At 44.0% G+C, this 261,319-nt stretch overlaps 6 protein-coding genes and 2 pseudogenes across 10 annotated transcripts; 6 read left to right on the forward strand and 2 right to left on the reverse strand.

Moving 5' to 3' along the window:
* Positions 1-116,370: 116,370 nt before the first annotated feature.
* LOC115202287 (PC4 and SFRS1-interacting protein-like) lies at positions 116,371-146,682 on the forward strand. 3 transcript variants are annotated; one of them, XM_029766347.1, is made up of 17 exons: positions 116,371-116,438; positions 117,095-117,186; positions 117,796-117,872; positions 118,049-118,187; positions 119,144-119,239; positions 119,702-119,803; positions 121,159-121,218; positions 121,604-121,667; positions 121,901-122,000; positions 122,413-122,611; positions 123,069-123,172; positions 123,815-123,870; positions 124,004-124,074; positions 134,438-134,539; positions 135,194-135,395; positions 145,422-145,518; positions 145,848-146,682. In XM_029766347.1, exons 2-17 carry the CDS (start codon positions 117,115-117,117, stop codon positions 145,927-145,929), a joined length of 1,623 nt encoding a protein of 540 aa, XP_029622207.1. In that variant the 5' UTR covers positions 116,371-116,438; positions 117,095-117,114; the 3' UTR covers positions 145,930-146,682. The 3 variants fall into 3 exon arrangements, with proteins under 3 accessions (XP_029622207.1, XP_029622208.1, XP_029622209.1); XM_029766348.1 differs by having other exon boundaries at positions 145,843-146,017; XM_029766349.1 differs by lacking the exon at positions 119,702-119,803.
* Positions 146,683-147,399: 717 nt separating this feature from the next.
* Positions 147,400-164,716, reverse strand: LOC115202288 (snRNA-activating protein complex subunit 3). Of its 2 annotated transcripts, none has more exons than XM_029766351.1 (9): positions 163,910-164,716; positions 163,506-163,587; positions 163,294-163,370; positions 162,761-162,855; positions 162,372-162,521; positions 161,536-161,618; positions 158,128-158,286; positions 147,863-147,970; positions 147,400-147,721 (listed from the first exon to the last, which is right to left on the reverse strand). In XM_029766351.1, exons 5-9 carry the CDS (start codon positions 162,498-162,500, stop codon positions 147,574-147,576), a joined length of 627 nt encoding a protein of 208 aa, XP_029622211.1. In that variant the 5' UTR covers positions 162,501-162,521; positions 162,761-162,855; positions 163,294-163,370; positions 163,506-163,587; positions 163,910-164,716; the 3' UTR covers positions 147,400-147,573. The 2 variants fall into 2 exon arrangements, with proteins under 2 accessions (XP_029622211.1, XP_029622210.1); XM_029766350.1 differs by having other exon boundaries at positions 162,761-162,862.
* A 123-nt stretch (positions 164,717-164,839) lies between these two features.
* On the forward strand, positions 164,840-179,243 carry LOC115202286 (tetratricopeptide repeat protein 39B). 2 transcript variants are annotated; one of them, XM_029766346.1, is made up of 19 exons: positions 164,840-164,856; positions 165,147-165,164; positions 170,636-170,676; positions 171,294-171,398; positions 171,652-171,783; positions 172,232-172,308; positions 173,320-173,449; positions 174,063-174,168; positions 174,422-174,487; positions 174,776-174,884; positions 175,428-175,495; positions 175,622-175,681; positions 175,938-176,099; positions 177,302-177,393; positions 177,612-177,732; positions 177,827-177,938; positions 178,102-178,219; positions 178,375-178,491; positions 178,584-179,243. In XM_029766346.1, exons 3-19 carry the CDS (start codon positions 170,636-170,638, stop codon positions 178,696-178,698), a joined length of 1,731 nt encoding a protein of 576 aa, XP_029622206.1. In that variant the 5' UTR covers positions 164,840-164,856; positions 165,147-165,164; the 3' UTR covers positions 178,699-179,243. The 2 variants fall into 2 exon arrangements, with proteins under 2 accessions (XP_029622206.1, XP_029622204.1); XM_029766344.1 differs by lacking the exon at positions 164,840-164,856 and having other exon boundaries at positions 164,932-165,164.
* Positions 179,244-181,812: 2,569 nt separating this feature from the next.
* LOC115202289 (dnaJ homolog subfamily B member 14) lies at positions 181,813-194,820 on the forward strand. Its single transcript, XM_029766352.1, has 8 exons — positions 181,813-182,040; positions 184,560-184,743; positions 190,819-190,964; positions 191,812-192,000; positions 192,192-192,277; positions 192,741-192,850; positions 193,271-193,443; positions 193,868-194,820. Exons 1-8 carry the CDS (start codon positions 181,908-181,910, stop codon positions 193,990-193,992), a joined length of 1,146 nt encoding a protein of 381 aa, XP_029622212.1. The 5' UTR covers positions 181,813-181,907; the 3' UTR covers positions 193,993-194,820.
* Positions 194,821-195,918: 1,098 nt separating this feature from the next.
* Positions 195,919-198,719, forward strand: LOC115202290 (group XIIA secretory phospholipase A2-like). The gene is made up of 4 exons (XM_029766353.1): positions 195,919-196,317; positions 196,615-196,691; positions 197,069-197,234; positions 198,058-198,719. Exons 1-4 carry the CDS (start codon positions 196,050-196,052, stop codon positions 198,174-198,176), a joined length of 630 nt encoding a protein of 209 aa, XP_029622213.1. The 5' UTR covers positions 195,919-196,049; the 3' UTR covers positions 198,177-198,719.
* A 4,117-nt stretch (positions 198,720-202,836) lies between these two features.
* Positions 202,837-207,523, forward strand: LOC115202004 (group XIIA secretory phospholipase A2-like; annotated as a pseudogene).
* Positions 207,524-208,123: 600 nt separating this feature from the next.
* Positions 208,124-214,002, forward strand: LOC115202299 (caspase-6-like; annotated as a pseudogene).
* Positions 213,262-243,149, reverse strand: LOC115202297 (calcium uniporter protein, mitochondrial-like). Its single transcript, XM_029766362.1, has 8 exons — positions 242,862-243,149; positions 218,853-218,925; positions 218,378-218,548; positions 217,763-217,867; positions 216,830-216,996; positions 216,403-216,606; positions 214,602-214,718; positions 213,262-214,466 (listed from the first exon to the last, which is right to left on the reverse strand). The coding sequence occupies exons 1-8, from the start codon at positions 242,970-242,972 to the stop codon at positions 214,389-214,391; spliced, it is 1,026 nt and encodes a 341-aa protein (XP_029622222.1). The 5' UTR covers positions 242,973-243,149; the 3' UTR covers positions 213,262-214,388.
* Between the last annotated feature and the right edge of the window lie 18,170 nt (positions 243,150-261,319).

The raw sequence follows: 261,319 nt of genomic DNA on the forward strand, positions 1-261,319 counted from the left end.
TTGACACACTCAGCACAACTCCTTGTAGAGCTGTAGCTAGGGGCGCTACGCTAGCCTGCTAGCTTCAGGCTATGCTAACCAGTCCAACGTCCTACAGAATGAAGGGTGGGAGAGTGACAAAGACGTAGCCTAGCCAGCTACACATTTTACATCTGCTAGAGGCACATTTAGCCCTCAGATGTCGTAGACATGACAGCCTCTTAAATGACTTCATGCTGAGGCTACACAATTGTATATCAAAAGGCTGTTTTCAGTCTTTCTTGCTACTTTTTGTCAGCATATATGTCAATCGCTATCATGCAGATCCATGAGAGCTGTTATGAGTGGATGTGTAGTTTACACCACTGTTCAACTGAACACTGGTAATGTTAACAGATCTTGTTTGTTTGTTATGATGTGCTCACATTTACATAACAAATAGGTGCACATGATCTATTGAGAGAAATAAATGTTATATTGTTTATCATTAAAAGACTACAACTCCTGTTTAATCAACAGAATTGTAAAATATGTTTAAAAAAAAAAATGAAATCTGCTCCTTCTGATTGGTCCATAACTAATTATGGCATAATACTTGGTACATGTCATGAATACTTGACAGAAATACACGTCCTGCATTGACAAATCACAGACAACCGACATTGGAATTATAGAACAATGTGAAACCACAGAAGAAAAAGTCATCACTGAATTGCTGAACAAAGTGAGACATTATTACTTACATTCAATCAAATTGGATTGAGTCACCGGTGATGAATACAACAGGTGTAGACTTTACCGTGAGATGCTTACTAACGAGCCCATTATTAAAAGGATGTCAATCTGGTTTTGAACTAAGATGACCAAACTACAACCAATTCAAGTCACATCATCTCCCTTACAGGCACAACACCACTGGATGGTGCCTGTGTGTGTGTGTGTGTGTGTGTGTGTGTGTGTGTGTGTGTGTGTGTGTGTGTGTGTGTGTGTGTGTGTGTGTGTGTGTGTGTGTGTGTGTGTGTGTGTGTGTGTGTGTGTGTGTGTGTGTGTGGTTTACTGGCAGTATGCTGGAGCTAAATATTTCTCTTATCTGATTTTCCTGGCACATAACACACATGCCTTGCTTATGCTACAATTTATCATCTCCACTTTTCAGCACAATAAACATAATAAACAGCCCCGCTCATTTGATTATTTGGCTTTATTCATTCTAGGAAAAACCGATTTGGGGGATTTCGGAGGTGTGTGTGTGTGTGTGTGGGGGGGGGGGGGGGGGGGGGGGGAGTAACAATGTCCTGTGAGGGGTCCAAGTGGGTAACAACATGTCTCTGTTTCAAGACTTGTTCTGGTTCATTTCAAATATGATTAAACCAGGGAGAAATTATAAGAGCTGAGCCCTGTGTTCTGCTCTCTGTATGTTCTCACCTGCTGCTAATGCTGCTCTCTGTATGTTATCACCTGCTGCTAATGCTGCTCTCTGTATGTTATCACCTGCTGCTAATGCCGCTCTCTGTATGTTCTCACCTGCTGCTAATGCTGCTCTCTGTATGTTCTCACCTGCTGCTAATGCCGCTCTCTGTATGTTATCACCTGCTGCTAATGCCGCTCTCTGTATGTTATCACCTGCTGCTAATGCCGCTCTCTGTATGTTCTCACCTGCTGCTAATGCCGCTCTCTGTATGTTCTCACCTGCTGCTAATGCCGCTCTCTGTATGTTATCACCTGCTGCTAATGCCGCTCTCTGTATGTTATCAACTGCTGCTAATGCCGCTCTCTGTATGTTATCACCTGCTGCTAATGCCGCTCTCTGTATGTTATCACCTGCTGCTAATGCAGCTCTCTGTATGTTATCACCTGCTGCTAATGCCGCTCTCTGTATGTTATCACCTGCTGCTAATGCCGCTCTCTGTATGTTATCACCTGCTGCTAATGCCGCTCTCTGTATGTTCTCACCTGCTGCTAATGCCGCTCTCTGTATGTTCTCACCTGCTGCTAATGCCGCTCTCTGTATGTTATCACCTGCTGCTAATGCCGCTCTCTGTATGTTATCACCTGCTGCTAATGCCGCTCTCTGGATGTTCTCACCTGCTGCTAATGCCGCTCTCTGTATGTTCTCACCTGCTGCTAATGCCGCTCTCTGTATGTTCTCACCTGCTGCTAATGCCGCTCTCTGTATGTTCTCACCTGCTGCTAATGCCGCTCTCTGTATGTTCTCACCTGCTGCTAATGCCGCTCTCTGTATGTTATCACCTGCTGCTAATGCCGCTCTCTGTATGTTATCACCTGCCGCTAATGCCGCTCTCTGTATGTTATCACCTGCCGCTAATGCCGCTCTCTGTATGTTATCACCTGCTGCTAATGCCGCTCTCTGTATGTTATCACCTTCTGCTAATGCCGCTCTCTGTATGTTATCACCTGCTGCTAATGCCGCTCTCTGTATGTTCTCACCTGCTGCTAATGCCGCTCTCTGTATGTTCTCACCTGCTGCTAATGCCGCTCTCTGTATGTTCTCACCTGCTGCTAATGCCGCTCTCTGTATGTTATCACCTGCTGCTAATGCTGTTCTCTGTATGTTATCACCTTCTCTCTCCATCTCCCTCTCTCTGGCCTCTCCCCTTCTCTCTCCCTCTCTCTGGCCTCTCCCCTTCTCTCTCCATCTCCCTCTCTCTGGCCTCTCCCCTTCTCTCTACATCTCCCTCCCTCAGGCCTCTCCCCTTCTCTCTCCATCTCCCTCTCTCTGGCCTCTCCCCTTCTCTCTCCCTCTCTCTGGCCTCTCCCCTTCTCTCTCCCTCTCTCTGGCCTCTCCCCTTCTCTCTCCATCTCCCTCTATCTGGCCTCTCCCCTTCTCTCTACATCTCCCTCCCTCAGGCCTCTCCCCTTCTCTCTCCATCTCCCTCTATCTGGCCTCTCCCCTTCTCTCTACATCTCCCTCCCTCAGGCCTCTCCCCTTCTCTCTCCATCTCCCTCTCTCTGGCCTCTCCCCTTCTCTCTCCCTCTCTCTGGCCTCTCCCCTTCTCTCTCCCTCTCTCTGGCCTCTCCCCTTCTCTCTCCATCTCCCTCTCTCTGGCCTCTCCCCTTCTCTCTCCATCTCCCTCTCTCAGGCCTCTCCCCTTCTCTCTACATCTCCCTCCCTCAGGCCTCTCCCCTTCTCTCTCCATCTCCCTCTCTCTGGCCTCTCCCGTTCTCTCTCCCTCTCTCTGGCCTCTCCCCTTCTCTCTCCATCTCCCTCTCTCTGGCCTCTCCCCTTCTCTCTCCCTCTCTCTGGCCTCTCCCCTTCTCTCTCCATCTCCCTCTCTCTGGCCTCTCCCCTTCTCTCTCCCTCTCTCTGGCCTCTCCCCTTCTCTCTCCATCTCCCTCTCTCTGGCCTCTCCCCTTCTCTCTCCCTCTCTCTGGCCTCTCCCCTTCTCTCTCCATCTCCCTCTCTCTGGCCTCTCCCCTTCTCTCTCCCTCTCTCTGGCCTCTCCCCTTCTCTCTCCCTCTCTCTGGCCTCTCCCCTTCTCTCTCCATCTCCCTCTCTCTGGCCTCTCCCCTTCTCTCTACCTCTCTCTGGCCTCTCCCCTTCTCTCTCCATCTCCCTCTCTCTGGCCTCTCCCCTTCTCTCTACCTCTCTCTGGCCTCTCCCCTTCTCTCTCCATCTCCCTCTCTCTGGCCTCTCCCCTTCTCTCTACATCTCCCTCCCTCTCGCTCCGGCCTCTCTTTCACTTCGGACTCTCTTTCGCTCCGGCCTCTCTCCCTCTCACTCTGGCCTCTCTCCCTTTCACTCTGGCCTCTCTCCCCCTCACTCTGGCCTCTCTCCCTCTCAGTCTCTGGCCTCTCTCTCTCCGTCTCTGGCCTCTCTCCCTGTCTCTCTCTCTGGACTCTCTCTCTCTCTCTGGACTCTCTCACTCTCTCTCTGGCCCCTCTCACCCTCTCTCTGGCCCCTCTCACTCTCTCTCTGGCCCCTCTCTCTCTGGCCCCTCTCTCTCTGGCCCCTCTCTCTCTGGCCCCTCTCACTCTGGCCCCTCTCACTCTGGCCCCTCTCACTCTGGCACCTCTCTCTCTGGCCCCTCTCTCTCTGGCCCCTCTCACTCTCTCTCTGGCCCCTCTCACTCTCTCTCTGGCCCCTCTCACTCTGTCCTCTCACTCTTCCTCTCTCTGTCTCCCTCTTATTGGCCTCTCTCTCCCTGGCCTCTCTCTCTGGGCTCTCTCTCTCTCTTTTACACCCACTCTCTGTCTCTCTGGGCAGGCCAAGTACTGACTCTGGCTTGTGTTGAGCTCATTTTCCAAAAGGTTTATTAAAATATTTACCTCTGTCGCTTCTCAGAAAATGAGAAGGCCCAATCAATAAACAGCCAATTATGCGAAAGTGCAAATTATAGATTCGGTGCGATGCGGAGGACATGGACACTTCTCTAGCGCACACACACACATACGTCGTAGACGAGAAAAATATGAAATTCTAATGTTTTGAGCCACAAGCTATTTCAAGTTGTGGTGTAACTGCTGTGCATGTGTGAGACTCAACATATTTAAATATGGAAGCTTCAGTTTTTGGACACATTTCTTTTTTTTGTGGAAAAATGATTCTATTATTTCTTTATTTCAGTTGAACCCGTATTATAAAAGGTACACAAACAGACCCATTACAGAGACGCCGGGATAAATAAGTCTAGTCTTCAAGTTTTTTATTTCCATAAATTAATTGAGGTCAATAAAGCCGCTTTGAAGGAAAGTCAAAAGTTACAGAGAACTCAAACTCGACCATATGTTTGACCCTTAATTTCATGAAATGTGTCTTACACAATGCAGCATGTTTGGAAGGTCAAGCTTGGTGATTATTCATTGAATCGTCCCAAATGGCCCCCTATTCCCTATATAGTGCACTACTTTTGACCAGAACCCATGGTCAAAAGTAGTGCACTATGCAGGGAATAGGGGGCCATTTGGGACGCCTCATTCACTGCTAGGGAGAGAAGGGGAAAAAGACAGCTGCCTGCTCTGATTCTCTGACAGCCACATTCTCTCTCCGACCCTCTCTAGCGTTTCAATTTGTCTCGCAGCGAAAAGCCCTTCCGTTTTAAATATGAAGCAGGGCCTTGTTTCCCACACAGGTCCCTCTGAGGTGAACCAGCCCACTTTCTGCCACCACAACAGAGAGATACTGCCGGGGTCTTCGGAGGTGAATGTCTGCAAGGTTAAACATTCCACTGATGGAGGAGAGGAGGAGGAGGAGAGGAGGAGGAGGGGAGGGTCTCTAGTCTTTGACAGTCAGAAAACAAGTCCCTCACAGCGCTTGGCACTCGCTGAAACCTCTGTTACAACAAAAGCACACAAAACTCCTAACAGCGAGTGCCAGGTGGTCACAAGATGAATTCATTGGGGCGATGCATTACGCAAAAGGCTGAGATTATCACATCCCAGCAGGCCTTGGGGCATGGCAGAACAGGCTGATTGGAGACATGGAAGGGGGCCCAAGAGAGTAGAGCGAGAGAGAGAGTAGAGCGAGAGCGAAAGCGAGAGAAGAGAGAGAGTAGAGCGAGAGAGAGAGAGTAGAGCGAGAGCGAGAGAGCGAGAGAGATAGAGAGAGAGAAAATAGAGAGGCGCTGGGCTTCCCTCTGGCCATCGGAGGAGTGTCGGTCCACTCCCAGGACACCAGGGGTTTCAGACTGATATGGTGATGGTCCACTTTGCTACAGGCTAGGTGTCCCACAGGAGGAGCCAGGCAGAGCACACACAGGCCTGCAGGCCTGACACTCACTCTCTCATACACAGCACAGAGAGAGAGACACACATAGAAGCACACACACACACACACACACACACACACACACACACTGCGCTCTCTCTCCTCACAGATCCTTGTTTCCTCAGAAACCTTCTTGCTTGTCAAGGGACTGCCGTTCCCAGCCAGCTAAGGGTTAATATCATACAAGATCACTGGTAAGCTTTGCCACTGTAACCCCGACTGTGTTGTTGTTTAATATTTATAGTAACTCTGGTGTGCTAGGCTGCTGCTTCCAACGCTGTGAGGAGTTCAGAGGAGGATGGAGGAAGGGAGACTAGCCACCAACACCAACGCTCTCCAACTGAAGAACTGAGGCTGTCAAACAGTAACCTACCAGGACATCCCCTCACATCTAAAGGTTACCTACAGTCACCAGTATAACTGAAGAACTGAGGCTGTCAAACAGTAACCTACCAGGACATCCCTTCACATCTAAAGGTTACCTACAGTCACCAGTATAACTGAAGAACTGAGGCTGTCAAACAGTAACCTGCCAGGACATCCCCTCACATCTAAAGGTTACCTACAGTCACCAGTATAACTGAAGAACTGAGGCTGCCAAACAGTAACCTACCAGGACATCCCCTCACATCTAAAGGTTACCTACAGTCACCAGTATAACTGAAGAACTGAGACTGTCAAACAGTAACCTACCAGGACATCCCCTCACATCTAAAGGTTACCTACAGTCACCAGTATAACTGAAGAACTGAGGCTGCCAAACAGTAACCTACCAGGACATCCCCTCACATCTAAAGGTTACCTACAGTCACCAGTATAACTGAATAACTGAGGCTGTCAAACAGTAACCTACCAGGACATCCCTTCACATCTAAAGGTTACCTACAGTCACCAGTATAACTGAAGAACTGAGGCTGTCAAACAGTAACCTACCAGGACATCCCCTCACATCTAAAGGTTACCTACAGTCACCAGTATAACTGAAGAACTGAGGCTGTCAAACAGTAACCTGCCAGGACATCCCCTCACATCTAAAGGTTACCTACAGTCACCAGTATAACTGAAGAACTGAGGCTGTCAAACAGTAACCTACCAGGACATCCCCTCACATCTAAAGGTTACCTACAGTCACCAGTATAACTGAAGAACTGAGGCTGTCAAACAGTAACCTGCCAGGACATTCAAACCTGACAAACAACAACGATGCCATTCAGCCACAGAATTCTCCAGTTCAATTCCTGGCCATCTAATCTCCCTCCACCATTGTTCACCCTCTCCTCCCCCCTGTGTCCTTCTCTTCATTTCTTCTCCATAAATTATTATTGACTGGCTCATTTGGTCTCCTACCCCAGCGAGGCACTGCAGCATCGCCATGCCACGTAGTCTATTAGACTGAGGGCGGTGACAGCCATGTTCCGGTGGTGTGTGTGTGTGTGTGTGTGTCTCTCATTCTCAGTTGCATTAGGCCTGGGAGCAAGACTGGGACACATCAACATCTTAATCAATACGCAAGAGTCAATTACTGAGGAAGCGCGTGCTTAAGCAAGGTCTGATTATTGGGTTCATGTTCAGTCCACCAAATGGACCGAATCAATGCGATGTGATATGTGCCATATATCTCTACGCCCCCCCCTCCCCCTCCACATTCATCTGTCCCTCACATTCCTGATGGACACCAGAGCAGGGTATCTTAAACTATGGGTCAAGACCCAAATCGGGTCCTGGTCATGTGAGAGGTGACTTGTGAGTTATGAGAAAACATCTATAGTCACACACTTTTTTTTCTTCATTTGTGTCGTTGGAGGACGAACCGGGTTACGGGTGGACGGTCAATTTCTCATTTGGACCTTGAGCTGAAAAAGTTGAAGAACGCCCAGACCATTTCCGGAGACCTTCTCCCTTACCTCACCTCGCTCATCAACTCATCCTTGACCGCTGGCTACGTCCCTTCCGTCTTCAAGAGAGCGAGAGTTGCACCCCTTCTCAAAAAACCTACACTCAATCCCTCCGATGTCAACAACTACAGACCAGTATCCCTTCTTTCTTTTCTCTCCAAAACTCTTGAGCGTGCCGTCCTTGGCCAGCTCTCCTGCTATCTCTCTCAGAATGACCTTCTCGATCCAAATCAGTCAGGTTTCAAGGCTGGTCATTCAACTGAGACTGCTCTTCTCTGTGTCACGGAGGCTCTCCGCACTGCTAAAGCTAACTCTCTCTCCTCTGCTCTCATCCTTCTAGACCTATCTGCTGCCTTTGATACTGTGAACCATCAGATCCTCCTCTCCACCCTCTCCGAGTTGGGTATCTCCGGCGCGGCTCACTCTTGGATTGCGTCCTACCTGACAGGTCGCTCCTACCAGGTGGCGTGGCGAGAATCCGTCTCCGCACCACGTGCTCTCACCACTGGTGTCCCCCAGGGCTCAGTTCTAGGCCCTCTCCTATTCTCGCTATACACCAAGTCACTTGGCTCTGTCATATCCTCACATGGTCTCTCCTATCATTGCTACGCAGACGACACACAATTAATCTTCTCCTTTCCCCCTTCTGATAACCAGGTGGCGAATCGCATCTCTGCATGTCTGGCAGACATATCAGTGTGGATGACGGATCACCACCTCAAGCTGAACCTCGGCAAGACGGAGCTGCTCTTCCTCCCGGGGAAGGACTGTTGTCTACCGTGATCTCGCCATCACGGTAGACAACTCCATTGTGTCCTCCTCCCAGAGTGCTAAGAGCCTCGGCGTGACCCTGGACAACACCCTGTCGTTCTCCGCTAACATCAAGGCGGTGACCCGATCCTGTAGGTTCATGCTATACAACATTCGCAGAGTACGAACCTGCCTTACACAGGAAGCGGCGCAGGTCCTAATCCAGGCACTTGTCATCTCCCATCTGGATTACTGCAACTCCCTGTTGGCGGGGCTCCCTGCCTGTGCCATTAAACCCCTACAACTCATCCAGAACGCCGTAGCCCGTCTGGTGTTCAACCTTCCCAAGTTCTCTCACGTCACCCCGCTCCTCCGCACACTCCACTGGCTTCCAGTTGAAGCTCGCATCTGCTACAAGACCATGGTGCTTGCCTACGGAGCTGTGAGGGGAACGGCACCTCCGTACCTGCAGGCTCTGATCAGGCCCTACACCCAAACAAGGGCACTGCGTTCATCCACCTCTGGCCTGCTGGCCCCCCTACCGCTGCGGAAGCACAGTTCCCGCTCAGCCCAGTCAAAACTGTTCGCTGCTCTGGCACCCCAATGGTGGAACAAGCTCCCTCACGACGCCAAGACAGCGGAGTCAATCATCACCTTCCGTAGACACCTGAAACCCCACCTCTTTAAGGAATACCTGGGATAGGATATAGTAATCCTTCTAACCCCCCCTCCAAAAAAAAACACAATTAAAGATAGATTTACTATTGTAAAGTGGTTGTTCCACTGGATATCATAAGGTGAATGCACCAATTTGTAAGTCGCTCTGGATAAGAGCGTCTGCTAAATGACGTAAATGTAAATGTAGAAGAACGAACACACACTGATGAACACTTGAAGAAAGGAGGGAACGAAGGAGAGGCTGATCAACCCAAGCCCCCCTCCGCTTCTTCTTCACCCAAATCCAGACAGTTGATGTTCTGAAAGAGCTGCAAAATCTGGACCCATACAAATCAGCTGGGCTAGACAATCTGGACCCTCCCTTTCTAAAATTATCCGCCGAAATTGTTGCAACCCCTATTACTAGCCTATTCAACCTCTCTTTCATATCATCTGAGATCCCCAAAGATTGGAAAGCTGCCGCAGTCATCCCCTCTTCAAAGGGGGAGACACTCTAGACCCAAACTGTTATAGACCTATATCCATCCTGCCCTGCCTTTCTAAAATCTTCGAAAGCCAAGTTAACAAACAGATCACTGACCATTTCGAATCCCACCGTACCTTCTCCACTATGCAATCTGGTTTCCAAGCTGGTCACGGGTGCACCTCAGCCACGCTCAAGGTACTAAACGATATCATAACCGCCATCGATAAAAGACAGTACTGTGCAGCCGTCTTCATCGACCTGGCCAAGGCCTTCAACTCTGTCAATCACCGCATTCTTATCGGCAGACTCAATAGCCTTGGCTTCTCAAATGACCGCCTCGCCTGGTTAACCAACTACTTCACTGACAGAGTTCAATGTGTCAAATCGGAGGGCCTGTTGTCCGGACCTCTGGCAGTCTCTATGTGGGTGCCACAGGGTTCAATTCTCGACTCTCTTCTCTGTATACATTAATGATGTTGCTGTTGCTGCTGGTGATTCTCTGATCCACCTCTACGCAGATGCCACCATTCTGTATACTTCTGGCCCTTCTTTGGACACTGTGCTAACAAACCTCCAAACGAGCTTCAATGCCATACAACACTCCTTCCGTGGCCTCCAACTGCTCTTAAATGCTGCCCACACCTGCTCGCCCATCTAGCATCACTACTCTGGACAGCTTCAACTTAGAATATGTGGACAACTACAAATACCTTGGTGTCTGGTTAGACTGTAAACTCTCCTTCCAGACTCACATCAAACATCTCCAATCCAAAGTTAAATCTAGAATCGGCTTCCTATTTCGCAACAAAGCCTCCTTCACTCATGCCGCCAAACATACCCTTGTAAAACTGACTATCCTACCGATCCTCGACTTCGGCGATGTCATTTACAAAATAGCCCCCAACACTCTACTCAGCAAACTGGATGCAGTCTATCACAGTGCCATCCATTTTGTCACCAAAGCTCCATATACTACCCACCACTGTGATCTGTATGCTCTCGTCGGCTGGCCCTCACTACATATTCGTCGCCAAACCCACTGGCTCCAGGTCATCTATAAGTCTATGCTAGGTAAAGCCCCGCCTTATCTCAGCTCACTGGTCACCATAGCAACACCCATAGCACGCGTTTCAGCAGGTATATCTCACTGGTCACCCCCAAAGCCACTACTTCCTTTGGCCGCCTTCCCTTCCAGTTCTCTGCTGCCAATGACTGGAACGAATTGCAAAAATCACTGAAGCTGGAGTCTTATATCTCCCTCTCTAACTTTAAGCATCACCTGTCAGAGCAGCTTACCGATCACTGTACCTGTACACAGCCAATCTATAATTTAGCCCAAACTACTACCTCTTCCCCTACTGTATTTATTTATTTTATTTATTTTGCTCCTTTGCACCATATTATTTATATTTGAACTTTGAACTTTCTTCAAACTACAAATCTACCATTCCAGTGTTTTTCTTGCTATACTTTATTTACTTTGCCACCATGGCATTTTTTTGCTTTTACCTCCCTTATCTCACATCATTTGCTCACATTGTATATAGTCTTATTTTTTTTCTACTGTATTATTGACTGTATGTTGTTTACTCCATGTGTAACTCTGTGTTGTTGTATGTTGTCGAACTGCTTTGCTTTATCTTGGCCAGGTCACAGTTGTAAATGAGAACTTGTTCTCAACTTGCCTACCTGGTTAAATAAAGGTGAAATAAATAAATAAATAAATAAATAGCACACTCAACTACCTCATCCCATATTGTTACTTAACCTTTTGCTCTTTCACACCCCAGTATCTCTACGTGCACATCATCATCTGCACATCTATCACTCCAGTGTTAATGCTACATAGTAATTATTTTACCTCTACGGCCTATTTATTGCCCTACCTCCCTACTCTTCTACATTTGCACACACTGTACATAGATTTTTCTATTGTGTTATTGGCTGTACGTTTGTTTATGTGTAACTCTGTGTTGTTGTTTTTGTCGCACTGCTTTGCTTTATCTTGGCCAGGTCGCAGTTGTAAATGAGAACTTGTTCTCAACTGGCCTACCTGGTTAAATAAAGGTGAAATAAATGAAAAATTTAAAAAAGTGACAAAGAGGAGGAAGGTTTTATGCTACCAACTGGCCCACAGTAGAACCCTCCTATCTAGACAGACAGTACTGGTTGATAAAGACACCTCTACCAACTGGCCCACAGTAGAACCCTCCTATCCAGACAGACAGTACTGGTTGATAAAGACACCTCTACCAACTGGCCCACAGTAGAACCCTCCTATCCAGACAGACAGTACTGCTTGATAAAGACACCTCTACCAACTGGCCCACAGTAGAACCCTCCTATCCAGACAGACAGTACTGGTTGATAAAGACACCTCTACCAACTGGCCCACAGTAGAACCCTCCTATCCAGACAGACAGTACTGCTTGATAAAGACACCTCTACCAACTGGCCCACAGTAGAACCCTCCTATCCAGACAGACAGTACTGCTTGATAAAGACACCTCTACCAACTGGCCCACAGTAGAACCCTCCTATCCAGACAGACAGTACTGCTTGATAAAGACACCTCTACCAACTGGCCCACAGTAGAACCCTCCTATCCAGACAGACAGTACTGCTTGATAAAGACACCTCTACCAACTGGCCCACAGTAGAACCCTCCTATCCAGACAGACAGTACTGCTTGATAAAGACACCTCTACCAACTGGCCCACAGCAGAACCCTCCTATCCAAACAGACAGTACTGGTTGATAAAGACACCTCTACCAACTGGCCCACAGTGGAACCCTCCTATCCAGACAGACAGTACTGGTTGATAAAGACACCTCTACCAACTGGCCCACAGTAGAACCCTCCTATCCAGAAAGACAGTACTGGTTGATAAAGACACCTCTACCAACTGGCCCACAGTGGAACCCTCCTATCCAGACAGACAGTACTGGTTGATAAAGACACCTCTACCAACTGGCCCACAGTAGAACCCTCCTATCCAGACAGACAGTACTGGTTGATAAAGACACCTCTACCAACTGGCCCACAGTGGAACCCTCCTATCCAGACAGACAGTACTGGTTGATAAAGACACCTCTACCAACTGGCCCACAGTAGAACCCTCCTATCCAGAAAGACAGTACTGGTTGATAAAGACACCTCTACCAACTGGCCCACAGTAGAACCCTCCTATCCAGACAGACAGTACTGGTTGATAAAGACACCTCTACCAACTGGCCCACAGTAGAACCCTCCTATCCAGATAGACAGTACTGCTTGATAAAGACACCTCTACCAACTGGCCCACAGTAGAACCCTCCTATCCAGACAGACAGTACTGCTTGATAAAGACACCTCTACCAACTGGCCCACAGTAGAACCCTCCTATCCAGACAGACAGTACTGCTTGATAAAGACACCTCTACCAACTGGCCCACAGTAGAACCCTCCTATCCAGACAGACAGTACTGCTTGATAAAGACACCTCTACCAACTGGCCCACAGTAGAACCCTCCTATCCAGACAGACAGTACTGGTTGATAAAGACACCTCTACCAACTGGCCCACAGTAGAACCCTCCTATCCAGACAGACAGTACTGGTTGATAAAGACACCTCTACCAACTGGCCCACAGTAGAACCCTCCTATCCAGACAGACAGTACTGCTTGATAAAGACACCTCTACCAACTGGCCCACAGTAGAACCCTCCTATCCAGACAGACAGTACTGCTTGATAAAGACACCTCTACCAACTGGCCCACAGCAGAACCCTCCTATCCAAACAGACAGTACTGCTTGATAAAGACACCTCTACCAACTGGCCCACAGTAGAACCCTCCTATCCAGACAGACAGTACTGCTTGATAAAGAGCGTCTGCTAAATGACTTAAATGTAAATGTAAATGTAATAAAAACACCTCTACCAACTGGCCCACAGTAGAACCCTCCTATCCAGACAGACAGTACTGGTTGATAAAGACACCTCTACCAACTGGCCCACAGTAGAACCCTCCTATCCAGACAGACAGTACTGCTTGATAAAGACACCTCTACCAACTGGCCCACAGTAGAACCCTCCTATCCAGACAGACAGTACTGCTTGATAAAGACACCTCTACCAACTGGCCCACAGCAGAACCCTCCTATCCAAACAGACAGTACTGCTTGATAAAGACACCTCTACCAACTGGCCCACAGTAGAACCCTCCTATCCAGACAGACAGTACTGCTTGATAAAGAGCGTCTGCTAAATGACTTAAATGTAAATGTAAATGTAATAAAAACACCTCTACCAACTGGCCCACAGTAGAACCCTCCTATCCAGACAGACAGTACTGGTTGATAAAGACACCTCTACCAACTGGCCCACAGTAGAACCCTCCTATCCAGAAAGACAGTACTGGTTGATAAAGACATCTCTACCAACTGGCCCACAGTAGAACCCTCCTATCCAGACAGACAGTACTGCTTGATAAAGACACCTCTACCAACTGGCCCACAGTAGAACCCTCCTATCCAGACAGACAGTACTGGTTGATAAAGACACCTCTACCAACTGGCCCACAGTGGAACCCTCCTATCCAGACAGACAGTACTGGTTGATAAAGACACCTCTACCAACTGGCCCATAGTAGAACCCTCCTATCCAAACAGACAGTACTGGTTGATAAAGACACCTCTACCAACTGGCCCACAGTAGAACCCTCCTATCCAGACAGACAGTACTGCTTGATAAAGACACCTCTACCAACTGGCCCACAGTAGAACCCTCCTATCCAGACAGACAGTACTGCTTGATAAAGACACCTCTACCAACTGGCCCACAGTAGAACCCTCCTATCCAGACAGACAGTACTGCTTGATAAAGACACCTCTACCAACTGGCCCACAGTAGAACCCTCCTATCCAAACAGACAGTACTGCTTGATAAAGACACCTCTACCAACTGGCCCACAGTAGAACCCTCCTATCCAGACAGACAGTACTGCTTGATAAAGACACCTCTACCAACTGGCCCACAGTGGAACCCTCCTATCCAAACAGACAGTACTGGTTGATAAAGACACCTCTACCAACTGGCCCACAGTAGAACCCTCCTATCCAGACAGACAGTACTGCTTGATAAAGACACCTCTACCAACTGGCCCACAGTAGAACCCTCCTATCCAAACAGACAGTACTGGTTGATAAAGACACCTCTACCAACTGGCCCACAGTGGAACCCTCCTATCCAAACAGACAGTACTGGTTGATAAAGACACCTCTACCAACTGGCCCACAGTAGAACCCTCCTATCCAGACAGACAGTACTGCTTGATAAAGACACCTCTACCAACTGGCCCACAGTAGAACCCTCCTATCCAAACAGACAGTACTGGTTGATAAAGACACCTCTACCAACTGGCCCACAGTAGAACCCTCCTATCCAGACAGACAGTACTGCTTGATAAAGACACCTCTACCAACTGGCCCACAGTAGAACCCTCCTATCCAGACAGACAGTACTGCTTGATAAAGACACCTCTACCAACTGGCCCACAGTAGAACCCTCCTATCCAGACAGACAGTACTGCTTGATAAAGACACCTCTACCAACTGGCCCACAGTGGAACCCTCCTATCCAGACAGACAGTACTGGTTGATAAAGACACCTCTACCAACTGGCCCACAGTAGAACCCTCCTATCCAAACAGACAGTACTGCTTGATAAAGACACCTCTACCAACTGGCCCACAGTAGAACCCTCCTATCCAGACAGACAGTACTGGTTGATAAAGACACCTCTACCAACTGGCCCACAGTAGAACCCTCCTATCCAGACAGACAGTACTGGTTGATAAAGACACCTCTACCAACTGGCCCACAGTGGAACCCTCCTATCCAGACAGTCAGTACTGGTTGATAAAGACACCTCTACCAACTGGCCCACAGTAGAACCCTCCTATCCAGACAGACAGTACTGGTTGATAAAGACACCTCTACCAACTGGCCCACAGTGGAACCCTCCTATCCAGACAGTCAGTACTGGTTGATAAAGACACCTCTACCAACTGGCCCACAGTAGAACCCTCCTATCCAGACAGACAGTACTGCTTGATAAAGACACCTCTACCAACTGGCCCACAGTAGAACCCTCCTATCCAGACAGACAGTACTGGTTGATAAAGACACCTCTACCAACTGGCCCACAGTAGAACCCTCCTATCCAGACAGACAGTACTGGTTGATAAAGACACCTCTACCAACTGGCCCACAGTGGAACCCTCCTATCCAGACAGTCAGTACTGGTTGATAAAGACACCTCTACCAACTGGCCCACAGTAGAACCCTCCTATCCAGACAGACAGTACTGGTTGATAAAGACACCTCTACCAACTGGCCCACAGTGGAACCCTCCTATCCAGACAGTCAGTACTGGTTGATAAAGACACCTCTACCAACTGGCCCACAGTAGAACCCTCCTATCCAGACAGTCAGTACTGGTTGATAAAGACACCTCTACCAACTGGCCCACAGTAGAACCCTCCTATCCAGACAGACAGTACTGGTTGTGAAAGATGAAAAGGCTGGAGGAACTTTGAGCTCAAAGATTTAATGAGACATACTTGATTTCTGAATGATAGGCATTTGGATTTCATTTTGACACTTCTAAAGGATTCATTCTTATTGCATTCCACTAACTCATTGTGATTTTCATTGCATTATTTCAAACAAAATGACTTCAGTGAAAACGAATTAAGCACAGGATTATATCCAGTGTTCAGGTCTGTATAAACATTTGTGTTTTGATTGATCAACATGTTTTATTTCTGTCAAATTGGACAACCAGGCTCTACTGGAGAATGTGAAAGAAATTACTGGGAATAATAGCAACATCGTTCTATTTTCAGTCAGTAAAACTCTTGTCTGTCTATAATACGTACATAATATCATTTAAATCTTTAGTGTCAATGCAGGTTTGATTTCAGAGAACCTAGTCGTGCTATTGTAGATTTAAAGGCCCCTGGTCTTCACACAGAACCATTCAGTGTTAATCACACGTCTGGTCTGGCCATATTTTATCTGCTGATACAGTATCTACCTCTGATCCATAGCTGATGCTGTGATTCAGCGAGCAGAGAGAGCGGACCCATTACATCTCATCATGTCACCCCTCCTGCTCTCCACCGTAATGATATCTAACATCATATCACACACACAATAAGGGGTGAAAAGTTACTGCCGAGACGTTGCCTTTCGGTTGTATTTTTCAGGGGCTTCATCCTCCCGTCTCTCAGTTGCTGATTTTTTTTCTTCAGATTTGCTTTCACAGAGGATTCTGTTTGGTGTTGCCTCTCCAGTCTATATCCTGTCAGAGAGTCATCACGGCGGTGCCGTCGGCCTTGGCCCCAGCTCCAACAGACAGAGAGCCCCACCACACCGTGGCCCTGCCAGGCCCTGCTCCACACCCCGCCGACTGGCAGACACTCATTTATTTACCTGGCTGAAAAATCCTACCAAGAGAGGAGTCCCACAACAAAGGAGAGGAGAAGGGAGTGAGAGAGAGAGCGCGATAGAGAGGTGAGTAGTAGGCTGGTTGTAGGGAGAGGACCAAACAACAAAAATCTATAGCCCAACTAAGTTTGGTTTTATTCTCTCTCTCTGTCTCTCTCTCTCTCTCTCTCCCCCCCGTTTTTTTTCTTTATCTCGTAAGCTGCCAAATATCACCAGCGAAACTTGCATCGAGGCAGCCGTTGCCCGAGGGTGAATCATAGCAATATTGATTTGATTATGTAAAAGCTCAGAGGAACCTCAAGCCAGATGCAGAAATAACTCCTCACCTAAGTCCACTGGGGTGACAGCACACTGGTTAGGAGAAGAGAAGAAGAGAGAGTGAGATTCTTTTTTTTTATATTGTCCTGGATAAAAGCATCATTACTTCCCTCACAGCAAAATACTGTGGAGACTTTTATTCATGTCTTTCTCTCTCTCCTGCCTTTCTCAGAGCGGGACTTACTTGGACGTAATTAACACTCTTCTACTGCACTGATGAGAGGGGGTTTGACCTGCAGGGAAGGACTTTATGAGCTTTGGTTGAGGCTGGGGTAGGTACCGTGGGTGGAGGGTTCAGGGTGGGTTTCCAGAGAGGACGAGGATGATGAACAGAACCAGGAAGAGGAAGGAAGGGGAAGAGGAACGGAGCGGTGTGGTGCGCTCACATTTTGATCAGTGGCACCCTCTTCTGGATCTCTTCTCTCTCTCTCACACAGATGCTGCTGTTCCTCCAGCTAGACTCCTGCCTGACAACAAGAGCAGCACAGAAGCCGTATAATGAGACACAGAGGTGTCATCTTTAACACAATGATACCGCAGGACAAATGTGTAAGAAACAGGCACCATAAAGATTTGATCGTTAGATCGGGGAGCTAGAAAGAAAAAATGAAAGAGAGATTTGGCTAAAAAGAAAAGCCATATCTTAGCTGAATTAGCCCAGGTAGGGATTCAGGCCACTAATCACCCGTTGGAGCGAGTAAAGCCGGGTCGGACTTAACCACTCGTGGGCAGGCACTAATTGGGACACCTTTTTAGCCGAGCATTATGGGAGAGCCGAGGAGCCGCTGCTACTCATCCAGGGTTCTGTCTTAACTGCCCTTAATTACCCTTCCATCTCACTGAGCCCCGTCAAATGACTGGAACATTCCGCCAGGCCCTGCTGCTCTCCTCTCTCCCCTCAGACTCATGGTTAGACGGGGCGGGGTTATCTAATGTCAAAAAACGAATCAGATCACAGGAATGATTGGCGGAGATAGCTAGACTCTTCAATAGGGCAGATATGGGGTTTCAGTTGCTCTGGCCGTGTGATTAGCTAACCTGGCTGCGTATAAAGAACAGGGTGGAATAACAGATCTCGTTAAGGGGGAATGCTACTGCTTAGTTTCTTTTCCCCTTCACGCCCATTTCACTCTTCTGGACTTCCTGTGAATCTTAAGTGGGCGCTCTGTGTTTGTTGGTACCGTAATGTAAAGCTGTCACGTCCTGGCCAGTATAAGGTTAATTGTTTTTGTAGTTTGGTCAGGGCGTGGCAGAGGGTATTTGTTTTATGTGGTTCAGGGTGGTGTGTTTTTGTAAAAAGGGTGTTTGATTTAGTAATTCCGGGTGTTGGTTTATGTTTAGGTATTTCTATGTAGAGTCTAGTGAGTGTATGTCTATGTTTGGTTAATTGGGGTTGGGACTCTCAGTTGAAGGCAGGTGTTGTCTATCTGCCTTTGATTGAGAGTCCCATATAGTAGGGTGTGTTTGTGTTTGGTATTTGTGGGTGATTGTTCTGTGTTGAGCCTTAGGCTTTGCCAGACTGTTTTGTTGTTCGTGGTTTCGTTTGTTTGTTATTTTTGTACGTTCATTTTTGGAAGTAAATAAATCTCAAAATGAGCATACACGTACCTGCTGCGTTTTGGTCCTCCTTCACCGACGACAACCGTGACAAAAGCAGATAGGCTTCCAATAACATAGCTAGGCCCTCTCTTCTTGTCTCACTGTACCAGTGTTATGAGGCTATAAGATAGATGGATAGATATTCTCCAACCCCGTTAAATGCTTCTTTAATGTTTCTTTGTCTGTTGTATTTTATTCATTTTGGTTACATTTCAGATTGCAGTCATGGCACTTCTGTCTAGTTAGTTGACAATATTGATTTTCTTCCCCTAAAATACAAATCTTATATGCCTAAATATTGCAAAACATGCATAACCACTCTATAGAGGAATCTATGGCATGGAACATAACCACTTTATAAAGGAATCTATGACATGGAACATAACCCTCTATAGAGAAATCTATGACATGGAACATAACCATTTTATAAAGGAATCTATGACATGGAACATAACCCTCTATAAAGGAATCTATGACATGGAACATAACCACTCTATAAAGGAATCTATGACATGGAACATAACCACTTTATAAAGGAATCTATGACATGGAACATAACCCTCTATAGAGAAATCTATGGCATGGAACATAACCACTTTATAAAGGAATCTATGACATGGAACATAACCCTCTATAGAGAAATCTATGACATGGAACATACCATTTTATAAAGGAATCTATGACATGGAACATAACCCTCTATAAAGGAATCTATGACATGGAACATAACCACTCTATAAAGGAATCTATGACATGGAACATAACCCTCTATAAAGGAATCTATGACATGGAACATAACCCCTCTATAAAGGAATCTATGACATGGAACATAACCCCTCTATAAAGGAATCTATGACATGGAACATAACCCTCTATAGAGGAATCTATGACATGGAACATAACCCTCTATAAGGAATCTATGACATGGAACATAACCCTCTATAACGGAATCTTTGACATGGAACATAACCACTTTATAAAGGAATCTATGACATGGAACATAACCCTCTATAGAGAAATCTATGGCATGGAACATAACCACTTTATAAAGGAATCTATGACATGGAACATAACCCTCTATAGAGAAATCTATGACATGGAACATACCATTTTATAAAGGAATCTATGACATGGAACATAACCCTCTATAAAGGAATCTATGACATGGAACATAACCACTCTATAAAGGAATCTATGACATGGAACATAACCCTCTATAAAGGAATCTATGACATGGAACATAACCCCTCTATAAAGGAATCTATGACATGGAACATAACCCCTCTATAAAGGAATCTATGACATGGAACATAACCCTCTATAGAGGAATCTATGACATGGAACATAACCCTCTATAAGGAATCTATGACATGGAACATAACCCTCTATAACGGAATCTTTGACATGGAACATAACCACTATAAAGGAATCTATGACATGGAACATAACCCTCTATAAAGGAATCTTTGACATGGAACATAACCACTATAAAGGAATCTATGACATGGAACATAACCCTCTATAAAGGAATCTATGACATGGAACATAACCCTCTATAGAGGAATCTATGACATGGAACATAACCACATTATAAAGGAATCTATGACATGGAACATAACCCTCTATAAAGGAATCTATGACATGGAACATAACCACTTTATAAAAGAATCTATGACATGGAACATAACCCTCTATAAAGGAATCTATGACATGGAACATAACCCTCTATAAAGGAATCTATGACATGGAACATAACCCCTCTATAAAGGAATCTATGACATGGAACATAACCCCTCTATAAAGGAATCTATGACATGGAACATAACCCCTCTATAAAGGAATCTATGACATGGAACTGCAGGTTGTGTCCTTTGTATTTTTGATTTGTGATTTCTGGGTATAGATTTAATACCATCATTTTAAAAACAAAATATAATATGATATCAAACTAATACAAACTAAAATAAGGAAACTACATTTTTCATTTTGTAAAGTATTTTCACCAACCTCAGAAACAATGAACTACACAACTTTACCTATAATACCTTGTAATATCTCATTTTGTGCCTTAATAATTGTCAGACACATCTCTTAATTTGAAGCATAACTGCAGACATTTAGCCCTATATAAAATATCTGATTTCACCTATTTTTTTTTAAGTTTGTCACTAATAAAAATCTCTTTCATCCAGCATTACTAGCCTTTAATGTGATTTAGTGTGAAAGAATGCATGGTTTCATTTCTAAATCGAATCGACGACTTTGAGAGTAAACGTCAATTCCAGATGCAGATAATTATATTACTGGGACTAATCCAAATTGATCCTAAACCAAGAGTCAAACGGGAAAAAAGGGGACTTCCTGAACAAAAAGTATATGACCCTGGTAGCTAAGCAACAGCACACAGAATCTTGTACAAAAGTTTGGTGAATAAAATGGATTGTTTAAAAAAAAGACAAAACACACACTTGAGATATTTGTCGAATATCAAAAGGCCTACATTATAGCAAACACACCCATCTCCTTGTACTTACTCTGTCTAAAAAAGACCTTCTCCCCCATGTCAGACAACAGTTCTTCCCTAAGCTTCCTAATGACATTCAAGGTCTTAATTAGCTGCTATTTCTCCCCTCGCCCCTCGCCTCTATAAGCCCTCTGTCTGAATAAAGATAATTCCTATTCATTCTAAGAATCTCTTAATGATCACTCCCACCACTGACTGGCTATAGAACCTTCCAGAATAATAGGCTCACAACCTTCTATATCAGCATATTCCGCAATCAATTCCGGAATGGATTTCCTTTGCGGCTGATTACTTTAATAACTTCCAACATATCAATTAGCAAAATGTGTGTGTGTGCGTGTGAATCTTTGCGATGATTATCATTTAAGTATGGAGATGGTAATTAAATTACGGCCAAATATTGCTTTCCTCAATTATGGCCTTTGCAATACACGCCTCGATTTTATTATCTTAATTGTTTGCCGTGGTTATTTTCATAGCGTTTAAATACTGCGCGGTTCGACAATAAAATCAGGGAAAGGAAATTAGTTGAATCACGATGTCGCTTGAAGTTCTGCTTTATAATGACTGTATTAGGCGTAGTCGTGTCTTCTCTGAGTGGATTATTTCATCTGTTTGACACTAACTCACTAAAGAGGTAGCAGCCAGACTAAAGAACGAAAGATAAAAAGTATTGTCGCCCTCCCTCTCTCCAAAAAGGTTGCCGGATCGAATCCCCGAGCTGACAAGGTAAAAATCTGTCGTTCTGCCTCTGAGCAAGTCAGTTACCCCATTGTTCCCCTCTCTGATTCAGAGGGGTTGGGTTAAATGCGGAAGACACATTTCAGTTGAATGCATTCAGTTGGACAACTGACTAGGTATCCCCTTTCAATTTTACACTCTTTCTCTTAATTGAAGCTCCTCGTCTCGCACCATCTATGTAGATGTACACCTGCCTATTATTGTTATCATTATCAGTGTAACTACGGATCATCTGAAAATGAGCATAAATGCAGACTTTTAGAATTTCTGCTATTTGTTATAGTCTGCACTCAAGGGAACCACATGAAACGTAAATCTGCTAGCAATTAATGCAATTACCTGCTTTTAAGCACACAAACGTGTTTTTATTCAACTCCTGTAGTATGATATCAGACAGTACACTACTACTTTGAAGCTGCTATATAAATCAAGAGTGATTTTTGCACCAGTCATTGTTATGGTTGGTTACTAAACACATCCAACTGGCATAAAAATCATTCTCTCACGCACAAGGTTCATCGTTCGTCATTCTCGCCAATAGAAGCAACCAGTGTCATAAAAACTGCATTTGTCATGACACATTCTGATTTGTCAAGAGGCCATCATTCACAGTTTCTCCCTCTCCCTCTCCGTCTCAATTCAATTCAAGGGGCTTTATTGTCATGGGAAACATATGTTAACATTGCCAAAGCAAGTGAAGTAGATAAACAAAAGTGAAATAAACAATAAAAAGTTAACAGTAAATATTACATTCACACAAGTTCCAAAAGAATAAAGACATTTCAAATGTCATATTAATACATCTCGCTCTTCTACTGCTACTACTACTGCTACTACTGTTGTTACTACTACTACTACTACTACTACTACTGTTACTGCTACTACTACTACTACTACTACTGTTACTGCTACTACTACTGCTACTACTGTTGTTACTACTACTACTACTACTACTGTTACTGCTACTACTACTGCTACTACTGTTGTTACTACTACTACTACTACTACTACTACTACTGTTACTGCTACAACTACTGCTACTACTGTTGTTACTACTACTACTACTACTACTACTACTACTACTACTACTACTACTGTTACTACTACTACTGTTACTGCTACTACTGTTACTGCTACTACTGTTGTTACTACTACTACTGTTACTACTACTACTACTACTGCTGCTATTGTTACTACTACTACTGCTGCTACTGTTACTACTACTACTGCTGCTACTGTTACTACTACTACTGTTGCTACTACTACTGTTGCTACTACTACTGTTGCTACTACTACTGCTGCTACTATTACTACTACTACTGTTACTACTACTGTTACTACTACTGTTACTACTACTACTACTACTACTACTACTACTACTACTACTACTGTTACTGTTACTACTACTACTGTTACTGTTACTACTACTGTTACTGTTACTACTACTGTTACCACTACTACTGTTACCACTACTGTTACTACTACTACTCTACTGCTGTTACTACTACTGTTACTGCTACTGCTACTACTGTTACTACTACTACTACTACTGTTACTGCAACTACTGTTACTGCAACTACTACTACTGTTACTACTACTACTGTTACTACTCCCACTGCTCTTACTACTGTTACGACTACTGCTGTTACTACTGTTACTGATGTTACTACTACTGCCACTACTGCTACTACTGTTACTACTACTACTACTACTACTACTCCCACTGCTGTTACTACTACTACTACTACTACTACTACTACTACTACTACTACTGCTGCTGCTACTGCTACTACTACTGCTGCTACTACTACTGCTACTGCTACTGCTACTACTACTACTGCTACTACTACTGCTACTACTACTACTACTGCTACTGCTACTGCTACTACTACTGCTACTACTACTGCTACTACTGCTGTTAATGCTACTGCTGCTACTGCTGCTACTGCTACTACTGCTACTGCTACTGCTGCTACTACTGCTACTACTACTGCTACTACTACTGCTACTACTACTACTACTGCTGCTACTACTACTACTGCTGCTACTACTACTACTACTACTGCTACTACTACTGCTGCTACTACTACTACTACTACTACTACTACTACTACTACTACTACTACTACTACTGCTGCTACTAGGCCCAGAGGAGCTGCATTACACTAGATACCCTCCATCTCCACTGATCAGCACCTTGGTCCAGAGAGAGGGCCTGTATTAGTCAGGTTAGGGGTCTCTCCAGTCCGGTTACTGGATTAACAAGTCATTTTAGTGGGGCTTACCATAGACACAACAAGGGAGACCTAACCAATACAGTACAGTATGTACCAGTACACTATGTACCAATACAGTACAGTATGTGTGTGTCTCAAATGGCACCCTATTCCCTTTATAGTGCACTACTTTTGACAAGGACCCATAGGGCTCTGTTTAAAAGTAGTGCACTACATAGGGAAAACGACACCAGTTGAGATACAGCCTGTGTCTTTTGTAATCTGGTGGCCTTTTCTAGTGGGGTTCTCGCGCATAGACTTTTCCTACATCTGACCTGTGGTCTCAATGTGTTCCTAATTCTTGGACAGATGTAATTGTTGTAAAGTTGGCTGAGCGTGGTCTGTTCTTGTACTGTATATGGCACATTTTCATTAATTGTCCCACACAGACCACCAGATACACACTCATGTCTCTGTATCAAATGATTTGTTATTGTTAGCCAGCCATATCACTTCAGATCCTAAACAAAATAGCTCATGTGATTAATGTCACGGCTGACACTATTCATCTTATCTGTGGCCTTTGTTGAGAAATAAACATGATTTTTTTTGTGGGGTTCCAAGGATTAAATACATTGGACTGAAACTATGAATTTGTAGGACGAGAACACTCCTTTTCTGTTACAGGTTTGAAAAATGAGCCCCACGTAAAGGCTCTAGACCTCGGGGAGAAAGATTCAGAACTATCATTATGCAGCTAGCACTAGTAATGAGCGGTGAATCTGAAAGGATTTTCCAAAAGTCTGATATTGTTTTGTCATAAGACTGTCAGAGGAAAAACCCATGGGGGGAACTTTGGAGACTGACCCCGCGTTGATCTGTTGGAGAAACTGTGAGGGTCAACCAAGGTACGACCGACCAGTTTTCCCCCCTTGACGCCCACGAAGCATTTTGAGAAATTAAAACACTAAAAGGGAAAAACAAGTAATGCGAGCGTTTAAAAGCCAGTCCGTTCTCGTATAAAAGCACTGTACGAAGAGTAGTAAACCTGAGATAATGACCTGGGGATGCCAAAGCAATATTTTCCCCCCCTTTTTAATTGCGCTTGTATTCGCCCTCACCGTTTCATGTTATGGGGGCCGAAAGTTTTTAAACTTTTCACAGCTGTGTGTGGAAGGGGACAGTGTCCTGAGGCAGTTGCAGGCCCCGGCTAAGGAGTCACCGTGCCAGCGCCGAGGACTTGGATTCATTAAGCTGCTTTAGCAGTGCAAACATTACCTTAAATGGCAAGGCCATGTTCTGGCAAGGACTCTCTCACGCCTTGTTTCAATTATATGGGAATCAAACATTGCAGGTATGCTATGTGCAGAGTGTCTTTATTGAAAGGGGGATGAGGGAGGGATGGAGGGGAGGGTGGGGGGGGGGGGGGTGCGGAGCCCTTGTGTTCCCCTCCCCTGAGAAAAAGCTAGGTTTGTTTCATTTATGCCGTTGTAAAAACAAAAGAAAGTGGCATTCTGGCAACCAGTTTTCGTGTACAGTAATAATCCGGGTTTCTGTTTTTCAGAGCTGTGCTAACTACCAGATGCCTTGTTTTATGGAGGGTTCCTGACTTTGATTTTATGTGGCATGTCAGACTTGTGAAACAGTCTGAAGAGATTAGGCTGTATTACATGTGTCAGTCCCCTGCCATGTATGTGTTTCATTATGGGACCAGACCTGGTCCTGGTAGATCAGCCTCAGATATTCCTGGTTGTATTGTTCACAGCTCTAGTATCCTGCAGTGGCTATCTTCAGGTAGTGCCAACAACACAAGGCTCTGTATCTTAGTCACACTGCATCTACAGATGTAGGATCTTAATTTGATCACTCTTTTCTTACTGAGAAACTTGTAGTGTATTTGAGTTTTTTAAAAGGCTTCTAAAGTTTGTAACTTCCACTTTGAAAAGTATCAACCTCCACAAAAATGTAAATTTATTATAATTCACATTTCCTGTTGCTGCAGGATTATTTCCCTGCTGTAGAAAACTGGCCCAAATTAAGATCCTACATCTGTATACCATTACAAATAAACAACCACACTGTGCCTACAGGCACTAAAAGGAAGCAAGCAATATAACAAGTAGATGTTGATTGAAAAGGGGACTCTAACGACCTAAAATGGAGGCAGGAGTAGATCCCTGTAATATATTAATAAATGCATTGACACATATTCAGTCACAGTGGACTATAAGAACACAGTGTTGGTCCTTTCCTACCTGCACTTGTGCCACAATCTTGCGTAATCACCAGAGCCGGCGCTCAGCTTTACGATTCACCGCCTGCACAGTCATCTCCCACTCTAACTAATACTCCACGACTGTGTTCATTTTATGTCGGCAAAGTGCAGCTTTGACACGGTGATGTAAAAGTTTATAGAGTGTCCTGTCAGCTCTTTAGCCACATCACTTATACCCGTCCTGCCTCGTCGCCATCCCGACCAGGCATCCAAAATCAATACAATATTTTTCTCCCGATAAATAATGTAAAAAGGTCTAAATGAACGCGTCGACAGTTGGCTGCAATTAGAGGTGCAGCCGCGCGGGGTTAGTGTGGTGACAGATGACAGTCCCCCCCCCACTTACAGATCAGCACAAAATGAAGATGTGGAGGAGAGCACTTTGTCACCGCCAAGGGGTTGCAACCTGGAAATGGCTTATAATGGAAAAAGGTTTTTTCACACACACACACACACACACACACACACACACACACACACACACACACACACACACACACACACACACACACACACACACACACACACACTATCTGCTGCTTCAAGCACTTTCTCTGGGCCGATGGGCGAGTCCGAATGGGTTCTCTATTTTCTTTATCTAAGCCTTTAATATCCTCCTGGGCAGCGGACGGCGACCACGCCGTGCTGAGGTCAGGCCGGCTGGACAGGCAGACAGACGGAGCTGCAGCAGAGAGAGATTGGGAGGCAGCAGAACATTCTATTGATCCTGGCCCCCATTTGGTGGAAGTGATAAAGGTAGTGTTGTGAACGCTAAACTAATCTACAGAGAGATGGAAGGAAGGAGGGAGGGAGAATGAAATAGAAAAGGGGGGATACTGATAGTAACTGTTGCCCCACGGGGAGACTGTGTATTCTGGGTTTTCCAGACATTTTATCTGGCTCCTGTGGCTCCAAAACATATTGCCCATGAGGGGATTTTAAAACTCACTATTCAATGGCATTGGGAGATATTTGAGGAGGGAGATAAAAATAAAGTACCGAGCAGTCCCAGATTACGAGAGAGGAGTACTTATAGCGCCCCTCACGCAGCCAGCTGAATTCTAAAAACAGTAGGACGACGACAGAGCTTAGTAAACAAGCTCTAACAGAGTTGGTCGGAACAGAGAAAGACGGTGGAATAGTGCCCCCTGTGAGTGTGTCACTGCAGAGTATCCCAGTGATGGAGAGGGCTCGGGGAAACATTTATATCCTCAAATCCACTTTATCGACCGCGTCCCTGTCAGGGAGGGTGGAGGGGACGAGCCCCCCCCCCCCACCCCCTCGAGTGCCTCTTAGCTCAAACTCTGACTGCTGGAGGAGAGGAGTCTTCCACTGAATGTGGAACCTCTTTATGGTGATTGTTTTATCAGCGTATCTGTCCGTCCCCCTGGGAACAGCTCTGCTCCGGGGAGGAGAGAGGAGAGGAGGATGACCCTCATTTTCCGAAAGCAAAGTGTTCAGTATTGATCAGTGGGAATGTGCACGGCTGATGACACGGGTTAATTTACTGGACACAGGGAAAGTTCATTGTTTCCTGTCACTCCAAGACTCACTCATGATCTTTACAGCCCTGGTCACCCCCCTCGAAATGTCTCCCTTCTCCGCCACACAGTTCAAGACAGAGGAGAGAGAGAGAGAGAGAGAGAGAGAGAGAGAGAGAGAGAGAGAGAGACCAATCCCTATACGCCATCCAAAGGGGAAAAGGACACCCTGCTTTTTTCCAAGCTTGTTTGACGATGATCCACAGCACTTAGCTACAGGTACCAACAGACATAAGTAGAGACACACAAGACAATTAAAACTAATATGGCTAACAACAAAACACCCATTAGCTACTGTGGCACAGTGCAAATAATGATCTTCCACCCGGAATAGGTTGAACTAGTCCTACACATCAGGTAGCCCCTCACATGATCATTTGCAACATCATTATCAATTCATAAGTAGGAAGAGAGGTGCATAATTAACAGTTAGCTGGCTTAAATAATTAATAAAGGTGTGTAAATGAGATGAAACACTGTATCATACCGTGGATGCTCAGCTAACAGTCTTTATACAAATGAACATTTCACAGCCTATCACAACAAAATGTCGTCATGTAGTCTACTCAATCACAGTTGTGGAGAGTTGAACAGGGCTGTTTAACTGGCCTTATTCAAAACCAAAACACAATCAATACTAAATACATAACCGGTACTCACACTGCTGAAAATGACAGGGGTCAGAGGTGTACGTCTGGGGGTGAAAGGTCAATTTAGTTACACCTAAAAGGTCAAAGCCATCTCGTGAAGCTCAATTATCTGACTTATTAGGGGCACGGCCTAACAACCCAACTAGACACACAGTAAAGCAATACTGGCATGGACCTGTCACTTGCTTTGTGTCAGGAAGATCAGAAACAAATGGTAAGAATTTGGCTAGTGATTCAATATGCATAAGTACATGTTTTTATAATTGTGGTTTGATCTTTGAGTAACAAAATACTTATGTATAATATATTTAGAACAATAGGATGGAATCAGGTGAATTTATCAGAATTTTTTGTTAACAGTAAATATTTCTAATATAGCTATTAAAATTCTAGTTTAGTGATTCATTTGAATATGTTGGCCCTAATTATTCATGCTAGATTGAGAGCAAGGTATATTTTATACTGCACATTTATGTCACTTGCAATATTTTCCTAAAAGGAAAATGTTTAATAAACATTCATAAGTAAAAGCCCAAATCCCCTACTTTCTAGTTTTGAAAAGAAAAGTTATGCAAAAGAATCATCTCTAATCTACACAGAAATTCAGAACAAAGGCAAACTAATGTTAATGTCAATTTAAAGAGGTGTCACTTGGCACAGTGCGTGTCGGGCTGGCATTCCATACATTTGCCATGTTTGTTTTAGATTGTTGGGTAGTCTTATTTATTTTGCCTGTTTTCTGGCGGTTTGGGGCTTCGTTGGCGGCTTGCGGGGAGCGGCTCGGCCTGGAAGATTCCGAGGTAATAAATCTGTGAGGTGTCATCTCTCTCCCCTCCCCTTTCCTCAGTGTCTCCGCGTAGCTACGCCACTTCTGATTAGCGGGGCCCTCCCCTCCTGGACACCTAGCAGACAGGAACAAACTGATTACTGCCCATCTTGAGGGGATTGAAGACACCGAACAGGAGGATTAAATTAATATATTAACAGCAGCTCCCTCACATACACTCCTCTCACTATCAATTCCCTGTTTAGTTTTTTTATATTGGGATGGAGAAAAAAAAGTGGCATATTTTATAATTTTTCAAAAATAAATAACGGTTAAGGTTTCCCCCCGTCGTTTCACGAAGGTGCGGTATCTGTCATCGGTGATAGGTGAAGAGGAGACGGGGAGGCTTTGAAGTTTTCAGACATAAAAGGCGCAAATAAACGCAAATGTATCCTTTCAGCTACTCACATGGAATTAGGGAAGGGGATGGAAGTTGGCCTCCACACAGCAGCCAATCACTCTGACGGTGGAAAAGAGTTCAGTGTCTCCGCTCTACTGGGACCGAAGTTAGGGCATTAAGTGGGAAAGGAGGGAAAAGTCTTTCATCTGCCACAACTACTTCTCACCTGTTTTTTTAACAATGAACAATGCTGAAACAAAACAAAGACAAAACTGGCAAAGAGAGGGAGAGAATTTTTGCCACCTTCGCGAATCAATACGACGGAACGGGAGAAGTTTGAGATTGTTCCGAAAAAGTGGGGATGATGTTGACTGACTGGCTGTGCGATATCTTCACTGTATTAAAATATATACTTATATATATATATATATATATATATATATATATATATATAAATAATAGAATGATCCTATATGGATCAGTTACAAGGGTAGGAGTAATAGTACTCCTATGAACCGCTGAACTGCCTCAACTCAGGGTAGAGAATCACACAGAGACAGTTTTCAGACGTGGTGGAGACGAGAGAGGCACTATAGACCACACATCATTATTTCAAGCGACGCTCTTCACTAAATGATCTCTAACAGCCAAAAGAGATATAGAGGATATAGAGATTCTAAAGAGCCGTAGATTCTTTAGGTCGAAAGGAAAGGATTTGTCTTTCGTGTTCCTCCAACTTGTGAGCAGAGCGGAGCACTCTTACGTAAAGAGTTTAGGAGGACAAATTGCTTTTAGGACAAAGTGTTGGTGAGAATGAAAAAAAACAACGGGTGAATATTTAATAGGTGGCCACAGTCTCCTCACAAACAAATCAATATGGTGATGCAGAATGAAGGTGGGAGGAAGGACTGACGCAGGCAGTAGTGGCATATAGAGGCAGGAGAGGAGGGGTACTAGTCAGCCGTACTCCTTCAGTTTAGGAACATCCTGACATTTGGGAAGGTTAAGGGATTGTAACTGTCTGTGTCAATCACCTGGCTCAAAGGTCACACCCAGTCTATTTTTCATTAATTATACCCTCAAAATGTCTCCAAGATGCAGTCTGGGTGGACACTGCTGTAACACACTCCTCCCCCCAGAGAGAAGGTTGAGGTCTCGCAAGGTCTCAAGGTCTCACAAGCTAAATGGAAAGAGGATCAATTATTTTGCCAATCTGTACTAATTTGTGACCATGACATGAATAGCATCCTCAAGCAATGCATCTAAAATTGCTCAATTTGACCATGCTGCTGCTTGAGGTTAAGTCGAGAGGTAGCCTAAGAGGTTCGTTTGAGGTAGCCTAAGAGGTTCGTTTGAGGTAGCCTAAGAGGTTCGTTTGAGGTAGCCTAAGAGGTTCGTTTGAGGTAGCCTAAGAGGTTCGTTTGAGGTAGCCTAAGAGGTTCGTTTGAGGTAGCCTAAGAGGTTCGTTTGAGGTAGCCTAAGAGGTTCGTTTGAGGTAGCCTAAGAGGTTCGTTTGAGGTAGCCTAAGAGGTTCGTTTGAGGTAGCCTAAGAGGTTCGTTTGAGGTAGCCTAAGAGGTTCGTTTGAGGTAGCCTAAGAGGTTCGTTTGAGGTAGCCTAATTGCCGTATTATTTTACTATTTGAGAAGAGGTCTTTGATGTCTTCAATGAGGACAGGAAACATTTCACTTGTTCATTTCCCATGACGCTGACCTCTGACCTGTTCCAGTGTACTAAATGCTTTTATTGTTGCACCACTAGAAGAAACAAGACTTTACACAACAACAACGGGTCTCTTCCGCTCTGGGGCACGATCGCACGCACACGACTCGACTCGAAGTGGAACAATGGTGTGTCGGTGCACTCAGAGCAGCTCTCAAGGCACTCCCAGAGCAGGATGCTGCTCCGCTGTGACAGACCCACCCCTAAAGTAGAGCAGTGGTCTCTTCTGAGGCCCATGAAATAGTAATACCATCCCACTTCAGTCTCTCTGCGAGAGGGGGGGGGGGGTCCATTGTCACCGTCCCCCAATATCCCAGAGACTCTAATGGGCAAGACAATAGGGCTGGGCCTAAAAAGGCTTCCCCATGAAAATTTGATCAGTGACTTTGTCTCTCTCGTCTCTCTCCGTGTGTGACGGTGTGCGTGTTAAACGACTACAGGGAGCCAGCAGCACTCAGAACCCATCTCCCATCCCTCCATCCCCTCCTTTGTTATTCCTTTAGTTCCTTCATTTCCCAGATCTCATTCTTCAGAGAGTCCTTCCTCTTTCCCCAGGTGTGTCGCTCCCAACCTTCCACGGCACTGCACAGGGAACTGGCTGGAAAATGTTCAGGGCAAATTGGATTAACACCGCAAGACCCCAGGATGGGGCACTTAACACACAGATGCACTTCAGGGAGCTCAGTCAGCCCTCAGAATGATTTGTGACTGAACAAAGAACAGGAGAGAAAGGAGAGAAGAGTCTGGGCAAAGACCACAGAGGTGGTGTAATATGTTCTTTACCGGCAGAGCCATCACCACCAGCCCAAAGTTATCATACTGGAAAAGGCAAAGCGCCCTGAGCACTGGTGGTGTGTTTAGAAGTGTCCAGAAGTGCTTTTGTCTCGACTGTGGCTGGTGGGGGCAAATAATGTTTTTGCGTCCGGTCGGCAAAGCTTTCATGTGCTTGCTGATAAAGTCTTGTCCAAATAAAAGAATTGCCTCTGAATTTTAAAGTAATCAAAAAAGTAATCAATTTTTTCAAAAGTATCTGTAATCTGATTACAATATTTCTGCTGATAAAGTAACTGATTACAGTAGTCTGGCTTTTTTAATGGCGGTTTTGGAGCAGTGGCTTCTTCCTTGCTGAGCAGCCTTTCAGGTTATGTCAATAAATGACTCGTTTTACTGTGGATTTACTGTGGCTCAGTTGGTAGAGCATGGTGTTTGCAACACCAGCATGGTGTGTGCAACACCAGGGTTGTGGGTTCGATTCCCACAGGGGGCCAGTACAAAAAAACAACAACAAAAAATACCCCCCAAAAAATGCATGAAATGAAAATTAAATGTATGCATTCACTACTGTAAGTCGCTCTGGATAACAGCGTCTGCTAAATGACTAAAATGTAAAATGGATATAGATACCTTTTTCACAAGGTCCTTTGCTGTTGTTCTGGGATTGATTTGCACTTTTCGCACCAAAGTACGTTCATCTCTAGGAGACAGAACGCGTCTCCTTCCTGAGCGGTATGACGGCTACGTGGTCCCATGTTGTTTATACTTGCGTACTATTGTTTGTACAGATGAACGTGGTAACTTCAGGCGTTTGGAAATTGCTTTGAAATACATCCACAGGTACACCTCCAATTGAGTCAAATTATGTCAATAAGCCTATCAGAAGTTTCTAAAGCCATGACATAATTTTCTGGAATTTTCCAAGCTGTTTAAAGGCACTGTCAACTTAGTGTATGTAATCTTCTGACCCACTGGAATTGTGATATAGTGAATTATAAGTGAAATAATCTGTCTGTAAACAATTGTTGGAAAAATTACTTGTGTCATGCACAAAGTAAATGTCCTAACCGACTTGCCAAAACTATAGTTTGTTAACAAGAAATGTGTGGAGTGGTTGAACAACGAGTTTTAATGACTCCAACCTAATTGTATGTAAACTTCCGACTTCAACTGAATGTACAAAAAGAGCTGTAATTTCTAAAACGATTCACTCGATATGGATGAAAATACCCTCAAATTGAAGCTGAGAGTCTGCACTTTAATAGTTATGGTTTGATTGCAAATCCAATTTTTTTAAGTATACAGTCAAAATAATCCAAAATGCAGAGGACACTGTATACTATGTTTTGGCATGCTGAAAACAACCTTTACGGTTCGGTAGACAAGTTGAAATAAACAAATAAAATGGGATGGACTGTTGCAGACATTGGTTCAGGTCAACTGATAAAATGACTCCTTATCATTACTGATATTTATAACATAGAATCTGAGAACTACAGCACAGGTTCAAAGGTCAACAGATGACCCCTGATCTTTTCTTCATACAATATCAACTTATCTCCTGAGAACCAAGAGGGAACTCTTCTCTTTTTTGGTATCATTCTCTCTCCTATTTATCTGAGCTTCCCCACACCTATCCAGCCCCTTCCCTTATTTCTCTTGGCCCTTCTTCCTCTAAAATCAGCATGTTCCCCCTGTTAAGAGTGAGGGGGGGCAGACCAGACCCCCTATTTGACCGCGAGTGACATTGGGCGGTGCGGTGGTGTAGCTAAGGGAAGGGTTGTCAGGGAGGTGAAAGAAGCAGCAGTCACATCATTTCTGGTTTGCGCGGGCGGCAACCTGCTCAAAGTTTGCAACTAAATGCTTGTCTTCAGTGGAGCTGACAAGGGAGAAGTGGGGAGCTCAGTGAACCATGGCCGGGCCTGCCAGGAAATGACAGGAATCATTGGCATACATTTCAACCAGCCTGGCGCTACCCTATTAAAGTGCCACGTCCCCGCTTTAAAACAGACAGGGAGGAATCCGCTTTGATAGATAGAGACTAAAATGGCTTATTGATTTTTCTTACCCACTTCTTCTTCCCTTTTCTTTGTTAAGAACTTTGGGGGAAATTACAACCGCCCCCAAACGTATCAGTGTCTTTTTACAATTACGGGAAATGTTAAAAGATTATTTTTTTTACCTCAAATCAGCAGATTTTGGTTTATTATTGGTATTTCAACTGAATAAGGAAACTAAGAATATCTCCCAGTCAATCATCCAGTACAACCAACAGGTTAGGCACTGTAACTAAAGGCCTTTAATACAGTATGTCATGGATTCTGCAGTACATGGATTTGGGTTTTTAAAACAATTATTATAGGCCTGGGTTGCACTTTCTGATCAATTATTTTGACGATTGCTTAAATAATATAACGTACAAGGCTTTCAAACAGTACCCTATTCCATAAATGTGAATTAAAAAGTATTTCATTATTCCACTTCTTTTCAAGTTGCAGATTTCCTCCTCTGAAAACATGTGCTGATAGTGTTTTAGGTGTAACCATTATGGTTCAGGGTGTGTGGTAATGGGCCTATAAGCAGTTTAGAGACCTACTCCCAGAACAGGAGGATCGGACCAACTAGAGGAGCAGACAGGAAGGATCCTGACAATGAGAGAAATGCTGCAGGAATTTGATTTCCACAGCTTTAGCTGATGGGATTAACTTAAGAGAAGGAGATGAATGTGAGTATAAAAACTTTATGAAATACTGATATGGTTCAAAGTGGAACTCACTGTACTGTAGGTGTCTAAAGACTCCCGTCGACTGCCTTAGCAGTAGGCTACAGCACATACAACAAGCAATCTTCTTTAAAATGACGTTTTCATGGGTATCGCTGGTACTTCAAAAAAAAAACAGTTTGATAAAATGAGATGCGTTTGCTTGGTAAATATTGCATTGTTTGCAGAGATAATCATATTAATATAATTATATCTCAACATTGCCCAAGGCCAGTGCTTAATTCAGTGTCAAAGGGCCTGTGTCTCGCTGCTGGGCTGGTTTTTAATCAGACAAATCCTCATACTTATATCAGCCGCCTCAAATCGAGGAAAAAATACATCATGCATCCTGTCATTTTCAGCCCAATTTTTCCCTTAATGAATGAATAGCCCTGACTTAATCTCTCTAGTAAATAATTAAAGCCAACTAAAGCTCAATTCAATGCGGTTGCCTACACCTCTTCTCAGCAGTACCAGCCTCCCCAATCAAAGGAATTAGCCTATTCGGCGAGCGGAGCGTTGGCAAGGTCCTAACAGCCTTGTCAAACGCTTTGTGCGACGCAGAATAGAGACCATGCTCTGGTCCATCAGTTTCATAAGGCCTCCATTATGGTCCAGTTGAGTGTGTTGAGACGCCCGTTCTAACGGGGGGGATATGGGACTGCTGCCTGGGTCCATCTATCCCAACCAACCGCTTCCGTACAAATATCATATCACAACCCCAGTCAGACAAATGTGGTGTAAAACACAATGATCTACTGTCCTGGACGGGTCCCACTTCTTCACTTCTCATCTATCATTCAATCCTATCTGATTAGGGTCTATTTTGTCGTTTGAGACGAGGGGAGGAGAGGAGGAGGGAGCTGCTGAATATCACTTCTTCACACTCTCACTTCTTCCTCTGAATGGTACAAATGCGTTTGTCTCATTTTCCTCTGTCAGCGGTGAGGCAGATTGGATGTGAGCTTTAGGAAGATAAATGGGCGGCGTCCCCGCCGGGCGGAGCACTCAGACACTATCTGTGAAGGCACAGTATCCCTCCACCCTGGGGAATCTGTCACTTAAAGAGGGAACATTTGGGGTCTATTTACATTGAATAAGTCCTATTTAGGTATGTCCGTATGTGTTAGGAATATAGCATTACAGGGTGGAATATGTTGAAATAGGATTATTTGAAGTCTAACTAAATGCAGCCAAATCCTTTTGGAACACGTTTCTACATTGTTAATGGGTATTCTTGAAGCGTTGTTGATACTCTTATTTTTTCATTTTTTTCTATTCCAATATTTATCATTCCTATAAAATTTCTTTATGTAAAGCAGCACAGAAAATGGCGCATCAAATCTAGGTGTATTATAACAACATTATGGAGTTATTTGATTAAACTCAACACTTCACTAAATAACTATGAATCAACGTAGTTAAACAAATGCCAGTAATTTATCAACAACTGTCCATTTTGATGTACATACACCATTTTTGAAAACAACACCTTTAAAACCCAAGTCTAGGAGGTATACGTTGTTGTTTTTCCCCTTCCGTTAAGCATAGGTGATTTTCCTCTCCGAGTGTGACGGGGAATGCTGCATTTCATTTTGCGGTATGGGCAATCTCTAGCCGTGCGTCAGACTCTGGGGCTGACGGAAAGGGAATGTGTTTGTGTGTGGCGTGGGGGGGCTCTCTCTCACTAACAGCCCTGGCGGCCCTACGGCAGACCTAGTGACAGCGTTCTGTCTCTCAGTCACACTCCACTGGGTCCTGCTGACACTCAACTGTCAAGCCGGCAGGCCTCAACCACGGCCCTAACATGCTCTACAGCTCCACCCAATTAACTTGCTTTCACTTGACATCGTGGCAAAGAGCTTCATAATAGGTGGTCAAGGTGCAGCGTGTCTCGCCCCGACTGACTACTATCCTCCATGTCCTCTGCACACAGAGACTTAACGCTCTCTCTCTCTCTTCTCTCTCTCTCTCTCTCTCTCTCTCTCTCTGTCAATGCCTTCGCTCTTCCCCCCCTCTCTCCTTTTCTCTCTCCCCGTCTCTCAATGCCTTCACTCTCCCCCCTCTGTCTCTCCCCCTCTCTCAATGCCTTCACTCTCCCCCCTCTGTCTCTCCCCCTCTCTCAATGCCTTCACTCTCCCCCCTCTGTCTCTCCCCCTCTCTCAATGCCTTCACTCTCCCCCCTCTGTCTCTCCCCCTCTCTCAATGCCTTCACTCTCCCCCCTCTGTCTCTCCCCCTCCCTTAATGCCTTCCCTCTCCCTCCCTCTCTCAATTTAAGGGGCTTTATCGGCATGGGAAACATATGTTTATATTGCCAAAGCAAGTGAAATGGATTATAAACAAAAGCGAAATAAATAAAAAAAGTACAGTAAACATCCCTCCCTCCCTCCGTGGGTCTGGCAGGGCTCCCTTGGCTGCCTCAGCCAGCTGACTGCCCTGTGACAGCAGGAGAGCATTGATCCACACAGTGGATATGCTGGGGCACAAACATCCCTTATGTGGAACCTACGTGCAATACAGTAACTCTGTAAACTGTTCATTGCACAGGACTGAACCTCCCCACTATCATTCGCCTAACCTAAACCTGTGTTCGTTGGGCGTTGTGTGTGTGTGTGTGTATAGGGGTGTGTGTGGTGTGAATCTGTGTCTTTGTGAGAACATGTGTGCGCCTGTGTGTGTTTAAGGCAATCCCTCTCTCTGTTAGAGATTCAGTAAGTTGGAGACAAACACTGCCCACAGCCGAGGAGAGGAGAGATAGCTACTTGACCCCCGACAGCGCGGCGGGCAGCCAGGGAGGAGTGTCTATGAAGCGTGTCAGCCTCTCAGGCTCCACTTCCTCTCCATGTCATTTCCTATTTTTTCCCCAGTGCCCGGCCCAAACTTTGAAAACATCCACCTTAATAGGACTGGGTCGGCGAGAGGCTGCTCTTCCATCGATCAAACTGTGATCCGAGGTGTCAACCCAGCCCAGCTCCGACAGAAAGTCTCCAAACGAACACCTAGTATAGGCTACACTGGTAATGCTTCCTATTCCATCACCAAGCACATTCTCCTGATCGATTGAGCCGCTCTCAGTCTCACTACATAGTCTTTTCTCCCTGGTCTGCCTGCTTGATTTCAGCTCAGAGAACACTGTGTTGGTAGTCCAGTGGCTTGACTGACAAGAACCACACTGCTAATTATCTTGTTGACCAATTACGGCAGGCGTGGATGGAATAGAATTAAATAGAATAGAATTGTGTGGGGATCACTGGGACAAGCTGAATTATTACAGAAATATCTCAATAGGAACTATGCCTTCATTGTGACGAACAAGCCAACGCTGTGGATTCTCTATTCTGTAACCTATAGATCAAGGTCCTAACTGCAGCAATGTTGTAGCTAGTGTTTGTCCCTACCTGGAGTGTGGTTTGACCCCCACCAAATACCTCTTCCCCAAACTCAAACTAGAAAATACAGAAATAAATAAACAGGTCTAAATAAGTTCCCGCAAGACAATACATTCTCCCATCACACTACAGCCGTTCTTCACTCCGACAAAAGAATAATCAAATCCGTAGCTGTCAGTGCCTGTGGCGGCCAAAACGTGAACATTATTGATCTGGGAGGGTATTGACCATTCGCCAGACGCAGCTTGCTACTTCATAAGCTATAGTAGTAGTGCGCTGTGGAGAAATAACATCTCCCCCTCTGATTAAACAAGGGCCTCCCCAATGATTTAGACGGGTAAGTCAGAAGGCAAACGGTGAAATCTAGTGTTGAGTGTAAGTTGATTAAACTGTGCACACAGTATGGCAGTAACTTCCATCAGCAATAACGACGATACAGTAAAATGAATGGCAGAATAAATGAGTGTTTGATCATATGAGTCACTAAACACGTGAAAACATCACGTCTAATTGAATGAGTCAGTCATCGCCGGAAGAAACGCTGCAAAACAAATGCATTATATTCCAAAATATCGAAATAGTACGTGGTATTGATCAAAGTACACATACCGTATGAAAACGATTCTTATTTTATTTATCTACAGTACACGACGGTAACACAAAGCATCAAAGCTCTTTCAAAACACAATTTAATTGTCCAGTAAAAACAAACACATTTGGTGAAACCTCCAGTATATTTCATTTCAAACAGCAATGGCCGAGTCAAAGCGGCAGCCTCCCATTGGATCAACAGTACAACCACACTGAAAGGGTGTGAAAGAAAGAAAGCCCACGTTAGAGCTGACCTGCTGCTGGCGAGGCCTTCTGTCTTTTATTCTAATTATTATGTTTAGGTTGTTGGTCTCAGTGTTCAGTATTAAGTATTAATACCCAGCCCAGGCCGGATTAAAGAGGTTTAGAAACTACTGCTCTCTGATGACTACCAGAGCCGGGACTTTGTCCCATAAATTAAAAATAACACGGCCCAGCCAGCTTTGGATAAGAGTCTCTTTAGCGCCCCAGTCCATTTTCAGGGAAGGGAAAATAAAGAGGTACATTTCACGGGCAGTATGCCCAGGAGAGGGGGATGGAGGGGGGAGACTCTACCCACTCCACCCTGTGTTTTGGAGCAGCAGTAGGGAGTGAGTGTGCTGGTGGTCCTGGACTGGTCTGGTCTGGGTACCAGTCAGGGCCCTGTTTTGGCCTGTGTATGTGTGGAGTGGTAATGGCTAATGGCTGCCAGTCCAGGGCAGTTTGTCATTCAAATTGTAGGAAATTATACCGTGAGGTGAGAGCTCTTTAAAAATCTACTGCCCTCCAGCTACACATTGCAGACTTCCAAAAGCACCAGTTGATTTTTTTCTCTCTCTCACTTTCTCTCTGCAGCTCTGTTCTAAGATGGCTACACTTGCCCCTCTAACCATTATTGAGTCAACAAACCAGTCGACAGTCAGTCCTTTTGGAAGACGTCCCAGTGGTTTCCCAAGCTGAAGCCAGCAGGGCCTGGTACACACGCAGACACACACACACACCAGCCAGCCCGCCCCAAGGACACTCATGCGGTTTCACAGCTAGTTGTCCACAGAAAGGAGCCATTTAGGTTCTAACAGTTCATTATAACATCAGCTCCAGAAACAGGAAAAATACTGACAAAATATTAATAACACTTAATCATTTCCTTTAACCCAAATGATTTCTTTATGGGTCTGTGGAAACAGTAACGAGAGTAATGAATCAGGTTAGGCACTGGCTGAGTGTCAGTTCAGGCATCATCAGAGCGTGTACACACCCACACACACACACACACACAGAGAAATATGAAAGACGCCCAATCAGCTTTGGCTCGTTTCGTGACTCTCAAACCTGAAATATGAGCATGTGCATCCTCTTTAAACCGCTGAATATTAATAAATGTGACTATGAAGAGAAATGTTAGGTTTCTCTTTGTCCTCTCAAATATATCGCAGTTTCATATTTCAGGGTCAATTCTTTGCCTTGGCTTGTTTTCTTTACAGTAAACTGTCCATTCTCAGGAGCGCCATTAGAAAGAGATGAGTATTTTGCTTAAAGGAAAAAATGTATTTTGAAGTCAAGCCTTAGTTGTAATGGTAGATCTAGCCCCAGAGACAGACACGGAAAAGACTTGTTATTCATCTGAGGAGGTTGTGGTTGAGTTATGGTTAACGAAAAGTAAAGTGGAGTTCATGTGTGTGTTTAAAACGACTTTCAAGATCCTTATGCTCTGGTTCGTCCATTAAAGGAAAATGTCATGCCCGCCCAGGTAAAGGCGTACGCCGAATAGACTTAACAATAACAGTACAGTTGTGTAACAGATGTTTCAAAAAAGAAGAAAAAAAAGGACAAATACAGTTAAAGTCATATGCGTTTGGCGTAGAGTGTTCAGAGCCACCGGCAGACAGGAAAGCAACAGTACGGCAGTCGTGGAAAAGGAATTAGGTTAAGAGAACGGAGAGAAAGAAGAAAAAAAATGAGAAATGAGTATTTTAATGCCTCTTGTCACCACGTGATGTCCTCAGTAGGACAAAACGCTGACCCGGTAGAAACAGGAGACGACTTTTAGAAAATCCCCCCTCGCTGAAACAACCAGACAACCCTGGGACATGTCCCTGGGTTATTCCAACTGAAACACGTATAAATCTGTTGGGTTCCCGTCCAAGTCCCCGGCTCTGAACCCTTCCCAGACCACGGCTCCCCAGGACCAGGGGCCAACGAGTACAGTACACTGTAACACACACCAGGGACAGCAGACAGGGCTAGGCCCTTGTCTAAATTAGCCAGGGCTAGTCTAAATTACTAAGAGTTACAGTGTAGTAGGATATCACCAGACAGTAGACAGGGCTAGGCCCTTGTCTAAATTAGCCAGGGCTAGTCTAAATTACTAAGAGTTACAGTGTAGTAGGATATCACCAGACAGTAGACAGGGCTAGGCCTTTGTCTAAATTAGCCAGGGCTAGTCTAAATTACTAAGAGTTACAGTGTAGTAGGATATCACCAGACAGCAGACAGGGCTAGGCCTTTGTCTAAATTAGCCAGGGCTAGTCTAAATTACTAAGAGTTACAGTGTAGTAGGATATCACCAGACAGCAGACAGGGCTAGGCCCTTATCTAAATTAGCCAGGGCTAGTCTAAATTACTAAGAGTTACAGTGTAGTAGGATATCACCAGACAGCAGACAGGGCTAGGCCTTTGTCTAAATTAGCCAGGGCTAGTCTAAATTACTAAGAGTTACAGTGTAGTAGGATATCACCAGACAGCAGACAGGGCTAGGCCCTTATCTAAATTAGCCAGGGCTAGTCTAAATTACTAAGAGTTACAGTGTAGTAGGATATCACCAGACAGCAGACAGGGCTAGGCCTTTGTCTAAATTAGCCAGGGCTAGTCTAAATTACTAAGAGTTACAGTGTAGTAGGATATCACCAGACAGCAGACAGGGCTAGGCCCTTATCTAAATTAGCCAGGGCTAGTCTAAATTACTAAGAGTTACAGTGTAGTAGGATATCACCAGACAGCAGACAGGGCTAGGCCTTTGTCTAAATTAGCCAGGGCTAGTCTAAATTAGCCAGAGATGGTCTAAATTAGTCTAGGCTAGACTAAGAGGCTAGGCTAGACCTCCATGAGAAAGGTAACCTCCATGGGTAAGGTAACCTCCATGAGTCAGGTAACCTCCATGAGTCAGGTAACCTCCATGAGTAAGGTAAGCTCCATGAGTCAGGTAACCTCCATGAGTAAGGTAACCTCCATGAGTCAGGTAACCTCCATGAGTCAGGTAACCTCCATGAGTAAGGTAACCTCCATGAGTCAGGTAATCTCCATGAGTAAGGTAACCTCCATGAGTAAGGTAACCTCCATGAGTAAGGTAACCTCCATGAGAAAGGTAACCTCCATGAGAAAGGTAACCTCCATGTGTAAGGTAACCTCCATGAGTAAGGTAACCTCCATGAGTAAGGTAACCTCCATGAGAAAGGTAACCTCCATGAGTAAGGTAACCTCCATGAGTAAGGTAACCTCCATGAGTAAGGTAATCTCCATGTGTAAGGTAACCTCCATGAGAAAGGTAACCTCCATGTGTAAGGTAACCTCCATGAGTAAGGTAACCTCCATGAGTAAGGTAACCTCCATGGGTAAGGTAACCTCCATGGGTAAGGTAACCTCCATGAGTAAGGTATCTCCATGGGTAAGGTAACCTCCATGGGTAAGGTAACCTCCATGAGTCAGGTAACCTCCATGAGTCAGGTAACCTCCATGAGTAAGGTAACCTCCATGAGTCAGGTAACCTCCATGAGTCAGGTAACCTCCATGAGTCAGGTAATCTCCATGAGTAAGGTAACCTCCATGAGTCAGGTAACCTCCATGAGTAAGGTAAGCTCCATGAGTCAGGTAACCTCCATGAGTCAGGTAACCTCCATGAGTAAGGTAACCTCCATGAGTCAGGTAACCTCCATGAGTCAGGTAACCTCCATGAGTAAGGTAACCTCCATGGGTAAGGTAACCTCCATGAGTAAGGTAACCTCCATGAGTCAGGTAATCTCCATGAGTCAGGTAATCTCCATGAGTCAGGTAACCTCCATGAGTAAGGTAACCTCCATGAGTCAGGTAACCTCCATGAGTAAGGTAACCTCCATGGGTAAGCTAACCTCCATGAGTAAGGTAACCTCCATGAGTAAGGTAACCTCCATGAGTAAGGTAACCTCCATGAGTCAGGTAACCTCCATGAGTCAGGTAACCTCCATGAGTAAGGTCCCCACCTTTCGGTTACAAGTCCAAAAGGTAACCTCCATGAGAAATGTAACTAGGAGGAGAGGTAATGAGTCTTTTACCTACTCTGAAAGCTGGAGTAATTTGCAGAAAGGTGAACTGTAGAGGACTAAGATTACTGTGTGATCTTGTTTCAAACACTAGTTAATACATGGACGACCGTGCCACAGTCAGGGAATCACTCTGCCATTGTTTAGGCCTCCACTCACACACTGCATTCCAAACCACACCATGATTTGTTTTTCATTTACTTTCTCTTCACACAGCTTACATTTTCTCTCCATTTTTCATCTCATTATTCTGTGTGTGCTAGCATGTGTGTGTGTGTGTGTGTGTGTAAATGAACTTGCTGGTTTTGTTTGTTTTTGTCAGTGAATCGCACGCCGGCGAGCTAAGCAGTAACCGTTTTGTATAAACAGCCGAGAAACACCCGGGTCTGAGGGAAGACTAGAGAGCGAGAGAGAGAGGAGGTAGGAGAAGAGAGAAGAGAGATTGGGGGTCATGGCGACAGGGAACATGGCCTCTGTTTCCCACCCGGAGCTTGTCGACAGGAATTTAATGTCGGCTCTAAAGTCTGAACTGGCTCAGCGGGGGGGTGGGGGGGGGGGGGGGGGGGTGGGGGGGGGGGGGGGGGGGTAGCCACCGTGGGAGGAAATACTTTCCCTCCTTCATGTCAAAGCCCGGCCTGTTTGCAACTGCTCCCACCACGCCACCTAAGGGACATATTAACATCTTCTGTTCAACTCCAGTCCTCCACAACCCCCCCACACCCTCTCACCCCCCTCTCCTTTCCTCTCACCCAGTCCGCCTCCTGAGCTCACTCTCCCTCTTTGTTGTCTAGCGTCCCCGGCCGCCCCAGTTGCAGGCAGGGTCAGACCTGTCCCCACGCTGTTGCCACTTTGGTCCCAAGCCCAGTAAAAACAAAATCCCTTCCCCTCCTGATTAAATCAAGCTGGACATTTCTGTGGAGGTGGGCGGGGGGGAAGGAGGGAGGGAAGGAAGGAAGGAACGAGGGAGGAAAGGGACTCGCTGCCAAACGTTGAAGCAGCGACACACTGTTCCAGTCAAGTCACACAAACTTATGTTCCCCCTGCCTCCCTCCTCTCCTAGAAAAAATATATACAAAATTTGAAGAAACTAAATATATGTGGAGCTGTGAGGAAGGGAAGGTGGAGGGGAGGGGAGCAGAGAGGAAGGAGGCACAGTGGTGGAGAAAAACACACAAATCTAAATTAGGCCTAAGGACATGCTGAGAGGATTCTGGCCCTGTTAACACGTTCATGGTCACATAACACCACCGTGGCGATGCAGGGGTCAGGGAATGTGAAACGGCATCCACCAGCTGACTACAGGTAGCCACGGTGTTTGGACACGCTAACAAATCTGTTTTACTGACAAATGTATGCACCCAGCCCAGAGAAATGAACCAGAGAAATAAATTAACATTATGGGTTAAAGGTTTACTATCCAGAAATCGCTTCGCCATTTCCTGATTGCTAAAATGTATATATTTCGCCTAATTTCATTTTATGTGACAAAACAAGCGAGTATAGTGTAGAGAATCATTGTACCATCTAAACTGCTGTGAAATATATTTTCTATAACCACAAATATTGTATTTCCAGCTGTTTGAAGCTGGTGTACAAAACCGAAAGTAAAAGACAAAAACGAAACTTAAAACTGGGAAGCAAAGAAAGTGCACATTGAACAGATCTACCGCTTCTTAGACTTGCTTTCAATGAGAGTGATAGATCTATAACGTACATTTCTATGTGAATTTTGTCAGGTCGCCCAAAAAGTGACATATTGCTACATTGACAACAACGCCACGTCAATGCCTCAAACGTTTTAGGCTAAAATGACAACACCATCGTAGAAAGTGGAAGTGTACTTGTCGTATCAGCACACTACACTTGTGATGAATATAAACCACTATACAGATGGTTTTTAAAAACCTAAAACCCAAAATTACATCCATGGATGCAATCTAAAAATCAAGTCTAGCTCCTGCAGCAGGCTTCCCCACTCATAACATTTAGTGTTCCAGATCAGCACAATGCTTCAAGGGTAGCGATGATTCAGAGAGGGAGAGATCAGGGCTGTGGCGGTGGGAGCCACATGCAGCAGCAGCGGCGGTGGTTAGTTTGCGGGGACGTTTAGGAAACAGCAACGTACTGTACGTACCGACCGACCGAGGCCTAGTCCCACGATGATGACATCATGTGAGCATCCCAATTGGCACCCAATTCCGTACACAGGGCCACTACTTTTAACCAGGTCCCATAAAGCTCTGGTCAAAAGTAGTGGACTACATAGGGAATAGGGCGCAATTTGGGCTGCAGCCCGTGACACGGTGAGTAGGAGGCGGTAGAGGAGAAGAGCAGAACAATATGAATTCATCCCCGTCAACTTCGCAGCTCTGCAGCTGTTGGTACAGAGTCCATTGATCTTCCTAACCCACTAACTGACAGAGACACACAGCCGTGTTCAGGAATAAACAACTGAATAATAGCATTAACACACACGAGCGCCTAGGAACGTACACGAAAAACACATACGTACGTGCACACACAAACACACTGAACATGCACACACACACACACACACACACACACACACTTAGGCAAACATCCAACATGTAAAGCCAATACAAACTAAGAAAAGCTCTTCCAAACAAACATACTGTACACACACATACTGTACAGTTCAAACAAGCACACACACACACAAACTATTTTCCCTTCTTAGTGCCGGTGACAGACAGTACTTGACCTGTCCATGTAAGTGCCTGTGAGTGTGTGAGAAAGTAGGAGGAGATACGATGAAACAACTGAACAGAGCCCATTGTCTGGCCCCTTACTCAGGAGGCCTTAAAATCATTTACACACCAACTTCTTCCACCTCTTCACACAACCCATGATGTTTAAATTAAAGAGGGCCGGGGTTGGAGAGGAGGGGTTTTCCTGAACATAGTTGAAAATTATTTTCTCTGGACAGTTTTAAGTCTACATCCTGTGTTGGAGTTCTCTAATCATCACCAGCGCAATTTACAATCAGAACACACAGCAAGACAGCCGGTCCAGACCAGCTCATCTGTTGACATTGGCCCTGGCCTTCCTCCTTCTCGCTGCGCTGGGGCTGTGCTGGGGCTGTGCTGCAGCTGCCATTTGAGTGGGGGACACGGCACTGGGCCCTGACAAGGGCGGGGCCCCACCTCTAAGAGCCCCAAAGCCAACTGCACGCACACACACACACACACACACACACACACACACACACACACACACACACACACACACGGGCATTGTGTACATGCAAAAGGATATGTGCGGACACACATGGAATTACACTTGTGCACACATAAGCTCAATGCGTGATTGCTCACTTTATAAACACACACACATGCAATGCACACTAATACGGCAAAGACACACAATATCTCATACATAACTGCATAGACACTCAGTGTTACCACAAGAACACACACACAAGACCTGCTTCTTCTCAGGATCTGTGCTGTTTTAGTGTGGCACTAGTTCACAGATACTGTGTGTGTGTGTGTGTGTGTGTGTGTGTGTGTGTGTGTGTGTGTGTGTGTCAGGATGCTCTCCCACCCACAGTTCCCAGCTGGCCTCCGTCCCAGTGCTGCTGCTGCGCCGCGGGGCTGAACAGAGCTCACTGTGTGTGTGTGTGTGTGTGTGTGTGTGTGTGTGTGTGTGTGCTCCCTCACAGCCCCAGACTGTCCTGACCAATGTGCTTCTGATTAGGTGGCTTAATTACAGCTGTAAAAACAATGTTGAGATAAGCCTCAAAATTGCACAGTGTGTCAGATACTATTAGCCAACCTTGGACGGCAGCCATTGTTATCCAACTCTTCCAACGAACAACCCCCCCACCCACCCAGTCACCCTCCTCTCCTTCCCCTCCCCGACAAATGTTCTTTCCCCCTCAAGTCGCAAGCTTGCTGGACTGATTTATTAGCATGCGGTGCGGGGGGGGGGGGGGGGTTGAGTTTGTCTCCGCTACAGACAGGAAAGGCGGAGAGGAAACCTGGTGGAATGTTCACACGTGGAAGACGAGGATGAGAAGAGAAAAAAACAGCCCCTCTTCAGCCGGAGCAGGTGTGATTTACACTTCATTAGGATAAACGACTCTTTAAACCCTGGGCTGTTGTCTTTTTGGGGGAGTGGAACGGCCAGCGCCGGCTCCATGGGTAAGCCGATATTCTATTAGCAAACAGACTGAGAGAGGAGGGGAAATGTTTCCAGGTCTGGAAGCCTGGAAGGTCAGCCTGTGTGGGTGGTGACGTCAGACAGTGTTCAGGTCTTTGTGAGTCAGTGACAGTGACTAAAGTACCGGAGGAAAAGGTGTGCCAGAGGCCTCTTCATGGAGAACATGTTCAGAAAAAAGTGCCAAGAAGTGGAGAAAACCTCTTGCACACAAATCCTGGGTGGTCCCTAAAACTGTCGGACCCGTCCAAGAAAGAGCCAGTCCTTTTTCTTCCCCCCCCTGTATCCCTGAGGTTCCTTCAGCCCCCGTGTTTTGGGGGAACCAGGTGTCACGGGTGAACGGGGACATTCATCAAGCTCACTTACAGCTCATCAGCTCGGCTCAGACGACCGACGGGGCCCGTTGGAGAGAAAGAGAGAGACAAACAGAGAGGGAGGGTTTCAATTTTCAATAAGTGGGACTGGGACGCGTACGGGCAAGTTTCCAAACCTCGGCCGGGCCTACACGGTGGCCTCCACAGACACGGCAGTATGCCTCTCCACAAGGCTCACATGGCTGTCACAGTCCCACGCAAAGAGAGAGAGAGGGAGGAAGAGAGAGAGAGAGAGAGAGAGAGAGAGCGAGAGAGAGAGAGCGAGAGGAAGAGAGTGAGAGAGAGAAAGAGAGAGAGAGGGAGGAAGAGAGAGAGAGAGAGAGCGAGAGAGAGAGAGCGAGAGGAAGAGAGTAAGAGAGAGTAAGAGAGAGAGAGAGACAGAGAGCAAGTTGCTACCACCCGTATTGATTACTGAGATCTAGGCCGAGTTGGTCTCACTCTCTCCACTTCCTCCTGAAAGCCCCTTTGCCGCGCGTCGCTAAAGGTGGATGCTATCTGCCATCGTTTGAATAATTGATGGCTGATTCAAGGCAATCAGGTCCTCACATGACAATACACTCCTCCCCTGGCGGAGAGAGAGGAGGGAGAAACTGGCCTGTGTGTGTCCCGGGCGCTGTGTTAAAGCTAAAAGCTTTTAGGGAGCTCAGAGAAGTCCAGCAGCAACTCTGGTGGAAGGGGTGGGCTCCCCTCTCGTTGCATAACGGGCCAGTCAGAGTGGCATTCCCATAAAGACAGAGCCAGAGAGAAAGAGGTGAGCACGGCATTCAAAGTGTTTCAGAGAAAGACAGAGTGTGTGTGTGTGCATGCGTGCCTGTCTGCTTGAGTTTGTGTGTGCGCACGCTCTGGAATGCGAGACCCCTTCCACCAAACAGGAAACCTGTACAGTTAATAGCGCCACTACCCTTTTCCTCTTGTACAGTACAGGGTGACGGCGGACAGAAGAAAAGGGAATCTAAGCCAATCTGATCCCAAATCAGTCCATGTACACACAGAGGCTGCATTTCGACAGGCAGCACCAATTCTGATATTTTTTTTCCTATCAATAATCAGAAAATATCTAATGTGCTTCAAAAGACCAATTAGTGGGGAAAAAAAGATCAGAATTGGGCTGCCTGTGTAGACGCAGGCAGAGAGAATCTGATCTTACTTCCACTGGATTAAACACAAGGCAGCAACAGCAGTGTGAGGCCAGCCAGCCACATATGGAAATAATACTAGCTATCACCTCATTACTAATGGTAATGCTTTGCTATCTGAGAGGTTGTACTGAAGCACAAGGCAATACAATAACACAGGAATTATACACTTCTGGGTAGGAGGCCAATCTCGCTCTCAAGTTAAATAGATAATTAACAAAATTGAAATAAACAATGAGAAATGAACAGTGAACATTACAGTCAAAAGAATAGAGACATTTCAAACGTCATATTGGGTATAGTGCTGTAGCAGTGTCTCCTTGGTCCTCATCTCTACATCTCATTAGTGTTTCAGTTACTGGGTGTTGTTGCTCTAGGAGAATAAGAACGGCCTGGTCCTCATCTCTACATCTCAGTAGTGTTTCAGTTACTGGGTGTTGTTGCTCTAGGAGAATAAGAACGGCCTGGTCCTCATCTCTACATCTCAGTAGTGTTTCAGTTACTGGGTGTTGTTGCTCTAGGAGAATAAGAACGGCCTGGTCCTCATCTCTACATCTCAGTAGTGTTTCAGTTACTGGGTGTTGTTGCTCTAGGAGAATAAGAACGGCCTGGTCCTCATCTCTACATCTCAGTAGTGTTTCAGTTACTGGGTGTTGTTGCTCTAGGAGAATAAGAACGGCCTGGTCCTCATCTCTACATCTCAGTAGTGTTTCAGTTACTGGGTGTTGTTGCTCTAGGAGAATAAGAACGGCCTGGTCCTCATCTCTACATCTCAGTAGTGTTTCAGTTACTGGGTGTTGTTGCTCTAGGAGAATAAGAACGGCCTGGTCCTCATCTCTACATCTCATTAGTGTTTCAGTTACTGGGTGTTGTTGCTCTAGGAGAATAAGAACGGCCTGGTCCTCATCTCTACATCTCAGTAGTGTTTCAGTTACTGGGTGTTGTTGCTCTAGGAGAATAAGAACGGCCTGGTCCTCATCTCTACATCTCAGTAGTGTTTCAGTTACTGGGTGTTGTTGCTCTAGGAGAATAAGAACGGCCTGGTCCTCATCTCTACATCTCAGTAGTGTTTCAGTTACTGGGTGTTGTTGCTCTAGGAGAATAAGAACGGCCTGGTCCTCATCTCTACATCTCAGTAGTGTTTCAGTTACTGGGTGTTGTTGCTCTAGGAGAATAAGAACGGCCAGGTCATCAGGTTGGGAGCTCTGTTGTCTCTTGATGTGGAAGTTTCACTGGGGTTTACTACTGCTGTTGTCAGTAGTAGACACACACACACACACACACACACACACACACACACACACACACAGCCCTGTTATCACTTCCTTTAGTGGGCGAGAGTGTTAGCTGATCTCTGAGGACCACCAACATGGTGCCTTTGTCTGGGAAAAACAGGCTGTTACTGACTGACTTGACTGCATATAGGGCTATGTATCTCTCTAGACTACAGAGAGCACACAAAGCTTTACCCACACACAAACCCAGTTAGAGAGCCATCTCTGTGTTTGCTTTGCATGGTCCAGTGCCTGTCAGTCCACCCAGGTCCTCTCAGACTGACCTCATCATCACACACTGAGGAACCTACAAACAATTCAGAAGTTCGACACAGGCCTAGATCTACTGTATCAACAGGGGTGTTCAATGGCAAACACAGAATGAAGGTTCATTCTGGGGGGGAACACAGCTTTGTCATTGTAACTTAAGCTTTTCTCAAATGAACAAAAAAACACACAAAAGACAGGTGTTGTCTTAAGTCACAACAAATCTCAATCCATTTCTAACGGTAAAAGACCTCACTGTAATTGAATTAGACTCAAAGTGCACTGAGCTTTGTACTGTGTACTAAAGTGTTTGGGCTAATTTCAATATCAAAGACATGTGTTTGTTAATTTGCATTATAGGGGAGGGCAGTTGCAACAGACTGAAACCAAGTGAAGTCCCTATCAGGCTCAATCAAAATATTGACGCAATGTAAAAAAAAAAAAGTATGATATAATTTAGAAATGTTTAAATACTAGATCATACATACTACAGAGATGAAAAGGAGTCAGTCCAATTAGATGTTTTTTTTAACGCATTCTTACTTTAATTTTCACCTCATTATTTTGTGACAAAGCTGTACTGATTTAATATCCAGTGATGTAACCGACAAGGAACTTTTCCTTTTCTACTGGATCATTCTAAAACCGCTGAAATAAACATGAAACGACCTGAGCGTCAAGAAGAAATATGCTAAGATTGTCAACACCACAAACCTAAGATGGCTTATTTTACCTTTCAGCAACAGCAACCTGTTTTCCTTTGTTCTGATGTAGTATGGAGGAAGCTATCTTGCATATTCATGGCCTGCCTGTTTTGAGGGCTTGTCTCTGTGATTGCCGTCTCCGACCCTGCCTGCCTAGCGCTCAGGACGCCGTCAGCACCGCGGCGAAACGCTCTCTGCCTCAGACTTAACACAGCCCAACTGACATAACGGAGAGCCTGAACTGACGGCAGATGGAGTCGGCCCCACCGCTCCCGGTGAATCAACGGGACATGATAAACCACTGACTCAGAGGTCACCGTCACCTTCTGGGAGAGCCTCTCCTCGCTGGGTGGGAGCAACGAACACACACAAGCACAAGGAAAGGTATGCACACACACAGACCGCCGTACACGTCTTCTCACTTCCTGACTTTGGCTGGGTTAAATACATCAAACCCCCACAGCCTAGCGTGTGACCTGCCTCCCACCTCAGCTGTAAAAGGGAAGAGACAGGTGAGGGGAGGAGGGAGCCCTATAGCTTCTCAGACAGAGAGCCAGTATGGATTTAGGACTTAAACTTGGGTAGTTATAAGGTCGATATAATGTTGAAATGCATGGGAATAATTATATTTTGCTGTGGACAGGTAGTTGGGTCAGTTTGAAGGATTAATAAAACAGCTAGAAGTATTTTGCTGTGATGAAAGTTCTCATTGAGCCTGTATCCCCCTGTAGCTCAGTGAAACAGAACAGGAGCTCAGTGATTGATTAATCAGCAAGGCCAATACGTACAGGAAGGTCGTAACCTCCACATGCATACAGTACAGTGGTGGGTTTAGACACTGCGAGGGCCGTTGTAAGGTGTGTGTGTGTGTGTGTGTGTGTGTGTGTGTGTGTGTGTGTGCATTCACTGCCTTCAGAAAGTATTCCCACCCCTTGACTTTTCCCCAAAAATTGTGTTACAGCCTGAATTTAATATGTGTTAAATGTAAATGTTGTGTCACTGACCTACACACAATACCCCATAATGAAAAAGGGGAATGTAAAAAATATAGAAATAAATTGAATCCAAAATGAAAAGCTGAAATGTCTTGAGTCAATAAGTATTCAACCCCTTTATTATGGCCTAAATAAGTTCAGGAGTAAAAATGTGCTTAACAAGTTGCATGGACTCAATAGGTTGCATGGATTTTGAAATGACTACCTCATCTCTGTACCTCACACATACAATTATCCGTAAGGTCCCTCAGTCGAGCAGTGAATTTCAAACACAGATTCAACCACAAACACCAGAGAGGTTTTCCAATGCCTCGCAAAGAAGGGCACCTATTGGTAGATGGGTAAAAATAAAATAAAAACTGACATTAAATATCCCTTTGAGCATGGTGAAGTTATTAATGACACTTTGGATGGTGTGTCAATACATCCAGTCACTACAAAGATACAGGAGCGACAGGTAGCCTAGTGGTTAGAGCGTTGGAGCAGTAACCCAAAGTTTGCTAGATGGAATCCCCGAGCTGACAAGGTAAAAATCTGTCGTTCTGCCCCTGACCTAATTCACAGAGTGAAAAGAAGGAAGCCGGTACAGAATTAAAATATTCAAAAACATGCATCCTGTTTCCAACAAGGCACTAAAGTAAAACTGCAAAAAGTGGCAAAGCAGTTAACTTTTTGTCCTGAATACAAAGTGTTATGTGTGAGGCAAATCAAATACAACACATTACTGAGTACCACTCTCAAGCATAGTAGTAGCTGCATCATGTTATGGTATGCTTGTAATCGTTAAGGACTGGTGAGTTTTTCAGGATAAAAAAAAAACGGATGGAGCAAAAGACAGGCAAAATCCTAGAAGAAAACCTGTTTTAGTCTCCTTTCCACCAGACACTGGGAGACAAATTCACCTTTCAGCAGGACAATAACCTACAACACCAGGCCAAATCAACACCGGAGATGCTTACAGCGAGGACAGTGAATGTTCCTGTGTGGCCGAGTTACAGTTTTGACTTATAAAAACTGCTTGAAAACAGTTGTCTAGCAATGACCAACAACCAATTTGACAGAACTTGAAGAATTTTCAAAAGAATAAATGGGCAAATGTTGCACAATCTAGGTGTGTAAAGCTCTTAGGAGATTTACCCAGAAAGACTCACAGCTGTAATCGCTGCCAAAGGTGCTTCTACAAAGTATTGACTCAAGGATGTGAATACTTATGTCAATGAGATATTTCTGTTTTTCATTTTCAATAAATTAGCAACAATTTTTTAAAACATGTTTTCGCTTTGTCATTACTGTGTATTGTGTGTAGATGGGTGAGATTTTTTGAAGTCCATTTTGAATTGAGGCAGTAACAACAAAATATGAAATACGTCAATACTTTCTGGAGGCACTGTACACGTCAGTGCGTCGCTCTGCTGCTCCAACCCTCTACAGTACCAACAATACATTAGAAGCACGCTGGTGCCGACGTAGCTCACTATTCTGTGTGTGCATTCCCCGTGGAATCTCCTATGTCAGTACATTACCGTATAAGTGGAGGAACTGACTGTGGGGACTCTTTCATACACATACATACAGTACAAACACAATTGATCTTCTAGCAGCATGCTCAGAGAGAGGGGAGGGGGGGGGCTTGCAGAGAGAAAAGATCTATACATTTACAAGTAATAGATCACAGGCAGTCATACGGAAATAATAACTGCATTGAAGGGGACAAAACACCTGTTTGATAAGGATGTGACATGGGGCCAATATCTCCCCAGAACATTACAATATATCACATTAGAATATATCACATTACATTAGAATATAGTGTATCATATCAGCCATTGGTATTGAACTGTAAAGATGTTTATAGTAAGTCATTTATAAACAGTGTACCATGTAACATTTTATATTGGCCTTTTCTTTTGTATTTATGCATTTCTTTTTTCTTCTTCACGGACACATTATCCCCTTTGGGATTATCAAAGGCTGAATATGTGTTGTGAAAATATGTGTACCTCAATCAAATGGTGTTTATGTCAGTCTGGTGTTTGTAACAGCAGTTCACCGTGGACACGTTAGTGGGAGGACGTTGTCATCTACTATAAACAAGAAGGTTTCAGCAAGCAGAATGATAATGCTAGGGTCACTCTTTCACATTGCCGTTTACTGTAAAAAATAAATAAACAGATTTGTATATTTTCAGCAGTACAGAGGCTGCATACTTGTTAGTAAAGGGAATTATTTACAAATTGTTCTTTTTTTCAACATTTAAAAAAATATATATATATACTAATATTGGCTTTGCAGCTAATCGATTCTCCCCATGTATATTTCCGTAGTAGAAGAGTGAGGGCATTAGTTACTTTAAAATAAACACTTTCTCTTAGATCTGGGTTGAAGCTGCTGTGCACTCAGACAGCAGTCAATGATATGTTTGAAATTAAAATAAATGGACTGAAGAGAGTTGATCTGTGTGTGTGTGTGGGGGGGGGGGGGGGGGGGGGCATTGCGTTCGTGCGCGCTTGTCTGTGCAGTGAAGTGAGTTGCTCTGTGAGAGACTAATGAGAGTGATCACAGATGCTGAGAGACCAAACAGTCTGAAACAGAGAGGAGCTTGTTCTCTCCGACTGAAATAGAGGAGCCTTTAAAGAATATTATCTTTAAAGAAAGAAAAAAACACAAAGAGAGACAGTTAAGAATAATGATGGAATTATATTTCCTTTACATTTAGAAACGCCCTAAACTCCTAGTACTGCGACTAATTCACCATTCAGCTGGGAATTGGTTGCATTACATTGAGACCACTGCACATTTGACTGAATGCTTATCCTGTTTGTATTGTACAGTAACAACACTATGCATTGTGTTTGTGTGGTTTTGATCTCTATCCCATCTACAGTAAAAATGTGTGATGGAGAAGACTAGGCCAAAGTGCATACAGTATGTTGTTAATGTTCAGTAAAGTTAATAATATGGATGTTCAGCAAGTACTGTAGATAAATGAGAGAGAGAGAGAGAGAAAACTAGTTGTTCTATTTAAACTCTTCCCCCGCAGGGTAGAGTATTTACAAGGAAACGGTTATCATTTAGTCTCTGTTGCGGATCAAGATGTCAGGCTCCACAGAGAATCTTCCCAGTGCTGTGAGGGGCAAAAGTGCATTTTAAGAGCCTCAGGATCTGAAGGGGAAAAAATGATTTGCAAATGTCCAAATATCTCTAATTGACCTGGACTATGGCCTGTGTGCTGGAACTGTTTGAAATCGATAGCGAGTGCGTTAACGCGCTTTTTTTCTGAAGAAAAAGTACTGTTGCTGCTCAAAGGAAGAGGATCATACAGGAAGCACAAAATATCATTAAGTCACTGTGGACCTGATGATGAACAAGCCTATAACTACCTCTCATAATGGAGGACTGGAGAAGTCTCAATTGCTTGTGTTGAATGAATTGCGATTCCTTTTCCCCCACCAATCAGACAGGCAGTTTTACCTACTGCTACTCCAGTTGCCTATTTAGTGTTCAGTACTGTGTACATACTATACATGTCATTTATGATAGCGCACACAAACACATTAGTCCCCACTGAAATACCAGTAGGCTACCTCAGAGTCAAGTGTATTTGTTTCTTTGTGTGTTTAGTGAGATAAATCAATGTGCCGTATTGCAATGGATGATGGGATTCACAATTAGCCCCAGCACAGTGAATCCCTGAGTGTCCGTAGGTGGGTGGTGTTTGTGGATAATGACTTACAGTCAAGCTGACACTCCTTCACTCTTCCCCCTCTGGCCCTCCTGCCTGCGGGTCCCTCTCCTGTCCAGGTGCCTTGTGGGTAACGGGCAGCTAGGCGAGCTAGGCCAGGTGGGCGAGGAGAGCCCCTCCATGGTGGCGCTGGGGCGTGACAGCTCGACGCGCTCTTTGACCTGCAAGGAAGGCAAAACAACATCAATGGTAATTCCCCTTCAAACACATTAACTGGGATGAACCGGGTCCCACCGAGCCCCTCTGAGTGGACTCGCATTGATCGCCCAGACTCCAGAAATCTATGAATAAATTTAGCACTAATTGATTTTTTTTCTCCATTTTTTTTTTCTCAACAGAAAATAAATCTACTAATTCTCTGAGTGGAAGCAATGAATGTCAAAGATGGGAAAACTGCCTTTTCATTACTTAAAATTAAGAGGGAAATACAATTTACGAACAACAATAAATCCTATGAAATTGTGAATAGTAGTGGCCCAATGGCCAGTCCCCTAGAACGGTTTATTTTTACTAGAGCTAGCAGTTTTATCATATTGAGACTTGACAAGAGTCAATAGAAAGTCCACCTTGAGCTTCTGTTGCCAAGTAAACAAACAAAGAGAATTCATTGTGTCGGGCTGCCGTGGCAACAACCCCAGAAATGAGGGTTTTAGGATTCAGCTACCTTTTAATTGCTTTCAATGGGGATTAGAGTAGCCTGTCCCATCTGCATCCATCCCCTTGCACCCGCGAGTTGGAGGAGTGATAGTCAATATTCGAAGACGAAAACATTTTAAAAAGATCCAAAAGCTCTTGAGTGTACAGGTGTACATTCTGCCACCAAAGAGAGAGAATTGTTATTTAAATAATGTTCAGAATCTTTAGAAATAGTATTTTTCGACTTAATAAAGAAGCGATTGATTGAGGTGAGCAATATTTTTTCCAGAAAATTACCTTGGCAAACAAAAATCCCTGGTCTCAAATACTCTCTCTCTCGCCTGTGATTTCATATTACATTAACAAACAAAACCAAAAACATTCAAATGGTTGTTGAAATGCAGCACACAACTGACAACTGGAGTCCCAGAAAATAATACTAATTTCTGAAGACAGCTGACCAATATCAGAAGAATACAAGTGTACAGTAAATCAACTTTGGACATCATTGCAGCACCTCAGCGTGACATACTGTCTACATATGTAGTACCCAAGCCTTATATTGAGAAGAAATTCAAATATGAGGCTTTGTGTAGTGCTATAAAACTAGCAGAACATAATACCCGTTCCAGCCCTCTTCCAAGACCGACAAACATTCAAACGTGGATTGATGTACTGAACGTAAATTACTACACTAAATAAAGACAGGACACATAAAGAGATGGCGCATGTGTGAATGAAAATATAACCTCACATTTTATTCTGATCTACATTTTTACCCATTTAGGTATTCTGATGGTGAGTTTGTACTTTTAAGTGGTATATACTCGGCAATCACCAAATCAAAGAGACTGCTTCTTCTAAGACTGTAGGACTCATGGAGTTGAGCTGCAATACTGCCAGATTCAGGTATCATACTGCCACCTGTTGGTGACAAGGCAGAACAACAGGAGAAAAAGGGCTATTTGGAATTCAGAAATTGAAGGAAATAACTACCTACAGTACAGAATGCCTAATAACATTAGGATACAACAACTGTGCTTATCATAAATATCTGACAATGGTACCTTATTCCATGTATAGTGCATGGACCCAGGTCAAAGGTAGTGCACTACATATGGAATAGGGTGCCATTGTGGACGCACCCATGGGAGTAATACATGTGGGTATACTCTCATCATCAAGTACAAAGAAAGAAATCTCCCTGATCGTTCCTCTGTGTTTGATGGATGAGTTGTGCATATAATGACTGGACATTACCTCTGTAAATAAACAGGCTTCCACATCACAATGCCCCGACAAGCGTCAGAACATCTGGGGGCGCCATGGGCTTCTAGAATCTAGCGTCCCTCCCCGGGTCTGACTGTACCCAACACGGTGACATCATTCCCTTCAACAAGCAGCTGCAGTGTTTTCCTATCCAACTTACAAGTATGTCATCATCGACTTCATGCTAGTTTGCTGGTCATCGATGTGTTGTTTTTTTGGATCGCCATTTGTTCATATTGGTCGTCAGACTGTTTAGTGATGTTGCAGCAGCTGGGTTGAAGTGGTGCTGATATACACCATACTGGTCAAACTATGAGGACAGGTTCCCTTAGTGTGGGGTTGATAGGGGACACACTGTGCTGTACAGAGCGGCCAGAGGTTTGACATGGGCCTATTTATTCTCCTTTCATCCTGACAGAAAATGGCTGCAAGGATCCAAAAAGAAAAACGAATGCTGACGAATTTATACTTGATGCAATTACAACATACAGACAGCTTACAAATGAAGGAAAAGTGACAGAAGATGAAATAATGGCAACTTTTCATCTGAGAAATACACACGGTTATGCCGAAACGTTGCTGTAGCCAACACAGTAAAATGCTTAGATACTGATAATACGGCAACACCACATACTGAGTGTTGTCCTCACCAGCACTTTCCAACTGTCAAATCCAACTGACAAATCCAACTGACAAATCTCACCAAATAGCAAGCCGATGTTCTTCTGTACTGTTACAATGGTGGGCCACAGTACTACACCACACATTACAGATGTAGGTTCTTAATTTGAGCCAGTTTGCTATAGCAGGAAAAGAAACCTGTAGCAACAGAAAATGTGAATTATTTTGTGGATTATAATTAATGGATATTTTGTAGGGGTTGTTACATTTTCCATAAGGGAAAATCAAGTGAATTTTCAACGTGGACATTAAAAACTTCCAAAGCCTTTTTAAACCTCAAATACACTACACATATTAAAATGTCCTGCATTGCAGGGTGATCAAATTACGATCCGACATCTGTACTCTGGGTTTGTGTAGAACAAGTCGGACAAATGCTCTAAACCTTAATCAGTCAAGCTGTATTCACTCAAGTGATTACAGGGCCTTGTAAAGTGGTGAGCAAGAGCATCTGTCACTGGGTTGAAATGATTTACAAGCCAAATAGATGTAGTCTACGTACATATCTGTAGGCCTTTACTGCAGTATTACATAAAGTATTCCCTAACAGATAACAAATAAAGTCAGCATTTCAAAAGTAACTAACATAGCTCCATACCACACTTAAATCCAGATATTTATCGAATGGCACACATTCATTTTTTTACTACAGAAATGTGTTTTATCTGTCTTGTGTGTCAACTAAAGCAATACATAATCTTTCAAACAGTCTTTCAGATCAAACAGAAACAACGTGTATTACGAATCGGGCACGCTTAAATCATCTTTTCACCGAAAAAGTATTTTGAATTACTTCAATTGAACATGCGTTGGGGGAAGGACTAAATAAACCTAGTTCTGGGAGAGACCAGGCGTTGGGGGAAGGAAGGACTAAATAAACCTAGTTCTGGGAGAGACCAGGCGTTGGGGGAAGGAAGGACTAAATAAACCTAGTTCTGGGAGAGACCAGGCGTTGGGGGAAGGAAGGACTAAATAAACCTAGTTCTGGGAGAGACCAGGCGTTGGGGGAAGGAAGGACTAAATAAACCTAGTTCTGGGAGAGACCAGGCGTTGGGGGAAGGAAGGACTAAATAAACCTAGTTCTGGGAGAGACCAGGCGTTGGGGGAAGGACTAAATAAACCTAGTTCTGGGAGAGACCAGCCGTTGGGGGAAGGAAGGACTAAATAAACCTAGTTCTGGGAGAGACCAGGCGTTGGGGGAAGGAAGGACTAAATAAACCTAGTTCTGGGAGAGACCAGGCGTTGGGGGAAGGAAGGACTAAATAAACCTAGTTCTGGGAGAGACCAGGCGTTGGGGGAAGGAAGGACTAAATAAACCTAGTTCTGGGAGAGACCAGGCGTTGGTTGCCAGGTTCTTGAGTTTCATTGTGTTTGCCATCTATAAATCTCCCCAAGGCTATGCATCTGGGGCAGGAGGGGGGAGCAGGATGTCACTTTAGTGAACTAACCGCGAGGGAGAAAAGGGAAAATGACGGCATCATCAGAAAAGTGGTTTGCGTGGCGTGGCGAAGCAATCCTGGCTAATGAGGGGCAGGTTGGGAGAGGAGGGAGGGAGTAGAGGGGAGCGCCCGCGCCGTGTCTCAGTGTCACTCCGCATCCTGAGCCGAATGAATCACCCAACAGATGTTTAACGTCAAGGCCGGGCTGTCACGCCAGCCAAACACACACACACTGTACACACAAGGCCAAGCCACAAGCATCCACGCAGCAGAATACACACACGCAGCGCAATTTACCACTACGATAGGGAGAGTGGCTCCGCGAGGGGACAGGTTAGGCCTGGGCACTTCACCTCTATGTGACTTTGACTGGGGACGCCCAAACTAACTCAAACCATATCACACTAGATAAGAGAGTTTCTGGTAAAGGAAAAGAAGAGAAACCACAGCTACCCTTAAAAACAAACATGTATCGGTCTGTCTAAGTCTTGGTTGGACTGCAGAACCATTCAAAGGACTTATTATTAACAAACATGTCTTGAGCCGAGCAACAATGTAACCACAAAGAGAAAAGTCCTCTTCATCTTCTGCTTGTACCATGCGTCATCCTCTTTCAAAAACAAGCAGTCAATATTCAAAGATATGAGTCTCTTTGATAACCTCACACCAACACTCTTTACAATCTTGTGTCTTCTCCTTTCTTGTACTCTTTTCCATTCTGGGACGTTTCATGTCAGAGGCAGTGTAATGATATTTTTATCAATACCTATGGCCAACAAACTTCTGTAGCCCCCTTCCCCGTGTGATGTCATTTTTATCACCTCGCTCGTGTTCGCTGCTGCTGTGTGGAGTTGTTGTCCTCAGCATTGCCACTGCCTTACAATCGGAAGAATACACTCTCCTCGGAAAGACGGCTTGAGAATGTGCAGCAGCAAAGGTAAAGCAGGGGGGTTTAAAAAGAGTTGATGCGTGTTTGAGAATATTCTTGAGGCTCCTTTTCTCTCTGTTGGAGAAGCCCAGGCAGATAAAAGGAATCACTCGGGTGGATTAAAGTGCTCAGACTATATCAACATCAAACCACCAGAGTTTTTGCCCTCTCCATTTTTCAACCACAGTCAATAGATCTAAATATTTTACTGTGCCCCGGCCAATTTATTATTTGATGTTTTAAAAACTTGCGTGGAATGAAAGAAAATTCATTAAAGTGGAGGGGGCCCCTGAACGAGCCCGTATGCGATCAGCTTTGAAAGTCGAGTTTAACTGGGATATTGATCATTCTCTTTCTTCTGTGACAAAGGCCACCAGGGAGGCCGCCGGTGTCGGAGGATGAAGGCAGAGCTGCCAATAACCGCCAGACAACAATGTACACACCGTGTTGTAGGTGAGACTGGGAATAACTGATCCCACCGCTGACGCCAAAAGCTCCACGGAAGCCAATACTCTGGGAGAGGCCCGGGGAGAATGACTGACCAAACACACAGCAACACATACTTGACTCTTTGTTGTGTGGTCAAATGAAGATCAAGTACATGTACTACCTTGGATGCAATAAAGGACTCTTGGGGGTTAATGTTTGAAATACACCGGAGGAAAGAGTTAGGTTTCCTAGGAACTCATTAGGTTTCCTAGGAAGTCATTAGGTAGGTTTCCTAGGAACTCATTAGGTTTCCTAGGAACTCATTAGGTAGGTTTCCTAGGAACTCATTAGGTAGGTTTCCTAGGAACTCATTAGGTAGGTTTCCTAGGAACTCATTAGGTAGGTTTCCTAGGAACTCATTAGGTAGGTTTCCTAGGAACTCATTAGGTAGGTTTCCTAGGAACTCATTAGGTAGGTGTGCTAGGAACTCATTAGGTAGGTGTCCTAGGAACTCATTAGGTAGGTTTCCTAGGAACTCATTAGGTAGGTTTCCTAGGAAGTCATTAGGTAGGTGTCCTAGGAACTCATTAGGTAGGTTTCCTAGGAACTCATTAGGTAGGTTTCCTAGGAACTCATTAGGTAGGTTTCCTAGGAACTCATTAGGTAGGTTTCCTAGGAAGTCATTAGGTAGGTTTCCTAGGGACTCATTAGGTAGGTTTCCTAGGAACTCATTAGGTAGGTTTCCTAGGAAGTCATTAGGTAGGTGTCCTAGGAACTCATTAGGTAGGTTTCCTAGGAACTCATTAGGTAGGTTTCCTAGGAACTCATTAGGTAGGTTTCCTAGGAACTCATTAGGTAGGTTTCCTAGGAACTCATTAGGTAGGTTTCCTAGGAACTCATTAGGTAGGTTTCCTAGGAAGTCATTAGGTAGGTTTCCTAGGAACTCATTAGGTAGGTTTCCTAGGGACTCATTAGGTAGGTTTCCTAGGATCTCATTAGGTAGGTTTCCTAGGAACTCATTAGGTAGGTTTCCTAGGAACTCATTAGGTAGGTTTCCTAGGAACTCATTAGGTAGGTTTCCTAGGAACTCATTAGGTAGGTTTCCTAGGAACTCATTAGGTAGGTTTCCTAGGAACTCATTAGGTAGGTTTCCTAGGAACTCATTAGGTAGGTTTCCTAGGAACTCATTAGGTAGGTTTCCTAGGAACTCATTAGGTAGGTTTCCTAGGAACTCATTAGGTAGGTTTCCTAGGAACTCATTAGGTAGGTTTCCTAGGAACTCATTAGGTAGGTTTCCTAGGAACTCATTAGGTAGGTGTCCTAGGAACTCATTAGGTAGGTTTTGAACGCTTCAATAGCAAGAATGACACGTTTGACTGATCGACTGATTACATTTTATTATGGAGGTTTTAAAATGCTTTACTTTATATATTTACGGTTGTTTTACAAATATGACTGTTTCTATGCTATTTCTATGAAATTGAGACTTTTTCAATATCATAAGACATTAATAATTCAAACAACACAACCTCTTACATTACAAAGCTCTTTTAATTTACTATTATAGTGAATTGACAGTTAAAGTTTACGGAAAACTCTAAACCAAATGACTAGAGATGTGTAGCAGAAGGGAGAAAAGCTACTTTCAGAACACATTCCTCACCAGCCAGGCATCAGAAACTCCAACACAAAGAAAACAATGTCTCTTAAGTGTTTCCCTCTTCAACAATAATGTTGTGTGCGGCTGGTGGGCATGAACCTGGAGCCCTGGGAATTAGTTACAATCATCAAAACAAAATAACCCAAGTTTGTTTATTTGTATGACTGCTTCTTCTGACATACTTTTCTAATGACCATGAAATGTTATGGTTTCCATTCCATATTCATGAATCAACAACCAACTCACCAGATTTGTTTCTAGTAATATTAGAGAGAAGGCTAATTCAGTCGCTGGACTCCAGACATGCTGTTTGTTTCAACGTCTCCAGATGTTCTTTGCATTGTCCTTTTAACTCACTGACAAATGCGTGTCTTTTCATATTTGAAATATTAACCTACATAAATAGTGTATAAAATTACACTGTTTAAACCTGGAATACTGATCTCATGTTTTGTATTATTTTACATTTATTTAGCTTTCAAAAACAAACTGAAATATTGGTGGGGGATTTCATTTTTCAGGCTCTAGCGATTGTATTGACCAAAATGGCAGCAAAGAGGCAAAATCACTGACTCTCCTTCCAGTCCAATACCCCTGTCCAAAGGCCTCTCCACTCTTCGCTCCCTGGCACTGCCTGTGCCCCCTGCCCTGAGATATAATTACATGGCTGTTTCAGCAGCGTGGTGACCAATGCCATGCATTAGCAGTGTGTCTCCCGTTGGCTGGGCGGCTGACGGCCCACTTGATGGCTAGATTGGCCTGGCTCCTGTCCACACACCGATCACCTCACCGGGCTCAGACCAACGGAGCGGGAGCCTCTCTCGCTCTTCCTCCTCCCCTTCTCTCCCTACTCTGCCTTCCCAGCCCAAGGTTATCAGGGGGAATTACCATTCAGTGGACTGACGGTCGGTAGGTCGAAAAGGAGGAGGAGGCAGGAGGAACCGCTAGATGGCCAGAGGTGAGAGACACTTCCATCGATGGATACGCAGGCAGGCAAGCAGACCAGGCAGACCTGCTGGGCCACCAATTCCCCCGGCCCAAATCAAACCTCTCACCCAGAGCAGAGTAGTGCTGGTTTCTTTCAGCTCCTCTCTTACTGTCAGTTCACCATGGCAGGTCTGGAGAGAACAGAGGGGTTGAATTAAAGAGGCTATGTATGTGGATCCAGGACACGTAATGTTCTGTGTTGTAGTGTAGTGCACCCTGGGTCATGTCATACTAGTCTGTTCAGAAGAGACTGACTGAACACCTCTCTGGTTAGCAGCACATTTGTACAGTGCAAGGCAAACTACATGAAATATGGTGTTGATTCACAAAAGGATGACCTATCATATGAAGTGGCTAGGGGTTTGGAGTGGGTCAGGACAGGATGATGTGGAAGAGAAGGCTACACATGAACAATGCTGGGAAAAATCAAGTCAAGCCTTCTTCCTGAATCATATGGTTCATGCATGCAATGTTTTGTTCATGACATTTCCTCTGGTTGGAGCAGGTCAGAGTAAATTCAATGTGCAATCTATTATTCTACTTATGGCTAAGCTATCATGTCTAACATTTTATAACACAATGTAAGACTCTTAACAAAAAGTTTCATTGAGTATGTATAACATGTTTGGACTATCTAGCTAGGCTACATGTATCTGGCTGACCAGTAAAACTACAGATGATGACCTCTCCTAGTTAGTTAAAATAATATTTTGTCAAGCTAGCGTAGATAGCTAGCTAATTGACTGAGCAAGTACAATAGAGGTAGTAGGTATTGGCTAAATAGCTAGCTTCAATGTGATGCCACATGCTACTTTGTAACATGTTTAAATAACGGCGGCTAAAAACAACCAACAATATATGGTTCACTGTTACCTTAACTCCACCAGAGGAGGCTGGAATTCGACATTACTTACCAGGGAGTTGTTTCTGGTAAATGCTGCACTTTGCCTGTGCCATCACCAGCATTAGCATTGCCACTCAGTGTTGCCAACTAACTTTTAGGGGAAGTTGCTAGGGGCAGGTCGATTTGTTGCTAAAAGTACGGAGAAAAAAATGTATGAAATGTATGCATTCACTACTGTAAGTCGCTCTGGATAAGAGCGTCTGCTAAATGACTAAAATGTAAATTGTGCTTTAGCGTTTCCTTAACACTGAACAAGGCCATGTTTCGCAAGGCTTCTAGGTTGTCTGGGAGCCTTGCTTGCAGCTCCTTGCTTAACTTTTTGGTGACAGGTGGCAGTATTCAGAAATTCAGATGAATAACATGCCCAAATTAAACTGCCTGCTACTCGGGCCCAGAAGGTAGGATATGCATATTATTAGTAGATTTGGATAGAAATCAAATCAAATCAAATTTATTTATATAGCCCTTATTACATCAGCTGAAATCTCAAAGTGCTGTACAGAAACCCAGCCTAAAACCCCAAACAGCAAGCAATGCATGTGAAAGAAGCACGGTGGCTGGGAAAAACTCCCTAGGAAAAACTCCTGAGAAAGGCCAAAAACCTAGGAAGAAACCTAGAGAGGAACCAGGCTATGAGGGGTGGCCAGTCCTCTTCTGGCTGTGCCGGGTGGATATTATAACAGAACATGGTCAAGATGTTAAAATGTTCGTAAATGACCAGCATGGTCAAATAATAATAATCATAGTAATTGTCGAGGGTGCAACAAGCACGTCCGGTGAACAGGTCAGGGTTCCGTAGCCGCAGGCAGAACAGTTGAAACTGGAGCAGCAGCATGGCCAGGTGGACTGGGGACAGCAAGGAGTCATCATGCCAGGTAGTCCTGAGGCATGGTCCTAGGGCTCAGGTCCTCTGAGAGAAAGAAAGAAAGAGAGAAAGAGAGAATTAGAGAGAGCATATTTACATTCACACAGGACACCGGATAAGACAAGAGAATACTCCAGATGTAACAGACTGACCCTAGCCCCCCGACACATAAACTACTGCAGCATAAATACTGGAGGCTGAGACAGGAGGGATCAGAAGACACTGTGGCCCCATCCGATGATACCCCCGAACAGGGCCAAACAGGCAGGATATAACCCCACCCACTTTGCCAAAGCACAGCCCCCACACCACTAGAGGGATATCTACAACCACCAACTTACCGTCCGAAGACAAGGCCGAGTATAGCCCACAAAGATCTCCGCCACGGCACAACCCAAGGGGGGGGCGCCAACCCAGACAGGAAGACCACGTCAGTGGCTCAACCTACTCAAGTGACGCACCCCTCCCATGGACGGCATGGAAGAACACCAGTAAGTCAGTGACTCAGCCCCTGTAAAAGGGTTAGAGGCAGAGAATCCCAGTGGGAAGAGGGGAACCGACAAGGCAGAGACAGCAAGGGCGGTTCGTTGCTCCAGCCTTTCCGTTCACCTTCACACTCCTGGGCCAGACTATACTTAATCATAGGACCTACTGAAGAGATAAGTCTTCAGTAAAGACTTAAAGGTTGAGACTGAGTCTGCGTCTCTCACATGGGTAGGCAGACCATTCCATAAAAATATAGAAAACACTGTAGTTTCTAAAACTGTTTGAATGATGTCTATGAGTATAACAGAACTCATATGGCAGGCAAAAAAAAAATCCAACCAGGAAGTGGGAAATCTGAGGTTTGTAGTTTTTCAAGTGATTCCCTATCCAGTATACAGTGTCTGTGGGGTCATTTTGCAGTTCCTAAGGCTTCCACTAGATGTCAACAGTCTTTAGAACGTTGTTTTATGCTTTTACTGTGACTGGGGAGAGAATAAGAGGTCCTGGAGTCAGATGACTGAGAGAATGACATGAGTTCAGTGGCGCACGCTCCCGTGAGAGTTAGCTGTATTCCTTTTCATTTCTGAAGACATTGGAATTGTCTGGTTGGAATATTACTGAAGATTTATGATAAAAACATCCTAATGATTGATGCTATACATCGTTTGACATGTTTCTACGAACGTAAATAGAACTTTTGCGCTAGCGTCCCACATTTCCCAGAGAGGTTAAAGCAACAATGTAGTTGATGCACTGTCTCCGAATGACCTTTTTGTCCTCTGGCGCAAGACTGAGTTGGTGCACCGTGCTCTCGAAAAGGTACCCAAGGTATGGTGATGGACTGAGATGTCCATCAATGGCATCCTTCAGGACATACATTTTTGCCATAGGGTTGACTACTCTGCCGCAAATTGATGTTAAGAGGTGTACCAGATTGTCCAAAAGCTTGACAGGATCTGTTTGCTCTCCCTCAAATGACTTCACTGCAACTTGTACGTTGGACAGGGTTGATTTCAAGAATGTCAGGTAGACATAGTTGGTCTTGTCCATGTACATGGCGTGGAGCACATCCGCCATGTATCAATGCTCACTGGCCTTTGTCAACTCAAAGTGGAGCTTCAGTTCTTCCCACTGGCTCACTATACGATTTACCGCAGGCTCAATCGATAGCCAACGTGTGGCACACACTTTGGTGATCTGCAGGGGTTTCTGGCCACAATTAATGGTGGCATACACTGCTTTGTACGCCTCGCACCGTTTTGGGGAAATCGAAAACCAGTTGTAGGTTTCCCTGATTAAGTACTCAACACTCCTAGGGATGGTTTCTTTGGATGCTGAACTGACAGACACTTGTAAAGAATGGCACATACAGCGGATGAATACCAAATTTGTCAATGCACATGTTTCCTTTAAAATCTTGTGCACCCCATTGTGCACCCCAGTCATCACGGATGCGATCAGACATTATCAGTGCCTAACCCTAACCCTAACCCTAACCCTGAAGATTCTCTTTTTTAAGGTTACACTTCTCAAGAAACTCAACTACCGCCTTTGCTATTGATCTGGCATCGCCCCCCTCCAATTCAACCAGCCCGAGAAATGCGGACACAACGTTTCTTTTTTTAGCACTGAAATACCGAATCACCACACCCAGGTATTTCGAGACACTGACATCAATGGACTCATCCAAAAGGAGACTGAACTTCTCATCCCCCACATCTGATGTTACCCTTTTGAGAAAATAAGGAGCCAGTATTCCCCTAATCATTTCTATGCACTTGGTGCGGTGCATTTGGAAGTTTGTTGCTGCCACAGAATCTGAAAAGGCAGCTTTGCTAGCCATACCTAAATGGTCGCATGCTAGCAGCGAACAATGCCGCGCAATGGCCATTGCCATAGTAGCTTCTGCGCTTTTGCAGTTATCCACTTTCTTAACCAACTGTGGTAATGTAGACCGCGTTGTGGGGTTGTACGGTTTTTGATTTATTTATATGCTTTGCTGTAGCACAATATTTTTTGATGTCATACATTTTTGCAAGCATATCTGATTTGCAGTACGCACAGTATACACGACAATCATCCCCAATTACTGGCTTCAGCAACAATTTAAATTCAGGTACAGACTCACACTCTTTTCTGTACTTCTGACTATACAATTTTGATTGAGACATGTTGATTGATGTTGTAAGTTCTGTTCAAGATCAAACATTCGTGACCAACTATATTCATTGGGTTTGTCTCGTCGAACGCATACTACTGCTGCTGCAGTCAGCCAACAATGATTTGCTGAAACTGCTGCTGGCCTGCTGCTGCCTGTGCACGAGCTGAGCGCCTGCTGCTGACGTCACAATGCACTTTTACAGCCAGGCACGTGTGTTGTGACTGAGTGTGTGACAGAGAAAATCGTTTTTGTGTCATTTAGAGGGAAAATGTGTGCATTTTAGCATTTGAGTCACTTTTCAAAAGTTGCTAAAAGTTCCAAATACATTTTTAAAAGTAGCTAAGTTTGTTGCTAGGTGCTGTTTGAAAAAAAAGTTGCCAGGGTGGTCTGAAAAGTTGCTAAATCTAGCAACAAAATTGCTAAATTGGCATCACTGGTCAGTCACTGGCAGCTAGGTGGAGCTAATCAAGACTAATTAGCCGCAATGGAGAGAAAGAAATATCCGGGATCCTTGGTACGTCCTTACCCCATTGAAGTTGACATTTAAAATGGTTAAGGTTAGCTTTAAAATTAGGGTTGGGTAAGGGTTATAGTTTAGGATTAGGGTAGGGGTTAAGGTTAGGGTTTAGGGTATGGATGTCCCAAGGATCCCGGATAGCACTGACCGAAGTACTGTAGACCTATCTAGAAAATATATAGATTCTATGCATTGCTGTGTATTTCAGTGTATGCCTTTCTATATGAAATGGTTTAGTGTATTCATATATTTTTAGTTCACACTTGAACTTTCTTTAACTGACATTTATATAATTGATCATGTAATATAATGATATAATGTGAGTTTTCAATGTCAGTTCTTTCAATGAGGGACAGTAACTGTATCCTTGCTCTCAATATTGTCCTTTTTGCAGGAGCTGTCCTTCCACCTGCATTCACCTCTCCTTTGAAAAGACACAGCGGGAGGTGAGTCGTGTTCTGTTATTCTCTTATTGACTGACATGGCTGATGAGAGAGCCCGTCCAGGTCTCTGGCAGGAGAGGGGGGAGAGTGAGCTGAGCCGCTGAGGTGGTGCCTGGCTGGGAGTGAGGTGGGACGACACCACACACCACACCGCCACGGCACCACGTCCGTCCTTCATAGATATTCCGTACGCGGCTTTACCCCCGGTTGCCCTGTCAAGGTCTCCGCCCCGCGCTCTCCTCCGAGGGGGCTGAGACAGGGTCATGGATGACACAGAGCGGTTCGCTTGCCAGACGTGACGGCACAGCTGGTGGCTTAATGACAGAGGGGCCCTCCCCGGCACACACCTGCCCATCCCAGGCAGGGCAGGCAACCTCGTGAGCTGCCGTGCCACGTTGGACGGGCAGATGTTGGGTCAGAGAGAAGGAGACAGAGACAGACGCACTACAGGGACCCCTCTCCGGTTCTCTCCTCCCGCCTGTAATTGAAAATCATGTAAGAGGTCAATTGTGTTCAGCGAGCGCTCAGCTGTCCCTCTCTGGTCGTATCCTTCTAGAGAAAACATGACAAGAACAACGCTCTCCATCAAACTCAATGCATGACAGCTTCTGCCTCAATTACTGCCCATTAAATATGGACGACCATATACCATGATGGCCATGTAATGACAATATCTGTAAATATTCGGCGCGGCATATATCTGCATAGTCAAGTAGGTGCAGCCCATCTGTTGAAGGCCATGGTTACGGGGTCCCAAAGAAAGCCCTAATCATTGGGTACATTACTGAGACGTTGTTATGACATTGGGTCTCCGGGTGGAGGATGACTGCATGCGAGGGGGCCTGGAAGTGATAACAGTCTCAGGTGATTATAAAATGGAGGCCAACGCCAGACCAATACAACAGTAACCCTGTCCAAGCTAGTACAGTGTAGTGTGGACCAGGCCAGCCATCACCTAACTGCCCTGAATGCTTTAGTCAGTTAGAGTGACCTTTGGGTCCGGGTCTCTCTCTCATGAGGAGTGGCAGGGTTCTGGGTTCTTACCCCCCCCCCCCCCCCCCCCCCCCCAAGTGCCTTTCTGTGTTCATGGTTCTTTTAAACAGAACCAGCAGTGGACCTGTCAGACACTATCAGCTTCTCCACATGTCAGGAGAGACAGTCTGGAGACGTCTGGAACTTCACTGGGTGCAGGAGGATCCAAACAGACTATCAGGAATCATTCAGGAATACCAAGTTCGGTGATTTGAGGTAAACATTTGATTCGAGGCCACTTTGCGGTCTGTTCGAAATTTGGACGTGCACTTTGAAAAATATTGGAATTCTGACCGTATGTTTCAATAGGTTCTTTATTTATTTCGCTCGGGTTGAAAGGTACGGTTTCTTGGGAGTTGGATTCGCTGCAAAAAGGTTCAATATTTCCGAATACGAGTCTCTGAAAAATATGGTTTCAGGACAACACAGTCGAAAATATGTAAATTAAAGACATACCCCATCGACAGTGACATTTCATTCTGGTTTTATTTCAATAATTCATGAGGTTTGAAAAGACATTAGGCCAAACGAGGAACACATGAGGCTAACGCTAAAACATGTGGTTCGGGAGAGGGGGAATTTTTAGGACTTAACAAAAACAAGTGCTGTGACGCGAGCGCAGAGCGCAAACAGGAAGGAAACAACACACTCCATAAACTCTCCCCAAATGAGTATGTTATCAATAACACTTGTGTCTGAGGGAGAGACTAAATGTAGCCGCGTTTCACAATGTGTGTTTTAGGTTTGACTGCCGTAGCCTTTGCCAATAACAATGTTACCCGCAATCACTATCCAAACCGCACTGCCTTGGCACCGTCGTCTGTCACAAATTATGTTTTGGTTCTGACCGAATGCTACAGCTTCCCGTCTCATTCTGTTTTCTCTTACCGTCTTTGTTATGAGCCTCAGCCAAAGACAGGCTTTTTCACTTTAGCAGGGAAGGAAATGCACATGGAAACAGTTGGCGCAATGACAAATGTGAAATATAGGTCTACATATCTTTTTATGTTGACTAAAAAGGGCATGTAAATCAAGTCATTACCATATCTGATGACGTGCGTGCTGGTGTATGATGGCCCATTGACCCGAACACCACTTAAACAATTGTAACAATTTACATCACTTACGTATTTACCACTGGGCACAGACGTTAGTTCACTGTCTAGTTTTGATTTACATTTGGTTGAGTTGTCAACTAACCGTGAATTCAATGTGAAATCAACAAAAAATGTCACAAAGTCATTGGATTTAGGTTAAAAAATAAATAATTTAAATGACTAAATGCCCTTATGTTGATGACTTTTTGCAAATCCAATCAGTTTTCCACGTTGATTCAACATCATCGCATAGATTTTTCAGGGTTGAAATGACATGGAAACAACGTTGATACAAACAGTTTTTGCCCAGTGGGTTACCACCTTCTGAAAAACAAAAAGTACGTACAGTTTTAGGTTTGTCATATCTAAAAATCCCTTCTTCTTTAGCCATTTTTTCACTCTCTGTGCGACTGTGTCTGTGTGTGAGAGAAAGGCAGTGTGTGTGTGTACCCGCTGGTGAGTGTGTGTGAGAGAAAGGCAGTGTGTGTGTGGGAGAAAGGCAGTGTGTGTGTCTGTACCCGCTGGTGAGTGTGTGTGTGTTTGAAATGCGAGACAGCTCCTGGGCTTGCTGAACTTTTGCTTGTTATCAGGAGCTGGGAGAGAGATGGAGAGAATTGATCTTTTGTCTGCTGGAGATGGACTCCCCTGGGCCGGACCAGCTCTCTCTTCCTTCCTCTCTGTCTCCCTCCCTCTCTGTTGTTCTCTCCATCCCTCCCTCTCCCTCTTTTTCTCTCACTCCCTCTTCCTTTCTCTCGTTTTCTATCCCTCTCTCTCTGTCTCTCTCTCTCCCTCTCTCGCTCTCCATCCCTCCATCTTTCTGTCTCTGCATGGCGGCTACCTCTCCTCCAGCTGACACTTGTCCTGCCGTTGCTGAGAGGAGAGATGTGCGCTGAGCGCCTGACACCAGGATTGATCTGATCTCGCTGTCTCCCCATAAGCTCCATCTCATCCCTCGCTCCCAGAGACTCCGGAGGAGAGCAGTGATGGAGAGGAGAGAGAGAGGAGAAAGAGGAGAGCAGAGATGGAGGAGAGAGAGAGGAGAGAGAGGAGAGAGAGAGGAAAGAGGAGAGAGAGGAGAGCAGAGACGGGGGAGAGAGGAGAGAGAGAGGAAAGAGGAGAGCAGAGACGGGGGAGAGAGGAGAGAGAGGAGAGCAGAGATGGAGGAGAGAGAGAGGAGAGAGGAGAGCAGAGACGGGGGAGAGAGGAGAGGCTATTGTCAACCCTTATCCTAGCGTATGAAATTAGAAATGCACTGTGGGTACGGAGTGAGGATTCCGGAACACACGGAAGTTAATGACAGGAGAGGGGTTGCAACACAAGGCTCATGAGACTGGGTTGCAAGAGATGTGAGTGACATTCAGACAATCCAAGAGGATGATTATTATGAAATCCTAAACATCACTTTATACAAGTGGCTTGGCACCTCTGTCTTAATCGTTCCCTGAATCCACCCAAAAAGTATATTTCACTTCTCCCAACAAGTACTGTGAGTGAACCTCTGACCTCTTTTATTGAAGTGAACTAAGAATGGTATGTCAAATGTTATTTTATTGAGGTGAACTGAGAATGTAAAAACCAATGAGTCGTATGTTTCTGTAAAAGATATGCCTACCCACAGTGAATAACAAATCCCAGACATTTTCTTGCCTGGGCAAGGATACCAGCTGTGTATTTTTTCTTACGGGAGAAAAACTCCAAGCTGCATTGTGCTGGCCAGATGTTGGTGGGAGTGAGAATGTTTCACCGAAGCCCACTAAATGTTTGAGTCCACACACACACACACACACACACACACACACACACACACACACACACACACACACACACACACACACAGAGAGAGAGAGAGAGAAATCAAGACATCACTCCAGGCCAGAAAACACAGCACAAGTAAACTGTATTCATCTGATAAAACTTTTTTTAATGTATTTGTACTGGAATCAACATAATATTTTCTGATGGAACAGAAAACACCAAGGAGAAGGGTGGGAAAACCCCTCTAAAACACCAGATAATGTTGGAGGGTTGTAGAGTTGGAGTGAACGTTAGGGCAGCCTCATATCCGCTCTTATTATTGTTGTTGTGTTTCTTCTAACTTTTGGTGTGAGTTTCTTGTCTTTGATTCAAACACTCTCACATATTTTTACATATGATTAATGACATGGAACATATTTGTCAGGGTAGATTAAAAGAAAAGTACACTAAGCCAACTCTGACATGTACTGTAGCCCTCTCTCCCCCAACATACCTTGTTTAGAGTTTATTGTGTGCCTAGGGTATATTAGTTGCTATAGTAACTAATATACTATAGCAACTCCAAAAGAATTCTTGAAAAAAGTGAAAACCTAATTCTGGCCCTCGTCCAATTCTGAGTGAATTATGTAGGCTAGTTAATCAGAAAATGTGTTTCTTAAAACCTACAGTTCATTAAAAAATCTAGGGGGAGGAATATACATTTGTGTATTGACGTATCATCAGAGCGCAGGGTGTAAGACTTTGTCACATATGAGGTTCTACATTTAGTTCCTCACATAGTAGCTGGATTATATTTGCAAACCTGCAAACCACAATAGCTGAAAAGAGTGTGATAAAATGTCCTTTCAAATGAATTTAAGGATGCAAAAGTGAGAAAATAGCTTATGGAGTATTGCACTAATACAGTACAAGCTAGTATAACCACATACTCAGGGGGTAGTGTGTTGGAGGTATTTGGGCACATATTAAAGTGACAGCTATATCTGAGTGCCAGCAGGGTGCCGTTGACAGGGCTGTAAGCCATCCAAAGTGCATAATTAGCAGGATCATGTCATGTCGTATTGCCAGACTTAGGGAGATACGGTGGTAACGTCTCAGTGCAGTTTACCCGCTTCAAAAGGTGATCCCTCTGCTGCTGCTGAAAACACTCACCTTGCCATGCAGGGGAATGAGCTGTCGATGTTAGCTTACCTCAGGCAGGCGCCAAGTTGTGTGCTTGAGAATACAATGTGGCCCTATTTACATGTACATTTGAGTTAATTAGCAGATGCTCTTATCCAGAGCAATGTTACAATACAGTTAGTGCATTCATTTTAAGATAGCTAGGTGGGACAACCACATACAGTATCACAGGCATAGAAAGTACACTTTTCCTCAATAAAGCAGCAGTCAGAGTTAGAAGGGGAGGGGGGGGGTCGTTCAGTGCAAGTGTTGGTTCAGGAAAGTTTGTATTTATTTCTTAATTTTTTCTTGTTTTCTTATATATATATATTTATTGAGGGGGGGTTGAGGTGAGGAGGGGGATTATTTAAAATACTCTTTGACGATGTAAAATATGCTAGCTTACTTTATCAGGTTTGGGTAGGTTACTTTCTAAATGTAATCTGTTACAGTTATTGTAATCGGTAATTTTACTTTTGGATTACCTAAACTCAGTAACATAATCTGATTACTTTCAGTTACTTTCAGATTACTTCCCCTTAAGAGGCATTAGAAGAAGACGAAAATAATCCATCAAATGCATTTGGAGTGTTGTCATAGTGGTCTCTGTCTTCACTCAGGGGGAACAAACTTAAACTTGTGCTTTTTTTCAATGTTGAATTGAATGTAATTCAAACTTCCTTTCTGAATTCAAAAGAAAACCAATAAGTAATCATGAAGTTTTTCGAAAGTATCTGTAATGGGATGAAACTATTTTAACTGGTAACGTAATTTATTACAGTTACATTTGTTTCTAATCAGATTACATGTAATCAGTTCATCCCCAACCCTGGGTACAGTGAAATAGTGTACTTCTGGACATAAGAGGGTCATTTAGCAGATGCTTTCTCCCAAAATAGTTAACCCGTGTTCAGTATGTTCAGTGTAGGTGGCCCATGTGGGGAAGAAGTAGCCAGCTCTCTCCTACAGAAGCCTTAGTGGAGCAGACTGATGATCTTTATCGTTATTAGTGTGTGTTATTGGCATTGGGAGGAGAGGGGGATGTAATCTATTGTATTGTATCTATGTTAATCACCTCTTTTTGATCCCAAATAACTAGCGAAATATAACCACCAACAAAAAATGATATATATATATATATATATATATATATATATATATATGCCTAGCCTATTAAATATGGAAAAAATACATTATATTTTTTGAACAAAAAGGAAAAAAGAAGCAACTGAGCAAGAGATGAATCAAAAGAAATGTCTGTAACTCCTGAAAGAGAAAAGTAACAGAGATATGTTGTTAAAAACAAAGGAAGGAAGAGAGAGGGGGGGGGGGTGGGAGATGTGTTGGCTGCTATATACCAGACAGGTAGTAACTGCTAACATGATCACTTGCGGGTTAGCCAATTTCGGGAAGGCGAGATGCCCCGTTACCCTCCGCAAGGGTCCAGGGGAGAGAGAGGAGCAGAGCAGGGATGGATGAATCAAGTTTAATAACAAAGAGCTCTAATTGTCCCCCTCCACCCTCTCTCCACTCCCTCCTCCACCCCCACCCCCATCCCCACCACCATTGAACTCTAATTACGGGCCAAGCTCTCCACACTGTCACGCGATATTAAGTTGCTGAAGAGCGGGGAGCCGAGATCATCGATAAACACTTTACTTTTGCGGAGGGAGGGGGGAGACGGAAGAGAGAGAATGAAGAAGAAGAAGAGCCGGCCCCTCCCTCCTTCCTCATCATACCCCTGCCGCAACAGTGGGAACCAGCAGCACCTAAAGCCCTCCTGCGTCCATGAGAACGCCGGTGGGACTGCCCGGGAATGATTGCCGAGCAATAATCCGGAGCGTGAGCTCCCGGGCCCCGTCGAGGCCTCCCAGGGGCCCACCAAGCGTTGGTGCGTCTGAGAGGGAAAGGTGAACACGGTCACTCTAATTACAGGCCACTCACACACACATTCTTTCAAAGACACACACACACACACACACATTCACACATACCACCGGCATAAGTAAAGACAGGCCAATTAGGCCGAGTGGGAGATAAGGGGAAGTTTTATTTGTATACTAATTAAGACCCTGATGAAATTCAAAAGGGGGGGGGTGAGGTGGAGGAGAGGAGCGAGCAGCCGGGTAATTGTGTCTCGGAGAAAAGGTTGCTTTAGGTGCTGTTATCTGAGAAACACAGCCTTGAGATAGTTGCCCCTAATCCCGTGCTAGAGCCCCGGTGTTGCACTGCAAGGTCTCTCATAATTTGATCCAGGCCCTTATGAAATTGCTAGGGCTTTGACAGCGGGATCATCGACTGTGTTTATTGTCTATTTGGTCCTTGTTAGTGAGTGTGGGAGAGAGGAGACAAAAAGGAAAGTGTGAGATCACACGGAAGGTTTATTTTTACCTGGCGGTGTGAACGAAGGAGCGGGAATCTCAAGACAATGGATGTGAACTTGTGGTTGTCCCCTATTAGTGAAATGAACCCTGAAGCTGATTCATTGAAGAAACACTGTGTTATTAATCATAATTAGTAGCGTGCCAGTACATGTGTAATCGCCTCAAAGGTGTGACCATTAAAGCACTGAGTGGTCATTGGTCTCCTATTCACAAAGCTCTGTAATGAATACACACAATAGATCATGCTTAGGCTATAGTGGAAGTCAGCACTACCAATACACTAAGGGCCAGATTAAACCTAGTCCTGAACTAAAAAGCATGTTCAATAGAGAATCTGTGTTGAAACAGCTATTTAGTCCATCACTACGCTTAATATCTTTGTCCGTGAAAACCAGCCCTCTGGGTAGGCCTAGAATTCTCTGTTATTTGTGTTTAAAACACAAGGAGATGAAATTCTCCTGGTCTACAATGGTAAACGTGGCTGTGTGTTTCCAGCTCCAACTCCAGCTAAGCAACAGCGAAGATGATCAAGGAGTTTGGGCATAGGCCGATCTCTTGAATCTCAACTCGGAGTCATTGTGTTCAAAGAGAGTTGAAAAGGACCTCCTCGGACCAGAAAGTGAAGCACATAGATCCAAAGTGAAAAGTACTCGTTATCATTAGGCTACCCACTATTTACTCCAACTCTCCTCCATCTTAAAAGGGAGTTTTTTTCCTCCTGCTAAAGATCAACCTGGTTGGCTCTAAAGCCTCATCAAGAACCGTTTTATCTCTTATTAGAGATTAGGCTCACAGAGACCCCCTGCCACGCGTTGTCACAGTAAGCCGTGTTGCCCGGGAGTCAAAGCAGGTGCCCCACCGAGCGTAGAGGGAGAGAGGGAGAGAGCGAGAGAGAGGGAGAACGTCAGTAAAGCTCCGTTTTATCGGCCCGAATAAAGAAGACCGCATGTGGCAGGATCTTAAAAAAGTCAAATAATCTGGACGATTTGACAACTCTCGGCGGTGGAGGGAAGCTTGTTGCGTCATTGGGGAGACCGATTCTCGACCGATTCGGAAATCCTCGGCTTCAAATTGAATTAGCCAGCGAGACGGAAATATTAATGACGTAATAATGCGTCGCTAGCAAAGTCAAAAGTTAGTATGAGCGTGTGTGATGTTGAAGTGATAAAGAGAATTCGAAATGGACCCTCATCAGTGGAGAGAAGACACAGCTTCACACTCTTGAATCTGAGGGAAACGTTTTACAGTTGCATCATGGCAAGTCCAAAATTGCATTATTTTACTGGGGAATTGACTAAAACTATTTAATTTGTATCCCTGCAGTGGAAACAAATGTTAAGACAAATACCCTTTTTACGTTTTGAGATGGCAAATGTATCATTGGTTTATCATTGCTAGCATGGGAATTTGTTTGTTGTTGATTTTATCTCCTAATTTCAGTTTAGTGAAGCCAGAGAATATCAGTGTTTTGTTATTCCCTCATTTCTCAACAGTCCAATTAATTTAAATCTAATTTGAATGAACATTCACTGGGATGATTGAGCTGAAAAAAAGTGATTAAGGATTAAAAAATGTAAAAGCTGTGAGTGATTACACTCGGCCATGGTCGTCCATTCGTGTAGTGAAATATCTTGACCAGAGAGAGGCATTAGCAGAGATATTTAATCATGTATTCCCTTTAAGCCCATTAAGAATATCTATGTGGACACTTTTGATTGCTACAGAAAGTGTATCATCTAGGAATAGGCTTACCTTCAAACCATATCTCACCCTTTCGTCTCTTTCCCCCCAAGCCACAAAGATCAACTGGACCTGGCTGTAATTCTTCAGAAGTGAAGGTACACCAGAGAGGTGGGTGCTACAGAGAAGCAGGTATCAGCTAACCTCTGTTAGTCTGTTAGTGCTAGGGGTTTTAAAGGTGTCATTGACAAAGTGAAGACAGATGCTATAATTCAATGATCTGAATGGCCACAGCACTGCTGGATGTCATGATTGGTCATAGGGACAGATTCAGATCTGGGATACACCAGTGAGAGGGAACTCTATGGACAATCAATCACATGAATCCATCAAAAAAACAGCAGTACTTCAGGCCACAATTGAATAGTTCTGTCATGATCTATTTCATTGGCGCTTTGATGGAAGACCCTTTGATAATCTAATATTTTAAAAGTGTTTTTTATCTCAATTTGATAGTAAATTACTTGATAGCCCAAAAAAACAGCAAGGATTGCATCTTTTTTCGTTTTATTGATTAATGCAACATTCATTTTGTTTACTTGTTTCCTGCTCACACATCAGTCCAATCTCCGTCCGTCTGATAGGTTTCCCTTCTTGAATTTGTCTTGCAGATATTTATTTGGAGGTGATGCAAGCCATTGCAACTGTGAGAGGGGTGGTCAGCATAGTGTTGTGGGATCACTGCGAAATAACACACAAATCTCCGATACCACTCCCTGTGCTCCACTGTGAGTTGAGGATTAGACAAAGAGCAGGCGCGTCAGTATTGGAATGGACAGTAATACAACACAATAGCCTACATGTCATGGATGCCAAAGAATAACAAATCTTAGTTTGGTTGGTGCATCCCTTGACGTGAAGAACTATCAAAGCCTGTTTGCTTTTACTCAGTGATCACTTCTCTCTTCCAAGGCTACGTGTGCCTTTAATTTTTTTTATGTAGTTCTGTCTTTGAGCTGTTCTTGTCTGTTGATGTTCTGTATTATGTCATTCTGTATTATGTTTCATGTTTTGTGTGGACCCCAGGATGAGGAGCTGCTGCTTTTGCAATAGCTAATGGGGATCCTAATAACATACCAAATACCAAGAGGAGGGATTGTCTAGTCTACAGAGAGAGAAAGAGAGAGGGAAAAGAGAGAGAGAGATAGAGGCCCATTCACAATCCACCCTGAATAACAAACCAAATAAAAAGCAGAGCGTAAGTCCCTGTTTAAGGACTCTGTCAGGGGTTGGGGCGGGGGGTCTATAAAACCACACCGACAGGGGGTAAACAGTGCCGAGTCAACCCTGGCGACCTCCACAGCGACGCCTTCACTGTGTTATTAGCCCGGGGCCCTCTGGGGAAGGAGGCTTTGGAGAGCTGCCCACGCTAATGCCACGACAGACAGACAGACAGGAAAACTGGCTGGGAAGCACAATGAGGCCTAATTAGCACAGAGACCTAGCAGCGTTAGCAGTTCTCAGCTACGCGCTCCCCTGGACAGCTAAACCCCCGGCCCTTCTTTTCATTTACTCTACTACTCTCATCCATTCATCCATCCATCCAGTGGCGTAACCACATTTTTAAGCAAATTTCCTGCATCTCTACACATAATTCTATAGGGCAGAGAGAAAATTGTGCAGTTTTATAACTAATCTCAAACTATTCTACAAATTTTACAATGAGGCTGAGAGAATTTAGCATTTTTAAAGCACATTTCCTGCTATTCTACACAAATTTTGCCATGAGGCTGAGAGAAAATATTGCAGTTTTACAGCTAATTTCCTGTAATTCTAAACATTTTTGCCATGGTTTATGACATGTTCACATGCCTTGTCAGGGCTGCTGGGGTGTGTGGTACACCAGTGCATCCATCCACCCCTCCATCCACGGAATAAAATGTGCGGGTTAGTTCACATGTGGGAGAGCAGGGAAATAGGAGAGCACCAGCCTCCCATCCTAACTCTGGCCCCAACGTCAAGCCTCAGTCTGGGCATCAGGAGGGGGCAGAGGTGGTGGGGGTATATTGTCTAAGGGTGTCGTTTAGCAACAACCCACACCATTTATGTCTAGAAACAAGGTACTGTAATTTAGAATGCGTTTCAGAGCAATTAAAATTTTACAGGCACAATTACTTATTTCCCCACTGGGGCAGCCACAATCAGAGAGTGTTTGTGTGTTTGTGTGTGTGTGTGTGTGTGTGTGTGTGTGTGTGTGTGTGTGTGTGTGTGTGTGTGTGTGTGTGTGTGTGTGTGTGTGTGTGTGTGTGTGTGTGTGTGTGTGTGTGTGTGTGTGCGCGTGTAATGGGTTTATGGCCTTGACGCCGTGGCACAAACATGTGATGCCTATCGCCCAGCTCGGCCGGGGCTTCTCTCAAGGCTATGGACCTGCGTTTATTAATTGTGGCTAAAGTTGATAAATAAAATCAGCTGTTTGCTCTTATGCTAATTAGCGATAGAGATCAAATTTATGATTTCATAAGCACATATTTCTCCAAAGGCTTAGGCCGTATGCCCCCATCCATCGGTCATATGCTGCCTTGTAAGTAATCTATCTGTTGGGAGAGGAGAGGGGCCGAGAGGGGAGCTTGGACGAACACAGGCAGTAAATACTAATAGTACTTAGTGGGTACTTTGAGACTTGAAGTATTTCAGGCGATTTATTGAACTAACTGGGCTTCTAAAGTAAAGATACTAGAATGAAGGGCTAACGCACAAAAGATGACAATCTGTAGAAAAACAGAGCATCACAGGCTATCATTTAAATAAGATAACTATCTCACAATCAACACACACAGAAAATAATATAGTGTGAGATTAGATGTCACATCTATTGAGCATTTGACTAATTGAATCCTAACCATTTCCTCTTTTGGGTTTTCTCTCCCTTATTTGAGGTAGAGTGCAGGTTAAGGTCTGTATAAAGTGACCCGTAGTGGTTTGAGAGATTCTTCTAACATAAAATATGAAAAAGCTCTCTGACAGAAGCCCTCTTCCTCGGGTAAACTCAGTGCACCAGCTTCACTGTTTCACACAAACACTTCATCTGTTTTTAACATCATAGCATGTCGGTGCCACCGGGCTCCTAGTCCGACTATCGATCCAAGTCACGACATCAAGGTGTAGCGTGGACGCCAGAGCCCGTGAAGAGTACCACGGTGGGACCATCCTGAAAGGGAAGACAACGTCCACATCTCTAGCCTCTAGGCCATGCCCGGAAGAGTGACAAGTGCTGAAACCACTTCAATGGACTTCACGGTGCCCCTAGCCCTTTCTAGTCCCTGCTTCAAAGCCAAGAGGAGCCTCTGGCAGTTCCCTCTCTCACTCTCTTTCCCTCTATCCCTCACTTTCACTCTCTCCAGTCCTTTGGGGTGGCTGGTCCTCCTCTCCTCCTCTCAGGCCTGTCAATGTCAAAGCCTGACTGAGTCCAGTCAAAGTCAGCTACCCCTCTCTCTTTTTCTCTCTCTCTGATGCTCCAGTCTCTTCCCCTCTGCATGGCTGGCCCTATCTGACAAGTGGAAATCACAGAGATCCTAGCTCTTCGCCGAGCGAAGAAGACTTCTGAGTGCCGACTACCCTACAGCGATCAGTTGTCCTGAACCTTAAAGATGACACAGAGTGCATACATCTCCCTGTACTTCAGAAACTACTTGCAGTTTGAGTTTCGCGAAAAAAAATTGAAAGGGGGCAAGGGATATAAAAATGGTCTGCCTGCTACTCTGCTCGTGATGTTTTGTTTTTACTTTCTAGAATAAATAGAGAGGGAGGAAAGAGGGGTGTGAGAAAGGGAGCTTCACTTGCCAAAAGGGACCTTGGGTTTTGCCCTGTGGGCATGGCAGCTTTCATTTTCCTCTGCCTCCATTGCTATTCCCCCCGGTTTCCAGAGGTATGATTAAGTTTCACATATTGGAGTTATATCTGGCAACACGTCTTGTTTATCTGCTGGGCTTGATAACTGTACTGGTCCGAGTCCGAGGGAGAGAAGTAGAGAGAGAAAGAGACTAGGACTCAATCTCTCTGTTTGACTCATTGATTTAGCCAGAGTTCATTGGCAACCCTTTCCAGCCACTTGTTATCTCAAGCTCCAGATTGGACCCAGGGTGGACTCCCCAGGAACCTCAGACCCCCCCAGGCTAGCTGGGCAAGAGCCTGGTGATCAAGGTGGGCTTTCTCTGTCCAAGACAGGGCAGACAGTTATTCTGGGTGACATGATGGGTTTTACTACCGGGCAATCACCGTTTGTTTGTTTGTGTGTTTGTTTATTTCAGTTCAAGTCCAGCCCCTAAAGTTACTCTCCTGATGTCCCGCTATGGGACTTGATGGGATCCACTACGGTTCAACCTTTTGTTTTTTATTTGTTTTTAAACGGCATCCATTTTTTAATAGGAGAGACTAGGCTTTTATTTTATCAATACAAACGCTAAGAATTATATTCCGCTCAAGTCCCAGGACAGTATGAGGGCGAGGAGGGGAGGGGTGGGGAGTTGTTTGGCAGAGGGGTGTAGGATGGAGAAGGAGGGAAAGGGAGGGGGGCTGTGGAGAGACAGGAGGAATGATGGCAGCCCAACTCAGCTCAGTGATCATTTCACCAAAGCGGATGGTGCCACGTCTCCCAGACTTCTCTTATTGTCAAGGACTAGAGGTGTCCAGCCGGACGGAGAGAAAGGAGAAAGAGAGAACGAGGGAGAGAGAGAGAGAGAGAGAGAGAGAACTAGGGAGAGAGAGAGAAGGGTAGAGCTGTGCTTGCTGGACCCTGGCTGCGTTGCAGCGAAGCCTCAATTATTCATGGTGCAGTGCACATGTCAGAAGGCCGCCAGACAAGCACAAGAGCAAGGCCAAGCCCGAACGGCGAGCGAATCAACGGGCAAACCAGGCCCACAATGCACCTGGAGCAGAGCAGCAGCACGCCTCACCACAGCCTATCTCTACTGTTCTCTGGATAAACAGAGAACAAGGCTACCTGAGCACCGGCTGACTCTTCTGCTTCTCCTCTGGAGCCAGGAGCTGCTGGCCTGCTGTTGTTGTTGGGTTCCATCTGCTCACGGCTCATTACTTTTTCAACCACTTTACTCTTAGACTTCCTATATCTCCTCTGTGGTTCCACTCTCTGTGAGTGTGTGCGCATGTCCCCAAAATGTCTACATTAGCTTGGGTTGTGAATGGTTTCCCCAAGTGGCCAGAGTGACTGGATGATGATGGTCCTGGAATCTCATCCTGTCTTTGTTTTACTGTCGACTGCTGACTGGCTCTCTTCTCACTTTCTTTATTCCCTGTTCTTGCACCTTCCTCATCTATTGTCTGTAGACCATCCAGGCTGTATCACAACCAGACGTGATTGGGAGTCCCATAGGGCGGTGCACAATTCGCCCAGCGTCGTCCGGGTTTGGCAGGGGTAGGCCGTCATTGTAAATAAGAATGCCTAGTTAAATAAAGGTTAAATAAAAACATTCCATGAGACTTTTGAAAAAAAACATACAGGGCTTTACATTAACCTGTTAATCTACTTTTCCTACAGACAAGGAGGTGACTGAAAATGTTGTTGTGTTGTTTGATGTAAGAAACCACTTTACAAAATAAAATTCATTATCATTCCTATACCATTAATACAGAGAATCAGACAAATTATCCTACTCTCTGCCTATTGGCTACTTAGCTTATTCAAGCCTGTCTCAAAATACAACACTTCCCTTTTAAGACAAAAAAAAGCTCTTCACCTGACTCTTTTCAAAGATGTCTAGAAATGTACATGTTTTGTGCTCTTGTAGGAAGCAATCACTTCTCCATTGCTGTCTACAAATGATCTCTAACTGGGCTAATAACTCACTAACTGGCAAAGAATATGAACAAATGTGTGTGTGGCTGATGCAGCTCTCGCTTTGGTCTCAAAACAAACTAATCTACTCAGGACCGCTCATGCTGTAAACAGCAGTTCAAAGTGAATGGCACAGATCCATATATGGCAATGGTGTATTTGCACATAGGCCTACTGCAGCTCTGATTGGTTATGGCACACCAGTCTGTGTAGACTAGAGTATGGGCCTGAGTCGTGCCTGTCAATGCAATAGAATCCTACTCCGATGCGTTCTGCCTACAAAACAGTCTCTTGCATAGTTTGTTTTGCATACTAAGTTTGCATGGTTCGTTTCGGTATGTTGCATTGAAAGTGGCTAATATTGCATTGATTCGATCACAATTCCCACAGTAAATGGAAACGTTGAGTGTTAACAATCGGGGAAAACTCTAGAAAGTTGAGTGAACGGACTGACATTTCTTCTGCGCGGCAGTCCCTGTGCAACTTAGAGGGAACATTGGTGGCAGGTAGCCTGGCAGTGAGTTTCCTGAGATGGCAGGTAGCCTAGCGGTTAAAAGTTATGGGCCAGTAACTTAAAGGTCGCTGGTTTGAATCCCTGAGCTGACTAAGTGAAAAATCTGGTGATGTGCCCTTGAGCAAAGCACCCTAATTGCTCCTGTAAATTTCTACATATTTCCACAATATGAAGTTGGAATAATACTGTGAATTTGTGAAAATGATGATGCTGCCATTTTAGTGTAAGAGCTGTTTGAATAGATTGCCTGAAATTTCAGCCTGTTTTGACTGGATGAACCTTTGGCCTTTCCATGGTGACATCACCATGTGGTAAATTAGTTAATAGACCAATAAGACAGAGGGTTCCAAAGCTAGTTTTTAATTTTCCCCTCACCACTCCCAGACCATCCTAACAAAATTCTTGCTTGAGAAATTGCTCTTTGCTAAGAAGCTATTTTTGTTTATTTTTGCCCATTTTAATTCAAAACAATCACAGTAAGGTATTTTATTGTTACCCAGAAATGATTTGGTATTGAGATAAAAACAGCTGCATTGGACCTATGTAAATGTAAATAAATGAAATCTAAAATGTAATCTACATAATCCCAAAAGTATGGCCCTATCATGAGAGTACATAAACAATAACTAGTAATGCTAAGGTTACAATCTCAACTTTCTGGTCATTGTTTAAAATAAATTGCTGAGGTGTAGTCACTTTTGAGGATACAAGCTCAAGTTCACAGTACAATTATGATGAAGATATGAAATATTTTATAATATGTATTTCCTATTCAACAAAACTGTATGAATAAGGCTTGAAATGACTTCTATGCTTTGTAAATATAGTATAATCAAATTATAAAACGACTAACTACAAGATGTTTAGGTCGAGAAAATGTTCATGTTTTCTAAAGGTCTCTCTTGATCAAAACCTTTGTCCCCATCGCTGTGAACGTCTCACAGATCTCTAGCTTGGCATCCTGAACTCGTTAGGAACTTGCTTTACATCTCATATTATCTATGACAAACAGAAAGTTTTTTTGTTCTTGAAAATCTATGAATTATTTTAGATTACTGGCTATAAATCAATCTCTGAATGTACTACACCGACGAACCCATTCTCTCCTGCTGCGCTACGATGTAATAGGCTGACCACATTGCTCGCGTCGCGTGCGTGAGCGTTGCAAAATAAATTTAGAAATCTATGTTATTCAATTATTGCACCCACACTGCTCGCGCCGTCAACGAGCGTCTGCGTTGCCAAGGGCTAAAATAGAAGTCCTTTCTATTTCTGACACAGATCACACTGAAAGTCCTGCCTCTCCCATCTCCTCATTGGTTTATAGAAGCAGGTACCCACGTGCCATCTCCTCATTGGTTATACCCACGTGGGTGATTGAAAGACAAACTGTTTTGCCGGTCGTTGTGGTAATACTATGAAAGTTTAGATGGATCACCATATAAGTTCAAAGATGAAAAAGCCTGGAAGGAGGAGAGATGACTAGAAACGATTCGGTTGGCCGTTTTATGTGTGGATTAATTGTCGGAGTAGAGGACCTTGTGCATTTCAGGGAAAATAACAACTCAATGTTTATATCCCAGGACAAATTAGCTAGCAACAGCAAGCTAGCTAAATAGGACAAATTAGCTAGCAAGTGCAAGCTAACTAGCTAAATTGCCATAAATGTTTAATGCTTTTTGACTTGTTCCCAAATTAATGTAATTGGTTCAGTGTGTGTTTTTACATTTTAACATGCGTGTCGTGATCGTGTTTGGTGTAGGGGGACAAAATATATTTATGCACAATGGCGCACGATGGGTTCCATGTTAGTGGCTGGAATGTAGTGTTCAGCCAGGAGTTGACGGACAGTCGGAAGAGCGAATGAAATGGTAGGAGGGACATCCCAGCTTCAAGATGCGTCCTATTTCACATCCTGCTCCACACAGGCAAAATATACATACGCCTGTGTCTGTGAGAATCAGGGCTTCCGCTCAATCCAAGCCATTTTCATCTATGTTGTCCACATATCTATTTTTAAGTGAACATTTCAGTCGGAACCGGTACCAGAACCACGCAGGTCCCCAAAACAGGGGACTTTACATCTAAGAGGTTTTAAGGTTTTATCGTGTTCAGGTCTGGATTTTCACTCTTCAGTTTTCAAAGCATGAAGAGCTGACTACTAAAGGCCAATGCAGACGTTTTTATATCAATATCAAATCATTTTTGCTAACAATTAAGTACCTTACTAGCTAGGTTTCTATCCAATTGGCGACAGATTTTCATGCGAATATTCTAAAATCTGCATACAAATACTTTCCGACCAGTGATGTGTTTCCACCAAATGGACTTGTTGCAGATAAAACATCTGTGCGTGATGAGGTAGTGCACACAAAATGTACTTTTTTGCTTAAGTTTTCATGTATCGAATAGAAATGTAAAGTTTAATGTGTTTCCATCACCTTTTCAGCTACCGATAGTTTTGTCACAAAAACTGTTGTGTTAAATAGCAAATATGACTTATCTGGTGTTGGCACGTGAGCTCTAGCCAACAGCTTTCAGATACATGTACAATGCGGGAAGGCTGTGCGGGCAGGCTAGCCTACATAATGAGATTATTATGAATAAGAGCGAAAATATAGTTATTTGTCAAATGGCAGTCAAGCATCGATCCTCATGTCACCAGAATAAGACCCTCGATATTTATTGCAATGGAGCATCAAGCTCATCACTGTGCACTTTCACCACCCTGTGAAGTTCATCATAAATTATTTCATCTGTAGCCTAATAATCTGCATGGTTTCCCGAGTCGTAGAGGCAGGGTCACACACCATATCATCATGTGACTAAGTTTACTTCGAGTTGATGGTTTCATATCAATATTTCAAATATTGTTATTGGCAGAGAGGTTTAGTTGTTATTGGCAGAGAGGTTTAGAACTCTCTTTGTTATTGGTCTATTAACCAATTTCCTGCATGGTGATGTCACCATGGAACGTCGAAACCCCCACCCATGCAAACCTGCTGATTAGAAGGTCCCGTGTAGATTATATTTTCAACCAGCAGCTATCAGGAAATAACACTGATCACATTTTTTCACACTTTTACAGTGTTAGTTTCATCAGCTGTAGCACAATATGATACAAAACACTGGAAAAACGGAATTATGACTGCGCTGGGCCTTTAAGGCTCGCAATAGAAGATTTTAAGTGGATAAAGGGTGTTGTAATTGTGAAATCATTATATTTGGATACACTCTTGATCCGGAGATCAGTCATTCAATGTAACAACTGACGGACATTAAAAACTAAACGTAAACATGCTGTAGTGTTTATTTGAGTGAAGCTCCTCCGGTTCCAGGGGAAATACGTGGAGGAAGATGAAGAACGCCGCTGATCTTTGGGTAAAGGAAAACAGCTGATGTAGCGTCTTATTAATGAGTTATTATTACCGTCTGCACTGAGAAAAAAAGGAGTGATTTCTGTCCTCCTTTTCTCTAGAGGCTTGTCCTCCATCAGGAGAGGGAGAGAGAGAGAGAGAGAGAGAGAGAGAGAGAGAGAGAGAGAGAGAGAGAGAGAGATCAGTTTTGGCAGAGAGGAGAGGAGTAACTGGGGCAGCGGCAGCAGTGGGTGTATGTCGGAGGTACTGGCAATGATATTAGACCGATACTGCTAATCCTTCTGCACACACACACACACACACACACACACACATATTTTCTGTTAACAGAATAACACAGAATAACACTCAGCAGATGTTTGACTGGTTATTTCATTAAACCATGGCATCAAGCTTCAGAGTGGTGGTAGGCTGCATTGCACTTTGCAGACATTGCAAACAAAGGCACGGTTCCCACTTGGTGTTGTTTGTAAGATTCCATCTTGTGTGTAAGGACAGTATTTGTATTAAATAGACACAAGCCAGGTAATATCTCAGGCAAATTGTCCCATGTGGTTGTCAGGGGCTCACCAGCATCCTTACAGGGTCTCGTCAACTGTCCTTTTGCAGCTTGACAGTCTAACAGTCTAACCTTTAATACAAAAGCCTATTCCACCCCGCAAAATGTAATAAATATTACATGCGGCAGCAAACAGAGAGGGGAATTGGAGTGAACTCCCTGAGAGAGTAGAGTGGACAACACAAACCCTACCCTGCACATTCCTTTAAATTGATGTTGAGGAGTTCAGGTCCAAGAGAAACATGTTACATTTCTGCAGGTCGGAATCCCCAGACGAGAGAGACAGAGAGAGAGAGAGAGAGAGAGAGAGAGAGACAGCAAGACAGCGAGAGAGAGAGAGATTCATTGACCGGTAAAACGACCAACGCCTTTAAAAAGTGATTTTTGTCCTTCCTAGGGACATAATGCTATGCTTCTGCTCGACTTGACCACATCAGAAGACCTATTAAACCCGTACACATTTCATGTCTGTCTGTCGGGCCGGGGAAAATACAGTTTAGAATAAGAGGGCCAAGGGATTGGCCAATGATGTATTGTCAAGTCGTGTTGAGAGCCGCACCTCCTGAGGACTACTCGACACAGAGTTCTCTCTCTCTCTCTCCTTTCTTTCTTTCTCTCTCTCCTTTCTTTCTCCCTTTCTCTCTCTCTTTTCCCTCTCGCTCTCTTTTCTCTCTCTCTCTCTCTCTCAGGGTGTCTGTGAAAGCTGATATTTGCTAGCTTACAAATACTCAGAAGAACAAGTCACTGCTCATGGAAGTGCAAAAACCCAGAGGAAAATAAACAATGCTATATCAAACAGATCTACTGTATGAAAACACACCAGGAACAAACCCCCAAAATCATCCTTGAAAAGTGCCTTATATCTGTACCGTGTCTCTGTATCTGATATCTGTACAGAGTAGCCTGAAGGTGTAAAAGGACTGCTCCTATTGTGACTGCCCACTCATGCCGCCAAACATACCCTCGTAAAACTGACTATCCTTCTGATCCTTGACTTCGGCGATGCCATTTACAAAATAGCCCCCAACACTAAGATGACCAGATTTCTGTGAAATACTTAATATACTAAAGAAATAAGACGATGATGAGATTGGTAACTACATGATATACTTATACCAACCTAATCTGTATATTTCTCAGAAGAATGTATCTTCTGCTCTGTCTTCTCCATGAACTCCTGGCAGGGGAGGATGAAGTTTGTCTTCACAATAAGCATGGTATTGATATATCATTCATTTGGGAGAACACTCTCTCGACTGGTGCATTACTTCCAGGTAAGCACATGACAACAGACGCTAATCTAGCCCGGTTAGTGTGTGGGATGTCATTCTCTTTGAAGTGGGTCACCACCGTGCTCCATCTCTGACTAAGCGGTGTCTCAGATGTTTTCCATTCTTCAAGCGATCCCCCCTTTAGAAACTCTTGCAGGCCAGTAACCTTGTCACACAATGCATTCTCATTGATGGTCACATTGGGGCATTTTTCCTGCAGTGTGCCTGCTGCCTTCTGGATCTCTTCACGCTGAGGTTGCCTTTTTAAAAGAAGACAATGTAAATCTTTTAGATTATCTGTGTGCTTTCCCCATACTTGCAAGTAGTTCACAGCCGTAGTGAAGAATGATTGGGATGTTTTGAGAAAGCTCTCTTTAGACATTGCTCCATTTTCCTCCAGCTCTCTCAGAAGTCCTCTGACCAAAACTGGAATGAAGTTGTCATCACGTCTTGCAGTCAATTTTGCCTCAATGTTTCTCAGAATTGCAGCGGACTCCACAGCACAGTGGTCCTGGCCTCCAAGCATCTTGAACGTGTCACTGAATACGGTGTAAGGGCTGTCGTCGGAAGAAGACCAAAATGCAGCGGAGTTAGTGTTCAACATATTTAATTATTGCCGTAACACTATTCAAACAAAACAAGGAACTGACAGCCAACACAGTCCTGTCAGGTGAAACACACTAAACAGAAACAATTACCCACAAAACCCCAACGGAAAAACATGCACTTATGTGTGACTCCCAATCAACAACAACGAACTTCAGCTGTGCCTGATTTGGGAGCCACACACGGCCCAAAACAAAGAAATACAAACACATAGAAACAGAACATAGAACGCCCACCCAATGTAACACCCTGGCCTAACCAAAATAAAGAACAAAAAACCCCTCTCTATGGCCAGGGCGTTACAGTACCCCCCCCCCCCCCAAGGTGCGGACTCCGGCCGCAAAACCTGACACTGAAGGGGAGGGTCTGGGTGGGCCCTCTTACGGCGGCGGCTCAGGTGCGGGACGTAGCCTCTGCCCCACCCTTGGCGTCGTCCTCTTAGGTGGTGCACCTGGCCGCGCCGAAGGTCTGGTGGGCGACCCTGGCTTCGCCCGGCTGGCGGGCGTCCCTTGCTGCGCCCGGCTGGCGGGCGGCGATGGCTGCGCCCGGCTGGCGGGCGGCGATGGCTGATCTGGGCAGACGGGCCACTCTGGCTGATCCGGGCAGGCGGGCCACTCTGGCTGATCCGGGCAGGCGGGCCACTCTGGCTGATCCGGGCAGGCGGGCCACTCTGGCTGATCCGGGCAGGCGGGCCACTCTGGCTGATCCGGGCAGGCGGGCCACTCTGGCTGATCCGGGCAGGCGGGCCACTCTGGCTGATCCGGGCAAGCGGGCCACTCTGGCAGCTCCGGGCAGGCGGGCCACTCTGGCAGCTCCGGGCAGGCGGGCCACTCTAGCAGCTCCGGGCAGGCGGGCCACTCTGGCAGATCCGGCACGGCGGGCCACTCTGGCAGATCCGGCACGGCGGGCCACTCTGGCAGATCCGGCACGGCGGGCCACTCTGGCAGATCCGGCACGGCTTCTCTTTACCTTTCCACCTCACTCTTCCACACTCTCCTTGCTGGAAAACGGGGACGTCTGGTCACCCTACCCAACACTCTACTCAGCAAACTAGATGTAGTCTATCACAGTGCCATCCGTTTTGTCACCAAAGCCCCATTTACTACCCATCACTGCAACCTGTATGCTCTCGTTGGCTGGCCCTCACTACATATTTGTCGCCAAACCCACTGGCTCCAGGTCATCTATAAGTCTATGCTAGGTAAATCCCCACCTTATCTCAGCTCACTGGTCACCATAGCAACACCCACCTGTAGCACGCGCTCCAGCAGGTATATTTCACTGGTCAACCCCAAAGCCAACACTTCCTTTGGCCGCCTTTCCTTCCAGTTCTCTGCTGCCAATGACTGGAATGACTGGAACGAATTGCAAAAATCACTGAAGCTGGAGTCTTATATCTCCCTCTCTAACTTTGGGCATCAGCTGTCAGAGCAGCTTACCGATCACTGTACCTGTACACAGCCAATCTGTAAATAGCCCACTCAACTACCTCATCCCATATTGTTACTTACCCTCTTGCTCTTTTGCACCCCAGTATCTCTACGTGCACATCATCATCTGCACATCTATCACTCCAGTGTTAATGCTACATAGTAATTATTTTACCTCTACGGCCTATTTATTGCCCTACCTCCCTACTCTTCTACATTTGCACACACTGTACATAGATTTTTCATTTTTATTCTATTGTGTTATTGACTGTACGTTTGTTTATCCCATGCGTAACTCTGTGCTGTTGTTTTTGTCGCACTGCTTTGCATTATCTTGGCCAGGTCGCAGTTGTAAATGAGAACTTCTTCTCAACTGGCCTACCTGGTTAAATAAAGGTGAAATAAAATAAAAAGTGTCTCAAAGCTGTTAGAATTCCATGTATGTATTATTGTTCTAGTTGCCAAAAGAGCCTTTTACACTTGGCCGTTGCTCAACACCAGTCAATTAACACTTTCTATTCCACTCAGAGGTGGTAGAATTATGGACTGTTGGCACTATGGAGACCGTGGGCCACCCAGGGCTATTTTTATTTATTTTATTTTTATTTCACCTTTATTTAGCCAGGTAGGCAAGTTGAGAACAAGTTCTCATTTACAATTGCGACCTGGCCAGGATAAAGCAAGCAGTTTGACACATACAACAACACAGAGTTACACATGGAGTTTAAACAAACATACAGTCAATAATATAGTAGAATAATAAGTCTATATACAAAGTGAGCAAATGAGGTGAGATAAGGGAGGTAAAGGCAAAAAAGGCCATGGTGGCAAAGTAAATACAATATGGCAATTAAAACACTGGAATGGTAGATTTGCAGTGGAAGAAAGTGCAAAGTAGAAATAGAAATAATGGGGTGCAAAGGAGCAAAATAAATACAGTAGGGGAGGAGTTAGCTGTTTGGGCGAAATTATAGATGGGCTATGTACAGGTGCAGTAATCTGTGAGCTGCTCTGACAGCTGGTGCTTAAAGCTAGTGAGGGAGATAAGTGTTTCCAGTTTTAGAGATTTTTGTAGTTCGTTCCAGTCATTGGCAGCAGAGAACTGGAAGGAGAGGCGGCCGAAGGAGGAATTGGCTTTGAGGGTGACCAGAGAGATATACCTGCAGGAGCGCGTGCTACAGGTGGGTGCTGCTATGGTGACCAGTGAGCTGAGATAAGGGGGACCTTTACCTAGCAGGGTCTTGTAGATGACCTGGAGCCAGTGGGTTTGGCGACGAGTATGAAGCGAGGGCCAGCCAACAAGAGTGTACAGGTCGCAGTGGTGGGTAGTACATGGGGCTTTGGTGACAAAACGGATGGCACTGTGATAGACTGCATCCAATTTATTGAGTAGGGTATTGGAGGCTATTTTGTAAATGACATCGCCGAAGTCGAGGATCGGTAGGATGCCCAGTTTTACGAGGGTATGTTTGGCAGCATGAGTGAAAGATGCTTTGTTGCGAAATAGGAAGCCAATTCTAGATTTAACTTTGGATTGGAGATGTTTGATGTGAGTCTGGAAGGAGAGTTTACAGTCTAACCAGACACCTAGGTATTTGTAGTTGTCCACATATTCTAAGTCAGAATGCTGGACGGGCGGGCAGGTGCAGGCAGCGATCGGTTGAAGAGCATGCATTTAGTTTTACTTGTATTTAAGAGCAGTTGGAGGCCACGGAAGGAGAGTTGTATGGCATTGAAGCTCGTCTGGAGGGTAGTTAACACAGTGTCCAAAGAAGGGCCAGAAGTATACAGAATGGTGTCGTCTGCGTAGAGGTGGATCAGAGACTCACCAGCAGCAAGAGCGACATCATTGATGTATACAGAGAAAAGAGTCGGCCCAAGAATTGAACCCTGTGGCACCCCCATAGAGACTGCCAGTGGCCCGGACAACAGGCCCTCCGATTTGACAAACTGAACTCTATCAGAGAAGTAGTTGGTGAACCAGGCGAGGCAATCATTTGAGAAACCAAGGCTGTTGAGTCTGCCAATGAGGATGTGGTGATTGACAGAGACGAAAGCCTTGGCCAGGTCAATGAATACGGCTGGACAGTATTGTTTCTTATCGATGGCGGTTAAGATATCGTTTAGGACCTTGAGCGTGGCTGAGGTGCACCCATGACCAGCTCTGAAACCAGATTGCATAGCGGAGAAGGTGCGGTGGGATTCGAAATGGTCGGTAATCTGTTTGTTGACTTGGCTTTCGAAGACTTTAGAGAGGCAGGGTAGGATAGATATAGGTCTGTAGCATTTTGGGTCAAGAGTGTCCCCCCCTTTGAAGATGGGGATGACCGCAGCTGCTTTCCAATCTTTGGGAATCTCAGACGACACGAAAGAGAGGTTGAACAGGCTAGTAATAGGGGTTGCAACAATTTCGGCAGATCATTTTAGAAAGAAAGGGTCCAGATTGTCTAGCCCGGCTGATTTGTAGGGGTCCAGATTTTGCAGCTCTTTCAGAACATCAGCTTACTGGATTTGGGAGAAGGAGAAATGGGGACGGCTAGGGCGAGTTGCTGTGGGGGGTGCAGTGCTGTTGACCGGGGTAGGGGTAGCCAGCTGGAAAGCATGGCCAGCCGTAGAAAAATGGTTATTGAAATTCTCAATTATAGTGGATTTATCGGTGGTGACAGAGTTTCCTATCCTCAGTGCAGTGGGCAGCTGGGAGGAGGTGCTCTTATTCTCCAAGGACTTTACAGTATCCCAGAACTTTTTTGAGTTTGTGTTGCAGGAAGCATATTTCTGCATGAAAAAGCTAGCCTTGGCTTTTCTAACTGCCTGTGTATATTGGTTTCTAACTTCCCTGAAAAGTTGCATATCACGGGGGCTGTTCGATGCTAATGCAGAATTCCGCAGGATGTTTTTGTGTTGGTTAAGGGCAGTCAGGTCTGGAGAGAACCAAGGGCTATATCTGTTCCTGGTTCTAAATTTCTTGAATGGGTCATGCTTATTTAAGATGGTGAGGAAAGCATTTTTTTTAAATAACCAGGCATCCTCTACTGAAGGGATGAGGTCAATATCCTTCCAGGATACCCGGGCCAGGTCGATTAGAAAGGCCTGCTCACTGAAGTGTTTCAGGGAGCGTTTGACAGTGATGAGTGGAGGTAGTTTGACCGCTGACCCATTACGGATGCAGGCAATGAGGCAGTGATCGCTGAGATCTTGGTTGAAAACAGCAGAGGTGTATTTAGAGGGCAAGTTGGTTAGGATGATATCTATGAGGGTGCCCGTGTTTACGGCTTTGGGGTGGTACCTGGTAGGTTCATTGATAATTTGCGTGAAATTGAGGGCATCAAGCTTAGATTGTAGGATGGCTGGGGTGTTAAGCATGTCCCAGTTTAGGTCACCTAGCAGCACGAGCTCTGAAGATAGATGGGGGGCAATCAGTTCACATATGGTGTCCAGAGCACAGCTGGGGGCAGAGGGTGGTCTATAGCAGGCGGCAACGGTGAGAGACTTGTTTTTAGAGAGGTGGATTTTTAAAAGTAGAAGTTCAAATCGTTTGGGTACAGACCTGGATAGTAGGACAGAACTCTGCAGGCTATCTCTGCAGTAGATTGCAACACCGCCCCCTTTGGCCGTTCTATCTTGTCTGAAAATGTTGTATTTAGGGATGGAGATTTCAGAGTTTTTGGTGGTTTTCCTGAGCCAGGATTCAGACACGGCTAGGACATCCGGGTTGGCAGAGTGTGCTAAAGCAGTGAATAAAACAAACATAGGGAGGAGGCTTCTAATGTTAACATGCATGAAACCAAGGCTATTACGGTTACAGAAGTCATCAAAAGAGAGCGCCTGGGGAATAGGAGTGGAGCTAGGCACTGCAGGGCCTGGATTCACCTCTACATCGCCAGAGGAACAGAGGAGGAGTAGGATAAGGGTACGGCTAAAAGCTATGAGAATTGGTCGTCTAGGACATCCGGAACAGAGAGTAAAAGGAGCAGGTTTCTGGGGGCGATAAAATAGCTTCAAGGTATAATGTACAGACAAAGGTATGGTAGGATGTGAATACAGTGGAGGTAAACCTAGGCATTGAGTGATGATGAGAGAGATATTGTCTCTAGAAACATCATTGAAACCAGGTGATGTCATCGCATGTGTGGGTGGTGGAAATGAGAGGTTGGATAAGGTATAATGAGCAGGGCTAGAGGCTCTACAGTGAAATAAGCCAATAAACACTAACCAGAACAGCAATGGACATGGCATATTGACATTAAGGAGAGGCATGCTTAGCCAAGTGATCAAAAGGGTCCAGTGGGTAGTGAGGTCGGTTGCAGTCACGGCGATTCAGACAGCTAGCCGGGCCATGGGTAGCAAGTTGGCAGAAGATGGTCTGTTATTAGCCACCTTGTGCGTTTCCGTCGGTAGATTAGTGGGGTTCCGTGTGGTAGAGGGGACCAATCCAATTGGCAAAACAGTTATAGTTATGGTGGCCCAATAAAATTGGCCGATCGACCTATTCAGATAGCAGCCGATAAGACAGCTAACGATTAGCTGGCCGCAGATGGTCGTTCAGGTTACGTCGCGACGGAGGGGCCAGTTGGATAACTCCCTCAGGCAGATAACGTCGGTAGTTCAGTCGTGAAGGCCCGATGGGGCTCCGCATCGGCAATAAAACGGGTCCGGATAGGTGATTGTAGCCCAGGAGTGGCTGATGGAACTCTTCAGCTGGCTAGCTCCGGGATAATTGATGTTAGCTCCGGGACCGACATTAGCCAATAGTCACTCGGATAGCAGCTAGCTAGCTGCAAGATCCAGGTGTAAATGTCCAGAGCCTGCGATAGAAATCCGGGGATATGGAGAGAAAATAGGTCCGGTATGCTCTGGTCTGAGTCGTGTTGTACAAAACTGCCGATAGCTTTTCGAGCTAAGGGATAGCTGATGACTGCCAACCGTGGTTAGCTGAATTCTAACATTAGCCAGTGAACTGGCTAACTTCTGGCTAACTTCTGGCTAGCTTCTGTTGTGGATTTCAGATTTGAGGTAAATAATACTTTTTTTTAAATTGGTGAGTGTAGGAGAGTGTTTTAAAGTTGAGTTTTTAGAAAAAAATATATAAAAAGATATGCGAAGAAAATATGTAAATATATATATACACGGGACACGACAAGACGAGGACAAAGGACATCTGACTGCTATGCCATCTTGGATTAGAGAAAAAGGGGCAGCCGTCCCAGAATCTTCTGAGCCCGGTGCAGGCCTGGGGTGACCTCTCCGTGCTCCCTGTCAGTGACAGCGGGGAACCAATCAGAGAGCTCGTCACTGGCTGACCCTGTGCTGTATTTTAGCAGAGAATCAGGACTATGAGGTTGGTGAGGCCAAATACAGGGGGAAATGAATACATAGTACATTTAAATCACGATTTTGTGAATTTGTCATTGTTTACAGCATAAATTCCCCCGTGTTTTGGGTTGATGTTATCTTCCGGGTAAAACTATTTATAAGAAAACTTTTCTAGGATATGTTGAGCTGATTTCCTAATGGAAGTATCAAAAATGGTCTATTTACATTTTAATTTTTTTTTTATCAAACCTTTATTTAACTAGGCAAAATAACAAATTCTTATTTACAATGACGGCCTACCCCAGCCAAACCCTCCCCTAACCCGGACGACGCTGGGCCAATGATGTGCAGCCCTATGGGACTCCCGATCACGGCCAGTTGTGATACAGCCCGGGATCAAACCCAGGTCTGTAGTGCCGCTTCTAGCATTGCGCCACTCAGGATCCTGAGGCCTACATTGAACACCACACATTGGCTGCCACTGTAGGCTGAATGATAGAACAGCTATTTCCATGTTAAAATGTTATGGGATGCATTTTTTCCATTGTTTATGATGGTTGGCCATTCTGGTAGGCCTACACTATGGTCAAATAGCCACTTAAAACTGTAACTTAAAGCGCGTACAGCTTCAGTGTTTACAGTAAACGCGTGGAAGTTGCACATTGCCTGCCACCCCAGGAAACTCACGTTTCTGACTGCACTGGGCACTTAAGGGTCAACTGTGGACAGAGAAGAGGAAAGAGGAGTGGAGGAGAAGCAGCCACCACTAGGCTAATTAGCATGAGCTCGCTGCTCCAGCAGGCTACAGTTAATTACACACCTGGTGTGGTGGCATTGGCTCTGTGTACACACACATATATAGACATACACACACACAGACACCCCCCCCCAGACACCTAGCTAGAAAACACACACACACACACACACACACACACACACACACACACACACACACACACACACACACACACACTGAAGGCACTCCCCCACACTGGCCTGTTGTCTGGACAATGTCCTGAGATGGCTCCAGTGACTGCTTCATCAGCATCCCATAATTTATGTTGTGTTAATTAGGTCCCTGTGGCTGGGCCTGGCTGCTAGCGGTGACTTCATGCTCACACCAAGGGAGGTGTGTGTGTGTGTGTGTGTGTGTGTGGGGGGGGGGGGGGGGGTGAGAGAGAGAGAGAGAGAGAGAGAGAGAGAGAGAGAGAGAGAGAGAGAGGCTCCTTGCAGACATCAGTCGCATTAACATGCCCTCAGCAATGGCATTAAACTGAGATATAGACAAGTCATAATTAATGCTGGTGAATTATTAATGGCGCATGAGTCCTCATTGTGTGTGTATGTGTGTGCGTGCGTGTGTCCATACCTTCTCAGTGCTCCAGTTGTTGCAGGACAAGTCTCTTATCACACACACACACCTTCGCTGATGAGGACGAATGACATCACCTGGAACCGGGGTATAAAGCTCAGGTGCAGCTGCCGGGGCCCCAGCTCCGCTCCAGCACGGCCCTACCTGGCTCATTAGCCATAGTCAGTGTCAGAGGTCAACACTGCTCCGTGGAGCCCAGTGGAGTTTGGTGGAGCAGGGGCCACAGACACACAGCTATCCCAGCAGGAGCAGCAGGACCAGGGGCTGAGTTATTAAGACACTGCCTGCTGCCAGAGTCTGGTACAGGTCAACATCACACAGGTCTGGGAGGACTGGAGGATGTCCTGGGAGAGAGAGATGTAGACACAGGTTTAAACACAAATACACACACACACACACTCAGTAGCTGAAGGTATGCTTACAGTATGTGAACTCAAAAATATTATGTGTGTGGGATTCAATGCAAAATACTGACCCAGGCTAAATTGACACATATAGTAATACATAGTCACACCAGACCAATACACATTGTGTAAGAAATTCTTCTTCTTGTGTGGTCTGTTTTATAGCCTTCATTTATAATGCAATTCCGTGAGGGAATTCAGGCTTTAAGTCAAATCAAAACGGGATAGGCCACTAGAAATGTATAGAGCTGATTTTATTTATTGATAAGGCAAGAAATACATTGTAACATAACATATCCACACATTTTGCTTTCAGAACCTAACTGAAAAATGACTAGTTTAGGAAATATCTAAAGCAATACAGCATGAGACAAAGCCAAACAGATTTGTTACGGTACTGTATTCTAGTGGCTTATACACTTGAAGTCGGAAGTTTACATACACCTTAGCCAAAAACATTTAAACTCTGTTTTTCACAATTCCTGACATTTAATCCTCGTAAATATTCCCTGTCTTAGGTCATTTAGGATCACCACTTTAGTTTAAGAATGTGAAATGTCAGAATAATAGTAGAGAGAATGATTTATTTCAGCTTTTATTTCTTTCATGACATTCCCAGTGGGTCAGAAGTTTACATACACTCAATAAGTATTTGGTAGCATTGCCTTTAAAGTGTTTAACTTGGGTCAAACGTTTCGGGTAGCCTTCCACAAGCTTCCCACAATTAGTTTGGTGAATTTTGGCCCATTCCTCCTAACAGAGCTGGTGTAACTGAGTCAGATTTGTAGGCCTCCTTGCTCGCACACGCCTTTTCAGTTCTGCCCACATATTTTCTATGGGATTGAGGTCAGGGCTTTGTGATGGCCACTCCAATACCTTGACTTTGTTGTCCGTAAAGCCACTTTGCCACAACTTTGGAAGTATGCTTGGGGTCATTGTCCATGTGGAAGACCCATTTGCGACCAAGCTTTAACTTCCTGACTGATGTCTTGAGATGTTGCTTCATTATATCCACATAATTTTCCTGCCTCATGAAGCCATCTATTTTGTGAAGTGCACCAGTCCCTCCTGCAGCAAAGCACCCCCAGGACATTTCTCCAGAAAGTACGATCTTTGTTCCCATGTGCAGTTGCAAAATGTAGTCTGGCTTTTTTATGGCGGTTTTGGAGCAGTGGCTTCATCCTTGCTGAGCGGCCTTTCAAGTTATGTCGATATAGGACTCGTTTTGCTGTGGATATAGATACTTTTGTACCTGTTTCCTCCAGCATCTTCACAAGGTCCTTTGCTGTTGTTCTGGGATTGATTTGCACTTTCGCACCAAAGTACGTTCATCTCTAGGAGACAGAACGCGTCTCCTTCCTGAGCGGTATGACGGCTACGTGGTCCCATGTTGTTTATACTTGCGTACTATTGTTTGTACAGATGAACGTGGTACCTTCAGGCGTTTGGAAATTGCTCCCAAGGATGAACTGTAGGTCAGGGATTCTTGAAAGATGGGACAATCTTCTTAATATTAACAACATTTGAAATATATATTTTGATATTCCAAAGTACCAGCTATCACACCATGTAAAGGAACAACCTAATTCTTAAATGTTTTCATAAAATGCAACTAACTTGATTCATGTCAACTCCTTCAGACTCCGTAAAGGCATTTCATTTGTACATGTATTGTCCGACAAGAGTTTTTAAAGGCCTTGACTGTTTAATTCTAACATTAGATTATTCAAATATGTGATACAAATCTCCAAATGTATTTTGGTTTAATTTTTTATATTTTAATAAATGCTCCAGGGCTAATTTCGTTAGCATTTTGACATGTTTTTCTAGATTCAGAACATAAAACAACATGTATAAAGCAAACATTATCCCTTAGATCTAGAACAGTAAATACTTCAATAGTTTAAGCATATGTTGCAGAACAGTGATGAAAGTATTTTTTTCTGAATATAAAAAAAGAAAATCCATCTTCAGGGGGTTTAGCAATCATCCAGTTGACAAGCCGCTGATTGAGTTGACAACAAATACTCAAAAACACAAATATTTTTGCCTCTAAAGATAAAACATTAATAAAACATGACCATTCTATGAGGAAATGAACAATATTGAAAATATTTGGACAATTCCAAAAGAAAATCTTTCCCCTTATAAAATTCCGCTAAATGTATTTTTAAGCTCAAATAATGCAACAAAATCAATATTTTTTTAAACTATAAAAATAACGTTTCCCTGCCGGACAAGGATTGTCTCGACATTTAAGAACTCTTGAGGCAATACATCACCATAGGTGACACATAACTAATATGTCAGCATATAACTACAATATCCTAATATTATAGGGGTTTCAAGTTTAATTTACTCCTTGAAAAGTCATTTGATCCCTCAAACACTACTCTTACAGACGTTATTTGCAGTTAAAAGGATATAAAAAGTCCATTATTTATGTATCTGTGGTGTTGACGGAATTAATAAGCCTTTTTAGCACACACACACACAAACACACACACACACACACACACACCAACAAGCTCTCACAGTCTTACGTCAAAATTAGACGTTCATCCATGTTTTTCAAACATCAAATTTTTTACTTGTTCCAAATGTTACATTTCGAAGTGTTTAAGGTTAGTCTGACATTTAGTCATTAACTCCAAAATCTTAAGGCTAGGCATTAACTCTGAATGCTTAAGGTTAAGGGTTAAGGTTTGGGATAGACTTAAAAGAAAAATCTAAAAAACAACTTTCTATCGCTGCATTCGAACATACAACCCTTGTCACCAGAGGCAGATGTTGTACCTACGTGGAGGTCAGGGCTCACTGTTGCCCCCTAGTGTCCGATTTCCATGTCATCTCCTGATGTTCTCAGACATGGATGGATGTTGAATACTGACTTGTATCACGGGTGACCTGGCTGCACACACACACACACACACACACACACACACACACACACACACACACACACACACACACACACACACACACACACACACACACACACACACACATAAACACACACACACACACACACACACACACCACAGAGGTACTCACTGACAAGTAGCAGGTTGCTCTCTCTTCTTTTTACACAAACATACAGAAAGCAATAACATCTCCCCTGGACATTTAAATTGCTAATCACAGCAGAGCTTTAACATCACACAGACAATAAATAATTTAGACATATGTCCAGCCAGTATAATTATAGATTTTTTTTCTCAATCTGTCCAACATTGAAAACGTATCACGGTAATCCAGTGATGTTTAAACCAGATGAAATCGTAATTACAGTGCTCATTATTTACACCCAGATCAAGGACAGGTGGAACCTGAGGGAGAGAAGTGGGTACCCTGGGTGGCTGTAGTATGGGGGTGTGAGGGGTGTACCCTGGGTGGCCGTAGGATGGGTGTGTGAGGGGTGAGACGAGGGAGAGGGGTGAGGCAGGGCAGTGTAAACTCAGTGTAAATGGGCCAAAGCCCCTATGAACCCCCAACCCCCATAAACACAAGACACATATCTGTACACACACACACACACACACACACACACACACACACACACACACACACACACACACACACACACACACACACACACACACAGTCTTTCTGAGGAACATAATGACACAGCTGGAGTTGAACAGAACTCAATGCCACAGTAACAACCATGTTTATGCTGCATTATTTGGCCACTTGCCAACCCGTTGGAGTCTTTATCTCTGCTCTTGTTGCATCAAAATGACACAAATCAAAAAATAAAAGGCGATTTTGTCTACAGTCTGACTCTGTGTTATGGCTGGCAGTTAGAGAAGGGGACATGAGGGAGGTTATGTCCTTAAGTTTGTCTACGGTCTGACTCTGTGTTATGGCTGGCAGTTAGAGAAGGGGACATGAGGGAGGTTATGTCCTTAAGTTTAAAGATGAAAGGCTCACGGAGAAGGACGACAGAGAGACCTTAGTGTGTGGAGAAGGTTTGTCTGAGACTGGACTCCTGGGTGAGTTTTTCTGGATAGTGATGGTGTGGAGAGAGGAGGGTGAGTGGAATGGTTATTGTCTGGTTGAATGCGGAGCTTTGGACACACGGGCCAAAAGGAGGGTGGCCCGGCGTTTCAGCATGCCCAGCCTCCCAGCCAGCCAGCCAGCCAGCCAGCCAGCCCATTCCAGCGGCAGCGAGGCACAGGAAAACCACTGTAGCAAAAACAAGCCTCGAGATGTTGGAAAGAAGAAAAAAAACTACTTTATCCACAAAATCAACAAGGAGAATGTCAATGTTTGGTCTGAGGGAGAGAGAGACACGTTTAAATATACATTTATTCAGACCGGGCTGAGATCAAACAGCAACATTGATCGGCTCTTCCCTCAACCACCCCTCCCCTCCTTTCCTCCCTCCCTTCCTCTTTTTCCCTCTTCTCTGTGAGTATCGACTTTCTGCATGGGCCATCACCATGCCGATTCTGGCCCGCTGTCACCTGCCTCTCTTAGGGGCAGAGCCTGGAGTACTATGGGATAGAGTTCATCTGACGGCCTTGTGTTGGGAGTGGAGGCTAAGAACACACACACACACACACAAACACCCACACACGTATACAACCACCCACCCACACACCTCTCTACGGGGCCATCTTGTCTTACCAGCAGGGACAAATTGAGTTCCCTCGACCCAGTCCGACCACAAAACAAGTTTCTAATCAAGACAAGGATTGGCCAACGGATTCCTTCCAAACCCCAAGCTACATTTCCCCAGTGTCCCTCATAGCCCCTCTCTGCATCGACCCAATGGGAAATCAGATTAACTCACTCCAGCCTATCAAGTGTAATTAGTCCATTCTCCGATATTGCTTAATTGCAAGGCCCGGCCTTTTTACAAAACGGGCCTGTCAGAACCCTTCCGAGGTGATCAAATATTTACAAGGGTATTCAAAAGGTAGGACGCAGCCCTAAATTAAAAGTGGCATCCTGTCTCCAGGTAAGGAATAACAGAGTGATTGTGGAGTTAGAATGCTGATCGAGCCAGACAATCTGATGATGATGGTCATGAACAGCCTTCTACTCCCCAGACCACAACCAGTCAAATGAGCCGGGCCATATTCAATAAGCGGAAAATGGTTGAATATGATTGGATGAGCCACTTGTCAGTTATTGTTTTCGACGAATCACCTCCAGACCACAACCAAACGCCATAGTCAAATTGGCGGATCATGATGTTCAATAAGCGGGAGATAGTTGAATATGATTGGATAAGTCACTTGTCAATTATTTGTCCTGACCAATCAGAATCATACAATGCTTGGTCAACACTTGGACAACGCATCTCCAAAATAAGCCATAATGGACAATACTGCATAGGAGAGCATTTAATTATTCATCAATGAGTGAAGGGTGTCATTAGGACTTGAGGGGGGAGCGAGTTGTGCTGCAGTGCAGATTCTGAAGCAACATCTCGTTGAGTGGAGAGAGCTAGAATGGGCATAGGAAGTAGATCGATAAGACCTGAGGCAGATACAGAGGGAGTGATGGGTATTCCATGCAGCATCACACACACACACACACACACACACACACACACACACACACACACACACACACACACACACACACACACACACACACACACTGGTATATTACATTAGGAAGGCCAGCTGCTGATTCATGATGAAACACAGAGAAAATAATTTAAAAAAAACAAGAAGACAGTTTTTTGGAGGGTATAGTTAAGTTTGTTCGACTCGGTCTGTGTATTTCAGATAGACACAGGTGGCTGTATCTAACAGAGAAAGGCAGCTCCATCTAGATCAGTAGTGACTGAGATGGAGTTAACCTGTGCTCTCCAGGTAGTTACAGTACACTAGTTGTCTCCTTTGTAAGCAGATCTCGGCTCTAAACAAGGGTCCAAATCAAATCAATCAAATCAAATCACATTTTATTTGTCACATGCGCTGAATACAACAGGTGAAATACAACCTTACCATGAAATGCTTACTTACTTAAGCCCTTAACCAACAACGCAGTTCAAGAAATTGAGTTAAGAAAATATTTACTAAATAAACTAAAGTAAAAAAATGTTTTTTAAAAGGTAACACAATAATAATAACAACGAGGCTATACACAGGGGGTACCGGTACTGAGTTAATGTGCGGGGTTACAGGTTAGTCGAGTAGCAGCAGTGTAAAAACTATGTAAATAGTCCGGGTGGCCATTTGATTAATTATTCAGCAGTCTTATGGCTTAGGGGTAGAAGCTGTTAAGGAACCATTTGGACCTAGACTTGGCGATTCAGTACCGCTTGCCATGCGGTAGCAGAGAGAACAGTCTATGACTTGGTTGACTGGCCAATACACTACAATTCTGCCTCACTATCAATTACAGATTTGACTCTTGTATTGAATGAATTTGTTCAATTGAAATGTACGTCTATTAATCACCATCATCCCTGTGATGGCAGATGATTCATCTGGTTGCTGTAGATCAGCATTTCCCAAACGATTCATCTGAATACTGTAGATCAGCGTTTCCCAAACGATTCATCTGGATACTGTAGATCAGCGTTTCCCAAACGATTCATCAAGATCAGCATTTCCCAAACGATTCATCTGGATACTGTAGATCAGCGTTTCCCAAACGATTCATCTGGATACTGTAGATCAGCGATTCACAAACGATTCATCTGGATACTGTAGATCAGCGTTTCCCAAACGATTCATCTGGATACTGTAGATCAGCGTTTCCCAAACGATTCATCTGGATACTGTATGCCAAACCTGTCAGCAGTGACTGATATGGATGTATCTGAATAGATCCCGATTCACATATAGGCTCAACATGTCAACCAACTAATTGATTATGACAATATTTTCTGAATGAATTGCTTTGACATGAACATGTTTCATAATAACAGATGAACTCTGTGTCAATAATAATAATCATGTATATTATTTAGCAGAAGCTTTTATCCAAAGAGGCTTACAGTCATGCCTGCATACAATTTAAGTATGGGTGGTCCCAGCGGGAATCAAACCCACAACCATTTGGCCATGCTCTACCAACTGAGCCAGACGTGACCACTATATTTGGAGTGAACATGTCTGGTTTGATACAGACCAAGAAGGAGAATCTAGTGCAGAGAGAGTAGTAATCTAATTGGAGCTAAAGCTCCTCTTGTGGTCAGCCCAGATGAAGAACATCCACTATATGTCCTCTCTGCTTCCCTCCAGTCCAGTTCAGTCCATCAGCCAGGACAGACCCACCTCTGACCCATCTGCCCTGTGGTTGGTGGGGCTGGTGATAGTCTAGATGTAGGTGACTGGTGGGTGGACCAGTGGGACCCACTGTCCCTACGAGGGTGCCCCGCCACGGGTCACCTGGCACCGTCTCTATTCCTCGTTATTTATCTCTGTCGGACAGTCCATTCCTCTTCCTGTCATCTCTCTCTCCTTCCTCATCCCCCATTCCCTCTCTTCCTCTCCGCTCCGCTGTGTCTGGCACTCGTCCTCCACTCTCCGCTCCCTGTAACTACAGCCAAGTGCCAGCTCCCCGGGCCAATGCCTGCTGAGTCCACCCCTCCACGCCGCCCCCATCCAGCACCCCGACAGCCCCCCTCTGGTAGCCCCATTACACCCATCCCCCGCCCCGTAGGGTCATGTGACTACCTAATGATGGCGATGGCAGATCCAGAGCTGTCCAGTAGTCTAGTGAGTTCCTCCGGCCCAGCCGGGGGTGGGGGGGATGGGTTGCGGTCTCCTCTCCGTGGCCCAGCAGTGGAGGTAATTAGTTCCCCGGGTTGGTTGGGTCTGGAACTTGTCTCCTTGCCCCCGCCAGCTCCCTCAGGAGTGTCCAGGACGCGGCCCCCTTTTATTTCTTTCATTAGGAAAGTAGCAGCTAACGGAGGCAAGAGGCAGGAGGCAGCCGGACAGAGTGAAGGCCCCTCTTTTGGCCGGTGATAAATTGGTTCGCCTTGCAGGCTGGAGGTAGGGAGGGGGAGAGATGGGGGTAGAATGACACGCAGAGGACATGAAGGGGGGAAGAACACAAAGAAGAAGTCACAAACAACATTAAAGGAGGTGAGGGAATCGGCAGCAGATAAAAATATCTAGTTCAAAGAGAGAGCAGAGAGAGAGACAGGAAAAGTACACTTCCAGCTACAGTCTCTGTCCATTCTGGCCCCTTAAATAACAACCCTATTCTGGGGTTGAATTAGCAAGAGACCACTGGTCCTCACATCAAGGACAGGCCCCAAAGTGCGAACAAGTGGTAGGCATTAACATGAATTGAAAGTCTGGTAATGACAGGAAAATAATTGGCATCATCTTCACTAGAGTTCCGGTTAAGGTGGAGGAATCCTCCAAAGCCATTTTCGGCGGTTTTGTACCTTGCAATTACTTTGCAGCGCTCACAGGCAGTTTAAAGTGACACAGCAGTGTAAAAAAAAAGTGGGGAAGAAACGAGGGAGCGAAAAAGTGTAATTAGCGAAAGGGTTTCATGTGAGCAGGTCTTTGATTTATAATTCAGTAGCGCAGCGCTCCTGCTAACCCAAGGCTAATGCTCTACTGAATTAGCTAGACCTGCGTGCGACTGGGAGAGGAGAGGGGCCAGCCAACCCAACATGGTGGGTAATTTGTGCTCTGTTTAAGGTGGATTTAAAGAGGGCGAGAGACGTGAGGTCCATACCTGGCCCTGTCTCTCTCAACCATCCACCTGGCGGGCATCAGGCATCAGATCACAGGAAGAGGGGGAACATAGTAGAGGAGGGTCAGGGAGGTCTGGAAGATGGGAAGAAAGAAGGGTCTCTCTCTCTCTGATATCTAGCCAGATGAAAGGGATGAAGGGATAGGTTAGTAGGGACTGAGAGACCCCCCATCCCCCAAACTACAGGAAGGAAGAGGACCTCATATGAGGACTTCATAGGAGGACTGTAGTGACAACACCAATAGTTATTGTAATCTACTGCACACGCAGTACGCACTTTATGTGACCTTTCATCTGACACTCTGCGTCTGTGTCATAAGAAAAAGTCGGACCAAGACGAGACCAAAAATATGTAGTGTAGCTACTCCATTTAGAGTAGTAGACATACAGAATCGTTTCTAATCAGATAGCTGCTTTGATGCTGCTGCAGTGCTCTCTGTTCTCTGCTATAGTAGCCTGGTTTCTACTCAACACACAGTTAGGCTTTTTCCTCCACAGTCAGTCTCCCCCTGGGTTCTATGATTCCCCCCTGATCATCTTCTTCTCTGACGCACTTATAAAGCTAATGTGCTGACTTTAGGTTTTCAACCTGCCGTGATCCTCCACAATCCCCTCTGTTCCCTCTGTTCCCCAATTCACATTCCCGAGCGAGGATCCACTGCCGCGGCGCCGCCTTTGATCGCATGCAGGCAGTCCCCGGTTAACGGTTTAAAACGTCTCAATTCCTTGACGATGTTGGGCCTCGGCAGTTCAGTTAAAGAGTGTTTCCCCATCACCATGCCCCTGTCCAAATTCACAGCTCTTAAACGAGGAGGAACCCCTTTCTCCCAGTTTCCCATCACCAGCACTGCTTTCAAGTTTCAAGTTCCCCTCGATAGTGTGCCGTAGATGTAAGCCCTAGATTTTGTCTCGCCCATCTTTGTCAAGCCCGTTTGCCAAATACTCAAAAGGGCCAATAAGCTAGGTCTTCATCGTTGCTCTCCAAGTAATCCTCAGCTCTGACTCCCTCTCAGAAATCAATGCAAAGGTTGAGAGGAGGTTAACTTGCAATTATTCACTCATTGCGGTTGGAAAGTGGTAAAATTTAAGGGATCACCCTTTTTTGTTAGTATAGGCATTGGTCTACATGATGCAATTAACTTCCCACATCATTCAACATGGTACATTTGGTAACAACATTGTGTCAATATGTGACCTGTTTCAAGAAGCTAGGTGTATGTCACATCACTACTTCACAGGAGAGGCATTTGAACATATACACTACCGGTAAAATGTTTTAGAACCCCTACTCATTCAAGGGTTTTTCTATATTTTTACTATTGTCTACATTGTAGAATAATAGTGAAGACATCAACACTATGAAATAACACCTATGGAATCATGTAGTAACTAAAAAAGTGTTAAACAAATACAAAAATATTTTATATTTGTTTTTCTTCAAATAGCCACCCTTTTCCTTGATGACAGCTTTGCACACTCTTGGCATTCTCTCAACCAGCTTCACCTGGAATGCTTTTCCAACTGTCTTGAAGGAGTTCCCACATATGCTGAGCACTTGTTGGTTGCTTTTCCTTCACTCTGTGGTCCGACTCATCCCAAACCATCTCAATTTGGTTGAGGTTGGAGGATTGTGGAGGCCAGGTCATCTGATGCAGCACTCCATCACTCTCCTTCTTGGTAAAAAAAAAGCCCTTACACAGCCTGGAGTTGTGTTGGGTCATTGTCCTGTTGAAAAACAAATGATAGTTCCACTAAGTCCGAACCAGATGGGGAGGCGTATCGCTGCAGAATGCTGTGGTAGCCATGTTGGTTAAGTGTGCCTTGAATTCTAAATAAATCACAGACAGTGTCACCAGCAAAGCACCTCCTCCTCCATACTTTACGGTGGGAAATACACATGCGGAGATCATCCGTTCACCCACACCGCGTCTCACAAAGACACGGAGGTTGGAACCAAAAATCTCAAATTTGGACTCCAGACCAAAGGACAGATTTCTAATGTCCATTGCTCGTGTTTCTTGGTCCAAGCAAGTCTCTTCTTCTTATTGGTGATTCACACAATCTGATTCACACAATCTCCTCTGAAGAGTTGATGTTGAGATGTGTCTGTTACTTGAACTCTGTGAAGCATTTATTTGGGCTGCAATTTCTGAGGCTGGTAACTCTAATGAACTTATCCTCTGCAGCAGCGGTCTTCCATTCCTGTCGCGGTCCTCATGAGAGACAGTTTCATCATAGCACTTGATGGTTTTTGTGACTACATTTGAAGAAACTTTCAAAGTTCTCAACATTTTCTGTATTGACTGACCTTCATGTCTTAAAGTAATGATGGGCTGTCGTTTCTCTTTGCTTATTTTAGCTGTTCTTGCCATAATATATACTTGGTCTTTTACCAAATAGGGCTATCTTCTGAATACCCCCCTACCTTGTCACAACACAACTGATTGGCTCAAACGCATTAAGAAGGAAAGAAATTCCACAAATTATCTTTTAAGAAGGCACACCTGTTAATTAAAATGCATTCCAGGTGACTACCTCATGAAGCTGGTTGAGAGAATGCCAAGACTGTGCAACGCTGTCATCAAGGCAAAGGGAGGCTATTTGAAGAATCTCAAATATAAAATATATTTTGATTTATTTAACACTTTTTTGGTTACTACATGATTCCATATGTGTTATTTCATAGTTTTAATGTCTTCACAATTATTCCACAATGTAGAAAATAGTCAAAATAAAGAAAAACCCTTGAATGAGAGGTGTTCTAAAACTTTTGACCAGTAGTGTAATAAAACCTTTTTTTTCTCAATGTGTTTTTTGGTAGAAATGCCTTCTGGAACATGTGAACTTTCATGTGCAAGCTGTACAAACAAAACGGAAACGACACAGGACGTCTTACTTACTTAAAGGGGTTCATCCATGTATACGGGTAAGAGTCTAGCTACATTTTCAGATATTATACGTTTCTAATTTTGGCAGAAAGTCGTTTTCATTTCAAGTTAAAGCGTACTGTTAGCTAGCTATCGAATGTTACCTTGTTGGCTTCCTAGCTAACGATACGTGTATGATCTATGTAATAATTGTATTCGTATCTCAGAAATCCATTTGCATTGCTAGTTATAGCCTAATGTTAGCTAGCTAGCTAACACTGAACCTCATTAGTTAGCTTTAGCTACCTACAGATTCATACCACAGCATTTCATGCATGGTGGCTAGCTATGACAATCCGTTTGTATTACTAGTAGTACTATATGGGTTGGGTTTATGGTTCATAGCTAGCTAGCTACATGTCTGGACAAAAGACTCCACTTCTCCAGATGATTATATGACCTATCAAGTTGTGTGTGTCTGGATGTGATTACGGCCATCTATTGTACTTCACGAACATGTGTACTTGACAATAGTGACACATCCACAGCTAGATGTGGCTGTGGGTTGTAGCATTTATTTCATATGGCCCATGAATTTAGACAAGTGTGTCTGGGTAAGCATCATCTAATAATGATAAAATATTGACCCAATGTTTTTATCCAGACACTTTCTATTTTTGATATTGCTACTATGCAAGTAACCATTTCACTGTACCGTTTACACCTTCTGTATTCTGTGCATGTGACAAATAAACTTTGATTTTATTTGATATAGTGTGTGTTTACCAGATACGGTAATGTGAAGAACAATATGACCTACACCAAAGACAGAATAGGATATAGGCTAAGAACTATATAAAGTGTATTTTTACCTGGAGTTTTTCATTATCGTAGGCTACTACTTTCACCACTTTTAGTCTTGGGTTGTTGACTACACTACCTTACTCACTCTGTTTAGCACATGGCCTCACATGTGACCCCTTAAAGAGATGGGTGGAGCTAAGGCTTAAGAGGGTGTGAACAATGCTGAATAGGTATAGACAAAGAGCTCTCCAGTAGGTGTAACAAAACATTCAAGCGCCATTTTCTGTGTGGTTACAAGCTTATCAACATTCAATGCAGAATTACTTTCCCATTGTTCCTCAACTTCTGTGTATGATATATAATTGTATAGCTCTGAATCTCTATATTTATCCAATGTAAAAAACACAATTTTAAATATTGCAACATAAGACCGAATAGAGGTGGTCGGTCAGATATATCCTTAAACATGTGCAAACCTACTCCATACACCACTGGGGTAAAAGTTCAGTAGTTGAGCTGTTGTCCTAAACTCTTATTCTTCATGACAGAGGTGCTGCTATCTAAATGTATCCTGGTCCATCTATCATGGTTTAACTACTCTTCCACAGAGATGTGGCCATAGAGGTCTGCTGTGTGTGTGTGTGTGTGTGTGTGTGTGTGTGTGTTATGTTTCTGGGTAAAAAAGTAGACAAGCTCTGGGACGGCGCTGGAACTGCCAGCCACCTTGGCTAATGTCAACCTGATCGAGGCTCAACCCAGTGGGGTGAGATGTTCCACTATAACCCTCGGCACCGGGTCTAGCACCATAATTAATATGTTGTTGTATCAAAGTTGAAGCGTTTGCCTCCGAAATGTCCAGTGCACCGCTCCCCTTATTGAAGACCTGACCTCCAAGCAGCTGAAGGTTGCTCCGGAACTTGGCTCGCCCCTGAGCGAAAACATCTGCTCCCCTCGCAGGGTGGACCAGCGCGGTGGACCCTGAGTCTCAGCTGGCTCCTCTAGCCCAGCAAGAGAGCCCTTCTCCTGTCCTCGCGCGCTGACCCCCGCATTTATAACTCCGCCAGCAGCCCCACACATGCCCCCTAGACCCGAGCCCCCGGCCCTGCTCTGGCCCGTTCCATCACCTTACTCCTCCTCTGCCCACGCCCCCGCCCGCGTGTCAGTGTGGTCACTCCACCACTGAGAGGACTGATCCTGTCTTGTCATCCCCCCATCACAGCCTGTCGAGAGTAGAGGGGGGAGGGATGGAGGGATGGAAGAAAGGAGGGAGGAGGAGGAGGCATCTGTGGCGCTCCCACTAACCGGCGACTGTTGGAACGCTGACGGAAACATCTGTCATCCCCTGCCTTCACACACTCACCTGCTGTCCAAGGGCCTGACTCTCTCATTCCCTCTCTCTCGCTTTCTCCTCCCTCTCTCGTCCCTCCCTCCCTCTCTCGCCCCTCCCTCTCTCTCTATTTCTCGCTGCAGAGCTGATAGGAAGCTCTCTTACGCCTCCTCCAGAAAAACTCTGCCATCTCTTGTTCTTGTTTAATCTGGAAAAGGTACATTCATTTTTGGACTTGGGGGTTAAAAACACAAATGCCGTCACTATCCATTCACAAACTAATTCTACTTCAGATTAGTCTCCACCAGACATCCAGTGTTTCAACAATAGCCATTTTGTATTACTGCTAATACATGACCTGTGCCACTCAGTACCAAATATTGTTTCAGACATTTAATTAAATCCATTATTTTGGATGACATCTCATCTATAGTATTAAAAACACTATTCAAAATACCTATTCAATCATATGAAGTTTGTTTGGTTCTTTTACTTTCATACTAGGTCATTTAATAGAGTTCCATAGTTCATCACCGGGTCGAGTAACACTTCATAAACAAAAAATATGCCCCCTGAACATGGCTGTGGTGTTAATGAAGATACTGACCTGCCTGGCGATTACTTTATCATTCACCAATGGCACCCCTGCCCACCCTCCAATGAGCTGAAGAGTTGCCAGCAGCGGCGAGGGGAAGGATGCCAATCCACGGGCACGACTGACACACACACACACACACACACACACACACACACACTCAAGGACACCATCGTTCACTGAACTCTGGCAAGGTGCCCTTCAGAAGAAGCCACACAGGCCTGGAGTACCCTAAACACTAAACACTAAACCCTACACACACAGGCCTGGAGTACCCTAAACACACAGTCCTGGAGTACCCTAAACCCGACACACTAAACTCTACACACACAGTCCTGGAGTACCCTAAACCCTACACACACAGGCCTGGAGTACCCTAAACCCTACACACACAGGCCTGGAGTACCCTAAACCCTACACACTAAACCCTACCCACACAGGCCTGGAGTACCCTAAACCCTACACTCTAAACCCTACACACACAGGCCTGGAGTACCCTAAACCCTACACACACGGGCCTGGAGTACCCTAAACCCTACACACTAAACCCTACACACACAGGCCTGGAGTAGCCTAAACCCTACACACTAAACCCTACACACACAGGCCTGGAGTACCCTAAACCCTACACACACAGGCCTGGAGTACCCTAAACCCTACCCACTAAACCCTACACACACAGTCCTGGAGTACCCTAAACCCTACACACACAGTCCTGGAGTACCCTAAACCCTACACACTAAAACCTACACACACAGTCCTGGAGTACCCTAAACCCTACACACTACATACACAGGTCTGGAGTACCCTAAATCTTGCACACCTCGTCCTAAAATATGCCAAAACCTGGACACACATACAGATAATAGTTAAGTTCATAATTTTAAGGGTATGTTATTATTTTAAGGGTATATTATTATTTTAAGGGTATGTTATTAATTTAAGGGTATGTTATTATGTTAAGGGTATGTTATTATTTTAAGGGTATGTTAGAATCACCTTTATTCGCCAAGTAAATGTACACACACTCTGAATGTCACTAGGTGATATGGAGCATCAACAGTGAGAATAGCAGGACATCATGGGGCTCCAGAGAGAAAGAGGCATGGAACGTGGTGCCAACACCTCATCTGCCAGGGTGAAGGGTAGATAGACACACTACCACCGTCCATCCCTCCTTCCCTCTCTCCATCCATCCCCCCTCCTTCCTTCCTTCCCTACCTACCTCCATCCCCACTTGGCCTGGTGTCTGAACCCCACTGAGCTGGCTCAGGTCCAACACCAAGGTCTCTCACCCTACAGGCTGGGCAGGGGTCCTCCTCCTCCTGGTTGCTCCTCTGTGCTATTCCTGGGGCCTGCCCGACCTGCTTTGCTCCTCTCTCTCCTCCTCTGGCATCTCTCTCCTCCCCAATCCCCCTCTCTGGGGTGACATGCCTGTCCTTCACATTCATCAGTATCTCCTTTACTCCTATTGTCCTTCTCTCTCTCTCACACACACACACACACACACACACACACACACACACACACACACACACACACACACACACACACACCTGTTCTGTCCTGTCCTGTGTTTGGTGGTCACACACACCTAGGTCACCTTCATTCAGTCCTTCCTGATGTGTTCATTCAACAGTAGAAAGGTTCAAGTAGTCGTGACGGTTCTGGTGGTGTCAGAGGAAGCAGTCGCAGGCCTAGGATTCCTGATGGGATGTCATTGCTGTTGTCAATGCACAGAGATTCACCTTTCTAGACGAGACCTCTGATAATTCCAACTCAGTGATGTAGTGGAAGATAAACTCAAACTAAAACCTTTTTGATTGTGTGAATAGGGTCTATCTACCCTTTTTACCACTACACCCCTGCACTACAACGTACGCATAACCAAACATGTATGTTCCTGAATGAATGAGACATTCAGAAGATGCAAAAGAGAATGTAACTAAATACTATAATACAATGAAAGAGCAGTGAGGGAACAATACTCAGTTCCTGTAGTGGTATGTTAGTAGGGATAAGTACAGATCTTCACCACTGGAGGGCAATGAATAGCAAGCAGTAAGGAATGTGATTTCCTGAACTGGTGCAAGACTAGAACACTCCACTACATGTCAGCATTCTGTAAGATATGAAGACAGCTATAATGACCACGTTGACATCCAAAGTAGCCAACAATTTCAATATAAAGTTATTTCACGCAGGAGTCGGGCAAACGCTTTACCAAATGCTCTTACCTGCAAATGAGTGATATGTATTAGTATGTGATAACATAGTCCAATTTTGGGGTATTAGACAAACTCATATTATTTCAGTTTGAGGCAAGTTGAGGAAAACGGAAAGTATAGTTCCTCAAGTCAACTGCAATAGCTGTCAAAATGATCACATGCGGACTTGGTCAACCATAATAACAACCATAACAGAATGCAGCATCAGTACCAAGGAAATGAACTTGCGCAGTTCTCCTAAACTTGCACCTTATAGGAGGGGTGTACCTCATCCACATGAATTGTCTTGCATTGATTACATCTACAAATACAACTGTGTGCACACCAGAAGTACAAATAACGTCACTTCAATTACTTTATTCACGTAAAAAGATCAAGATACACATTGCAAAGACTATACTTTTTGTGTTTAGGATTTTAGCTCACCCTATTTTAGAGTTATTATGGTAAAATCCATTACCGTGTTGCGCGGGAGCAGGAAAACCTGTGTAGGCTGCTTAGCTAGCTACGAATATAGTACTACTTTGGTAAGCATTTGACATTTTCTTCTAGGTAACACCATTCAGAATGTTTGTGAATTTGATACTAACATACACACAGTCAAATTCCTTTCTTAACGGTATGAATTAGTTCGTTTTGAACTGAGGTCAAAGCTAGAAAGACAGCGCATGTTCATGTTGTCACCAGAAAATACTAGAATGTCGCTAAAAGGAAACATTGTATCTAAACACTAGGTTAAACACTAAACACATAAACACTAAACACAAGCATGAAAATGTATCTACATGTAAACATATGTAATGCCCTGTTCATGGGTCGCGGGAGAATCGGCATTTTGAATGAAACTGGATTAGTCCACGTTTCTGTTTGTGTGTACGAGCCGATGGGCTAATGCATGGAGGTAAGGGTTACTGCTCTTGCTACATGCATACCCACACCGTTATGCACGAATCATCCATGTCTTCTGAGTCAGACTCTTGTAGAATGGATCCACATCTGAAACTTAATTCAGGTGTGCAATAGGTAGGTGCATTTTCCCAATTGGCTTTTTCGTAGGACTTGATGCATTTCATCTAGCTGTTCTTTCTGTGTATGTAGGCTAAAGTTGCACTGTGTAGATGATCTGTGTATTATTATTATATCAAATCACATCAAATTTGATTGGTCACATGTGTCAACATAGTGCCGTACGTCGCAAGAAGAATGGCTCGGGATTACAAACCTGGTGACCTGATCTTTGCGAAGATGAAGGGCTACCCTCACTGGCCTGCCAGGGTAAGCCAATTCACAATCACACAAGACAAGACAAGTTACTTCCACACACAAGACAAGTTACTTCCATTTACCATAACGACGTATGTAGAGCTGGGCGAGATCGAAAAAAAATCCATATCGTTATAAATTGCCTGAAATTATGCAATTATGATACATTTATAATAACAATGTGCACCACATTTGTTTTTTTTATGTATTATCCTTTTAATCTACTGCTACTAGTTTGATGGTTGTAGCCATCAATTGTCCCATTAACAATCACTCATATTAGCACAATTATTTCATTTCAATCTTCATATTTCTCTAGTACAGGCTACTTATGGTAATGAACGATATCAGTAAAATGCCTGTGATAACTGATGGGTATGGTCTGTCGATTATTTTTGGTTTATCGGCCCAGCTCTAACTTATAGTCATTTTTGTCTTATTTCATGGTATTATAGTTGTTACTTCCATTCTAAATTTTATTTTGAACACTTAAAGCACTTGTTACACAGATAATTTGTCACATAGGGCATTTATTAAAGATGGGTGTTTTGAATTGTCTGCCAATTACATGACATGTGCATACTAGGCTAATCAATTCACTGCTCTTTCCCTTTCTACCAGATTAATGACTACTCTGATGGAGCTGTGAAGCCGGCCAACATGAAGTTTCCCATCTTTTTCTTTGGTACCCATGAAACGTAAGAAGTTAGCTACAGTAGTTACCTTTGTCTCACCCATACACTATACTACAATACACTACACCCTCTATCTGAACAATACACCAGTACTTGATATTGGCATTGTGTACAATATACAAACATCAGTTTGAGCACCAGAAAAGCATCTAAGCATTGACTTTCCTCCTCTGTTGCAGTGCATTCCTAGGCCCCAAAGATATATATCCCTACCTGCCCAATAAAGAGAAGTATGCCAAGCCTAACAAGAGAAAGGGCTTCAACGAAGGCCTGTGGGAGGTTGAGAACAACCCAAAGGTGGAGCTGAATGGAGAGAAGGTTTGTTTTATCGCCTCTCTTTTGTCATGTTGCTCTGGTTCGTGTTCATTAGGGCACACAACGGAAGACGTTATGCAACAGAAAATGAATATGAGCGTTCAGCCTGGCCTCAGAGCCATATGAAAAGTACTTTACGTATTTCTAAGCACCTCTAAGACGTACTGTATGATGCCTATTAATGGTCTAGTTAATAGGCATCATACAGACGGAAACAAAAGCGGGGAGGATGGGGGGCCTAATCCACGACCGTCTAGGTTGCACGTTGAGAGTCGGGTCAGGGACAACTGTAGCATTTTAGCTAGCCCATCAAATCTAATTTTATTTGTCACGTACACAGTTTACAGCAAGTATAAACGGTGCAATGAAATACTTATGTGCTAGCTCCCACAACAATCAGTACATTAATCAATTTACTTCCATTTGGTGCCTAATGAACATGACCCTGGAGTTCTCTATGTAGGTGGAGGGGTTGCCCTAATGGTTAAAGGGGCAATCTACTATTGCTACATCAATTTTTGGACTGTTAAATTAATGATATATAGCCATTGATTCTTGAAGAATATAACTTATAAATGCCTCATGAGCTTAGTTCAAATGTCATACCCCATCAGAACCCAGAATATAAGCTTGTTTAACTCAACATTACAATTTTTTTTTTAAGTCAATGTAAACACACTGTATGGCTTCAAAATATGTGGTTCAATCTATAATTTGCATATCATGGATGATCAGTCCTTGCATCCATAGTTCTGCCTATGAATGCAAGAGCAGTAATATTCTATTTCTCAAGGCCCATCCTTCCGCTGTTTACCAAAACAAGTGACCCCTTTTTGTTATTGTTTCAAATGTGGATTTCCCCTTTAAGGTTGGGTTTTGGGGTTAAAGTAGTCTGTTCCTAGGTCTGTGATTTAGGAATGTTTTTTTTGGGGGTAACATGTTTGGTTTTCTTTCATTAGCAAATGATGCTGTCGGATAACGTAACGGAGAAGGACTCTGACAGTAACCCGGAAGGGGACGAGGAGGGAGATTATGAGAAGAGGAAGAAACCCAAAGTAGGCTAACCATTCTACCATCTACCTTAATTCATTGGTCATTATTTTTATATGGACTTTACTGTGTTATTCACGTGAACACCATAGAATACTGACTAACCTCACTTTCTTGACTAGCACCATGCCTACGTAACATTAAATGCTGTGCGCTCTTGTACCAATGTGTCTGCTGTTGATGTTGTCTCCTTTTGCCAATGGTACCGTGCTTTGTGTCGTAATACCCCAGGAGGCAAATCATGAATTGGCAAATGTTATTTGTGGGGTATATTACTAGTACTTGACCAGAGTTGTTTGTCCAAGCTGAATCCCAATTACGTGCGGAATTGTCTGGGAGCGAAGGACTGAAGTCAAGGGAGAGACGGGGCCCAACTTCTCTCTCTGTCTAGCTGTCAATTGGCCCCACTAAATAACTAACCTAACCCCCCATACCCTGGGCCCTGTGTGTTTGGTATGGTTACCCAGGTGTCGGGGGCTGAGAGTGAGGCTGGACAGGAGGAGGATGATGAGGAGGAGGAGGATGGGGGCATGCAGGTCTCTGAACAGGGACAGCCCCAGGGCCAGGATGTACGTACTGTTGCATGATGGGATAGGTTACCCACCCCACTTAGGGAAAGCATGATTTGGCACCTGGTGATTTTCATTTTATAGGTCGTGTTTTTTTGTTCCTATTGCTAGGCAACTGTGTTACCATTGGCTTGCACGTCTACCATTGCAAAGCCGTAAGGTGATGGTTTGGTGCCGTATCCTCCCTCTGTTTCTTAGCTAGCCTGGTTTTTCTGTTGGTAACAATAGTATTTTGAGTGTTTTACAACTGTACCACTGAACTACAGAGAGGATAGGGGTATGCAGGGTTATTTCACTGTAGTGAATGGTGAGAGGGCAGGGCAAAGAGAGAGGAGTTTTCATTACCTGTCTTTAATATACCATGGATAGTAGTGTGATTGATTGTGTCCTTAAAATAACCACTGTCATTCATTTTGAACAAACCTGGGCTCTCACTATGGGGGATCACGCAAATGTTGTGTTTAGTGACAGCCGTCATTCACCATTAAAATGTAAATAAATGGGTAAATGTTTTTGTGAATTAGATGTGGTATGTTAAATGTAATTTGCATGACCTGAATGCATGTTCCCTCCCTTTCCTTCCCACCTCCTAAAGGTTTGATGTACTAGACTGTTTTACTGATTGAGGCACCGAGGCCTGATTGTTGATCAGTGGCACATGTTGCTCCCTCACTCCTTGTGGTGTTTTTATCAAGCTTTTAATTGGTGGGCTGAACTACAGCAATTCTTATCAGTTAAAGCAACGTATTTATGTTTTATTTTTGCATGGCAGTCTATGTCGCTATGGAGAAAGGTAAGTTGCTCTCTTGCGCCAATGACCGATCCTTCATTTGATAGGAACTGTTCTGGGACTTGGGAACTAGACTCTTGCCTGCTGACTTGGTAGGTGTAATACCACAGTAATCCACTAGATGTGGCTGAAACACAACTTCCCCTTATTTTATGGCAAGGACAGTTGGGAGGGAATTATTACAATACAGATGTAGTCAAATATATTGGCACCCTTGCATGGTTCATATTGGCACCTTTGTATGATTTACTATTTATTCTAAAATGAGTTCAAATTGAAAAAGAGTTTGGTGTTTACACATGTATTTGTTTGATTTACAACTGTACTTGACAAAAAATAAATACATTAAGATTTCTAACTTCAAAGTAAAATAATGGCTTGGATTAAATTGATCAAATTAATTCTTGTTTACTGTAATTTCTCACCTGTGCTAAGTTTCATGTGCCTACAGGGTAAAAATAACAATTGAAAAGAAAAGCAGAACATTCTACTCCATTGCACTGCATTGTGAAGTGCAAAGTGTGCCAATCTATTTGACTGCATCTATATGTCTGTGTTTTTCTAGGACCCCACACCAAAGGAATCTACAGACACTCCCAAACCCAAGAGAAGAAGGAAGAAAAAGGTATCCCATATCCTCATTTATAAACTGGGTGGTTCGAGCCCTGAATGCTGATTGGCTGACAGCCGTGGTATATCAGACCGTATACCACGGGTATGACAAAACATTTATTTTTACTGCTCTAATTACATTGGTAACCAGTTTATAATAGCAATAAGGAACCTCTGGGGTTTGTGGTATACGGACAATATACCACGGCTAAGGGCTGTGTCCAGGCACTCTGTGTTGCGTCATGGATAAGAACAACCCATAGCCGTGGTATATTGATCATATACCACACCCCCTCGGGCCTTATTGCTTAAGTATAACATGAATTCACCTAATCTAGACATAATACAACTTGTCAATCACTTTGAAACTAAACTCGGTGTCTTGTGTCTCTTGTCAGAGTGATGTAGAGGCCGACTCCGAGAAAGAGGACGCTGCCAACAGTCCCACATCCAGCCTTCAAGGTACAGTGTCTGTCAATGCAACCCTCTACCTTTCCCACTGTTGCAGGTGTTGGGTGCATGTGTGTAAGACAGCAGACCTACCCCAGGCACTCTATTGTTTTGTCAATGGGTAAAACAACAACCAAAGTAATGGAAAACAGCTTGCATAGCACTCTTCTGTATTGGGACAGTAGTGTCCCCCCTCATTATGACAACTCGTAACCACAAACTCTATGACCTGTGTGTGTGTCCAGGTGGAGAGGGCCCCACTCCTAAGCGGCGAGGCAGGAAGACCAAAGCTGAGAAGATGCTCCTACTCCAGCAGCAGGACCCCCAGGGCTCAGGCAGTGACATGTACAGTTGCATTATGTGGTTATGGTTCATCTGTCTGTCTTATCTGCTGTTATCTCCTGTAGAGGCCTCTTCAGCAGGCTTCTCCTTGTCCGACTCCTGCTTCTTATCATCAGGACTGGAGTCACCATTAGTTTCATCTAGAGCAAGAGACATACAGACAGACAAACACACAAATACATACAATAAGAGCAAATGTGCATTTACAAGAACAATAAATGTGTATTTCAGTTCTATGTATCTATATGAGACCCATCCGCTGATTTTAAAGGATCCACTAGTAATCCATCATTAATGGACTGTTAAATTGTCCGAAAAACAACAGCGGCTCAACACTACTGTAGCTACCATTGAGCAACATTGCTTTGACTTTCCTGGGTAAAATAACTCCTAAAAGACGTTTCTCTCCATTCAGGGACACTGCTGAGTCGGAGAGAAAGAGAAAGAGGACGCCGGAAGACAAGTCCAAGAGAGGAGAGGAGGAGAAGAGGCTGGACGGGAGGAGAAAGAAGGAAGACAACAAAGGGAGAGAGTTGGAGGGGAAGAAGGACCCTGATGCTAAACGGAGGAGACAGACCAAAGAGGAGAGCTCCTCTGACTCAGAGGACCAGGAGGTGGGTGTTCCACAACCAGACAGGGGAAGTGTCCCAAATGGAACCCTAATCCCTCTGTGGTACACTACTATTGACCAGGGCCCATAGGGAATAGTGCACTAAACAGGTAATAGAGTGCCATTTGGGACTTGGAGAGGGTGAACCACAATCAATCACCTCACCAACAGGGATTGGCTAAATTCGTCACACCTGGGTTGCATTCCTAATGGCACCCTATTCCCTATGTGCCCTAAATAGGGATTAGGTTGCCTGGGGCTCTGGTCAAAAGTAGTGAACTAGTTATTCTAATTTAGTTACTATTTCCACTATAACAGAGTGTGCCCTAAATAGCCTAGTGGAGCATACAGTTACACAGTGAAACCATGTCATGACAAACGGTGCCAGCAAAGCATGTCTACATGTATGTACATCCAATCAGCATCTCTTTCTCCACCCCGTTAACCGATATAACCATTAGAAGAGCAAGGGGGCTGCGGGAGACCGCAAGCGGCAGCAGCCCACTCTGACCGAGACAGGGGACAAAGACGATCGTCAACGACGCAAACAAGACGAGCAGAAAGAGTAAGGCAACCATCTGTCTATCCATCCGTCTTATCTATCTTATCTATCTCCCAACACTTACCTTTCTATTTAGTATCCCATGGGGGCTCCACATCACCCCACACGGGGGCCCCACATCACCCCACACGGGGACTATACATTTTCAATGGCTAGTGATTTTATTTCTTACTGCTCCACCTAAAACTGGCTCCCGACGTGACAGTCGGGTGTGTAGAATGCCATGTGTCAGAGGTCACTGTGACAAGATGGCAGGGTCAGGGTTTATGTCGAATGGCAGCCGCAGCGGGAGGGCAGGGGAGTGACAGAATTGGATGTCAGACATGAGGGTCATTCCATGTGCACAGGTCACAAGGGCCCTGCCTGGCTGGCGCTGGGCAGAAGTCTCCATTAAAAACACTCCGTAGGGGTCTGGATGGGGCGGGAATTGGGTTCCCTGTTCTGTACATCCATCTCAAATGATCTCCAGTTGATATGTTGATGGGATTTCCAGTGGTGCCACTCTTAAAACGACTGGCAGTTCAGTTTGGTTGTGTGTGTGTGTACATATGAGGTTTTTGGTAAGTCATTTGCATGTGAACTTCAAATTGAAATGGACACATGACCTGAGTTGATTTGGTGCGTTAATTGTCTTCTGTGTTTCAGGCAAAACAAAGACGATGGAAACAAAGTGGATGAAAGGAAAGGAGACAAGAAGAAAGGTGACACAGTGTGTTGGTGTTTTCTCATGGACATTATGAAGATCATTGCTACTTGTCCTCTGTCGAGATAGCTCAACTCTGGCTTTCATGAACGAGTCATGACCGATGTCGGTTTTTGTTTCCTTCATCGCAGAGATATCGACAGAATCGAGGCTGCAGAGGTTGCATGGAGAAATCAAAATATCGCTCAAGATTGACAACCCAGTAAGTTGCCCTAAAAGACTGCCCTAAACCTAGACCCTGCCTTCTACAGAGTCCTTACCCAAGAGACAATCACTTATTTACTTCACCAGGGTCATTTTACACTATCACTTTTTGCAGAAGAAGAAGCTTTCGAATCACTCTAGGTTTTAGTTGGGAGACAGTTTAATGGATCCTCCTAGCCTTGCCATTGTAAGCTGAAGGGTGTTTTGGTTTTGTTTGACATTTGTGGCTGTCACACTTTGACTGACGCCAGAGTCTAGTTGAACCTTATCTTGACCTGTGATGGATTCAGGTCTTCAGAGCAGACAAGTTCATTGAGTAAAGCATCAGGTTTCTGTCTGGGTTTACATGAGGCTGAAAGAAAAAGAAGCTGCTCTTTTTGGTTAGACCGAGGGTGAAATTATTATGCCATGGTATTTCAAGTTGAAAGTTTTGTGTGTCCGTCTATTGCAACGGATGGCTCTGCTGCTACTCTTAACCTTCAACCCCACCCCTTCCCAAACCACACCAACAACACCATATTTATGGGAGGGGAAACATCTAATCCCATTTTGTATTGGTCACGTGCACCGAATACAACAGTGAAATGCTTACGAGCCCATTCCCAACACTGCAGAGTTAAAAAGTAAGACCAATATTTGCTAAATAAAATGGTAACACAATAAAAACAAATAACGAGGCTATATACAAGGAGTACCAGTGTGGACAAGGGGAACACTAGTTGTCATTGAGTTCACTTAACCTCTTGACAGCTTCCTGACTGTTACCAGACGACTTTCTGGGTGACATATAATATGCCATTTAGCAGATGCTTTTGTCCTGAGTGACTTAGTCATGTCCATACATAGACCATTATTCCCAGTCAACACATACGTTCTCAAATGGGCAAAACGGATATATTGGTGACACAACCACCAGCAGCTATATTGGTGACAACCAGCAGCTATATTGGTGACACAACCAGCAGCAGCTATATTGGGGACACAACCACCAGCAGCTATATTGGTGACAACCAGCAGCTGTATTGGTGACACAACCACCAGCAGCTATATTGGGGACACAACCAGCAGCTATATTGGGGACACAGCCAGCAGCAGCTATATTGGGGACACAACCAGCAGCAGCTATATTGGGGACATAACCAGAAGCTATATTGGGGACACAACCAGCAGCAGCTATATTGGTGACACAACCAGCAGCAGCTATATTGGTGACACAACCAGCAGCAGCTATATTGGTGACACAACCAGCAGCAGCTATATTGGTGACACAACCAGCAGCAGCTATATGGTGACAACCAGCAGTTATATTGGTGACACAACCACAGCAGCTATATTGGTGACACAACCAGCAGCTATATTGGGGACAAAACAGCAGCAGCTATTTTGGGGACACAACCAGCAGCAGCTATATTGGGGACAAAACCACCAGCAGCTATATTGGGGACAACCAGCAAATTATTATTGGTGACACAACCACCAGGCAGCTATATTGGTGACACAAACCAGCAGCTATATTGGTGACAACCAGCAGCTATATTGGGGACACAACCAGCAGCAGCTATATTGGGGACACAACCAGCAGCAGCTATATTGGGGACACAACCACCAGCAGCTATATTTGGGACACAACCACCAGCAGCTATATTGGTGACAACCAGCCTCTATATTGGTGACACAACCAGCAGACAGCAGCTATCTTGGTGACACAACCACCAGCAGCAGCTATATTGGGGACACAACCACCAGCAGCTATATTGGGGACACAACCAGCAGCAGCTATATTGGGGACACAACCAGCAGCAGCTATATTGGGGACACAACCAGCAGCAGCTATATTGGGGACACAACCAGCAGCAGCTATATTGGGGACACAACCAGCAGCAGCTATATTGGGGACACAACCAGCAGCAGCTATATTGGGGACACAACCAGCAGCAGCTATATTGGTGACAACCAGCAGCTGTATTGGTGACACAACCACCAGCAGCTATATTGGGGACACAACCAGCAGCTATATTGGGGACACAGCCAGCAGCAGCTATATTGGGGACACAACCAGCAGCAGCTATATTGGGGACATAACCAGAAGCTATATTGGGGACACAACCAGCAGCAGCTATATTGGTGACACAACCAGCAGCAGCTATATTGGGGACACAACCAGCAGCAGCTATATTGGTGACACAACCAGCAGCAGCTATATTGGTGACACAACCAGCAGCAGCTATATTGGTGACACAACCAGCAGCAGCTATATTGGTGACACAACCAGCAGCAGCTATATTGGTGACAACCAGCAGTTATATTGGTGACACAACCACCAGCAGCTATATTGGTGACACAACCAGCAGCTATATTGGGGACAAAACCAGCAGCAGCTATTTTGGGGACACAACCAGCAGCAGCTATATTGGGGACAAAACCACCAGCAGCTATATTGGTGACAACCAGCAATTATATTGGTGACACAACCACCAGCAGCTATATTGGTGACACAACCAGCAGCTATATTGGTGACAACCAGCAGCTATATTGGGGACACAACCAGCAGCAGCTATATTGGGGACACAACCAGCAGCAGCTATATTGGGGACACAACCACCAGCAGCTATATTGGGGACACAACCACCAGCAGCTATATTGGGGACACAACCACCAGCAGCTATATTGGTGACAACCAGCAGCTATATTGGTGACAACCAGCAGCTATATTGGTGACACAACCAGCAGCAGCAGCTATATTGGTGACACAACCACCAGCAGCTATATTGGTGACACAACCAGCAGCAGCTATATTGGTGACAACCAGCAGCTATATTGGTGACACAACCAGCAGCAGCTATATTGGTGACACAACCAGCAGCTGTATTGGTGACACAACCACCAGCAGCTATATTGGGGACACAACCAGCAGCTATATTGGGGACACAGCCAGCAGCAGCTATATTGGGGACACAACCAGCAGCAGCTATATTGGGGACATAACCAGAAGCTATATTGGGGACACAACCAGCAGCAGCTATATTGGGGACACAACCAGCAGCAGCTATATTGGTGACACAACCAGCAGCAGCTATATTGGTGACACAACCAGCAGCAGCTATATTGGTGACACAACCAGCAGCAGCTATATTGGTGACACAACCAGCAGCAGCTATATTGGTGACACAACCAGCAGCAGCTATATTGGTGACACAACCAGCAGCAGCTATATTGGTGACAACCAGCAGTTATATTGGTGACACAACCACCAGCAGCTATATTGGTGACACAACCAGCAGCTATATTGGGGACAAAACCAGCAGCAGCTATTTTGGGGACACAACCAGCAGCAGCTATATTGGGGACAAAACCACCAGCAGCTATATTGGTGACAACCAGCAATTATATTGGTGACACAACCACCAGCAGCTATATTGGTGACACAACCAGCAGCTATATTGGTGACAACCAGCAGCTATATTGGGGACACAACCAGCAGCAGCTATATTGGGGACACAACCAGCAGCAGCTATATTGGGGACACAACCACCAGCAGCTATATTGGGGACACAACCACCAGCAGCTATATTGGTGACAACCAGCAGCTATATTGGTGACACAACCAGCAGCAGCAGCTATATTGGTGACACAACCACCAGCAGCTATATTGGTGACACAACCAGCAGCAGCTATATTGGGGACACAACCACCAGCAGCTATATTGGGGACACAACCACCAGCAGCTATATTGGGGACACAACCACCAGCAGCTATATTGGGGACACAACCACCAGCAGCTATATTGGGGACACAACCACCAGCAGCTATATTGGGGACACAACCACCAGCAGCTATATTGGGGACACAACCACCAGCAGCTATATTGGGGACACAACCACCAGCAGCTATATTGGGGACACAACCACCAGCAGCTATATTGGGGACACAACCACCAGCAGCTATATTGGGGACAAAACCACCAGCAGCTATATTGGTGACACAACCAGCAGCAGCTATATTGGGGACACAACCACCAGCAGCTATATTGGGGACACAACCACCAGCAGCTATATTGGGGACACAACCACCAGCAGCTATATTGGGGACACAACCACCAGCAGCTATATTGGGGACACAACCACCAGCAGCTATATTGGGGACACAACCACCAGCAGCTATATTGGGGACACAACCACCAGCAGCTATATTGGGGACAAAACCACCAGCAGCTATATTGGTGACACAACCAGCAGCAGCTATATTGGTGACACAACCAGCAGCAGCTATATTGGGGACACAACCAGCAGCAGCTATATTGGTGACACAACCAGCAGCAGCTATATTGGGGACACAACCAGCAGCAGCTATATTGGGGACAAAACCACCAGCAGCTATATTGGTGACACAACCAGCAGCAGCTATATTGGTGACACAACCAGCAGCAGCTATATTGGGGACACAACCAGCAGCAGCTATATTGGGGACACAACCAGCAGCAGCTATATTGGGGACACAACCAGCAGCAGCTATATTGGTGACACAACCAGCAGCAGCTATATTGGTGACACAACCAACAGCTATATTGGTGACAACCAGCAGCTATATTGGTGACAACCAGCAGCTATATTGGGGTGACAACCAGCAGCTATATTGGGGACACAACCAGCAGCAGCTATATTGGGGACAAAACCACCAGCAGCTATATTGGTGACACAACCAGCAGCAGCTATATTGGTGACACAACCAGCAGCAGCTATATTGGGGACACAACCAGCAGCAGCTATATTGGGGACACAACCAGCAGCAGCTATATTGGGGACACAACCAGCAGCAGCTATATTGGTGACACAACCAGCAGCAGCTATATTGGTGACACAACCAACAGCTATATTGGTGACAACCAGCAGCTATATTGGTGACAACCAGCAGCTATATTGGGGTGACAACCAGCAGCTATATTGGGGACACAACCAGCAGCTATATTGGGGACAAAACCAGCAGCAGCTATATTGGGGACACAACCACCAGCAGCTATATTGGGGACACAACCACCAGCAGCTATATTGGGGACACAACCAGCAGCAGCTATATTGGGGACACAACCACCAGCAGCTATATTGGGGACACAACCAGCAGCAGCTATATTGGGGACACAACGAGCAGCAGCTATATTGGGGACACAACCAGCAGCAGCTATATTGGGGACACAACCAGCAGCAGCTATATTGGGGACACAACCAGCAGCAGCTATATTGGGGACACAACCAGCAGCAGCTATATTGGGGACACAACCAGCAGCAGCTATATTGGGGACACAACCAGCAGCAGCTATATTGGGGACACAACCAGCAGCAGCTATATTGGGGACACAACCAGCAGCAGCTATATTGGGGACACAACCAGCAGCTATATTGGGGACACAACCACCAGCAGCTATATTGGGGACACAACCACCAGCAGCTATATTGGTGACACAACCAGCAGCAGCTATATTGGGGACACAACCACCAGCAGCTATATTGGTGACACAACCACCAGCAGCTATATTGGGGACACAACCACCAGCAGCTATATTGGGGACACAACCACCAGCAGCTATATTGGGGACACAACCACCAGCAGCTATATTGGGGACACAACCACCAGCAGCTATATTGGGGACAAAACCACCAGCAGCTATATTGGTGACAAAACCAGCAGCAGCTATATTGGGGACAAAACCACCAGCAGCTATATTGGTGACTACCAGCAGTTATATTGGTGACACAACCACCAGCAGCTATATTGGTGACACAACCAGCAGCAGCTATATTGGTGACACAACCACCAGCAGCTATATTGGTGACACAACCAGCAGCAGCTATATTGGGGACACAACCAGCAGCAGCTATATTGGGGACACAACCAGCAGCAGCTATATTGGGGACACAACCAGCAGCAGCTATATTGGTGACACAACCAGCAGCAGCTATATTGGTGACACAACCAACAGCTATATTGGTGACAACCAGCAGCTATATTGGTGACAACCAGCAGCTATATTGGGGTGACAACCAGCAGCTATATTGGGGACACAACCAGCAGCTATATTGGGGACAAAACCAGCAGCAGCTATATTGGGGACACAACCACCAGCAGCTATATTGGGGACACAACCACCAGCAGCTATATTGGGGACACAACCTGCAGCAGCTATATTGGGGATACAAACACCAGCAGCTATATTGGGGACACAACCAGCAGCAGCTATATTGGGGACACAACCAGCAGCAGCTATATTGGGGACACAACCAGCAGCAGCTATATTGGGGACACAACCAGCAGCAGCTATATTGGGGACACAACCAGCAGCAGCTATATTGGGGACACAACCAGCAGCAGCTATATTGGGGACACAACCAGCAGCAGCTATATTGGGGACACAACCAGCAGCAGCTATATTGGGGACACAACCAGCAGCAGCTATATTGGGGACACAACCAGCAGCAGCTATATTGGGGACACAACCACCAGCAGCTATATTGGTGACACAACCAGCAGCAGCTATATTGGGGACACAACCACCAGCAGCTATATTGGTGACACAACCAGCAGCTATATTGGGGACACAACCAGCAGTAGCTATATTGGGGACACAACCAGCAGCAGCTATATTGGGGACACAACCAGCAGCAGCTATATTGGGGACACAACCAGCAGCAGCTATATTGGGGACAAAACCACCAGCAGCTATATTGGTGACAAAACCAGCAGCAGCTATATTGGGGACAAAACCACCAGCAGCTATATTGGTGACTACCAGCAGTTATATTGGTGACACAACCACCAGCAGCTATATTGGTGACACAACCAGCAGCAGCTATATTGGGGACACAACCACCAGCAGCTATATTGGGGACACAACCACCAGCAGCTATATTGGTGACAACCAGCAGCTATATTGGTGACACAACCAGCAGCAGCAGCTATATTGGTGACACAACCACCAGCAGCTATATTGGTGACACAACCAGCAGCAGCAGCTATATTGGGGACACAACCACCAGCAGCTATATTGGGGGGACAACCACCAGCAGCTATATTGGGGACACAACCACCAGCAGCTATATTGGGGACACAACCACCAGCAGCTATATTGGGGACACAACCACCAGCAGCTATATTGGGGACACAACCACCAGCAGCTATATTGGGGACAAAACCACCAGCAGCTATATTGGTGACACAACCAGCAGCAGCTATATTGGTGACAACCAGCAGCTATATTGGGGACACAACCAGCAGCAGCTATATTGGGGACACAACCAGCAGCAGCTATATTGGGGACACAACCAGCAGCAGCTATATTGGGGACAAAACCACCAGCAGCTATATTGGTGACACAACCACCAGCAGTTATATTGGTGACACAACCACCAGCAGCTATATTGGGGACACAACCAGCAGCAGCTATATTGGGGACACAACCAGCAGCAGCTATATTGGGGACACAACCAGCAGCAGCTATATTGGGGACACAACCAGCAGCAGCTATATTGGTGACACAACCACCAGCAGCTATATTGGTGACACAACCAGCAGCTATATTGGTGACAACCAGCAGCTATATTGGTGACAACCAGCAGCTATATTGGTGACAACCAGCAGCTATATTGGGGACAAAACCAGCAGCAGCTATATTGGGGACACAACCACCAGCAGCTATATTGGGGACACAACCACCAGCAGCTATATTGGTGACACAACCAGCAGCAGCTATATTGGGGACACAACCAACAGCAGCTATATTGGTGACACAACCAGCAGCTATATTGGGGACACAACCAGCAGTAGCTATATTGGGGACACAACCAGCAGCAGCTATATTGGGGACACAACCAGCAGCAGCTATATTGGGGACACAACCAGCAGCAGCTATATTGGGGACAAAACCACCAGCAGCTATATTGGTGACAAAACCAGCAGCAGCTATATTGGGGACAAAACCACCAGCAGCTATATTGGTGACTACCAGCAGTTATATTGGTGACACAACCACCAGCAGCTATATTGGTGACACAACCAGCAGCAGCTATATTGGGGACACAACCACCAGCAGCTATATTGGGGACACAACCACCAGCAGCTATATTGGTGACAACCAGCAGCTATATTGGTGACACAACCAGCAGCAGCAGCTATATTGGTGACACAACCACCAGCAGCTATATTGGTGACACAACCAGCAGCAGCAGCTATATTGGGGACACAACCACCAGCAGCTATATTGGGGGGACAACCACCAGCAGCTATATTGGGGACACAACCACCAGCAGCTATATTGGGGACACAACCACCAGCAGCTATATTGGGGACACAACCACCAGCAGCTATATTGGGGACACAACCACCAGCAGCTATATTGGGGACACAACCACCAGCAGCTATATTGGGGACAAAACCACCAGCAGCTATATTGGTGACACAACCAGCAGCAGCTATATTGGTGACAACCAGCAGCTATATTGGGGACACAACCAGCAGCAGCTATATTGGGGACACAACCAGCAGCAGCTATATTGGGGACACAACCAGCAGCAGCTATATTGGGGACAAAACCACCAGCAGCTATATTGGGGACACAACCACCAGCAGTTATATTGGTGACACAACCACCAGCAGCTATATTGGGGACACAACCAGCAGCAGCTATATTGGGGACACAACCAGCAGCAGCTATATTGGGGACACAACCAGCAGCAGCTATATTGGGGACACAACCAGCAGCAGCTATATTGGTGACACAACCACCAGCAGCTATATTGGTGACACAACCAGCAGCTATATTGGTGACACAACCAGCAGCTATATTGGTGACAACCAGCAGCTATATTGGTGACAACCAGCAGCTATATTGGGGACAAAACCAGCAGCAGCTATATTGGGGACACAACCACCAGCAGCTATATTGGGGACACAACCAGCAGCAGCTATATTGGGGACACAACCAGCAGCAGCTATATTGGGGACACAACCAGCAGCAGCTATATTGGGGACACAACCAGCAGCAGCTATATTGGGGACACAACCAGCAGCAGCTATATTGGGGACACAACCAGCAGCAGCTATATTGGGGACACAACCAGCAGCAGCTATATTGGGGACACAACCACCAGCAGCTATATTGGGGACACAACCACCAGCAGCTATATTGGGGACACAACCACCAGCAGCTATATTGGGGACACAACCACCAGCAGCTATATTGGGGACACAACCAGCAGCAGCTATATTGGGGACACAACCAGCAGCAGCTATATTGGGGACACAACCACCAGCAGCTATATTGGTGACACAACCAGCAGCTATATTGGGGACACAACCAGCAGTAGCTATATTGGGGACACAACCAGCAGCAGCTATATTGGGGACAAAACCAGCAGCAGCTATATTGGGGACAAAACTACCAGCAGCTATATTGGTGACAACCAGCAGTTATATTGGTGACACAACCACCAGCAGCTATATTGGTGACACAACCACCAGCAGCTATATTGGGGACAAAACCACCAGCAGCTATATTGGTGACACAACCAGCAGCTATGTTGGTGACACAACCAGCAGCAGCTATATTGGGGACAAAACCACCAGCAGCTATATTGGTGACAACCAGCAGTTATATTGGTGACACAACCACCACCAACTATATTGGTGACTCAACCACCAGCAGCTATATTGGTGACACAACCAGCAGCAGCTATATTGGGGACACAACCAGCAGCAGCTATATTGGGGACACAACCAGCAGCAGCTATATTGGGGACAAAACCACCAGCAGCTATATTGGTGACAACCAGCAGTTATATTGGTGACACAACCACCACCAGCTATATTGGTGACTCAACCACCAGCAGCTATATTGGTGACACAACCAGCAGCAGCTATATTGGGGACACAACCAGCAGCAGCTATATTGGGGACACAACCAGCAGCAGCTATATTGGGGACACAACCAGCAGCAGCTATATTGGGGACACAACCAGCAGCAGCTATATTGGGGACACAACCAGCAGCAGCTATATTGGGGACACAACCACCAGCAGCTATATTGGGGACACAACCAGCAGCAGCTATATTGGGGACACAACCAGCAGCAGCTATATTGGGGACAAAACCATCAAGGGTTATGGCCAATTTCGGTTAACTTACTGAATTGAAATGGAATTGACCCCAGCCTTGCACAATATTGTTATTATTTTTTGGGGGGGTAAGACCTATTTTTGTTTAATAGGCTGTTACTCACCTGGTTGAAGAAGATAAATAGTTTGTTCTCTGCGTGTCTGTCTCTTGTCTGCGTCTCGTGTGTGTGTGTGTGTGTGTGTGTGTGTGTGTGTGTGTAGGATGTGAAGAAGTGTCTGGTGGCTTTGGATGAGCTGGGCATGCTACAGGTCACCACCCAGCACCTGCAGAAACACTCAGACCTCATTGCAACACTCAAAAAGGTAACGTCTGTCAGAGCTGCCCCCTACACACACACACACACACACACACACACACACACACACACACACACACACACACACACACACACACTGTTCTCAATGCCTTTTGTTTCACCATAAACCAAGTGACCAATCATTATGCTAGTCTCTCCACACAGCTGTTGTGTCCTGAGTTAATGTTGAAGTGTGAATGTCACTAAAAGTGTCCCAGAATTCATGTGCTGACCCTGACTGCTGGGGTTAAGGGTAGAGCTTCCCCTACATAGACTCACACCTGCTGCCACTTGGGCCTCTCCTTCTGCTTAGGTCATCACATTATAAGAGTACATAAGAACATCTGCTAATTGTATGCAACTGTGGGTGCATGTTTATATGTTCGTGCATACTTTATACCCCATGTACATGCTGCTCTTTGTTGCCTGATCTGGAGATTTAATAAGTGAAATGCTATTGATATTCTAATAATAATATATGTCCTTTAGCAGACTCTTTTATCCAAAGCAACTTACTCATTTGTGTATACATTTTACCTATGGGTGGTCCCGGGAATCAAACCCACTATCCTGGCGTTGCAAGCGCTATGCTCTACCACCTGAGCTACAGGGGACCAGCTATATCTTCTGTATTTACTGTCTGCTCTCCATGGGTGGGCAGATCCGAAGGTTCAAGGCCAGCCAGGACATCATGGACAAGTCCACCATGCTGTACAACAAGTTTAAGAGCATGTTCCTGCTGGGGGAGGGGGACCAGCTGCTCAGCCAGGTGCTCAACAAGTCCATAGCAGAGCAGAAGCAGCAGGAGGAGGCCAGGAAGGGAGCCCAGAAGAAGGCTGAGAGGGCCAGGGAGAACAACACAGGTACTGTGAGGAGAGAGGGACTGGGGCTCTGTTCCTATATCCACACTGGTAAACTGCACACTAGTCAACTTAGTAAAGCCAAGAGTGGTGCTTTGAAGAAGGCTGAGCGAGAACAGGGAGAAAAACACAACAATGGGAGTGGGACTGGGGTCTTTTGGAGTGGCAGATAAGTGATGAATGTAAGGGAGGTGGTTTGGTGACACACTACTGACTGTATGTCTGGACCTAGAGCTAAACCCAAGGCTTTAGCTCAGTGGGCTAATGCAATTTGGAGTCATGTGGTTGATACCTGATCACTCACAATAGCTGGGTTTAGAAGTTGTCCAAAAGCACTGGTCTCAGATCAGATTAGCCTACAGAAACCTTCAGAAAGAAATATTCCCCAGTATCTGTGGTTAGGGTCAACGCTCTACATATTCCTCCTTGGGAATCTGATAGAAATCCTAGATGTGATGAGCGTCAACTAGAGGTCGACCGATTATGATTTTTCAACGGCGATACCGATTATTGGAGGACCAAAAAAAGCCGATACCTATTAATCGGCCAATATTTTTTTTTTGCTTTTTTTTTAAAACTTTTTTATTTTTATTTGTAATAATGACAATTACAACAATACTGAATGAACACTTATTTTAACTTAATATAATACATCAATAAAATCAATTTAGCCTCAAATAAATAATGAAACATGTTCAATTTAGTTTAAATAATGCAAAACAAAGTGTTGGAGAAGAAAGTAAAAGTGCAATATGTGCCATGTAAAAAAGCTAACGTTTAAGTTCCTTGCTCAGAACATGAGAACATATGAAAGCTGGTGGTTCCTTTTAACATGAATCTTCAATATTCCCAGGTAAGATGTTTTAGGTTGTAGTTATTATAGGACTATTTCTCTCTATACGATTTGTATTTCATATACCTTTGACTATTGGATGTTCTTATAGGCACTTTAGTATTGCCAGTGTAACAGTATAGCTTCCGTCCCTCTCCTCGCTCCTACCTGGGCTTGAACCAGGAACACATCGACAACAGCCACCCTCGAAGCAGCGTTACCCATGCAGAGCAAGGGGAACAACCACTCCAAGTCTCAGAGCGAGTGACGTTTGAAACGCTATTAGCACGCACCTGGCTAACTAGCTAGCCATTTCACATCGTTTACACCAGCCTCATCTTGGGAGTTGATAGGCTTGAAGTCATAAACAGCGCAATGCATTGCGAAGGGCTGCTGGCAAAACGCACGAAAGTGCTGTTTTGAATGAATGCTTACGAGCCTGCTGCTGCCTACCACCGCTCAGTCAGACTGCTCTATCAAATCATAGACTTAATTATAACATAATAACACACAGAAATACGAGCCTTAGGTCATTAATATGGTCGAATCCGGAAACTATCGTCTCAAACAAAGCGTTTTTTTTCTTTCAGTGAAATACGGAACCGTTCCGTATTTTATCTAACGGGTGGCATCCCTAAGTCTAAATATTCCTGTTACATTGCCCAACCTTCAATGTTATGTCATAATTACGTACAATTATGGCAAATTAGTTCTCAACGAGCCAGGCGGCCCAAACTGTTGCATATACCCTGACTCTGCGTGCAATGAACGCTAGAGATGTGACACAATTTCATGTTAGCAGGCAATATTAACTAAATATGCAGGTTTAAAGATATATAGTTATTTATTGATTTTAAAGAAAGGCGTTGATGTTTATGGTTAGGTACATTGGTGCAACGACTGCTTTTTTCGCAAATGCGCTTGTTAAATCATCACCCGTTTGTCGAAGTAGGCTATGACTCAATGATAAATTAACAGGCACCACATCAATTATATGCGACGCAGGACATGTTAGATAAACTAGTAGTATCATCAACCATGTGTAGTTAACTAGTGATTATGTTAAGATTGATAGTTTTTAATAAGATAAGTTTAATGCTAGCTAGCAACTTACCTTGGCTTCTTGCTGCCCTCGCGTAACAGGTAGTCAGCCTGCCATGCAGGCTCCTCGTGGAGTGCAATGTAAGGCAGGTGGTTAGAGCTTTGGACTAGTAACCGGAAGGTTGCAAAAACGAATCCCCGAATCCCCCCTGAACAAGGCAGTTAACCCCCGTTCCTAGGCCGTCATTGAAAATAAGAATGTGTTCTTAATCTGACTTGCCGAGTTAAATAAAAGTGTAAAAAAAAAAACCGATTACCGATTGTTATGAGAACTTGAAATCGGCCCTAATTAATCGGCCATTCCGATTAATCGGTCGACCTCTAGCGTCAACTCATCACACATTACAGATTCAGAAGGATGTGTGTCTTCCTCAGTGTTCTACAATGCTCATTGTGTGGCTGTGACATATCCTGTGAATCTCTGTCCAAAAGACTCATTGTTTGGGAGAAACTCTTCACCAGCCAGTATAGAGAAAGGCCAGACCGACTCTGAGACTTAACAGATCTGTGCCCTTTTGTTTAGAATGTTATTTAGTAATTACATTTTTTACATAAACAATTACTGTGGGAACATATTGTGATGAAAGGCAAACACTCACTTAGTATAGGTAGTTACGTATCTGCTCTTGGCTTAATGCCAACTTCTGAGAAGCACACATCTGATTTTTGCGTAAGTCAGGCAGTGATAACTTTAGGAGAATTAGCTCAAATTCTAGTTACAGTGAGGGGAAAAAGTATTTGATCCCCTGTTGATTTTGTACGTTTGCCCACTGACAAAGAAATGATCAGTCTATAATTTTAATGGTAGGTTTATTTGAACAGTGAGAGACAGAATAACAAAAAAATCCAGAAAAAAACGCATGTTAAAAATGTTATAAATTGATTTGCATTTTAATGAGGCAAATAAGTATTTGACCCCCTCTCAATCAGAAAGATTTCTGTCTCCCAGGTGTCTTTTAAACAGGTAACGAGCTGAGATTAGGAGCACACTCTTAAAGGGAGTGCTCCTAATCTCAGTTTGTTACCTGTATAAAAGACACCTGTCCACAGAATCAATCAGTCAATCAGATTCCAAACTCTCCACCATGGCCAACACCAAAGAGCTCTCCAAGGATGTCAGGGACAAGATTGTAGACCTACACAAGGCTGGAATGGGCTACAAGACCATCGCCAAGCAGCTTGGTGAGAAGGTGACAACAGTTGGTGGGATTATTCGCAAATGGAAGAAACACAAAAGAACTGTCAATCTCCCTCGGCCTGGGGCTCCATGCAAGATCTCACCTCGTGGATTTGCAATGATCATGAGAACGGTGAGGAATCAGCCCAGAACTACACGGGAGGATCTTGTCAATGATCTCAAGGCAGCTGGGACCATAGTAACACACTATGCCGTGAAGGACTGAAATCCTGCAGCGCCTGCAAGGTCCCCCTGCTCAAGAAAGCACATATACATGCCCGTCTGAAGTTTGCCAATGAACATCTGAATGATTCAGAGGACAACTGGGTGACAGTGTTGTGGTCAGATGAGACCAAAATGGAGCTCTTTGGCATCAACTCAACTCGCCATGTTTGGAGGAGGAGGAATGCTGCCTATGACCCTAAGAACACCATCCCCACCATTAAACATGGAGGTGGAAACGTTATGCTTTGGGGGTGTTTTTCTGCTAAGGGGACAGGACAACTTCACCGCATCAAAGGGATGATGGACGGGGCCATGTACCGTCAAATCTTGGGTGAGAACCTCCTTCCCTCAGCCAGGGCATTGAAAATGGGTCGTGGATGGGTATTCCAGCATGACAATGACCCTAAACACACGACCAAGGCAACAAAGGAGTGGCTCAAGAAGAAGCACATTAAGGTCCTGGAGTGGCCTAGCCAGTCTCCAGACCTTAATCCCATAGAAAATCTGTGGAGGGAGCTGAAGGTTCGAGTTGGCAAACGTCAGCCTCGAAACCTTAATGACTTGGAGAAGATCTACAAAAAGGAGTGGTACAAAATCCCTCCTGAGATGTGTGCAAACCTGGTGGCCAACTACAAGAAACATCTGACCTCTGTGATTGCCAACAAGGGTTTTTCCACCAAGTACTAAGTCATGTTTTGCAGAGGGGTCAAATACTTATTTCCCTCATTAAAATGCAAATAATTTTCTAACATTCTTGACATGCGTTTTCTGGATTTTTGTTGTTATTCTGCCTCTCACTGTTCAAATAAACCTACCATTAAAATTATAGCCTGATCATTTCTTTGTCAGTGGGCAAACGTACAAAATCAGCAGGGGATCAAATACTTTTTTCCCTCACTGTATGCCCGCATATCATATTATGATTTGACACTGTATTTAATCAGTTATGGTGGGTTGGATCCAGACTGGAAATACACGCAACTTTTGCATAAATCGTCATGTTGTCAATGGGAGATTCATTGGAATGAAAATTGGCGTTAGCATTGTGCATTCATCCCTGTATGAAAAGAGTGTTGTCTACTGATCATATAGGCTTTGGTGTTCTGGTCACGTCATTGGCCACCCTCTATGACCGGTTAGGCCACGTGCGTAGACTAAAGCCTTGTTCACACTGCAGGCCTTAATGCACAAATCAGTTTTGTTTTTTAAGTCAGTTTTGGAATACTGACTGTCCAAATGGCAAGTTACATGTGACCAAATTGGAATTGTGTGTGTGTTCAGACAACAGTCATTTTCTGACTTGGCTACTCTAGTTGTCATAGTAACGACGGGTGGTGTTCGTGACGTGCTTCCTATCACTCCAGAAGAGTAGCAAGCTAAGGTGACAACAATGCCTGCCATGGACATTTTCCAGTTGCTTTCAATGTTCAAAATCAGTGTTAGGGTTGTGGAGGTCATGAAATCTGGTCAGCAGGTTATTGTCATGCAAAGACTGCCGGTTTCACGGTAATTGACCGTTAATTAACAAACGCCTTTAGCATCTCCATGCCTCCTCACATACAAGCTGCTGATTCGCCCCTTTTGGAACAGTTACATTTAAAAAAAGTCTAAATCAACTTAATGTACACCATCGCAATAAATCCATTTATTTTAGTCAGGTCTAAAGAAACATGATATGAAGAAAATGTATTTCAGAAGAACAGCATAGGAGTTGGCCAGGCTACTGTAGGCCTATTGGGGCTAGGGGGCAGTATTTTCACGGCCGGATAAAAAACGTACCCGATTTAAACTGGTTACTACTCTTGCTCAGAAACGAGAATATGCATATGATTAGTAGATTTGGATAGAAAACACTAAAGTTTCTAAAACTGTTTGAATGGTGTCTGTGAGTATAACAGAACTCATATGGCAGGCCAAAACCTGAGAAGATTCCATACAGGAAGTGCCCTGTCTGACAATTTGTTGTCCTTCTGTTGCATCTCTATCAAAAATACAGCATCTGTGCTGTAACGTGACACTTTCTAAGGCTTGTGAGGACAGTGGACTGAGATGCGCATTCACGAGACTTGTCCATTTTTTTTCTTTCAGCCTTTGAATGAATACAACGTTGCCCGGTTGGAATATTATCTCTATTTTACGAGAAAAATAGCATAAAAAGGGATTTTAAACAGCGTTTGACATGCTTCTAAGTACGGTAATGGAATATTTTGAATTGTTTTGTCACAAAACGCGCACGAACAAAACGGAGGTATTTGGATATAACTATGGATTATTTGGAACCAAAACAACATTTGTTGTTGAAGTAGAAGTCCTGGGAGTGCATTCTGATGAAGAACAGCAAAGGTAATCCAATTTTTCTAATAGTAATTCTGAGTTTAGTGAGCCCCAAACTTGGTGGGTGTCAAAATAGCTAGCCGTGATGGCCGAGCTATGTACTCAGAATATTGCAAAATGTGCTTTCGCTGAAAAGCTATTTTAAAATCTGACATAGCGTTTGCATAAAGGAGTTCTGTATCTATAATTCTTAAAATAATTATGTATTTTGTCAACGTTTATCATGAGTAATTTAGTAAATTCACCGGAAGTTTTCGGTGGGTATGCTAGTTCTGAACATCACATGCTAATGTAAAAAGCTGGTTTTTGATATAAATATGAACTTGATTGAACAAAACATGCATGTATTGTATAACATAACGTCCTAGGAGTGTCATCTGATGAAGATCATCAAAGGTTAGTAATGCATTTAGCTGTGGTTTTGGTTTTTGTGACATATGCTTGCTTTGAAAATGGCTGTGTGATTATTTTTGGCAGGGTACTCTCCTGACATAATCTAATGTTTTGCTTTCGCTGTAAAGCCTTTTTGAAATCGGACAATGTGGTTAGATTAACGAGAGTCTTGTCTTTAAAATGGTGTAAAATAGTAATATGTTTGAGAAATTGAAGTTACAGCATTTTTTAGGTATTTGTATTTCGCGCCACGCGATTCCACTAGCTGTTGACTAGGGTGGGACGCAAACGTCCCACCTAGCCCAGGGAGGTTTTAACTGGCTATGCTCCATGCCATGGGCTTGTTCATTTAGCTGATAATATAGAAGTCCCATCGCATTATTTTATGTTCTATGATTTTATAGTAAGAAGAATATAATTGAACTTAGCTGCATAAAATAGAAAGGATATTTTTCCCATTACGGAGCGAGTGCGCATATGAAGTATGTATGTTGAGCATAAAAGTGACCATTTAAAACTGGTTTTATATGCTAGATTTAGAGTTATTTGGGAACTTTAGTTGTGAATGATACAAACATTAGAATATCTTAGAAATCAGAACGTATATGTGCTGCATGATGCGACTATAGGCTATTGATGATTTGAAAAAGTATTTTTTTGAAAAGCGTGCGCTCTGTTACTTGCCTCAGGCTGCACAGCTGTTCTCTCATCAACTCATATTTTCACCCATCAGACTATTCTCAATTTAATCTGGTCTTTACTAATATGTAACATTTGTTTAGATTTAGAATGTTCCATTTATCAAATGGGCAGGGGAAAAAATATGTAATCTGTCTTCACTGGAATAGCGAATGGAGGCTGCGCTTTTCCACCAGCCCGTTTTGTAAGCTACTTTCCCACCAGCCCGTTTTGTAAGCTACTTTCCCACCAGCCCGTTTTGTAAGCTACTTTCCCACCTGCCCGTTTTGTAAGCTACTTTCCCACCGGCCCGTTTTGTAAGCTACTTTCCCACCGGCCCGTTTTGTAAGCTACTTTCCCACCGGCCCGTTTTGTAAGCTACTTTCCCACCGGCCCGTTTTGTAAGCTACTTTCCCACCAGACCGTTTTGTAAGCTACTTTCCCACCAGACCGTTGTGTAAGCTACTTTCCCACCAGCCGTTTTGTAAGCTACTTTCCCACCAGCCCGTTTTGTGAGCTACTTTCCCACCAGCCCGTTGTGTAAGCTACTTTCCCACCAGACCGTTGTGTAAGCTACTTTCCCACCAGACCGTTTTGTAAGCTACTTTCCCACCAGACCGTTTTGTAAGCTACTTTCCCACCAGACCGTTTTGTAAGCTACTTTCCCACCAGCCGTTTTGTGAGCTACTTTCCCACCGGACCGTTTTGTAAGCTACTTTCCCACCGGACCGTTTTGTGAGCTACTTTCCCACCGGACCGTTTTGTAAGCTACTTTCCCACCGGACCGTTTTGTAAGCTACTTTCCCACCGGACCGTTTTGTAAGCTACTTTCCCACCGGACCGTTTTGTAAGCTACTTTCCCACCAGACCGTTTTGTAAGCTACTTTCCCACCAGACCGTTGTGTAAGCTACTTTCCCACCAGACCGTTTTGTAAGCTACTTTCCCACCAGACCGTTTTGTAAGCTACTTTCCCACCAGACCGTTTTGTAAGCTACTTTCCCACCAGCCGTTTTGTAAGCTACTTTCCCACCGGACCGTTTTGTAAGCTACTTTCCCACCAGCCCGTTTTGTGAGCTACTTTCCCACCAGCCCGTTTTGTGAGCTACTTTCCCACCAGCCCGTTTTGTGAGCTACTTTCCCACCAGCCCGTTTTGTGAGCTACTTTCCCACCAGCCCGTTTTGTGAGCTACTTTCCCACCAGCCCGTTTTGTAAACTACTTTCCCACCAGCCCGTTTTGTAAGCTACTTTCCCACCAGCCCGTTTTGTAAGCTACTTTCCCACCAGCCGTTTTGTAAGCTACTTTCCCACCAGCCCGTTTTGTGAGCTACTTTCCCACCAGACCGTTGTGTGAGCTACTTTCCCACCGGACCGTTTTGTAAGCTACTTTCCCACCGGACCGTTTTGTAAGCTACTTTCCCACCGGACCGTTTTGTAAGCTACTTTCCCACCGGACCGTTTTGTAAGCTACTTTCCCACCGGACCGTTTTGTAAGCTACTTTCCCACCGGACCGTTTTGTAAGCTACTTTCCCACCGGACCGCTTTGTAAGCTACTTGGGGTTTCTAGCCAGCATGTGCTTTAATATGAGCAGCTGAGAAATAAATATAAGAATACTTATTTCACTCCAAGCATGTCACCCAATTAATTATGAACATTCCCTATTACTAGGCTATTCAAAATGAAATACAAATTCACTAATTGTAGGCTAACTGTGAGCTGACCTGCACAATGAACCAACAGCATGGCCTAGGGCTGTACGTTCTCTCCCAGACTCATGGTATACATTTTGGAGCATAGCATAAGGTAACCAGTCCATCCAGTATGCATAATAATACAGTCCACACTGAAAAGCAATTACTAGAATTTGTATAGGCTAGACCAATTATGTACCAAATACATCTTTAAATCAGGTTTGTTTTTCTACCATGTGTAATATGCTTATGTATTTTATAACAGCTTAATTCCATGTTCTTTTTTTGGGGGCCTGGGCTCATAAGCCAATACATCAGCTCCAATATGCTTATGGGAGTTTTGAATTAATCATCACCTTAGAAAGAGCTGTCCAACCATGTGTTACACTGTTCAAATGAATCATGACCTTAGAAAGAGCTGTCCAACCATGTTTTACACTGTTCAAATGAATCCTCACCGTGAGGTGAGTTTTAAAAGTAAGATAGGCTTAAAGGTGCTTGATGTGATCTTCAATTGTATTTGCATTGACATCAGAGTGGTTAGAGCGACAATAGAGCCCTGAGTAGGAGGCCATTAGGACCCGATGGTAGTTAGCAAGTTGGGTAATACCAAAGCATGTCCAGAGTGCATAAAAGGAGATTACCATGAACGGTTACTTGGAATTTTACTGCGGTCTTGACTGCCGGTGTGGCGGTAATATGAGTGACCCCTAGTAAAAAAATAACTTTTTAAAGTTTCAAAGTATATGATCCAACTTTGAAAAGGAGTCCTTTTTGACTAGCCACAGCAGTCAACTAGCTAGCTGTTTAGCTCTCTAGCACGTTCACTAATTTGTTTGTAAACAATTAACAAAATAGTTAGCTACCACATGTTCTTGTCAAAACTGTCAAGAGTATCAGCAAGCAACAAGATAACAGTCTAAAAAAAACACTTGAGAGGAAATAAATCAGATTTGACTGATCACATGGCCAGGGAACAGATTTGAATCTGATTTCAAACCACATACAAAGGTGGTTTTTGAAATGTTACTTGAAATATCAGATTCATGTGATTTTTGGTTGTTCAGACTGCAGGAAAAATACCAGATTCTAATCAGGTATGCAAAAAAATTGGATTTGAGTCATTTCAAACAGCCAATGTAAAATGCAGCAGCAGCCTTATCACCATAGAATTCAATTCCTGTGATCCCCATAAGTTTTCAGACTATGACCGGTCTGTAGGCATTATGCCCTTTTTTATGATGGGCTCCGTAAGTATTAACATGATCAGGAGGGTTGTGTTCTAGTCGGGACCACATCCGTACCACTTAGCCATACCTCAGACAAGTGTCTCTATGAAACAGGCATTTCCAATGGATGGAAAATCAGATTAGTCTCCGCCTGGCCCAGATATAGGCATGAGTGTATCACATGTCATCCCCCTCCTAACTCCTACAGGAGATTTCAGAGTTGGGGTCGTAAAACGAGAGCTGGAAAAATAATGTGTGTTTGGGCAAGAGGATGGTTCTGTTTGGATTATTAACGCAGGCTGAAACTGAAAGTGTGTGTTTGCGTCTGTTCCTGACGTGTGTGTGTGTGTGTGTGACGCTTGCTCTAGATAACAATATGAATGGTGACTCCAGTCCTGATGATAAGAAGCAGGAGTCGGACAAGGAGAAGCCTGCTGAAGAGGCCTCTACAGGAGATAACAGCAGGTAAGACTTACAGATGGACTGTAGGACGGACAGACCGACAGGGGCCAATAGGTTCTGGGTGTTTGGAGGTCTGTGTTTGCTCACAAGACTTAACCAATCCTGCATAAGCCGTTGGCGAATGTCCTCCATCTCACTCTGTTCACAGTATCTCTTTGGATCTGAGTAGGTTTCATGAACAAGAAGTCCTAAACCAAGCACATTTTCAAAGTATCCGTATTTTGTCAATTTGCTAGTTACATCCCCATTTGTTTGTTTAACTTCTATAAACGTTCTTAACAGTGCTGTGCTAGTTGCCGTCCCATTTTCTAATCCCTTTACCGGCAGTGTAGTGAAGGCCCAAGAGGAATCCACCTGATGAAGAAACATCTGGCTAAACTGAAGGGGATGTTGGTGCTGCTGACCTGCTCCTGAGTCCTGACTGATCTGTGCTGATCCCACCTGGACACACTAGTCCAAACACCACCAATAAGAGGTTAACTCCTATTGCTTTGATATCAGGTCCCTCAAGTAGTACAGATCCAGGCTCTTTTCTGGTCTGAACACGTCTTAAACCCTACAGAGCAGTGTCTTCCAAAGTCCTATTTTAGATGTAATTATTTTATGATGAACGCATCCACTACGGCTGTTTTTAAACTGATGGTAGTAAAAAGTGGTTCCACAAGGAAAATGTTTAATACTTGCATATCTAACCCATCCCTGACCTCACTTTGTTTAAACTATTCTGCTACGTGGTGAAAAATGGACAGTATCATGTTTGAGAAGGTCATGGCAAAAATGGAGTGGGTCAAGGAAGCTTTATAGTCTGTTTTAAAATCACTTAACGTTTGACATCGCAAGATCTTTCAGTTCAACTCAATTCTCTGAATTATACAAGAGATTAAATATACAGTAGTTACTGGTAGGAGTCTGTATTACTTGTTAGTTTAGTAAAATGTACTCAATACTGACCAATATTACTCCGGGTAGGTGCACATTTTTTTAATGTTCTTGCACAGAAAGGAAATACTACTTGTGTGCCCAAGTTTAAATGTCTGTCTGTTGTTTAAGTCCTCCAATTTGCTGACAATAATGTAAATAAGAGTATTTTTGTGCCTGTCTGAAAGCCTGTTTTGCCTCCTTTGTAATAAAGCATTGGTTCAGTAACCTTTTGTCAGTAACAACAAATTGAGTTATTTTGTTTGAAACAAATGAGTAATTCATTTTTAGATGTGGTCAAATATATTGGCACCCTTGCATGATTCACTTCAAAAAATAAATAACTTGTTTACACTTCACAGGACCAAATCAAAACTGAAATTCATATTTTTCACTTAAGTCAAAAATGGCCTAGACTAGCTTATTCATTAATTTGGAGGCGATGAGTCTCATTTCTCACCTGTAGTAAGTTGCAAGAGCAAACAGAACATTCTGCTCTACTGCTAAATACAAGTGGTACCAATATAATTGACCTCATCTGTACGCATTAAAATAAATTGCTTCTATCAATGGTACTGTAGTGTCAAGTCGACGGTTATCCTTTCACAGGTCACATGGAAAACTATCAGCCTCACATCTTTTCTCAGATCTGAGCTTTCCAGTCTAAAATGGCCATCACTAACTTAACAGATGGGTTAAGATTATTCCATTGAAGTGTTTGAATCAAGACGTTGCTGGAGTGCCAAGGCGAGATATCCAGAGGCACGACAGGCATAACATGCAGTAGAAGACAGAAGGGTGTTGTCCCACTGATTTCCACTTTAATTAGTGAAACCAATTCTTCGCACGAGCTACAAAGCTATAATCTTTCAAGTGAACTTTTCATGAGTAGCATGAGCTGGTGACATCACCAGCTCACCACTGAAGGTTCATCAATCCAAAACGAACAGTCTACGAGCTTTACAATTCTTGATGACTACAGCAAAAAAATGCTTTATTAAAAACATTTCCATGTGATCATGAATCCCAAGGCAAATAGAACAGTAAATAAAGTGCTTTAATGCCAACAGAAATAACTTCCCAATGTGCCAATACTGCACAGCAGTAGAAGGGAGAAACAGTAACGTGACCAGCTCAGTCTCAGTTGAAGGCCCCAGGGTCCACATAAGGGTAGGCCAGGAACTGTCCTAGTTTGTTTCCCTTCTTGTCGTAGTGAAGCATGCGGAAGCACCGCTCACAGAAGAGACACGGGTCATTTGGGGCAAATGGATCATTTGTGGTTAACCATCTGAAAACAAAACAAAAGTCAAATTAGCACACTGGCAACTTGTAATGAATTAAAACAAAGGTCAGGTCATGTAAAAAGGGAAAACTCATAACCCAAGTAAAGATGATCTTTTATTGTGGGTGACATATTTTCTCTACACACCTGCCGATGTAGACGTGACACACGGCACACTTCCTGGTCATGACCCTGTGCTTGTGGGTAAGGAGAGGGTACAGCTTCCTATCCAGGCAGTCATCCTTATGAGTTAGTCTGGAAACATTGGGCAGGGATAAAATAAAACATACCATGTCCAGACTAATGAAACCTAGCCAAACCAAGCTGTACTGAGCTAGCCTTGTTACGTATCCACCATAGTGGCTGGAACCTTTCACCTTTAGTGTGGAATGATCTCCAATGCACTTTAAAATATGATGAATTGGTGTCAAACTCATTCCATGGAGGGCCAAGTGTCTGCTGGTTTTTGGTTTTCCTTTTAATGAAGACCTGGACAACCAGGTGAGGAGAGTTCCTTACTAATTGCTGACCTTAATCAAATCAAGTACAAGGGAGGAGCGAACACTCGGTCCTCCGTGGAATGAGTTTGAACCCTGCGCTGTAGGCCTAGGGCACTTTTTCCCCAAACTCGGTCCTCTGGACTCCAAGGGGTGCACATTTTGTTTTTTGCCCTAACACTACACAGCTGATTCAAATGATCAAAGGTTGATGATTATTTGAATCAGTTGTGTAGTTCTAGGGCAAAAACCAAAACTTGCACCCGTTGGGGTCCAGAGGACCGAGTTTGGAAAACACTGGTCTAGGGCATGTGATGGCTCCTAGGGGATCTTTTTACTGAAGAAAGTATTTTAAAATGAAACACTAACAATTTTTTTTGGAATGAATGTGTATTCTGTATTGTATTAAACAGGACTCATCTGGAAAAGAGACCTTGATCTCAGCCTTGACTCCCTGTCAAAATAAAGGTTAAATAAATAAAAACTGTGTTGAAAAGGACAAAGTGATGGGAAAATATCTGAGCCAGCACAGTTTGGTAACGGTTTTACTGGCAGCACTGAGGCCTTCTTGGAAACGTCACGCCACAAAACCAGCCTTCATGCATAGTTAGTGCCTCCAGCAAAGAAAACCAGTCAGAAGAATGCTAAAAGACAAATCAGTCTCAGAAAGCTGATAAGGCAGACCTACAATACAGATCAATTAGAAAGGCTCAAGGCTCTTTATCATGTGAGTGAATTGATCAAAGAAATGACTTGATCCTATTCATCTAGAAAGGGCAGCACTTTCCCCTGACCTGCTGTCTTACCAGATATCTGGCCTTCTTCACAGTACTGATATGAGTAAGGTGAACTGATTTCTGACATTGATTTCTCATAGATACAGCAACATGTTATGGCTCTGTAGTCGGCACTTTGGTTTTTAAATGACACAACGACTGAGGTTAAAGTGTAGACTGTCAGCTTAAATTTGAGCTTATTTTCATCCATATCAGGTGACCTGTTTAGAAATTGACACACTTTTTGTACATTTGGAAAGTACTTAGACCCCTTGACTTTTCATATTTTGTTACGTTACAGCCTTATTCTAAAATTGATTAAATGTTTTTTTCCCCCCACTCAATCTACACACAATACCCCATAATGGTTTGTAGAAATGTTTGCAAATATATACAAAAAAAGTAATATTAAAATGTACATAAGTATTCAGACCCTTTACACAGTACTTTGTTGAAGCACCTTTGGCAGCGATTAAGGTCTCAATTATTCTTGGGTATGACGCTACAAGCTTGGCACACCTGTATTTAGGGAGTTTCTCCCATTCTTCTCTGCAGATCCTCTCAAGCTCTGTCAGGTTGGATGGGGAGCGTCGCTGCACAGCTATTTTCAGGTCTCTCCAGAGATGGTCGATCGGGTTCAAGTCCAGGCTCTGGCTGGGCCACTCAAGGACATGTCCCGAAGCCACTCCTGCGTTGTCTTGGCTGTGTGCTTAGGGTCGTTTGTCCTGTTGGAAGGTGAACCTTCGCCCCAGTCTCAGTGGCGGTTCTAGACCATTTCAACTGGGGGGGGCCAAGCTGGGGCCAGTTGTACTGTTAGAGGGGCCAGTTACATTAGACATTGTTGTCATATCGTTTTCTTCACTGCATTAGCAGGCAAAAGACCATGTTCATAATCATTAGTGTTCCGCGTTGCCAGTCTATTAACGGATGTAAAAAAAAAAAAGAACGATAGAAAAAATGTGCTATGTAAAAATTATTTCATACTCCACATTTTAGGGGGGCCACAAGGGGGTCCAATATTGTCACAGGGGCACTGGCCCCCCCCCCAGAATCACCCCTGCCCAGTCTGAGATCTTGAGTGCTCTAGAGCAGGTTTTCATCAAGGATCTCTGTACTTTGCGCCATTCATCTTTCCCCTCGATCCTGACTGGTCTCCCAGTCCTTGCCGCTGAAAAATATCCCCACAGCATGATGCCGCCACTACCATGCTTCTCCAGACGTGACACTTGGAATTCAGGCCAAAGAGTTCAATCTTGGTTTCATCAGACCAGAGAATCTTATTTCTCATGGTCAGGTGCCTTTTGGCAAACTCTGGATCCAGTGCTGCAGAGATGGTTGTCCTTCTGGAAGGTTCTATCTACACAGAGGAACTCTGGAGCTCTGTCAGAGTAACCATCAGGTTCTTGGTCACCTCCCTGACCAAGGCCCTTCTCCCCCGATTGCTCAGGTTTGGCCAGGCAGCCAGTTCTAGGAAGGGTCTTGGTGGTTCCAAACTTATTCCATTTAAGAATGATGGAGGCCACTGTGTTCTTGGGGACCTTCAATGCTGCAGACATTTTATGGTACCCTTCCCCATATCTGTGCCTCACCACAATCCTGTCTCGGAGCTCTACGGACAATTCCGTCGACCTCATGGCTTGGTTTTTGTTCTGACATGCACTGTCAACTGTGGGACCTTATACAGACAGGCGTGTGCCTTTCCAAATCATGTCCAATCAATTAAATTTACCACAGGTGGACTCCAAGTTGTAGAAACATCAAGGATGATCAATGGAAACAGAATGGACCCGAGCTCAATTGAGTCTCATAGCAAAAGGGTCTAAATGCTTAAGTAAATAAGGTGTTTTTTTTTATTTTTAGTACATTTGCTAATATTTTAAAATGCCTGTTTTCACTAATGTCATTATGGGGTAGTGTGTGTAGATTGATGAGGGAAATTGTTTATTTAATCCAATTTTGGAATAAGGCTGTAATGTAACAATGTGGAAAAGCACATGTTGACAAGATGTTGGGGAATATAGACCAACTGAGCATCAGTGTACAGCTCAATAAACACACTAGGCGTTGTTGCATTTCAGTCTGCTGTGACGTATTTAAAGTGTCATATTGAGATGTAAACTCTATATCTGACATGGTACAGGTGTCTTCTTTATAAATCCATAACTGTGTGTGTCATGTGTATACTTTTGTTTCAAAGTAGATTTGTTTAAGACTACCATGAATCACTCTGTGAGCCTGATTTAGCCCACTGCAGTAAAAGGTTATTAAGGGGGTAAAATTATCTGTTAAGTCATTAGTAAAGAACACATTAAAAAAAAGAGTACAATTATATTTTTTAGGTGGTTTTAAGCCTGTCAAATCATTTATTGCTTCCTAAGCAGAAATAACGTGGGTGCCCAAGTGATTAAGCATGTGGTGAACCTAGGGTCACCCTAAGTTCATAATATTGAATGCATTATGGCGTTATCTGTTAGACGCCTAGAGTTCCGAGCTTGCAGACACGTCGCTGCTTGTAAATACCCGCTTGTTTTTTTATTTTTTTATTTCACCTTTATTTAACCAGGTAGGCAAGTTGAGAACAAGTTCTCATTTACAACTGTGACCTGGCCAAGATAAAGCAAAGCAGTTCGACAACATACAACAACACAGAGTTACACATGGAGTAAACAACATACAGTCAATAATACAGTAGAAAAAAAATAAGACTATATACAATGTGAGCAAATGATGTGAGATAAGGGAGGTAAAGGCAAAAAAATGCCATGGTGGCAAAGTAAATAAAGTATAGCAAGAAAAACACTGGAATGGTAGATTTGTAGTTTGAAGAAAGTTCAAATCTAAATAATATGGTGCAAAGGAGCAAAATAAATAAAATAAATAAATACAGTAGGGGAAGAGGTAGTAGTTTGGGCTAAATTATAGATGGGCTATGTACAGGTGCAGTGATCTGTGAGCTGCTCTGACAGCTGGTGCTTAAAGCTAGTGAGGGAGATAAGTGTTTCCAGTTTCAGAGATTTTTGTAGTTCGTTCCAGTCATTGGCAGCAGAGAACTGGAAGGAGAGACGACCAAAGGAGGAGTTGGCTTTAGGGGTGACCAGAGAGATATACCTGCTGGAGCGCGTGCTACAGGTGGGTGCTGCTATGGTGACCAGTGAGCGGAGATAAGGGGGGACTTTACCTAGCAGGGTCTTGTAGATGACCTGGAGCCAATGTGTTTGGCGACGATTATGAAGTGAAGGCCAGCCAACGAGAGCATACAGGTCGCAGTGGTGGGTTGTATATGGGGCTTTGGTGACAAAACGGATGGCACTGTGATAGACTGCATCCAGCTTGTTGAGTAGGGTATTGGAGGCTAATTTGTAAATGACATCGCCGAAGTCAAGGATTGTAACCTGACACCCCCCCGCACCGGTACCCCCTGTATATAGCCTCGTTATTGTTAAATGTTTTATTTATTTAGTTGATTTAGGAAATATTTTCTTAAATCCTATTTTTCTTAACTGCATTGTTGGTTAAGGGCTTGTAAGTAAGCATTTCACAGTAAGGACTACACCTTTTGTATTCGGCGCATGTGACAAATATAATTTGATTTTGATTTGACACACACATCCCAAGAACCCATTGGCTCTTGTGTAGAGACAGAAACAGAGCGGGGGGGAGAGAGATCGAAAGATTTTATTAAAAAGTAAATAACATTTTCTTTAAAACCTTTTATTTTCTTAAATCTTTAGTACAGAAATGTAAGCATACATATTACAATTATTAAAGTTTTCTATGCAATATTAAAAGACTGTTCTTAGAGAAGAGCATGTCCGTCTATGACCTGGGACTGACTGTAACCGAACACCACCCCCACTTGCCCTCCTACCCCTTGTACAATACATAAATAACCCTTACCCTCATACCCCTTGTACAAAGTATAAATAACCCTTACCCTCATTCCCCTTGTACAAGGTATAAATAACCCTTTGAGCTAAGTCTCAGCTCATGACACACCACCTTGTGAAACACATCCCAGTCCTCAAGCCTGTATTCCACTCAAGGTTTGGTCTGTATATTAGCTATGTGTTAGATTGAGGTAGGGGTAACGGCATACCTGTTTCATTTGGAGCATACCATTTTTTTTGGGGGGGGGGGGGGGGGGGGGGGTATTGCAATTAAGGCTCGGGCCTCCCTCCGGTCCGAATGTTTCTCCCACTATTCTGAACTGGACTCACTTTCTTATTTGTGGACTTTACATTTTTTTGTTTTGATCTAAGGTAAGGTATAGAGCTTCACTCTACAGGCTGGGTAATCAAACGCATAACCCCATAGCTGTCCATTAGACATAACCACTTGATCTCCCAGCACCTTTAAGGGTAGTATTTGGGTTCTGCACAAATGTAGAAAACTATTTTTTGTAGTGCTGATTTATACCAAGCCCTTTTTCTGTTGACGCCTGCATCCTACTTCCGATGTTACGGTCATCACGTGCGTGTCTAAGTAAGAACTCCGTGTTTTTCTTCTTCAGAGTTTTCGGTTTCTCTCTCGGTTTCTTCTTGCTCGCAGTGTTCACAGGACAAGCCTAAGACCGACTTATACACAGGCACACCTATCCGGTCAGAGAGGGCTACCTCGCTTCTAGGCCTTAGGAAACTTTGCAGTATTTTGTTTTTTTTGTATCATTCCTTACATTGTTAGCCCAGAAAATCTAAAGTGTTATTTCATACAGTTAGGAAAAACTATTGGATATCAGAGCGACATCAACTTTCCAGCACTACAACCAGGAATACAACTTTCCCGAAGTGGATCCTTTGTCCGAACCACCCAGGGCATTTGAAGTGATTCCAGAGGCTGACCCAAAACAACAACACCGCCGGAGAAGAGGTAGATAGAGCAGTCTTCAGGTCAGACTTGGGAGGCGCGCACACCACCCACCGCTTCTGAGTATATTACTTGCTAATGTCCAGTCTCTAGAAAACAAGGTAGATGGAATTAGGGCAAGGGTCGCTTTCCAGAGAGACATCAGGGATTATAACATATTGTTTCACGGAAACATGGCTCTCTCGGGATATGCTGTCGGAGTTGGTACAGCCACCTGGATTCTTTGTGCATCGCGCCGACAGGTATAAACATCTCTCCGGGAAGAAGGTGGTGCCGGGGCTGTGTTTCATGTTTAACGACTCACGGTGTAATTGTAACAACATACAGGAACTCAAGTCCTTCTGCTCACCCGACCTAGAATTACTCAATCAAATGCTGACCGAATTCTCCTCGGTTATTGTCACAGCTGTATATATATCCCCCCTCAAGCCGATACGACGGCCCTCAAGGAACTTCAGTAGACTTTATGCAAACTGGAAACCATATATCCGGAGGCTGCATTTTTTGTAGGTGGGGATTTTAACAAAGCAAATTTGAGAACAAGACTACCTAAATTCTATCAGCATATTGATCGCGCTGGAAAAACTCTGGGTCACTGCTACTCTAACTTCTGCGATGCATACAACGCCCTCCCCCACCCTCCTTTCGGCAAATGTGATCGACTCCATTTTGCTCCTCCCTTCCTATAGGCAGGAACTCAAACAGGATGTACCTGTGCTAAGAATCCACGCTTCAAGATTGTTTTGATTACGCTGACTGGGACATGTTCCGGGTAGCCTCAGAGAATAATATTGAAGTATACACCGAGTCTGTGAGTGAGCTTATAAGGAAGTGTATAGGAGATGTTGTACCTACTGGGACTAATAAACTCTACCCTAACCAGAAACCGTGGATAGATGGCGGCATTCACGCAAAACTGACAGTGGGAACCACCACATTTAACCATGGAAAGGTGACTGGGAATATGGCCGAATACAAACAGTGTAGTTATTCCCTCCGAAGGCAATCAAACAAGTGAAATGTCAGTATAGAGACAAAGTGGAGTCGCAATTCAACGGCTCAGACGCGAGACATATGTGGCAGGGTCTACAGACAATCACGGACTACAAAAGGAAAACCACCCACGTCAAGGACACTGACGTCTTGCTTCCAGACAAACTAAACACCTTCTTTGTCCGCTTTGAGGATAATACAGTGCCAACGATGCTGCCCACTACTAAGGACTGTGGGCTCTCCTTCTCCGTGGCTGACGTGAGTAAGACATTTAAACACGTTAACCCTTGCAAGGCTGCCGGCTCAGACCGCATCCTCAGAGCATGCGCAGACCAGCTGGCTATTCAATCCCAGTCTGCTGTCCCCATATGCTTCAAGATGGCCACCAATGTTCCTGTACCCAAGAAGGCACTGAACTAAATTACTATCGCACCGTAGCACTCACTTCTGTCATCATAAAGTGCTTTGAGAGACTAGGCAAGGATCATATCACCGCCACCTTACCGGCCACCCTAGACCCACTTCAGTTTGCATACCGCCCCAATAGGTCCACAGACGATGCAATCGCCATCACACTACGCACTGCCATATCCCATCTGGACAAGAGGAATACCTATGTAAGAATGCTGTTCATTGACTAAAGCTCAGCATTCAACACCATAGTACCCTCCAAGCTCATCATCAAGCTAGAGGCCCTGGGTCTCAACCCCGCCCTGTGAAATTGGGTCCTGGAGTTCCTGACGGGCTGCCCCCAGGTGGTGAAGGTAGGAAACAACACCTCCACTTCGCTGATCCTCAACACAAGGGTGTGTGCTCAGCCCCCTTCTGTACTCTGTTCACCCATGACTGCGTGGCCACGCACACCTCCAACTCAATCAAGTTTGCAGACGACACAACAGTAATAGGCTTGATTACCAACAACAACGACAGCCTACAGGGAAGAGGTGAGGGCACTCGAAGTGTGGTGTCAGGAAAACAACCTCTCACTCAACAAAACAAAGGAGATGATCGTGGACTTCAGGAAACAGCAGAGGGAGCAGCCCCCCCACATCGACGGGAAAGTAGTGGAGAGGGTGGAAAGTTAAGTTCCTGGGCGTACACATCACAGACAAACTGAAATGGTCCATCCACACAAACAGCGTGGTGAAGAAGGCGCAACAACAGGTCACCAAAAACTCAAACTTTTACAGAAGCACAATTGAGAGCATCCTGTATCACAGCCTGGTACGGCAACTGCACCTCCCTCAACCGCAAGGCTCACCAGAGGGTGGCGCGGTCTGCACAGCGCATCATCAGGGGCAAACTACCTGCCCTCCAGGACAGCTACAGCACCCAATGTCACAGGAAGGCCAAAAAGATCAAGGACACCAACTACCAGAGCCACTGCCTGTTCACCCCGCTACCATCCAGAAGGCGAGATCAGTACAGGTGCATCAAAGCTGGGACAGAGAGACTGAAAAACAGCTTCTATCTCAAGGCCTTCAGACTGTTAAACAGCCATCACTAACTCAGAGAGCCTGCTGCCTATATACACAGACTTGAAATCATTGGCCACTTTAATAAATGGACACTAGTCACTTTAATAATGTTTACATGTCTTGATTTACTCATCTCATATGTATAAACTGTATTTTATACCATCTATTGCATCTTGACTATGGTCGCTCTCATTGCTCATCCATATATGTATATGTATATATTCTTATTTCATTCCTTTACTTAGATGAGTGTGTATTAAGTATTTGTTGGGGAATTGTTAGATATTACTGCACTGTCGGAACGAGAAGCATTTTGCTACACTCGCAATAACATCTGCTAAACATGTGTATGTGACCAATACAATTTGATTTGAAATAGCTTTTTCATGTTCATTCTACAAGGGGTCACACGCTCACAACACAACAATTCCACAAGTTCCCTACAAAACTTCCCAACTGTTTGAACTGTCAAAAGTTCTCCCCGAAAAGTTATTTTTTTTTTTACATATTTTTACTTTAAAACACATTTCTTTAAGTTCAACAAGTTCACTACACATCACCTGAGAGGATGTCACTTAGAGATCAACAAGTTCACTACACATCACCTGAGAGGATGTCACTTAGAGATCAACAAGTTCACTACACATCACCTGAGAGGATGTCACTTAGAGATCAACAAGTTCACTACACATCACCTGAGAGGATGTCACTTAGAGATCAACAAGTTCACTACACATCACCTGAGAGGATGTCACTTAGAGATCAACAAGTTCACTACACATCACCTGAGAGGATGTCACTTAGAGATCAACAAGTTCACTACACATCACCTGAGAGGATGTCACTTAGAGATCAACAAGTTCACTACACATCACCTGAGAGGATGTCACTTAGAGATCAACAAGTTCACTACACATCACCTGAGAGGATGTCACTTAGAGATCAACAAGTTCACTACACATCACCTGAGAGGATGTCACTTAGAGATCAACAAGTTCACTACACATCACCTGAGAGGATGTCACTTAGAGATCAACAAGTTCACTACACATCACCTGAGAGGATGTCACTTAGAGATCAACAAGTTCAAACACTTTTTATTCAAATAAACAGCTGTCCTGTCAAGTTACCTAATGACACACTAAATATAGTGAGAACATCCAGCGAGGATATCATTAAGAGGTCAACCAAAAGGACACAGCAAAGCACATCAATCAGTTTTTGACGGCAACTTTACTATATTAGCTCTTGTATATGCTGTTTGTTTTGGTGGCGTTTGAGATTATTTTGTGCCCAATAGAAATTCATGATAAATAATGTAGTGTGTCATTTTGGAGTCACTTTTATTGTAAATGACACAACACATTATTTACCATGAATTTCTACTGGCCACAAAATAAATCTGAAACACAACCAAAACAAACAGCAAATGCATCCCAAAAATGTGGAGTCACAAGTTTGATATAGTCATTACGTGCTATGAACATGGGACCAAATACTAAACGTTTTACGTGAATTTGTCTCAATACTTTTGGTCCCCTAAAATGGGGGGACTATGTACAAAAGTGCAGTAATTTCTGAAGGGTTCACCCAATTTGGATAAAAATACCCTCAAATTAAAGCTAACAGTCTGCACTTTAACCTCATAGTTGTATCATTTATAATCCAAAGTGCTGGAGTACAGAGCCAAAACAACAAACGCGTCACTGTCCCAATACTTTGAGCTCACTGTAGGGGGAAACGACACACCAAGTCAAAGCTCAAAATCCAGGTATCAATATGGATGACAAAATATGACCTCTGACCTGATATCGGTGATGATGACAACGTGCTCGCAGTCTCCCTGGTGACAGAAGAGGTAGGGGTAGCCCACCTTCACCTTCAGGTCGTAGAACCTGGTGTCCTCCATCTTGGCCTTGTGGAACGTGGGGAAGTCTCTGGTCTTTGCCCAATCAATGGTGGTCCTGGAAATATAGTACAATGCAACTTTGTCCAATTTGAAAAGTACAGTAGAAAGTAGAGGAAGAGAAATGAACTCCAACACCCAGAAAATACGCAATGGAAATTCATCTTAATTTACACAGAACAAAAATCTAAAAGCGCAACAATTTAAGATTTTACTGAGTTACAGTTCATATTGAAATAAATAAAAGAGGCCCTAAACAGCTCTGGTGGACATTCTTGCAGTCAGCATGCCAATTGCACGCTCCCTCAAAACTTGAGATATCTGTGGCATTGTGTTGTGTGACAAAACTGCACATTTCAGAGAGTGGCCTTTTATTGTTGGCCAGCACAAGGTGCACCTGTGTAATGATTATGCTGTTTAATAAGCTTCTTGATATGACACCTGTTAGGTGGATGGATTATCTTGGCAAATGGGAGAAATGCTCACTAACAGGGCTGTAAACAACATTTCAGAGAAATAGGCTTTGTGTGTATGAAACATTTCTGGGATCTTTTATTTCAGCTCATGAAACACGAGACCAACACTTTACATGTTGGGTTCATATTTTTGTTCAGTATACTTACTAGCCTTGTCTGCAAAATGATTTGATTATACTTGGGCTTAAAGGTTGTCTCCAGTTCATCAATAAAATGCCCATGAATATCCATTAGATATAGCAGATACTGAGCAAATGGCTAAGTGGATGAGAGGGGCGCATGAAGAAAGTATTTTCCTATTTCCAATGGGTCTTGTGGCCTGGTTTGACATTTTAAAGAACTGGATTGTGGCCCATTACAAGCTAACATCTGTTGATTCCGCTGACACATCCCCAAGGTTAACCCAGGCATATAGTTGAGTCTGGGTCATGGTTAGGCAAACCGAATGCAATATTCTGCACCTAAAAGCTCCCCAAGTCTCCATCTCCGATCCAATATAGAGTTATATGGCTGAAAAAAGTATTGTCTTAATACTTTGTGGATCTGCCCCTACCTCTCACGCTCTACAGTGTCGTCTCTGCACTATATAGGCCTGGCTTTTGTCTTTTTTGGGTTACTCCCTGGCTTCTACAGGCCCATTTCCACAGATGTTCTCTCACAAGATCAGGATGAGCTAAGGTGAGAGTTCAAGTAAGCCTAGTCTGAAGTGTTCAGTCTAGAGGTCGACCGATTAATCGGAATGGCCGATTAATTAGGGCCGATTTCAAGTTTTCATAACAAACGGTAATCGTTTTTTTTTTTTTTACACCTTTATTTAACTAAGCAAGTCAGTTAAGAACACATTCTTATTTTCAATGACGGCCTACCGGGGAACTGGGGTTAACTGCCTTGTTCAGGGGCAGAACGACAGATTTTACCTTGTCAGCTCAGGGATTCAATCTTGCAACCTTACGGTTAACTAGTCCAACGCTCTAACCACCTGCTTTACATTGCACTCCACGAGGAGCCTGCCTGTTACGCGAATGCAGTAAGAAGCCAAGGTAAGTTGCTAGCTAGCATTAAACTTATCTTATAAAAAACAATCAATCAATCATAATCACTAGTTAACTACACATGGTTGATGATATTACTAGTTTGTCTAGCCTGTCCTGCGTTGCATATAATCGCTTAGGTACACGTTGCTCCAACCATAAACATCAATGCCTTTCTTAAAATCAATACACAAGTATATATTTTTAAACCTGCATATTTAGTTAATATTGCCTGCTATCATGAATTTCTTTTAACTAGGGAACATGTGACACTTCTCTTGCAAACAGAGTCAGGGTATATACAGCAGTTTGGGCCGCCTGGCTCGTTGCGAACTGTGAAGACCATTTCTTCCTAACAAAGACAGCCAACTTCGCCAAACAGGGGATGATTTAACAAAAGCGCATTTGCGAAAAAAAAGCACAATCGTTGCACGACTGTACCTAACCATAAACATCAATGCCTTTCTTACAATCAATACACAGAAGTATATATTTTGAAACCTGCATATTTAGTTAAAAGAAATCCAGGTTAGCAGGCAATATTAACCAGGTGAAATTGTGTCATTTTGCGTTCGTTGCACGCAGAGTCAGGGTATATGCAACAGTTTGGGCCGCCTGGCTCATTGCGAACTAATTTGCCAGAATTTTACGTAATTATGACATAACATTGAAGGTTGTGCAATGTAATAGGAATATTTAGATTTAGGGATGCCACCTGTTAAATAAAATACGGAACGGTTCCGTATTTCACTGATAGGAAAAACGTTTTGTTTTCGAGATGATAGTTTCTGGATTCAACCATATTAATGACCTAAGGCTCATATCTGTGTGTTATTATGTTATAATTAAGTCTATGATTTGATAGAGCAGTCTGACTGAGCGATGGTAGGCAGCAGCAGGCCCGTAAGCGTTCATTCAAACAGCACTTTAGAGCGTTTTGCCAGCAGCTCTTCGCAATGCTTCAAGCTGTTTATGACTTCAAGCCTGTCAACTCCCAAGATGAGGCTGGTGTAACCGATGTGAAATGGCTAGCTAGTTAGCCGGGTGCGCGCTAATAGCGTTTCAAACGTCACTTGCTCTGAGACTTGGAGTAGTTGTTCCCCTTGCTCTACATGGGTAACGCTGCTTCGAGGGTGGCTGTTGTCGATGTGTTCCTGGTTCGAGCCCAGGTAGGAGCGAGGAGAGGGACGGAAGCTATACTGTTACACTGGCAATACTAAAGTGCCTATAAGAACATCCAATAGTCAAAGGTATATGAAATACAAATCGTATAGAGAGAAATAGTCCTATAATAACTACAATCTAAAACTTCTTACCTGGGAATATTGAAGACATGTTAAAAGGAACCACCAGCTTTCATATGTTCTCATGTTTTGAGCAAGGAACTTAAACTTTAGCTTTTTTACATGGTACATATTGCACTTTTACTTTCTTCTCCAACACTTTGTTTTGCATTATTTAAACCAAATTGAACATGTTTCATTATTTATTTGAGGCTACATTTATTTTATTGATGTATTATATTAAGTTAAAATAAGTGTTCATTCAGTATTGTTGTATTTGTCATTATTACAAAAAAAAAATATATATATATATTTTTTTTTTTAAATATTATTATTATTATTTTTTTATTATTTTTTTTATTATTTTTTTTTAATCGGCATCGGGTTTTTGGGCCTCCAATAATCGGTATCGGTGTTGAAAAATCATAATCGGTCGACCTCTAGTTCAGTCAGTCCAGTCGTTGTAGCCAGATGAGTTGGATGTCAGAGAAAGCGATAAAGAGAGAGAGCCACTTACTCGCTCATGTCCTGACACTCAGGGTGACGCATGTCATTGTAGAAGACCCCTTCAAAGTAGAAGAAGGCGGATTTGAAGTGATCCTGAAACAGACAGTGAAAAGGTTCACCCAACACCGACATGATGATCAAGTCCTATTATGTAGGCTTATACTCAGTGTGTGGCTGAGTAGCTCCTAACTTAGACATCCTTATTATCTCATTTATTACTAACCCTATTCCATAGTCAATGTGTTCCAAGACTCACAATCAATGACTACCTGTGTAGCAGCACGTGTTCCACGTTGGAATGTACTGTATATCCATGATCGCTAGACGGTTCTTCTTGAGAAGTCATCACCGAGCCGTGCACAAGAAATCTACTGGCATCTACTGAATGTTCGGTTTTGGATGTGGGGTGGTAGCGTCTAACATTTGGATTCATTCGTTTGTTGTGCACTGCTCGGTGATGTAAGGGACGACTTTTTAAGACGAACTGTCTACCGACTATGGATTCACATTTCAACGGTAGCCTAGCGTTTAGAGCGTTGGGTCAGTAACTACAACAGCTGCTAGTTCAAATCCCCGAGCCAACAACGTGAAAAACCTGCCTATGTGCCCTTGAGCAAAGACTTTAACCCTAATTGCTCCAGGGTCGCCGCTGATAATGGCTGACCCTGGACGTGACCCCAATCTCCGAGGGCTTCTCAGGCGGAGTTGGGATATGCAAAAAAGACATTTCCATTTCACACGTGTATAATACATACTTGTACATGTGTGAAACAGGGAAATATAAGCAGCCACCTACCATTACAATAGTATGGTTTGAGCTTGAGTATCTCTTTGTGTGCGTGTCACCTTGCTGATGAAGTCCGGTGCCATGTCGGGCGTGTTGCTGAACTCTCCAAAGACCTGCAGGTCGCTGATACAGCAGATAGCGTCCCTCAGGTCCACCAGACTATGGGAGCCCAGCATCTGAAGGGTCATGTGGGGCCTCACATACTTAAACTGGAAGAGAACGTACGTTATAGGGAAATAATGCAAGCTCTAGAATGCCCTTTAAGCCAATCAGAAATGGGTATTCAACAATGCCATGGTATAAATTAGATTAATAGGCAGAGATAATGTACATGTCTTACAAAAGCACATCTTTTGTTGTGTCTAATGATGGAGAGTTGGAATTAGGCTTTTCAACTTTTGGTGATTCTCACAAAGACTTTGAATCGAATAAGTGAAACTGCACATACTCTCTCAAATATGGCTGGGTAGAGTACGTTGATGCTCAAAATTATCTCCCCTTCTGGCACCAAGTCAACAGGGTCCTCAGGTCTTTTACCCACCGCTAGGCTCTCCAAGAAGATCAAACAACACACACACAAGTCAATCAAATTTCTAAAAACAGCCCCCCTCTTAGCTCTTGTCGGTCGTGTTCATTAGGCACCAAACTGAAGAATACAACCCAGGGGTCTGGGTGCGTAGACTTCTGGGTGTCAGTCACGCTACAGGTTAAAGGTCACATCAACAGGTTATACTCGATGCAAGTGACGCATCGTTTTCCAAGAAGTAGCCTTGAAGTTTTTGAACTTTTGTAGGCTTTTTTAATGGTATTCAATGGGCAAAAAAAATGTGCGCAATGGTCTGCAACGCAAACAGCAGGCAGAAGTAAATTCCTCCTCAAACAAACATACGTTTATATATCTTAAATGAATGAAATAATCTAATCCTGAATCCCACGGAAGTAAAGCGGAAGGGGCGGTTACTTTCACAGGGTATAACTAACCAGTTCGTCTTGGTAGTGGTCAACTCTGCTTATCGATCCTCAGGGTGTCTTTGTAGTCCTGCTTCTTCTTCCTCTGTCTGAACATGAACAAGGCAACACCTTTTTAACGCAGTGAATGAGTAACTGTCTGCAGAACATGGAACTGGTGCATTTATCATGTATAAATGGTCTAGGATATACATGTGTATAGTAAAAACGTTGTAATGTTTTACATTAGTGTTTGCAGAGTGGGGTCAGGTGGCACAACGTTGGTGTCAAGAGGCTCGTCTTCAGCTTGACAGCGAAGTGTCAACGCTGGAAGAAAAAAAATTCAACCATGTGAAGATCACAGAACAGATGGGTCATTTGACAGCAAAAGGTCTGAACCTTCACTTTATAAAAAACATCTGATACAACTAGTTTTGACCAAGACTCTAAAATACGTCATTGAACAAAGGGGAGTGATATCCCAAGTCCACTACTACAGACGCTGAAGTTCAACACCAAACATCTTATTATTGACAAACGATAACTAGCATATTGAGAAGTTACCGCTTGTCAACTAAACAGACAATGGCTTTTCAGCTACCTAGCTAGAGTACCAAATACATGTATAACTACCCCTTACTGTACAAACCTGCAGATAGCTTTCAGTTCATCCAACGTTTCTGGTGCGATTCCCATCTCCTTTGCAAAGTCCGCATCTTCAGTCTCTTCGTATTTTTCCTCGTAGGAATAGTCAATTGGTTTCAATTTCTCAAGCCATGCGGTTCTGAATGAGCCAACGTGGAATGGTTTGGTGTTTATGTCTTTATACTAAAAAACTGGAATATTTTCGTTCGCGTTTGAACCACCACCCGCCGCCATTTTTTTCACCTAAATGACGTCAAAATGCCCAGCTAACGCTGGGTAAGGAAGTATCTCGAGATGGGAAAATACAAGGGAAACTACCGATTGATTGAGTTATTTTACACTGAACCGGGCGAAACCCGGCACGTCATCCAGCGAAAGCGGGGAGGGAGGAGTGCCCATCTCAAATGGAAGAGTAATCTGCGCCGCTCGGTCATTTTGTCAACATAGTGCACCGTCCAGAAACATGCATCTCTTTCCATGACTAGTTTTCATTGGGAGGGCAGATAACGCGTTTTTATCCAAAGCAATCACAGAATCCTAATAATTTCTACACGTGCTGAATTACGTCACTTTTGCATTGCGCCGACTTCGCCATTGGACAAAGTGGGGCAGCCAGGTTCCAAATCGAATGCAATCAACTTTCAGCCGGGCAAAAACACGCTTAAACGGGTGCCCGGGCGAGATTAATCGAACTCCCTCTCTAATACAGTAGAAGCATCTCGTTAGCATAGGTTAATTGTGGTGCTGCGTTTAGCATTTTTTTTATTTGTATTTAACCTTTATTTAACTAGGCAAGTCAGTTAAGAACAAATTCTTGGCCAATTGTGCGCCGCCCTATGGGACTCCCATTCACGGCCGGATGTGATACAGCCTGGTTTCGAATCAGGTACTATAGTGACGCCTCTTGCGCTGAGAAGCAGTGCCTTAGACGGCTGCGCCGCTGCAATTTAGGTGGGTGTATCCTTGATTAGGAAGCCCCACCATGCATAATTTAGTAGGCTATTTTATAAAGGTGTCAAATGGGAAAGTTCTCTTCCTTCTGGTGAAAGATTAACTCCAAAGACCAATAGCTATTTTTTTCGTCTAAATTCAGAGAGAACTATCTCCTTTCTTTCATCAACTGGTATCTTTTAGACCTATTCCCCCCAATGTATTTATACGTTTCGTTATTTCTTTATTAAATTTCGTTTCTTCTTTATTTGACAATCATTCCTGTCCTATCGAACATGGCTCACGTGAAGAATGGGAACATCCAAAAGGTAAGACGCTTTTAGCCTTTTTACTTATTTTTATTATTTGAATGTTCAATAGGTCTACATTTTATTTAAAGGGGAAATCTGTGATTTTGATATCATTGATGATCAGTCCTTGTAGATCTGTCCATGAATTTGAGAGCGGTTACATTTCAATAACAATGTCAAATATATGTCAACATTCCTTCTTCCAAAGGACCCTTCCCTGGATAAAATTTCGTGATCATTTTTTGGGGATATTTTGTATTTTCACCAAAATAATCTGCTATCATGGGTCTGACCTTTTAAAAAAAAAAATGTTTTACCTGATCCTACTTTGTATAGAAGCTTTCAATATCATTTTTGTATAGCATCATACCCATTACTTTAGTTGGAAAGTGTATTTTGGTCGAAGATGGATAATAGCTTCATTGTTTTGTTGTTCTTAAAGGTCCAATGCTGCCGTTTTTATCTCAATATTAAATTATTTCTGGGTAACAATTAAGTGGGCTGCCTTACTAACCACGTTTCCATCCCCAGTTTTTATGCTATTAAAGTCATAGGCTACCTTCTAAATAAATCAATAAAGACAGCTGTGATAGAAATAGGAGGTTTCGGTACAATTTTATGAATGCAGACAGATGGGGCCAATTTGTTCGTTGGACATGGAGGGATATTTTTGTGTCGTAAAATAAATTATACGAGAGATGGCATTGGAAACGGCTTTATGCGCAAATATAGATATAATAACCACCATATCCACGTAAACTTGGAGTCACGCGATGATAAAGTGTGTTGTCCTCCCACTAACACTCGGGAAACAATGCCGTTTATAGGCAGATTAAATACATTCATAAACTCATTATTACAAAAACAGCCCTATATCCACACTATAGCAAAAATAATTTAGCGTTAATCCAGCGAGATTGATCTGTTAGAATATCTAATATTAATTCAGGAAGATGGACAAGCAAGAGAGTGAGAGGTGAAAGTTCATTATACCAGAGTCAGGTAGGCTACAAGTAGGGATGCAGAAAGAGGATGATTATGTGGGCCTACAGCAAGAAGTAAAAAAGTTAGCCCAACTAGGTAATCATTCATTATTTGGATTATGGATGATCAATTATTGTTCTGTCACTGCATGACAATGCACATTTGTTATAGCCTACAGTTGTTATTGTCTTTGAAGCCAAAAACAAGACATGCATTTTGGGAAAATGCTCTAAATAGAAAGTTGTTCAGTTGTTTATTTTCATACCAATAGGGCTCTCCTAGCTGTGCTGTTGAGGAACTACTAGAGCAAGCTGACTTAGTTGTTTTCTTTGGATCACAACCCTGCATCCCCGCCATCACACAATTACTGTTTACGCATTCTAAAAAGGTCCATTCTAAATTGCAATCTGGTCAGGTGGGCATTTCAAAGTGTGTTCTATTGCCAACATGGCTAGCTAAGTTACAAAATACGATCTTAGTGTTAGACTTTCACAAGGCAATTCAGAGAAGCAGATCGTATATACTGAACAAAAATATAAAGACAACATGCAACAATTTCAATGATTTTACTGAGTTACAGTTCATATAAGGACATCAGTAAATTGAAATAAATGCATTAGGCCAAAATCTATGGATTTCACATGACTGGGCAGTGGCCACCCACTTGGGTGTCAGGCCACCCACTTGGGAGCCATGCCATCCAATCAGAATGAGTCCCCCCCCCCCCCCCCCCCCCCCACCCCACACACACAAAAGGGCTTTAATTACAGACAGAAATACTCCTCAGTTGAATCAGCTGTCCGGGTGGCTGGTCTCAGACGAACCCGCAGGTGAAGAAGCCGGAGGGGGAGGTCCTGGGCTGGCGTGGTTACACGTGGTCTGCGGTTGTGAGGCCGGTTTGACAAACTGCCAAATTCTCTAAAATGACATTGGCGGCGGCTTATGGTAGAGAAATGAACATTCAATTCTCTGGCAAAGGCTCTGGCGAACATTCCTGCAGTTAGCATGCAAATTGCACACTCCCTCAAGACTTGAGACATCTGTGGCATTGAGTTGTGTGACAAAAATGCACATTTTAGAGTGGCCTTTTGTTGCCCCCAGCACAAGGTGCACCTGTGTAATGATCACACTCTTTAATCAGCTTCTTGATATGCCACACCTGTCAGGTGGATGGATTATCTTGGCAAATGGGAGAAATGCTCACTAACGGATGTAAACAAATTTGCGCTCAATTTGAGAAGGTTTTTGTGCATATGCTTCCCTGTGCCTCAGTTGGTAGAGCATGGTGTTTGCAACGCCAGCATGGTGTGTGCAACGCCAGGGTTGTGGGTTTGATTCCCATGGGGGGCCAGTACAAAAACAAAAAAATAATAATAATATATATTTTTTTAAATGCTTGAAATCAAATGTATGCATTCACTACTGTAAGTCGCTCTGGATAAGAGCGTCTGCTAAATGACGTAAATGTATATGGAACATTAATGGGATCTTTTATTTCAGCTCATGAAACATGGGACCAACACTCTACATATTGCGTTTATATTTTTAATCAGTATATAGCATCACAGCGCTGGCAAACATGGCTGACCATCACCCTGACCAAAATGACTGACATTTATCCCATCATAAGAAGATTGATGGCCATTCTAATATTCTAATTCTATGAGCATGTTAATGTACAGCCCCTGTGTCCCAATGTCAAATCAAATCTTATTGGTCACATACACATGGTTAGCAGATGTTAATGCAAGTGTAGCGAAATACTTGTGCTTCTAGTTCTGACAGTGCAGTAATATCTAAGTAATCTAACAATTCCCCAACCTAATACACATAAATCTAAAGGGGTGAATGAGAATATGTACATGTAAGTATATGGATGAGCGATGTCCGATCGGCATAGGCAAGGTGCAGTAGATGGTATAAAGTACAGTATATGCATATGATATGAGTAATGTAAACATTATTAAAGTGGCATTATTTAAAGTGGCATTGTTTAAAGTGACTAGTGAACCATTTATTAAAGTGGTCAGTGATTGGGTCTCAATGTAGGCAGCAGCCTCTCTGAGTTAGTGATGGCTGTTTAGCAGTCTGATGGCCTTGATAGAAGCTGTTTTTCAGGCTCTCTGTCCCAGCTTTGATGCACCTGTACTGACCTCGCCTTCTGGATGGTAGCGGTATGAACAGGCAGTGGCTCGGGTGGTTGTTGTCCTTGATGATCTTTTTGGCCTTCCTGTGACATCGGGTGCTGTAGGTGTCATGGAGGGCAGGTAGTTTGCCCCCGGTAATGCGTTGTGCAGACCGCACCACCCTCTGGAGACCCTTGCAGTTGAGGGCGGTGCAGTTGCTGTACCAGGCTGTTATGCAGCCCGACAGATGCTCTCAATTGTGCTTCTGTAAAAGTTTGTCAGGGTTTTTGGTGACAAGCCAAATTTCTTGAGCCTCCTGAGGTTGAAGAGGCGCTGTTGATCATTCTTCACCAAACTCTCTGTGGGTGGACCTTTTCAGTGTCTGACTTGTACGCCCAGGAACGGAAAACTTTCCACCTTCTCCACCGCTGTCACTTCGATGTGGATAAGGGGGTGCTCCCTCTGCTGTTTCCTGAAGTCCACGATCATCTCCTTTTGTTTTGTTGACGTTGAGTGAGAGGTTGTTTTCCTGACACCACACTTTGAGTGCCCTCACCTCCTCCCTGTAGGCTGTCTCGTCGTTATTGGTAATCAAGCCTACCACTGTAGTGTCGTCTGCAAACTTGATGATTGAGTTGGAGGCGTGCGTGGCCACGCAGTCGTGGGTGAACAGGGAGTACAGGAGGGGGCTGAGCACGCTCCCTTGTGTGAGGGTCAGCCAAGTGGAGATGTTTCCTACCTTCGCCACCTGGGGGCGGCCCGTCAGAAAGTCCAGGACCCAATTGCACAGGGCGGGGTTGAGACCCAGGGCCTCTAGCTTGATGATGAGCTTGGAGGGTACTATGGTGTTGAATGCTGAGCTGTAGTCAATGAACAGCATTCTTACATAGGTATTCCTCTTGTCCAGATGGGATATGGCAGTGTGCAGTGTGATGGCGATTGCGTCGTCTGTGGACCTGTTGGGGCGGTATGCAAACTGAAGTGGGTCTAGGGTGGCCGGTAAGGTGAAGGTGATATGATCCTTGACTAATCTCTCAAAGCACTTCATGATGACAGAAGTGAGTGCTATGGGGCGGTAGTCATTTAGTTCCGTTATCAGTGACACTTATCAAAATTGGCTATTTTGAACCGGTACGAGTATAAAGAGCTAACCTACGTCACTTTTGTTTTGAGACAACTTCGCCATCGGCCAAAACGGGGCACCAGGCTCAAGCCTAGGAAGCAACTCGGTTCCAAAACGAATGCAATCAACAGTAACCTGGTTCACCTGGGGCATGCCTGGGGTATTAAAGCCTTGTTCACATTGGCAGTTTGAAATTACTCAAATACAAAATAAATGTTGCATTTCTGATATGAGTCTGTTCTTTTTCCTGCATTCTGAACAGCCAAAAAGCACATGGAATCGGATATTTCAAGACATTTCAAACCCCCTTCGTAGGTGGTTTGAAATCCGGTACAAATCTAATTCCTGGCGCTGTGACTTGTCTTAACGGTCAAATCTGATTTATTTGCCCTGAAGTGGTTTTTAGACTGTTATTCTGTATATCTTGTTGCTTGCTAGCTACAACAGTTTGGCAAGAACATGTGGTAGCTAACTAGCTTTATAATTGATGACAAACAAATTAGTTTGTGCGCTAGAAAGCTAAACAGCTAGCTAAACAGTTGTCACCTTAGCTTGTTACATAACTTCTGAGTGATAGGAACCAGGAGCACCACCACCAATCACCACCACTGCACACACACCTGTCATTACTATGACAACTAGCGTAACCATGTCAGCAAATGACTGCTGTCTGAACACACAGAAATCTGATGTGGTCACTTGTAACTTGCAGTTTGGACAGTCAGTATTCCAAAGCTGATTTGAAAAGCAAAACTGACTTGAGAGTTAAGGCCTGCAGTGTGAACAAGGATTAATAAACCCCTCACTGTAAGTGACTTCTTTGTTATTGCCTTCCTTTTGAAGTAATAACTGATTAGAAACACCAAGGAAGAGGGTAAGGAAGGACACACTTAAGGAATTTGAACGATGCTCAGCACTCTCAATTATCCAATGGGAATCCTGTGACAAATGTACTGCTATAACAAAGAAGAAAAATAAATTAACTGCAATGGTATTTAGATTGATTCTCAGAGGTTACGTTTACACTTATCCCATGTCTTATATTTTTCCACTAATTGGCCTTTTGACCAATCAGATCAGCTCTAAAAAAGAGCTGATGTGAAAAGCTCCAATGGGATTGGTCAAAAGACCAGTTAGTGCAGAAAAATATGAAAATTGGGCTGCCTGTATAAACACAGCCAAAGGGCTTGCAGTTTGGCTCGGCACTGAGGATGGCTCCTTGTGCAGTTGATAAACTTGATTTCCTTGACTTTCAGATGGACCCAGAGGATCCCTTTCTCCTGGTACCTGATAAGATGTAAGTCTCCTACTTCACAAGTCTATGCTAAGATACACATTGATTTAGATATTCCCTCTATGTAAAAGAGCTATCAGAAGTCCATAAGCTATGTAACCACAGTTACAGTATTAATGCCTACAGCACAAATCTCAGCCGATGCAGACACATTCAACATTGTGTTCTGTGTCTAAATAGATATTTAATACTGTCTGCCGCATGCTGTGACTGCTATAGCCCCAATACTCAACTGGTGGACTGCAATCTGGACCCAGAACAGGGTCAATATGGACTCAGGTTTTTTAGGAACTCTGTTGGGATTTGACCCCTGGTATCATATAAACACACACAAGACATGGACAAGTGTCGAATTACAGGAAAGTAGCTTTAAAATTGCAAAATTCTCAACGCCAGCAAGAGGGGTTTGAACAGTTTGGAATCGCATGGGTTGTGAGTTTATTTTATTACGCCAATAAATGACCTTTGCCGCCTAGGACATTTTGTGTTACCCGGCCTTCTCAAATGGTACTTGAGTAACCCTTTTCTAGAGTCCTGTCAAAAGCAGCCAATGACATCCATGTGTAGAACATTACTGGAGAAATACTACACCTGATCTGCACTTCTGTTTCCCTTCCCAGGAAATCCCAGATGGATTTAGAGACTGCCTTGCAGGATAGTGCCAAAGCCCTTGACCTCTTCCTCAACAACCGGTTCTCAGATGCCTTGGATCTCCTCAGACCCTGGTATGTCCCATTCACCATCATCATAGCTTGCCTTGAGGCTTTACATCCTTTAAGATGAACTGCTCATGTCTGTCTCTAATAGTGATTGATGGTGACCTGTTCGGTAAGGTGTATTCTACTGCAATATTGCCAACACAAATTGTCCTAATTGGCTACCAGAAACTGTCCACTTTCTCTGTGTATATTCATTGGTTGGTCACATTGGATCCATTTCTCAATAAAATGCTTCTCGAGTTTCGTCATGTTCTTTCAGGAGGAGCCAGAGTATGTACCACGCCGTGGGCTACAGCAGCATGTTGGCCATGCAGGCGGGCATGACCTTTGAACCCAAGGATGTTGAAAAGGCCATGACTGCTCTGCAGGAGTCTCTGCAGACGTGCCAGATGTACGGTTTTGCTTCTCTCATAGAAATGACATGAATGTAGGGCATCTAGTTCTATAGAGTTTCAATTGCCAATGCATTGAAGAAGCTTTCTCACACGTCAGATTCAGACATTTTTGGGCAATGGCAGGACGTAGCTATTGTTTCGATTCAAGACTCTAGCTCTAAGCGGACACCCCGCCTCTGTTTTGGTAAAAAGCTGAAGGATGGACCTGGAGTAATGCAACTATGGATGATGCAAGGACTGTTAGTTTGCAAACATTGGAGTTACCCCATCAGAACCCAAAATGTAAATTTGGTTTTGACAGTTGAACTAAGCCCATGACGCATTTATCTGTGTTATAGTCTTCAAGAATCAATCGTAGTGTACATATTATACATTTTTTTTGTCCAAAAGTGGATGTAGCAACTAAGGATTCTAACTTGAACACAGTACGTTCTCTCATCACAGGTTCCGGAAGAAGACTACCATGGTGGAGGCCATCACTGAAATGTTTTACAAGCAGCCAGCTGACGACTTAACTGAAGGTGTGATACCATCTCCGTGGTGGCTGTAGGTTATAAAGGACGATATCAGTATGTCGACAACTGGACATCCATACCTGTAGTATGATGCATGACAATGTGAAAATGAGTATGTAGTACGAGTCATCCATACTGAAATATACATGTTTCATGAGTGGCGTTTGATTGATTTCATGTATTTTATTGTTTGGGTTGTCATGCTTCAGGATGCCCAGCACACATGCGGGTAAAATACTATTTGCTGTAGCAAAATTATAATATATGCACAGTATAGTTTATTTGGAAAGTTTTCAGACCCCATTACTTTTTCCACATTTTGTTAAGTTACAGCCTTATTCTAAAATGTATTAAATTGTTTTTCAAACTACACACACTATACCCCATAATGACAAAGCAAAAATAGGTTTTTAGAAATGTTTGCTAATGAAAAAAAAATTGATCACGTTCACGTACGTGTTCAGACCCTTTACTCAGTACTTTGTTGAAGCACCTTTGGCAGCGATTACAGCCTTGATTCTTCTTGGGTCTGTGCCTCAACACAATCCTGTCTCGGAGCTCTACGGACAATTCCTTTGACCTCATGGCTTGGTTTTTGCTCTGACATGAACTGTCAACCTTACATAGACAGGTGTGTGCCTTTCCAAATCATGTCCAATCAATATAATTTACCACAGGTGGACTCCAATCAAGTTGTAGAAACACCTCAAGGATGATCAATGGAAACAGGATGCACCTGAGCTTAATTGCAAAGGGTCAATAGCACAGGAATACTTATGTAAATACATTTCTATGTTCTGCAAAAATTTCTAAACCTGTTATTGTGTGTGTAGATTGACAAATGTATTTAAACAATTTCAGAATAGGGCAACGTAACAATGTGGAAAAGGGAAGGGGTCCTGACTACTTTCTGAATGCACTGTTTACATATACTACATCCACATTGGTTTAAATGTGTGGGTCTGTTCTGGACTTTGAGTGACAGGCATCTCTTTGTTTGCTCCTTGCCCGCTGCAGAGGAGATGCATGCGGAGTTGTGCTATGCTGAGGCGCTATTGCAGAAGGCTGCACTCACTTTTCTGGAGGAGAGCATGATCAGCTTCATCAAAGGAGGCATCAAGATCCGCAACAGCTTTCTGATCTACAAGTGGGCAGTTGTTTTTTGTTTTTTCTTCTTCACACGACTGACCCAAACCAAGCTGTACTTAGCTGGCCTGGTTTCACATGAACTGGTTGTTGATTTATAATGTGAAAAGGATATTATATTTCGTGTTTGGGTAGTCCAGTCACAGGTGGCTGGTGACACCTTAATTGGGGAGGACGGGCTCAAAGTAATGGCTGGAATGATATCAAGCACATCAAATGTGGTTTCCATGTTTGATACCATTCACTCCATTCCAGTTTATTATTAGCCGCCGCCACCATCCTCTCACCAGCCTCCTGTGCTTCCAGTATAAGAGTGACTGTTCACAGAATTGATGCACTAGAAAGAAATGAATCAAATGTTATCAGGCAGTGATTTATTTTTAGCAGGGTCACATTTGAGAGTCAAGTATTTTGGGAGATCTTGCATGGTTGATAGTGTACTCAAGTTCATAGTTCAGTATATGTCATTCTGTCCATGAGCTACTGTTGTCTATTAATGTTCTGTATTATGTCATGATTTGTGTGGACCCCAGGAAGAGTAGCTGCTTCATTAGCAATGTCTAATGGGGATCCTTATAAAATAACCAAATACCTGTTTGGCTCCTCTCTACCAGGGAATGTGATGTTATGTCAACCATGGCAAAGAACCAGTCTGACCAGATGAGCACACAAGCTCACTTCAGGAGCGGTGTGAACATGGGCATTGGTTCATTTAACTTGGTAAGAGCGTTGGTGTTTAGTGTTTCAGCTTCAGCGTTATAGGTGAGGTAGAAGATGGTAGGACAGGCAGATTAATAAGAGTTGCTAAAGCGGTCAAATGTAAGATTACAAATATTTTTTTTCTCAACTCAAATTAGGAATGTTTTTATTTTCTATTGGCTGTTTTTTTTCTTTGACATGAAAGGGGGATTTTTGTTTTGTGGTCCTCAGATGTTGAGGTCACTATCTTCACCGTTTGGTTTTCCTCTTTCAGTATTTGTCTCTCTTGCCGAGCAAGGTCCTCAGACTACTGGAGTGGATTGGTTTCTCTGGAGACCGGGTAGGTGACGAGGAGCAGTCTCACCACTTCTCTCTCTGAGACTATTCAGCATCACACACCGGCCACCTTGCAAAATACTCCTTTTCTCTTGGATAGTCCGAGTGGGGAGTCTTTTTTTCAAAGTAATTATTGTCCCCCAAAAACTGAGTGCTTGCATAAGTCAAAAAATAATACCTCTGTAAATGTTTGAAATTATACATTTCTTTAGTTTACTTCCCATTATGCCTCATAATTAAGCCAATGACGATGCAATGAAGTGCATGTTGTTGACAGAGGCTTGTTGTGCAGGAAGTGGGTCTGTCCCAGCTGAGGGAGGGGGCAGCCAGCAACAGCCTGCGCTCCATCCTCAGCACTCTGTGCCTCCTGATGTACCACCTCTACGTCAGCGTCATACTGGGTAAGGTACAGATCTAGGATCAGCTTTCCCTCCCCGAAATCTTACCATAACCTGGGAACTCTAAATTGGGGAAAACCCAAAAAGGACCCAAGACCTGTGTCTAGGGGTAACATTGACCTACTCCTCAAATGCCACACAGGCCACTGGAGTTTTGAGGATAAAGGATGCCCTCTGGTGGTGACAATGCTAAACTGCTCCATTGTTACTACAGTACTGTGACCATCAACTGTCTCAGTCACGCTTTACAAAGTCACTTTGTCTCCAGCTGGTTTCTTATGTGAAGAGCATTTAATCCATTTGTATGGACTATTAGGCTGTGTTTACACAGGCAGCCCAGTTGTGATCTCTTTTCCACTCATTTATCTTTTGACCAATCAGGTCTTTTCACATCAAATCTTTCTCAGAACTGATCTGATTGTACAAAAGATGAATTATTGAAAAAGATAGAATTGGACTGCCTGTGTAAATGTATCCTTAGATAATGGGTTTTAATTTACAACAGCCATTAGGGTTGATTGATGCCTTGTCTTTCCTTCTCTATAGGTACTGGTGAGGCGAACCTGGTAGAGTCTGATGTTCTTCTGGAGCCCTACATTGAAAAGTTCCCCAATGTAAGTGAACAGTCCCCCTCCTGCAAGGTCTTCCCACTTCCCAATGTAAGTGAACAGTCCCCCTCCTGCAAGGTCTTCCCACTTGCCACCTCTCCTCCGTTAACATCGATTGTGGTTGTTCTCTAGGGGGCCCTCATCCTCTTCTACCAGGCCAGGATTGCTTTGCTCAAGGGTAACTTTGAATTTGTGAGTAATCTCCCTTTTTAAGAATGGCATCTTCATACATTTTCCTGGGTAGTATTCATTAGTGTACCAAATGGAAGAAAACATAACTGGGAGCAACTTCCCAAACTTGTCCAATGAGAAACGCTTGTGTTCTGTTGCAAAGCATTTTGCTATGCTGTGCCCTAATGAATATGACCCTGTCTGCTATGTTACAAGTTATAAAATGTACTCCTCTAACAAGAATCATATCTCATTATTTTGTGTATCTGTCCGCCAGGCCCAGAAGAAGTTCCTGGAGTGCATAGCGGCGCAGCAGGAGTGGCGTCAGATCCACCATCTGTGTTACTGGGAGCTTATGTGGTCCTACTCCTTCCAGCAGGACTGGCTGGAGGCCTACCAGTATGCAGACCTTCTCTGCAAAGAGAGCAAGTGGTCCCAGGTATAGTACACCTGTAGCAGCCTGACTAAAACATTTAGGATGGAGGTCCCAGGTATAGTACACCTGTAGCAGCCTGACTAAAACATTTAGGATGGAGGTCCCAGGTATAGTACACCTGTAGCAGCCTGACTAAAACATTTAGGATGGAGGTCCCAGGTATAGTACACCTGTAGCAGCCTGACTAAAACATTTAGGATGGAGGTCCCAGGTATAGTACACCTGTAGCAGCCTGACTAAAACATTTAGGATGGAGGTCCCAGGTATAGTACACCTGTAGCATCCTGACTAAAACATTTAGGATGGAGGTTCCAGGTATAGTACACCTGTAGCAGCCTGACTAAAACATTTAGGATGGAGGTCCCAGGTATAGTACACCTGTAGCAGCCTGACTAAAACATTTAGGATGGAGGTCCCAGGTATAGTACACCTGTAGCAGCCTGACTAAAACATTTAGGATGGAGGTCCCAGGTATAGTACACAGTGGCGGTTCTAGACCATTTCAACTGGGGGGGGCCAAGCTGGGGCCAGTTGTACTGTTAGAGGGGCCAGTTACATTAGACGTTATTGTTGTCATATCGTTTTCTTCACTGCATTGCAGGCATTAGCAGGCAAAAGACCATGTTCATAATCATTAGTGTTCTGTGTTGCCACTGTCTAATAACGGATGTATAGCAAAAATTAGTTATGTAAAAATGATTTTATACTCCACATTTAGGGGGGCCACAAGGGGGTCCAAAATTGTTGTCACAGTGCCCCAGAACTGCCCCTGATAGTACACACACTTTTTGTTGTTGTCACATACACTGGAAAGGTGCAGTGAAGTGTGTTGTTTTACAGGGTCTGCCATAGTGGTACGATGCCCCTGGTGCAGATTAGGATCAAGTGGACATCGATAGATTTTTCACCTTGTCGGCTCGGGTATATGAACCAGGGACATTCGGTTACAGGCCCAACACTAACCGCTAGGCTACCTGCTGCCCTAGCAGCCTAACTGAAACTATTTTACTTCCCGGTCACAGATTAAGGTCCTTATCCAGTTTTCCAGTAACTCTCCTCTCCTACACTTTTTCTTCTTTTTTTAACCCTTACGGCCTTTCCTCCTTGCTCTTTACAGCTCCCCCATGTTCTAAAACTGGTATATCCCCTGGAGGTCTAGGTACAGATGGGACATATTCATTGTGACGTTTGGTCTCTCCTGGCAGGCTATGTACGTGTTCCAGAAAGCTTCCATCCTCAGCATGATGCCAGAGGAGGAGGTGAAGAAAACTGGGGAGAATGTGGAACAGTTGTTCAGGTATGTGTTGTCAATAAAGATGCATTTTATTTGTATGGCACCCAAAGATACTATGCAACTTGAAAAGAAAGTAGGTCCACACCAAAAAAAAGATTACTATATTTTCAGGATGGCATAAATGTAATATTTACATGAATCATAAACTGAACAGAAGGCACTGTTACACAGGGAAGGTGGGTTAAGGTTTATAGCTTTGGCTACTTTCATGTGTCTAATAGGCAAGTGGAGAGCCTGCGGCTGCGGATTGCAGGGAAGTCTATCCCAACGGAGAAGTTCGCCGCGAAGAAGGCTCAGCGGTACAGCGCCGCAACGCCAGTGACGCTGGTGATTCCTGCCGTGGTGAGAACACTGTTTTTTTTTATGTATTCAAAGAAATATACGTGAATTTTTTAAATGTGGTATTTAGGTCTAAAATGCATTTTCCTCATGACAGGAAATGATATATGTTTGGAATGGCTTCACCATTGTTGGCAAAAGGCCTGAACTGACAGAGAGCATTCTGGTCACTATCAAGAAAGCAGAGGAGCAACTGAAGAATGACCCAAGTTCGTTTACCTTCACAATGCTCTAGGTCTAATCTATGGGACGGTGTGGGGGTCTCAATGGGAAAAAATGGTCCGTTGTGGTAGAAATGCCAGGGCTGATTTCTGGTCCGTCAGCCCCTGTCTAATACAGAATAAAAGTTGTTGTTTTTCTTTCCTCTCCCAGATCCATCAGAGTACCACGTGGATGACCAGTGCATGGTCCAGATGCTGAAGGGGCTGTGTCTGAGACACCTGGGCCGTCTCGACCAGGCCCAACTCTGCTTCACACAGGTCATCTCCAGGTAAGGCTATTATCGCCATTCACTGATCATTGAGGAATGTGGTTTGTGTGGCTCCTCAGGGGTCAGCCCAGTGGTTTAGACTATTGATGCAGCCAAATGTAATAGATCTGTTGGCTTTCTCACAAACTGATTGTTGTGGTGTTTTGTTTTTACAGTGAAAACAGGATCAAGCATGACCGCCACCTGGTGCCATACAGCATGTATGAACTGGGTCTTCTCTACAAGCAGCAAGGAGACTTGGGGAAAGCTACCACCACCATAGAAAATGCCAAGTAAGTGTCAATTGAAACCAGCACTACTTTAGATGCATTGTTTACTGCCTAGGATGAATAATGAATGTTAAGACGTATCTGGATGTTTACAGGCTGAACTACAAGGGTTATAGCATGGAGTCAAGGCTACACTTCCGTATCCATGCTGCCCTTAACACAATGGGGACCTCGGTGGCCAAACTTCCACCCCACCACACGTCAGCTTGAGGACGCGAAGGTAAAAGGCGCCACTGCCAACGAGGAATTGCTGAATGTCTTGGGTCCATTCTACCTTGATAGGGATGTGTACAGACTTGGAAGAACCTTGATTATAGTACACTTAGAAAAAGCCTGCACTTAAAATGTAAATGTTGCAATATGAGTATTTGACCCTTTTCTGTAGGGCCAAATCATGACTAGAGATTTGAGCACTTAAGCACAAATCTTCCATTGTAATCGATGCATGATTTACAAGAAATGTGTGAGCTACACACTTGGATCTTAGGATATGGCCTAAATGTTTTGGGTTTAGCCTTTGATTTGAGTCGGGGTTGTCTTTTCTCTTATACTTATGTTCTATACACATTATGCTGTTATACATTCTGCTCGAACTGTTTCATTTTCTGCTAATTTAACCAATTCATTTACATTTGAACACATGGTTCTTTATTATCCACAGACATGAAGGTTCACTGGAAATGCAAAGTTTTACCTGTCATTGTACTAAGTGATTACTCAAAAGATTGACAAATAAAACTGTTGGAATGGTTGAATTTGAGATTTTATGTTTTGCATGAATTGTCTGCCATTCATTCACTGACAATTAGATCCTACAATGAGTCAATTTATTGTCACTCAGACCTCAATAACAAAACGCATCACACCTACAAACTGCACATTACTGTTGTCTGAGCAGCAAACTGTAACTGTTCAGTCAGTTTTCAGAGGATGCTTTTTGTTACTATTCAGTACTGTATCCAAATCAGAGGTTCTCTGTTATAGCGCGTTTACTGTACAATCAAACTCCAACCGACATGTTTCAGGTGGTTTGTGTGTGTGTGTATACAAACAAAAGTATGTGGACACATCTTCAAATTAGTGGATTCGGCTAGTTCAGCCACCCGTTCCTGACAGGCGTATAAAATCGAGCACACCGCCATGCAATCTCAATTTGCAAACATTGGCAGTAAAATGGCCTTACTGAAGAGCTCAGTGACTTTCAACGTGGCATAGTCATAGATGCCACCTTTCCAACAAGTTAGTTCGTCAAATTTCTGCCCTGCTAGAGTTGCCCCGGTCAACTAAGTGCTGTTATGGTGAAGTGGAAATGTCTAGGAGCAACAACTGCTCAGCCGTGAAGTGGTAGGCCACACAAGCTCACACAACGGGCCGCCGAGAGCTGAAGCATGTAGCGCGAACAAATCGTCTGTCCTCAGTTGCAACACTCACCAGAGTTCCAAACTGCCTCTGGAAGCTAGGTCAGCACAGGAACTGTTCGTCAGGAGCTTCATGAAATGGGTTTCCATGGCTGAGCAGCTGCACACAAGTTTAAGATTACAATGTTCAATGCCAAGTGTTGGCTGGTGTGGTGTAAAGCTTGCGTTAAACCATTTGGCAGTCTGGCGGACTAATCTGGGTTTGGCGGATACAAGGAAAATGCTACCTGAAGTTTGGTCTGGGCCTGCTGTTCATGGTTCGGGCTAGGCCCCTTAGTTCCAGTGAAGGGAAATCTTTACCCTACAGCATACAATGACATTCTAGACGATTCTGTGCTTCCAACTTTGTGGCAACAGTTTGGTTCGGAAGGCCCTTTCCTGTTTCAGCATGACAGTGCCCCTGTGCTCAAAGCGAGGTCCATAATGAAATAGTTTGAGATGGGTGTGGAAAAACTGGACTGGCCTGCACTGACCTCAATCCCACCGAACACCTATGGGATGAATTGGAACGCAGACTGCGAGCAAGGCCTAATCGGCCAAAATCAGTGCCCGACCTCACTTATGCTCTTGGCTGAATGGAAGCAAGTCCCTGCAGCAATGTTCCAACATCTAGGGGAAAGCCTTCCCAGAAGAGTGGAGGCTGTTACAGCAGCAAAGGGGGACCAACTCCATATTAATGTCCATGATTTTGGAATGAGAGGTTTGACGAGCAGGTGTCCATATACTTTTAGTCATGTAGTGTATATTTCAGTGGGTTGGAAGTCATGCTCTAATATTGAGAAATGCAGCACAACCCCACTATATGAGCTCAGAATAATTGCAGCGTCCGAGGATCACTGACGAAAGTGCTGCTCTGAACGCTCAGATGTGTTTTGCGGTGACGCTTCTCGAGTATTTTCGGTGAGCCGACTCATTTGGCTCCGTCACGTAAAAGAAACGGCTCATTTGGCCCCCAAACGGCTCTTTGTTAACAATGCTTGAAGGGAAATTTCACTTTATTGTATTTTATTATTTAACTTCAGATTCATCTTCAGCACCACCTCAACATGTGTGAAAATGGCAGCACGTTTCTATGTTTAATGGATAAAGAGAGGAAGGTAAGCGTTTCCAGTGACATCATTGATGTGCGTCATGATTTCACAACTGAGTAGGCGGTGCCGCCTAATTGTCTAATTGGTTAACTTTATAGGAAGATGTGTTTCCACTCTTTTTGACTGCAAAACATATAAACGCTCTGTTTTTACATTTGTTAGGGTGGTGCTGGAGATGATGAATATGAAGTTGAACATTTTAGAAATGTAAAACTAGAACCAGTGAAAAAATAGCACATTTCCAATTTAAGCCCAAAAGGTAGGCAACCATTATGTCAAATCAGGAAATGCACCTCCAAATAAATGTTTACCTGGCTGGATTATTAGATGGCACAGAATTTATTTTTGCATAGACCCAATTGACACGCCCACTTTGTTTCTGCAGGGAAGATTAACCCTCTTTAAATAATTATTTAGATAATTATTTTGTAATTTATCTGCAACAACAAAAAATTTGAGATCAAAAAGCAGTAGCAACACCAGGATCCACAGGGCCAAGGTGTCCACATGGAAAAAAGCAGCAGCGGACATTTCTGAACTCTTAACCAACGCACCTTTACATTCATGAGAGTATCAATAATTTGTCACTTTTTCTGAGGCTATATGATGTATTGTTCAGTAGATTTACTATGTAACATTCATTTTACTTGTTTTTATCTCATGATTTATTTGATATGCTATCAGATTGCCGGGGGGGTTACAAAAAAATATGTAAATGTGTTGTATGAATACTATGAATTTAAATAACTTGATGTAAATAACCAAACCTGTAGTTGTATTTAAATCAAGGAGCCAAATAAACGGCTCTTTCACCGATGCGATTCGGTTCCCGACGTTCACCAAAAAGATCCGTTCGTTCGTGAACTACCCATCACTACTGTCATCTGAGAGCCGGGGGGGAGGAAGAAAGATGGAAGGGAACAGAGACGAAGCAGAAAAATGTATAAATATAGCCACTAAAGCTCTTGAAGCAGGAGACAAAGACAAGGCGGTGAAATTCTTAAACAAAGCAGAGAAGCTCTATCCAACCTACAAAGCGAAAGGTAAATATCTACGTTACCATATTTCAGTTCATTAGCCACGTTAGCTAGCCCGTTACACATTAAACACCGATTTAAAATACGATTTGGCAACTTACCTTGGAATATTGTTACTTGCAGTGCACGGATAATACGTAAATGAATAAATTATGAAATGGTTAAGTAACGTCATTAACGCTTTAAACTGCTCAGGGCAAAAGAAGAAGTGACGTTTCTTTAAATTGCTAACTAGCATGCTAACAGTATGTATACTATGTCGCTAACCAGTTGACGTTAGCCATTTCTTAGCCCATTTTGTTGATTTAAGGTTGACACCATCCACTGTTAAATGTCTCAATTGACAAGCTGTTTCATTTTATAGTTCTGTTTTGGCTCAGTGACGAATGTGGACTGGCTATGCTAACTAGCCAATTGGCAAAGCTATTGCCAACTATAATTTACAAACTTTAGCTAGCCTATATGAGCTAGCTAAATGTTGGATTGCCAACAAGTTCAGTTTTGTATTATGTGGTCAGTGGAACCAAGTTCCCAGTCTGGGATGTTCTCCCCACATGTATGGTCTTTCTCTTTCGCAATAACAAGGTCAACTGACTAAGCAAGTGATGCCTATGCACCAGTAAATTAGCCAGCTAGGGCTTGTCTCCAGTGTCCTCATGACAGAAGTGTAATTTTTAAATTGGTATCAATGTAGGCCTGATACTAGCTTAGTAAGGGACTTGGCTAACCAGCCGGACACAAGCCATGACTGACTGTGGTTATATTGATGCATGATGGTGATCCAGCAGCTACCTCGGGCCATAATCAATTGATCTGCTTATTGCTCTCAGCCGCCGTGATGTTTTGTAATTCATTGCTTGTCTGTTGAAAAGTGTTTTTGTCTGTAATCAAACACTTACGTTTGAGTGAATCGTGTGCTTGCAATAGGCTGCTTGCATTATGGTCAATTGTGATTGGTAGCTGGCAGGCTGCACATTTTAAAAGCTTCTGAAATTGTCAATACTAGTATGTCAGGCAGAAGGAGACATATTTACCTTGTTATGAAGGTAATTTGCAATTTCCACAGCAGCCATATATAATAGAACACATTAGATTAGCTGAACAGTTGGCTATGTGACAGTTGACCGCAATTATTCCTCATGTTGGCTTAACTCTCACATCATGCAGTTAAACATGACCATTTACGTTCACTAGGCACATTTAGTTGTAGTGAATACTCAAGGTTTGGTTAAATTGTGGTATTTATAATGGTCACCAAGGAGATGGCTATAGCAGCCTATTCACCTCACTCAAATCAATGTTTATTTGGTCATGTCCATTGGATACAGCAGGTACAAACAGTACAGTGAAATGCTTACTTGCAAGCTCTTCCTCACCAATGCCTTATTCAATATCAAAAATGGAAAGAAATAGAAAAGTGGCTGTCTCACATTCTCAGCAGAAGTTCTGTTTTTGGGAAATGGAGGTAATGTGGCTCTTGCAGGATGAGGTAAGGGGGTTTGTAGGGATTCCATTGAGTGCAGAGGAGGTAACGTGGCTCATGCAGGACGAGGTTAGCGAGATGAACAGGCTTGTCCACCTCAATCCCTTAATTGAATGATTGACCCAGAGCTGAGGGAATAATGGTAGAGCATTAGCCAGGGCAAAGCTGGGGCCACGGTAAGGTCTGATAGGGCAGTGGGCCAGGGAGAACCAAATCATCATCATTCACCTTTTTTAAATTTCAGTTTTTATTTATTTTATTAAATCGCATCAAGAAAGAATAGTTGGATTCTGAGGATTCAAGAAGATTGCATCTTGAAGAAAAACAGCCACCCTCTTCAGTTCAGTGTCATGCAATAATACATTTACTACTTCAACCATTAAGATGACTATCTTTCCTGACATGTCAGTGTTCTCACTCTGGTGTGTCTATCCAACATAGTGTTCAGTTACCTGTGTAAACCTTCACATGAATTGCAGAGCTATATTGCACAGTCTGGGTGCTGCCAGAGAGAACAGCGATGCACTGGGCAGTATACTCAGGCTGTTGCTTAGGCTGCTGCTGCAGTGGTCATGGGTAGACTGACACAAAGAGCTGCTTTGTGTCATTGGAAAAGCTTAGCACATTCTCATTGAGCAACCAGAGCTGGATATATTCGCCTGCGGCTCTCGTGGAAGCATGACCAGATCTCCACTACAGCTCGTCTATGGAAGCCAACTGGATGCTGGGAACAATGTAACCTTAGTTTCTGTGTGTGAACCGCTGATGTTCCCTTGCATGGTGGTCTAACTTTCAAGAGCCTAGTGTTTCACCCTGTAAGATTGAGTGCCAGTTTCCCGGAACCAGATTAAGGCTAGTCCTTGACTAAAAAAACACTTTCGATTGAAAATGAGAATGCTTTTTAGTCGAGGACCCGTCTTAATCTGGTTCTGTGAAATTTGTCCCTATGAGTTCTTTGAAGTGCTTAGCTTTCTCTCTTTCTGAATGTGCCACGTCATGCTTTGTTCTGTCTTCTCCCTCTCATCTCTCTCTTCCCTCCTAGCCTTGTTGGACACCTTGACGAGGAACGGCAGCTCTGCGGGTAATGGCGCGCACTGCAGACAGCGTACTACAGACAGCTCCTCAGAGAGCACCAAGGCCTGGGCTGGTGGGCAGGACCAGGAGGCCGGAGGGGGCGAGCCCAGCACCAAGGGCTTCACCAAGGACCAGGTGGAGGGAGTGCAGAGGTGAGCAGAAGGCTTTTGACTTCTTTTCCACTTGATTGCTCACTCCCGTAAACTGTTTGGGATTGGCTATCTGTTTGTAAAATCTCTGTTCCGCTCTCTTGTCCTCCGCCCTCCCTGACGGCCGTATGGTACGGTCCTCTGTCCCACTTCTCATGTGTGCAGCAGGCAGGCCTGTGTGTGTAGTTGTGTTGCTTCACTCTGGTGCATTCTCATGTGGCGATTAGGGAGGGAGGGCCACTTTCAGCCTGGTTGGGGTTGTGGGTATCACTCGACCCTGAGGTTTTGTAATCAATGGGAATTTAGGAGACTGACACGTGGGTTTTCTTTTTCGTTTGGCTACCTTTTAAGGTGAGGAAATGGTGGATTGTAAATTCCCTTACTCACCTGAATTTCCTGTTGCATGCATGTAAAATAGATCATAAGTTACATTTTTTATATCCTGATGGTGGTTCTTCCCACAACAGGAAATTGATAATGATCTGTCACGTGAGCATGCTCTAACACAAGCCAGATGTATTTTAGATGAAACTTAAAGTATATCCTTCGCACCAAAAATAACTAACCCACTTACTCGGTGTCATTCTGTCTCAATCGAGGGACCATTAGTCAATGCTTTATGCTTGACATTCTGACAGTAGCTAACCCTTACTAGCCTAATCCCCTAGTCTTTTACCATGGTAAGACCCCCATGCCTTACGCCTGGGCTCTGAAATCCATGTCCTCTCAAACCCTTTTACTAGCCTGTGGATCAGGAGTCTCCAACCTTTTATAGCATGAAAAAAAATCAACATCGCAAGGTGCATTTTATTTTCTAGCTATCAAATGGGCACATTCTTCTCTCCCCTGCAACTCTTCCCAGGTCCTTAGTGTACAAGAGAAAGTTGTCTTCCATGTTTTCTGTCAATATATCTGGTAAAATAATTAAGCAATAAGGGCCGAGGGGGTGTGGTATATGGCCAATATACCACGGCTAAGGGCTGTTCTTAGCACGACGCAACGTGGAGTGCCTGGACACAGCCCTTAGCCGTGGTATATTGGCCATATACCACAAACCCCCAAAGTGCCTTATTGCTATTATAAACTGGTTACCAACGTAATTATAACAGTAAAAATTAATGTTTTTGTATACTTTCTGATATACCACGGCTTTCAGTCAATCAGCATTCAGGGCTCAAACCACCCAGTTTATAATGGTTAATAAACAACTGGTTAATAAACTGGTTAATAAACAACTTATAAAATCAGCGATTTCGGCCCCAAAATATGTTGACCATTTTCCCCAAATTATGTTCTGTTAAATTTTTCACTTTTAAAATGACTATTGTTCATAGAGAACCAACGGAATGGGATGTTCTGAGTCCATGTCAATGCTTAAATCACATCACAAGACAATTAAAACAATGATCATTGTAGTTGCGTGTCTGGGCCTTTAATTATGCATCTAGTGATTGAGGAATATGATGTGCCGGTCTAGCGATGGTTCTGTACTGCTCATTTCATGGCAAAGTTTGGAAATGACAAATAATAGATACAAATGATATACTTACTCATTATATACTTTTGATTTGAACGTGTAGATGGGTAGCCTAGCCTACAAAACTAAAACTCATTCATTTATGGATCAAGCCATACCAGATTCTGAACTTTGCAGTTAACATTTAAGTGAAGGTTTTGGGGACAGTATTCATGGCAACCCACAAGACAGTTATGACATCAACTGGCTACACACGGAGTGATAAACGCACACACCACACAGGCAATATTGCTGGAAATTAATGGGCAGATATTGTCTTCTTTTTTTTTTTTTTAAATAGTGGATAATCAGTAGTGCCAATAGTGGATATTCAGGGGTGGGATAATGTTGCGTTGATTAGATAGTAGCTGGGAGTTTACGGTGTCTGATACTTGCGAGATTTGTTTGACAGTTTGCGGTGGAACACGTGAAAATTGCATGTACTTTCAGAATTGTTTGGCGAGTTACTCGTAGGTGGGCTGCGAGCTACTGGTAGGTAGCCCACTATAGACCTGTTGGAGACCCCTGCTGTGGATTATGTAAAGTCAAGTGATGTCAAACAATCCATGGTGTCCAGATGACCATCCTGGTTTAAAGCCGTGGTATTCAAAGTCTGGGTCAGTGTAGTCGCCCAAAATAAACTTTTTATTTGATTTTTTTCTACGGGGGACTAACAATTAAGAGTACAGATTATTGGATGGGACAATATACAAATGTTGCTGAGAATCATTTGAAAAATACAATTTTACTGAGTAAATGTACGTATTGGGTTCTTTTCATTTTTGATAAGAGATGAGAAGGCTATGAATTGAAGGTTATTTGTTGATGTAAAAATGAGTTTTTCCAGATTTTAAGGCTGTCGTTAGATTTGTGGGGGGGGCTTGAGAAATGTTAAGATAGGCTATGGTTTAAATGCCAGGATGTTATACTCATTTCGGCTCATCAAGTAGCATTCGATGCACACTTTTCCACTATACATTGGAAGAGGTGGGCAGCAAGTGATTGGCTACTTGAAGAGAACTAGGGCCTAACAAAGCTACTTAATTGGGAAGATGCTAAATAGCGAAGCTTCTGCGTGGTGTTCAAATGTAGGCTAAGTAGTGTTTGTCTTCCTTAAAATGATCACGAGTATTGCATCATAGGCTACATCTTTGAAAACGGAAGTGTTTTTTTCTTTTTGAGGGAGGGGGTGGAATTTCTGTCTTCTCAGTTTCTTGTTCTCTTGGCCATCGTCAGCGCTTTTTAAACTAAATAATGAACCATCTTTTGGTTTGTCGGTGTGTCTGCACTAGGGACTCAGGATGTGGCTGTGTTATTGTCATCTTAATCAGGCCTTTTGATTTGAACATAGATAAGTAGCCTAGCCTACAAAACTACAACTATTTAATTTATGGATCAAGCCTTAGAAGCCATTCTGATCTTGTTCCCAATGATCAGTGCTTTAGCTTATGTTGCTGTCCAGCGGTTCTGAATTTGCGATACACAACATTTTTTTTCTGTTTTTTTTTCTTCTGTTCAATAGTCTTGATTTGAACATTTTGAGTTCTTGTGTGTGTACTATGCTATTTAATTTATATATGCTACAGCACTTTGATTTCACTAAAATATTTTGAAATTGAACCGAATGATCGGTTTGTGTCTTCAGTCCTTTTTAAATGAGAGATGGCTATATCATATGTCAAACTCATTCCATGGAGGGTCGAGTGACAGGGTTTTCGCTTCTCCCTTTTACTTGATTAATTAATGTCACTGATTAGTAAGGAACTCCCCTCACCTGGTTGTCCAGGTCTTAATTCAACAGAAAAAACAAAAACCAGCAGACACTAGGCTATAAATGGAATGGGTTATACACCACTGGGCTATATGGTCTACTGTGGTATAGGTTGAATGTGATAGGCCTACTGAGGCTGGTTATAGAGAGACTATAACTCCAATCCTGATTAGAGAAATGAATCAAATTGGAAATGAGCTATTATCAGGCTGGTTAATGTGATGCATTTCTGTTGAATTTGGAAAAATCGACCCGCATGCAACCCCACCCTCTCGGCCAATCAGTAGCCGCTACTGTGTTGCGGCCGTGGCACACTGCACACTTTTTACTGAACGGTACGTGCTAAATAGTATGTAGTTAGCTAGTATGGGTCTTTGGACACTGATTGTTGTTGGACCCTGAGTCATACCAACCGTGGTAGATTCCGTGGGGGGGGGTGTTCTAGAATGATCTCCCTTGAGTTTTTGTTTAACACCTTTCTATGTTACTGTTGCATCGCTGCTGTCCCCATAGGCCAGGGTAGGTGGCTGGGAGCTCCGAGCGACTGATGTCCCTGGTGAACAGAAGTGCTGCTAATAATGGGCAGAGTGTAGCCTAGGCCTCCACCACCTTCCCCTAGCGAGGTCGTCTGATGGTAGTTAGATGGTTCTATTGGGCTCCAAGTTTTCTCTAGCATCTTTATGTTTCTTTAATTAACCCTGCAGGTGACCTACAGGATCACTCATAATCCCCCAGTCCAGTGTGTTGTACTCGGAGGGGGGGGGGGGTAAAACTTCTCTACTGTACTATGAGCCAGCCAACAACACACTTATGTAGGGAAGGCTGCTGTTGAAACACTTACTCAGCTCAACATTTTGGAGTTGGGTTTGAAGTTGAAGCCTGCGGAATATTTGCAGTGTTTGCTGAGCTAATGACAGCAGACGGGTTGTCTGTGTATTTGTATGCGAGTCTTTCATGGCAGAGCTGTTTGGGTGGCTTGTTGTGGTCGGCTTTGCGCCATTGGTGGTGTGTGGGGACCGTTAATCAGCTGCTCAATGAGGACACTGCGGTGTTCTACACACCATGCTATCGCTATGGGAACCTCGTACTCGGCAAGGTGCCCATAAGGCCAGTGAGAGAGGGGAAGGGAGAGGGACTGAGAGAGTGAGACAAAAGAGAGCTGTGACACCTCGTTATGGCAACACTCACATGATGTTGGTCAGGCCTACCAAGCACTTAGTCCCATTGTGAAGAGCGTAAGATGGTATGTTTGTTTTCTAAGATGCTGTGTTTATATGTTTAGAGACTAACCTGTCATTTTTGTTAAAACAGGCCTACATGCAACGTAGGGTTTAACCTCAATTAAAAAGTACACAGTGACATCAGCATATATTTGATTATTCTAATTGAATGTTAATGTAACAGTCTGGCAGGTATCTCAGGTGGTTCTCCTTGGAGACTGGAGGCAATCTCTCTTCTGCAGGTCATGCAATCGACTCTGTGTATTGCGTTTGAACTCTCCTGCTCTGTTCTGCCACCAATGTTGATTTGCCCTCTTGTGGTTTCAAATGGTACTCCAGGAGCACAGTTTTCTAAACCCAGAGGCGCAACATTGCGAAACAGACCAGAAGTGAAAATTCTTCACTTGGATGTTAATTTTCTCTAAATCTAAAGGCACAACCTAGATACTTTCCAAACACTAGTACTTGAAACAAAAAATATCCGTTAGAGGGTTTTTGTCTTGCTTTTGGGCCAAATGTGATCTGTGCTACAACCCTCATGATGAATCAGATCTACTGCATTTTAATAAACTAGGTCAATATCTGTTTCCTGGTCATGTGTAACATAGCCCTGATGAATCACTCACTGTAATCTCTCTTCTTAAAGGATAAAGCGGTGTAAGGACTACCAGTACCATTGTAATAAACTCTCCCTCCAGGATAAAGCAGTGTAATAAACTCTCCCTCCAGGATAAAGCAGTGTAAGGACTACCAGTACCATTGTAATAAACTCTCCCTCCAGGATAAAGCAGTGTAAGGACTACTAGTACCATTGTAATAAACTCTCCCTCCAGGATAAAGCAGTGTAAGGACTACCAGTACCATTGTAATAAACTCTCCCTCCAGGATAAAGCAGTGTAAGGACTACTAATACCATTGTAATAAACTCTCCCTCCAGGATAAAGCAGTGTAAGGACTACTAGTACCATTGTAATAAACTCTCCCTCCAGGATAAAGCGGTGTAAGGACTACTAGTACCATTGTAATAAACTCTCCCTCCAGGATAAAGCAGTGTAAGGACTACCAGTACCATTGTAATAAACTCTCCCTCCAGGATAAAGCAGTGTAAGGACTACTAATACCATTGTAATAAACTCTCCCTCCAGGATAAAGCAGTGTAAGGACTACTAGTACCATTGTAATAAACTCTCCCTCCAGGATAAAGCGGTGTAAGGACTACTAGTACCATTGTAATAAACTCTCCCTCCAGGATAAAGCTGTGTAAGGACTACTAGTACCATTGTAATAAACTCTCCCTCCAGGATAAAGCGGTGTAAGGACTACTAGTACCATTGTAATAAACTCTCCCTCCAGGATAAAGCAGTGTAATAAACTCTCCCTCCAGGATAAAGCGGTGTAAGGACTACTAGTACCATTGTAATAAACTCTCCCTCCAGGATAAAGCGGTGTAAGGACTACCAGTACCATTGTAATAAACTCTCCCTCCAGGATAAAGCAGTGTAATAAACTCTCCCTCCAGGATAAAGCGGTGTAAGGACTACCAGTACCATTGTAATAAACTCTCCCTCCAGGATAAAGCGGTGTAAGGATTACTATGAAGTCCTGGGCACCAGTAAGGAGGCCAATGAGGAGGAGCTGAAGAAAGCCTACAGGAAACTAGCACTCAAGTTCCACCCAGACAAAAACCAAGCCCCCGGAGCTACAGAGGCCTTCAAAAGTAAGTTTCACATGCATTGTTTTTGTGTTCGGTGCCAATCACATTTATTTGGCTGTAATGTAGACTACAGGTCTTCCCGGGTCCCGAAATCAGTTACAGGTGGATCCGTGAGAGTCCGGAACCAGAATTCTAAATAATGTCACAGGTCTGGGTTGTATCTGATATGATTGACACAGGACTCGGGTATGTGTAATTTTAACCGACTTGTCCGGAAGGTACAAATCCAAACACGACTGCTGCAGTAGAGGGAGAGAAATTGTATAGTTTATGCTGCTGCTCTTGTTTTCACGAGTGGCGAGTGTAGGTTGTTGGCCAATCATTAGTCATCAGTGGCAATGGGCTACAGCCATCGAGCCTTACTCCATGTGTGGCAAAAGTTAGGAGATATCTAATCAATGGAAGACGGAATTAAAATAACGGCGTTAAAGGAGAAGAATAGGCTACAACAACCAATAGGCAGGCAGGCTGCTACTTATCTGAATAGTTTGTAACTGTAAGATCAGGAAGCGTATGCACTGCAGCCTCAGCCTAGCTTCTCCCGGTTTGATGCAGTCAAGACAGGCACTACGTACTCGTGTTTGATGATAAATAACCGAGCTATGGCAGCTGTTAGTCTACTATAGCGCCAGTCAGCTTGGTTGGTTGCTGTCTCTCCCTACCTCTCCCGCCTGCTAGAACGGTCTCACTCACTCGGCTCTGGTTGATAAAGTAGCTTTAAAAAAATGACTTCTTCTGCTTCCCTCACCGTTTGCAGATCAGTGTAAAATGGGCATCGGATCCGAGCCAATGTCTCCTTTTTCGCTCACGTAATGTCACACTTATTGACACGAGTGTGTGGTTCTAACAGAGATCGGCAACGCCTACGCCGTGCTTAGCAACCCAGACAAGAGAAAACAGTATGACCTCACGGGGGCGGAGGAGCCTTCCAGCCCTGGCCACGCCCACAGCCAAGGGTTTGACTTCCACCGGGGCTTCGAGGCCGACATCACTCCCGAGGACCTCTTCAACATGTTCTTCGGAGGAGGATTCCCCTCTTGTAAGAGACACGCATACATTTTGAAGTTCATTTCATCAAGTGGTTTCAGTTTGTCTCAATGTTTAATAAACAAGTCTTAATTCATTACATCAATTAAATACAATTGTCTTGCTCAAACATGAATGTTTATAAAATGAGTGTTGTATTGCAAGTCTTCGCCGAGTCACTAACAGGGTACCTCCTCTCCACAGCGGCTGCCCACACGTTCACCAACGGCAGGACGCGATACAGCCAGCAGACGGACCAGAGACGGGAGAGAGCAGAGGAGAGGGGAGAGGTATGCATGTCTGGCATCTACACTGCCAGATGTATACTGTGACTGTCAATATAATACCTAGTGAGTCTGGGATAACTTCAGGCCAGACTTCCCTAGCAGACCCCCCTCTACAAGCTATGGGAGTCTCGGCAGTGTATTGCAGGCTCTGTTTTTAGTGAAGGACACAGCTGTACCAGCCTTGACTGGGATGAGCTCTAGTTAATTTCGGTGTGCTGCATAGTAAAGCAGGAAAAGTGCAAAGTCACTAACAGGACAGTACATGTCTTAACATATTAAATAGTAATATATGCCATTTAGCTGACTCTTTTGTCCCAAGCAGCTTATTCATTTGTGCATATATTTTACCTATGGGTGGTCCCGGGAATCAAACGACTTATCCTGACGTTGCAAGCGCTATGCTCTACCACCTGAGCTGCAGGACAAAATAGTGTATGTTTAGTGATTTTTGTAATCTGTTGTCCAGGGAGGGTTCTCCATGTTTATCCAGCTGATACCCATCGTTGTACTGATCCTGGTGTCCATCTTGAGCCAACTGATGGTGTCTACTCCCCCCTACAGCCTCTACTCCAGACTGTACGTGTACACACACACACACACACACACACACACACACTGGGGTCGTGCTCAGTATGGCGCACTGTTTTGCAACAGAAAATGAAAATCTGTGTTCCTATTGGATACATCATGCATTTAGGTGGTACCACTCTGTTTCAAAACGTTTTCTCCCACCTGAACACGACCCAGGCCTATTATTCTGTACCTCTGCTCCACATGCTCGGTGTTGAAAAATACTGTCAAATGGTGACATGGTAGGTGTATGTAACGGACACACCTACCAGTAAAGTACTGACGCATTTATTGTGTGCGTTTGATCATTCCCATTGCCGCCTCTCTTCACCTGGTATAAAGATAGGATGCATACAAAGAGCTGTAGATCTAGCTGTTCTCAGAACAGCCATATGTAACCTGATGCCTGTCCTCCGTCCTCTCCAGGTCCACGGGGCAGACGGTTAAACGGCAGACGGAGAACCTGCATGTAGATTACTACGTCAACAGAGACTTCAAGACAGAGTACAAGGGCTCCAATCTGCAGAAGATCGAGAAGAACGTGGAGGAGGACTACGTGTCTTATGTCAGAAACAACTGCTGGAAGGAGAGGCAGACGAGTAGGTGTCCATCATGTCTCTATTAGTTGTTCGTACCGTTTCTGTACCATACCAGGTATTACCAGAAGTATTAAAACAATTTAGGCAACAGGGATCTTGATCCAGGAGGAGATTGAATGTCTCTGCTGTAATCTAGCCACGTAGCTAGCAAGTTAGAAAACCAAATGCATAGCTGGAGCTCTGAGCTGGATATAATTTGACACAGATTTCTTATAGTTATAAGCAGTGGCGTAGCATGTAGCTCCTGCAGGGTATAATTACAGTGAGGACTTCAATCAAATTAGCCCCATGTGAAGCAATACAAGTACCCCTACAAATACGCATTCATTTCCTTCTATTTTGTGACGAAAGCATTCCCTCGAAGTAGCTTAGTGTGACATGGTTGATAGTGACTGACTCTTCTGTTCATCTCCCCCTTTCTCAGAAACGGACTTGCTCTACGCTGCTAAGGTCTACAGGGACGACCGCCTGCGTAAGAAGGCTGAGCTGATGACCATGGATAACTGCAAGGAGCTGGACAGACTAAATGACCTGTTCAGGGGGGGCTGAGCCCGCCTGACGCCGCAGGCTCCCACAGGACGCTTTTAGAAGAGATACATATATATATATATATATGTGTAAATGTTTATTTTTTTTTTAAGGAAAAACCATGGAGATTAAAAGGAGGAAAAATATAAAAATGATTAGCCTTACTGTTGAAGTTGTAAGTTGTCCCTATCCCTCCCCCAGTAGCCATCTTTCCATCCTCCTCACCACCCCCTCCTCCCTGGGAACTGCCTTGCTGCATCTCAATGAACCAACTGAAGAATAGACCAACCTCTTTCTCTTCTATCTTTGCTTGTCCCTTTTTGTGTTTTTTGGAAATAAGAACCCACTCTGGGAATGAACACTGACTGTAAAAGCAGAAGGCATTGTGGTGGTGCCTCTTGAGTATTGAAGCGCCAAGCATTCTGCTGTAACGAGCAAATCGCAATCTTCTTCACTCTAGATAACTACTTCACCTGCTTGACTTAAAACAAGACTTTTAGGCTCATCTGGAGATGCTGCCCTCCTTCCAATCCATACATTAGCAGTGCTAGTATTGTGAGGAACCCAGAGAATGCTTCCTAGCTACCACGGTGGAACCTACAGTGGAACCTTGTGTGGAGTTCCATGGACCTTGAAGTTCATTCCACAGATGAAGAAATGGCCACTGTCTCACTTGAACTTTTTTGGCCTGGGAAAAAATGTGAAGTTGGAACCATAATCTTCATCAATTGCTGTACATTTTTCATTTTGAATGTTTGAAAATTTATGGAGTTATTTAAGTATGAAAAACAAGGGTTTTCTTCATTGCTCGATTTAATCATTTGAATAAACAATAAATTATTACCAGAAGCAGTTTTGATTTGTTTCGAGCACAAGAGCTTGTGTGTATGAAGCAGATGGTAGGGCAGGTTAAACACCCTTTTAAAATGTGTTAATAATACTCAGACTGTAGGCCTATTCCCTCCACATAATATTCTCCCTGGCATACAGATCCATTACTCTATTAGTTTGTACACAGTCTCACTTTCGTTTTGCCGGAAGCCTTATTCTCAACCTAGTATGGCCTCACCATATTTATGAGGCTTGTAAAATATGTGTTGACAGGGATTTGTATGGCTACATGCTCCAGCTTGGTACCCAAACAGGTCGGTACTGTGATTCATAAAACAGCAATGCAACTGAACAAGTCTACTAGAAAGGTGCTTTGCTGTTTTTCCTGGAAGTCCATGTGAATTGTAGTGGTGTTTCTGAAAAATACATAGTGTAGAGGCCTACAGTGGTTATCACTTGTATTGATTAATATCAGTGGTGGGAAAAGTACTCTATTGTTTTACTTGAGTAAAAGGAAAGATACCTTAATAGAAAATTACAAAAGTAAGTCACCCAGTAAAATACTAAGTATTTGGTTTTAAATGTATCAAAAGTAATTGGAACTGCTAAAATGTACTTAAGTAGTAATAGTATAAACCAGAATCAAATGCTGTATATTAAGCAAACCAGAAGGCCCAATTTTCTTGCTTTTAATTTGTTTTACAGATAACTAGGCACACTCAGACATAATTTTCAAAGGAAGCATTTGTGTTTAGTGAGTCTGCCAGATCGGAAGCAGTAGAGATGACCAGGGATGTTCTCTTGATGTGTACTTTTGGGTGTCACGGAAAATGTATGGAGAAAAAATTACATTCTTTTCTTTAGAAATGTCGTAAATGTTGGCAAAAATATAAATGGTAAAGTACAGATACCCCCCCCAAAAAAACTACTGATTAATATTGCCTTAAAACAGAAAGCAAGACAATTTCTCAGTAAAAATCTAATCAGTCATGAATATGCATTTGTTCGTGGCATGCATGAACTTTGAACATATGTGGGCGTTGAGTGACCACGTGTACTGTAAGTGCAAACGTATCTATTGTCACTGATAGGCTTGTTGCTGTCACGTGACTAATCCCATAACCTGGAAAGGGAATTGTACGACAGGCGATTTGTTGACATCGACTAGGACCTATAGTGTAACATTTGGGAAAGTGTGAAATGATTTTCTACCGACGTTTGGTGCAGTCATTTAACTTTGGATTCACATGCCGACCAATTGCAACTATTTTCTATCATCCGGTGCTGTCATCATGCATCATAACAGTTGCATCCCGGTTTTTCTCGTTGGCTTACTATCTTTCTATGCATTTCTGAGCTGTGTGTCTTCATGTAGTAAGGAACCTGAAACACCGGACTGGCGAATGACTTTAAAAACCATTCGCAATGGGATCCATAACATTGACAAATACCTCAACGTTGCTCTGGACTTATTTGGAGGACAAGATGGACTGTGTCACTATGAATGCAGCGATGGTAAGGTCTCTCTCAGGCCACACACACGGTCAATACTTGTTGGTAATGGAAACAAAACATGGCCATAACTACTTAGCTTATTATGCAGACAAGCCATTTATTAAAAAGCTCAGTTGAAAGTGATTATGTTCCACAAACAAAGCAGATAAGCACCACTGTTGCTATCTCGAGTTGTAAACCATTAAACTGGTACAGTGCCACCCCCAACCCACTCTGTAGTCTCTCTGAACAGGTTGTCTCTCTCAACAAGATTAAAGAAGAACTCTGAACACCTCTACCTTTGCTCTTTCCTTGCAGGTTACAAACCAGAACCCCGGCCTGGTTACAAACCAACCCCACCCAATGGATGTGGGTCACCCCTGTTCGGATTCCAGGTGAGCTAGTGTCATGTCTGACTTTGATCTATAGCAGTGGTCTTCCCTATTAGTCCTGTGGGGGGTGCAGACTGTTGTCCCAGTCCAGCACTAACCCACCTGATTTAGCAACTCATGGTTTTTATGATTAGCAGAGACCTGTGTTTCAGACAGTGAAGCCTGCACACACTATAGTGTATTGCTATAGTTTATTTTATTGTCACATACCCGGATATGTGCAGTGAAATATGTTGTTTTACAGGGTCAGCCATAGTAGTGCAGCTCCCCTGTATGGCGACCACTGTTTATAGGAATGTTATTACACCTGTCATATTATATATGGCATTGCATATTTGTGAGCATTGATCTAATGTTCAACTCTTTTGTCTACTCTACAGTTTGACATCGGCATCCCGTCCTTGACCAAGTGCTGTAACCAGCACGACCGTTGCTATGACACCTGTAACCGTGATAAACACGACTGTGACAATGAGTTCCAGGAATGCCTGGAGACCATCTGTAGGAGATTACAGAAGATGTTGGGACTGAACCAGAGTGTCCAAGGTAAGATGGCAACTGGGTTGTGTTCATTAGAGCATGCAACAGAAAACGTTTTACAACGGAACGCGACAATGAGTGTTTCTTATTGTAGTTCCTGCCTGTTTCAGTCTGTTTTCTTCCATCCTGTTTCAGTCTGTTTTCTTCCATGTGTTGCCTAATGAACACCACACTGATTCATGTATTGACAAGCTCCCAGTGTTGAACACAGAGCAGGACTTGACTCAAGCATTCCTCACAGTTCATTCATACTGAATGCAGCGCTCACCATTGTCAATTGTTTCACTTCACTGGTGAGTTCAGCATTCAGTCTGGTTTAACCAGGCTAACAATCTTGCTGGTGGGGAAGATCATACAACTCATCCATATTAGGGCAAGCAACAGAAAACGGGTGGTTCAAGTCCTGAATGCTGATTGCCTGAAAGCCGTGGTATATCATACCGTATACCACGGGTATGAAAAAACATTGTATTTTTAATGCACCTCTTAAGTTGGTAACCAGTTTATAATAGCAATAAGTCACCTTGGGGGTTTGTGGTATATGGCCAATATACCATGGCTAAGGGCTGTATCCAGGCACTCCTCGATGCGTTGTGCATAAGAACAGCCCTTAGCCGTGGTATATTGGCCATATACCACACCCCTCGGGCCATATTGCTTAATTATAGTACTGCAATGTTGAGGTAGCTAGCACAAGCATTTCACTGCACCTTTTATACCTGCTGTAAACTGTGCACGTGACAAATAACATTTGATATTGATTAATTTTTCTGTGTTTCATATGTCTATAAAATGATCAACTCGTGTTTCCATGTCTCTCTCTATACAGCGTGTGAGAATACTGTGACCCTGCTGTTTGAGGCTGTCATGCACATGGGGTGTAAACCTTACATGGACAGCCAGAGAGACTCCTGCATGTGCAAATTTGAAGTCAAGAGGGATCTATGAGCTGCCATCCAGAGGGGATTCTGGAATAGTCAAGCCGCCAGAGAAACATTGAAGTAAATAGTGTATCTCGGGATAGAGCTGTGGAAGTTTCCATTGATAACAATGTGCTAAGCCTTGTGAAGGGGCCTGGATGTGCTCTCAATGAATGAACGTTGGGTGATCTGAGTTTTTAAATTGCTATTTGCTAATTTTGTAGAATTGTTCTCCTATTCAAAGGTTGTTTAGTGGTTGTTGTCATGTTTGTCATTTGTTTGTTCTGCCACACATGTATATGAAGTATCAATTAAGAGAGAATATGAATGTTTTATAAAAAGGTAAGAAGACATTGAAAGACAAATGTATGACTACAAGCACATAATGATACAGTGATGAGGGTAATGGCCACATTATATTGCCCAGTAAGTGTATTGTTTTGGCTACTTTTTAATAATTTATATTAAATGTGTAAATAGGCTGATAAATGAATGTACACAACATGTTTACTGTTGATGGAGTGTTGCCCCGGTGGTTATGTTGTAGTTACATAAAATGTTTGGAAAACCCCGCTGTTCCATGCTTTTATTTTTGTTTTGTTGTTTGAGCTTTGTTGAGTTTGCCTCATTCACAGGCATGCATACGGAAATATGCATTTGGTTTTTACAGTATCCCTCTGTATAATGTCCAAAGATGTGTGTGTATATAAAATACTGCGTTGATAATGGGAGAGTTCGTTTTGCCTGGCCCGGTGCCCCGGGTGAACGGAGTAAATATTTTTAGACCATTCCATTGGTCGTTCAATGAAATCATCACCCGCCCGGGGCATCGTGCCATGCAAAACGAACTGGCCCATTGAAATAGAGTTCTGCGCGGTACTGATTAATTCAGCCCGCTTCCGCTCGCACCCGCAGCTTTTAATACCACATCCGCTGGCTTTCTAAATCAAATCAAATTTATTTATATAGCCCTTCTTACATCAGCTGATATCTCAAAGTGCTCTACAGAAACCCAGCCTAAAACCCCAAACAGCAAGCAATGCAGGTGTAGAAGCACGGTGGCTAGGAAAAACTCCCTAGAAAGGCCAAAACCTAGGAAGAAACCTAGAGAGGAACCAGGCTATGAGGGGTGGCCAGTCCTCTTCTGGCTGTGCCGGGTGGAGATTATAACAGCACATGGCCTAGATGTTCAAATGTTCATAAATTATCAGCATTGTCAAATAATAATAATCATAGTAGTTGTCGAGGGTGCAACAAGTCAGTAACACAAGAGTAAGTGTCAGTTGGCTTTTTCATTGCCGATCTTTGAGAGTATCTCTACCGCTCCTGCTGTCTCTAGAGAGTTGAAAACAGCAGGTCTGGGACAGGTAGCACATCCGGTAAATAGGTCAGGGTTCCATAGCTGCAGGCAGAACAGTTGGAACTGGAGCAGCAGCACGGCCAGGTGAACTGGGGACAGCAAGGAGTCATCAAGCCAGGTAGTCCTGGGGCATGGTCTTAGGGCTCAGGTCCTCCGAGAGAGAGAAAGAAAGAAAGAGAGAATTAGAGAGAGCATATTTAAATTCACACAGGACACCGGAAAAGACGAGAAATACTCCAGATGTGACAGACTGACCCCAGCCCCCCGATACATAAACTACTGCAGCATAAATACTGGAGGCTGAGACAGGAGGGGTCAGGAGACACTGTGGCCCCATCCGATGAAACCCCCAGACAGGGCCAAACAGGTAGGATATAACCTCACCCACTTTGCCAAAGCACAGCCTCCACACCACTGGAGGGATATCTCCAACCACCAACATACCATCCCGGGACAAGGCCAAGTATAGCCCACAAAGATCTCCGCCACGGCACAGCCCAAGGGGGGGCACCAACCCAGACAGGAAGACCAGTCAGTGACTTCTATCCGACTCTCAGCCGCTACCGCAAGAACCAATCCCAAACCCAACCGAAGTCCAGCAATATTATTTTAGGCGAATGTGACGCATCTCATTTGCCAGCCATGGTCGCAGCAATTTTGCGCCCTATGTAAGCAATATCAAAATGCGCAAAATTAACCTAAGAAATAGTTTAAATTACAAGAGATTTTCACGTGGCCCATTATATTAGGCTATCGGTATTACTGCGCTATATCAACCAATAGGCTAGAAGCAGTTTGAATAGAGCAGTTGGGACACTTGCGCTTTCTCTTGAGCTACGTTTTATAGCCTCGGTTTTAGGAGTGGGGCGATTTTCAGACAGTGACACATGCCAATAAAGCCCCTTGCTTTGAATGTAATTGATCAATATATATTTCAGGGCAATGTAGTAAACTATAGCCAACTCATATTTATGAAGTAGCCTACATTGATTGTCTTGGAAAGATAACTGCCCCGTGCTTCTCCGCCCATGCATAGACTATATAGACTGCTTTATTTCGCATGTGTGGCTACTGAACATGAGGCAGCAAGAACGATGAAAGCGGACAATTGTACATTCTCTTGAATTACGTTTTGCATGTAGGATATAGACTACTTTTTAGGAGGATAATTTGCAGGCAGAGACAAATAAATGTGTAATTAATATTTATTGAAAATGAAAGGTTCGCTCACCATGGTAGCCTATCCGCGCGTTACGCCTTTTCAAACCTTTTTTATTATTTCACCTGGACTAACGTTGGTTGAGCGTCCTCCACTTCTTTCCGTTATCAATACCCTATTTATTTACAGACACTGTAGTAAACTGTAGTCTAATCATATTTCATGTAATTTTCTTGAAAAGACGACTGCCATTTGATTCTCCTCCCATCTACTCTATTTCATTGAGACCAGACTATAATCTCTCCGGGACTAATTCATGTGGACAGATGAAACGGCGAGAATCTGTCAATGCTCATGTAAGATTATGTGGTTATGACCAACATTGAGAGGTTCAATTAATCTGCCCAGGCTCCCGACTATGCGTGTTTTTTACCGGGTGAAAGTTGATTGCGTTTGTTTTGGAACCGGCCTGCTTTCCGGGCGTGAGACAGGTGCCCGGTTCAAAACCCATGGAGAAATCCGCTCAAAACAAAAGTGACATAATTAGCACGTGGAGGGAAGGGTACGGTTCTGTGTTTTCACATGCAAAAGTGATTTCTTTTGACAAAAAAAGCATTATCTGCCTACCTAATGAAAACTAGTTTGAAAATGCAAACATATTTTGAATGGAAAAGAGATGTAGGCCTATGTATGTTTCTGGATGATGCAGAGAGGCACAGACTACTGTTTGGTTTGAAAAAGGCACTCTTCCCTTAGTGCTTTTGCCAATTCACGTCAAAGGACATACACCGATGCCCCGCGGTTCACCATTTTTTTTTTACATTTATTTAACCTTTATTTAACCAGGAAAAACCCATTGAGACTCAGAGTCGCTTTTTCAATTGATACCTGGCCGAGAAGGCAGCAGCAATCAATACATGACAGAATTAAAACATACAACAATTCAACAACATGATCCAGCCTAAAAAAGCATTTAAACTCCTCTGTAACTGAGTCTCCCATCAATATTTTTAATGAATTCAGTGGCACTAACATATCTAGATGAAGCGTGGATTGTAGACTATTCCATGCCTCTGGTGCACAAGACGAGAAGGCAGTCTTGCTTAATACTGCAAGTGTCCTGGGGACTTTAAGTAGGTAGCCTAGTGGTTAGAGTGTTGGGCTAGTACCCGAAAGGTTGCTAGATTGAATCCACGAGCTGACAAGGTAAAAATCTGTTGTTCTGCCCCTGAACAAGGCACTGTTCCTAGACATCATTGTAAATAAGAATTTGTTCTTAACTGACTTGCCTAGTTAAATAAATGTTTTTTTAAAGTAGCAACCAGCTAGCAGACCAGGTGTGGTACCTGCTGGTGGTAAAGGAGACCAGACTACAGAGGTAAAGAGGGAGTTGACCCAAAAGTGTTTAGTAGATGAACACTTACATATAATCATCCTCCCAGTAGTTTCTGGTCTTGTTTTTTTGTTGTTGATTATTTGGACAAATCAGGATTGGGCGAATGCGATGCATAAAGTGGCAATCAGCAGTTAACATCAACGTTTTTGACTTATAAATTAATGATATGCACACATTGATTCTTGAAGAATAGGCTAGAATTTATAAATGCATCATGAACTTAGTTCAACTGGCATACAACATCAAAACCCCAATTATAAGCTTGTTTTACTGCAATGTTTGTAAACAAAGAAAATGTTAAACAAATAGCCTACTGCAGCCTCAAAACATGGTTTCAACTATCATGTTGATATAATGGCTGATCAGTCCTTGCATCCATAGCTCTGTCTCTGATTTTGAGAGAGGTTACATTCCTCAAGCCCCATCCCTCAGCGTTTTACTGACAACCGCTTTGTTATTGTTTCGACTGCTGCTTTAACTGGTGCTGTCACGACTTCCGCCGAAGTCGGTCCCTCTCCTTGTTCTGGCGGAGAACGTCACCGACCTTCTAGCCATCGCTGATCCATTTTTCATTTTCAATTGGTTTTGTCTTGTCTCCCATCACACCTGGTTCCAATTCCATCAATTACATGTTGTGTATTTAACTAGCGAGATACTGCTACAAATTATGTTTTGAATTGGCTATCTAGTTTTCTTTTTTTGAATCCGCTGCTTTTGTGCCCACTGGCACATTAGCAGCACACATAGACATGCACTGAAGGGTCATTCCTATGATGGCTGATAAGTGATTGATAATATTTAAGTGTGCCTTCATGAACTATGTTAACAAACATTTCCATGACTTTTTATGACCTTACAACCCCTCATTTGGAACAACGCATCATGCCATTCACGCTGATGCATTTTTAATCCGCACATTCTCGAACACTACTAGCCTACTGTCACGCATAGAATCACAGACTAGTGGCAAATAAACTTGAACATAGCAGAATCGAGAAATGCATTTCGTTTTTTCTCGTGGGTTTACTGTGTTCCTGTGGATTTCTGAGCTGTGTGTCTTCATGTAGAACTCAACGTGGCTCTGGACTTACTTGGAGGACATGATGGAATGTGTCACTATGAATGCAGTGATGGTAAAGTCTCTCCCTCAGGCTGCCCACACACACACACACACACACACACACACACACACACACACACACACACACACACACACACACACACACACACACACACACACACACACACACACACACACACACACCAATACTTGTTTGTAGTGGGAAAAAACATGGTAATAACTACTTTGCTCATTGCTTATGTTATGTGGATAATCCATTTACTCAAAAGCACAGTTGAAAGTGATTATGATCCATAGACAAAAAAGATAAGCACCACTCTACTGTATCTTGGGTTGTAAACATTAAACTGGTACAGTGTGACCCCCAACACTATCTGTAGTCTCTCTGAACAGGTTAACTCTTTCAACAAGATAAAAGGTGGGAGAACTCAGAAGACCTCTACCTTTGCTGTTGCCTTGCAGGTTACAAACTAGAAGCCCGGCCTGGTTACAAACCATCCCCTCCCAATGGATGTGGGACGCCCCTGTTAGGATTCCAGGTGAGCTAGTGTCATGTCTGACTTTGATCTATAGCAGTGGTCTTCCCTATTAGTCCAGTGTGTACAGGCTGTTGTCCCAGCCTGCACACACTATAGTGTATAGCTACAGCTTGGGCTCTTCAGGACCAGGAATTTTGATGAGCTTTTTACATTTATTAGGATCCCCTTTAGCCGACACCAATGGCGACAGCTAGTCTTACATGGTTCCGACACAACGAAAAAGACATTACATACAAAATACTTTACAATTTACATACATTTAAGAACATTAACATGTAATGTGTGTGTGTGTGTGTGCGCATCTATCAGTTCCACATACATGTTAGTACATACACACAACAAGTAGGTCACATGGAGGAGAGGCGTTGTGCCGTGAGGTGTTGCTTTATTTGTTTTTCTAAACCAGGTTTGCTGTTTATTTGCTCTATATAAAATGGAAGGGAGTTCCATACACTCATGGTTCTGTATAATACTGTACGTTTTCTTGAATTTGTTCTGGACCTGGGGACTGTGAAAGACCCCTGGTGGCATGTCTGGTGGGGTAAGTGTGTGTTTGTCAGTGCTGTGTGTAAGTTCATTATGCAAACAATTTGGAATTTCCAACACAATAATGTTTCTTAGAAAAACAAGAAGTGACACAGTCAGTCTTTCCTCAACTCTTAGCCAAGAGAGACTGGCATGCATAGTATTAATATTAGCCCTCTGATTACAATGACGAGCAAGACGTGCTGCTCTGTTCTGGGCCAGCTGCAGCTTAACTAGGTCTTTCTTTGCAGCACTTGATCATATGACTGGACAATAATCAAGATAAGACTAAACTTGAGTCTGCAGGACTTGCTTTGTGGAGTGTGGTGTCAAAAAAGCAGAGCATCTCTTTATTACAGACATCTCTCCCCATCTTTACAACCATTGAATCTATATGTTTTGACCATGACAGTTTACAATCTAAGGTAACGCCAAGTAATTTAGTCTCATCAACTTGTTCAACCGCCACACCATTCATTACCAGATTCAGCTGAGGTCTAGAACTTAGAGAATGAAGACCACTGTTTATAGGAATGTTATTACACCTGTCATATTATATATGGCATTGCATATTTGTGAGCATTGATCTAATGTTCAACTCTTTTGTCTACTCTACAGTTGACATCGGCATCCCGTCCTTGACCAAGTGCTGTAACCAGCACGACCGTTGCTATGACACCTGTAACCGTGATAAACACGACTGTGACAATGAGTTCCAGGAATGCCTGGAGACCATCTGTAGGAGATTACAGAAGATGTTGGGACTGAACCAGAGTGTCCAAGGTAAGATGGCAACTGGGTTGTGTTCATTAGAGCATGCAACAGAAAACGTTTTACAACGGAACGCGACAATGAGTGTTTCTTATTGTAGTTCCTGCCTGTTTGTCTGTTTTCTTCCATGTGATGCCTAATGAACACCTCCCTGATTCATGTATTGACATGCTCCCAGTGTTGAACACAGAGCAGGACTTGACTCAAGCATTCCTCACAGTTAATTAAATAATGTGTCCACTATCTTGTAGCCTGGTTAAATCATACTGAATGGGTAGGCAACAACACATCTGCCACGCTGATCCTCAACACGGGGGCCCCTCAGGGGTGCGTGCTTAGTCCCCTCCTGTACTCCCTGTTCACCCACAACTGCATGGCCAAGCACGATTCCAACACCATCATTAAGTTTGCTGATGACACAACGGTGGTAGGCCTGATCACAGACTGATGAGACAGCTTATAGGGAGGAAGTCAGAGACCTGGCAGTGTGGTGCCAGGACCACAACTTCTCCCTCAATGTGAGCAAGACAAAGGAGATGATCATGAACTACAGGAAAAGGAGGGCTGAACACGCCCCCATTCAAATCGACATGGCTGTAGTGGAGCGGGTCGAAAGTTTCAAGTTCTTTGGTGTCCACATCACCAACAAACTATCATGGTCCAAACACACCAAGAAAGTTGTGAAGAGGGCACGACAACGCCTTTTCCCTCTCAGGAGACTGAAAAGATTTGGCATGGGTCCCCAGATCCTCAAAAAGTTCTACAGCTGCACCATCGAGTGCATCCTGACCTTTTGCATCACCACCTGGTATTGCAACTGCTTGGCATCCAACCGTAAGGCGCTACAGAGGGTAGTGCGTACGGCCCAGTACATCACTGGGGCCAAGCTTCCTGCCATCCAGGACCTATATACTAGGCGGTGTCAGAGGAAAGCCCAAAAAATTGTCAAAGACTCCAGTCACCCAAGTAATAGTCTGTTCTCTCTACTACCGCACGGCAAGCAGTAGCGGTGCTCCAAATCTAGGTCCAAAATGCTCCTTAACAGCTTCTACCCCTAAGCCATAAAACTGCTGAACAATTAATCAAATGGCCATCCAGACTATTTGCATTGACACCCCCACCCCCCCCTTGTTTTTACACTGCTGCTACTCACTGTTTATTATCTATGCATAGTCACTTTACCCCTACACATTGATTCAGTACTCCTTGTATATAGCCTCATTATTGTTACTTTTTTTTTTTACTTTAGTAAATATTTTCTTAACTCTTATTTTCTTAAAACTGCATTATTGGTTAAGGGATTGTAAGTTAGCATTTCACGCTAAGGTCGACACCTGTTGTTTTCGGTGCATGTGACAAATAAAAATGGATTTGATTTGATTACACCTGTCATATTACATATTGCATTGAATATTTGTGAGCATTGATCTAATGGCCATCTCTTTTGTCTACTCTACAAGTTGACATCGACAACCCGTCCTTGACCAAGTTCTGTGACCAGTACAACTGTTGCTATGCCATTTGTAACTGTGACAAAGATGACTGTGACGATGACTTGCAGGAGTGCCTGGAGACCATCTGTAGGAGATTACAGAAGATGTTGGGACTGGCCCAGAGTGTCCAAGGTAAGATGGAACCTGGGTTGTGTTTATTAGGGCATGCAACAGAAAACGTTTTACAACGGAATACGAAAAGGAGTGTTTCTTATTGGAGAACTCGAGGTAGTTTGTCTGTTTTCTTCCGTGTGGTGCCTAATGAACACAACCCTGATTAATGTATTGACATGCTCCCAGTGTCAAGCATTCCTCACAGTTAATTCAATAATGTGTCCACAATCTTGTAGCCTGGTTAAATCATACGGAATGCAGCGCTCACCATTGTCAATTGTTTCACTTCACTGGTGAGTTCAGCATTCAGTCTGGTTTAACCAGGCTAACAATCTTGCTGGTGGGGAAGATCATACAACTCATCCATATTACTATGTGTATTACCTCTTCTATTACTTGTCATTTTTTTATTTGTCTCTTATTATTGATATTGAGTGTAACCGATGTGAAATGGCTAGCTAGTTAGCGGGGTGCGCGCTAATAGCGTTTCAATAGGAGACGTCACTCGCTCTGAAACCTTGAAGTAGTTGTTCCCCTTGCTCTGCAAGGGTTGTGGCTTTTGTGGATCGATGGGTAATGATGCTTTGAGGGTGGCTGTTGTTGATGTGTGCAGAGGGTCCCTGGTTCGAGCCCAGGAAGGGGAGAGGGACGGAAGCTATACTGTTACACCAGCACACAAGCATTTCACTGCACCTTTTATACCTGCTGCAAACTGTATACATGACAAATAACCTTTGATTGTTATTCATTTTCTGTGTGTCTGTATAACATGATCTGCTTGTGTTTTCAGAGTGTGACAATACTGCAACCCTGCTGTTTAATGCTGTCATGTGCATGAGGTGTAAACCCTACATTGACAGCCAGAGAGACTCCTGCAGTGCACACATAGCTGACATTTGACGTTTGTTGAGCTTGCCTCATTCACAGGCATACGCAAACATGTATTTTGTTTTTACAGTATCCCTCTGCATAATGTCACACCCTGAAACATGTTTTATATTATACTGAACAAAAATATAAGTCGATACCATAAGTCACCTCCAACGTCGTTTTAGAGAATTTGGCATTATGTCCAACCAGCCTCACTACCGCAGACTCCATGTAACCACACCAGCCCAGGACCTCCACATCCGGCTTCTTCACCTGCGGGATCGTCTGAGACCTGCCACCCGGACAAGAGGAATATTTCTGTCTAATAAAGCCCTTTTGTGGGGAAAAAGTCCGTCTCAATGGCTGTGCCCCTGCCCAGTCATATAAAATCCATAGATCAGGGGCTAATTTATTTATTTGAATTCACTGATTTTCTTATATGAACTGTAACTCAGCAAAATCGTTTCAATTGCTGCATGTTTCGTTTATATTTTTGTTTAGAATATATTTGACTCTTTTATACGGTTCTCAGTGGCTACAATGTGGCATTATACGGAAGTTCTAACGAGCAACGCTTGACTGCCATGCCCAGTTGCCAATTGTATCCAGTTTTTGAGTAGATCCGCCAATCAGCTTAAAGGGGCGGGAAGTGTCATTCTCCATCAGTATTTGTAAAGCCGATACATTTTACACTTGCGTGTACACGTTGAAAGGAGAGTAGACAGCAACCATGTCGTGTCCAGGGAATGAAGACACTAAAGGTAAGAAAAAGTTATATTTTTAAGTTATAAAATGCCATATGTAGGTAGTGGTATTAGTAGTCTTGCAGTTTAATGTAATGTGGTCACGGAAATCATTTAAGACAAATATGAAAGAAGAACTCTCAGAAGACATTTCGGACCCTCCCTGGGAAAGCAAAGTAAACAAAATAATAATAAATCACTTGCTGAATGATGTCACGGATTTCACAATTTCCCCTCCATTTACCTCGCTTATCTTTAACTGTTCTAATACGTTTATAAGGTGTGTATGTACTGTTGTTACAGTAGCCAAGGTTGTTGTTCACTGTCAGATGAATCGCGTCCCGAGACACTATGCAATAGCCTGGGGACTAGGTTACTGACAGATGAGCACAGACCAGATTTTATATCAGGTGTTAAGTCAATGTTATCAGTGTACAGACTTGTTTCACGGGTCTGTGAAATCTTACTGTATTGTCTCATGTGGGATTTTCGTTTCTTCCAATTCACAGGAAGCTTGGAAAAAGACAGCAAAACATCACAGATGAGTGAGTATGTACGGGCGATATATCAGGTTAGGTAGAACTAGGTGCTTAATGCTTGTAGAGACATATGCAGATGTACATTTAAAACCAAAACAGAAAGACTGTTTGAGGTAGTTATAACGAAACTACCTTATCTCATGAAATGTCCTTTTACGAGACTCAAAGTACACGCTAATTATGTAATGGTTAACACAAAACTGTACTTATTTCTCCGTTTGGGGTTTGCACAGAGCAGTCACACCCTCCTCGTGGGCTCTCAATAATGACCCTTAACACAAAGAACATAAGGAAATGGAACGGCAAAATGTTCCCTTTTTCCCTGACCTCAATTGGAAGAATTGTCCAAATCCTGCTTCACCCTACACCTGCAACAGCAGCACAAGTAAAGAGCATGTAAGATAGGAGAGTGTCGTCACCTTTTACTACAGTTCTTAACACCTGTAACCAGCCTATTGAAAACCACCAGGACTGGGTGCTTATTGAACAATGGCTGCTTGACCCTGGAGTTGAGAAGAAAGCTGTAAAACCACATTAGAGTGCTTCGATAAGTCATCAAATAAATATTTGTGCAAGATTGTCATACCTGTTCAGATTGTATGTTCCTTTCTCTTTATCAGGTCCTAGTGAGAACCTTACAGAGACAGATGGGTATTTCTGCAGGTAACTATTAGTAATAATATTACTCATTACATTGTTATAAATGACTTGAATGTAATGAACATGTGGTTGAAATAAGTTCAAGTATGTTGACAGTTGAAGTGAACAGATAGTTTAGTATAACAGATTTATTGTGGTAACAGATAAGAAATCGACACCGTCTCTTAACAAATGTCTCTCGTTCAGCTACACCCATTATGAGATAACAAGGTATTGGTATTTACATGGGAGCATGTGTTTTTCTTACAGCAGCTCTTTCTCTATGGACCCTGCGGAGGAGTATAAGATGGACCACAAGCGGCGAGGCCTGGCTCTCATCTTCAACCAGGAGCACTTCTTCTGGCATCTGAGGATGCCCCCCCGCAACGGGACCAATGCTGACCGCTACAACCTGGTCAAACGGTAGACATAGCATCAGATGTGACCGTGCTTCATAACTCCCTATAGACCGGTTCAGTCAACTGTAGTGCTGATGTAATTGTTTAAAATGTAATGCCTAACCATGTTTGACACTTGATTTTTCTGATTCAGATTTGAGGACTTGAACTTTGAAGTGCAGGTCTTTGATAATCTGAAGGTGGGGGACGTTATGGATAAAATCAGTCAGGGTAAGCGGCACTTCGTCATTCGATACCACCTCAAATAATCCGCTTAACACAGATACTGTATCAGTCACAGTCAGTATTATACTTCAGAATAATAAATGATTCATGTCTGATACTCTATAGCGGCTGAGGCCAACCATGCTGATGCAGACTGCTTCGTGTGCGTCTTTCTGAGCCACGGAGAGAACGACCACGTCTATGCTTTTGACGACAAGATCGCTATCCAGGACATCACTGCCCTGTTCAAAGGAGACAAGTGTAAGAGCCTGGTGGGCAAGCCCAAGATCTTCATACTACAGGTAAGCAGTCAGATGATGAGATGCCTTTGAATAGATCCGTTTACGATGGAAACCTTTGACATTCAGTACTGTTGACTCATAGACCATATCTGATGTTTGGGGGCTGGTGAAGCCATATCTTCATCAGACACCATACTATTATTTGTAAACATTTGATCCACATAACCACAAATATTTAATGCTAAATATATATATTTTTCTATATAACACTTCCATCATATTGACGCTTTGACTGTTTTCGGTTTATGATTTGATTGACACCGACAGGCGTGCCGTGGGGACAAGCATGACGATCCAGTGACCCCCATGGACGCGGTGGACAGCGAAGTGAAAACCAACGAGGTGGTGGTGGACGCTGGGGTGGTCTACACCCTCCCTGCTGGCGCTGACTTCATCATGTGTTAGTCTGTGGCTGAAGGTGAGGAAGACATGGCACAGCTGATAGATAGTCCATTACAGAAAACAAGAAGAAATACTGTAAACCTAGTGGTCGTAAATGAGGATCGATGCATAGATCAGTGATACATGGAGAATAAAGACTAATTCATTCTTTTAATTCCTTATCAACACTCACAGTTAATATTTTGTACCCAACTCCTTCTTACACAGTGACTTGTATACAGTTATGCTGTTTAGACAATATCCTAAATAACTGTTTCCCTGTGTTAGTGTAATGGTGTTTGATCACTTTGATTATCCTTTGCTTCTCACTTGGATTAATGGGATACAGATCTAACTTGCATCCCCGTTCCCGGTCTCCCTGTGCAGGCTACTATTCCCACCGCGAGACGGTCAACGGCTCCTGGTACATCCAGGACCTGTGTGGGGCCATGCGGAAGTTCGGGGATTCCCTGGAGTTCACGGATCTCCTGACCCTGGTCAACAGGAAGGTGTCCACGAGGAGCGCTGGGAATTGGAAACAGGTCCCCTGCTTCGCTTCCATGCTCACCAGGAAGCTCTACTTCCGACCCAAGAAGCAGTAAGGTTTCCATCCACTGCGCAGCTGCTACATCATTCCTGAATCCTGCTGTAGTTTTGAATGTTTTTCGGGAGAATGGTGGTCCTTGACTATAATGCCTGGTGGTTCTTTTTGTTAAACATTTGTCTACATTATTTCGATGTTTGTCTTGAGGACCATGAAATGCACAAATCAAGCTGTGCATATTCCCTTTATTCTAATCTTCTTTCCTATGAAACCAAATGGAGATCATGTCATTTGCTGACGGTTGTTGATGCTGTTTTATTTTGACATTCTGTGGTGGCAAACCTGACCTCAAACAAAGCATGTACTATACTGGTGAAACCTGCTTGGCTGCTCGGCTTCAGGCTCTCCCTGTTGGTGTTGACTGAGGTCATGGAATGTACCTGCAGGGCAGGTAAAAGAGTGACATGAGAATGGTAATTGAGCATGAACATTTCAAATGACTTTATTCTCAGTCTGTTTGTGGATACCTATTTGTTAAGAGGGGATTCTCAGTTAGTAAAGGATTTTTCATCACCGGTCCCTTTAGGCCTTTCTCGAGAGAATACTGCTAATTCTTAGCATTGAGTAGTGGTTCCCTGGGCTTGATTTGTTTACATCAAATATACAATGAAATGTGCACATTGTTTCAAGGAAACAGTGGCTCTGGGGTTAAATCCCTACCTTGCATCCAAAAGGTGTGGCTTTGATTGTTATCTCTTGTGCAAGTTTTAGCAACTGTCGTAGTCCAACAGGAAGAAACGTGCCGAGTGGGTTAAAGAGTGGGTGGCTCTGGGGTTAAATCCCTGCAGTCAAGAGGATGTGGGTTCAGTTCTCATCTCTTGTCCTTTAGTCTACTGCGCATTTACGCAAATGTCAAAATATCCAAGATAAGTGTTAGTAGTGTGAAGGAGTCTGTGGCTCTGGATCTCACCCAAATAGCACAGGGTTGTGGGTTTGAACCTACTGCATGACTCCAGCGTGTTTGGGTGGACAACAGGGCCTCTGCTGCAGAGCGAGTTAAGGCCACTAAAAGTGGTTGCCACATCAAGATGGCTGGAGAATGGTGGCGTTGGTCCAAAGTATGCATTAAGCAGGGGGATGTTAATCCTGGGGTCCCCTGCCATAGTTCCTGAACAGTAACCAGCAGTGGTTATGGGAAAAATCCCTGGGGAAAAAAATAGACACTTAGTATCTCTTGAAATACAGGCATCTACTTTTTTCAGGGATTTTTCTCCATAACCACTGCTGGTTACAGGGATGTGAACCCCAGGTATTAACCCTCATCAGTCCTCCAACCACATCTGTGCCACCGATTGCTTCACACTTCAAAACACATATATTCATATGATTGACATCGACATTGGGGAAACGTGAACTAAATCACAAGAGTAAAGGATTGAACCCACAACATCTTGGTTGCAGGGCTGAGATTTAACCCCAAATCCTTCACACTTGAAGCGCTTCTCTTTATATGTTAGACGTCGACAGTTACAGAAACTGTCAATCAAGCACAAGCTGTATGGATTGAACCCACAACCTCCAACCTATAAGGCAGGGACCAAACCCCGTACCCACTGCCCCATCTGGTCCTCTGTAGTCGACAAGATGAAAAGACAGACAATGATGTGTCTCATATGTTGCCTCCCCACTTAGACCTCCGAGCTTGTTCTGTCAAAAAGGGAATTTGTGTTATTTCTGTTTGTACTTGGATGTGCTTAGCCTTTACAACTCAAATGTAGTTTTCCGTGTTTTGAAAGCGGCAGGCTAAAACGTGAACAAACAACTCCAATGTGGAAAGTACCTCAGGGAGTCAAGTGTCTAGTGTTTCAAAGACGTTAAGTAAACACTGCAAGTTTGGTCACATGACCTACGGTACTACTACTGACTCAGGAAAACCAGTCATATACATTGTTTACTGCCACTATGGTAGTGCCTTTGTTTGGTAATTCAAATCAATGGCCTTTTAATTAACTATAAAAAAATAACAGCTTTTTACCATTGTTCTTTTTTATTGAGGGTACTTGACAACTGTTTTCATCATAAGATAAGATCACTTTATTGGTCAATTACACAACCCCCCCCCAATCTGGGCCGGGAATCGAAACCTTCCGGTTGCTGGCTCGCATCTCTAACCGCTTGGCTACCTGCCGCCCCAATATTGAACAACTTTATCAGTACCAATCTTTTTAAATAGCATTTTTGTACACCACGTGACTACAGCCATATTGTTCAGCCAGAAAAGATGCACAAGTGTGTATTATATAGCTCAGATAAGACAACTCAGGGTATCAACCAACCAGCTCGTTTCAAAAAATAAATCATTGTTAGTCACGTGGAGATATTTACTAAAGCAATGACAATGCACGAGGTATTACTCATTTGTATGTGAACCTGAGTGCTGGACACCAATTCATGTTTCTATTTCTGAAGTGTATAAGAAAATGAGGACTATTTTAGTCTCCATGGGTGAATATAAGGAACCATTGCTTAGTAAGAGTAATGTACTTTTCTTGTTATATGGTCCACCAGGGAAATTTATCTCTGACCTTTTGGGAGATTGGGTTTGCACTAATAGAATTTGCACTAGCAGAATTTGGAGAGGTGTGTGGGGCTCCTATTGAATTAGAATCTGTCATTTATAAAATGAAAGTTGTGAAACTGTTGAAATATGTTTGGGGTTTTGATGATTGAAACAAAAAGGTCTGAATTGAGGTGCAATAAAATATCGAAATGTAATTTGTCTCAGTTCTCTTAATCTTAGTAAACATTCAGAATAGATCATCTCATTATATACACGTCATCACTATTCAGAACTTTGCTCTTCTATAGAAATAAAACTAGCTACTATATTGAATTACTGCAACGGCCAGGAATGCAGAGAAAATATGATTAGTATTCAGGAAGATGCTTTCTCATATGATATTTATTACTATACTTCTATTAGCACAAATGACTTCCAACATTGTAAACGGTGTAAACCAAAACTCTAAAATGATCTGCAGGGTTAGTAAGAAAAAGGCATCGTTATCAAAATAAAATGGGAAGAAATGCTGCTGCTCAGTAGTCCTTCAGTTTGACGTGGTGTGTGTGTGTGTGTGTGTGTGTGTGTGTGGTGTTACTCTTCATGGCTGGCTCTGGATCTGTTCTACAGGGAGCTGAAGTTGGGTTGGATTCCTTAGACGTCTCAAATCTTCTTCCACCTAAAGACACACACACACACACACACACGAGTGATCAGCAGAAGCCCCTTATAGACTGAATACATCAGTGGAAAGTCCAATAAGCAGTGAGCAGAAATTCTGCAGTGCCTTGTATAAGTAAGTATAGCAACATACCGAAGCCAACTCCTCTCTCAGCTCATTGTACTTCTGCACGTTGAAGCGCTCCTTCTTGGCACCCTTGTGGAAGTAATACAGGAACTGCCTGTCTTTGGCGTCTGGATAGACATAATCCTACAGAGCAAAAGGACCGTGATCCATCTGCTGCAGACTAACTTACGTGTATCACTCCTGAGCATAGTTATCTGGGTTTAAATTCTAGTTTGAGATAACTGTGTGAACCTCTATGTAAATCATGCACTGATGTCATTAGGAGATATGATCAGAATACAGGTGATGCACCTAGAAGCGTAACAGAGGAATGTTGGTTTGTATCAGCCTCCTTGTTGTGGCATGGATGTACACAGTTCGTACTGTACTGTTATAAGATAGAACTTACAAAATAACATGGACGCAGGACACCGGTGCTGTGAGACAAACTGGAAGGTTTACCGGTCAGACCATGTCGTGTCAACAAGACCTAGGTGGAGCGTCTTCTGTACAGTGCATGCTGTACACATTGCAGCCACAGGAGGGTAGACACGTGGAGATTTCTCTGTTACACTAAGTGCTTATCACCTGGATTTGGATGACATCTACCATTGATGTCAATGCAGACGTTTGTAGAAGTTTGACCTGCACACAGTTATCGAAGGTTAGAATTCAACCCTGATAATGACTGTCTTCATACTGTACAGCGTATGGCAATGGAGGAGTAGGTCACATATGGGAACTTGACTACTCCAAGTTGTTGTAAGGAGACCAGGTGTGACTGAAATGAAAATGAAAGCCTCTTGTTCAAGTGCCCTGTAGTGGCAGTACTCTTTGTGTACACAAGGGGGAGACACGGTCTTGACTACTTGTATTGAGACATAGCAGGGTTAGGGTCCTGTACTGTACCTGCTTGGTGAGGACATAGCAGGGTTAGGGTCCTGTACTGTACCTGCTTGGTGAGGACATAGTAGGGTTAGGGTCCTGTACTGTACCTGCTTGGTGATGACATAGTAGGGTTAGGGTCCTGTACTGTACCTGCTTGGTGAGGACATAGTAGGGTTAGGGTCCTGTACTGTACCTGCTTGGTGAGGACATAGTAGGGTTAGGGTCCTGTACTGTACCTGCTTGGTGAGGACATAGTAGGGTTAGGGTCCTGTACTGTACCTGCTTGGTGAGGACATAGTAGGGTTAGGACATAGTAGGGTTAGGGTCCTGTACTGTACCTGCTTGGTGAGGACATAGTAGGGTTAGGGTCCTGTACTGTACCTGCTTGGTGAGGACATAGCAGGGTTAGAGTCCTGTACTGTACCTGCTTGGTGAGGACATAGCAGGGTTAGAGTCCTGTACTGTACCTGCTTGGTGAGGACATAGCAGGGTTAGAGTCCTGTACTGTACCTGCTTGGTGAGGACATAGCAGGGTTAGAGTCCTGTACTGTACCTGCTTGGTGAGGACATAGCAGGGTTAGAGTCCTGTACTGTACCTGCTTGGTGAGGACATAGCAGGGTTAGAGTCCTGTACTGTACCTGCTTGGTGAGGACATAGCAGGGTTAGGGTCCTGTACTGTACCTGCTTGGTGAGGACATAGCAGGGTCAGGGTCCTGTACTGTACCTGCTTGGTGAGGACATAGCAGGGTTAGAGTCCTGTACTGTACCTGCTTGGTGAGGACATAGCAGGGTTAGAGTCCTGTACTGTACCTGCTTGGTGAGGACATAGCAGGGTTAGGGTCCTGTACTGTACCTGCTTGGTGAGGACATAGCAGGGTTAGGGTCCTGTACTGTACCTGCTTGGTGAGGACATAGCAGGGTTAGGGTCCTGTACTGTACCTGCTTGGTGAGGACATAGTAGGCGAAGACTCCGATGCTGGTGCAGTAGGTGAGGAAGTAGGTGACGGGCTCCATGACGTCCCAGGAGTACACCCACCAGGTGAGCCAGGCCAAGGCCCCGCCCTGCACAGACAGCAGGGCCACACCTGTCCACAGAGTCCTGGAGGAGTGGAACTCCGCACTGCGCGCTAGCTGTGCCTTCACCTGTACAGGGAACACACGGGTGACACGGGTTACTGGTGATAGCTAGTAACCTTATGCAATCTTATCTTTGAAGGCTTACCGCGACAGCTTTATGGTTGTCGACCAAAGGGATAGGTAGTAGGAGTCACACAGAGACGAGAGAGAAATAAAGAGAGGAGATACTGACAGAAGGACAGAGAAAGGAGAAGAGAGAAACGGAGTCAGAAGGAGACCCCTCCAGTACCTGTTCTAGAGGTGAGAGGTCCTGTTTGAGTCCATCCAGTCTCTCCAGCAGCTGTCTCTCCTTCAGCAGGTGGTGGTCAGGCAGGTGGAGGGCCGTGTGGAGCAGCTGCACCATGTGCTTCATGTCCTCCACATCCACCACATGCTCACTGGACACACTGGACGCCTCTGGACACACAACATGGGTAGAATTCATTACAACACAGTCACTCTTGGAACTCATTATTACACTTTGGGAACATGCATCACTATTCCACCCCAGACTGGAGGTTGGTAATGACGATGAGGAGGAGGATGAGGAGGATGATCATGCTGATACTCAAGTGACTAATGATGTTTCTTTTTAGAATTACTGATGAAGATCAATTGATATCTCATCATCATCCTCTGCAGCTGCGTGGCTGCGGTCCTCTGCAGCTGCGTGGCTGCGGTCCTCTGCAGCTGCGGTCCTCTGCAGCTGCGGTCCTCTGCAGCTGCGGTCCTCTGCAGCTGCGGTCCTCTGCAGCTGCGGTCCTCTGCAGCTGCGGTCCTCTGCAGCTGCGTGACTGCGGTCCTCTGCAGCTGCGTGACTGCGGTCCTCTGCAGCTGCGTGACTGCGGTCCTCTGCAGCTGCGTGACTGCGGTCCTCTGCAGCTGCGTGACTGCGGTCCTCTGCAGCTGCGTGACTGCGGTCCTCTGTAGCTGCGTGACTGCGGTCCTCTGTAGCTGCGTGACTGTGGTCCTCTGTAGATCAGTTGGTAGAGCATGGTGCTTGCTACGCCAGGATAGTGGGTTCGATTCCCAGGACCACCCATACTTAAAATGTAAACATGCACGACTAAGTCGTTTCAGAATAAAAGCGGCTGCTAAATGGCATTTATTATTATATCATCATCATCATCATCATCTCTTAAACTGTTTAAACTTCCTATGTTTTGGGAAAGTGTTGCTTTACCTCTTTCAGGGGAGTGGATGTTGTATACAGCATCATTGATGAGGAGCTGGAAGTCTTTGTCCAGGAGACTGTCTATAGAGGTGCTGTTAGCTACCCGCACTCCATCTGTAGGAGACAGGAGGATAATAGATGGATATAGTGTCTATAGAGGTGCTGTTAGCTACCCACGCCCCATCTGTAGGAGACAGGAGGATAATAGATGGATATAGTGTCTACAGGGGTGGTGTCTACAGGGGTGGTGTTAGCTATCCGCACTCCATCTGTAGGAGACAGGAGGATAATAGATGGATATAGTGTCTGTGTACACGACAGACAGTGGCCCATATTCAAAGTATCTAGGATCAGTTCTGCCCTGCCCATTAAATCATATTCAGTATTATCTAAAAGGCTGAACTGCTCCTAGATAGGCACTCCTACTCTAAAATGCTTTATGAATACGGGAAAATGTTTGCATTTGTGTGTGTGTACAACATATGTGTGTGTGTACAACATATTTGTGTGTGTGTACAACATATTTGTGTGTGTGTACAACATATTTGTGTGTGCGCGCGTGTACAACATGTGTGTGTGCGCGCGTGTGTACAACATATGTGCGCGTGTGTGTGTGTGGCCTACCCTTGGTGAGCACAGAGACAGAGGCGACTCCTGGGTCTTCTCTCTGCAGGTCGTGGATGAGGTCTCCTACAGTCATTAACATGGGCCTGAGGAAGAACAGACAGCTCTCCTGCCTGGAGGGTAGTGGCACGGCCAGCACCGGACGTCCATGTTTATACTGCAACACCACATCTAGACCGCAGACAGAGAAAAACACAGGGTTAAATGGGCAATTAATGGCCTTGTGTTTAAAATACGGTGCAGCTCATTCTCACCGTTTGAAATAACTGAGCTCTTTGCATGCAACAATATATGGATTGTCGCAGGTCTCTGCGTTTATTAATAGTGATATGAACAGTCTACCAAATATTACAATTCTAACGCCATTCATCATAGGCTGGCACTTTAGAATAAAGAACTACACTGTGTGTAAAGTCAAGGCAGCCAGAGTAATACATTAACTGTAGAAAGGTGCACTGTAATGCCAGTGTCGTACCACTAGAGGGTGCTACAGTACTGCAGAAGACCACTTGGGGAGGACATCTCCACTGTGGCTGTCTGGGATGGATCTGAAATGAGAGAGAGCACATTACAGAATGGATTTATTGTAAACAGGGAGTCCCATTTAGACCAAGGTCTCTTTCAGAAGGAACCATTCGTACATGATTTACAAAATGCAAACTGTACATTTAAGAAAAACAAATAACATTAAATCAGCAAATAGGTCTCCAATCAACATTATGAACGGCCCGAGAGGCACCAGAACATACTGTTACAAGGAACTCTGTAGATTTTTCCATACATGGGCGGCAAAGCAACTAAAAACAGAATGTCTTAGTGGCTTATCAGCTCAGTATCAACAGAAGTCCTCCCTTGGCAAACGATCATGCTGCCAAAGACAGAAAGACAAACATTTGAAGTTCTACATGATAAAAACGAGAGTCAGCTTCTATTCTACGTGACATCTTTGTTTTGCCAGGGCATGTCTTGATTAACATTTTAAATGTAGCCAGTCATTGCAAAAGTCATTTTACTGAGATACTATGTGATCTAAACATTGAGATAAGGACATATTTCCAGAATCTCATTTCCAAGAAACTTCATCATAGGCTGCGGTAATATAATTATCTTGCTACATGAACACCAGATACAGCCTACAGCCGACAGATTTGTTTTGCTGACTACACCATGTCAAAGTTTCTGCTGATGCAACATGTCTCCATTTGTATTCAATACCTTCTTGGCCTGGATGGAAGATGGAAAACCATTCCGTGTTAATATTCACAATCATATCCCTCCCACCATCACTATCCAATTTCACTGAGGTAAATGGTAAAAGGCTGGCTCTCACCAATCTCCACATGACATGAAGCCACAGAGACTTAGCCTGGCTAAACCAAACTGAATACTGATGCTTGAATACCTGAAAATAGACAGGAAATGGTGCTGAAAGCCTCCAGGTTTCCATATCAACATCCCCACTACAGATTGATCCCCTTCTAAACCCATGCTGAGTAATACAATGATTTGGAGTATTAGGTTTAATGGTTGGGAATATGTTGCTGGCTCTGCACCTGGAAGTAATGAAAGGAGCTGGTAAGATAAGAACGTAGAGTGGTAGCTGTGAAAATGTGTGTGTGTGTGTGTATATATCATATGTATGTGTGTGTGCGCACGCACCTGTGTGTGTAAAGACATTTTGTATAGTGCTACAATTATAGCAACACAACTCCCAATAAGTATTGTGATGCCTTAGGCATGCATTCTGCCACTATTAAACATGTGGGTAAAGATGCATGGTCGTGTTAAATGTGAGAAATTAATCAGGGTTTTAGGTCATAACTGTTGAATTAATGATGTGCTTGCTACAGAACATTACCCCCATCCACACCATTAAAATGGAAATGACTCCACCCGGTAAGAAGAGGACTCGGGGGGCCTAATGAACATGTAAACACTACTTTCTGGCCAGCAACACCAAGTCAGGCCCCTTGTATTGGAAGCTTATAAAGCGCGTGGCTGCAGTGAGTGACTTTAAAGTGATCAAATGCCAAAAGACTATTCAAAATGTAAAACATTCCTTTCTGATGGCATTAGAAGCCTAACGTGTGACATTGTGACTTTAAAGTGATCAAATGTCAATATCTACTCAACTAAATGTAGACTACTTTCTGACCCCACGTAAAAGGCCAGCATTAGGAGCTTAAGAGTGGAAAAAATATAAAATCCTTCTCCTGTAGAATAACAGTTTAATAGAAAAGGAGTCTGGGTGGTTGAATGAATCGGTGAGTCTCTGTCCCAGCGGCAGTGACATCCAGGGGCCTGACAGAGTGGGTGTGCCTGCGTGTCTGACAGCCACTCCTCTTCGACCCTACAGTCTGTGGCCTGGGCTGTCAGCCAATCAATATCAAGTTAAAGAAGCGGAGTGCTGGAGCCATCCGTACACTGCTATAGCTACAGGTCAAAGACACCGCACAAAGGACAGGGGATATGGTCAGAGGGATGGGAGCAGTGGTGACCCATCATTAGATCCCCACCTGTTTTGAGACCCACATTTTTAGCAAAAACAATGTTTCTTTTTTTTGGGGGGGGGGGGCTTGCCATTAATACATGTTCCATATCAGTTTGCAAACAATGTAAAAATTCTACACATTCTGCCATAGGGTGGAAGCAAATGCTTGCCGTTTTTAATATGACAACTGATGATCAAATGGGCTCCACCCCGGTCGGTAATTCCACTATGCTTACTACAAGTTTAGATAGCTGGCCGCTAGGCTAACTTACCACTAGGCTAACTTACCAATCTTTAAAAAATAATTACAAAAATACAGCTGATATGGGCTAATTGAGTGACAGCTGATGCACATCCAAATTTTGAAATGCACCTTTATTCTAACGCTCAACAGTAAGTTGAGACCCCGACAGTTCCAAAATGTAAAAAGGTAGATATAAAATGGGCCACCGGTTGCCCATCCCTATCCCTGGTCTGTGCTATAAACCCCCTAAACCTAGTTCCACACTGAAAATATGCAAAAACGGTTTGATAAAGATAAAGAGCATATTTTCTTCAGAATCATTATTTTATATAACCCTTATTTTACCAGGTAAGTTGAGTGAGAACACATTCTCATTTACAGTAACGACCTGGGGAATAGTTACAGGGGAGAGGAGGGGGGATGAATGAGCCAATTGGAAGCAGGGGATGATTAGGTGGCCATGATGGTATGAGGGACAGCTTGGGAATTTAGCCAGGACACCAGGGTTAACACCCCTACTCTTACAATAAGTACCATGGGATCTTCAGTGACCACAGAGACCTGTTTAATGTCCCATTCCTAAAAAACTGCACCCTACACCAGGTAAGCTTATACCTACTCTCCAAACAGATGTCGTGGCCATAACTCATCACCATGCAGTGTTCAATGTGGAATTCTTCATCCATTCTGAACATCCCAAAGAACCAGGCAGAATAAACTAAATCAAACATCTGTATATGGAAAAGATAGATTTCAATTCACCAAATTGAGCCCCGTTTTAAATTATCACTGAGAATAACTGTACCAATTTAGCAATAACTGGCAATTTAGCAATTAGGATTTGTTATCTGTAATGGTTATGATAAATTGGGCACTATTGTGATCTGTTGGAACATATGTAAATGCGCACATAATTTATTCCAGTGCGGGCATTGTGTTCTAAAAATACTCAAACGGTCAGATTGTGCCTTCAGTCAAGCACTAGTGGCCACAGCCGCAATTCAGGGGGAAAATATTCCCTCCCTTTTATCGTTCTCATTAGTGAAATGCTTTTTGTGGTGACCGGGACTGGAGAGGCATTTGAGCACTGTGACGTGTGTGTGTGTGTGTGCGCGTGTGTGACTGTGGTGTGTGTGTGTGTGTGTGCGCGCGTGCATATTTGTTTGTCTACGTTTGTGTGTATGCATGTGTGCGTTTGTCTGTTGCGTGTGTGTTTTATACATATGAAAAGTGCACGGATAAGGAGCCGAGCTTCAAACTCGGAGGCCGAGGTAGTTTATCTCTGGGGTGAAGATGTACCGTGCATAGGCAGTCGTAGTTAGAGCGCTGACGACAGCTAATTCAACACCGGGAAATCTGTAAGCGGTCAGGTTCAATGCCATGTTGCACCGTTCCCATCATACAAAACATAAAATGGGAGATGACTCGTGGTCAAACAGGAACACACTCAGAGCTATAAAATGAATACCGTAATACCGTATTCCCTTCATATATCAATGGGGTGACAGAACGTATTGGCCTTCATTAAGAGCTACAGTATGAATACCATAATACAGTATTCCCTTCATACATCAATGGGGTGACAGAACGTATTGGCCTTCATTAAGAGCTATAGAATGAATAATCCTGCACGTTTCCTACTTCCCAGCCAAGCTCCTGGGGGTTTAGATGAGCCACTCATGTAGCCCTCTGCGAGACACGGGCCGAGTCAAGTGCAATTCAAACAAGAGGGACGACTCCATCAGCATCACCAGCGGCCTCCAATTAGACGTGCACTCTTCCCCACATCTCGCCGCCTGTGAAATCAAAACACACACATTTGCCCCCCCCTCTCCCCTCATCCAATCAACATGCACGGTGTTGAGGTAACTGCAGCCACAACGCCCTGGACCTTCGGTGACATTCACACATTTTGTGACTCCTTCAAGGAACAGAGGCTTGTAGCTACAGCTGATATTTCTCAACTTCTGTTCCTTCATCTCTCATTTCTTATCTCCAAATGTTATTTTCCTTATCACAAAACAATAGACTGCATGATGGAACAGATTCCACCCCAGAGGAACTATATTCATTTTGAGTGGTTTGTTTTCAGAGCCAGACACAGAACAGTGGCATCATGATAAACTGTCCTTTCCTCCTCCACTTGTATGCGGTTACCAGGAATTCAAAGTGATATGCTCTGTTTCCCCACTATCAGTTTGGAGTCCAGGACAGAAATAAAGTTGGTTTTCAGAGGGTCAGTACAGCAGCAGCTTGGTGATAAACGGTCCTTTCCTCCTTAGTAAGGTGGAGCAGCTATAGCCAGTAGTGTTCATCAGGGGACATCATGGTGATTGATTGGTGACAGTCACAGTCTGGCTGGTTAATTTCTCTAGTGGCCGGCCACCTAGAGCCCAGCACCTAGGCAGGCAGGTAGGCAAACAGGCTGGCAGCTAGGCAGGCAGGCAGGCAAACAGGCAGGCAGGCAGGCAAACAGGCAGGCAGGCAGGCAAACAGGCAGGCAAACAGGCAGGCAGGCAGGCAGGCAAACAGGCAGGCAGGCAGGCAAACAGGCAGGCAGGCAGGCAAACAGACAGGTAGGCAAACAGACAGGTAGGCAAACAGACAGGTAGGCAAACAGACAGGTAGGCAAACAGACAGGCAGGCAAACAGACAGGCAGGCAAACAGACAGGCAGGCAAACAGACAGGCAGGCAAACAGACAGGCAGGCAAACAGACAGGCAGGCAAACAGACAGGCAGGCAAACAGACAGGCAGGCAAACAGACAGGCAGGCAAACAGGCAGGCAGGCAAACAGACAGGCAGGCAGGCAAACAGACAGGCAGGCAGGCAAACAGACAGGCAGGCAGGCAGGCAGGCAAACAGACAGGCAGGCAGGCAGGCAGGCAGGCAGGCAGGCAAACAGACAGGCAGGCAGGCAGGCAGGCAGGCAAACAGACAGGCAGGCAGGCAGGCAGGCAGACAGGCAGGCAGGCAGGCAGGCAAACAGACAGGCAGGCAGGCAGGCAAACAGACAGGCAGGCAGGCAGGCAAACAGACAGGCAGGCAGGCAGGCAAACAGACAGGCAGGCAGGCAAACAGACAGGCAGGCAGGCAGGCAGGCAGGACCAAACCCAGTTATTATGGCTCCTGTCACAGGCTGAGCTATGGCCCCTCGTGGGGGCCCTGTTTCAGTACCCACCACCCACTGTACCACAACCCAGGGTTCCAACACCATCTCATGCTGAATGGTCCCTTTGGCACTTTTCCCCAATAGGCACTCCTGTAGATCTGAACGTCTCTGATGGGTACAAGCAACATACCAACCTATCAGAAGGAATGGTTGAGCAATTGCATTTGGCTTAAACCTATCAAATCCTTTCCGATCGACAAGAGTGTCTAAGGACTAGGGGCTTTGTGTTTGAGTTGGAATTCAGCACCAACAGACCAATAGCGTGGCCAGTCTGGGTCCACCTCACACCCACCCAGCTCTGACAAATCCTCTCTCATTTAGAAGAGTGTCTAGGTGGTACAGTACGAGGGGCTATGGGGCGATCTGTACTGGAATTTAGCACCAACCAATGGCGTGGCCAGTCTGGGTCCACCCAGTCCTGACTGACTGACCAGAAGAGGAGGAGTTATCCTTTTGGGTGCAGCTGGACACGGCCCGGGAAACAAAGAATATCTTGCAGCAGGTAGCCTAGCGGTTAGAGCGTTGGGCCAGTAACCAAAAGGTTGCTAGTTCTGGGGCTGAACCCATTTAGACATCTGGTCGATAGGCTGTTGGTCGAACAAGATTTCTTTAGTAGAGGAGTAACACACACAAAAAAAATATGATTGGCGCCTGTCTGAGTGGACTAATCCATTGTGGAGGCCGTGGGGAAGGCAGTCCATCACTAAGACGTGCTACTGAAATTGTATATGGTTATATTAAGAACAATTGTGCAACACAAATAAAAATATAATTTTATAACAAATGCGCTTTCTCCCCCGTTAGACAGGGGTTGCTGTTCACGGTTCATAGTGCGCTGTTAAATTGCCGCCTTTTCCTAGACCATGTTGCTATGTGCATAATAGAAAAGTTTGTCTCAAATTGTGAGCACAAATGTGTTTACATCCCTGTTAATGAGCATTTCTCCTTTGCCAAGATAATCCATCCACCTGACAGGTGTGGCATATCAAGAAGCTGATTAAACTGCACCTTATGCTGGGGATAATAAATGTGCAGTTTTGTCACACAACAGAATGCCACAGACGTCTCAAGTTGAAGTTCAGTACAGCAGCAATTGGCATGCTGACTGCAGGAATGTCTACCAGAGTTATTGCCAGAGAATTTAATGCTAATTTCTCTACCATAAGCCACCTCCAATGTCATTTTAGAGAATTTGGCAGTACGTCCAACCGGCCTCACAACCGCAGACTACGTGTTATTTTTTTATTTTTTAGTGTATTTTTTTTTTTAAACCTTTACTTAACTAGGTAAGCCAGTTAAGAAAAAATAATCTTATTTACAATGACAGCCTACCCCTGCCAAACCCGGACAATGCTGGGCCAATTCTGCGCCGCCCGATGGGACTCCCAATCACAGCCGGATGTGATTCAGCCTGGATTTGAACCAGGGACTGTAGTGACGCCTCTTGTACGGAGATGCAGTGCCTTACACCGCTGTGCCACTCGGGAGCCTCATGTGTAAGGCGTCGTGTGGGCGAGCGGTTTGCTGATGTCAATGTTGTGAATAGAGTGCCCCATGGTGGCGATGGGGTTATGGTATGGGCAGGGATAAGCAATTTGAACGCAGAGATAAGGCCCATTGTCGTTTATCCGCTGCCATCGCCTCATGTTTCAGCAGGATAAAACACGGTCCGCAAGGATCTGTACACAAATCTTGAAAGCTGAAAATGTCCCAGTTCTTCCATGGCCTGCATACTCACCAGACATGTCACCCATTAAGCATGTTTGGGATGGTCTGGATCGACAGCGTGTTTCAGTTCCCACCAATATCAAGTAGAGGTCGACCGATTAATCGGCATGGCCGATTTCAAGTTCAGGGCCGATTTCAAGTTCATAACAATTGCTAATCGCCATTTTTGGACGCCGATTACATTGCATTCCACGAGGAAACTGCGTGGCAGGCTGACCACCTGTTACGCGAGTGCAGTAAGGAGCCAAGGTAAGTTGCTAGCTTATCTTATAAAAAACAATCAATCAATCTTCACATAACCACTAGTTAACTACACATGGTTGATATTACTAGTTTAACTAGCTTGTCCTGTGTTACATATAATCAATGCGGTGCCTGTTAATTTATCATCGAATCACAGCCTACTTCGCCAAACGGGTGATGATTTAACAAAAGCACATTCGCGAAAAAAGCACAATCGTTGCATGAATGTACCTAACCATAAACATCAATGCCTTTCTTAAAATCAATACACAGAAGTATATTTCTTTAAACCTGCATATTTAGCTAAAAGAAATCCAGGTTAGCAGGCAATATTAACCAGGTGAAATTGTGTCACCTCTCTTGCGTTCATTGCACGCAGAGTCAGGGTATTTGCAACAGTTTGGGCCGCCTGGCTCGTTGCGAACTAATTTCCCAGAAGTTTACATAATTATGACATAACATTGAAGGTTGTGCAATGTAACAGCAATATTTAGACTTATGGATGCCACCTGTTTGATAAAATACGGAACGGTTCCATATTTCACTGAAAGAATAAACATTTTGTTTTCGAAATGATAGTTTCCGGATTTGACCATATTAAATGAACAAAGACTCATTTCTGTGGTCATTATATTATAATTAAGTATGATTTGATAGAGCAGTCTGACTGAGCGGTGGTAGGCAGCAGGATCGTAAGCATTCATTCAAACTTTACTGCGTTTGCCAGCAGCTCTTAGCGATGCTTGATCACAGCGCCGTTTATGACTTCAAGCTTATCAACTCCTGAGATTAGACTGGCAATACTAATGCGTATTAGAACATCCAATAGACAAAGGTATATGAAATACAAACGGTACAGAGAGAAATAGTCGACTCGTCATAATTCCTGTAATAACTGCAACCTAATATTTCTTTACTGGGAATATTGAAGAACTGAGAATATTGAACCACCAGCTTTCATATGTTCTAAGCGAGTAACTTAAACGTTAGCTTTTTACATGGCGCATATTGCACTTTTACAAAAAACATTTCAATTTCGTTACACTGTACAGGTTAGACATTTGCACGTGTGAAACAGGACAAATACAAGCACCCCCTATTTGACCTTCTGAATGGTTCCCATGTAATAAACTGTTCTAGGGGCCAGGGATGAAAAACAGAGGGATGGAGAAACCAAATTACCGGCTGCTGTCATGAGCTCAGGCTGCACTGTACCATGAAAATGATTTGCGTCAAGGCATTTATCTTCTCTCTTTCCTTTCGACAACGTTGTCTTAGAGAGAAAAAGAGGGAGGGTGAGCGAAAGAGAGTGGGAGAGAGAGAGGGGGGGAGGGGGCAACGATTGGAAATGCAGCTGTGAGAACATAAAGAGAGAGAGACAGAGAGAGAGACAGAGAGAGAGACAGAGAGAGAGAGAGAGAGACAGAGAGCGAGACAGAGAGCGAGACAGAGAGCGAGACAGAGAGCGAGACAGAGAGCGAGACAGAGAGCGAGACAGAGAGCGAGACAGAGAGCGAGACAGAGAGCGAGACAGAGAGAGAGACAGAGAGAGAGACAGAGAGTGTGATCAGAAAGACAAACATAAGGAAAAAGGGAAAGGCAGCATGCAGAGAGAGGGTAGTGAGAGAGGCGGATGTAACGGTCAAGCAGGTTGGATGAGTATAGGACGTCCTCCCCATGACAGCTCTCCAAACCGCTGTTCTGCACGCTTCAGGGGACATGGTGATAAAGCAAACATGATAGAGAGCTGGAACTTGAAGAGTTTTTATTCCTCTACGTACTGCAACAGACATATTACATATTGGTCTGAATTCAGTTTTTATACTGTTTGGAGCAGTTCATTGTTTTGAATTATTCTTTATAGGGAGGTTACTGTTAAGACCACAGACTGCAGTAGCTAAGGGTCAGCTGCTGTATTCAAGTCCTAGTTGAAATGCAGAGTAGATTAACAATATATTAAGCGTGTGTCAGGAATAGAAGTGGGTAAGTGGGTAGTAGATAACTGGCAGGTAGCTAGGCCTAGATAAGTGGGTTTCATAACAACCCTTTCTTACCAAAACCACAAACATATTCATCAGCAATCACTAGCCTGGTACCACCCGGGTACTCAACCCTGCATCTTAGAGGCTGCTGTCCTATATACATAGACATGGAATCACTAGCCTGGTACCACCCGGGTACTCAACCCTGCACCTTAGAGGCTGCTGTCCTATATACATAGACATGGAATCACTAGCCTGGTACCACCCGGGTACTCAACCCTGCACCTTAGAGGCTGCTGTCCTATATACATAGACATGGAATCACTAGCCTGGTACCACCTGGGTACTCAACCCTGCACCTTAGAGGCTGCTGTCCTATATACAGAGACATGGAATCACTAGCCTGGTACCACCCGGGTACTCAACCCTGCATCTTAGAGGCTGCTGCCCTATATACATAGACATGGAATCACTAGCCACTTTAATAATGTTTACATACTGATTTACTCATCTCATATGTAAATACAGTATTCTATTCTGCTGTATTTAGTCAATGCCACTCCGACATTGCTCGTCCTAATATTTATATATTTCTTAATTCCATACTTTTACTTTTAGATTTGTGTATTGTTAGATACTACTGTGCTGTTGGAACTAGGAACACAAGCATTTCGCTACATCCGTAATAACATCTGCTAAATGTGTATGTGACCAATAAACTTGATTTTGACAGTGTCACTGTCAATTGCTTCCCAAAAGAGATTGAAAAACTGAAGAGAATCCACCTTTTTGTTTTTCACAAATAGATATTCTTTCTGGAGATTCCTCTTAAAATATGTAACTGCACATTGCATGGCCAGTGGCCTGCCTCTTACAATGACACTTACAGGCGGAAAATGACAGTTACAGGCAGAAAATGACAAGCACTTTTCTTGCTTGCCAGCTTCCTTCCTTGAGTAATATGAGGTATATTCAGACTGTCAGTTGGTAGCATGGCGTATGAGAGCATAAATAACAATTTTAGAACAGTGTGCATACTTGTCGCATAATCTTGCCTGCATTCCAAGATCTTCAATAAAACATTTTAGATGAATTCCAAAACGTATATGCAAATTACACTATTTATCACGCTTGGGAGAAAAAGGTTCCATTCTAATAGAGCAACTGAACCAGCTATGTCTTTTTAACTCCTTAGTTATAGGCCTAAACAATGATAGCAGGTTAACGTCACAAACCCACCAACCTGCATAGCAGTGGAGGCTGCTGAGGGGAGGACGGCTCATAGTAATGGCTGGAATGGATTCAATGGAATGGTATCAACCACATGTTTGATAACTATGGCAGTTCAAGTCTACTACACAAAGTAAAAAATCCATTAATGAGAGCCGAGAGACAAAAGGTCTCTACAAAACAGGAACAATTTACTGTGGTTTTAAAAGACCCCAGCGTCTCAGAGTATCTAGGATCAGCACTCCTAAGATTACATGGACAGGGGGAACCTGATCCTAGATCAGCACTCCTATGACTGTGATGATTTATGAATACGGGGCCCTGGGCTACTTGACATTTCAAAGAGCATTTACTTAACTGATCTGTTCTCATCAGCAGCCGTCAATCTGATTCTATTCCTTGATTGTTGGCCAATCATTGAGATGACTCATTACTCCTCACCCTTAATTATGGATTCAGATTCCCCAATACAAATCTGGAATAACTGGAATTGATTAGGTGCAGGGTGACAGCTAGCCAATGTCATTGAGAATGTGTTTGTGTGTGTGTGTGTGTGTGTGTGTGTGTCAGTGCACCTCCTGTCACAGATACATTCCCTACTGACATCGGTGTTTCATTAATAGTTGGGTAATCATAGTTAAAAAAGGTTGAAATCTGCAGTTGCTATATTCATTTTTAGACTTATAAGTTAACGATATGTAACTATTTATTCTTGAAGAATTTAACTTAATTGCCTCATGCGTTTAGTTCAACTGTTGTACCCCATCAGAACCCATCAGACTGAGTTTGGGAAACCCTGCAAATATGTTAGTGAGAGGAAGCCCAGTGGCCAGCAGTGGGAGAAGATGGAATGAGATGGATCTTCGCCGACATTCTGATCATTTACTCAACGATGGAACATTTGATCTGAATATAGTTCTGTTCCCAAAAATATTACCTGTTTTGAACAGAGTGGACTATGTATTGTAGACTTTGCCCTTTGCCAGTTTCAAAAAATTGCGTTGTTTAGAAGCGCAAAGGTGAATTGAGTTATTGCACACGTGTACATCACAGAGTAGAGGTCGACCGAGTATGATTTTTCAATGCCGATACCGATTATTGGAAGACCAAAAAGCCGATACCGATTAATCGGACGATTTTTTTATTTATTTGTAATAATGACAATTACAACAATACTGAATGAACACTTATTTTAACTTAATATAATACATCAAAAAAATCAATTATGCCTCAAATAAATAATGAAACATGTTCAATTTGGTTTAAATAATGCAAAAACAAAGTGTTGGAGAAGAAAGTAAAAGTGCAATATGTGCCATGTAAGAAAGCTAAAGTTTAAGTTCCTTGCTCAGAACATGAGAACATATGAAAGCTGGTGGTTCCTTTTAACATGAGTCTTCAATATTCCCAGGTAAGAAGTGTTAGGTTGTAGTTATTATAGGAATTATAGGACTATTTCTCTCTATACGATATGTATTTCATATACCTTTGACTATTGGATGTTCTTATAGGCACTTTAGTATTGCCAGTGTAACAGTATAGCTTCCGTCCCTCTCCTCGCTCCTGCCAGGGCTCGAACCAGGAACACATCGACAACAGCCACCCTCGAAGCAGCGTTACCCATGCAGAGCAAGGGGAACAACCACTCCCAAGTCTCAGAGCGAGTGACGTTTGAAATGCTATTAGCGTGCACCCGCTAACTAGCTAGCCATTTCACATCGGTTACACCAGCCTAATCTTGGGAGTTGACAGGCTTGAAGTCATAAACACCGCAATGCATTGCGAAAGCTGCTGGCAAAACGCACGAAAGTGCTGTTTGAATGAATGCTTACGAGCCTGCTGGTGCATACCACCAATCAGTCAGACTGCTCTATCAAATCATAGACTTAATTATAATATAATAAACACACAGAAATACGAGCCTTAGGTCATTAATATGGTCGAATCCGGAAACTATCATCTCGAAAACAAAACGTTTTTTTTCTTTCAGTGAAATACAGAACCGGTCTGTATTTTATCTAACGGGTGGCATCCCTAAGTCTAAATATTCCTGTTACATCACACAACCTACAATGTTATTTCATAGTTCCGTAAAATTCTGGCAAATTAGTTCGCAACGAGCCAGGCAATGAACGCAAGAGCAGTGACACAATTTCATGTTAGCAGGCAATAGTAACTAAATATGCAGATTTAAAACCATATACTTGTGTATTGATTTTAAAGAAAGGCATTGATGTTTATGGTTAGGTACATTGGTGCAATGACAGTGCTTTTTTCGCAAATGCGCTTGTTAAATCATCACCCATTTGTAGAAGTAGGCTGTGATTTGATGAGAAATTAACAGGCACCGCATCGATTATATGCAACGCAGGACACGTTAGATAAACTAGTAATATCATCAACCATGTGTAGTTAACTAGTGATTATGTTAAGATTGATAGTTTTTAATAAGATAAGTTTAATGCTAGCTAGCAACTTACCTTGGCTTCTTGCTGCCCTCGCGTAACAGGTAGTCAGCCTGCCATGCAGGCTCCTCGTGGAGTGCAATGTGCGGCAGGTGGATAGAGCGTTGGACTAGTAACCACAAGGTTGTAAAAACGAATCCCCCCTGAACAAGGCAGTTAACCCCCGTTCCTAGGCCGTCATTGAAAATAAGAATGTGTTCTTAATCTGACTTGCCTAGTTAAATAAAGGTGTACACACACACACACACACACACACACACACACACACACACACACACACACACACACACACACACACACACACATATATATCGATTGTTATGAAAACTTGAAATCGGCCCTAATTAAAATCAGCCATTCCGATTAATCAGTCGACCTCTATCACAGAGTAGGTGTTCCAATGGAAATATGCAAATGCATTCTAGAACACACCAATAGGATCTCCCTAGCTCGTGCTTGGCTCTGCCCACTATGGCTCATTTGTTCCCATTTGAGGCTCATTTGAAACGACAGGCTGTGGTCTATCTTTGGTACAGCGCTCCGGACAGCTCCAGCCCAAGTCAAGCACTGCATGTTTATATTAATTCTTTACCCAAACATGGTGCTCCTTAAAATAGTGGCTAATGTGACACTGGATGACTGACAGGAATGAGGCAGCAGATTTAGCCACAGAGCACCAACCAACCAACCAACCAACCAACCGACAGACAGAGTAACCGGACAGCAATCTGACATTGAGGCAATAAGACATTTTCTCTGTTGGGTGACAGTTTAGACAACTTTTGAAGAGAGAGTTTGTGAACTTCTATAACACAGGGTGATCTTGCAAGCTAGCCACCTATAGCTAGCAAGTTAGCAAACCAAATGTATAGCTGTAGCCCTGAGCTGGAGAAAATTGTTTGATAGTTAACTTATAAGATATTTAGTGGGCAAACATTAGTAGTGAATCACCTCTCTTGTGCTGCTCAACAGTGAATCGTCACGTTCGCTCCGTGTGCCATTTGTAAACATACAATATAAATGTTTCTACTTGGCGATATTGAAAAGCATACCGTCGTTACTTCAAAATAACCCTGATATACGGTATACCGTCCAAGACTACTTGACATTGCCTGAAAATAGTATGTTTGTCACTACTGTTATAATTCCTATTTGTTGTAGACTATCTATATCTGATCAAATCTTTAACACCAGTGTATCATTCTGAAGGTTAGAATATGCAAGGCAAAACCCATTTTACAGTCTTTGAATTTTAATACCCTGAGGTAAAGAACTTCAAAAAGGCAGAAACATTTCCCAACTGAGTCTCTAACTGATACCACAGGACTGAAATCCTATGGAAACTGGGGCTCTACTGGATACCACAGGACTGAAATCCTATGGAAACTGGGCCTCTACTGGATACCACAGGACTGAAATCCTATGGAAACTGGGCCTCTACTGGATACCACAGGACTGAAATCCTATGGAAACTGGGCCTCTACTGGATACCACAGGACTGAAATCCTATGGAAACTGGGCCTCTACTGGATACCACAGGACTGAAATCCTATGGAAACTGGGCCTCTACTGGATACCACAGGACTGAAATCCTATGGAAACTGGGCCTCTACTGGATACCACAGGACTGAAATCCTATGGAAACTGGGCCTCTACTGGATACCACAGGACTGAAATCCTATGGAAACTGGGCCTCTACTGGATACCACAGGACTGAAATCCTATGGAAACTGAGCCACTACTGGATACCACAGGATTGAAATCCTATGGAAACTGGGGCTCTACTGGATACCACAGGACTGAAATCCTATGGAAACTGGCAACAAATAGCCTCTCAGGGTATATCACCACTCAGTTTTTCTGTCACAACCCATTTATGAAATAGTAGGTATTAATGTCCATTTAGTATTTAAACATTATGCTCCCCATCAGCTGCTGCCAAGGTTCCAAACAGGATGAAACAGTTACAACACATAATTACATCATTACTCTAATAATACAATATAATATCCACAATACTACAATATTACAGTGAGTGTGTGTCTTCACAGTGTGCTTTGTGCTTTTTAAATCAGATTTTACTGCTTGCTTGAGTTACTTGATGTGGAAGAGAGTTACATGTAGTCATGGCTTTATGTTCCCAGAGTCTATTCTGGACTTGGTGACTGTGAAGAGACCCCTGGTGGCATGTCCTGTGGGGTATGTATACGTGTTTGAGCTGTGTGTTAGCTGTTTGAACAGACAGTTCGGTGCGTTCAACACGTCAATTCCTCTCACAAAGACGAGTAGTGATGCAGTCACAGAGAATGGTATTGACACACAGAATGGGAGCACAGTAGACACGTAAACCTCTCTGCCTGAGTGGCGTCCCACCATCCATCTTCTGACTGCTAGGCTGCGTCCCAACTGTTGGGGTCTGGTCAAAAGTAGTGCACTAAATAGGTAATAGGGTGCCAATTGGGACACATCCCTACCATATAATAAACGAGTGGTGCGGTCCGATGGGGGATGGGAATACTAATGAAGGGTCTCTAAACGGACACCACATTCATTACATTGATTCCCTGGGCATTGTAAAATCCAGGTTGCGATGAATCAAGTCTAGACTAATAGTTTGTATTTGGCCTCGGACTACAATGGATTTTTTTGTTACTAGGAGGCTGGTTTAAAAGCGGTTTGTCAATGGCCCAAGTTCTGCAAGGCATTTAAAGGCCTACGTGATTGCTAGCTTGCTTGCCCCGGTCTGCTAACTGCTAGCTTGCCTGCCCCGGTCTGCTAACTGCTAGCCCCGGTCTGCCAACTGCTTGCTTGCTAACCCGGTCTGCTAACTGCTAGCTTGTTTAGCCCTGGCCTACTAACTGTTAGCTTGTTAGCATCGGCCTGCTAACTGTCTGAATCGCCATGTTCCCAGTCAGCCCAACCACTCACTGGACCCATATGTTCACTTGGCTACGCATGCCTCTCTCTAATATCAATATGCCTCGTCCATTACTGTCCTGCTTAGTGATTACTGTCTTATTTCACTGTAGAGCCTCTAGCCCTGCTCAATATGCCTTAACCAACCATGTTGTTCCACCTCCTACATATGCGATGACATCACCTGGTTTAAACGTCTCTAGAGACTATATCTCTCTCATCATTACTCAATGCCTAGGTTTACCTCCAATGTACTCACATCCTACCTTAACTTTGTCTGTACACTATGCCTTGAATCTATGCTATCGTGCCCAGAAACCTGCTCCTTTTGCTCTCTGTTCCGAAAGTGCTAGACGGCCAGTTCGTATAGCCTTTAGCCGTACCCTTATCCTACTTCTCCCCTATTCCTCTGGTGATGTGGAGGTTAATCCAGGTCCTGCAGTGCCTAGCTCCACTCCCACTCCCCAGGTGCTCTCATTTGTTGACTTCTGTAACCGTAAAAGCCTTGGTTTCATGCATGTTAACATTAGAAGCCTACTCCCTAAGTTTGTTTTACTCACTGCTTTAGCACACTCTGCCAACCCGGATGTCTTAGCCGTGTCTGAATCCTGGCTTAGGAAAACCACCAAAACCCCTGAAATCTCCATCGCTAACTATGACATTTTCCGCCAAGATAGAACTGCCAAAGGGGGCGGTATTGCAATCTACTGCAAAGATACCATCCAAGTCTGTACCCAAACAATTCAAGCTTCTACTTTTAAAAATTCACCTTTCCAGAAACAAGTCTCTCACTGTTGCCGCTTGCTATAGACCTCCCTCTGCCCCCAGCTGTGCCCTCGATACCATATGTGAATTGACTGCCCCCCATCCATCTTCTGAGCTCATGCTACTAGGTGACCTAAACTGGGACATGCTTAACACCCCGGCCATCCTACAATCTAAGCTTGATGCCCTCAATCTCACACAAATTATCAATGAACCTACCATATACAACCCCAAATCTGTAAACACGGGCACCCTCATAGATATCATCCTAACTAACTCGCCCTCCAAATACACCTCTGCTGTATTCAACCAGGATCTCAGCAATCACTGCCTCATTGCCTGCATCTGTAATGGCTCTGCGACCAAACGACCACCCCTCCTCACTGTCAAACACTCCCTAAAACACTTCTGCGAGCAGGCCTTTCTAATCGACCTTGCCGGGGTATCCTGGAATGACATTGACCTCATCTCATCAGTAGATGATGCCTGGCTATTCTTTAAAAGTGCCTTCCTCACCATCTTAAATAAGCATGCCCCACTCAAAAGATTTAGAACTAGGAATAGATATAGTCCTTGGTTCACTCCAGACCTGTCTGCCCTTGACCAGCACAAAAACATCCTGTGGCGTTCTGCATTAGCATCGAATAGCCCCCGTGATATGCAACTTTTCAGGGAGTTAGGGACAAATATACACAGGCAGTTAGAAAAGCTAGCTTTTTCAAACAGAAATTTGCATCCTGTAGTACTAACTCAAAAAAGTTCTGGGACACTGTAAAGTCCATGGAGAATAAGAGCACCTCCTCCCAGCTGCCCACTGCTCTGAGGCTAGGAAACACTGTTACCACCGATAAATCCACTATAATTGAGAATTTTAATAAGCATCTCAGCGGCTGGCCATGCTTTCCACCTGGCTACCCCTACCCCGGTCAACTGTCCGGCACCCTCCACAGCAACCCGCCAAAGCCCCCACCATTTCTCCTTCACCCAAATCCAGATAGCTGATGTTCTGAAAGAGCTGCAAAATCTGGACCCATACAAATCAGCCGGGCTAGACAATCTGGACCCTCTCTTTCTAAAATGATCTGCCGAAATTGTTGCAACCCCTATTACTAGCCTGTTCAACCGCTCTTTTGTATCGTCTGAGATTCCCAAAGATTGGAAAGCTGCCGCAGTTATCCCCCTCTTCAAAGGGTGTGACACTCTAGACCCAAACTGCTACAGACCTATATCTATCCTACCCTGTCTTTCTAAGGTCTTCGAAAGCCAAGTTAACAAACAGATTACCGACCATTTCGAATCCCACTGTACCTTCTCCGCTATGCAATCTGGTTTCAGAGCTGGTCATGGGTGCACCTCAGCCATGCTCAAGGTCCTAAACGACATCATAACCGCCATCGATAAGAGACATTACTGTGCAGCCGTATTCATCGACCTGGCCAAGGCTTTCAACTCTGTCAATCACCACATTCTTATTGGCAGACTCGACAGCCTTGGATTCTCAAATGATTGCCTCGCCTGGTTTACCAACTACTTCTCTGATAGAGTTCCGTGTGTCAAATCGGAGGGCCTGTTGTCTGGCAGTCTCTATGGGTGTGCCACAGGGTTCAATTCTCGGGCCGCCTCTCTTCTCTGTATACATCAATGATGTTGCTTTTGTTGCTGGTGATTCTCTGATCCACCTCTACGCAGACGACACCATTCTGTATACTTCTGGCCCCTCTTTGGACACTGTGTTAACTAAGTGCCAATGCCATACAATGCCATACAACTCTCCTTCCGTGGCCTCCAACTGCTCTTAAACACAAGTAAAACTAAATGCATGCTATTCAATCGATCACTGCCCGCACCTGCTCGCCCGTCCAGCATCACTACTCTGGACGGCTCTGACTTAGAATACGTGGACAACTACAAATACCTGGGTGTCTGGTTAGACTGTAAACTCTCCTTCCAGACTCACATTATGCATCTCCAATCCAAAATTAAATCTAGAATCGGCTTCCTATATCGCAACAAAGCATCCTTCACTCATGCTGCCAAACATACCCTCGTAAAACTGACCATCCTACCGATCCTCGACTTCGGTGATGTCATCTATAAAATAGCCTCCAACACTCTACTCAACAAACTGGATGCAGTCTATCACAGTGCCATCCGTTTTGTCACCAAAGCCCCATACACTACCCACCATTGCGACCTGTACGCTCTCGTTGGTTGGCCCTCGCTTCATACTCGTCGCCAAACCCACTGGCTACATGTTATCTACAAGTCTCTGCTAGGTAAAGCCCCGCCTTATCTCAGCTCACTGGTCACCATAGCAGCACCCACTTGTAGCACGCGCTCCAGCAGGTATCTCACTGGTCACCCCCCAAAGCCAATTCCTCCTTTGGTCGTCTTTCCTTCCAGGTCTCTGCTGCCAATGACTGGAACAAACTGCAAAAATCTCTGAAGCTGGAGACTCATATCTCCCTCACTAGCTTTAAGTACCAGCTGTCAGAGCAGCTCACAGATCACTGCACCTGTACATAGCCCATCTGTAAACAGCCAATCTAACTACCTACCTCATCCCCATACTGTATTTATTTATTCATTCATCTTGCTCCTTTGCACCCCAGGATCTCTACTTGCACATCTACCATTCCAGTGTTTAATTGCTATATTGTAATTACTTCGCCACCATGGCCTATTTATTGCCTTAACTTACCTCATTTGCACTCACTGTATATAGACTTTTTGTTTTCTTTTGTTCTACTGTATTATTGACTGTATGTTTTGTTTATTCCATGTGTAACTCTGTGTTGTTGTATGTGTCGAATTGCTATGCTTTATCTTGGCCAGGTCGCAGTTGCAAATGAGAACTTGTTCTCAACTAGCCTACCTGGTTAAATAAAGGTGGGGGAAAAAAATGTCAAATTAAAATTTGAGGCTAGTGGTGCAGACCTGAGCAAAACAATTACGGTTACACAAATGGAATAACAGGATGGACTCTTGACTAGGAGGCTGTGTAGAACTGAAGAAAGCAATGATGGTTACATTGAGTGTAGAATAAGGTTGGATGCTACAACTAATGGGTTCTGACAAGTCTGGTTTAGCTGGAGGTGAATTAGTGACAGTGAGTTGGCTAGTTCTTGCTCTGCAGCTGCCCACTCCTGGGGGGGGGGGGGGTCTCGCTCACTCGCTAACACTCACTCTCTCACTACAGATTAATAGGAACATCCATCATTAACATCCTCATAGTTTGTTGTTGTGTGGGCCAACAGTTAAGCAGCGAGTGAAATTACAACTCCATTCTCCTGGCTTTTTGGAGGATATTATTTGGCAACCCACATTTCCCATTAAATCAGGATAAATCCCCAATTGGCTCTGGTTATAAACCAGGGGTATGGGAGTGCAGTGGTTGCAATATGCAGCCATAAACCTTTTAAAATGACAGACCACTATACAACAGCTGATTTTATCCAATTGAGATCTGACAAAGGAGTGACTATAGCTTCAGCCCTCAGGCAAATGCCATGCAAACGGCAGCATGGATGGCTAGAATAACGATGGACGGATAGAGTGGTTGAGTGGTTGGATACCATGGCGCTCTGGCTCCCCAGTCTCCCAATTACTGTCATACTGTAGTGAAATATGACCCGTGTCGCTAAAGCCACCACACACTGTTGCAGTGTGGGGTGTGCTGAGAGAGCGAGAGAGAGACCTTTTGTGCCATATTACCTGCAGAATACGTAACCTCCTGCCACACCTATAATAACATCGCTAACTGTCTTAACTATTTAATTGTCCTCATTCATTTCTTTCTGTCTTGTCCTGTTCATTGTTATTACTCATTGAGTATTATTATTTTTCCTATTATTATCTATCTGCGTCATCATTGATTTGATAGCCACAGACAGAAAGACACAGCGAGGAGAGCAGAGTAGAACCAAGCGCCTAGCTTCCTGCTGTTAATGTTTGTCTTATACCCCCTGGACATGTGTAAGGACATATTGAAGGACATACAGCCCATATTTAATACATGGTTCAAACGTTTAAAATTCATATACCCCGTTACTCCTCAACTCGTCCCATGTTAGCTTATCTGGGTCGAACCAAAGTGCTCTTGTTTCACAAAGGCAGATCGAGATGGGAAGTGGCACTGACAGTCTGGAATCATGCAAGCTACAATGACTAACACATACAGTTAAAAATAACCCCAGGGGTTTTCATCTCCAAACACAACATCCTTTTACTGCAGTAGCTAATAAACGCACTTCTGGGCTTTAAACTGTTTTAATGCTCAGCACTCTGAGGTGAGGAGTCTGGTAGGTTCCATATTAATGGAGAAAGATATCAGGTTTCCTATTCAGTTGGTGGATATGTATGGAAAAGGAGACCGGGGGAAAAGCTACTGCCCATCTTGTCCATTGAGAAGACGATGTATGAATGAATGAGTGACATTTTATTTTCCTGTCAAATCAACCGTTGGCAGCCCATCCCTTACGGGATTAACTGACACACAAACAAACATTACAATAATTCACAGTGATAATTCAGTGATAATTCTTCCGGTGTGGTGTGCAGCTCGCACCGCATAAAGAGGGAAAAATCTATCAATACCTAATAGTAAATAAGCTTATCCGAGCATTAATTACACAAACAGTTCCCTGCTGAACACGACCCTGACAAACAGATAGATGGGCAGCCAGTCGGGTCTAGTGATTGGACGACTGACTCCTGTAATTCGCTCCAATCACGGCTCTAGATGGATAAAAGCCTCTCTATTACACACCGACTCATCAGACAAGAGGGCCTATAAGGAGCGGATAAACACTGTGTGCGCGTGCATCTGTCTGCGTCTGGGAGGGGGGGGACAACCAGATGACGATGCTCTATCAGTGTCATGTTGCTTTGATGACCCCCCCCCCTCCGGAGCGGAGCTGCTTTCACAAGAGTATCACTCTACCCAGATGTTCTGTGGTGATAGTCATTGATGTGTGACTATGAAAACTCTACTCCCCCTTCCATTCTGGCTGACAGTGATGTGTGACTATGAAAACTCTACTCCCCCTTCCATTCTGGCTGACAGTGATGTGTGACTATGAAAACTCTACTCCCCCTTCCATTCTGGCTGACAGTGATGTGTGACTATGAAAACTCTACTCCCCCTTCCATTCTGGCTGACAGTGATGTGTGACTATGAAAACTCTACTCCCCCTTCCATTCTGGCTGACAGTGATGTGTGACTATGAAAACTCTACTCCCCCTTCCATTCTGGCTGACAGTGATGTGTGACTATGAAAACTCTACTCCCCCTTCCATTCTGGCTGACAGTGATGTGTGACTATGAAAACTCTACTCCCCCTTCCATTCTGGCTGACAGTGATGTGTGACTATGAAAACTCTACTCCCCCTTCCATTCTGGCTGACAGTGATGTGTGACTATGAAAACTCTACTCCCCCTTCCATTCTGGCTGACAGTGATGTGTGGTGCTGTGTAGAAAATGTGGGGTAATTGTACACTGAGTATACCCCCACATTAGGAACACCTTCCTAATATTGAGTTACACCACCCCACCTTTTGCCCTCAGAACAGCCTCAATTCGTCGGGGCATTGACCCTTGTTGACTCCAGTGCTTCCCACAGTTGTGTAAAGTTGGCTGGATGTCCTTTGGGTGGTGGACCATTCTTGAGACAAAGAAGAAACTGTTCAGTGTGAAAAACCCAGCAGCGTTGCGGTTCTTGACAGAAACCAGTGCGCATGACACCCACTACCATACCCCACTCACTTGAATCTTTTGTCTTGCCCATTCACCCTCTGAATGGCAGACATTCTCAATTGTCTCAAGGCTTAAAAATCCTTATTTAACCGGTCTCCTCCCCTTCGTCTACACCGATTGAAGTGGATTTAACAGGTGACATCAATAAGGGATCATAGCTTTCACCTGGTCAGTCTGTGTCATGGAATGTTTTGTACACTTAGTTTATTCACCATATGTGATGACATTGCACATATGTAATTCCCCACAGAATGACCTAGCTGTCTTGCAACAACTGCAGGGGGAGAGAGATACAGTACAGCGGCAGTAGTAAGGTATGGGTGGTACAGGGACATGTCTACTGGGATCAAAGTACATTAAATGATCCCTCCAGCCCTGGGCCAAGACAGCCCATGTGATATTGGTGAGGCTGGCTGCACCTTCCTTGGAGAGACCTAACAACACTCTTGTGCTTAGCTGACTGGTGTCTGCCAGACGGCCACCATTCTAATGAAACAGTTAATTAAGGAGGCCAGACGTCACACACACACACGCACACACGCACGCACACACACACACACACACACTTTGTTCAGTGTTGCATGATGTTTATATTAATCTGACACACGGATGAGGTTTCACATAACTCACATTGCGATCTTCATGAACTTGGAGAACCTCATTAGCTCTCCTACCAGGAGTCCCAGGGGACTACATATTATTATTCACTGTCATGCCAACACTCTGGGTGACATGGTGTTGACATTCTAGTTAGGAAATCACTGAGCTCTTACAGTAACTTATCCATTATGCATGGGACAGGTGACACTTTAGTGCAGTCATCTGAAGCTAAGGAGAGGGACGCCAAGAGGGGAAAAGGAGAACAAAGGAGACAGAGGAGAGAGAATCGTTCAATTCAAGGGTTGGTGTGTGTGTGTGTGTGTGTGTGTGTGTGTGTGTGTGTGTGTGTGTGTGTGTGTGTGTGTGTGTTCACCAACCTGTCTTCTGCATTCAGTTTCACTACATCATATGACTATATTCAGAGAGAGGAAAGCTATTTATTCCTAATTTAACAACATGTCAAGACGTGACGGAATGGATGGGAAACCCCTCTCTTGATTCAATGCTTTGCTAATTGAAATGCATCACTGTATTGTCTAGACTGCCAATATCCTTTTCACGGTAGGCCTATTGATTCGTTCAAGGATCCGTAATTCTGTTACAATCTAGTGTTATTCAAAGTAGTGCAGTTTAAGATGGAAACGACGACATGCATAACACCCTCGCTCAACAATCTCACTATTTGACAGTTCAATGGAACTCTATAACCGGTTTCCCAAACCAACAGAGCATGTACGGTGCAGGCCGACAATAACAGACTACTGTGCAAAACTTGTGAAGACACCAAACACTAGTTTGGATGTTTACACAACGACGCGGCGGTCCCATGTATAAACTCTTGCAACAACGTAGCGCTCTCCTTTCACTACTCCCACACTGTAGTTTCAGTTTACCGTATGCAGTAATTTCACCGGAGATCGGGTTGTTTTGAGTGCGTAGCGGAACGGTTCAGTACATCCGACAACTCCAGCCCGGAGTTTGGCGACCATTCGCAACGAAGCCATCGTCGTTAAATTAGTCCATGCGTTCTGGTATACTGAGCAGAAGAACACTTGTAGAAAACCAGCCTAGAAGCAGGATCTTCGTATCGTATTCCAGTCAACAACGGACTGTTTTGCGTGTAAACAGCCCGAGGGCGGATGAGATAAGAGATAGGGTCTGAGCACAGCCAGAGAGAGAGCAGCGTTTCCTCTGTGTGCAGCAGTCAGTGGTGACAAGCAGAGCGCGCCCGCGTGACAGACTTTATTCTCTTCGCTTTGGTGGCTGTCACAATGGTAGAGGTCGGGTATGAATGTGCCATGCAGCAGGGCGGCATGTCAACATATAATGCATGGACATGTCATAAAAACTAAAAAGAATACATGTCAAATTGGATGAATTTCATTTCTATTCAATTACAGTATAAATGTCGGCCTATCGTTTTACACACACATGATTATAATAATACCGTATCTTATAATATAGCATGAAGAGTGGATTCCTTTTAGAATATTTGAGCTTTCAATCAACAGAATGGGCTTCCAGTAGAGGTTTTATTAAAGCAATCTATTCTGTTAGAGGTTAAGGAAGTACAATGACATAAAATTACATCATATTTCAAACCCACTGCTGAGATAATATAGACTACCCAACAAAAAGGTGTCTCTCTCTCTCTCTCTCTGTGTGTGTGTGTGTGTAAATGTGTATGTCTCTCTGTGTGTGTGTGTGTGTGTGGTGGTCAATAGCAGAGTCATTTGCAAGGGCCTCAATCCCAGCAATATGAACTATTAATATCGTCATCCATCTGGTCGGTGGTACAAAATGGCAATCTACTGTGGCACAGCCAACCTGTACAGACTGGGACAGTTGCCCACGCTATTGATCCAGCCACTGCATGTGCTTCATTAATATTTTAACATCACAGAGAGAGAGAGAGAGAGAGAGTGTGTGTGTGTGTGTGTGTGTGTGTGTGTGTGTGTGTGTGTGTGTGTGTGTGTGTGTGTGTGTGTGTGTGTGTGTGTGTGTGTGTGTGTGTGTGTGTGTGTGCGTGTGTGTGTGTGTGTATGTGTGTGAGAGAGAGTGCAATTGTGTGTGTGTGTGTGTGTGTGTGTGTGTGTAGCTAATACAATCTCTATACCCTAGAATGTCTATACCCTAGAATGTAGGCCTAATACAGGGTATTTTGTGATGTCATTTATCAGACAGATACTGACCTTCAAGGCCAGCAGCAGTTGATGCTATGAAAGGGGACTGCTAAATTAACTGAATTGTATGTAAATGAGGGAGCAGTGGGACAAGCAGCAGGACAAATGACATTCAGTCTATCACCTTGTTATAAAAATGGAGGTCGGTCGGTCTGTCGGGTGGTGCCCGAGCTTAACAGGGCCAGAGACAACTCTGGAGATAGGCTACTCTCCCAGATTGTAAACTAGAAAGGCTTAGAAAAGAGGCAAAAAGAAAACATGTCATACACAAAGTACAGGAAGTTACCTCTATAATCTGTCCCTTTACAATCACTGAACTGAACTGACATGATGGGTTAACAGCAATCACATTACTCTTCCTTTCACTGACTTCTTTCATCAGTGACCCCTGACCCCTGATTTATAATCTGTCCCTTTACAATCACTGAACTGACACGATGAGTTAACAGCAATCACATTACTCTTCCTTTCACTGACTTCTTTCATCAGTGACCCCTGACCCCTGATTTATAATCTGTCCCTTTACAATCACTGAACTGACACGATGAGTTAACAGCAATCACATTACTCTTCCTTTCACTGACTTCTTTCATCAGTGACCCCTGACCCCTGATTTATAATCTGTCCCTTTACAATCACTGAACTGACACGATGAGTTAACAGCAATCATATTGCTCTTCCTTTCACTGACTTCTTTCATCAGTGACCCCTGACCCCTGATCTATAATCTATCCCTTTACAATCACTGAACTGAACTGACACGATGGGTTAACAGCAATCATGGGTCACTGATGAAAGAAGAAAGTGGAAGGAAGAGTATCAGGATACACAGGCAATATTAACCGCCACTTCAGCTCTAAACCATCCTTCATTACTTTGCCTTGAGAGAGAGAGAGAAGTCCATCTTAAATGGCACCCCATTCCTTATATATAGTGCACTACTATTCCAGGGCCCTGGTCAAAAACAGTTCACTTACATAGGGAGTATGGTGCCATTTGGGACACAGACAGAAAGTACTGAAATTGAGGCCAGAGTACCATGGCCGGCTACTGTACGCTGTCTGCCAGCTATTCCACTGGCCAGATTTATATGATGCGCTGAGAGTGGGGAGAGGGAGAATGTACTCAGCCTCAGCAAACAGTGAAGTTATTTACTACGAGACTGATATCAAACACATTGTACTAGCCCTTTCCTGCAGTCAACGACCAAAAGCACCCTCTAGTTGCCTCATGGGTGGAATGTTATTCATATTTTTCATAATTTCATCATTAATGAAGAAGATTAAAAAACAACAGTGTTTCTATGCCAAAAACGTTTTGTTACATTTCAGCCTTCTGTGATAAAGTGTAATTCTGGGACGCAAACTCAGAATGTAATACATTTCAACTCTATATCTGACACGGTACAGGTGTCTTCTTGTGTGTGAAGTGCATTCTTCTGTTTCCAAGTAGGTTTGTTTAAGACAACCAAGAATCACTGTGTGACCCTGATTTAGCCCACTGCAATAAAAGGTTAATGGTTTTAAACTCGTTTAAAGCTCAGCACTCTGAGGTGAGGAGTCTGGCCGGGTCCATATTAATGGAGAAAGATATCAGGTTTCCTATTCAGTTGATGGATATGTATGGAAAGGAGACCGGGGGATAATTGTAAAGACTTGATAACTGGAGTGACCATGAACTGTTTCTTCTTTACGGTGATATTATTGTGACCTCAATTTGTGAGCCTCAAATTCAGGAGAAGATTGATCTAGATTGATCTGAGAGCTTCCCCGCCATTATTAGAATCGGTTCGAAGCCTACAGGGACATCATGTGGCTACAGATAAGCATTACAGTATAATTAATATATTATTGATCGCTCCCGCCAGCATTATTAAAACAGATTCAAAGTCTACACTGCCACCCTGTGGACACATATAAACATTACAATATAATGAATGTATTCTTGACACGGCCGAGGCAGCGGATCCGTATGTAACTGTACCATCCCGCCTCGTCTCGACCCCCGGATCCCTTTCCCCCAGAGATCTGAATCACGTTATGTGCACGTGTTTCTTTACCTCGACTTTACACACAGATTTTTGTCGTCACCCTCCCTCCCTTCATATCTCTCACTGTCAATCGTGAAGGATAATTCATCTGCATACCAACCATTTGATCTCAATCAGTTTCATGGGGATATGCATTTAGATCTTCTTGTGCAATACAGTGTTGTTTCGAATTACGGACGTTGACGAATGTTATGCTGCCCTCATAACCAAGTAGGAAGGTGGTAATTACCAGTTGTGAAGTCGTAAATACAAGTAGGATGCATTCACGTGCTTTGAACTCATTGGGAAATGCCGATTAGCTAATGGCAGACAAACTGTGTCAACAACAAATTAAAAGTACAGCTATCATGCTAGCAAACAAATTATAGTGTTCGAAAATCGTTTTAATAGATTGCTCTTTATAAATAATGTATTGTTGCATTTAACCGAAAATGCCGTTATCCAGGTAATTTTCTTAATATGTGAAGTCAGTGTTCAGCACGTGGGAGAAGTCGGAGATCAAGGATGTCAGATGAGTTCCCCACTAGTAATTACCAGTAAGAGGGCCCTTCAGCTGGATTTTCCTTCTTCTTCAAAGAGGTTTAACGGCGGTTGGCCTCCAATAAATGTTACCGCCACCTACTAGACTGGAGTACAACTCCCTTATACTTTGCTTGAAAAAAAAAAAATCAAATAAACAAATATCTTACCATCTAACACTACACTTACAAAAAAATTAAATCAATACCACCACCCTACTCCACTATTTAAATGTCTTTAGTCCTCCCTCAGGCCAACAACCTGAAAGGATGGGACACCACCACTTTACACACCCTGTAACTCTTCTGATGTCAAGTCCCGCACACCCACATACCTCTCTGCAGCTGCCACCACAACCACAATTTTCTGCAACTTATGTTCCATCCCTGCAGTACAGTTGATAACCATTGCTATAAACGCAAAAATCCAATCTTACTGAAACATATATCACTTGTTGGCCTACCCCTCTGTACTGGTACAGATCTACTACTACACCTCTCCTCTCAGGATCCCTCCCTCTGTACTGGTACAGATCTACTACTACACCACTCCTCTCAGGATCCCTCCCTCTGTACTGGTACAGATCTACTACTACACCACTCCTCTCAGGATCCCTCCCTCTGTACTGGTACAGATCTACTACTACACCACTCCTCTCAGGATCCCTCCCTCTGTACTGGTACAGATCTACTACTACACCACTCCTCTCAGGATCCCTCCCTCTGTACTGGTACAGATCTACTACTACACCACTCCTCTCAGGATCCCTCCCTCTGTACTGGTACAGATCTACTACTACACCACTCCTCTCAGGATCCCTCCCTCTGTACTGGTACAGATCTACTACTACACCACTCCTCTCAGGATCCCTCCCTCTTGACCCATCTTCCTCTACTTTCTTCATTGCCTCAGCATATGACATCTTCTGCACTACTCTGACCCTGGAAACCTCAACCTGCCTCTCTCACACGGGACATTTCTGATCCCCAGCCCCATGGGAACACCTACAATTAACACATTCCACTACTTTCCCCAATGCTACACATTCCTTTGTCTCATGCCCTTCTGCACACTTCTCACACCTAGTAACCTTCCTCCTACACACTGCTGCCACATGTCAATTATTTTATTTTGTAAAATATTGTTTTAAGCTTTATTTAACTAGGCAACTCAGTTAAGAACAAATTCTTATTCACAATGACGGCCTACCAAAAGGCAAAAGGCCCCCTGCGGGGACGGGGTCCTGGGATTAAAAATGTAATAAATATATAGGACAAAACACACATCATGACAAGAGAGACAACACTACATAAAGAGAGACCTAAGATAACAACATAGCAAGGCAGCAACACATAACAACACAGCATGGTAGCAACACAACATGACAACAACATGGTAGCAACACAACATGACAACAACATGGTAGCAACACAACATGACAACAACATAACATAGCAGCACAAATCATGGTACAAACATTACTGGGCACAGACAACAGCACAAAGGGCAAGAAGGTAGAGACAACAATACATCACACAAAGCAGCCACAACTGTCAGTCAGGGTGTCCATGGTTGAGTCTTTGACACCTGTAACAATGTACTGTATTTGACACAAAAGCTCATACAGGATAACTTATATATCCTAACATCCCTTTGTCGGGCAAAGACTCAACATCAACAACAAAAAAAGTATGTGTGTGTGTGTGTGTGTGTGTGTGTGTGTGTGTGTGTGTGTGTGTGTGTGTGTGTGTGTGTGTGTGTGTGTGTGTGTAGGTAAGTAAAGAAATAAAACAACAGTAAAAAGACATTTGAAAATAAGAGTAGCAAGGCTATATACAGACACCGGTTAGTCAGGCTGATTGAGGTAGTATGTACATGTAGGTATGGTTAAAGTGACTATACATATATGATGAACAGAGACTAGCAGTAGTGTAAAAAGAGGGGTTGGCGGGTGGTGGGACACAGTGCAGATAGCCCGGTTAGCCAATGTGTAGGAGCACTGGTTGGTCGGGCCAGTTGAGGTAGTATGTACATGAATGTACACAGTGAGGGAAAAAATGATTTGATCCCCTGCTGATTTGTACGTTTGCCCACTGACAAAGAAATAATCAGTCTATAATTTTAATGGTAGGTTTATTTGAACAGTGAGAGACAGAATAACAACAAAAAAATCCAGAAAAACACGTCACAATGTTATAAATTGATTTGCATTTTAATGAGGGAAATAACTATTTGACCCCATCTCAATCAGAAAGATTTCTGGCTCCCAGGTGTCTTTTATACAGGTAACGAGCTGAGATTAGGAGCACACTCTTAAAGGGAGTGCTCCTAATCTCAGTTTGTTACCTGTATAAAAAACACCTGTCCACAGAAGCAATCAGTCAATCAGATTCCAAACTCTCCACCATGGCCAAGACCAAAGAGCTCTCCAAGGATGTCAGGGACAAGATTGTAGACCTACACAAGGCTGGAATGGGCTACAAGACCATCGCCAAGCAGCTTGGTGAGAAGGTGACAACAGTTGGTGCGATTATTCGCAAATGGCAGAAACACAAAAGAACTGTCAATCTCCCTCGGCCTGGGGCTCCATGCAAGATCTCACCTCGTGGAGTTGCAATGATCATGAGAACGGTGAGGAATCAGCCCAGAACTACACGGGAGGATCTTGTCAATGATCTCAAGGCAGCTGGGACCATAGTCACCAAGAAAACAATTGGAAACACACTACGCCGTGAAGGACTGAAATCCTGCAGCACCCGCAAGGTCCCCCTGCTCAAGAAAGCACATATACATGCCCGTCTGAAGTTTGCCAATGATCTGAATGATTCAGAGGACAACTGGGTGAAAGTGTTGTGGTCAGATGAGACCAAAATGGAGCTCTTTGGCATCAACTCAACTTGCTGTGTTTGGAGGAGGAGGAATGCTGCCTATGACTCCAAGAACACCATCCCCACCGTCAAACATGGAGGTGGAAACATTATGCTTTGGGGGTGTTTTTCTGCTAAGGGGACAGGACAACTTCACCGCATCAAAGGGACGATGGACGGGGCCATGTACCATCATATCTTGGGTGAGAACCTCCTTCCCTCAGCCAGGGCATTGAAAATGGGTCGTGGATGGGTATTCCAGCATGACAATGACCCAAAACACACGGCCAAGGCAACACAGGAGTGGCTCAAGAAGAAGCACATTAAGGTCCTGGAGTGGCCTAGCCAGTCTCCAGACCTTAATCCCATAGAAAATCTGTGGAGGGAGCTGAAGGTTCGAGTTGCCAAACGTCAGCCTCGAAACCTTAATGACTTGGAGAAGATCTGCAAAGAGGAGTGGGACAAAATCCCTCCTGAGATGTGTGCAAACCTGGTGGCCAACTACAAGAAACGTCTGACCTCTGTGATTGCCAACAAGGGTTTTGCCACCAAGTACTAAGTCATGTTTTGCCGAGGGGTCAAATACTTATTTCCCTCATTAAAATGCAAATCAATTTATAACATTTTTGACATGCGTTTTTCTGGATTTTGTTGTTGTTATTCTGTCTGTAAAAAAATTAATTAAAAATAAATGTAAAAAAGGCATGAAATGAAAATGAAATGTATGAAACGTATGTATTCACTACTGTAAATCGCTCTGGATAAGAGCGTCTGCTAAATGACAAAAAATGACAAAATGTAATGTAAATGTCTCTCACTGTTCAAATAAACCTACCATTAAAAATATAGACTGATAATTTCTTTGTCAGTGGGCAAATGTACAAAATCAGCAGGGGATCAAATACTTTTTTCCCTCACTGAAGTTAAAGTGACTATGCATATAAGATAAACAGAGAGTAGCAGCAGCATAAAAGAGGGGTGTGGGGGGGGCACACAATGCAAATAGTCCGGGTAACCAGTTGGTTACCTGTTCAGGAGTCTTATGGCTTGGGGGTAAAAACTGTTGAGAAGCCTTTTTGTCCTAGACTTGGCACTCCAGTACCGCTTGCCATGCGGTAATAGAGAGTACAGTCTAATAAGTTAAGTGAGTGATAGTGTGAAATAAAATACTCCTTCCTTTCAGCAGAAAAACGCTGTATGCTGAAGTCCTATTACAGAGGGACGATTCTCTTAGTTTGAATATGTTTGAGCCAAGACATTAAAGGACAACGTTAATTGAAGAATAAACTGTTCCGTCATTCTAATGGATGTAAGTGTGGCAGTGAAATATCACTAATGTTGTGGCTTCACAGCAAAATAAATGCCCACTAACGCATGCACACAAACAAATGCCCACTAACGCATGCACACAAACAAATGCCCACTAACGCATGCACACAAACAAATGCCCACTAACACATCCACACAAACAAATGCCCACTAACACATGCACACAAACAAATGCCCACTAACACATGAACACAAACAAATGCCACTAACACATGCACAAAAACAAATGCCCACTAACACATGCACACAAACAAATGCCCACTAACACATGCACACAAACAAATGCCCACTAACACATGCACACAAACAAACAAATGCCCACTAACACATGCACACAAACAAATGCCCACTAACGCATGCACACAAACAAATGCACACATACAAACAAATGCCCACTAACGCATGCACACAAACAAATGCCCACTAACGCATGCACACAAACAAATGCCCACTAACACATGCACACAAACAAATGCACACTAACGCATGCACACAAACAAATACCCACTAACGCATGCACACAAACAAATGCACACTAACGCATGCACACAAACAAATGCTCACTAACACATGCACACAAACAAATGCCCACTAACGCATGCACACAAACAAATACCCACTAACGCATGCACACAAACAAATGCACACTAACGCATGCACACAAACAAATGCTCACTAACACATGCACACAAACAAATGCACACATACAAACAAATGCCCACTAACACATGCACACAAACAAATACCCACTAACACATGCACACAAACAAATGCTCACTCAAGCATGCACACAAACAAATGCTCACTAACGCATGCACACAAACAAATGCTCACTAACGCATGCACACAAACAAATGCACACATACAAACAAATGCCCACTAACGCATGCACACAAACAAATACCCACTAACGCATGCACACAAACAAATGCTCACTAACGCATGCACACAAACAAATGCCCACTAACGCATGCACACAAACAAATGCTCACTAACACATGCACATAAACAAATACCCACTAACGCATGCACACAAACAAATGCTCACTAACGCATGCACACAAACAAATGCCCACTAACGCATGCACACAAACAAATGCTCACTAACACATGCACATAAACAAATACCCACTAACGCATGCACACAAACAAATACCCACTAACGCATGCACACAAACAAATGCCCACTAATGCATGCACACAAACAAATGCACACACACAAACAAATGCCCACTAACGTATGCACACAAACAAATGCCCACTAACGCATGCACACAAACAAATGCCCACTAACGCATGCACACACACACACACACACACAGACACACACACACACACACACACACACACACACACACACACACACACACACACACACACACAAACAAATGCACACACGCAAAAAAATGCACACACACACAGGGGTGAACACAGAAATGTTTAATTACATCTAGAAACTGACTGAGGTGGGAGACATCAAAGGTTTGTGGAACATCACAGACAAACTATGATAAGTCAAATTCTTATTAATTAGTCCGAGAGAGAGAGAGACAGAGAAGGTGAGAGAGAGGGAGGGAGAGAGAGAGAGAGAGAGAGAGGGAGGGAGAGGGAGAGAGAGAAAGAGGGAGAGAGCGAGAGAGAGAGCGAGAGAAAGAGAGAGAGACAAGTAACCCAAAGCAAGAAAGAACTGAAAGACACAAACACTGAATCAATCGACAGTAAAAGAGACACACAGAAAAAGAGAGAGAGAGCGAGAAGAAGGAGGAGTAGAAAATGGAGGGATGTCAAAGCCAAGGCGTCAGTGCCAGTCAGGACAGAGCTACGAGACGGAGGGACGGGCTGTTGTTTGAAGTCGAGAGAAAGCGACATTGAGATGGAGCGCGGGCGGCAGAGGTAATTGTGTCTGACGGGCAGTGGTGATAATGATGAGGCGCACAGAGACGCTGTTCAGATCAGTGTTGAAGATCCCCTTGCTCTGCTCCTAATGCGCGGTGCCCCCCCCCCCCCCCCCCCGCTGCTCGCGCTCACTCTGCTCCTCGACTAATTGACCGTCCGCGTCTCCCGCGAGTCCTTTGTTATTATTTATTAATAATTCACAGCTAAATAATTCACACCCTGGAAAGTCAGGCGGAATGTACGTTTGTGGGATGTAGAGCTACTGTTAATTGAGCTGGGGTAGATAGATGATGAACTTAGAGAGGAAGTGTGGTGGGGGGAAGCCAAGGATTTGGGATTGTTTTTTGGCTTATTTTGTATCGTTTGTTGTTGTAAAGGGGTCATTGTTGAAAAGGCAGTTACAGTACCAATAGAACACAGCCCACCATTGAAGTAAACAAGGCAGGTATATGGGAATGTTCCTTCTTCCATCCTGGTCCTGCGGATTTCCACAGTTTTGTTCTAGCTCAGCACGAACACATCACATTTAACACATTCTCATCAAGACCTCTAGTAGGCGAATCAGGGGTTTTATTAGGGCTGGAACTAAAGCCTGCAAACCCAATGTGTCTTCAGGACCTGGGTTGAACTACACTGCTTTCTATTCAGACATTCTCCATGGAGGGAAGGGAGAATGAAATTGAGATCTTCAGCAGGATTCTGAGGAGCAACTCTGATAGGAAGAACACCACTCTGTCGAGACAAGTCAAATCACAGACAGGGGAACAAATTCATCCAATCAGTGTTAGAGAAAAAGATCCAAAATGGTGTTTCATTTGTCCCCAGTCTTCCCTATTGCCGATTACGGCAGAGGGACGTACTATATCTAAGTCCTCCACTAGAGGTCAGTAATAGACCAGAGTCTATCCTCTCTCTTGGTGTCTGTCTCGTGTTGTGCGTGCTGCTGCGCTTATGTTGGAATCACATGCTTTGTTTATGTTGAATTATTGATGCAATCTTTCATTAACACTCTAAACAAATACAAAATGCACAGCATTGGGGGAATCAAAGCATCAACACTCTGCCAGCCAGCATAGGCTTACATTTCCACTTGAAAATGTCTGCCTTGTGATATGTGATAGACTACCATGTAGACTACTGTGTATTCTTCCTACTCAAGCCAGTCTAAATAGTTTAGTCCTGCCTATCGTGCTCTTACAAGCCTGTTTGTTATCAAACTTTACATGACAGGTAGACATACGCACCGTTAGAGGCCTGTTCAGGTAGGAAAGGGTGAACAGAACTGACTTCCCTTGTAAATCTGGTGAAAATGAAGAATAATAAAACATTTAAAAAATCCTCCTAAATAAAACTATTCGCCCTGGAGACTGAGACCAGGGCCTGTGTCCACAAAAGTGTCTCAGAGCAGGAGTAATGATCTACTATCTGTCCATATAATTGTATTCATTAAGGCACAACTGGTCCTAGAACAGCCCTCCTACTCTGAGACTCTGACTAGGGGCCCAGGTCTGTTCTGTAAGTGTCGATGGTAACGGTTGGATCTCAAAACATTGGTAATGTAAGAGGACATCTTTGCAGTGTTTCTCCTCAGAGCTTTGGCTAGTTGATAAATCTCTTTTAAGCAGAGCAACATGAGAAGTATCGCTCTGAGCCCATCTTTTACTGTAAAGTTTACTTCTTGTTTGTCGGGGTGCATTTCTGTAGGGAGAAAACAAGTTAGAAAACTCTCCACAAGACTGTATTCGGTTTGGCTTTTCTTTGGGGATTGGTTTGTCAGAAGTAGTCAACAAGGTCCGTACCAGTCTCCAGCTACCATGGAGCGCACAGGCGGCCCAGTCGGTCTTTCATGCTTCACACGTTTGGGACCATAGAGGAAGGACCAACACAGAGGAGTGGTTGAGTTGTGCTCAGTGTATATCCAGTATTTTTGTAGACATCGCTGTAGAACTTCACTTCATCTAAGAGCACATCAAAGCACCTCTCGGCTCCGTCTTCAGCTACATCCTTCTCTGGTACTTATTACCAAAGTGCTCATAAATGCCTTTGGGGATTTAGCTGAAGAAAAAACTAAAAACAAACATGTTTGCTTTTATCGCTCAAATAACTCTTTATGCAAATGAACACGCTGAGGAACTTTCTAGATTGTGTCGGAGCAGGAGAAGATGTAAGGGATCAGTCGGACAAAAGGAGGACAAGGGACATGGTCGAGGTGGGGGTTCGAGTGAGAACCCCCACCTCAAAAATCTACCGTTATTCGTTTCCTTCCCCAACGGTGTCGTCTTAAACAGACACCGATTGACTTCGATGGATTGTCAAACTCAGACGAGAGACTAGGCGTTTGGGGTGCGTTTGGAGGATGCGGCTGCTGAGAGTGATGCAGCCAATGGGAGTAGCAGTCAGCAAAGTCTCAGTGAACAACACCCCTGTAACAAATGACTCAGTGTCAATGGATAGTTTTGATTTATTTTTGATGGACCTTCCGTTGTGAAACATGGAAGCAAAAGAGACTGGTTGTATACTCCAGCGGGCTAGTGGGGCTGGGCCAGGGAGTTAACAGAGCCAGCGCGATGGGGAGTGGAGCGGAGTCTTTCAGAGAGAGAGAGAGAGAGAGAGAGAGAGATGGACATCTTGGAGAGCTGTGAAGCCAGAGATGGTGAATAATAGAACAAAGTGAGGACGTAGCCTTCAGAGGTTCCACTGCTCTTCATCATCCATCTATGGGAAAGAGGAAGGGAGAGAGAGGGAGGAGGAGAAGGGAGCAAGGCATCTTCATCTATCTGAGAGAGAGAGAGAGAGAGAGAGAGAGAGAGATGAAGGCAGAGAGAGAGAGAGAGAGAGAGACGGAGCACAACTTCTTCATTCATCCTCCATAAACAAGACAAATATTTTTTTAAGAGTAAAAGTGAAGTGGAAAAGCATCATGTTCTTCATGTATAATTTCAACAAAATAGTCACCAAGATTCCACTGAAAACTTCCCATGAAAACACTGCATTGCAAATTGGCTCAGTGGCAGCTACTGTACAATGACTGCGGTTGGATGACAGCGTCTAAAACCTATTCCCACGGGGGGTAAGGTCCCTTTCGGCTCCATCCGTCTCATCTGTAGCTTATGAAAAATTCACCACAGCCCCCTCTCTCATCCCTCTCTCTTCTATGTCTCCTACACTGAGAACTGATGTGTGGTAAACTGAGAAATATTCAAAGGCAGGCAGGGGATGGGGATGGGGCTGGGGCCTTGCCTTCTGTCTCCCACTAGGGTCTTCCTTTTACTGCTTCTCCTCACCGCCGCTCCAGAGGAGAAATCAAAAACTCTTTGGAAGTCACGCAGGCCGATTGAAGTTTCTGCAGCAGCTCTGGCGCGGCGCCTGACTCTGCCCGGCGATAGCAGGCATCATTAGCGTTGTCAGTCATCGCCCTGGCGACAGGGGCAGTGCCACAGGGCGCCCTCAGGGCCCAATCAATGCAGGGGTCCCCTGGAACAGGCCATCAAACGCCCTAACCAGGAGAGAAGGCGCCCATTACCCATACCCCAGTGCAGCCGTGCCGTTAGGTTTCTCCACTCCACACACGCTCAGAGCGGCTCTCCAATTGATCACATGATTAATAGTTTACAGTCAGTCTCCTCCGGTCTTCTCCCCCTTCAATGGTGTTTCTGAACTTCACAAAGGGCTCTTTGGTTTTATAATCATTGGCTTCCTTTTAGCTTTTCTATGGAGAGGCACTGTATGTAGTAAACGTTCTGGAAATCTATTACTAGGGAACCTTCATTCTGAATCTAGAGTGATGAAGGAACACTAACGTTACATAGAGTTTATTGCACCTCTTCTTGGAAGGAATATTCTTTTTTATCTCTACAGCACTGAACTGATACATAGGATGCATCCCAAATAGCCCCCATATTCCCAGTATAGGGAACAGAAGTAGCGCACTAAGAAGTGAATAGGGTTCCATTTGGGACATAAATACAGTAGTTCTTATTTTTTGCATCATTTCAGGTTCTTCCCAGCATCTTGGAATTACAATGAATCACATAATCTTTAGAAAATAAATGAGCCAATGGGGCGCTCTGTTGTCCAAAAACACCAAACTCTCCTGGAACAATAAGATATCCACAAAATCATAGTTCTGCATTTCAAGTACAGGAGAACACAACCCTCAAAACAAAACAAAGAAAAAGATCTTTGAAGAAAAACGACGGGTTCCTTTCAACAATATACAGAGGGCAATATTCTCAGTACCAGCATGTTATTCTGAGCATTTGTCCAAATATTTGGAGAGAACGGGGAGAGATGAAACGGAGGCAGAACAATGGGACTGAGGTGGTGTTATGGCGTTCGTGCGTCTCGCCTCGTTGGCCCTTTGTGTTTCTGGTCCCCAGTCAGTCCCCTCCGTGTTCTGGCTGGGTCCAGGTGGGTTCTGGTCTCTCTGGTGGCCACACACACACACACACACACACACACACACACACACACACACACACACACACACACACACACACACACACACACACACACACACACACACCTGCCCCCACAAGCACATACACACACGCGTGCTTACGCTCAGGCACGCAACACACATACCACCATTAAGCACACACATACATATACACATGGGCGCATCTGGGTCATGCAGCAAGACAATGATCGAAAACACAATTAAGTCTACATGAAAATGGCTAAAAAGCAACACAGTTGAAGTTTTGGAATGGCCTAGTCAAAGTCCAGACCTAGTCCCAATTGAGATGTTGTGGCAGGACTTGAAACGAGCAGTTCATGCTTGAAAACCCACAAATGTTGCTGAGTTAAAGCAGTTCTGCATGCAAGAGTGGACCAAATTTCCTCCATGGCGATGTGAGAGACTGACTAACAACTACAGGAAGCACTTGTTTGCAGTCATTGCAGCTAAAGGTGGCACAACCAGTGTAAGGGGGCAATTGCTTTTCACACAGGGGAATTGGGTGTTGCATAACTTTGCTAATTAAATAAATAAAATACACTTTTTTTTTTTCATTGTAAACTCAGGTTCTCTTTATCTAATATTAGGTTGTGGTTGAAGATCTGATAACATTCACTATCAAAAATATGCTAAAATAGAGAAAATCAGAAAGGGAGCAAATACTTTTTCACAGCACTGTACATACATACATAAAACATACATACACACAAAACATGCATACATACATAAAACATACATACATACATACATAAAACATACATACACACAAAACATGCATACATACATAAAACATACATGCATACATACATAAAACATACATACACACAAAACATGCATACATACATAAAACATACATGCATACATACATAAAACATACATACACACAAAACATGCATACATACATAAAACATACATACACACATAAAACATGCATACATACATAAAACATACATACATATGCATGCATGCATACATACATACATACATACATACATACATACATACATACATACATACATACATACATACATACATACATACATACATACAATGTAAACACAAACATGAACACTACGTATGTATGTGTTAAGGTCACAGCTCTGAAGAGATGACAGGGATGGTTAGGAAAGGGAAAGTCTCTTTCAGGGCTATTCTGTGATTTGCAAAGCTCAATTTTGTCAGTTCAAAGTTATTCCTTTTAAATCTGGATGTTTTAAATATCACTACAGATCAGTTGAACTTGTCCCCAAAATGCCCGAAAGCTACTTATTTCAAATTGGAGAGATATAGAATCAACTTATAATCTCCCAATTTCATCACATCACTGTGATTAGATAAGGCTCTAGCTCAATCTGAATGACTTCAAAATCCGTCCTCTCCTCGTCACGCCATCTTCATCTGCACTGATTGGATAAGAGTTGACAGCTGAAAAAACAATATGGTGGAAGCCCATCGTTAGTCTTTCACCCGGTCAGTTCTCAAAGGTCAGTGCAATGAAGGACAGGAGGCGAAGAAGGGAGAGGACAGACATTTTAGTCAATTGAGAAAGAGCCTACGGCCGTGTTCGAGAACGTCAAATCCACGATGCGTTGTGGGTAAATGGCAACTGACTGACTTGTCTGATCTACAAATAATAATGAGTAGTTATTGATGATGCAAGGTGACTTGTAGATCAGTAAGTCTGCAGTCGACTGCACTGCACCGGCTGCGATGTCGAACCAGCCCTACGTCTCTCTGGCTGTATGCCCTGCAGTACAGAGAATGACCACTAGATGTCCCTCTACATGACCACTCAGTGGAGGCTGCTGAGGGGAGGATGGCTCATAATAATGGCTGGAATGGCATCAAACACGTTGAAAACATGCGTTTAATACCATTCCGCCCATTCCGCTCAAGCCATTACCACGAGCCCGTCCTCCCCAATTAAGGTGCCACCAACCTCCTGTGTGACCACTAGATGTTCATCTAATCCAGGGGAGTCAAACTCATTCCATGGTTTTAGGTTTTTCCTTTCAATTAAGACCTAGACAACCAGGTGGGGGGGGGTTCCTTACTAATCAGTGACCTTAATTCATCAATCAAGTACAATGGAGGAGCGAAAACTCGCAGACACTCGATTCTTAGTGGAATGAGTTTGACACACGTGCTCGACACAGAGGTGAACTGATGAAGTTGTAGAGGAGAGAACAAAGAGAAGCCCAGTAATGATTTGTCTGTCAGATATTTGGCTGCTGGGGCCAGGTGCTCCTAGTGTGTTTTATAATGGCTGATCATTAGTAAGGATCAGGGAGAGAAATGGGCACTGTGAAACCTGCTGACAAACACCAATAACAGCAACAACGGGCTCTGATCTACTTATACACACACACACACACACACACACACACACACACACACACACACACACACACACACACACACACACACACACACACACACACACACACACACACACACACACTATCCTAAGGAAGGTAGCTAGGCTTTGGCCGTAGTGTGCTTCATGTGAATAGCTGGAAAGAGATAATGATTGTGCCTGGCTGGATCACCAGGATGAACTGGTATAGTCCACCAGCTCCCAGCCTCAGTACACTACACTAGCCCAGCCAGCAGCACTTGCGCAGGACTCTGTGACTGTGTCCACGACCAGGCATGGCCCTGGTAGGGAGCCTTCTAAATGGTTCAAACAACAGAGAGGATAATCCCTCTCCCTACTGCAGCCTCCGGAAGCCCAGGCAGAGTTGTGTTGCTGCAGCCTGCAAGCCACTGTGTCTCCATCCTCTTACTGACCGGGCAGGAAAGGGCAACTCACAAACACATTGACCATCACCAGCTGAGTGGAGGACGAGGCTGTGACTGTGGCACCGGCCAAGACCGCATTACGCCTGCTTACTGTGTTGCAGAGTGAAGGAGAGAGATAGAGGGAGAGAGAGAGAGGGAGAGGGGCAACGGGGGCTCCCGGTCAGTGATACAGGGGCTGTGTCTGGAGAAGGTAATCCTCAGTGATCTGCCCTAATCTGCCACAGATATGAGGAGCTGAATCTCTGAGAAGAGGAAGAGAGGAGAGGAGAGAAGAGGGGGATGAGAGCGGGAAGAGGGGAAAACGGGATTACGGCAGCACGTCTACATTAACTCAGTGGCCTTATCTCTTAAATTCTCTGCTGCAAAATCAGCTTTGGCGTGTACAGGGGGAGTGTGGCGGTGGAGAGGCTTGACGTGTGTGTGTGTGTGCGTGTGTGTGTGTGTGTGTGTGTGTAGGAGAGCTGAGCTCATTTTATGCCAGCAGCACACAGTCAGTGTCCAGACAGGCATACTGTGTCCCCATATTGAGGAAAGCACCACCACCACCAGGCCCACTCAGTCTCAGTAGCCCTTCGTAAACTGAGCCTCCATTCTGGCTCAACCTCTCCCCGAGCCCCAACAACGGCCATTCTCTCCAAGAGAGGAAGGTCATTCCCAGGGTATACAGTTTCCGTCCTCACTTCTCTGATGGCTGCAGTGAATGATTGGGCTTTTTGGAATTTGGCCCAACCAATCGGCATAGTGAGATATCAAATCTCTATGCAGTCGGTCTCTGTGTCTCTCTCTATCTCTCCGCCTAATACGCTTTTACCACGTTTTCCTGTTGCTGAACCCTAGTTGTAATTATGGTTTACATGATTAGTGTGGAAAAATAACTAATTGTGGGTTGTTGCGGATGAAAGTGTCTGCCTCACAAGTTGAGTCGCGTCCGGCTCAGAGCCCTGAATTACACAGCAACTACCACTGTCACACACACACTGGGACTAACCCTAACCCTAACCCTAAACCTAAATCTAAACCTAAACCTAAACCTAAACCTAACTCCTAACCTTAATTCTTACCCTAACCCTAATTCTAACCATAACCCTAAACCTAACCCTAACTCCTAACCCTAATTCTTACCCTAACCCTAATTCTAACCCTAACCCTTAACCCTTAAGCCCCCCCCCCACATACACACTAACACTGACACTAGACACTTATTCACCATGACTCACACAACAAACACTTAAATGGTAATAACATT

This window comes from Salmo trutta, chromosome 11 (assembly GCF_901001165.1).
Source record: "Salmo trutta chromosome 11, fSalTru1.1, whole genome shotgun sequence".
Lineage (NCBI taxonomy): Eukaryota > Metazoa > Chordata > Actinopteri > Salmoniformes > Salmonidae > Salmo > Salmo trutta.

Excerpts from the sequence above, each read along its gene's own strand:
- LOC115202286 (XM_029766344.1), top strand. The coding sequence starts at position 165,132 with ATGGCTCACGTGAAGAATGGGAACATCCAAAAG. Across the intron at positions 177,733-177,826 it reads CGCTGGTGATTCCTGCCGTG|GAAATGATATATGTTTGGAA; the intron begins GTGAGAACACTG and ends TCCTCATGACAG. Across the intron at positions 178,492-178,583 it reads ACCACCATAGAAAATGCCAA|GCTGAACTACAAGGGTTATA; the intron begins GTAAGTGTCAAT and ends GGATGTTTACAG.
- LOC115202288 (XM_029766351.1), bottom strand. The coding sequence starts at position 162,500 with ATGACCCTTCAGATGCTGGGCTCCCATAGTCTGGTGGACCTGAGGGAC. Across the intron at positions 147,971-158,127 it reads GTCATCATCACCGATATCAG|ACTAACTCATAAGGATGACT; the intron begins GTCAGAGGTCAT and ends CAATGTTTCCAG. Across the intron at positions 147,722-147,862 it reads TGTCACGTCTACATCGGCAG|ATGGTTAACCACAAATGATC; the intron begins GTGTGTAGAGAA and ends TTTTGTTTTCAG.
- LOC115202290 (XM_029766353.1), top strand. The coding sequence starts at position 196,050 with ATGCCGACCAATTGCAACTATTTTCTATCATCCGGTGCTGTCATCATG. Across the intron at positions 196,318-196,614 it reads TCACTATGAATGCAGCGATG|GTTACAAACCAGAACCCCGG; the intron begins GTAAGGTCTCTC and ends CTTTCCTTGCAG. Across the intron at positions 196,692-197,068 it reads CACCCCTGTTCGGATTCCAG|TTTGACATCGGCATCCCGTC; the intron begins GTGAGCTAGTGT and ends TCTACTCTACAG.
- LOC115202297 (XM_029766362.1), bottom strand. The coding sequence starts at position 242,972 with ATGGCTTCGTTGCGAATGGTCGCCAAACTCCGGGCTGGAGTTGTCGGA. Across the intron at positions 218,926-242,861 it reads CGGTGAAATTACTGCATACG|ATCCATCCCAGACAGCCACA; the intron begins GTAAACTGAAAC and ends CTCTCATTTCAG. Across the intron at positions 214,467-214,601 it reads TGAGAGAGGAGTTGGCTTCG|GTGGAAGAAGATTTGAGACG; the intron begins GTATGTTGCTAT and ends GTGTGTCTTTAG.
- LOC115202289 (XM_029766352.1), top strand. The coding sequence starts at position 181,908 with ATGGAAGGGAACAGAGACGAAGCAGAAAAATGTATAAATATAGCCACT. Across the intron at positions 184,744-190,818 it reads CAGGTGGAGGGAGTGCAGAG|GATAAAGCGGTGTAAGGATT; the intron begins GTGAGCAGAAGG and ends CTCTCCCTCCAG. Across the intron at positions 193,444-193,867 it reads CTGGAAGGAGAGGCAGACGA|AAACGGACTTGCTCTACGCT; the intron begins GTAGGTGTCCAT and ends CCCCTTTCTCAG.
- LOC115202287 (XM_029766347.1), top strand. The coding sequence starts at position 117,115 with ATGGCTCGGGATTACAAACCTGGTGACCTGATCTTTGCGAAGATGAAG. Across the intron at positions 119,240-119,701 it reads AGAAGAGGAAGAAACCCAAA|GTGTCGGGGGCTGAGAGTGA; the intron begins GTAGGCTAACCA and ends ATGGTTACCCAG. Across the intron at positions 121,219-121,603 it reads AGAGAAGAAGGAAGAAAAAG|AGTGATGTAGAGGCCGACTC; the intron begins GTATCCCATATC and ends GTCTCTTGTCAG.